Consider the following 288358-nt stretch of genomic DNA (forward strand, 5'->3'; position numbering starts at 1 on the left):
TTTCTTCCATCTTTTTAGTTAGTTTTGATTATTAATTGAATTTATTTTCTGTTTTTTATTTTAAACAATTTAAATTTATCTATTTATTATTTAAAATATTGAATTTATTTTTTTATCTTATTTAAAATTTATTTAAATTTATGTATTTATTTATTATTTAATTTTTTATATTATATTATTATTATTATTATTATTATTGTGCTGTTGTTGTTGTTGTTGTTACTTGCCCTCAAGGGGACACTGACCTCCCAAGCCCCCTTGAATCCCATTTTGGGAGAAAAGGGAGCTATAAATCCCACACATTAAATAAATAAGTGAAAATATGAGTGCATCTACACTGTGGAAATAACCCAGGCTGATGCCGCTTTAATTGGCGTGGCTCCATCCTATGGAATCCTGGGATATGTAGTTTTGCAAGGTCCTTCGCCTTCTCTGCCAAAGAGAGCCAATGCCTCACAAAACTACAAACCAGTCTTCCTACCTTCCTACTGCCTTCTTCTGCCTTACCAAGCCTTACTGTCTTTTCTAGCAACTCCTGCCTTCTCATGATATGTCTAAAGTATGACAGTACGGCAGTCCAAGCCCCCTCTGGAGTGGTTTGAGCGTTGGACTACAACTGGAGGCCAAGGTTCGAATTCTGACTCAGCCGTGTAAACCCACTGGGAGACCTTGGGCAAGTCACACTCTCTCAGCCTCTGAATGGCAATGGCAAACCCCCTTTGAAGAAACCTGCCAAGAAAACCCTGTGATAGGGTCGTCATAAGTCGGAAATAACTTGAAGGCACAACAACAACATGACAGTGTGAAGTCGAAGGCTTTCACGGCTGGCATCCATAGTTTTTTGTGGGTTTTTCTGAAGATGCCAGCCACAGATGCTGGCAAAACATCAGGAATAAACTCTTCCAGAACACGGCCACATAGCCCGAAAACCCCACAAAAAACTAACAACATGACAGTCTCAATTTAGTCACTGTGGCTTGCAGGGAGTGTTTGGGCTAAATTTGCTCTAGACGCCATTTATTTTGTCTTTTTAGCAGTCCATGGCATCCACAGAACTCTTCTAAAGCACCTCTTCTCAACCGATTCTCTTCCTATCCATTTTCTTCACTGTCCAGCTTTCACAATCATACACACAAAATTGGGAAATGGCACAGATAAATCTCATTTTAGATTTTGCTCACATCACAGAGGTGGGATATATGGAGGGGAAATTGCCTTAATGAAGTGATTTTTCTAATTTGGAAGGAAGCGTCTCCTCTACGGAGATGACATTGTTTTTCTTATCACCACTTTGCATGAGGGATGGGTAGCATTAGGAGATGAGGGGATGCCTTCCCCACAAACACAAATCTGGGGCTGCGGCAGTAAATTTGCTGCCATGGCAAATTCCGATAAAACAAGGCATGTGGAAGGTGTATGCCCTGTTTTTAAGTCAAAAAAGGAGTTTATCACACTAAGGAGATCGGGAGTTTATCCCATGAATATCCTGGAAAAATTGCGTAATTATGTGAAACAATTTAACATAACGTCACACAATAACCCGCCATTAAAGTGGTCACAAAGAAGCATTAATGTGCATCTTTTTACCTTCCGGACTTCAGCAACAATGTATTTCCAATATCACTTTATTTGCGCAATTGCATGTGATAATCATTCGCTCAATTACTCACCATTTTCGCTTTATTTGCGGGAAGCTTTAAATGCGCTTTAATCTCTCTATAATGCCGAAATTAGCCCCAGTGTGCTAAACTCCAAAGCACACTTGGAAGCATGCAGTTTAGCTTGAAAGTAATATGCATGCTTTCTACTTACTTTATGTTATTAAAGACAACTCACACTGTTTTGCTGTTGCCTCAGCATCCAAACACAGTGGTACTGGGAGACAGATGGGGTTAAATGGGGTTTCTAGGCAATGTGTTGCCCATCCCTGGAGTAGATGGTGTATGGATGAAGAAATCTTGCCGCACCTTTAAGAATGCTTTATTTTAGCATCAGCCTTCTTGGATTAAAATACACTTCCACAGATGCACTAACACTTCACATTGAAAGGGAAATATAAACAAGGCTTTTCCCTTCTGGGAAGGTTCTTGGAGTGACCAGCCGAAATAAGAAAGTCGGAGGCTCGATTGTGTGGTCCAGAGTAAAAACACAAGTTTATTCACCGATCGGGGCTCACAGCTCCACCCAAAACAGGTGTTTTCCAAGGCTGCCGCAACCTTCCTTGTTTGTGTTACAATTTTTATACATTTCTTTTAGCAGAAACCCAGCAAGAACAGCCCTCTGCCTAATATGGTTTATGCTGTTTCACTTTCTACCTAGCCATGAGGTAATCTGGCACTAAGTTGTGCAGTTTCTTCAACAATTGCTTTGCAAGCGGATGCTAATTAACGAATAGTTTTGCAGTTAGACAAGCTACTGATAACGCAGGGAGGCAGAGAGGTGTGTGTATGTGTGTGTGTTCACTATAGTCACACACAGAAAAAAAGAGTGGGGGCCAGGTAGCCCATTTGCACTTTACGCTGTAGACTCATTCCATGAGTCAATTGTCCTGTTCTCTTGAAGCAAGCAGGTTACAGAAGCAAAAAGTAAGGAAGTATTAGCATAGCTATTTCATATTTATAAATTTCAAACCTCTCAACATAACAGAAAAACAGGTCCCTGTTTTGAGGAAATGGGGTGGATAAAGATAAGAAATCAATGTGTACACATGCAGCTTCATGTACTGCCCTAGACTTCACTGCAATAGAAGACTGAAATTAAATAATCATTCTGGCCAAGGGATTCTTACATTACCATTGTTACTCCTCTGTGTCTGCAGCTCTGTCAGGGTTTTATTATGCATCCCATCTCTGCAAAAGCATGTCATGCTACAACATTGTGTTGTATGGCCCACATAATTAAATAATAACAATTCTTTGCACATTTCATTCTTCGCTGCCATTCAGTACATGTCCAGGACAAAAGGAAAGGATAAGACCAAGCTCACTGAAATAATGAAAAATAAACAAAAGTGATAGGGTATGAATATAATATCTATGTGTGTGTCTGCATGATGTGTGCAGACAAACCACTAAAATAATCAGTTATTCAGATTAACACTATACAGTCCAAATTATAAGCAGTATGGGAGAAGATCCATAAGACATACATAATTTCTTGCAGGAAAGAAAATGGTCCAAGGTCTCGTCTGATTCTTAATTCAAACAGAAGCCAGACATAGCAGTCTTCATCAGTGGTCAGTTAAAATCTTATGTTGTCCAATATTTCCTCCAGACAAAAGGCTGAAGAACTGGTTAAAAAAATCTTACATATTGATATTCAAAGTATATATATTTACAAAGAACATCAACCCAGCCCTTACTAACACTAGAGTATAGATGTATACCAAATAAAAATGCCTCTTCTCCTTCACTCCTCACAATCTAATGCCAACAGTCAGAGACTGTGTTTACATAGTAAGATTTCCACGCCAACCTTCATGCCTCATCTGTCATTAATTACGTACCTTGAGTCAAGGCTACAATCTGGTGTGAATTTACAGTTAATGAGCCCTCAAAGATAACAAATCCTTCTTAAAATACTTGATTATATAGGTTCATTGTGGAGAATAATTAAATTAGAATCTATTATGTCACATGTAAAAATAATACTTTCAAACAAATATAACAAATAAGACAAGGGCAAAGAACATAATTCAAAAAGGGAATAGTCAGAGTTAATTAGCACAAAACATTCTACATCATAACCACAGTTCTGCAAATATTTTAAACAAAAACAAACATTACAAACATGAACACTACAGATTACCTGCATATATATATATATGTAAAATAAATAACAAAATATGAATACAATAATGGTAATTAAAAGTATACACCATTAGAGAAACCACTGGTAAATAGCCAAAACCAGAAAACAACGAAGAAGAAACTGGCTAGAATACTGTTGTTATCCAGTCTGCGTCTTGATTTAACCATTGGCAATTAGAGTATTTAGTTTGTGGATCCAATACAGTTCTCTTCTTCTCAATTTATTACTCACTTCCCTATTTCTAACCACACAGCAAAAACTAATACTATATCTGTCTTTTCATGCTTAAACTCATAAAAATGCTTCACTAATGGTGCATGCATTTTCTGGTTCTGATACAACTTTCATGTTCACAAATGTCAATCCTTACTTCCTTTCTTGTCATTTGTATATATAATAGATTACAAGCGCACTGAATGACTCTTATTCTTTGTGTGTTGCAAGCAAATAGCTGGTTAAGATGATATTGTATGTTGTCCAATGGGGCACTGTAAAATTTTAACCTACAACAGTTAGAACACACACAGCCATTTCGAAATGGAAACACATCTACTCCCATCTGTAGCAGTATCCGTTGATCTTATAGGGCATCTCATGCTGCTGTGCAGTGGCTTGTCTCTCAAGTTCTCTCCACGTTTAAAAGTAATAACGGGGACTTGTTCACATCTGGGAATATCCTGCAACAAAAACCAGTATTTATGTATGATTTCTCTAACTTGAGCAGTAAAGTGAGGCCTCGTTATCTGTGGGCTTGCCATCCACAGATTTAAGCATCCGTGGGTGGGAAGCCCCCATTATCCCCAATGGCAGTGCATGCGTATGGCTGCCCTGCCATTAGAAACAACCCCTGTTGTCCCCAGTGGCAGTGTGTGCATATGGCCATGCTGCCATTATGTAAATGGGACTTCAGGTAGGCCCCGTAGGCCCCAAACAATGGAGGCTTGCCTGAAGTCCAGTTGTCCCTATTCAGTTTTGGGAATCTACAGGGAGGTCCAGAATGGATCCCATTGTATGCATATCCATAAGGGCTGAATGCACAGGCCAAAAAGCCTGTGTTCCCCCCAGCCTGGCATCATCCTGTATGCAGGTTGTTGGCCAGACCAGGACTGGCTAGACTGGATACCAATCCAATGGCTTTGATCTGACCCCATCCAAAAAGGCCATTAACAAAAGACTGGCTATTTGCAGTGCAGTTTCCTGGAAACTCCAATGCAACAGCTGGCAGACCACATGGGCACATGTCCCCTTAACCTGCAGCCATCACCACTGCCCTCCCTCTGAAGACCCCAGTCATGGCCTGTGATCCTGAGTGTGGGTGCCTGGCCATGTAGTTGAAGCCAGGTGCGCCATTCCTGCCCTTACAACCCGCAGCGGGGCCTTCAGATAGCGTGTGGTTGCAGGTAAGGGGCATGCAGCAGCCCCACAGAGTAGTGGACATGTGAACACACACCTGTTGCTGTGCCAGACCAGGGATGGAAACAAGTCAGAACCTCACGTTGGATATCACAGGGTTGGCCCAAAGTATCTTGCCCATGTGTATGGACCATAGTCAATGGTACAATAGGGCCTCGGTATCCATGGACTCCCTATCTGCAGATTTGATAATCCATGGACGGCAAGCCCATGTTGTCCCCAATGGCAGAGCATGCATGTCGTCAGGATGCAAGGCTGAGTGGACCTTGGAGTGTGGATGCCTGACAGGATACCTTGGGATCGAACTCACAATCTTGTGGCTGCAATACAGGCATTTAACCACAGTACCACTAGGGTGCACCTTCACCTGAAGTCACGTTGTCCTTAATGGCAGTACGTCTGCATGCACATGCCACCATTGGGAACAATGGGACTTGAGCATCCCTGGATTTTGTATCCGCGAGAGGGGGGGAGGTCCGGGACAGATCCCCCATGGATACTAAGGTTCCACTATATATCTACTTTGGTGTTGCTTGTTTTCCTTTCCTCATACTGCTATTTATAGTTTGGGCTCTGTAATGTTAATTTGGATAATTGATTATTTTAGTGATTTATTATATTTGTTATATAGCATTCAATACATGTCCTTCATTTCAGGCACCACAATGTAAAATGATATTCTAACTGGCTGAAGCAGGGGGAGAAAGTGAAGCAAGACGTGCTCCGACGACCCCTGCTAAAAAGCCATTTGGTTCCACTTCTTCCTGTACAGTTTCCATTCAAACTGATCGTAATAAAAAGTTTGTGACTTTACAAACTGGCAACTGAATTTGCTTGTTTCCTCTTTTGACTCTGTTTTCTTTTTCATTTTGTGTTGTGTCTTTCAGTTTGTAAACCTGAATGAAGGTGAAAGGGACAGTCTTATTCATTACTAATCTTATGCAAACCACTCTGAGAGCCTTTTAAAATGAAAAGCACAGTAAAAGGTATTAAATAAAGCTTTGCTATTTAGAGTTCAGACAATACTAACCTTGGAAAATCTTAAAAAGGATCTTGATTCATTGTGGATCTGGCGGTATAAAAGGCAGTATCCCAGCAGCTGGAAGAATCTTTCCAAGGTATGTCCATTTGTTTTCTACTGATATAAATAGGTACATATTTAATCTACAGTTATAAAAGCTGAACAAAGCATCAGGGGTCAATTCTACAACTATTTGAAACTTTGCATTACTGTTCTTTATTTTGAAGTATTCTGTAAAGCTGTGGCTTTACTGTACTTTCATCTAGCTCTTTGTTCTCAGACTTGCTTCTTCCAGCTTGTTCTCCTGATAATATTTTTTCCCTATTCCATTCTTTTTCTTTGCTTCAGTAAAGTTAAGCCAATGAGATCTTTGATCCTTGAAGAAGAGATGTGCATGGCTCTGTGACCCAAAATAAAAAAGGCAGTGAAGAAATGCTGTGCTATAAATCACTATTACAATACTTTGCTGAGAAGTCTAAAGTTATGTACAATGGGTGTTGGTTGTTTAAAAATCATATTGTAAGCTACATATTATGATGAACAAAGAGACTGGGTTTTTGAAGACTGGATAAAACAATACAAGCCAAATATAAATTATACATCATTTTTACATGAAGTCATGAATTGGCTATAAGGCGAAACAGAGATAAAGCAATTAAATACATGATCTTCAAGGTTGCAGTTGCTTGTAAGCCGGTGGCTTTCTAGCAGTTTAAATAAGCTCCATGAGTGAAATATAAAATTAAATAACACAATTTGTTTAAAAAATTGAAAGATAATTTATCAGAGGGACAAAATAATCATTAGCAATAAAGCAAATGAGAGGATAGCTGTAAGTCTATCACAGTAGAACTGAACAATTTCCAGATACTGTCAAGAATTAAAACATGCAAAGTAATTGTTATAGGCATTAAAATACATAGCAAGTTGATTAATGCATGGTAAAGATGTATAAAAATTCAAGTTAATTAACATATATTCTGTACCAGTTATCAGAACGGTAATTGTTCACTCCGGTTAGTCCTTGGATGGGAGGCCACTAATGAATACCAGGTGCTGTAAGCTATATTTCAGGGGAAGGAACTGGCAAAATTACCTCTGAATATCCCTTGCCTTTAAAAAAAAACCTATAAAATTAACAAGATCGCCATAAGTCAACAGGTGACTTGAAGGCCCATATGCACACAACTGTTGCAGAAAAAAATGACAAATAATCCTCTTGCACCTTATACACTAACATCTTTAATATGCCATAAACTTTCAGGGATTGTAGCCTGCTTCATTTTTCAGTGCTTTTTAACAAACATCATCACAATTACATTCTCCTATTTTTGTTTTGTGTATTTAGCAACTTCCTTTTTCAAAATCAGCCGTCTTGTGTGTTCATCATGTGTTGGGCAAGATATCCAGTGGAAAGGAAGAAGGCAGATCACAGAAGTACTCCATCAGAAAGTGTTCTACCAAAGATCAGATTTCTGCACTAGGTCCTTCTGGTTCTCGGTGGCTTTCCATCCCTAGAATTATTTTTCTCTTAAGCAGGCTCATAAAGCTTTTCAGCCCCAAAGGGCCTCATCCAGTATTGACTGGAGGAGTCAATGTGAATGCATGTGTGTGTGCACGCACGCACACACACACACACACACACACACACTTTTCTCACATGCACTTTCCCAGCATGTACATATATCTCAAGATAAAGGAGTAGGGATGGGATTTAAACCTCCCTTCCCTGGCCACTGATATCTGGGTATCACCAAGGTGGGGTGTGAAAGCTTCCTAACACCTCAACAATCTCTACCAATATATATATATATATACACACACACACACACACACACACACATATATAATTTCCACTGCCAGTAGAAGTAGAAAAATAGCAGTCATCCCACAGGCGACGTCTGCTCAACCGAGTATGATCCCAAGCACTTTTTCATACCTGATCTAATTTAAATATAATGTTAGAATCGATGCCTTAAAGATCATTAGAGGGAGAAAGGTGGGAATTAAAATTAATAAAGTAATAGTAGTAGTAGTAGTAGTAGTACTATACTATTATTATTTTATCAGTAGTAGTAGTAGTAGTGAGGGCCAGAGTGGTTTAGTGATTTGAGTGTTGGACTATGACTCTGGAGACCAGGGTTCAAATCCTAGCATTGCCATGTAAACCCATTGGGTGACCTTGGGCAAGTCACACTCTCTGAAGAATCTTGCCAAGAAAACATCATTGGTTTACCTTAGGGCCTCCATAAGTCAGAAACAACTTGAAGGCAGACAACAAAGTAGTAATAGTCTGAGGGTGAGATACTATCAGCAGCCCTATGACAGTGATTTCAATCAGAATTTCTGAGAGTTGGGAGAGATTTCCCGTTTACCAAAAACCATCTGGCTGGCAGTAAGCACCAATGAACTTAATTTAATTTTATTTTTTTCTCTCAGGAAAAGACAAGGATTGGATTGTGCTGTTAATAAAAATGTCACATCTGTCACTGCAGTTCTGTTGTTTTATTCCTAGGTGGCATTACGGAGGTTGGATTTTTACAACACTGCAATGACAGAAAATTAAATTATGGGTTAAGCATAACTCATATTTTAAAATCAAAATTCTAGAAACTGAGCTATGTCCTTGTACACAAGGTGAGCAGGCTGGTCCCTGAGATGTAGAAGCCAGATTTTCTCCGTTGCTGTTCTCCAGAGTGCTGTATTTCAACCAGTAGAAAAGAGCTGATTATTCTAAAAATACAGTTGATGAGATAAATAAAAACCCATCTGGGCTACACTTAATTAGTTGGGGAAGAAGGAACCAAGAGACCTTAGAAGACATAATGTATACTCAAGTGGATAAGAGGAATCACCACCCACAAAAAAATTCCAGTGAGGAAATTGGCCAACTACCTCAAACAATCCTGGTGAAATAATAATAATGTTTTATTTATATGCCGCCTTTCCGGTAGGATCATAGTTAAAATGCATGCCGTTAATTCCCTCCCCCCCAACCTTATCACACTAAAATATTATTAAATAAACAACAATTAAAACTATTAAACATTTAAAATAAAATAATGTCAAGCTCAAGTCAAGTCAATTGGTTGAGCCACTTGTCACTTTTAAGTCAAGATATGTAAAAGAAGCCAGCAGCGTGTGTCCAAGAAAGTGGGATATTTCAGGGTGAATTAGGAGTGAATTTTATATAGGAAGATGATGGGATAATTGGCAGAGTTTAAAAAAAAAATATTTCTTAAGCAAACGCTCATGAAAATGACATTTAATTATATTATAAAATTAAGGAATGCTATTATAAACAGGGATTGGACTGAATGGTCCTTGGGTCTCCCCCAACCCTTGAAGTCTATGTATTCCTGAACGGCAGAAAGGGCTTGGATTGGTTGACCCTTTAGGTCCCTTCTAACTCTAGGGAGTTTATCACACGAAAGAGATTGGGAGTTTATCCCATGAATATTCCAGAAAAATCACGTAAATACATGTAATGATTTCACACGACGTTGCACAAAACCTGCCATTACAGTGGTCACAAAGAAACATTAATGCGCATCTTTTTACTTTTGAAATTTCAGCAACAATGCATTTCCAATATCACTTTATTTGCACAATTGCGTGTGATAATCATTTGCGCAATTACTTGCCATTTCCGCTTCATTTGCTGGATGCTTTAAATGCTCTTCAATCTCTCTTTAATGTTGAAAACAGCCCCAGTGTGATAAACTCTTAGAATTCCTTCTTTAGACTACTACCCAACTAGAAGTGGTTGTTATCGTTTTTGTGTGCCTTCAAGTTGTTTTAAGCTGAGGAAAGTTCTTTGTTTGGACCAAACCAACCTTTTAACCATCTCTTCTCCAGGCTAAATATCCCAGCTCTCTAAGTCTCTTCTCATAAGGTACAGTTTCCAGATCTTTCACCACTTTGGTTGCTTTCTGGACACGCACCAGCCTCTCAACATACTTTTTGAGTTGTGGTGCCCAGAACTGGACACAGTATTCTAGGTGAGGCCTGACCAAGGCAGAATACAGAGGCACTATTACTTCTCTTGATCTTGACACTATACTTTTATTGATGCAGCCTAGGATCGTATTGATCCCAGGACAAGGCCCATTCATTAAACAATTTTCTATCCTTCAAAAACTTGATGATGATGATGATGATGATGATGATGATGATGATGATGATGATGATATTTATTTACTTATACCCCGCTCTTCAGCCAAGGCTATCAGAGCAGCTTACAAATCAGTTACATACACATCAACGCCTATATTACCATTCAAACTACCATTTTATTTCTATATCTCTTCTCTTCTTCTTCTTGGCTTTACTTCACGAATGAAGATTCAGGAAGGACTCATGCATGCTTTCTACAAACGCGTTGATGGCGTTGGATGTATCCTTTGAGCCTGTGCAATGGATTTTTCTGGTGCAGGGCAGCGTGCACAGAACTGGCCTCACCCTTTAAACCAGAGGTTCGACTGCTGAGGCCTTGACAAGCATGGACGGTGGCAGCGAGGTCCTCGGGTCGTAGGTTTGAGTAGAGTTTCCTTCTCTTAGATGGTTGACCTTACAGGGTTAGACGAGCACCATCTGCCCGGGTTTGGGATTAGAGTTTTCCTTCTCCTAGGATGGTTGCCACAAGGCTAGAGAGCCCATCCTGCCCTTTGGTGCTCTTGATCAGACCCTTCGGTTGTGACCTGTCTGGCATGGGAGGCCCTGCCGGTGGCTATTATACCACCACCAGCATAGCTCACAACTTCATTAGGGTACGCAAGCCTCTCCTCCACACAGTCAGAGCATAGCTGGAGGGGAATAGGAGGCCGGAAGATGACAGTTAAGGAGGGAGGAGCCTCTTCCTTCAGGCTAGCCCTGGTGGAGCTGGGTCTGCCTGATCGCTCCCTCTCAGGCCAAGATGACAGTTAAGGAGGGAGGAGCCTCTTCCTTCAGGCTATCCCTGCCTGATCACTCCCTCTCAGGCCGGAAGATATAATTTGTCTTTTAGGCATCTTTGTATTACTGTCAGCCTTCCTTATCCACAGATTTTTTATCCACGAATTCAAGCATCCACTGCTTGAAAATATTCCCCCCCAAAAGTATACATTCCAAATTGCAAATTTGATTTAGCCATTTCATATGAGACACCATTTTGCTATGCCATTGTGTTTAGTGGGGCTTGAGCATCCACGGATTTTGTTATCCGTGGGGGTCCTGGAACCAAACCCCAGCGGGTAACAAGGGCCCAGTGTATTCCCAAAATACTCTTTCTCAATTACCTTTTTATACATGTAGCTCTACTGATACTGACTCTTTCCTCCTATTTTGTATCTATACCCATTTCTTTCTATCTTCCTCTCATTTTACTTCCTCACTCTACTTCCTCTTCCTATCTCTCTTGTATCTCTCTACTCTCTCATTCTGTATCCCTACAACCTTCCTTTTAAAAAAAGGGAGATTTTTCCCCCCTGGCTCTTCAGGAATGAGATGAGAAAACTGAATTGATACAACACTACTTTGGACACATCATGAGAAGACATGACTCAATAGAAAAGACAATAATGCTTGCTAACGTAGAAGGCTGTAGAAAAAGAGGAAGACCTCATTATACATGGATAGAAAGCTTGATGGATCAAGGAAACTATGGCCTTGAGTTTGCAAAAACTGAGCAAGGCTGTTGAGAATAAGGTGACTTGAAGGTCTCTTATTAATAGGATCGCCATAAGTTGAAGTTGACTTGATGGCAGCTAACAACAATCACTGGGAGGTACATCCACACTGTAGAAATAATGCAGTTTGACACCATTTTAAGTGCTGAAGCTCCATCCTATGGAATCCTACAATTTGTAGTTATACAAGGTCTTTAGCCTTCTCTGCCAATGAGTGCTGGTGCCTCACAAAACTACAAATCCCAGGATTCTGTAGGATGGAGCCACAGCAGTTAAAGCGATGTCAAAGTGCAGAACTCTTAAATGTAGTCACACCTTTACCTTCATGAACCTCAGTCTGAATAAAGATCAAAACATTATTTTGTGCACTTGATAACATAATCATACATTTAGAGCCAGCATGGCATAGTGGATTGAGTGTTGGATTACAACTCTGGAGACCAGGGTTCGATCCCCGCTTAGCCACGAAACCCACTGGGCAAGGCACACTCTCTCAGCCTTGGAGGAAGGCAATGACAAACCACTTCCAAATAAATCTTGCCTCCCCCCCCAAAAAAAACATGATAGCTTTAGGATTGCCGTAAGTCCAAAGCAACTTGAAGGCACACAACACATACATTTCTCTATAAAAGCTCTATTGAGTTCAGTGTGCTATTTAGTCCTAGCTAAATATATACAGGATTGCAAAGTCATTTATCTCACTATCTTATAACCAGTCATGTGATTAGAAACACTCTTTTACCAAAAACCAAAACAAAAGGGCAGATGTCTTTATAGAGATAATGCTGGTTTCCGAAAAGTCAGTATCAATCTCTTTAAACTGCCCTCAAGGGGTCAGTATGGGACTGAGGAGGGAACTCAGCTGTTTCAACTTCTTTTTGTCAATTTAAAACAGACAAGAGGGGGAAAGTCCTTCTGTGGCCACATATTCTGCATGTGAGCACAGTTTAAGCTATAAATAGCATTTACTTGAAGCTCTTCAAACAAAAGTCAAAGCCTTCTGCAGTTCCAGAACGAAGATGATATTCCTATGCGCACTACTGGGAATAAGCTCTACTGAGCACAGTGGGACCTTTTTGAGTTAATATGCGTAGGATTGTGCCCCTAGTCCTTTTCTTTAAAAAGGGAAGAATAAAAATGCACTTCCATGTAGAGGATCATTTCAGCCACAGATGGAGCTTAGTTACATAATTGCTGTGCCTATAGGCAGGTTTGCTTTAGTAACACTAACATCTGACTTATTTTTTCCCCTCTTTGTACATGAAGTTTATTTTGATTTTTTCCCCAACGCTCACAAAAACAACAGTCACAAAGCCTCACATTGCAGTGGCCTCCCACCCAGACAAAAGACTGTATACATATAACCTGTTTTAAAAAACGTATGTCCTGTATGGTTATACCCTAGTAAACAGCTCACAACACTATTGTTTTTTGTGGGTTTTTCAGGCAATGTGGCCATGTTCTAGAAGAGTTTATTCCTGACGTTTCGCCAGCATCTGTGCCTGGCATCTTCAGAGAATGCTGGCATGCAACACTGTTTTGTACTTTGTAATGCCGTTCATCACATGGGGGAAATCCTGTGCAAAACGGTGTTTAAAAGGTAGAAAACCCCCACAAAAGTGGGTTGATTTTCAGACATGTTGCTAAACTTGTGATGACACGAATGGAAAGTAAACAAAAGCCGCTCCTTTTTACTTTCAGGGTTTTCATATTGAGGAGGGAGCTAGCTTGTTTTCTGCTGCTCCAGAGATTAGGACCTGGAACAATAGATGCAAGCTACAAGAAAAGAAATTCCACCGAAACATTAGGAGGAACCTGCTGACAGTAGGAGCTGTTTGACAGTGGAACACACTCCCCAGAAAAGTGGTAGAGTCTCCTTCTTTGGAGGTTTTTAAGCAGAAGGTAAAAGGGATGCAGTGGCTTAGTGGTGAAGACGCCGATTCTGACGATCACAAGATCTGAAGGTTAGCAATTCGAGGCCCAAGTGCTGCAGGATGGGGTGAGCTCCTGTCACTAGTCCCAGCTTCTGTCAACCTAGGAGTTCAAAAACATGCAAATGCAGGTATAAAATAGGTACCACTTCGGTGGGAAGGTAACAGCATTCAGTGCAGTCAGTGCAGGCCATGACCACAGGAGTACTCCTCGGGCAATGCTGATGCTTCGGCATAGAAATGGAGATGTGCACCACCCCCTACAGTCAGTTACTACTAGACATTCATATCAAGACACTACCTTTATTTATCTTTACGTTTAAACAGGCTGGATAGCCATCTGTCAGGGGTGCTTTGATACTGTGTTCCTGCATAGGAGGTTTGGATGAATATTGTTTTCTATGGATGGCCCTTGGAATCTCTTTCAACTGTATGATTCTATGAATATCCTGACCCTGCAGAACCACCATGGTAACAGGGTTCAGAACCATCATGCCTCTGTGGGGACTTGAATCTGGTTCTCCCCATTTGAACACCAATTACATTTTCTTTGACATCAAACTGTGTAAATTTACAACGCTATATAAATAAAGGTTAATAATAATAATAATAATAATAATAACCTGTTTTTTATTTCCCATTGATTTCAGGTCTTTTTGAAGTGTTTTTATATTCTGAAGCCCTTCTGAGTTTGTTGATATAAATAAATGTTTGGTTTCAGTAATATTGATCTTTATTATTTTCATTATTTTTAGAAATGGGGTGAGGGGCGATGAATTACAGAGATTGGCAACCCAGTTCACCGCCCCAACTAGGCTTGAGTAAGTAGTTTGACTTGTAATTTTTAGATTGTAAGCCTGAGGGCAGGGAACCGTCTGACTAAAAGATTGTATGTACAGCGCTGTGTAAATTTACAGCGCTTTATAAATAAAGGTTAATAATAATAATAATAATAATAATAATAATAATAATAATAATAATTCCCTAGCACTAAGAGACTGTTTGTTGCCATTATTTAATAATTTAATACTGGATAAGTATTGACGTACTGCAGTTGGCCAAGCATACCTGTTTGCTGTTCCACTCCTCTTTTTGGATGATTGTGACAATGTTGCACTTAAATACACAGATCCACAGATATTGTGCTCAGTTTGGTTCTCAAAGCGTAAGCATGCTCTTGCAAGCAAATTGAGTTAATATTTTTCCCCTGCCAGCATTCACTTTGACAATGTCTAGAAGATGACTCCTTGCAAAAGAGGAAATGCTTATTTGAACTGCTTCAGCAGATGGCCTGACCTAAGGCATGTAAAGAAATTGTGCCACACGACTCAAAACCATCTAGGCGACAGCTTGGCCCCTTGTATCCACATCATGTTCAGAGGAGATCAAAAGAGGTTAACAAAAGGCTATAAGCTTTTATCAGAGAGTATAATAAAAGACTGAAGGGAGTGAAACAGAAGGAATTAATGGGCAGTACAGCAATAAGTCATCAGATATTGAAAGGGCTGCCATAAAAAAAAGTGACAAACAATGGAAATTTTCCCCCTTTGCAAGCAAGGCTGTATCATCATTCAGTACTTTTAACTTGTACAAAGGCTTTACATTACATATTAAGGGTGAAAGAACCCACAATGCAAAACACATGTATTGGGAACAAGTCATATTGATCTGAATGGTGTTACTTGCAAGAAAGTATGGTTCAAATTGTGCCTTGAGATTTGTTTCCTGTAGATCAAGAACCTGCCAAGTCACTTTAAACTGGATATGTGATCTGGAAAAGTTGTAGATTGAAATACAATTAACAAAATCAAAGTGTGGTTCTTTACAAAATATATGGTGGTGGGACTGCACAAATCTCAAGGGTGAACAAATCCCACGGTAAATAGTCAACCACATAGTTCAGAGTGTGTGTGTGTGTGTGTGGCAGGTTTGTACTGGCCAGAATATTCCAGGGTGCTCCCAGAGTATTCTGGCCCCAAAGCTGCCCCATCAGGCAGTCATCAGGGAGTCATCAGGCAGACCCAGCAACATCAGGGACTGCCTGAAGGAAGAGGCCCCTCCCTCCTAAACTGTCATCTTGGCCTCAGAGGGAGTCATCAGGCAGACCCAGCAACATCAGGGACTGCCTCAAGGAAGAGGCCCCTCCCTCTTTAACTGTCATCTCGGCCTCAGAGGGAGAGATCAGGCAGACCCAGCAAGATCAGGGACTGCCTGAAGGAAGAGGCCCCTCCCTCTTTAACTGTCATCTCGGCCTCAGAGGGAGCGATCAGGCAGACCCAGCAACATCAGGGACTGCCTGAAGGAAGAGGCCCCTCCCTCCTCAACTGTCTTCTCGGCCTCAGAGGGAGAGATCAGGCAGACCCAGCAACATCAGGGACTGCCTGAAGGAAGAGGCCCCTCCCTCTTTAACTGTCATCTCGGCCTCAGAGGGAGCGATCAGGCAGACCCAGCAACATCAGGGACTGCCTGAAGGAAGAGGCCCCTCCCTCCTAAACTGTCATCTTGGCCTCAGAGGGAGAGATCAGGCAGACCCAGCAACATCAGGGACTGCCTGAAGGAAGAGGCCCCTCCCTCCTAAACTGTCATCTTGGCCTCAGAGGGAGTCATCAGGCAGACCCAGCAACATCAGGGACTGCCTGAAGGAAGAGGCCCCTCTCTCCTAAACTGTCATCTTGGCCTCAGAGGGAGTCATCAGGCAGACCCAGCAACATCAGGGACTGCCTGAAGGAAGAGGCCCCTCCCTCCTCAACTGTCTTCTCGGCCTCAGAGGGAGCGATCAGGCAGACCCAGCAACATCAGGGACTGCCTGAAGGAAGAGGCCCCTCCCTCCTCAACTGTCTTCTCGGCCTCAGAGGGAGCGATCAGGCAGACCCAGCAACATCAGGGACTGCCTGAAGGAAGAGGCCCCTCCCTCCTCAACTGTCATCTTGGCCTCAGAGGGAGTCATCAGGCAGACCCAGCAACATCAGGGACTGTCTGAAGGAAGAGGCCCCTCCCTCCTAGACTGTCATCTCGGCCTCAGAGGGAGTCATCAGGCAGACCCAGCAACATCAGGGACTGTCTGAAGGAAGAGGCCCCTCCCTCCTAGACTGTCATCTCGGCCTCAGAGGGAGTCATCAGGCAGACCCAGTAACATCAGGGACTGCCTGAAGGAAGAGGCCTCTCCCTCTTCAACTGTCATCTTGGCCTCAGAGGGAGTCATCAGGCAGACCCAGCAACATCAGGGACTGTCTGAAGGAAGAGGCCCCTCCCTCCTAAACTGTCATCTCGGCCTCAGAGGGAGTCATCAGGCAGACCCAGCAACATCAGGGACTGTCTGAAGGAAGAGGCCCCTCCCTCCTAAACTGTCATCTCGGCCTCAGAGGGAGTCATCAGGCAGACCCAGCAACATCAGGGACTGTCTGAAGGAAGAGGCCCCTCCCTCCTCAACTGTCATCTTGGCCTCAGAGGGAGTCATCAGGCAGACCCAGCAACATCAGGGACTGCCTGAAGGACGAGACTTCTCCCTCCTTTGTCACCTTGTATTTTGTATTGCATTAAGATTTTTAACTGTACACCGCTATGATCATTGCGGAATAGCGGTCTATAAATAAAACATATTATTATTATTATTATTATTATTATTATTATTATTATTAAATTTCCCACATTAACTGGGCACTCTAGAGCAGTGCCAGGTGGTTGTCTACACACGTGTCCTGGCTGTGCCACCAGTGGCATGAATTGCTCGATCTGAGGTCAAAATTGAGGATCCACAATTGATCACATGGAGGGACTCGCATCAGCAACAGCGGGGCTAGCCTGAAGGAAGAGAGCCCTCCCTCCATGCTAACTGTCATCCTTCGGCCTGTGAGGGAGTGAACAGGCAAACCCAGTTCCACCAGGTCTAGCCTGAAGAAAGAGAGCCCTCCCTCCATGCTAACTGTCATCCTTCAGCCTGTGAGGGAGTGACCAGGCAGGCCCAGCTCCACCAGGGCTAGCCTGAAGATAGAGAGTCCTCCCTCCAGTCGATCTGCCTTGGTCCAGGCCTCAGAAGGAGAGAATAACCACTGGACCTCATCCCCTTTCCCACCACCATTCCCTTCTCCTTTTGTGTCGTGTCTTTTAGATTGTAAGCCTGAGGGCAGAGAACCGTTTAATTAAAAATAATAATAGTAAGCAGCTCTGATAGCCTTTAGGGCTGAAGGGCGGAGTATAAATACCATAAATAAATAAATAAATTAAATAAGTGGTGGGCAGTACAACAGCACACATGTGTAGACAACCACCTAGTGTCACTTCCTGGAAGATCCAGAGCAAACGGTAGTTTTAAAAATTATCTTTAAGGCAGGGATGGCCCATATTCGGTGCAGAGCTGGCCTACCTGTGTGAAGACAGTGTGCACTTGAATTGGGACTTTGACTCTGCATCGTTTGGATAGGTTGCGGCAAGGCAAGAAAAACCAATTTTAATGGCCCCTGTAGCCATGCCATTATTTGGACAAAAGACAGAAGTATATCTAAAAATGCACAGTACCATTCTTTTAAAGCAGGTTTTCAGTTAAAAATAAAATCAATTCTGAATGCTTAATATAACTTTAAGATGGCTAGGATGTCTAGTAGGGGAAATGTATTGACTTTTGTTAGAATTAAACACTAGATGCCTTATTATATGTATAAGTGGGAGGGAGATACTGACATATACTTTTGGCTGTGTCAGCATGGCTAATGGAGTAGGGATCCTGTAGCGTTGGTGTTTGTTTTGTATATGTGATGAAGCAGATATGTGTCCTGAAGACACATCCCCATTCTGAATTCATTGATTCCTATTTGTGGGCAGCAAGCAGGCATTGTTACCAAAACAGTCACTAGCTGGGTAATTATGGCAGTGTTTCAAAGGATGTTGTGGATGTGCCTGTTATTTTCCCTGCTATTTTTGAATTTCCTGATTCTTTGTTTCTTGCCTCTTTCTCCCAGGCTCTGCATCCATTGGGTACAGAAGCCATTGCATAGTGGCATATCTCCAGTCCTGGTGTATCTCTAGATTTGCTCTGGAAGCAGCTGCAACGGGGCCTTTCCCACATCAGACAGAATGTGGCAAACCTTTTTCATACAGCAACACACTCCAGTTGACCTGAAGGAATTTCATAAACATTTGATACCATAAATACTAATGCAATATTAATAACAGCTGCATGGTGTTGTGCTGTAAACCAAGGCATAACTGATGTGGAATTAAACCTGGGCAAAGAAGTGAGAGTATTGGAGCCTAATAATTTAGGCCACCATGGAGAAGGGATTTCAGGTTGGCTTAAACGTTAGCTTGATTCATTTTCACACACAGAATACAAATGAGATGTTTAAGCGGCCTCTCATTTCAGTCAAATGGAACTCTCGAAATCCCCTTCCCAGTGCCCTTCTTGGGTAAATGGGGGCCTCTAGCATTGCCCAGGAGTAGTTCTTGCTTCAAAAAAAGTTATGTGGTTTAACTACAAATTGGATTTCAACAAAATTAGTAACTCTTGATTTAAAAAATTCTTAGATGGTTTGACTAAAACTGTGTTTCATCAATATTGGGTGCCCCCTGGCATACATAATTTGGCTGACTGGTCTACTTCTTGAATCGTTCTTGTCGTTGTGTGCCCTCAAGTCATTTCTAACTTATGCTGACTCTAAGGAGAACCAATCACAAGGTTTTCTTGCCAATGTTTGTTCAGAGGCAACTTTGCCCTGGCCTCCCTCTGAGGCTGAGAGAATATGATTTGCCCATGGTCACCCAATGGGTTGCCATGGATAAGCAGTGATTTGAACCCTGGTCTCCAGACTCATAGTCCAACAGTCAAACCATTACACCACATTGATCCCACATGAATACTTGCTTGCTGAATACTGGTTATTAAATAATATTCACCACATTTGAGGTCAGTTAGACAATTTAGAGATTCCATATAGGCTGCGTGGTTCCGATACTTTTGTTCTTCAACACATACTGTAGGTATGACCGAGTTACCCTGGAATGGTATTCTCAACTAGGGAGATTATCGCACTGCGTTCTGAGAACGTTCTCATCACGTGATGAGAACGGAACGCATTTGAGTATACCGCACGTATGTGTTCCAATCGGGTTCTCAGAACGCTTAAATGTGTTCCAAATGTGTTCCAGGAGGGTACAGATATGAATGTGTTCCCAGAGAGCTGAAACGTGATGAGAACGTTCCAACAGAAGTGTGTGCGGTATTCTTATCCGTTCTCAAATCCGTTCTCTCATTCCTCCGTCTCCTGATTGGCTGAAAGAATGCCCTTCTCTTTTAGTCCTCCAAAGTCCTAGAGCGTACTAATTTTTTCTTTGCTCTCCCATGTATGACGTGCCCCCGTCTTTGACAAAAGGATTTTATCCTATTCTCTGCATACACACACGTGTGTGAGGTTTTTTTTCTGTGCACGGGCACAAAAAAGCAGAAATGGAGACATTACATAGACATAATGCATAGCACTAAGTATCACAGGTTAGATGTTTGCTAACTGTTACCGAGTCGCAAAAGCAGAGGATACAAGTGTCTCCGGAATTGTCACAGAGTGACTTCTGTCGCCAGCATATTGCAATGTGTCTAGACATATTTATCTCTGGAGTTGTGTAAGTGACCCATCTCTGTTGTGTGTAGGCACAATACACCATGATATCCGGGGGCTGGTGTTTAAAGGACATCTGGGGTCCGCGGATGCAGCGACACCGAGGGCTGCACAAGGAAAAGGGGGGAAATTTTCTGAGCGGGGGGGGGGGGGAACCTGGAGGTTTCTCAGTTTTTTGTCTTTTTAAAACCTCTGTCGGGCTCTGAGGATTTGGGGCTGGCCTCCCTGCGTGCTTATGACAGATTGGGCTTTTTCCAGCTCAGCTTTGGGGCTTCTCCTCCCCCTGCAGATGATTGACAGAGGAAAGGGAGGCATTTAGGGGCAAATTTAGACTGGGGGTTGGTTGTTCGGGGTCACATGTACGGAGGCAAGGAGACTATTGGATGGCCGGGTTTTGGGTATTGAAGCCATGGAGGCCATAATGGATGAGGGGTGCTGGAATGCTGGGAAATATATGCAAATTAGCTTTAAATTTTGGGCAAAACGAGCTCATATCAGCAAAAGGAGCGGGTTGTTGGCAGCAGGACAAACGGTATAGGATCGACCATAGAAAGAGATGTCATAGAGCAAGGAACGGCGATACTCGCCATGACACAAAAGACAGTGGAAATGTGTGGGGTCTATGGTGCTCTTGATGCCAAATTGCTCAGTCGTGGCTCCTGTCATGGGAGCTCGACATGCCGCTGTATGTTGTTATCCTTGTAGGTGACACAGAAAGGAAAGGAGTCGCCTGCAGTGGGCAGAATTCTGGAGCAGCAGTAAAGCATCTCATGAGGTGCTTTACTGGGCTGCCAGAAGACCGCTGGACAATATGACCCTGTTTTCATACTGTGTGACCTACAAGGATGACAGTACAGTGGTCCCCCGGGTTACGAAATTAATTCGTTCCGCTGCCCTTTTCGTAACCCGGAAGACTTTCGCAAGCCGAATTGCCATAGGCGCTAATAGCGAAAGCCGCTTTTTGGTGCGAAATAGCGCCGAAAAGCACCAAAAGTTTTTTCGTAACCCGAAAAAACTTTCGTAACGCGGAACAGTTTTTTTAAATTATTTTTTTTCGTAACCCGGGAATTTCGTAAGGCGGTGCTTTCGTATCCCGGGGTACCACTGTATATTTCGGCCTGCACAAAAAGAGGCGGGGAACTTCCCCGCCTCACATTCTGGTAAAAGAAAAGAAATAGAAAAAAAACCCTTCCCTCCCCAGTGTCCCCTGAAGGTCTCTTCCATTTTGGGAGAAAGGGTGGGGGCCATGTAGAAATGCATGCAAGGCGGAGTTTCACACACTATAGACATCCATGGAGGGTGTACCGGGGATTGGCAGCATGCTGGCTAATATGCAAATGCATCTTGTTCTTTGAAAAGCATGAGCAGCCCAAAGAAGAGTGTTAACTAAGCCAAAATTACATCTGAGGAAGTGGGTTTATGTGTAATGTTGACCATGGTTTTCATTGCTGGCTGGTAAAATTATTTTCAAAGAACTGTTCTCCCTCCAGCATGTTAAAAAAGGGATCATTTCTGGATTTCAGGAATTATGTTCTTTTTCATCTGTAATCTGTTATGCATTTGAGAAATTATTTCATATTCAGAATTTAACTAATATTAGAATTTGTTTATAGTACTGCACAATTTGCCACTCAAAACTTACCATTGCTGATGGATCATTAAGCAACCATGTATATCAATACTCTCTGCCTGAATATTATTATTATTATTACTGTTAAGCTTTATTTGCCAAGTGCTGAAAGTTTACACAGCAATGTATTTCCATTGTTTTTAATTGGGATAATTTTTATTTTGTAGAACATTTCTACTTGCATGTATAAAATAACATGTATGGCCACTCTACCATGCATTTTGGATTGTTTGAATGAAGACACTTCTTGGTCACAAAGTACATGTAAAGGCTGTAAAACAGAAGCGGTATGATGTGGGCTAACTTTACAGGGGCCTACTGGTAATATGTCATACCAGCATCTACCTTGACTGTTTGGAATGCTAGCTTTTCACAGCTAAGCGAATTTGATATCTGGATAAAGGTTGTTATGTTACCTCTATCTTTATGAAACTATGTACCTTTGATGCTCTTGGCAGTGTGTATTTCCTGTACTTGGTGGCATGGTATTCAAGAAATTATCAATCTGCAAGTCTGAACAGGTATTTTTATATAGAAGTAAAGGACACTACTGTTAAGCATGGCAACAGATGTGAGTTATTAATTACAAACTGCATTTATTACACTGCGACGCAATACAACAAAACAATCTTCTCAATCTGTAATAACAAACAAATGATTACCCAGAAATTGGGGAATCATACTTGTTAAAAATAAAGTCTGGTTCCCTTGGAACAACATACTTGTAACATATCCAACTTTGGATGCAAGTCAAAAAAAGGTTTAATAAAAAAATCAGAAATACCCTTTTAAAAAAAAGGACAATCAATACATCGTTATCATCGATCGATGCATGTTATTGGACATCTAAATAATAGCCATCTTATTTTAACAGTACAGTACTGTGTCCAACCTCTAAACTTGTATTCAATAACAATGCAGTAATAATAACATGTGTGAATACATTTAAGTGGTGGATGTTTTCTGCAGATGCAATTCAATTATATTCTCGATTTTCTTTAATCTTCCATTCATTCTCTGTAGTACTCCCACAATTTTCCTATTGATATTTTCCTGGATTTTCAAGGAAGATTGCACTGTACAGACAAAAGATATATACAAATAGCTTTTAATAAGACAGTTTATTGCAATGTATTCTCTGTTTAACACAATATGTTCGTATATTTCTTTTTATTTACTGTCTTGAAAGTAAAGTTTTCGTGATATTCAGTTCTCCGGTATATAGATGTATGTTATTAATATAAACCTTAATCCTTATATGACCACCACTCTATTTTGAAAAAGACAATGCATATTTATTTAAATTCACCTGACTGTTGAAGTTCAGATATATAGCTGGGTACAAGAGTTTGGGGTTCTGGCAAGATGTCTCTTGCCGAAAGGATTCCCGATGGTCCCGACTGGATTCCACTACAGCAAGGTTCATCTATAGTATCTGCATGTTGATCCATATAAAAAAATTAAACAGATAACTAGATCAGAAATTGTGCATTGATCATAGTAAGAATACTCTAGGAAAACTGCAGGTCGATAATACAACTAAAAATGTAGGACATTAAAATTTCTCCATCTTTTGCAGTTAGAAAAAGTAAGAAAACAGAGTGGCAATGCTGTTGTCTAATATATTTATCCTCCATATGTACACCCATCTATCCCTTCCTATGTTGGAAAAGTATGGCGACCTCAGGGCTGGTAGTCCATTTTAGTGTTGTTTTCTTTTGGAAACTGATAAGGGAAGTAGCCTAATATGATATTGATATAGTGACTGTCTTTAGCAACTGTTCCTTATGGCTACAACACTGGAGGAATTCCATGGCATACTATGCAACAATGAGCCTTTACTTGTAAAGCTACAAACTTACCCGAGGGATTTTTTTCCTGGGAGCCATGGTTCCCCGCCATAAGCCACAGCTCTTTCATTAGGGGGAAAAAGGGTGGTTGTTTTTCTTTGGGGGGTGATGGCCCAAAACTATTCAGACTGTCCAAAAATGTATCACGCGTCATTTTGAACTTCATGAATACCTCTTCGACGGTGCGGTTGTAGCCATGCATTTTTAATTGCGCTGCTACCTCTCTATGCACAGGAAGAATGGGTATAGAACGGGACCTCATGAGCGTCTTTAATTTTCCGCTCCCCCTAACAAATCTCAGGAGCAGATCAATCTCCTTATTGACCCATTTGGAACCCTTACTACGTGCCATCACTGCTTCCCAATAACTTCGGCCACTCCGAAATGTCCAGCGGGAAGAGGGATTTGCAACGTCATCACTGTGCAGGGATTCTTGGCGCCAAAACTAGACTTGCGCCCTCTAGTGCTTTTACTGCAGTGCCGGGAGTTTGGGAGTGCAGAGAGCCAGCATCAGCAGCTAAGTGCTAACGCAGAAGTTTATTTCACAACCTCTATAATTAAATTGCAGACAGTATTATTTTATACTTTCTGTAATTAGGAAAGCCATGGATAGCCATGCAGTGACCGAAAGCAGTGCCTCCGCACAAGCAAGGGGGAGGGTGTGGAGTGCCAATGAAGTTTTGGCCTTATTGGAAATATGGAAAGAACAAAAATTGCAGACCAAATTAAAAAAGAATTACAGAAATTTGGATATATTTAAGGTTGTATCTGATGAAATGGCAAAGAAAAACCATGTCAGATCTGCCGAGGAATGCAGAAGCAAATCCAAAAAAATGAGATTTGAGTATAGAAAGGTTGTGAAACATAATCAGAGAAGTGGAAGCAACCCTATTACATGTCCCTTTTATAGGGAACTAGAGGAAATCTTTCATGGGGATGTTAGCATCACCCCTCATAGGTTATCCCGAAGTCTTCATTTTGAAAGGGAGGGTGAAACCACAAATGTGACTCAAGAAACCGCATCCACCTCCATGGCTAACACAGGCGAAGGAAGCACCCAAGAAACAACTACCAGACAAGACAGTGATGAAGGCAAGTAGCCCATCTGTAATGTCTGAAGATTTCTGCTATGTGCGTGACAATATTATTTTGTTAAAATAACAAAGGCTTTACTCTTTTTTTCCCCTTGAATTTTTCAGATTCTGATGACACTTGTATCAATGACACAATAATCACTATACCTTTCACAATTTTGGAAAGTGGACCTACGCAAATAGCAGGTAGTCATATATAAATTTATGTCAATTTCTGGATCTCTGTTTTCTTCATAAATATTGTGAACCTGTATATGTGTTCAAAAGAAATAACGTTGGTGTTTAATGCTCCACTTTGAAGGTGCAACTGGAGAACAATTGGGTGACTTGGAAAGACGTGCAGATGATACAAGCGGTAGAAGCGATGGTAGGTAGCATCTGCTTTTCTAAGAAAATTCCTTGTCTAAAACCCTTTACATGATGCTACCATAAGAAATAAATTTCCTTCCCGTGGGCTTAATCTATTTTCACTAATTTTTAAATTTCAGTACGTAACGATCCAGAGGACGAACCACCCAATGTATTGCTGTCTCCTGGAACAAGACTGCGTTCGAACAGGAACAGGAATCGTCGCGCCAGAAGAGGAGAACATATTGCGTGCACTATAATGCAGAGTGCAAGTCGAGAGGCCCAACTTACCCGGAGAACACAGGAACGGTTCATGGAAATTGTACACGACAGCATGAAAGACTGTAGGAGGACAGAAATGGAACTTGTAAATATTATGAAGGAAGATGTAAGGAGAAGTGCACAGGACAGACAGAGAATGTTGCAGTACATGGAGACCATGACTGAACTGTACCGGAGGAAAGTAGATCATGAATGTTCACTTCCAACGGGGCAACATGATACTATCGCCCAAGGAACTATGCACACATCATTCAGGGCATCTCCGTGTGATATTACTCCTTCAACACCAGGCCCAGCTATCTTTACAGATTTCCAGGAGCAACCATCCACATCGTATTTTGGTGGGAAACGTCAAGGGAACAATTCCCCTGAACTCTTTGATGAACTTCCTCCTGCTTATGCTCCTGATGGTTGTCCTGTCACTCCTAGTAGTGAAATTAGACATGATGATGACAACACAGTAGAGAACATCAACAGGGATGTTCAGAATGTTGTTGCAGTCACTGTTCCCCCAGAAAATGAAGGCTGTATTGGAACCGTGCAATGTGTGAACAATGCAGGAACATCTTCCTTGCAATGCGCAGTTGCACCTGTACCAAAACAAGATAAACCATGCAGTTCTCGTACTGGGAGGATAATCAAGAAAAAAAAATATTTTCCCCATAAGGGAAACATATAGGGAAAAGGTTCTGTTTTGAAACCTCAGATATGTTTCAGCATTCTATGTTTACCCTGTTACGTGCCCTTTGTGACCGATAAAGAGGGACTTAAACCATTTCTCCTTGAACCAAATTAAAATTTCGTTTTCATGTTAAGAAAAACGTTTGTATGTCACCATGTGCATATGGATATGTTCTCACATAATGTATACAGTATACAGTTTATATAAATGCATGCTTTCTTGACATAATGGAAAACAAGCCACCAGACGGTTTTTTTTCAAAAGAAAAAGGATATTTAATCGTGTTTTAAAATGTTAAGTTATATTGTTGATAAAATACAGCTGTGTTCTCAGAAATTGGTCTACCGTCCTTAATATACCTAAACATTTCCACAACAACAACAATATTATTCAGCAATGGTTTCTAGAACAGCCTTCCTTTTGGTTTTCAAGTTTGGTATTATCCTTAATGTCTTCACAGTGTAACATTGCAATGGTAGGAACCATGATGTATTAATATAAATGTAATATAAACAAGCCATTTTTACACCATTGTTTTCCTATATTCCCAAAAAATGATATTTGAAACATCATTATAGCAATTGTATAACACTTCAAAATAGATTTCCAAAATTTGGGTAAACAATGAAACTAATCTATAACAGTCGGGTATTTATACCCCACAATAATATATACACCACTAGCAAAACCTGATTGGAAAAAAAAAGTTAAAAGAAAAAAGAATCTAAACAACCGTGATTCAACATTGCCATCTGGTAAAGTTATTCACATGTTGTACATGACATGTTGTCAAACACATGTATATCAACATTAATAGATTGATACAAAGGTAAACCAAGAAAAAACGTTTTGATCAGATCAATGCTGTTGCCATAACTGAGGTGATGTTATGAAACATCAAATAATGTCAGTTTCTGGTGTTACCGACCCAAAATAATGCTAGTTACTGCAGATCTAACAGTTTGACCCTCTTTTTTGTGATTTGTAGAGTGTCCTCTGATGTTATTCGCTAAAGCGGGGAGGACAATTTTCGCAGGTGGCTCGACATCGGGATCAAGCACTTCTCCCCTCGTCTCACAAATATTGTGCAGTATGGCACATGCTGTGACAACAGAGATAAAATTTTCCTCTTTCACAGTTAGTCTACCAGACAGACACCCCCACCTAGATTTCAATCGCAAAAAAGATCTCTCCACCACGCATCTTGCCTTGCAATGGGCGGTGTTATAAGCAAGTTTGTCAGGTGTTAATTCTCCACGATATGGTGTCATGAGCCATTTCCTGATTGGGTAGGCACCATCCCCTATAATCAGTGGTGGAATGGCTACATCGTGGACATGAAGGGTGGGATTTCCGGGCACAAAACAGCCTTCATCCATCACTTGACAGATAGCGGAATTGGTAAATATGTGGCTGTCATGAGATCTCCCACAATTCCCTACTTCTATGTCAATGAACCTCCCACTGTGATCTGTAGTTGCTTGCAGAACAATTGAAAATCCCTGCTTGCGGTTGATGTATTCCTCTCTGCGTCCCAGCGGTGGGCAAACAGAAATATGAGTGCCATCAATAGCTCCTATGCAGTGTGGGAATCCGAGTCTCTGAAATCCATCCATAATCTGAAAAAAGGCAAAGGTATAATAAATTTGGGATATCAAAAAAGTGGGTTAACATATTTCATATCAGATGATGCATTATTATTATTATTATTTGGTATATGAAACTGGGATCAAAGAGACAAAAGCTTAGAAAGGACGATAGAAATTATTATGGTTTATATATATACCTAGAACACACTGAAGGGGAATCCAGATGTTACTTGTTCACATATCAACTCTTACAAATATATCAAGATACATTTTTTCAGAATTGCAAACCACAACAGCACAGCTGGATAAGAGAGAAGCCAGCAGCAGAGATGCACCTCCGAAGTGCATGCTCCAAGCCTAGGACCACCCCCCCAGCACAGCTGGATAAGAGAGAAGCCAGCAGCAGAGATGCACCTCCGAAGTGCATGCTCCAAGCCCAGGACCACCCCCCCAGCACAGCTGGATAAGAGAGAAGCCAGCAGCAGAGATGCACCTCCGAAGTGCATGCTCCAAGCCTAGGACCACCCCCCAGCACAGCTGGATAAGAGAGAGGCCAGCAGCAGAGATGCACCTTTTAAATCCATGCCCCAAGCCCAGGACCACCCCCCCCCAGCACAGCTGGATAACAGAGAAGCCAGCAGCAGAGATGCACCTTTTAAATCCATGCCCCAAGCCCAGGACCATTAACCCACCCCCATAATTGCAAAGGTAATTGAAAGCCTTTCTTTTTTTCCCAAACAAGGAAAAGGCAGGATGTAAACATATCTTAATGGTATTACATAAGCAAAACCTATATATCTTTAGATATGCATTAATGCATTTGCACCCAGAAGTCTTAGGTTTAAAAGTAATATTGATACACACCGTGTGGTAGTTTCCAAGCTGGATAGTTTTCCTCAGCAGCAGCTTCTCCATAGCAAGGCACACCTCGATGGCGATTTCTGCAGCTGTGGATGCTCCGACCTCAAAACGGGAAGCCACCTTCCTATACATCAGAGGGCTTGAGAGCCACCAAATAGTCAGGGCCACTCTCTTCTCCACCGGGATGGGGCTCCGGAATACAGACTCCCCACGCTCCAGCTCTGGTCTCAAGATCCTAGCCAGATCAAAAAGGGTTTCTTTAGACATGCGGAAGTTAGAAACCCACATGTCGTTATCCCATCGCTGGAGGACTTCGTCACTCCACCAGTTGGTTCACTCCCGGGGTTGCTGCCACCAACGTGGGATGCGAGGCCAGGTCGCCATCCATGCCAGACAACTGGATATATCTAGATTGCCGCTGGCAGCCATAACTGCAATCTTACTCAGAGCAGCCCTCCGGCGCGAAATGAGGACAAGTGATTTAGCAATGCGACTCATTCTTCTCCTTCTTCGCTCTTCTTCTTTCTCTACCATGCTCACAAGATCAAAAAATGCTTTCTCCGACGCCATCTTTACACCCCACAAGGAAGTCACCGGACGACTTCCGGTTAAAAACAACCACCGAGTGGCAACGTCATTGGTACACCGCCCACAAGATCTAATACGCATGCACTATAGCAAACCGTTCTGAGAACGGTTTCAAGAAAAAGGAATCGCAGTGCGGTAAACTGCCGTTCTGATCACGTTCTGATCACGTTTTGATTGCTAATGCGGTAATATCCGTTCCAGGAACGTTCTCATCACGTGATGATATGGAACGTTCTCAGAACGCAGTGCGATAATCTTCTAGGTGTCTAGGGTGGGCATTGGGAGCAATGTACTGAAGTTGTTCCAGTGTTTTCTCTCAAGACATACTCACAAAATAGTACTGGGAATCACTGGCGTGGTACCGACCGCTGAAAAATGGCAGCCTGCCAGGACCTGTTTGTCTGCCAGAGGGAAGCCACAGCCGCCAAACCGTACGGCTTCCCTCTGGCGAAAAAAGAACCAGTGAAAAGCGGGTTCTTTTTACACTGCAAGGATGGTGTAACAAGTGTGTCACTGATGCACTCATTATGTAAGTGCTGCGCGGCACTGTGTGGACACCATGCGGCGTTTACGTAACAATGGTGGCGGCCATGTATACAGGGCACCACCATTTTTACGCCCTTGTCACATGCTAGGGGTGCAGCCGTGTGGGCACTCCACCCTGAGGCAATCCTAGCAAGTGACGATGGCATCCTTTCGGGCCCATCTGTACCAGGCCACTGTTCACTGTTTTTTATTTCCCTCAGGATTCTGGTCTGTTCCTCCATTTCTATATGAAGACACTGAGGGCAGTCATTTATAGCTTTGAAGCAAGCTGTCACCAAGATACTACAGTACCTTTTTTACTCTTTTCTTGCCTAACATCAAGGAAGCTGGAAATACTCTTGAATGCTGCCTATCTTCAACAACTGACCATATGATGGTGACCTTGAAATGGTGGTACACGCTCAGGTAACCTCTTGGTTGGATTTCTGTAATGCGCTCTACATGGGGCAACCCTTGTACCAAACCCGGAAGCTTCAGTTAGTGCGATTCTATGATTCTATGATTCTATGAAATAGAACATGGCAGCCAGACTGGTCACTGGATGTTCCAGGTCCAGCCATATAACACCTGTTCTGCGAGATCTACACTGGCTGCCTATTCGCTTCCGGGCACAATACAAGGTGTTGGTTATAACCCAGTGCTTCTCAATTATTTTCTGTCATGCCCCCCCTAGGAAGAAGAAAACATTTCGCGCCCCTCCCGAGTGACTGTAAATAGTATCATTTGTCTATAAAATTGTTATGAGTACACCTCTGCATAACAGAGCCTCGCCCCCCCCCGGGGGGCCCGCCCCACTATTTGAGAAAGGCTGGTTATAACCTATAAAGCCCTAAATGGCTTGGGCCCAAGGTACTTGGAGGACCGCCTCTCCCCATATAGTCCGCCCCACACACTCAGGTCAACCGGGAAGCAATTTCTGAGGGTTCCACCCTCGAAATGCTCTACAACTGCACAGAGGGCATTTTCTATCTCAGCCCCACAGTTATGGAATTCGCTTCCCGAAGAGCTCTGCTCGACCCCCTCCCTCGACCAATTCAGGAAGAGACTCAAAACCTTTCTCTTCAAACAAGCTTTCCCCCAGTTGTAATCGCTTTTTCTCCCCCCACCTCCTTTTGCACCTGCACTTTGGCTAGTTTTTGTAAGGTTTTTAATCTGTGTTTTTAATTCCTTGTTTTAATCTCTGATTTTGTTTTATATTGTATTGTTGATATTTAGCGTTTGTTGCTCTATGATGTTGTAACCTGCCTTGATCTCATGGAAAGGCGGGCTAGAAATAAACAATTTATTATTATTATTATTAACTAGCTGGATTTAAACTAACAAGACAGAGGTGCTGCTGTTCTATAAGGAGTTGAGCTCCTCTTAGACTCTGCATTACTCCTAGACACTGAGGTGGTACAGGTTGTGTTTTCGATAACTCCATAGAACATGGCAGCTCCAGACCTTTCTGAGATGGCCAGACTTAGCAACATTCATCCATGCCTTAGTTATATCACATCTTGATTCTTGCAATTGTTCTACATGGAGTTATCCTTGGAAAGAGTTTGGAAGCAGCATGTGGCCGCTAAGCTGCTAACTGTTTATGGTACTTAAATCACAATGTGTGTGTGTGTGTGTGTGTTCAAGTCACCAGTCAACTGATGGCAACCCCATGAACTTCACATGGTTTTCCTAGGCAAGGAATACTCAGAGGTGGTTTTGCCAGTTTCTTCTGCTGCTTCACCTGATAATAGTTGGCAGTCTTCCATTTAAGTACTAACTAGAACTGACCCTGTCCAGCTTCTAAGGTCCAATCCACACTACAGAAATTATCCAGTTTGAGACTGCTTTAACTGCCCTGGCTCAGTACTATGGAATTCTAGGAACTGTAAGTTTTGTGAGACATTTAGCCTTCTCTGTCAAAGAGCTCTGGTGCCACAATAAACTATAATTCTCTGGATCCCGATCACTGAGCCAGGACTGTTAAAGTGGTCTCAAACTGGATTATTTCTGCAGTGTGGGTTGGACCTTAGATCAGAACTCAGATCTAAAAGACCTGCACTGCTTTCTTGTCCAGTTCAATGGCTCTCAATGGCTTAGGGCCTGTCTATTTACAAGATCACCTGTCTTGTTATGAACCTGTCCAAATGTTCAGAAAATACCTTCTTGAGAATATTATCACCTGGGAACACTTGCTTAATGCAGACCAGAGCTTTTTCCTCTGCTGCTCCCAGTCCCAGGTTGTTAAATGAATTGCAATCAGTTTGAATTCTAGCTTCTTTTAGGAAGGATGTGAAGATACATCAATTCAAACTTACTTTTTAAATTGCTTGGATGTTTACTGATAGAAATAATGATTTTTATGTCTTTTTTAAAAATCCAATTTTCTTTTTAGCTGCAATTTTAATAATCTTACTGGTTCACTTGTTTTTAAATGATGATGCTGGCTGCCTTGAATACTACTTATTTAGTAGAAAGGAGGAATTACGAATGTAATTTAAAAAGCAGCTAAGAAACTGCCACTGCTGCCCACCTCCTCAGAAGGTGCCTGAAGCAATTGCTTCACTCTGCCTAATGGCAGAGCTGGTCCTGAATGCTCCCTTCCCATCAGATTGCATCATGAAGCAACACTCATCATGTGAGCAAAAAGCGTTTGTAAACTGAAGTTTCCATCCAGTACTTGAGTGGAGGAAGGGAGCGCAAATCCCTGTAGCTAAGAAACCATCTAGACAGCTGGATTATTCCAAATTGTACTCATGGATGTTCAACCACTCTGAAGGCTAGTTCTGAGTATTAAGCGTCTTAAGAGATTCCTTCTTATCACATTCTATTTTTAGCTGAATATCCCACTGCCTGGACAGTCCTTCAGTTATTGCTTTGCAGGTATAAAGCAAAAAAAGTTTTAATGCTTAAGTGCACCAGCAGCACTGAATACATCTTGGACTCAGAAGGCATCTTCTCAATATTCTACCTTTTTGGGGGGCAGAATAGCTGAATAACTTTTAAAATGGTTTTTAACTGGTTTAATTTTTTTATCACCTTTTCACTTTGTATTTTGTTAATTTTAAATATATATTTTTTAAAATCTGTGTAAACTGCCTTGAGTCGAGAACTGGGGAAAATGGCAGATATAAAAATCACAATCATCATCATCACCATTAATTAATTCAGCAGGGAGACAGGAGAGGAGGGGATGGGATTTTGCCCTTCGCAATAGGCTCAGGCAAAAGTAAACTGCTGCAACCTCTCCTCAATAAAATTTGCCATCAACACTATTGTTTGGCCACATGTCTTCTTGTTTTCATCTGTGAAATGATGGAGGGTTTGCTACTGGGATGGCCAATTTTCACCTGTCAAGCCAAACTAGAAGTCAGTTCCAGTTTTATGTAACGCAGGGGTATGTGTGTAGAGAATTAATATGGGCAAACCACTGCTCCTAGTAGCCAATTTCCTGTTTGCAGCTTGGCCATTTTGGGGCAAACAAACAAGCAAAATCACCAGAATTTTGGAGGGGAGAGACCGGAGTGTGTAGGGATCTTGGATAGCCTGGGGGACCTCATAAGTCCACAGATTGCATTTCCCCCACTGCTGCTATAGAAGGTTACAACTGGGAGGAGGCGATTTGGCTAAAATGACTTCAGGGTGGAATAAATATAGGCCCCGGACAGACCTCCCCAAAAGGCCAGACTTGACATGGCCTGTTTCCCTCCGGAGGGACGCTGCACATGCAGCGACCCTCCAGAGTAAAAACGATCTGGAGAAACCAGGTTCTTTTTGGGTCGCCGGGCAGACGTCACGAATGCACCAATGGGGCACTCGTAACATAAATGATGCGCAGCGACGTGTATATGCTGCGCATTGCTTACATCAAGATGGCGGTGCCCATGTGGACAGGACGCCGCCATGATGCCACTGCCGTGCCATGCTAGGGTTAGGGACCATGCAGTTGGTGCACAGTCCCTAAGCCTCCTATCGCTGGCGGCACACCACTTTGGGACCGTCTCTCCCAGGCCTAAGTTAACCTTTCCCTACAGATACACTTTAACCTCATAATTCAAGGGCAGCTTTGAGATGCAAAGCTAAATCTTTGGAGATCATTATGCTAAACCTTTACTGAGCATTGAACAACATGCTACTTTAAATTTGAGTTTCCTGCCAAAAGTGGCACTTTTTTAAATTGCTCATTCTTTCAGTTTAATGTCTGCACCTAGGAAACTACAAGGTAGGAATCATGATGCTGAGCACTGTCTTATCCCTCTCCTCTCCAACAGCCAATAATATTCTCCATCAAACATGTTTGATAAGAGCTTTTTGGACTAAGATACTTCAGCTCTTGCGATGGTTGTTGCTGCTGTATACCTTCAAGTCATTTCTGACTTATGGCGACCCTAGAGCAAACCTATTGTGGGGGTTTCTTGGCAAATTTGTTCAGAGGGAGTTTGCATGGCCATCCTCTGAGGCTGAGTGTGACTCACCCAGTGGGTTTACATGACTGAATCAGGTTTTGAATCCTGGGCCCCATTTACACTACAAAATAATTTGGTTTGGAAACTGGGTTATTTCCCTGTAGTTCAGGCTTGCACCAATTTTTGGACAACCGAAAAGCCCATTTAAACTAGTGCATTTGGAATGGATCCCTTAGTGGTTCTATTTTTTAGAACTGCAACAATCTGCATCTCCAATAGTGTGAGTAAGGTATTGAATCGCTTCAGTTCGTGCAGCCACCATTCAGGAAATGGATGCACTTCCATTTTGACCTGGAATGGTAGTGAATGAGAACTTCAGAGCGGATTTAATGTCACAGAGAGATTCACTGCCTTAAAACGTAGTGGGAATGGTAAGTCGATTTTGAATCAATTCACAGATGTGAACCTCTCCCTGTAAAAATCGTAAGTGTGACTGGCCCCCTGGTCTCCAGAGTCATAGTCCAACTCTCAAACCAATATGTCACACCTGTTCTCTTGTGATAACAGGTGGTATACTTTCTTTTCTCACCTTTCACCAAGAAGATAAACCAGAGTTGATTGTGCATAGGTATTTGTATTGTTAAGGCAGACATCTTGCCAGTGGAACTGAGGAGGCCTGGCTGCTGTGGAAGGAAGCTGAAACTGAGGACACCTGAGTTGCTGAGACTGTGTTTGGTTCCTCCCCACTGCAGGTATTGTTAAGGCAGGTATCTTGTCAGAGGCTCTAGATCAGTGGTTCCCAAACTTTGTTCCGTCATGTGTTTTAGATTTCAACACCCAGAAGCCCCAACCAGTTTGGCCAACTCTCAGCAATACTGGGATCTGAAGTCCTAGAATTCCAGGAAGGGGCCCCTCAACCTTGCACTGCGGTATCTTTCAGCTGTATGTAACTTATATAGATGCCACAAGGTAGAGCTGTCCATTTCTAGGTGTAGGGTGAAGATTACACTCAGAAGATTGCTGGTAAAAAAAAATCCTCACATTCTCCAGTTCTGCAGCTATAATCCATCCCAACTTGCTTATATTTTTTCCTTTTAAATGTGAGGTATCCTGCTAGTGGATCTAGACCCTGTCAGATTGACCCTGTCAGAAAACAGTTTTATTGGTCAGACCAGAAGAGTACTAGCTGGCTTACCAAAAAGGCTTTTTCATGAAAATGCTAGAGACAAGAGTTCCAGAAAGTCACTGCAGAAAATTCATCACTGAGCTTAAAATTGCAGAAAAGCATTATGGGCTCCAGATAAAACATGTAATCCACTCTAATCACTGGGCAAATGTTTATATTCTCAGCTATTTTTATTCAGTCTTTTCCCTTGCTGCATTTGGAGCCATTAAAAAAAATTAAATGCCAGATTTTAGTTCCTTGCAACAATTTCTTCAGACTGTGATATTTCTCAATTTTGCATCCTTATTTTCTTCCTTTGTTCTAGAATTTAACAGGACATTAAATATTTACCATTACTGATATGTCTCCTTCTTTGCATGATATACGGCATATTTATTTTGTCCTGTAGATTCTCAGTGTTTAATTCATAACTTTTCTTCATCATTTGGGCTTCTACGTCTCTAATTTCACTTGTCCAGTTTCTCAGTCAATGCCATCCCCATGTGATGTAAATGCTTTTCCGTCTTGTCATTCTGTGGCTTTTTACAGCTTGTTTTTGTTGAAAAACTGGCTGCCACATTTTCTTTAAAAGGAATCTAGGCTGAACTGAACACTTTCTGTGGTGCTTCCAAAATCTTTCTAAAATATAATAATGACCTGAGGATACTGTTTGGGGGTCATAATTATGAGGGATACAAAGACTAGCTGTGGAATAATTTAATTTTCTCCTACTGTTGTCAATTTATTTTTAGGCGCTTTCATTGTAAATCTATTCTAGGCCATTTCACACACCACTAGTTTTTTTCTGCCCAACACTGTAAAACTTACAAAGGGTTCTCTAAAAGAGGGCAAACCAGTTCACTTCTTCATCTGAGCACGATTAGACTGGCTGTCTCCATGAAGTTTAATTCTCAAGGGGAGCTGGCAATTTCTAAATGGTAGTGCAATGAAGGGGACTTACGTCTTTTTGTTTCTTTTAATCAAATGGAGTAGATTTACATTTCAAAGTGACTTTCAATGGGTTTGTCAACAAAAACTAAAAAAAAAAAACCCACATGATTACCTGGTGAGGAAATGTGTGTGGTCTCCTGCTTCTGGATCAGACTAGAAATTACCTTAAATGTGTATTTGCTGCTGAAAACAGCCCTGGCACACACTGGGTTACAATTCTTCCTCTTCTCCCTGTAACATCTACTGAGGGAAACGTGATAGAAGGCCACTAGGTTGGCATTTAGCTCACTCTGCTCACAAGACAGGGCCAAGATGCTTTGCTGCCTGAGACAAAGGACAAAATGGCATTTCCAGATTCCCAACCCACTTAACCTTTCCACTTACAAAGATCTTACTTCAATGTGGGTTGTCATTGTTCTTGTTAACTGCCTTCAGGTATATCCCAACACATGGCAACCTTGTAGATGAGACACCACCAAGACTCCCTATCCTCCACTGCTCTGCTTAGTTCCTGCAAATTCATACCTGTGACCTCCTTAATAGAATCCATCCATCTAGCATGCAGTCTTCCTCACTTTCTACATTCCACCACCTTTCCTAGCATTATTGTCTTTTCCAGTGAGCTGTGCCTTCTCATGATGTGGGCAAAGTACAAAAGCCTCAACTTAATCATCTTGGATGATTTCAAGCTTTTTTTTTTCTAGGACCAATTCGTTTGTATTTTTTGGTGTCCATGGTATCCTCAACACTCTTCTTCAGCAATACATTTCAGATGAATTTATTTTCTTCTTATCCGCTTTCTTCACTGTCCAGCTCGCACACCCCTCAATGGTGATGGGGAATACAATAGTTTGTACAATTCTAACTTTCGTGCTCAGTTGTATATCTTTCCTTTAGGATTTTTCCAAGTTCTTTCATAGCTGTCCTCCTCATTCCTGTCTTCTTCTGATTTCTTAACAGCAGTCTCCATTCTGATCAATGTTTGATCCAAGGTACAGGAACTTTTATACTATTTAAATTTCTTCATTGTTTAGGTTGAATTTGTGTAGATCCTCCGTGATCATTATTTTTGTTTTCTTTATGTTCAATGTGTGTTATCTCAAGTCGACTGCAACTGAGGGTTGCAATCAGCTTGAACCACTTATACCATACATGTTTCCAGGTGCAGCAGCAAGTAAGATCTGATGGGGGGCATCATAGTGATCTATTGTGAGTTTATTTCCATATTGAGGTACCCTGTGCAACAATTTCCAAGGTCTGAGTGTATACACCTGGCAATAGGGCAGAGGGCAGGGAATGGCGGTGAGATGTTTGATGACAGAGCTGTACGTATTTGATGCCCTTAAATGTTGGATGACATAGCTATCTGTCTGCTACCTTCATCGGAGCATAGAATTGGAAGAGACCACAAGGGCCATCCAGTCTAACCCCCTGTCATGCAGGAAGACACAATCAAAGTTGCAGTGGGGACTGCAACCACTGGTTTCCAGGACCCGCTGCCTGAGGCTTATCTTACTGTAGGGCCAGCCCTGGCTAACCTTTGAGAGGTGTTGAAACTGGTGACTGAAAGTGGAAACTGGCAAAGAGATCATTTGGTGCCACAGGAAGGTTTCTCCCTCTTAACACCTACTTTTCTATAATTCAGTATGTGTGTTTTATTACTAAAATGCATGTTTCATTGTCCATAAGTTAAGAAATCGTTTGTGTCAATAATCATGCCTTTGTAATTCTTTTTATTTTCTGGTACAGTATTTAATTCTACACTTTTTCATTTTTGCTGCTATTTCTGTTTGTGGTACTCCCAGCAGGCCTGATTTTAGAGGTTGCTTCCTGATAGCCACCACTGCATTTGCCTATAATAAAGTGGATATCTTTGGATGGTCAAATTTCCCCTAAAATGTCCTGGATTCTGAGGGCATTCTGGAAAAATGAATTTTTGACTAGTTGTCACCAAAAACAGTTCCACTACTATTACCACTCGGTGAAGAATGACAAGCTTCCTGAACCCTAAATGAGTACAAATGTGGGTGTTGAAAAATGAACTCATTTACCCCTTCATTACTCATGGCATTTGTTTCAGAAGAAATTAAAATTGAATGGGATGAGTCCCATTTAATGCAATTTTAAAATCATTTTGAAACAAATCCTAGGATTGCAAAAGTGAAAACTGGAGAGGGCTGCTCTTACTTTAATAGTTCTACAAGGAAATTTCATCTATTTTTGTGACAAGCAACACCAGCTGAAATGTCTTCTAAACAGCTATTGAAGGTACAGGAGCCCTCTCTAGTTTTCATTCTCTGTTGTGTATGCACACGCCTTCAAGTCACCTGTTGACAACACCATGATTTTCATAGGATTTTCTTAGGTAAGAAGTACTCAGAGGTGGTTTTGGCAGTCTCTTCCACTGAAATATAGCCTAGAGCACCTGGTATTCTTTAGCAAACTCCCATTCAAGTAGTAACCAGTGCTGACTCTGCTTAGCTACCAAGATCAGACTGGCAACCTAAAAATACACCCATCATTACTAACTGACACAGACAGACCAAAGTCCTAACTTGGAGCTGTGTAGTATAAAATCTTCACATGTGGAGTTACACATTAATGGTACTTAATTCAACTTTGTCAATATTGCAGAACAGAACCAAGACAGCAAATGTACAGCCAAATGCCAAAACATACATGCATATTGATGAGCAATGTTACTGGATGCACAACTGTTTCCATAACCTTTAACTGAATGTGGGCATTACAGTTCTCATACCTGGGACCAAACACTGATAGGAATGGGGACTGCAACCAAGAAATCAGAAGAAGATTAAAAACGAAGAGGGTGACTATGAAAGAACAGGAAAAGATCCTAAAATGCAAAGATATACAACTGAACACAAAAGTTTAGAATCATACAAGCCATTGTATTCCCTATTACCATGTATGGTTGTGAGAGCTGGACAGTTAAGAAAGAAGACAGAGAGAAAATTCATTCCAGATGTGGTGCCGGAGAAGAGTGTTGAGGATCCCATGGACAGCCAAAAAGACAAACAAATGAGTCCTAGAGCAGATCAAGCCAGAGATCTCCCTGGAAGCCAAGTTGACAAAACTTAGGCTGTTGTACTTTGGGCACATCATGAGAAGGGAGAACTCATTGGGGGGAAAATAATGCTAGGAAAGGTGGAGGGAAGTAGATAGAGAGGAAGGTCACATGCTAGATGGATGGAGTTTATTATGGAAGTCACAGGTATGAATTTACAGGAACTAAGCAGAGCAGTGGAGGACAGGAAGTCTTGGAAATGTACATATGCATAAGGCACCAACAGGATTCTGGCCATCCAATCAGGACTATCAAGTGATCTTCCAAATTTCAAGAGGGTAAAAACTCAAAGGATGCCAGGGACTCTATAGAGTTCCCATGTACTGCTTTGCTCTTGTTTTTGTTTTATGGTTGGTAATTCTAGGCATAACACATTATGGGGTAAATGGCAAAGAAAGATATGATCTGGGTTAGCTGGATGGTCAGGTTAACTGGCTTATCAGGATGCACTATAGAGTTAATAATTGCAGATACATCAATTGCAATCTTTGTTTAAAACAAACAGCAAGAGATGTACAGTTGGTCCTCCTTATCCACGGATTTTTTATCCGTAGATTCAAGCATCCACGGCTTGAAAATATTTTTTTAAAAGTATAAATTCCAAATAGCAAACCTTGATTTTGATACACACACACACACATATATATATAAGGGACACCATTTTGCTATGCCATTGTAGTTAATAGGACTTGAGCATCCATGGATTTTGTTATCCACGGGGGGTCCTGGAACCAAACCCCAGCGGATAACATGGGCCCACTGTATTTTTATGCCATCTTTTGGGGTACATCTTTGCAGATTTAGGAAGTTAGGAAACTGTTTTGTACCAGCTCAAGCAATTTGCTCATTTAGCCCAGATCTGCCTGTATACTGATTGGCAGAGGTTTTCCCCATCACCTGCTACTTAATCCTTTTAACTGGAGATGCCATAGATTAAAACTGGATTCTTCTGCATGTACTTTCCCACTAAGTAACATTTAAGGCCTGCTTAAGATTTTTTCTTGCTAATAATTAATCCATACAAAAATTTCATAATGCACACAAACATAGGTTTGCTCCGTCTGCAAATATATGTGTTGCGCATATACATCTAGATGGCCAATGGTAATAGCAGAAAAGTATTAACAGTTCTTGAAGCAATCTTTCATAGCTTTATTCTCACTCAGCTGTAAAACTTAATACGGTCCAAAACACACTGCAGAAATAATCCAGTTCGAGATCACTTTAAAAGCCCTGGCTCAATGCTAGAGAATTCTGGGAACTGTAATTTTGTGAGACATTTAGCCTGCTCTGTCAGAGAGCACTGGTGTCACAATAAACTAAAATTCCCAAGATTCCCTAGCACTGAGCCAGGGAAATTAAAGCAGTCTCAGTGTGTTTGGGGCTATTGGCACTGGATAGACGGGCCCTATGGGGCACCATCGTGATTTGCGAGGGGTGGCGCTTCCAGACGCGACTTGCCCCTTGCATGTGATGAGGGCGTTAAAATGGTGGCACCCTGTAGATACAGGCGCCGCCATTTTGACGTGATGGACGCATAGTGTCCGCACGTCCCGGCACCTTTGTGACACTGCAAGTGCACCATTGGCGCCTTGCGGCGTCATAACAGCACTGCAGAAAGAACCCACTTTTTGCACGTTCTTTTTGCTGTGCAAGGGAGCTGCACGGTTTGCTCGCTGCGGCTCCCTCGTGCAGCAAACCAGGGCGGCAGCAGACCATCCTTTTTGGGCAGTCTGTATCCCACGATTGTCTCCCTCATCAGCCACATTCAGAACTGCCAAAATTGTACTGCTATTGCCTAAGCAGATGGAGTATGGCACAAGTTAGTAGTCACCAGCCACAAAAGACAATAATCATTGTTTGCCAAAACAGAATTCCCATTTCATTTCAGTATTAAAAATAGGAAAAAACCCAATAATAAATATATATTTTAAGTTTAATATTTATAGGGAAGGTTACAGAAGTCCACCTACTGACCTTTCTAGATTTATTTATAAGCTCACCATAGCAAACCTAATTAAAATGCTAGTGGCCAGCCTTGCAGAGAAGTACAGAATATATACCGGCCTATTACCAGTTTGGTTTCTTGAACAGGATTGTCAGTTACAGTGGCCAGCAGTGAGTGTGTTACAGCCTCAACAAGGGACTCCAGGCTCAGAGCACTCCCTTGATCAAGCTTCTCCTTTGAAACCATGACTAACAAAAATTGCGTAATTCATAGGGAGTCTTCCACTTTGACAAACAACTGTTACACTCCAAAGCCTATTTTCAGTATTTAACTGAACTTTCTTATCTGAAATTACATTCTATTTCCTGCTACCTTTCTCTTCAATGACAGAAAAGTTGTTTTCATTGCCGTTTATGAAATATTTGAAAATGCATTTAGCTCATCTATTTTATTTATTTAGCACCATGGTGCTTTACAAAATAAAATAATAATAAATAAAAGCAATTTCCTGCCCTCAGGCTTACAATCTAAAGACACAGCATATAAGAGAAAAGGATGGCAATGTAGGAAGGATTAAGTCCAGCAGATACTGCCTCTTCTTTCCCTCTGGAGGGTGGGCCTTTCATCTGCTTCTGGGCTTTGGCATGGCGGAACTTGGGCAGTGACATTTCTTTAGCAATTTTACTGGTATTTTACCACATAAGTAAAGGCAAAATCAGGTGCCTGCCACAAGTAGCTTGCAGTCTAAATTGGATGGAAGGGAGGTTGAAGTTTATCACACTGGGGGAAAAGACAGGAGCATAGTGGGATGCTCCCATCAATATTGCACGATTTGGCAAAGATTATCAAATATCCTGTGATTATTCTGTGAATAAAGAAGAATTATAGCATTGCTCAGCCCAGAAAAAAGTGAAATGCACAGATATAGGATGGGAGACATCTGGCTTGACAATAGTACATGCAAGTAGACCACAAGCTAAACATGTAGAGGACAAGCTAAACATGAGCCAACAGGTGATGCAGCAACTAAAAAGCCAATATGGTACTTGGGTGTATCAATAGTATAGTGTCTAGACTGGGGGAAGTAATAGTACCACTCTATTTTACTGTGTCCAGTTCGTGGCACCACAATTGACAATCTGGACCATATCCAGAGCAGGGCAACCAAAACAATGAAAGGTGCTATGAGGAGCAGCTTTGGGAGTGAGGTATGTTTAGTGTGAAGAAGAGAAGGTTAAGAGACGATATGATACCCATATTCAAATATTTGAAGGGATGTCATATGGAGGCTGGAGCAAGGTTATTTCTGTTGCTCCAGAGGCTAGGATAAGAAGCAATGGATTCAAGCTACAGGATGGCTTGCCATCCATGGATAGCGAGTCTGTGGATACGGAGGACCCACTGTAATTAAACCATGTGTCACTGTGGCCAGATCAGATACCTCTAGGAGCAGGTACTGTGCTCACACAAACATTATCTGTGCAAATGCAATCAGGGCCACTGTTACCCAAAATGCTGGGGTCCTGGGAGGACACTCACTAATTAATATATGTTTAGGGGAATTATAGTGTTAGCTCAAACAAGAATTATAGCATAGTCAAGGTAACAGTAGCCTCGGGATGGCAACCCAATTATACAAGGTCTGAACCACACAGAACTTCAGAGACAAATCCAAATAGGTTTTTGTATTTTTATTAAGGGAAATGCATAATAAATACATACACATGTAAGCACACATATGCTCATGCACACATATAAGAGCTAGGGAAGCAAAGGTGGAGGGGGAGGTGCTGAATAGGTTTAAGGCCTATGGTGATATGTTAATGGTGATATGTTACTGATGTGGATCTTGATTCCAACTGATGGAGAGTCTGGAATGGAGAAGACTCAGCAGCCACTGCAGAGAATGACTGTTTTACTAACTGTATATATATCCAAAATTGTGTCATGGGGGCAGAAACCAAGACTTGAAAGGATTAAAAGCTCTGCTAAATAGTGTCCCAGGGAAAAAGAATGGTTTGGGACTGCAGCAAATGGTCGGATGATTAGTGAGAACACTAGACAAAGGGATAGTGTCCTTGTCCCAGGTAGTCCCAAACAATCACCTTCTTTGGCCAGAGTCCTCTTACTACCTTCTGCAGATAAAGAGATTGCTCTGGAGCCTTGGGAAATCCCATCATGTTGGGAACTGTCTGGGAAAGCTGCCAAGACTGCTGACATGCCCTCTCAACCCCTGCCCATCATGGCTAGCCATCCATGAGAGGGAGTTCGCCAGGCAAGTCCGGCTCCATCAGGACTAAGCCTGAAGGAAGGAGACTCCGCCCTCCACAACTGCCATCTGCCGGCCTGAGAGGGAGTTGGCCAGGCAAGTCCAGCTCCATCAGGACTAGCCTGGAAGAAGGAAGAGCCCTCCCTCCAATCCATCTGCCTTGGTCCAGGCCTCAGAGGGAGAGGAACCACTGGACCTCATCCCCTTTCCCTCCATCATTCCCTTCTCCTTTTGTTTCGTGTCTTTTAGATTGTAAGCCTGAGGGCAGGGAACTGTCTGATTAAAAATAATATTGTAAGCCGCCCTGAGAGCCATTAGGGCTGAAGGGCGGGATATAAATACCTAAATAAATAAAAAATAAATAAAAAAATCCAGGAGAGTGATGCCTTGATGGCATTTCTTAGACGTGTCATCAATGCATCCCATAGGGAAGGTTGTGTACCACCTGCCTTAAAGGAAGCAGTTGTTAGACCGCTTCTGAAAAAACCTTCCCTGGACCCCCTGGACATGAAAAATTATAGGCCTGTTTCCCATCGCTCTTCAGCTCCAAATGGTCTTGGATGAAGCCGATTTTCTAGATCCAGTTCAAACTGGCTTCAGGACAGAATATGGGGTGGAGACTGCCATGGTCGCCTTAACTGATGACCTTCGTCTAAGCATCGACAGAGGAAGCGTGACCCTTTTGGTGCTATTAGACCTCTCAGCAGCATTTGACACAATAGACCACAACATCTTCTTGGAACGCCTGAGAGAGCTAAGAATTGGAGGCACTGCTTTGCAGTGGCTCCATTCCTTCCTCTCAGGTATTTTCCAGAGGGTGATGCTTGGGGACAGTTGCTCTTCAAAAACAGAGCTTAATTGCGGCATCCCTCAGGGCGCCATCCTGTCCCCGATGTTATTTAACATCTATATGAAGCCGTTGGGAGAAATCATCCGTAGACATGGAGCGGGGTATTATCAGTATGCTGATGACACCCAAATATACTTCTCCATGTCTTGGTCATCAGCAATGATGACAGATGGCATTTCTCCCCTCAATCAATGTCTTGCAGCAGTAATGGACTGGATGAGGGAAAACAAGCTCAAGCTGAATCCAGACAAAACGGAAGTACTTACGGTAGGGGCCCCCAAACCAGGTATCGGGCTGCAACCTCCAGGCCTAGAAGGGTTCACGCTCCCCTCAAAAGTCTGTGTTCGCAGCTTAGGGGTGCTTCTCGACTCATCGCTTCAGATGAGAAATCAGGTGAATGCAATGGTCAAGAGTGCCTGTTATCAGCTCCGGCTGATATGTCAGCTGCACCCTTTCCTGGAGCCGGGTGACCTCGAAACTGTAGTACATGCACTGGTAACCTCAAGACTTGATTTTTGCAACGTGCTGTACATGGGGCTATCCTTGTGCCTAGTCCAGAAACTTCAACTGGTGCAGAATATGGCAGCCAGATTGATTACAGGAACAACTAGGAGAGACCATATTACACCTATATTGAAATCACTCCACTGGCTGCCTATTCGGTTCCGGGCACAGTACAACGTGTTGGTCACTACCTTTAAAGCTCTCCATGGCTTGGGCCCAACCTATGTAAGGGATCGCCTCCTTCCGTATAATCCGCCCCGCACCCTCAGATTCTCTGGGAGGAATTTGTTGCAGTCTACAAAGACCAGATTGACGGTGACCTCTCAGAGGACTTTTTCCTTGATCGCTCCCACTTTATGGAATGGCCTGTCAGACGAGATCCGTCAAATTGCCAACCTTGAGAGCTTCAAGAAAGCTGTCAAGACGGATCTCTTCCAGCAGGCCTTCCTGGAATAGATCCCGGCCATGTAACGCTCCCCCCACAGTCATATACAAGCAAAGACTCTTCCCACCGTTATTTTATTATTGTAGTATTGTTTTTAGATTTTTATCATCTGTAATTTTAATGGATGAAATTGTTTAATCCTTTTTTAAGGGGAGGGGGGATTGTATATGTTGTATTTTTTAAAGGTTGTACGCCGCTTTGATTGTGGAAACAAAAAGCGGGATATAAATTAAAATTTTATTTATTATATTATTATTATAATGGCTCAAAACAGCCTAGCAAAGCTTTATAACCAAAACTAAAGGTCTTTACAAAAGCAACAAATAAAGTACAGTATCCAAGTACCAGTTCAATGTCCAATAGAGAAGGGTCAAACAATCCAAGGGTCCAGGGTTCCAGAAAGGCAGGTTTAGCAAGGCAATTCTGAGGTCCAGCTCAGTCAGTAGTTCAAGAGGCAAGGTTTCAGGCCAGAAAGTCAGAGGAACATGCTTTTATCAAGAAAATCAGATAATCTCTGACAGAGAAGCTCAGCTACCTGCACCTGTTTATATTACCCAGTCACAGGTGCTTCCTGATTGCTGAGTTTTTCTCATAAAGCATTCTGGATCGGCAGAGGCATGCCCTTTCAGACCTTCACTGGCTAAAGGTAGGTACTTCATTGTCCTGCTCGTCCATATCTTCTGTGCCTGGAATCTCTGCTGGTGAAAGACTGGGCTGCTGAGTTTCCTGACACAGAACAGGCTCCGCTTGAGCTGGCAGATCAAAGCTTCAGGTTCCCCCTCCACCTGGGGCTCAAACTCAGCTTCCTTATCTTCTGAGTCCTCAGCCTGGCTGACCATGACAAGGACCTTCTAGATCTTGGCTAGCTCTAACCCATTTCTCCACATGTGAACAGGTCAGGCATCCACAGTGGGGTCATGCCTAGGTCACCCCCCAGCTTTTCTTTTAATATTAACCTGATATGAAAATATGAGGAGCAATCGGAAGCCTGGTCCTGGAGTAACATCACTGTAGGAACCTGAGATTTCAGGTTCGAAAATGAATCTTGAAGTACACCCAGACTCTCCCTGAACATGTGTCTTCAGGGAGCTCTCACCTCCATCCAGCTCAGTTCTGACCTCAGTGAAGACAGAAACATGGAGTAAATCTTCTCGAAATGACTTTAATAAGCAGAAGGACAAATACAAAAAGATGAGGAAGTTCCAGACTATTAACATCTGTAAAGAAGGTACAGAGGCATACCTCAGTTAAGTAATGTCTGACAAAGGAGCTCTTTTCCCCCCTTTCTTTTCTTCTCTTCTTCTTTTTTGCAAAGACCTTTTACGCCCATCCATCCATGCTCTCTTCTCTGTCCTCTGTCTAAATGGAAGGTTTTTTTAGCATCAGGATTGGCATGATACTTAAGAATGGCTGGAGAAACACAGGGTTTTGGTATCTGCTTTCTGCAGTGTGTCTGTAGTAAACAATGTAATAAAGCTTGAATTAAGAAATAATGGGATCCTACTCTAGTACATTATACCTCCTTGTCTACAACAGACTAGGCAAACAGCACCTGCCTCTAGAATCCCTTTCTGCGCACATCTGAGCAGCAACCAACAGGAAGAAAAGTGGAGAGCCAATAAGCCTGTTTGATCAGCTTCCTCAGCATGTTTAAAAACCACATCTGTAAGTTTGGCCACCAGAATGAAAATAATAAAAAAAAAAAAATGGAGGCTGGAGAAACAAAAATGGTTTACTTACCCAAGGCTTACCATACATGTTTTTCTTTTCATTTCATATGTGCATATAATATTGTCAGTTTTCAATGAAAAGGTTCCTGAAACATATAGACCTGCTTTTGTTGTTGTTGTTGTTTGTTAAGTGGGAACCTATCTCATTTTTTTCATAGCATGTCTGCCTCAGGATGAAATTTTCAGTAATGCCTGGCAACACATTTATTTAATTCACTGAAATAACGTGGCTATATCTTTGAATTCATTAACTAAATTAATCAATTCTGTAGTCTCTTCAATCACTTCAATCAAGTGAATAGGCAGCAAGCTCAGCTATACTATTACTAGCCCCTGAGTTACTGGGTTTCTCTTTCACATACTCCTGCTAATAAAAGAGCAGCAGTTTGTTTTTTTAGTAGTTGCAGTTTCTGCCTTTAAGAACGCATGTTTTTGGAGACAGAGTGCCCTTAGGAGTATTTGCAGATAAAGAATAACTTCTAGAGTCACTATCCTGTCCTTTTGCTGTCTGTGTTACAAATCATTTGCTGTTACGAAGGCAACAATCAGCATTGGCAGACTCACTTTCTTCCTAGGGATGTCACAATGTGGATTTCACAATGTGCAAGTACAGGTGATCCCTTATGAAAGATCTGGGCCAAACTGACAATAAAGGCATCTGCTTCACCAAAGAAACTCCGAAATACAGTGTCTGAATCTAGCTGTGTTGTATGCAGGACTCATCTCCAGTATCTGTATTGTGCTTGTGGCACTATAGCTTGGCCATAAACAGTGTATGCAATAGGGAGGCGATTGGGGCAGAGATATGCAGGAGAGAAAGATTTGGAAGAGGAAGTGGAGGGAGAGAAACAGAGTTTGGGAAAGCGAGAAATGGGAAGCAAAGAGATGGGCAGGGAGATATTAGAATGGTTTCTTACTCATTGCAATAAAAAAGCAAGATATGCTATTATAAGTAGTGCATATGTTAACATAGCTGTACATGCATATTTAGACATGATATCTACAAGTGTAAAGTAGAAATAAAGTACATCTCACCACAGCAGAAAAGACTCACTAGGTGACCTGAATGAAAATCAAGTCTGCCTTCCAGATACTGCTAATGTAGGATTGGATGACCCTACCAATCCCTTGTCAGCCCCCTCCTCTGTAAAATAGGCCACACATTGCACTCTAGATCATGATAGGTATATAAGAGAATATAGAGGAAAAAGGTCGGGGGGGGGGGGGGAGAGAAGAAAGGAAAAGAAAATACAGGTCAAAAAGAGACATACTCCTATAGTTCAGAGATATATTTAGAGAGGGGATATGTTAACCATGTAGGTTAAGTGGTGGTAATACAAACAAAAGAAATGTTCTGAGACATTTTTGTCTGTTTTGCACAGTTATCTATGAAAAACAGTAAACATAGTTTACATGAGACTCAAGCATATTAAGAGGTTGTTATTGTATGCAAGGTTAGGGTTTCTCAGGTCAGTTCTTTCCTTTCCTTGGTTTTTCTCCCCTTCTGGAACTGCATTAAAAAAAGAAAATGAATCTACAGTTTTAGAAAGCAGGCTCAGAGCACTTGGAAGAAATAAATCACCAGGGACAGATGGCATACCAATGGAGCTGCTTCAACCCACAGAGGCAGAATCTACTCTAGTTCTAACTAAAATCTGTCAACCATTATGGAAAACAAAAGAATGGTCCACAGACTGGAAACCCTCAATGTACATCCCAGTTCCCAAGAAATGGGACACCAGAAATTGCAGTAACTACATGACTATTGCATTATTCTCCCTAGAACTTTCTATAGAATCCAAAATGACTAAATTGAAACTGTCGTACTTTGAACATATAGTAAGAAGACAGGACTCACTAGAAAAAGTGGAAGGTCCATTACAGGTGGATAGCCTTAATCAAGGAAACCATGGATCTGGGTCAGCAAGATCTGGACAGGGCTACTGATGATAGTGACTTGGAGGTCTATCTTTCATAGAGACTCCATCAATCGAAATTAAAATTAAACCAGAGAGTTATCTATTGAATATTATAGTAGATAAACAAGAACGTAGATATTTAAAAATTTTATTGTATGCTTATACGGCAGCGAGATTATGTTATGCGCAAAAATGGGAAGACAAGAATACCCCTACAATTCAGGATTGGTTGGAAAAGTGGTTAAGTATGGTTCAACTAGACAAATTAACTTTGTTAAGAAACGACAGATGGTCTCAAGATTGGGAGAACAACTGGAAAAAATTGTATGAATTTGTGAAAAATCACATGTAAACTAATGGATAAAGAACATAATTTTTTTTTCTTGTTAAGAACATATATGGGTCATGATATCTTGACAGTAATGTAAATAGTTTCAGTGTAATGTGATTATACTTCCGGCCGGAGGGAAAATAATTATAGAAAGTAAAATTATTGATTAAAGTAAAATCATACAGGATGATAAAGACAATTCAAAAAGAAGGTTACTTGACTAGCATTGCTTGATAAGAAAACTAACCCTCAAGAAAACAATGTATCTAGCAGAAGGGGGAGGGATAGGGTGGGTATTAAAAGTGGGGTAAAAAGGAATATGTTCAAGATGATGAAGACTATATATAAAATATGTATCAGAAGTTATGAATACTGTTAAATCTTGAGCAAATGAAATAAAAAAGGGAAAAAAACAAAAAAAAAAGATAGTAACTTGGAGGTCTATCTTTCATAGAGACTCCATCAATCGAAAGATGACAGTTAACTACAATAATAATAACTACAATAATAAAAGGTGGTGGGGTGGAGCTTGAGATGGACATATAAGGCTCTTACCTTTAATATTTATTGGTTTTGTTGTTATGTGCCTTCAAGTTGTTTCTGACTGATGGTGACCCTAAGGCAAACTTATCATGTGGTTTTCTTGGCTAATAAACAAATAAAAGAAATTGGTCTCCAAAATTAACCAATTTTTCTCCAATAATTGTCCAATAATTCTCCAATAATTGTCAGTATTGAATGGGTGTACTCATACTATGGAACAAATTCGGTATAAAGAAAGACGAACTCAGGAAAGAGAAGGAAGGGTAGGACAGTAATTGGAAAACAATGCAAAGCCTCTTTCTAGACCTGATGCTAAGGAAATTCTGTTTCATTGAGACATATACTTGATTTAAAGAGGGAAGTTAACAAAAATCTCAAAATGAAGCAAATAACAAAACATGGCAGATACTAGACTTAAATGCATGTGCAGAATACCCTGCCTCTCCACTGATCAGGTAAGGCTCTGGTCAATATCCTAACAAATACAGCTAATCAGACAGAGTCTATTCCACTGTAACAGCAACTCTGGAAATCCTGTATGATGCCCCCACCTGACCTCATTTTGATATGAGAGCATCAACAATATTCTCCTTTCTAATTAAGTACATATCTATGTACTTCTAAGTACATGTCCATGGCCTTTTCTTTTCTCAGCCTTTTCCAGAACTCCATAACACCAAAAACCTGCTCCAGTGTTTCCAATCGTCCAGTGACGGCTTGTGCATTTCAGAGGGGGATAACCAATCTAAGGCCCGGAACAGGTGGGCCTTTGAGGCACCCTCGTCACGTGCGAGGGTTGCCTGGTGGGCGGAGCACCCACACACCTGGCAGCCCTTGCATGTGACGAAGGCACCGCAGCTGCGGTGCACCCACCAGATGCAGTGCGTAACGGTGATGTCGCAGCTGCGTCGCTTCCAGCTCTCGCACTTTGCAGCGTCGCAACGACACCGCAAAAAGGAGCCACTTCCAGGCGCTCCTTTTTTGCTCCGCAGGAGCACCACACGATTTGGTTGCTGCAACGCTCCTGCAGAGCAAAGAGAGGTGCTGGGGAGGCGCCTCTTTCTGGCGGTGTGTACCCCGCCTAAAAGCAGCTGCAAGATCCGGGGGGGGGGGGGGGGAAACAGCATTGGATATACCAATAGGTTTTTATGTAATTTTTAAAAAGTCTCAAAATATTATTCCACAAACACCAAGTCTGTACACTGAAATCACTTCCCTCCAAAGAGTGATTCTATTCTACGTATTTGTTTTATGCTGATGTGAAAAAATACAAACAAATCAAAACATGTTTTTTTTGGTTTTTCAGGCTATGTGGCTGTGTTCTGGAAGAGTTTATTCCTGACGTTTCGCCGATGCCAGCCAAAGGTGCTGGTGAAAAAATTCTTCCGGAACACAGTCACATAGGCTGAAAAACACAGACAGATCTTTTGCAGTAGTCACAGGTGGTCAGGCTTCATCTTCTGTTCCCTTATCTGTTGGAGTTCCCCAGGGCTCTGTCTTGGGTCCCCTTCTGTTTTCTCTCTTCACACTGTCCTTAGGAAAACTCATTAGCTCTTTTGGTTTTTCCTACCACCTATACGCCGATGACACCCAGTTGTATCTTTTCACCCCCGACCTTTCTCCAAGGCTTGAACAGCAAGTTTCGTCTTGTCTCACAGCTATCTCCCAGTGGATGCGCCATCGGCGTTTGAAGGTCAACATGTCCAAGACAGAGCTTCTTGTCTTTCCTCCTAAGTCCACCCTTCAACACTCCTTTTCTGTCTCTGTGGACAACATTTCTATTCAACCAGTCCAGCAAGCCTGTAGTCTTGGTTTTATCTTTGATTCTTCCCTGTCATGTATCCCTCAGATCCAGACCACAGTCAAGGCTTGTAGATTCTTTTTATACAATATTGCCAAAATCCGACCATATCTCTCTGCCTCTACTGCCAAGATCCTGGTCCATGCCCTAGTGATCTCACGACTCGATTACTGCAACATCCTCCTGGCTGGGCTTCCTCTCTCTCACCTCCGTCCTTTAATCTCTGTTCAGCGTTCAGCTGCACGCATTATCACATCCACCCACCGCTCTGACCACATCTCTCCTGTGTTGGCATCCCTTCACTGGCTCCTACTCCCTTTCCGCATTCAGTATAAGCTCCTGCTGTCAACATTTAAAGCCCTCCATGGGCTGGCCCCTCCTTACTTATCAGACCTTATTTCCCCTCACCTTCCCACCAGGGCCCTCCGTTCTGGTAGTCAAGGTCTGCTGTCCCAGCCCAGGATTTCCTCTGCCCCATCTCAGATTCACCCCTTTTCATTCGCTGCACCTCACTCCTGGAACCTTTTTCCCCCGCGAGCAAGAGCCATCACTTCTTTAACCAGCTTCAAAATGGAGCTGAAGACCATCCTGTTCAGAGAAGTGTTCCCAGGCATTGCATAATTGTCACTTGCTATTTGATGTTCTTTTGTTGTCTGTTTTATTGAATCGTTTCCTGTATTGCTATGTATTTTATATGTATTATCCTACTAGAGAGGCCCCTGCCCCACCACCACTCCCTTCTCCTTCTGTGTCGTGTCTTTTTAGATTGTAAGCCTGAGGGCAGGGAACCGTCCAATTAAAAAGATTGTATGTACAGCACTGTGTAAATTTACAGCGCTTTATAAATAAAGGTTAATAATAATAATAATAATAATAATAACAACAACCCACAAAAAACTATAGATGCCAGCTGTGAAAGCCTTTCACTTCAAATCAAAACTTGATTTCAAATTCTTAATCTCCACTGAAGACTTCCTGGAAGAGAAATCATGGTTATCTCAGTGGATAATTGTATATAGATCCTTGTAAGGCCCTGATTGTCCAAAATCTTGGGACCTTATCACACTGAGGTTATTGGAGCTAAGATCAGTGGTGAGTGCGAATTGAGTGATCTGAATTGACGTTATAACGTGGCTGTTTTATCACACCTGGTTGCTGTTCCGTTGCCCTTCCGAACTGAGGGGGAATCGAATCCAAGGAAGTCACGTGATGCGGATTCAGGCAAAGCAGAGTGAGTGCACATTGTATTTCCACACCGGTGCATACCATGGGGATTCAACTATTTTAATTGGGACCCTTGCACATGCTCAGTGGGGCCCTGAAGGCATCCTGAACCTTTGCACTTCAGAGGTGAAGAAGGGAGCCTGGCTCCACTTTCACGGGAATGACAGCTGCACCTTTCTTCCTCCCTTCTATTTCCCCTCCACTTTCACGGGAATGACACCTATTTCCCCTCCACTTTCACGGGAATGACAGCTGCACCTTTCTTCCTCCCTTCTATTTCCCCTCCACTTTCACGGGAATGACACCTATTTCCCCTCCACTTTCACGGGAATGACAGCTGCACCTTTCTTCCTCTCTTCTCCCATCCCTGGCAGCCAAATTCAAAGGGTCCTCCATGTCAGAGCTCCCTTCCATTTCATCCATATCTATATCTATCCTCTTGTCATTCCCCTCATCTATATCTATCCTCTTGTCACATCATCCCCTGCATCCTCCTATACCCCGATCTGCTCCCTTCCTTCACCCTGACACCTAACCCATCATCCCCTGACTGCTCCTGCATCCCCATCTCGCCCCCTCTGCCACCTAACCCATCATCCCCTGGCCCTAGCAACCTATCCCATCACGCCCTGACTGCCTCTGCCTCCCGATCCTGGCCCCAGCGACCTATCCCATCACCCCCTGACTGCCTCCCGATCCTGGCCCCAGTGATCTGTCCCATCACCCCCTGTCTGCCTCCCGATCCTGGCCCCAGCGACCTATCCCATCACCCCCTGACTGCCTCTGCCTCCCGATCCTGGCCCCAGCGACCTATCCCATCACCCCCTGACTGCCTCTGCCTCCCGATCCTGGCCACAGCGACCTATCCCATCACCCCCTGACCTGACTGATGTGTATGTATATATGTGAGTGTGTGTGTGTGTGTGAGAGAGAGAGAGAGAGAGAGAGGGAGGGAGGGAGGGAGGGAGGGAAGGAGAGAGAGAGCTCCAATGGAGCCCCAGTTGCCCTGAAAGCAGAAAGGGCCACCGGAAGCAAATGGGGCAAAATGCCAGCAGGGCATCATGGGAGATTTGCAACCCGGAGGTTTTGCGATGGTGTTCAAGAGCACCAGCAGATTGGAATTGCACACCAGACCAATCCGCAGTGAGTTCGAACTGACCATCAATGCGAATCTCGTCAATCCACTTATTTAGCAAACTCGCCAAAATGAGGAGCCAGCTGGATTCAGTTCGGAAGCCCCACGGAAGGGGCTCCCATTGAAAGCTACTAGGTGTGAAAATACATGAACGTTCTACACTATACACTACATACATACATACATACATACATATATATATATATTCTTTCTGACATTCAACACAGTTGTATTTCTTCTATTTTCTGTCCTGGTGGTAGCTGCAGTTCCACCGCAATCCGCCTGTTCCTTTTTGGTTTTGGCTAAGGAACAGGAACTTGTGGGTTTTTTTAGCTTCCTCTTTTTTGGACCTAAAAACAAAGGAGAGAAGTCATCTAGAATTTTCACATGGCTGTTCCTTTCTTTAAAATCCTCACTAATTCAGGACTTTCCAAAAGATTATTTCAACAGGGAAAGAGAGAGAAAAGGACATGTTTTTATTCTAGATTAAATTTTATATCCTCTCCTGAAGGGCTCTGAGCACCCCTCCAGTGCAGACAAATTTCATGTTCCCCGTGGAACATATGTCAGAGGTGATTTTACTGAAGAAACATCAGGGAAGAGAAAAATAGCCTCTTTCTATTTGTTTCTGATGAGATCAGCAGACTTTTTTCCACAGTGACATCACAGTCTTATGCCTGCCAAGGCTAACTTTAAAGGACTAATGGTGGCAGACCAACTAATATATATATGTGTGTGTGTGTGTGTGTGTGTGCGTGCGTGTGTATGTACCTGCATAACCTTGAAACAAAACTCTTACTTTTGGTACATCACCGTGTAGATTTTAACTTTTCTGCCATATAATTTTACACAGGAATCCTGAGTATGAAAAAATAATAAAATTTTAAGCCCTTAAGTAATTATTTTTTTCACAAGGAAGGGAGCATTTTTTCACAAATACATTGGAGGAAAATGGGACACAGGTACTAGGCTCAACTGTTTCTCATTGCATATGCTGAAGGGAATAGAGGAGAAATCAAGATCTCAGCCCACAGCCTAATAAAAACAAGACCAGCTTCAGAGGAGAAATCAAGATCTCAGCCCTCAGCCTAATAAAAAGAAGACTAGCTTCAGATAACATCCATGCATAACATAACATAAAAGGCCATTGCAAACGTTGAAGGACTATTTCCATTGTGGAGTCGAAGGCTTTCATGGCCAGCATCCATAGTTTTTTGTGAGGTTTTCGGGCTATGCAGCCATGTTCTAGAAAAGTTTCTTCCTGACGTTTCGCCAGCATCTGTGGCTGTCATCTGAAGATTTCCATTTCTGGCAGGGAAGTGAATTGATTCAGATATTTATGTAGCTTGTATTCAAGGTAACAAGCGCATATAGAAGTGTAGGATTGGGAGAGAAATCATTAAGAAGCCATCAGTGGCTCTTAATTGTTAAAGCCCACCACTGTTCTTACCTCTCCTAACTTACTCCCACAGTGACCCATCTCTTAGGCTGGCTTTTTCACAGACCAATGCCCACATATCCTTCTCTGTCTTTAAGCAATTTATCAGTTCATAAAGGGAGTCATCTTCTCATCTGTCACGTGTGTCTATTTTACTTAAAAGCCTCCAATGACACACTGACCATATTCTCTTACTATGAACATATTGCCTGCTAGTGCACTTAACCCATTTCTTTCCCCTTGACTCCTCCCAAGTTATTAGTGTGACCAGCTAAACAAAGCAGAAATTGATTTGTGTGTGTGTGTGCTATCCACTCCTATGACCTAGGGGTGAAGCAGATGGCCAGGAAGGAGCGGCCTCTGGCTGCTCCAGCCACAATCGGACCAGGACCACGATGACGGCATGGCCCATTCCCAAAGTGGGCCACCGCCTGTGGTCCCAAGCCACACTGCCTAGGAGCTGGATTAAAACAGCTCCTTTTAAATCCAATCTTTTGAACCAGAGGGCAGTGACTGAGTGGTTTCCAGCCACTTTGGGGGGCATACATCTTCTAAACGCAACATCCCCAAAGTGGCTAAAAGCATCTGTTTCAGGTCTGTGACACTACTTTAACTGCCACAGCTCCATGCTATGGAATTTTGGGTTCTGTAGCCTTATCTATCAAAGAGTTTTGGTGCCACAGCAAACTATAAATCCCAGAATTCAATAGCACTGAGCCATGGCAGTTCAAGCAATGTCGACATGGCAGAGAAGGAGAGATTAAGCCCTTTCGATACCATAGACCATGGTATCCTTCTGGGACGCCTGGTAGAGGTGGGAATCGGGGGCACTGCGCTGCAGTGGTTCCGGTCCTACCTCTCTGGGAGGTCCCAGATGGTGCAGCTGGGAGACGTGTGCTCCGACGAGAGGCCCCTTAAAACCGGGGTCCCTCAAGGGGCCATTCTGTCTCCCATGCTATTTAACATTTACATGAAACCGCTGGGAGAGATCATCCGGAGACATGGGGCGCGGGGTTATCAGTACGCTGATGACACCCAAATCATTTTCTCTATGTCTCCGACTGATGCAGTGACTGGGGATGGGGTCTCTCCTCTCGTAGCGTGCCTGGAGTCAGTAATGGGCTGGATGAGGGAAAACCGACTCAAATTGAATCCAGAGAAAACGGAGGTACTAGTTATAGGTTCCCCTGGTCCAGGAATGGCGGTGGTTCCACCTGTCCTGAACGGGGTCACGCTCCCTGTGAAGGACTCCGTGCGCAGTCTGGGGGTGCTTCTTGACTCGTCGCTTCACCTGACTGCTCAGGTGAATGCGACGGTCAAGAGCACCTGTTATCAGCTTCGGCTGATTCGCCAGCTGCGCCCATACCTGGCCCAGAGGGACCTAGAAACTGTTGTACATGCTCTGGTAACCTCGAGATTGGATTTCTGCAATGTACTCTACATGGGGCAACCCTTATATCAAACTCGGAAGCTGCAAATGGTTCAGAACATGGCAGCCCGGCTGGTCACTGGTGCTCCCAGGACCAGCCATATAACACCGGTATTGAAAGATCTCCATTGGTTGCCTATCCGCTTCCGGGCCCAATATAAGGCGTTGGTTATTACCTATAAAGCCCTAAATGGCTTGGGTCCAGGTTACCTAAAGGACCGCCTCTCCCCGTACATTCCGCCTCGCACCCTCAGGACATCTGGGCAGCAGCTACTGAAGGTGCCTGGGGCTAGATTGTCCTCCACCACAAGGAGGACATTTTCCACTGCTGCCCCAGCCCTTTGGAATACGCTGCCCACTGAGCTCCGCTCGACTACCACCCTGGCCCAATTCAGGAAGGATTTGAAGACCTTCCTGTTCCAACAGGCATTCCCCGATTAAAAATCCTGTGGGCCTCCCTCCTCTTTCGTGGCCAAGAGGAAGGGCTTTGGGGCTTTTTTGCCTGTATTTTTTATTATTGTTTATATGTGATGTATTTTGGATTTTATTGTATGTATTGTTGTTTGAAATTTTATACTGTAAGCCGCCCTGATCGAAGGAAGGTGCGGGATATAAATAAAAACTTTATTTATTATTATTATTAATTTCTGCAGTGCAGATGCAGCCTTTATTCCAAGGAATGAGTTGCCTCTTGCAAACGCAGAATTTGAAACTTGGACCACCAAAAATGAGGAAATTCTCACCTCTAAAGTCAGTGTTCTTGCTGAAAGCCTAAAACCTGACGAGCCAAAAAAAGTTCCATAGTATTTGTGTACACAATTATGTATTATAATGTATACTGTTGCCAGATACAAAAAGCTTGGTGGTTACTTATACAGGCTTTTACAAAAATGCTTTTGCAGTGCCTTCAAGGACTAGAAGTTTATTGGCAGTTACTTCATTCATGTATCACCAGACCTGGACTTTCCAAGCCTCTCTCCTGCTCCCACCCGCAGCCTTCATCTCCTAATAATAAAACTCTTCTAAGAAGAGTTGATTTGCTGGTGGGGCGTGAGGGGAGGGGGATGATCTGTCTGGCGAAATCTGCAGTTGATTAGAACAAGATCAAATCTTATCATTGCAAACAAATCACCACATTTATGTCAGACCATATACCATTAATTTTTTTTAAAGTCCGATTTTGGATGAGATACTTCTTTCAACCTGCAATTTGTTTTTTCCTCACTCACAAAAAGGTTTTATTTTTCTTTCATGTGGATAGCTGAAGAGGTCAGTGAAAGGGATTTTTCTTTTTAATCTTGAAGAATTAGGATGTTTATACCATCCAGATATTTGGGTTAAAAACATAATCTGTTTAGGTATTTTATCCCACTTGGAGTCCCCCTCCCTGCAAAAAGAATGCATTTCCTTTCAGCTGTTTCTAATCATTAGTTCCCACTGCAGAATTATATGGCTACACTGAACTCTTGGCAAAAGCCATGAACAGGGAAACAACCTGTTCAGTTACTTACACTGCTGTCATACATGAAGGAAAAAAACTGGGTCTCTTGTTTCTTCTGAGATTTTTGTAAAATGCCTTCTCAAATACAGTACAGAAGCACTTGTGATGATCAAGTACATGCAAATCCTCAAGGTTAATGCAGTGCTTGAGAATTTAAAAATGCCAGTCACGTAGGAAAATAATTTCATTTAGGTTCATTTACTTTTCTGCAGCAACTCAGTTACTCCACTGGGTTTTTAATGGGAAAAAATTGACTTCTGGCAAGAGTGGAGATGCAGAAATAGCTGGGTTACCATCTGAACTTTAACATGTCCAGATGAGGTCTATTACTATATAAGTACTTAGGTGTGAAAATAAGGTGTGATAGTGCTAAATGAGTTACCATGTCTTTTAAAAAAAGGAAAAGAAAAATTAACAGTAGATGTCACCTTGCTTCCCTAATTTTTAGCCCTCAAGATTACAAATATGTGGAGAGGAGGAATAACCTTTTCTTACCCTACAAGTGGTCTTGAAAAAATTGCAGCCTCCATCCTTATGTGACTCTGGTTTTCCTCTTTTATCTTGGCACCAAATATTTTCAGTTATCTGAGTCTATCTCCTTTCCAACATTCATATACGTCTAAGAATATCAGCCGTTAAATGCGAATGCTGGCACTCATGACATTTTAGGTACCCATTGTAACATAAAATAATTACAAAAGTAGAACAATGATCATTATTATCCACAGGTCTTAAAGCACAGGAGATTGAAATTCTGCCACCAAAAAACACACCTTAAAGCAGAGGTTCCCAACCTGTGCTCCGAGGAGCCCCTAGGACTCTGCATGCACAGCTGCTCCAAGAAAATGAAAGAAATAAAAATGGAATTAAATTAAATAATAAGGATATATTCTTATACAGTCGTCCCTTCCCTTACACGGGGGATCCATTCCGGAACCCCCCCCCCTGCATAAGGGAAAAATGTGGATGCGTGAATGGGGCTTGTGCCCGTGGCAGCGTGCGCGCCATTGCCTTTTCTGCATGCGGCACTGCTCCTTCTGGTGCGGCTTTCCAGGTAGGCCTCTTAGGTAGGTCTCTTAGGGGCCCTTCCATAGAAATAAGAGCTCCGCAAGAGGGATGTTCTTCTGTTTACTTTAAACTCTTAGATGCCTCAGGCTTTCCTCATTTAAAGCAAACTGTTGTTCACCTGGTTTATAAGTGAAATTGGTATATGATTTGACTCGCAAACAAGTCACACAACTGTTTTTAAAGGGGAAAAACCTTTGTTTTCTTGTGAAGGGTGTGTACAGCTTGATCTGAACCACTCTTTATTTTATTTAATAATGACAGATAATTAAACTGATGAGATATTTATATTTTGAAGCAGGATTACAGTCAAAATTGGGAAATTAATTTGAAGTGAATCACAATTTGCCCTTTAGTTTCCTTTTGGATTTGCACCACTTTCTTTTTGAGGTTCCATTTTTATGTGTGAGAGAAAATACTCATTTTTATGTGTGTGAGAAAGGAATCATAAAAATACCTACTTAGCCATTCTCTTATTTGCATTTTTTCACACCATTATAATTGTTATTGAAGGGGTACTACTGGTTTGGGGTGATCTGGAGCAGGATGCAAATTAATTGAGGGAATTATTTCATTTGAGGTGATTTGGATGAGCAATTAATTGGCTGCCTTTGCCTTCTGTGAAATTTAAACAAACCCAAGTAATTATTTCTGCATTTGGGTTCATAGATATAGATTAGTATGTGCAAATTTCATGCAGATTTGTGTCCTGTGGATCCAGGTCTCACAAGTTTTTAATTGCCTAGCAAGTGGCAACACCCATCTGTCACCCTAAAGATGACGGTGGAGAATAATGTGAAGTAGGGCAGTACAGCTCTCACTTCTAACAGTGAAGTATAGAGTGGCAATGTCTTTCCCCAATAAAAGTGAATGGCAATCTCTCATTTATAAGAAAGTAAGGACTAGGATTCTGGGATACTAGGGTTCAAATCCCAGCCCGGGCATGAAAACCCATTGGATGACCTTAGGCAAGTCACACTTTCCCTGCCTCAGAACAAATCTTACCAAGAAAACCCCATGATAGGGTCACCGAAAGTTGGTAATGACTTTAAGGCACACTACAACAACAACAAAGATATGCCTAAGAACACAAAATCCTTGCTGTATCTGACCAGCAGCAGTCCATCTAGTCTATCATGCTGCTTCCCTGTGATTTACCAGATTCCTCCAAAAGCCCCATTGAGTCATACTGTGTCAGAATCTGATGAACGCATACAAACAGCATGACTTAATACCTCTTTATAACCCCATCTTCAACAAATTTCTCTGATTTGTTTTTGATAGTCAACAAAGCTAATGGCTGCCATGTAGTATCAATAAATAAGTACAGTCGGCCCTTCTTATACACAGATTTTTTATACAGGGATTCAAGCATCCACGGTTTGAAAATGTTAAAAAAAAATAAATTTCAAATATCAAACCTTGATTTTCCATTTTTATAAGGGACACGATTTTACTATGTCATTATATTTAAAGGGAGTTGAGCATACACAGATTTTGTTATACACGGGGGATCCTGGAACCAAACCCAGGCGTATAACAAGGGCCCACTGTATCATGTTCTGTAATTTGTTTACAAATAATGAGAAATTCATATATTTAAGCTATACTGTAATCGTCACAATCTACATAGCTTGCATTTAATTTTCCTTCAACTCCATAGTTCATAGTACTCACCCCCAAGAGACTGCCAGTTTAAGTTAATATTTTGTGCATCTAATGATGTGAAAACTAATCCAGAAAAATGTAAATGATAATAAATGTGTTAGTCTTCAAGGTACTATTTATACTTCTTGATTCTTTTGTTGTTTCTGACGTCGACTTATGGTGACTCTATGAATGAGAAACCACCAAATCACCAACAGCTCTGCTCAGGTCTTGTACTCAGGACAATGGCTTCTTTGATAGTACACTGTGCCCATAGAACTTTTCTCCAGCACATTTCCAAGGAGTTGATTTTCCTCCCGTCAGCCTCCTTCACTGTCCTGCTTCCACAACCATAGATAGAAATTGGAAATATGAATGCATGGACAGCCTAACTTTAGTATTCAATAATATGTCTTTACACTTCAAGATCTTGTCCAGTTCCTTCAGAGCTGCCCTTCCAAATCCTAATCTTCTGATTTCTTGACAGCATTCTCCATTCTGATTAACGACTGAGCCAAGGTAGGGGAAACCGTGAACTATTCCAATGTGTTCCTTGTCAGCTTTAAAGTCATATAAACCATCTGCAGTCATTTATTTTTGTTTTCTCGATGTTCCAATTGTAAACCTGCCTTTGCACTTTCTTCCTTGACTTCCTTCAGAAATGGTTCCAAGCCTTTGCAATTTCGTGCTAGTAGTATGGTGTTACCCATATCGTAAGTGGCATATCATAAGTGGTTCGTGCTACTTCTTCCTTTTTAAAACCCTTTTTCTGTTATTATTATTTTTTAACTGTTTTACCATGCCTCCTTCTGCGCAGTACCAACAAGTGTTAGCTATGGTGCCATAGCCATTGTCTCTGAGAGATCCTCTACCAGTGTCACCCAACACTATTGTTGCTGCCTAGTAGCTGTTTGGCACGTTTAGCATGGCTCCTCGGAAAAAGCCTGTCTGACATGGATGACCTTCCTAGCAACATTGCTGCCATCAGCGTAGGCATCACAGGCAACAGGCATCTCAGGCAACACAGATTCTACCTAAACATCAGGAAGAACTTTTTGACAGTGAGAGCTCTTTGACAATCGAACACACTCCCTCGAAGTGTGGTGGAGTCTCCTTCCTTGGAGGTTTTTAAACAGAGGCTGGATGGCCATCTGTCGGGATGCTTTGATTGAGAGTTCCTGCATGGCAGAATGGGGTTGGACTGGATGGCCCTTGCGCTCTCTTCCAACCCTATGATTCTGTGATTCTAGGAGCATGCAATCCCAGCACAGCAGAAAGGTGAGCTTGTTTCTATTGTCTCTCCTGAATCTACTGCCAGTCAGGAAGAAACTCTTCTAGAACATGGCCACATAAGCCCGAAAAACCCACAAAAAACTATGGATGCCGGTCATGAAGGACCGAAGTTGTGATCTGGCTTGCATTACCGAGACCTGGCTGGGGCCTGAAGGGGATGCTGTGTGGGCTCAGGCCCTGCCTGCCGGGTTCTCGGTGAAGGACCAGCCCAGGTTAGGTGGGCGGGGGGTGTGTGTGGCCTTGATACATAGGAACACCGTGTCCCTCACTAGGAACCACATCAGACAGACGTCCTATATCGAGTGTATTTACCTGACCCTAAAAGCTAGGGACAGTCTAGGGATTCTGTTGGTGTATCGGCCACCCCGTGCGCTAACGGACTCCCTTAACGAGCTGACACAGCTGGTCGCTGAACTGATGCTGGAGACGCCCAGGCTACTTGTCCTGGGCGACTTCAACATCTCCCTCACGGCCAGCTATGTTCCACCTGGTGCGGCTTGCGAATTCATGGATACCATGGCTGCCATGGGCCTGTCCCAGCTAATCCAGGGTCCTACGCATTGTGCGGGTAATACTCTCGATTTGGTCTTCTGTTCGGATGCGGAAAATCCGTGGGTGGAAATATCTGATATTTCCCCCTTGCCATGGACGGATCATTTCCTGGTTGAGGTGAAAATCAAGGTCTCTACCCAGATCCCTCCCAGGGGTGGTGGACCTATTAGAATGGTCCACCCTCGAAGGCTAATGGAACCTGACCGGTTCCAGGCAGCCCTAGAGGGATACATGGTTGGAAGCGACGGCGATTCTGTTGATGCCCTGACTGGTATCTGGAATACCGGTCTTTCAAGGGCTATACACAGTATCGCTCCCAAGCGCCCTCTCAGACCCGCTTCCAAACGTAAGCCCTGGTATACGGAAGATCTCCGGGCGAGGAAGCGGGAGCTGCGACGGCTAGAGTACCGTTGGCGGAAACACCTTCGCTTAGACGACAAGACTCTCCTAGACCAACTGTTAGAGGACTACGGAGAGGCGATACGAGCAGCAAAGAATTCGTTCTATGGTGCTCGTATCGCGTCCGCGGAGTCGCGTCCAGCAGAGTTGTTCAGGGTAGTCAGGGAGCTCACTCAGCTCCCTCCTGCCCTGAACCAGATCCTTGAACCTTCTAAGGCCTGCTGCGACTTATTTAACGACTTCTTCGTGGATAAAACTTCTCGTATAAGCGAAGGTCTTAACGTCGACATTCAGGCAGAACCTAACGTAGAGGCGTCCAGGGCCTCCGTGGACTTAGTTAAGCTGGATCGGTTTGAGTTGGTTAGTACCGAGGATGTGGACAAGATCCTCGGAAGTGTTCGGAAGACAACCTGCTCTCTCGATCCCTGTCCCTCGTGGCTAGCAGCCCAGGGGGGACCGGCTGTAACTTCATTGTTACGCCGGATAATTAATACATCTCTGAGGGAAGGGCAATTTCCATCTGTTCTTAAATTGGCCCTAGTAAAACCTTTATTTAAAAAGCCCTCCCTCGACCCCCTGGTATATAATAATTATCGGCCAGTTTCACTGCTGCCATTTCTGGGGAAGGTGATCGAGAGGGCGGTTGCAATCCAGCTTCAGGGGGTCTTGGATGAAACGGATTATCTGGACCCATTTCAAACTGGCTTTCGGGCGGGTTATGGGGTTGAGTCGGCCATGGTCGCCTTGGTCGATGATCTCCGTCTGGGCATCGACAGGGGAAGCGTGTCCCTGTTGGTGCTCTTGGACATCTCAGCGGCTTTCGATACCATAGACCATGGTATCCTTCTGGGGCGTCTAGCAGAGGTAGGAGTCGGTGGCACTGCGCTCCAGTGGTTCCGCTCCTATCTCTCTGGAAGGTCCCAGATGGTGCAGCTGGGAGACGTGTGCTCCGATGAGAGGGCCCTTAAAACTGGGGTCCCTCAAGGAGCCATTCTGTCTCCCATGCTATTTAATATTTACATGAAACCGCTGGGAGAGATCATCCGGAGACATGGGGCGCGGGGTTATCAGTACGCTGATGACACCCAGATCATTTTCTCTATGTCTCCGACTGATGCAGTGACTGAGGATGGCGTCTCTCCTCTCGTGGCCTGTCTGGAGTCAGTAATGGGCTGGATGAGGGAAAACCGACTCAAGCTGAATCCAGAGAAAACGGAGGTACTCGTGATAGGTTCCCCTGGTCCAGGAATGGCGGTGGTTCCACCTGTCCTGAACGGGGTCACGCTCTCTGTGAAGGACTCCGTGCGCAGTCTGGGGGTGCTTCTTGACTCGTCCCTTCACCTGACTGCTCAGGTGAATGCGACGGTCAAGAGCACCTGCTATCAGCTTCGGCTTATTCGCCAGCTGCGCCCGTACCTGGCCCAGAGGGACCTTGAAACTGTGGTACATGCCCTGGTAACCTCGAGACTGGATTTCTGCAATGGACTCTACATGGGACAGCCCTTATACCAAACCCGGAAGCTTCAAATGGTGCAGAACATGGCAGCTAGGCTGGTCACTGGCACGTCCAGGGCCAGCCATATAACACCGGTTTTAAAAAACCTCCATTGGCTGCCCATTCGTTTCCGGGCGCAATATAAGGTGCTGGTGATGACCTATAAAGTCCTAAATGGCTTGGGCCCAGGATACCTGAAGGACCGCCTCTCCCCGTACATTCCACCTCGCACCCTCAGAACATCTGGGCAGCAACTCCTTAGGGTTCCCGGGGCAAGATTATCCTCCACTTCTAGGAGGTCCTTTTCCATCGCCGCCCCGGCCCTTTGGAATACGCTGCCCATAGAGCTCCGCTCAGTTACCTCCCTGGCCCAATTCAAACGGGACTTGAAGACCTACCTATTTCAAATTGCATTCCCCGATTAAGTCCCTATAGGCCCCCCCGCCGCACAGGCCGCACAGGCAATGGTTTGGCTAACCTGGGGGCTTTGGTTTTTGTTTTGGTTTTTTTTTTTTGTCTTGTTTTGTCTGTAGTGTGATTTATGTAATTTTTGATATGGTTTTAGCCTGTATATTGTGTATTTTTAACTGTTGTAAACCGCCCTGATCTTATGGAAGGGCGGTATACAAATAAAATGTTTATTTATTTATTATTATTATGAAAGCCTTCGACCTGCTGCCAGTTACTTTCAATGGATGACACCTACGGGTGGAAATATATCCGGGATGGCCATGTTGGCCATACAGCAAAGTACAATAACATGATTCTATGATCCAAAATCCAGAAAACAGTGATACCTTCATTGGCCAAACAAAATATACGAAATACATGACGCAGCCACCTATGGGTGAGGCAGCCAAATCTGCCCTTAGCGAATCCCTCTTTTGCAGAGTATCTGACTTTAGCCCATTTCTGTGGACTTTATTACATGGGGAAAACAGGGGGATTTAAACATCGATTATCCAGTGAAAATCATGCAATCGCAATTAATAATTTCACACACATTGCGATTAAAGAGCCATTATACTGGGAATAAACAGGCGCTAAACAGGCAATAAACAGCAACAAATCATTATACCGGGACTTCCATGCCTTATAATAATAATAATAATAATAATAAGGAGAGACTTAGGGACCTGGGTAGGTTTAGCCAGGAGAAGAGATGGTTAAGAGGTGGTATGATGGCCCTGTTTAAGTATTTGAAGGGTGTCATATTGAGGACGGAGCAAGCCGGAAAAGAGATTCTTGGAGTGTGGAGGCCTTTAAACACTTCAGCTCCCAGAATCCCAGACTATTGCCCAACATGGCTGAGGTTTCTGGGAGTCGAAGCCCAAAATCTCTTAAAGGGTGCTGGTGTAGACACTATTCTTCTATCGATGTGGCCTAGAATCGCATTGGCCTTTTTAGCTGCTGCGTCACACTGTTGATATTGGCCATCTGTCAGTATGGGAGTGCTTCGACGGAGAGTTCCTGCATGGCAGAATGGGGCTGGACTGGATGGCCATAAATTGGGGTCTCTTCCAACTCTGTCATAATGATAATAATTTTTAATATCAGGTCGGAAAAAGAAACACCCCTCAGCCTCTCCCCTCTATTTATGTCGAAGAAAGGGGGGGACCCTCAGCCAGCCTTTCTCTTTTTCCAGAGAGCCATTTTTGTCCCCTCACAGAAAGAGAGAAAGAAAGACTGAGAGACAGGATCAGCATCCCTCGCTCGCTCCCGCTTCTCTGCCTTTGGCGCGCATGCGCGTTCCCGCCGTCCGTTACTGCAGCGGCTTCTGAAAGGGGGGCGCGTGCACGTGACACAGAGCCATGCAGCGGTTTTCTTGCTCCTTTTCCTTCGTTCCATCATCATCACCGCAAGTCCAGCGGCGCGGCGGAGGGATATACTCAACCCCCTCCCTCCCTCTCTCCCTCGCGATTGGAAGGAGACTACTAGCGAAATAGAACTCAAACCGTCTTCTTCTTCAGCTGCGGAAGGATACGCCTGCCTTGCAGGAGAGGATACAGTACTGTATAAGGGAGCCAATGGGCGCGCGCCGGCTGGCCTCGGGTGAGTGCTGCGGCCGCGGCTCTTGCGGCCGTTATTTTGGGAGCGAGTGAATGAGGGAAAGGGAGGGTTGCGCCTGTGCGCGCCCCCGAGGAAAAATAGTCCGGGGCTTTGAGGAGGGAAAAGGAGAAGAAGGGGAGGGGGATATATAGATATAGAGAGAGGGGGGTTTGGGGAGTGGCTGGAAGGGCTATTGGCCCCGAGATAGCCGCAAAAGGGGGGCGGGGCTGGCTTTGAGGCGAGGAATTGAAGCTGAGGAAGGGAAGGGAGTGAGGGGCTGAGGGTCACCCAGAAAAGGGGAAGCCAGCGGGGTCTCTGTGGGGAGATGAGGGGCATCCTCTGAGGACCAGGCATTGAGGCATAAGGAAAGGGTTGGGGGCTCTTCTTGCTGGTTTTCTGGGGCTGCCTCCATAGCCACCTCCCCCCAAAATAGAGGCGTGCTTATTCTGAGGCAAGCTGCTGGAGGAGGAGAGGGGCTTGGCTGGAGCTGTGGGTCTTGCCTGCAGAGAGAACGAAACTAGGGGTGTGCTTCTGGGGGGCCCTTGCATGCAGAGACACCCCCCCCTTATTTTAAAACAGAGGTCTGTAGAGGGGAGCTGCATTTGAGACTGAGGGGGGCTGAAGACCTTGAGTCCATAGATAGCCGTTGTCTTTGCACTTCAGAGGCTCAGATGAAGCAGGGCTGTGCTGCTGAGGTTCTGCAGAGGTCGAGGGAAGCTGTCGGCTCCGCAGGCTTTGTTTTAGGGAGCTTCATTTTAACATAAAACAGGGCTGTGTGCCTTTCTGGGGGAAGCTGCAGAGCTTCTCCTGCCCAGACCCTTGCTTTTGGAAGACATTAAGGGCGTGCTTTTCTGAGGGGAGCTGCAGGGCTGCATGGACACACCTTCATTGTAAAAGTAGGGCTTGCCTCCATTAATAGTCACCTTTATTTTAAAACAGAGAAGCTGTGTCAGAAGACCTCTCTCCCTTCCCTTTTTCCGATTTCCTGCGGAGGGGAAAGAGGGTCCAAAGACTGGCAAGAGAGTGGTTTCCTCCCAAAGAGACTTCTTCTTCTTGTTGCTGTTGCTGGAAGCCTTGGGGGGAAAGAGGATGCGTGACCTGCTTTCCATGTCACATCTTAGTGAAATTTAGCCCCCTGGAATTGGCTGGTCTTTTTCTCCCCTCCCTTTCCTCTTCCTTTTTTATTTGCGCCAAGCTTTGCTGTCTGAAGGCTGCGGACTGAGGGTGTGGATGGTGTCTGGCTGAGGTAGGGTCCCCTCCTTCCTTTCTCCTTCCTTTCCAAGGCAAAGAAAGAGAGTCAGACATCTGTAGAAAGAGCAAGAGGAAGAAGAAGAGGAAGGAGCTGAAAATGAACGTCCATGGCCTGGCGATCGCTCCCTTTTTGGACGAGGCGGATGATGGAAGAAGCCCTCTTTCCCTTGTAGCCCTGGGTACTTTCTGAATTTTGAAGCCAGCCTAAGAATATATTCTTCCCAAAGTCCACAAACGTTTCACGGAATTACAATATCCTCTTGCCGCCTTGGCTTGATGAAAAAAGATCAGATTTAGGGGGGGAAAGCTGTTTAAATTAAAGCCAACAAAATGGAAAACGAGATATTCACGCCTCTTCTGGAGGTCTTCATTTCCAGCCCTCTGGTTACTTGGGTAAGCATTTATTCACTGCTTGGCAGAGATTTATCATCATCATCATCATTATTGTTATTAAGAATGCCCCATTCATTACTGTGAGACTGGAGTCAATGTCCATAGTGACCATAATTATGTTCCAGGTGAAGACATTTGGACCATTGGCTGGAAGAAACGCAACCCACTTGGAGGAATACGTTGCACTTGTGGATGGAGTTTTCCTGAATGAAGTCATGCTCCAAATGTAAGTTGCATTAAATCCTGCTGTCTTTTGTTGCCTTGAGAAATGCTCAAAGTATTGCTTTCAATCATTTATCTAAACATTTATTTACTTATTTTCAAGCTACCTGAGAGCATGATTCAGTGGTTCAACATAGGTCCAGAGCACACTCCCTTGCAGTCCATGCCATTGAGTTCAGTGGGGCTCACCCCAGGTGTCTGACTGCAGGACCACAAATCTAGGGTCCAAAACACACTGCAGAAATAATCCGGTCTGAGGCCGCTTTAACTGCCCTGGCTCTGTAGTTTATTGTGGCACCAGAGTTCTCTGACAGAGAAGGTGAAATGTTTCACAAAACTACAATCCCCAGGATTCCTTAGCACTGAGCCAGTGCAATTAAAGCGGTCTCAAACTGGATTATATCTGCAGTGAGTTTTGGGCCGTTGTCTCATTTTGTGAGGCTGTGTTAAGCGTGCTGCTTTTGTGTGCTGTTCTTCCTCTATTCTGCTAGCATAACCGGAGACACAGGAAGTGCTTGCTTGAAGTAATTTAGGATTTTGTCAGGAAAGGGTTAAGCACTGCTTCTCATTTGAGCCTAACCATAGTCTGCCTCTGTTCTGCTGACAGGCCCAACTCAGAGGCTCTTCACTTTTGCTTCAAAGCTCAAGAGAACATACATTTTGCAGGATGGCCCTGGATAACTGGATTTTCATCCAGTGTTTTTCCCTTAAATACAGTGGACGTAAAGGTTCATCCTTGATTTTGTTTTAAAATGAAACAGATTTCCAATCTGATTCTGCATGCTTTTATTTGCTTTTGACTGATCTTACTTCCAAGTTAATTCTGACTTCAGTATTAAAAAAAGTTGTACATTGGGTCCTTGTTACCCGTTTGGGTTTGATTCCAGGCCCCCTCTCCACATGGGTAACAAAATCCATGGGTTCTCAAGTGCCATTAAATACAATGGCATAGCAAAATGGTATCCCTTATATCAAAATCAAGGTTTGGTGTTTGGAATTTATACTTTTTTAAAAAATACTTTCAAGCTGTGGGTGCTTGAACCCATGGATAAAAAATCTGTGGATAAGGAGGATCAGCTGTAATGCAGTACCCATTGAAGCTCAGCTCATGAATGCTTTTAGACGAACCTATTAAGGGGTATATGTTTTCCTTCAAAAGGTATAACTTATTGGTGATCACTACAAAAACTACAGTAGTCTGACTCATCAGGACATAGTAATATCGAGAAAATAATACTTCAGGCCCTAATTTATGTGCAGTTTTCTTGTTAATTTTTGTAGAAGTGAGAAAATTTCCAGTTGAAATGGTTTGGATTTGCAGGCATTCTTCTGGCTGCTGTTCCCGATGAAGCCTAAAGCTTTAGATTTAGCTGTAGTCCTACCTAATCTTTTGTGCTGTATGCGTGCCCGAGAACCATTGCTCACAGACTGGTGATCCAACATGTGGAAATCATCATGCATGAATCGACATCTGTGAGATATATGAGTAGCAAAAAAATATTGCTTCCAGCTTAAATGCATCAAAGGCTACACACATAAGCTTGCTCACAGTTGGCGGCGGATATACAAGAATAAAACTAGTGTTTGGCCAGACTTCACCCACAGTCAGAAATTTTAACGGATAGTACTACTTGGAAGTTAGGAATTTCATTCATTAATTAAGTTATATAATTATATGAACCTCTAGAAATGTACCAGAGTTCAAGCATCAAGTGCTCTATAACATACTCTTATTCATATCTGTTGCAACTTGAGAAATGGTAAGAGAAAGGACAGGACTCTGGTGCAGAAATGCAGGTGGCTAAATGTTGCTCATGAAAACCTTTCTGCTTTCCCTGAAACTGTGCAAATAGTATCATTAAGCATTTTGGATGTGTGTGTATTCGGGGGGGGGGGGGGGCGGTTGTAGATATATCATTGCTTTCTTAAGGTTCAGTTTACTTTTTGACCAATGAGCTCTGCAGGTTGGTGGCTAACTTTTGACACTTACTGGCCCAGTTGACTTCTGGGGTGCTTGGAAATGGTAGGGAGGAGAGTCTGTTTTAATGTAGGTCCTATTTAATTGATTGTTTGGTCTGACTGAAAATATTAATAGAGTAGTGCCTAGAAAATTTCTGTCATTGTCTTCTCTCTGGTTACAAAGCAGATGCAGGCATTGAAACAGTAAAGAAGACAGGCTGAAAAAGATTCTGCATCTGACAGAATTTATGACACAAAATTCATTTGATGGCCTGTCGAGTAAAAGTGGCAGTAACAACAAATACACTCATCGGCTGCCATTGTGTCTGGATAATGGCAATCTGGGGATCCCATTTAAGTAGAGCTGTTATGTGTAATGAGTTTTCAGCCTGCTAGATTCTCTGTTGGAAGCTTACCAGGGCTAAGCTTGGTTAATAAATGGATGGAGGGCCATCAGCTATTACAAATGATATCGAAATAGAGCTAAGAAGGACTCTTACCTGAAGCCTAGAGAACCAATAATAGTCAGAATTGAACTAGATGGACCATTTGTTTGACTCAACTTAATACAGCTACCTACGTTCTTATGCACTTGTTGGTTAGAAAGCCAGTCAGATTTGGTTATATGATGATGTCACAAAGCTCTCAGGTACTTAAATCAGGGATTTGAAGGTTTTGTGATTTTTTTTCTGGTAGTTATCAGTACCCCTGTGTGTCAGACTTCATTCACTTCTATTTGGGCAAGCCTCTCTCACCATTGTAATTCAATGGAAAAGAAGTCTGGGAGAATACTGTCTTGGATGCCACTCCTTAATTACAATCTGAAGGTTCTCAGGCATCAATATCCAGTGTTGCCTTTGCCAAAAGGAGTTCAGAGGAAGAGTCCTTGCTCTAGGATGTTGCTATTTCAGGGTGCCCCAAAGACCTTAAGGCAGTGGCACCCAACATTCACCTCTTGAAAGTTAAAATGGCTGGTTATTCATTGTGCTTTCCAGATGACAGTGCTACACTCAACAAAGGGAGTAAATATTTTTACAGGTTGACTTTAACCCCTGCAGTTTCTGTCTCCCCTACTGATTTAAAAAATAATAATAATGGAAGAGTGTTTATCACCAGAGGAAAAGAGTGTTAATAATAAAGAGATTTTCCATTTTTTGTTGTTGTTGTGTGACTTCAAGTAGTTTTCTACTGATGGTGATCCTAAGGTGAACCTGTCACAGCCTGAGTGTGTGTGACTTATCCAAGGTCACCCAGTGGGTTTCTATTTTTGCCCACCCTTAATTTATAGCAGGGACCTTGCCTGGATTACCTTTACCATAAAACCTGTTACAGTCAACCCTTCTTATACACGGATTTTTTATACACAGATTCAAGCATATACAGTTTGAAAATGTTCAAAAAGAAGTATAAATTTCAAATATCAAACCTTGATTTTCTGATTTTTATAAAGGACACCATTTTGCTATGTCATTAGAAAGAATGGGACTTGAGCATCCACGGATTTTATTATCCACAGGGGTTCTTGGAACCAAACCCCAGCATATAACAAGGGTCCACTGTACTTATCAGTTTGTTTATTTTGCTGTTGTTGCTGTTAGCTACTGTCAAGTTGACTTCAACTTATGGCTGCCATATTAAGGAGAGACCTCCAAATCACACTATCATCAAGCTTAGGTTTCCAGACTCAGGGCCATGGCTTTCTTCGTTGAATCTATCCATCTGAAATGTGGTCTTCCTCTTTTCATGATGCCTTCTACCTTAGCAAGCATTACTGTCATTTCTAGTGAGTCATGTCTTTTCCTGATATGTCCAAATTATGACAGTCTCAGTTCAGTCATCTTGGTTTCCAGGGAGAGTTCCAGCTTGATTTGCTGTAGGATCTGTTTATTTGTCTTTTTAGCAGTTCACAGTATCTATAGAACTCTTCTCCCTCACCAGATTCCAAGTGATTTCATTTTCTTCTGGTCAGTTTACTTCACTGTTCAGCTTTCACAACCATATATAGAAATAAGAAATACAATGGCATGGATAAAACTAATGTTAGTATTGAACGATGTATCTTTACACTTCAGATCTTGTATAGTTTCTTCATAGCTCCCCTTCCAAGTCCTAGTCTTCTTCTGTAGTCTCCATTTTGATTAATGACTGAACCAAGTTCAAGAACAGTCTTGAACTATTTCAATGTCTTCATTGTCTACTTTAAACTTACGGAAACCATATGCAGTCATTATTTTATTATGTTTGTAAACTATCCTTTGCACTTTCTGTCTTGACATTCTTCAGAAATGGTTCTTTGCTATTGTGTGCTAGTAGTAAGATGTACCTAGAATCAAATATAGATCAAAATGGTGACTGCAGCCAGAAATCAGAAGAAGACTAGGAATGGGAAGAGTAGTCATAAAAGAGCTAAAAAAGATCCTAATAAGTAAAGTTAGACAAATGAGCATTAAAGTTAGAATTGTTCAAGTAGCAAGCCATTGTACTCCTCATCACCATTTATGGAGCTGGATAGTCAAGAAAGTGAAAAGGAAGAAAACTTAATTGAGATGTGGTGCTGGAGAAGAGTGCTAAGGATACCATGGACAGCCAAGAAGACAAACAAATAGGTCCTTGAACAGATCAAGCTTGAACGCTATCTGGAAGCCAAATCAAGGCTGTCTTACTTCAGCTGCATCATGAGAAGGCATGACTCCTTAGAAAAGACAATAATGCTAGGAAAGGTGGAGGGAAATAGAAAGAGAGGAAGACTGCAAAATAGATAGATGGGCTCAATTAGGGAGGTCACAGGTATCAATTTGAAGGATCTGAGCAGTGGAGGTCAGGGGAGCTTGGAGATGTCTCATCCACAGGGTTTCCATGAGTTGGAGTTGATTTGAGGGCAGTTAACAACAAACAATGGTGTTACCTTCATATCTTAAGATGTTGATATTCCTTTTTTAATGCCTCTTTCCTCTGAGACCAATCCTGTTTTATGAGAAAATGCAGGCTTGCCTGACCCCCTTGCCAATGGGAAATCATTATGTTTTTTCATATTCTGTCTCAATGGTAGCCTCTTGTCCTGAGTACAGGTTACTACAGTTCCGGACAGTCACATGTTATGTCACACAACAATTTTTTTTAAAGTAATCCATAAATTTTCATGATCTACCCATTCAAAGGCCTTGCTATAATCTAATAAATGCAGGCTGATTTTCTTCTGAAATTCTTTGGTGTGTTCCATTATCCAACATATTATTACTAAGTGATCTCTAGTGCCTCTTGCTTTCTGCACTTAGCTTGGATATCTGGCATTTCTTGTTCCAGATGTGGTAAAATTTTGTACTGCAGAATTTTGAACATCTTTTTGTTTTCATGAGAGATTAGTGCAGTGGTCTTGTGGTTACTGCAATCCCAGGTGTCCCCATTCTTGGGAATGTATATCAAGTTTCCAGTTTGTGGATCATTGTTTTGTGTGCCATATTTCTTGACAGATTTATTTAGTTAATTCTGTCTCTGTAGCTTGAAGCAGCTCTATTAGTATGCCATCTGTTCTTGGTCATTTATTTCTGCCAAATGCTCTGATTGCAGCTTCCACTTCACTTTCTAAAATTGTAGATTAAACTTTAGATGAGTCTTCCTTGAATGAATCTGTGATCCTTTCATCTCTTTGCTATAGTTCTTCATTGTATTGTTTCTACCATTTTTAATTGGTGCTTGGTCTTGTAAGGTATTCCCTATTTGGTCATATGGAATCCCCACTCTTGGTTTAAATTTCCCTTTGATTTCTCAGATCTTATGGAAGGTCTCTTGTTCTTCCTTTTTTGTTGTCATCTTCTATTTCTCTGCGTTTATAATTAAAGTAGTTTTCAATTCATTCATATTGCCCTGGATTCTTGTGCACCTTTGGATAGCCACCTATTAATTGGTCCTTCTTTGTTCCTCTTGTCTGATGAAGGCTAAAATAAGTCTGTTCTTGAAGAAGATCTTGGATTATGGATGTGATATATTTTAATGGTCACTGCTTAGAGGGTGACAGCAGCTAGGTTTCTCATAACAGTACTAATAAACTGCAGTGAAACTAAAAGTTGCTGATACTTTGCCAGATTTTAGTTGTAGGAAATCAGTGTTTGTAGCGTGATATTCATGCAGAACAAGTTGGTGGACTGTGGGCTAGACAGTGTTACAGTTAGGTGGATCTGTAATTTATTGACAGACCAAGCCCAGAGAGTAATCACCAGTGGTTGGTCTTCATCAGGGATATGACTATTGGGATGGCTCAGAGTTCTGTCCTAGGCCTAATGTTATTTGACATCTTTATAAATAACTTTGGTACTGAATGCACAGACAGGATACTGGGCCAACTATGTTATATTCTGCCAGAAGATCTGGAGCTTATCTGGTCCGGTGCACCGATGGGCAGGTATTCAGATGCCTGCCTGCTGCCACATCATGGAGCTGCCACCGCCATGTTCTGTAAAAACAGAAGCAGGGTGATTGGCCTCATTCATATGTCCAGGTGCCCCTGTCCAACATCACAGGCTGCAACTGGGGCCTCCATGGAGAATGGTGGTGGTGGCAGAAAAGAGGTGTGTGTCTGTTTGCATTAGCTGTCACTGTGGAGTTTTTGGGAAACTCCTCTGCAAACCGTGCGTCTTTTAAAATTGGGCTAAGAGCCCATTGGGCCGGGGTCAGGCTGGAGCCACTGAAATGGTGTCCAGTCTACCCATTCCTGGCCTGGGGCTGTTTGCCTACATTGTCTACACAGGAAAACGTTGGGCCAATGGGTACAGTCCCTTAGATGATGGAATAGAAGGCATGCTTATCAAATTTACAGATGACACCAAGTTCGGAAGGGGGGATAACTAATACCCAAAGGACAGAGGGCAAACAACAAAATGACCTTGAATGATTCACAGAACAATGGAAGTAGTAGTGCCACTCTATTATGCTTTAGTCAGTTCTCACCTGGAACAATATGTCCACTTCTGGGTACCACAGCTCAGGAAAGATATTGACAGGTTGAAACATGTTCAGAGAAGAGTGACCATGACAATGAAATTCTGGAAACCAAGCCATAAGAGGAATGACTTGGTAGCCGGGGATGTTTAGCTTGGTGAAGAGAAGACTGAGAAGTGATGTGATAGCTTTCTTTAAATCTGAAAGGATATCATAGATGGAGTGAACTTGGTTTCTACTGTTCCATAGATTAGAACACAAACCAATGGATTCAGATTACAAGAGAAGAGACTGACTCAGAGGATGATATACTCTCCTTTGGATGAGTGTTTTTAGGAGCGCTTTAGTTGTGTATTCCTCCATGGCAGTGGGTTAGACTACATAGCCCTTGTGGTCCCTTCTAGCTCTAAGATTTTATTTTGTTTCTTGTTGCATTGATAAGTAGTATAGAAATGTACCTGCTGTTGCTATTGCTATGAATCTCTTTATTCTAGAAGTGGCAGAGAGGAGTACTCTGGCTTTCCCATTTTTTGTCATGATACATACTGTCTGAAGTCTCGCACTCCGTTGTTGGATAGTTTGATGCAGATGATTCTCTGTTTCCATCTTGTGTTGTTCATGTAGAGGTGGTGTTGTCACAAAGGAATTCTGCCACTAGGGCTGCATCTGCACTGGGTATATAATCCAGTTTGACACCCCTTTAATGGCCATGGCTCAATACCATAGAATCCTGGGATTTGTAGTTTTGTGAGGCACCAGAGCTCTTGGGCAGAGAAGGTTCAATGTCTTACAAAACTACAGTTCCCAGAATCCCATAGCATGGAGCCATGGTAGTTAAAGTGGTGTCAAAGTGGATTATTTCTGCAGTGCAGATGCTGCCTAGGACAGACAGTTTTTTTTATTTGGCAGTCATAAGTAGTTTTCAGGGCATTGTAAGGGCACAGAGGTCCAGGGAAACCTGCTGTCTTGTGTCCCTTTAAGGCTAAAATGGAGAGGATGAAAGCCAAGTATAGATAAGGCAGCTGTGGTAGATCAATGAGCTTTGCAACATGACTGAAGCGTCATGAGATACTAATAGTATTTCATTGAAAAGTTTAATACAAATCTATTACTGGCATTTTTCCCAGTATCATCTTACTATCAGTGTCATAGGAGTACTCCAAACAGGAACACACACTTGATGGCAAAAGTGGGCAGATGTTTTATTCCCCTTAATTAAGTTAAAAATAACATGATGGTGTTCTGCTTAGAATTTAGGTCTGAGAGACTGAAGTTGAAAATCTCCACTGTTTTTGAGTGAGCTGAGGGAAATCCAGTAATCTCATGACAGGCATGATCCAAACATAAGAAATATATGGTATGTGTATGTCTGATTTGAATCACTGAAGTCACAAAAAAAAATGTGATATCCTTACCTAAGTGCAGTTGTTAAGTTTGCAATTTTACATACCAGTACCTAGAATGCCTCAGTAGCTGAACCAGAGCTCTCTGATATGGAAGAACCTCTAGCTCCAGTGTATGTGCCTTCAGGTTGCATGTTGACTTATGGTGATCCTATGAATTTCATAGGGTTTTCTTAGGCAAGGAATACTTGGGGAATTGACAATTTCTTCCTCTGAAATACACTCTACAGCATCTGGTATTCATTGATGGTCCCCCATCCAAGTACCAACCAAGTACTAAACAGGCTGACCCTGTTTAGCTTCCAAGATTAGACAGGATCCGGTGCCTTTGGGGTATTTAGGTAGCCCTAGCTCCAGTATATGTATATTAAAACATAGTCACAGGAACAGCTGAGCCTCTTTTGGGAATGTTGCACCATAATAGGTGTACTATTACACAATAAGGCCCTGTGGTTGGTATGATGGGAGAGGAATAGGCAGAAAAGTATTTCATAATGTTTTTAATGTTTCCACATTGGATGAGTTGGTTTTACATAAGTGAAAAGGGTAATAACTTTCCCTGAGAATGCAACAGGAAGTTCATCATTGAACATTTAAGCTGCAGTCCTGTACTTAACTAGGAATATGTTTCATTGAATTTTATGAATCCACATCTACAGGACATTGTGCTGGGAGTCACTCAGACATCTAAAAGCTCCATATTTGTAGTTATAAAACAAGCCATAGTGCTTTTATATCTACTGCGGCCATTTTTAAAGTTGTTTTTAATTGTCTGGTTTTAGATTTATTTCTAAAGAGAAGTTTTTGAATGTTTTAAATTTAGTTTTTATTATGAATTTAATGTTTTAAGTATTTTATCCATTGTGCATTACCTCTGACGTTTGGTGAGTTCAGGGGTAAAAAAATGCCATAAATGAATTAATAAAATAATGTAAATGTTCTATCGTAATAATAGATAATGGCAGAAAAAGTGTGTTTCTCTGCACCATGGAAAACCTAATACAGTTCACTGTTCCTTTTAACCCATTTTATCTTGATCCATGATTTCAGGACTTTTTAATGCATTTTAAACATTTTTATCTTTTTAAATTATTTGATATTTTAGTATTGAATTTGTTTTAATTATTGTAGTAATTTAATCCTATTTTAACATATTGTTTATGTATGTTTTTAACTATATGTTGTTTTTTTAATGTTGTGAGCTGCCCTGAGTCTTCTGGCATTTTAGGTAGATAAAGGTGGTTAGAATTTGAAGGCTGTAGAGGTGGCTCTTAAGGCACAGTCCAAATAACTATGCTTTACTGAACACAATAGGACTGGCTTCAGGTGAACAGGCCAAGGATTGTACTGTGAAGTAGAACAGACATATCAGAAAGATTTATTGCTATCTTTGGGCTTTATAGGTATCTGCAGTATGGCCCAAGCCTGTCTGCCATATTCTGAATCATGCAGGGCTAGGAAGCAATATTCTTAGAGGGGCAAAAAGTCTGTTCTCCTCATGGCTACTACTGCATGCCTCTGTATCAGTTTCATCTCCCCCATTCAATTAAAATTAGTAGTGCTTGTGTCAGAGAGAGAGGCATTTGCCAGAATTTGCAGCTGCGGGAAGGGTGTGAATAGATAATGAGGATGTCTCGCCAGTAAAGGGAGGAGGTTTGGGTGATGGAAATGTTTAGTCTAGCATGGTATGGAGGTAACTGTTATGAAGACCAAGGCAGAGCATTTGGGAAAAGGGCTTTGCTGGTAGGTGCTTGGCCTTAACAAGGCTGGCAGATGTAGAGAGCACTACCTGTATATACTCAACTATAAGTCGACTTCATGTATAAGTCGAGGGCAGGTTTTGGGGCCAAAACTATGGATTTTGGTATGACCCGTGGATAAGTCGAGGGTAAGAATTATGGTCATATAACAGGATCTAAAGGATGAAGCAAGGAAGACAGTGCCAAAGAACTAACAAAATTGCAGGAGGCATAACTGTTTTCACACTGAAGGATGATGGAAGAAAGAGTAGAGGGAGGTCAGTGCTTCCAGGAGAGATTCCTCTTGCATTTCCCCAGGAGATGGTTTCTGTTTTTATGAAAGTTAAGGTACACTTTTTATGAGAGTACTTACACTGACCCATGGATAAGTCGACTCAAATTTTTGGGGTCAATTTTTTGACTAAAATTTCTAGACTTATACATGAGTACAGTGGACCCTTGCCATACGCTGGGGTTTGGTTCCAAGATCCCCTGTGGATAACAAAATCCGTGTATGCTCAAGTCCCATTAAATATAATGACATAGCAAAATTGTGACCCTTATAAAAAATGGAAAATCAAGGTTTGATATTTGAAATTTATACTGTTTTTGAACATTTTCAAACCGTGGATGCTTGAACCCGTGTATAAAAAATCAGTGTATAAGAAGGGCCGACTGTATATACAGTAGTGTTGCTGCTGAATGTGTTTGATAGTTAAAACGTTAAAAAGCTAACACCAGCCTTGCTACTGCCACCCTCCTGCATGAAAGCAGTTGACTTGTGATGGAAAACTAAAGGGCATTGGCTAGGTAGAGCTTTATGCCTTTCATCTACTCAATTTCAACGCCCTTGCTCTGGAAAAAAATCAGAGAAGCTGTCATATCATTGAATCAGAATAACAGATTTGTGATTATCAAATAAGTATTTAAAACTGACTCCTTTCTGCCTCGAAGAGTAAAGGTGTTTCTTCTACCACCATCACCTCCTTTCTGCTGTGTTGCAAACAATGAGGAAACCTAAGCTTTTACTAGTTCAAAAGTGTTGTTAGAATTGTGGATCTTTGGGCTGAGACTTGGCTAGCAGTTAAGAACACAAGACTTTGTATTCTTGGAGCAACTTTACTGGGATGGAAGTCTCTTGAAATTAATGAAACATAGGTGGGTTACAGACCGCCCGTTTGGGGCAGCGTGCACCCACCCCTTTCCCCACTGTATCGGTGCCTCAGCTGCCAGACCGGCAGCCTCTGAGGCCCCGATCCACCGCTTTCCAGGCTGCGGTGAAGCTGCAAAAGGCCGCATCCCCACGGCCTGGAAAGGGGTGTCCTTGGGGCTTCAAGCCCCAAGGACACCCGGTGACGGCGGGGAGGAGGAGAAAGGGGCCACTTGGCCCCTTTCTCCTCTGCGTCGCTGGCGCAGCCGTCTGAAGGCTGCGCCCAGCGACGCAAACCCAGAAGGAGCTCCGAAACGGAGCTCCTTCCGGGGTTGCGGAAAGGCCGCCCTAGGCGCCCTGGCACGGCCCCAATACGTCACAACCACACCACCTTCTTCAGGAAACGAATGTGTCACGGTAAGTACCCAACGTTCCTTTTTCTCCATGCAGAGCACATACTAGGGTTAGGGGGGTACGGAAGCACCGCCCCTTCCTAACCCTAGTACGCGCTCGTTGCGTACTTTCTGCCGGTCTGTAACCCGTCATACTTATGAATAAAGGTGCCATATGAAACCTGTGCTTTCTAAAACTTGGATATTGCTAAAGATTTTAACCATACTACTCATTGATTATGAGAGGTCACGAGGGTCTAGAATACAGTAGTGATGTGACAGCTTATCTGTTGTGTTAAGGGACTGAAGAAACATTGTATATACAGTGGGCCCTTGTTATATGCTGGGGTTTGGTTCCAAGATCCCCCGTGTATAACAAAACCCGTGTATGCTCAAGTCCCATTAAATATAATGACATAGCAAAATGGTGTCCCTTATAAAAAATGGAAAATCAAGGTAAATTTATACTTTTTTGGAACATTTTCACACCGTGTATGCTTGAATCCGTGTATACAAAATCCGTGTATAAGAAGGGCCGACTGTATATTTTTACAGAGTGCTTTCTCAGATGCTTACTGACTTGAATGTTATAAATGTTAACAAACACTCCACAGCATCAGTTAAAAATAGCTTTTGCCATCCTTCAGATGTTCATCTAATAAAGCTCTTCAGCCAAATATTCCATCATCACAGCCTTTTTATTTCTGTTATACTGTGCCCTGGAATACTTCAAAGGATCTGTTAGGCTCTCCACTCTTTGAATGCTACATTTCTCTTAGTTGTTCACATTTTTAGTTACAGTTCATTGTTAGGGCAATTTTATATATAAATTACAAGTCCCAAAAGTAGGTCAGTTATGTTGAAGGGTCTTATTAGGTCAGTGCCTTCATGAATGTTTAATATACCTTATGATTTAAGAAGATCATTGGTTGCAATGGTATTTTCTTCATGCTGATAATGGACTAAAGGCCAAACTAGGCATAAGGGTGGCACAACTGACTCAGTCATTTAAAAGGTGGAAAGGATCCAGGGTAGTGATTGTGGGATAGGCAACCTTTTTGAGCCGGGGGCCGGGTTGCTGTCCCTCAGACAACTGCCAATAAATAAATAAATAAATATTTAAAAAAAAAAAAAATTAAATAAATAACAAGGGAGACTTGGCTATTTTAAATAATAAAAATTAACCAAAAAAAAAAAAAAAACCCCAACAAAACATACATTCAAACCACACTGACTCTCTTACACAGGCCTGCCCTGAAAAAAGAAATAAAAACTAAGGGAGACCTGAAATGGCCACTCACCTCCCCGTCTCCTGCTGCTCCTGCGAATTACAAAGAGGAAGCTTTGTAATTCGCGTAAAGGCAAAGAGCCCTTTGCCCTCCCTCTGGCCCAGAGTACTCCTCAACTCCACCTCCTCTTCTCAGGCTCTGCCTCCTTAAGGTGCCAGCTCCCATTTTAGGCTGGCGCGCGGCCAGGGTCATGGAGGAGGAGGAGGAAGTGGGTGGCCAGCCAGCCGCGAGCGGCCCTGAAAGGCAAGGGGGACGCGCGGGGGAGGAGGAGGTTGGAGAAGGAGCTGGCTGGCTGGCCGCATGGGCGGCTGCGGCCAGAGGGAGCGTGCAGGGGGCGGAGGAGAAGGAGGAGGCGGATGCAGAAGTGGGTGGCCGGCCGACTGCATGAGCAGCCGCGGCCATAAGCTGCGGCGGGGGCGGCAATCAGCGGCAGGACCGGGCTGGGGCCGGTCCCAAGGCCTCGCCGGGCCAGATCCGGCCCGCGGGCCATAGGTTGCTGACCCCGTTCTAGACCATGTCTCCCTTTTCTTTAAACAAAACGAATTCCAACCTAGTATTTTGTGATCTGGGGATTTCTCTATTTAAACACATGCCACTGCTATCAGGTTTGGTAATAGTATTACTGATAAAAGTAATAGACACTGTAAATGAATTAATATTGATAATTACAGTTTCTGTGTTAAAGATATAAATGATGTATTCGTACTCATGATTTAATTGTCAACTGTAATTCTGTGAAACAATAATATTTTAAATATTTATCGTTTCTTTATACAGAATATTGTTTTATGGAGTTCTGTCTATAAAGCAGAAAGCATTCTTTGTTTTGGCTCTTTGTGTTGTCTGAAAACGTTGTTGTAAGTGGAATTACTGTGCCCACTTGTTCCTGGTATAGTTGACAGAGCACATGTTTGTTTTTCCTGGGATAATACATGCTTCTGTATTATAGAAAGGACCACATGTAATAGCTGAACTGAAATGGAACAATAATGAAATTGTGTTTGCAGTTCATATTTCTGTGTAGAGGCAGCTGTTACATTTAATACTGAAACATTTCCTAGAGTAAAATTTCCATCTTGTCTCAGAAATCATTCCCTCCAACTCTTTCCTCTCAGCCTCTTTTGTTATCAGGCGTTTTGATACTGTGCATACTCCTCTTGCTTGTAAATAACAAGAAATTATGTATGTAACAAGAAAAAATTCAAATTTTACTATTCAAATGTGTATTCTAGAGCTTGCAACTATTGTTTTGGTCTTATACATTTGTTAAACTTGGGGTACATTTGGGACATATGAAGTTTTTAGCCAGATGCTTTAAAAAGTGCATGGAGGGGGTTGAGGAGAAATAAATTATTCTCTGTACCCTAAAATATGAACACTGTTCTCTTTCCCCAAACTCTATACTTGTTCTTTGAACTGTATGCTGTTTTGTAACCATAAACCTACAAAAACCCTATTGGATAAATGCATTCTTGTGGAATGAGGAAAGCCCTAGACTGTTAAAGCTGCTTTTGCATAAAATGATCTGCACCTGTACTTGTGAAACTTAGGAAACCAAGGAAGTGCCCTTCTGCTGAATGAGATGATTAGTATTTCATATACCTCAGTATTTTCAACATTGACTGGCTGGCAGCAGTTCAGGGTTTGAGGTATGATTATTTTCAGTCCTTACCAGGAGATCCCCTCATGTTCCCTTATAGCCTTCCATCCAAATACAGACATACCTCAGTTAATGAAGTCTCTCCCAAAGAAGCTCCACTCTTACAAAGTATTTTTACACATGTGCAGACCCCTTTCTTGATCTTTAATGCATCTGAATGTTTTGGGGCAGCACTGGCATTGGAAGGATAGTGAAAGAGGGCTGGAGAAACATAGGCCCAAAACACACAGGCCAAATAAAGTGGCTTCTGGCCGCTCTGGGGCTTGGTGTTCAAACAATGCATGCCCCCAAAGTGGCCGGAAGCTGCTCCAACACCATGATTTGGTCTTTTGTTATAATTTGATCTGGAGGAAAGGCGGTATATAAATAAAAGTTTTATTTATTATTTATTTTGGATCAGATCAAAAAGGAGCTGCAATAATTTGGCTCCTGGCGGTGGTTGGCTTGGGACCAAGGTAGTGGCCTGCTTTGGAAGTGGGCAGTGCAGTCACCACAGTCCTCGCACAATCATGGCTGGAGGCCTCTTTTTGTTGCCTGTCTGCTTTAGCCCCATAGACATTGGTCCCAGGTTGCAATAATATGTCTGCAGTAAACTGCAATAAAGATCAAGCTGAGAAAGAGCAGGATTCAAGTTAATTTTTCTCTTGAAGAAATGCCTAAGAACAAATCTAGCTTGTTAAGTGAGGTGTACTTATTGTAACTAGATGGACCTTGTTTAGCTGATGAAATTAGCTGCGTTTAGGCTGGTGTTGAGCATTTGATCACTTTACAGGGAACAATTATCTGTGCAAATATCGTCCAGTTTTGTCAATATTTTTTTATTAGTGGTTGACTTTAAAATTCAAAGGTAAAATCATGTCATACAAAATCCTGTGCACCATTTTTCTTATGCATGCAGGTTTCACCTAATTTTGTCCTACAAAAGAAATGTTATAGCCATTTGTTTATTTTGAATGATGGATAGTAAGAAACAATGAAGATTTGGATTTCAAATTTGGATTCAGACCAGACTGTTTTCTCTGTCCTTAAATTGAAGTCTGAATCATGTGGTCAGTGTATACCCCTGTTTGATTTTGTTTTTCCATATCTGGCTGCCAGATAGAAGAAAAGCTTATGTTTTGCCACTGTAGCCAAAGTCCAATGACTATTATTACTACAGTGGGACATTATTATTATTATTGTTATTATTATTATGCTTTATTTATATAGCACTGTAAATTTACACAGCACTGTACATAAAATCTTTTAATTAGACGGTTCCCTGCCCTCAGGCTTACACTCTAAGAAGACATGACACAAAAGGAGAATGGAATGGTGGTGGGGGGGGGGAAGGGGATCAGTTCCAGCATTCTTCTCTCCCTCTGAGGCCTGGACCAAGGCAGATGGACAGATGGAGGGCTCTATATCTTAAGGATAGGCCTGATGGCATTGGCCCACCCTCTCTCCCCCTCAGAGGCCAGGATGGAGTCACATGCCTTCTAGGAGAGCTCAGTTCCTTTAGGGAGGCCCGATGGCATTGGCCCACCTTTCTCTCCCCCTCAGAGGCCAGGATGGAGTCACATACCTAGTGGGAAGGGTTCATTTCCTTTAGGGAGGCCCGATGGCATTGGCCTATCAGCGGTTTGGTTCCAGGATCCCCCATGGATAACAAAATCTGTGGATGCTCCAGTCCCAGTAAATATAATGGCAGAGCAAAGTGGTCTCCCATATATAAAATGGAAAATCAAGGTTTGCTATTTGAAATTTATACTTTTTGGAATATTTTCAAGGCATGTATGCTTGAATTCATGGATAAAAAATCCATGGAAAAGGAGGGCTGACTGTACAACAGAAATGTATACATATAGAATTACTTAGAAATCTGACCATCTCCTTCAGGATATCCTGCTCTCACATAATGTGTACTAATATCTGACCTCCTGCTGGGGGGATTGTGGGCAGAACAGTTTTGAGTACGCACATCTCCATGCCACATTATACCTCCTCTTTTTTGCTTGCTCCCTGTATTGTGAATTAACACTGAGGAACAAAGCCAGGATTACAGGAAGCACCTGGTTAGTAGCAACCTTAGTATCACTAATGCCTTTATTTAATGGAAGGAAATGTTTAAGAGGAAAACATTCTTGCTATCTTACATCTATTTATTGTTTTTCTTTCTTTTGTGGGACAGCAGAGTTCCTTTAAAACCTTTTTCCTGTTGCAATACTGATGTAACATAGGCACTGCAGTATGAAAACACCACCTAGTTTTCTTTGTTTACATTTATTGTGCATTGCCTTTAATATCATCTATGTCTGTGCATGATGAAGGGATGATTTTCAAGTTGAGCTTTATAGTGCGGTACCTTGTATTGTGAAGGTTTCTTTAAGGGAAGATGATGGTTGGCCATTCAAGCATAACTGTGAATGAGAAACTTGGCACATGTCCTTAACTCATCAGTGTGAACATGTGCCAGAACTCTGCATTGGTTCACAGATTTCCTTCAGCATTAACAGTTAGTGAAGCATGGCACTGTGTTTGCTTTCAGCTTTGGCATCTTAATCAGAGAATCATTTGTGCTTTCTGCTCAGACAAATACTGTATACTTTTAGAATGAAAAGTATATGAATACACTTTTACAAATCTGGAAGTGGGAATTCCCTGCTAGTGGACCCATTCTTGACAAGGTTTCTCCTAAAAAAAGAATTCATGATAGATTGCCACCCATGAGATTAAATCACCTGACAGCCTTTGGCCAGTAGAGCTATTTGAAGGAATTCTGCATTTCTCCTTCCAGTCATGAGTTTTTGGGGGAAAGTACTTTGATTTACTTGTCTGAAAATTAAAAACACAGAACATAACAAACTTTATGAGTGTCCTCCAAACAAAAGTGGTAGTTTGGCTACTGTACAGTCTACAGGAAAAAATGCAGCCAAATATGCAAAGATTTAAAAAAGTGTATTGGGGCAATGGAAGGTAGCAATCATGTACACAAGTCTAAATCCTTTTAAATGATTTTTGTGGGCTTTCCAGCATTGGAGTTCAGTGATACAATTCCATATAAAATCAAAAGTACATTTAACTGATCTAGTTACATGTTACCTACTCAAATAGATTCTTGAGTTTTAGAAGATGTGTAGGGTGCATTGCAGAGAGAGCACTCAGAAAGCAGGTATCTTGGCTTCCAATTTGATGTCCTAAATATGGCCAAGAAGGAGCAAACAAGCTTTTATGGGAATCTGAGTTCAATAAAGGTGAGCCCCTTACACTAGTTGTTTTGTCCAGAAATGTCTGATATCAGAGGAATAACTAGTAATTAAGGGGGAAAATGTTAGTGGTTGAACTCACCTTACCATAAATTTACCTGTCATAAGCATATTTTGAATCAGATGGGCTACTGTGAAAAGTGCTTAGGTTTTGAGTTCATATTGGAAAACAAAGTTTACATAAATAGAGTGCTAGCTTAGTTGATATTTACTGAATGTTAAGATATGGTTTATATGATCATTGTTATAAATTTAATAATAAAGAATATAATTGATTCTAATAAAATCATCTGTCACCAGTTCTGTTCATCACTGGCCATAATCTGATTTCTTGTAATAATTAAAGCAATTTAGATATTCAGAGTATTTGTGGCTTTCTAGCAAGAGAGCATTTGAATGTGTAATCGCCCCCCCCCCAAGATATGTGTGTGTGATGCATTTTATCACTAAAAGATAGTGTATTTCTAAAATTCTAATCCCATAAGACTGAACCCTGTCTTCCATGTTCATCTACAGAGGGCTTTCAGTTTTCATTTATTCATGACTAATAATTCTAGAGTATTTTATGGAAACCTATACAGTCTTCTTGCTTTAAAAAAAATCTGAAAACCCAAGTATTGTGTTTTACTTAGTTTATCATTTACATTTTGACTTCTGTGTGTGTGTGAGAGAGAATCAGCTTGAGTTTCTGAAAACACTCAAAACTGCTTATTGTTCATGCAGTAAGGCAAGAATGCCAGTTCCAAACCTTAAGAACAAACAGCTGAATATAGTTTTCATATATTCACCTGCCACAACTGTGTAATTAATGGGGTTTATTATACAATACAGCCAGTGCAGGGGCACTTAACCTTTAGGCAAGAACTTTTATGGAGGGCTGCATGTGGTGCACTTCTGACTTGCAACAGCTGCCAAAGTGAGTATGTGTCTTGTTCAGCTACAGAATACTTAATAAGAGTCCATAGAAATGGTTACAGAATTTACTAAAGCAGGTGTGCCAGAATTGGGTGTAGTTGCTGGCCTCCCCAAGAGTGCTTTCAGTGCTAAACACTGACACATATTACTGCTATAGCATAAGCTTTGTTTGTGATAAATGGTACAGCAGATGGTACAGAACTCTTTAGTTGATGGGGTCCAGCATCACCTCACAGCCACTGATAGAATTTGGGCCCCCAAACCAATTCTACACTGACTATTCCCAATTGGCAGTCAGATAGCAATAGCATTTAAATTTCTATATGGCTTCATAGTGAACTCAGCACTCTCTAAGCAGTTTACAGTCTGTAAGCCAGTTGATCCCAACAAGCTGGATACTCATTTTACCGACCTACAAAAGAATGGAAGCCTGCATAAACCTTGGAGCCTACAGTTGAACTCACAAGGTTGTGGCTGCAGTACCAGCATTTAACCACTGTAACATTAGGGCTTCTTTTTTAGTTCCCCATCCTGATATATGGAGCCCTTTAGCTGAGGTACCTCTCTTGGCTGAGGCTGATAGTAGATGGACTCTCAAGGGTTGTGTAGTGTAAACAAAAGAAAAGTGTGCAAATGTGGCCCATTGTCCACCCCCCACCCCCCAATAACTATGAGAACTATGGAAGCAGGTTAACAACAGAGGAAAATTTACTCCCCCAATCACTTCTCAGGCCTGAAAGTGTTACAGTCTCAAACCGCCACACTAATGGAAAAGGACACTGATACAAATTGACTGTGCACTGGACAGCTGTTAATGTTTGGACATTACGTTAACAAGGACTCCAAAACCCATCAGCCTGGCAGCAGAGTCCTAGGTCACTCCTGCAGAGACAGACAGCTGCCAAGGTTTGGAGAGGTCATGCTGTCCCTGTGAAGATCTTGGAGAGCCACACCTTTAACCCAATTTTCAATTTTTTTTTCTACAGTTAGATCCTCATGGGGTAGGGACAGTTTTCCTACATTTTGGGCCCTGGTCTATTTTAAGCCAGATAGTTGTACCTAAGAATTAAAGAGGAAGTTTGGACTTCTGCTGGGCCTAAAACATGGTGAAATTGCCCCCATATCTCTGGGAGTATGGGAGCCAATTTTATCTCTCACATCTTTTTGGGAAAAGTTGTGTGCTAACAGACCCTGGGAGCCTGATAAGTAGCTTTGGGGAAGTTTGCAGCTCATAAGTTCCATTTTCTTCATCCTTCATTTTTCTGAACTTCTAAATCTGTGGGTTAGTGTGATATAACCAAGGAAGAGAAGAAAAAGTTGTTAGTATATCCAGTAAAATCAGTTTTTGTATTAGCATACCTGTTCGCAGATACACCATGTAAAGCATTAATGAAATATACACTTGCCTCTCCACATTTGCGGATTTGATTATTCACCGATTTGATTAATGTGTTCTCTCTAAGAATATCTAGGTCCTTCAGCACAACTCTGTGGTCAACTTTAACCAAAAGACACACAGAAGGACTTAAGAGATCTCTAGAGAGAACACTCCGCTAGTCATTTGTAGCTCCTCCAGCGCAATTCTGTAGTCAGTGTCTGGCAGATGTTGACCATAGAGTTGCAGTGGAGGACCTAGAGATTCCGAGAGAGGTGTTCTCTCAGGTAAAAACATCGTATTTTTGTTATTTGTGGTTTTTCCAATTCATGGGAGTCTTGTGCCACTAACCCCAGTGAATTTGGAAGGACGAGTGCACTGCAGTAAAGGTTTAAGGGGTTTGATATATACTGTATCAAAATACGTACCGTCTGAAACACTTTGCAATATTGTCTCTTAAGACCTAGTGGCCGCAATACTGGCTAAAAATGTTAGATTTTTTGTTTCTTCTCCCATCCTCTAAGTTCTTTTGTTTCATCCGATTAAAAGATTTGATGAACTTGAAAGCTTGTGTCTTTCTGTGATATTTTTGTTGGTTTTAATAAAGGGGAAGGGAGCACATAACTACTACTGTTCTTTATTTACTTCAGGATAAGTTCTGCCTGGGGTATTTATGAAGTAAATATAGTTTGGGTGTTGGGTTGGGTAGTGGTATTAAAACTAGAAGAAGATGTGTTCTCTCTTTTTGTGTATGTGTTTATAAAAGTTTATATAGGTTAGAGTTTTAGATGGGTTTTTAAAAATTTCATACAGAAAAATAGTAGGCTTTGTCATTAAGTACCTTCAATGAACAGATGGCAGAAGACACACAACTGGTTTGCAGTCTGTTTAGATTTAGAAATTTGATAGCTTAATGGATTCATATTTATTTGTGATAGATTTTGTTGAATGAAAAAGATACCTAATCCCTGATTATGTGATGACTGAATCTGTATCATATAGCACTGATAGCTTTTGAGAAATAGCAGACTCCCCTCCATTTCCTATGCATTTTGAACTAATATGGGTGCTCTTGTCTGTTTTTCCCCAGTTGAAATTAATGTAACTTGTCATATGTAGGTTGCTCTTAAATGTAAAATTGCTTAAGGCAATTTTACTGCTGGACGGCCTATTGACTTCTAGACAAATTTGCCCTATTTTACTAGGCTATTTGCCAATGAAACATTTTCATTCTCTACTTTACAAAAGGAACTATATGTAGGATATATATGTAGGATTCATTGCCTTAGAATATATGTTTGGTGTGACTTCTGAGATTGCTGCTGGGAATTTTTGTCTATTCCATGAAGATTTGTTTTTCAATAATTTCAGATAATATATGTCAGGGGACTTATTTTAATACTAAAACTTTTCAAAAGCTGTGATTTTGCTTTTGAATTTTGGAAAGATTTCTTAGTCTTGGTGGTTTACTTTGTTTTAAAGGTGAATTTGTGCTCTTGGAGGCTTCCAGAAATAGCAGTTCTTCTCCCCCCCTTTTTCAGTTTGCTTGATTCCTAACTCAAATATAAACTTTAATTGTGTTAAAGTTATTTAATACTTTGGGATTATTCTGTCAGGGTTGTTCTAGAATAGTACACTCGTCCCTCCACATTTGCAGCTTTGATTTTTGCGGATTTGATTATTCATGGATTTTATTAGTGTGTTCTGTCTAGGAATATTTAGGTCCTGCAGCGCAAGTCTGTGATCAACTTTAACCAAAAGTCACACAGAAGGACCTAGAGATCCCCAGACAGAATACTCCACTAGGCATTTGTAGCTCCTCCAGCACAATTCTATGGTCAGGGTCTGGCATATGTTGACCATAGAGTTGCATTGGAGGACCTAGAGATTCCTAGAGAGGTGTTATCTCAGGTAAAAACAGTGTTTTTGTTATTTGAGGTTTTTCCACGGGGGTCCTGTGCCCTTAACCCCAGCAAATATGGAGGACGAGTGTACTACCCTTGTTACCACAAAATGCCTATTTATATAAAATTAAATTTCATCTGATGTCTACACTGGGATTTTGGAACATGACTTTTTTACATACCTCTAGTGTGTTTATATTCAGTTACAAGAGAAAAGGCTACCTTTAGCTCACTGTAGACAGGGCAACACTTGTGTTTGTTGACTGCTCTCAAGTCAACCCCAACTATGGCAACCTGATGAATGAGATTTCCAGGAAACCCTAGAACAGTTCTGCTCAGGTCTTGCAGACTCAGGGTTGTGGGTTCCTTGATTTAGTCTATCCATCTGGAATGTGGTCTTCCTCTTTTCCTACTGACTTGTGTCTTGCCAAGCATTATTGTCTTTTCTAGCAAGTCATGCTTTCTCATGATATGCTGAAAATATACCAGCCTCAATTTAGTCATTTTGGCTTTAGGTAGAGTTCAAGTTTGATTTCTTCTAGGAACTGTTTGTTTTAGCAGTCCACGGTATCCACAGAACTCCTCTCCTTCACCACATCTTGTATGAGTTGATTTTCTTCTTGTCCTTGCTGTCCAGCTCTCACAACCATACATAGTCGGCTTTTTTGAGTTTTTCGGGCTATGTGGCTATAGTTTTGGCCACATAGCCCGAAAAACCCACAAAAAACTATGGATGCCAGCCATGAAAGCCTTCGACTTCACATACATAGTCGCTTTGATTATTTTATTACAGAAAAGCAGGATAAAAATAAGTTATTATTTGTTTGTTTGTTTATGGGAAATACAATAGCATTGACAATCCTAACTTTAGTATTCAATGATATATCTTTACACTTCAGGATCCAGTCTAGTTCCTTCATGGGTGTTCTTCAAAGGCTGAAGTCTTTTTTTTGATTTCTTGACTGTAGTCTCTGTTCAGATTAACTAGTGAGCCAAGGTTTGGGAAAACTTTATTTTAATTTCTTAATTGCCTATCTTAAATTTATGTAAATAATTCGTGTTCATTATTATTGTTTTTGTTTTTAATGTTGAGCAGTAAACCTGCCTTTCATGCTAACAGTATGGTGTCATCTGCATATCTTAAATTGATATTCCTGCCTCCAATTTCCACACCCTCCAAATTTAATCCTGCTCTGTGTATGATAAGTGATATTCCTAGCATCATATTGGCTTTGGGTTTTTTCCCCAGTGTGTCAATGTATTGAATTTTACTTATGAACTTTTCATTATGACTGCAAAGCTAAAATTTATATTGCTAGGTAGCATTCACATTAGTGTGTGTGTGTGTGTTTTTGCTCACAGTATGTATCACTCTGAGTTTCTATACAAACAAGCACTTGAGGGATGGTTCCTCATTGTAGTAATTTCATTTAGGCTTAGTTTAATCTACAGTTTAGAGATACAGTTAAAGATGAATCCTAGTTAAATTTGACATCTATTAAAACTGGACCTTAATTAAACTTTGGTGCTTAAATGTTATCATTTCAGTAGACAGCAATTTGGAACATAAAGGTTTAGAAGTATGCCCACTAAAACAAGATGGACAGATTTGTGAGAAAATATGGTTTGGATCAGCTTTTAAATCCTTTAAATCTTAATAATGAATAGTCACTAGGAGCAGGGGCCTAACTCCAGTTGTTAGTTCCAACTGCAGCAGGCCCAGTGAATCAGTAGAACTTACATAAGTTGACTTACTATGTTCCCATTCAGTAAGTGGATCTGTTCTAGTTGAAAATAACCATAGACCCAGACAAATCCATAGCAGTGAAGACAACAACCCAAAGGGAAGAGATGAGTAGTTCAAAGGAGCACCGTGACACCACACACAGTGTGGAGCGGCATGGCATCACACCGCCATGGGAGTGGAGTCAGGGCGTGCATTGTATGGATGCCACGCCCCAACTCTGCCCCCAGGCAGGCCTTAATGGCCGGTCTGCACAGCCCCTATGTATCTTTGGAAATCATCTGGCATGAGTTCCACCAGAAGTACAGGGTTCTGTATAACATCCTTCAACTGCTCTATCCTCCTTCCTTCCTCATTTGGTAGAGCATTGATTATTTCCTTTGCAGTTCCTCTGTTTCAAGAAGATTTAAGATTCTAAAAAGTAATAACACTAGAGGAACAACAGAATTGAAAACTTTGGAAGAAATAAGTGGTCTAGAACATAAAAAGTGTTGGTTATTATATAAACAACTAATAGATAGATTCAAAATCAACCAAAAACGAAAAGGATTTGAAACAAAGAACAATGAATTGGATAAAATATTAGAAGGGAAAGAATCGAAACAAATGTCAAAATTCTATGAAATATTTCTAGAAAGAAGAAGATATTTCCTGCCTCTTTCCACAGCCCATTTAAGACCGTGGTAGCAGGCGCCCTTGAGACCACAGTGTGGTTGCTGTGGTCCCAAGCTAATTGGGGTGGGAGCAACTTCTGACCACCCCTTTTGCCCCATCTGTTTCAGCCCATAGTTCTAGAAACAATGATTAAATGGGGAATTGACATTAGCAGGGAAATTGACTTGCATAGCTGGATCTCTGCTATCAAAAAAGGACAGTTCACAAGATGCCAGAATATTAAAGAAAACTAGTATAAAATGGCTCTTGGATGGCACATAACACCAGCAAGAATCACAAAGACAATCAAAACTTAACAAAATAAATATTGGAAATTTGATAAGGCCATTGGATTATGGTATCATATGTGGTTGGTCTGCCCAGTAATAAGAAAATGCTGGATATATTCAGTTATAAGTAAAATAGTAAATAATAATTTTTCAATTAATACCATAAATATATCTATTAAACATGACAAACAAAATAGGATATAATGGCAAAAACAACCACTGGAAGAAAATATTGTACATTGTTTCAATTGCCAAAATATTACTGGCCTGGCACTGGAAATTAAATAATGCCCCAACTATTGATGATCGGTTGTTAAAGATGTTAGATGCTATAGAGATTGACATGTTGTATAAACAGCATATCCTCTCAAGGAACAGAACAAAAATGGAACATATTGACTATTGTAAAAACAAACGGAGATAAATAATAATGTTATAATAAGAAGAAAGACAAACTTTGTAAGCTATGGCAACTGAAGAAAAAATAAATAGTAAATTTGAAGTAGCAAATAACAGCATTTGAAGAGAAGTAGTTAAAGCATAAAGAAAATTAGTCACACCAAACAGAAAGATTGTACAGAGATCTTGTAGACTTTTGAGACTAACTGAAAGAAAGAAATTGGCAGCACAAACTTTTGTAGACTACATTCTACTTCCACAGATGCATTTAGTGGAACATTAAAAAAGTTTAGGAAGTCCCAGACAATACTACATACAACAAATTTTGTTTACCAACAAACAAAGAAGCAGAAATAATTGAAACTATAAGCATAATCAAATAGATATGTCTTTGGTAATGAAATAATTTTCTTAGTTTGTTAGTGACAGATACATAGTTTTTGCTTAGTGTCAAAACTAATCTATGTGTGTATGATTTGTATTTGTATGTGTTGTATAAGGCATAGAATGTATTTATGTATGTAATAGTGTATATATGTAACAATATATACTCAGGCTGCCTATTAGCTTCCGGGCACAGTATAAGGTGTTGGTCATTACCTATAAAGCCCTGCATGGCTTGGGTTCAGCTTACCTGAGGGAACGCCTCCTCCCATACAATCCTTCCCGCACTATCAGGTCCTCTGGGAAGAATCTCTTGCAGTATAAGGAAACCAGACTGGTAATAACTTCCCAGAGGACGTTTTCTGTTGCCACTCCAAATATCTGGAATGACCTGCCGAAGGAGATCCGCCATATAACATCTTTGGAGGCCTTTAAGAAGGCAATAAAAACGGACCTCTTCCGGCAGGCATTCCCAAACTGACCTCCTCAGAATGTTCACTCTCCAGTTGGGAACTGTCATTTTCAATGGTATTTTAAGGTGGGAGGGAGAGAGGGAATTGGATTTTATATATTTTCCTATGATTTTACTTGTGGTTTGTTCTGTTTTATTTTTATTGTTCTTATGTTTGTTGTTACCCGCCTCGATCCAATACAGGGAGAGGCGGGATACAAATAAATACGATTATTATTATTATTATTATTATTATTGTGTGTGTTGATAAAGAAGATTATGATTCTCTCCACCTGGCCTTCTACTGAAGCTAGAAATAATTACTGCTTTTTACAACCTGCCAGAATCATGGGAAGGCTTCTTCTCAATCTTCATGTTTTGGCTTCTGAAATATATGTATGAGCCTTCTTCGGCTGTTGCCAAAAAAATCTCCAGGAATGCTGCTGCTTCTTTCTGATAGTAGCTGCTGCTAGAAAAACTAAATCCTTCTGCAGTAATGAATAAGTAACAAATGCTATTTGCTTTTTAATTTATACTTTGAAAACAATGAAATGGAATCTTATCTCTCTTTTTTAAAATTTCTATTAATTATATACAGCTTAGTATCATAAAATCTGAGTACTCTTATGGTAATAAATACCTAGGAAAAGCATTCCCATTCCCAATATGAAAATACTTACCAGGGGCAAGTATCTGTATGTTTTTACAGCTCATTCCTGTATACAAATTCTTGTCTATTACTTAGACATTTGCTAATTATAGACAGAGAATAATAATATATTAGTTACACTGGATCCCTTACTCTAGCCAGTGTGGTACCTCTGGATTTCCTACAAGCAAGACATGGATGTGATAGCCTTTCCCCACTTGTTTTCCAGCAACTGAAATTGAGAGGGCTGCTGCTTCTAGGCCTGGAGGTAACATATAGCAGTCGTGCCTTAGAGTCATTAATATCTAGTTCTCAATGAATTTGTCTGGCCCCATTTTAAAGCAGTCTTAATTGATGACCATCAACATGTGTCGAGATAATGAATTCCCCTAGATATTACTTAATTCAAATTTACTATAAGAATACAAGAGCAAAGTGATCAGGAGATTTTGGAGCTGGCCTTCAACATCTTTTATTGTGGGTTCAGTTATAAGTTATACAGATATGATGAGGGGAGGGGTTCTATTAGACTACAGTGCCATTTTGAGCTGGTCCTTCACACTTTGCCAAATAGCAGTTTGGAAAATAGTTTGATTCTCAAGTTCTTTCATTAATCTCTATAAAAGGGAGGCTGCCAGAATAGAAGAATATTTAATCTGAACCATATGCTTGTTTCTGTGTTGTGGTCAGTGTTTTTATGGCAGAAATGGGAGAAGAGTGAAAGCTACATACGAGCCTCTTATTCTTTACTGGACTCTAGACCTTATATTCTTTTGGGGGGAGGGGGGGATAACTGCTTTGAAGCCTGACTGTTTAAATGATACACAAGGTGAAAGTGGGTGGGGAGTGAAATGAAGCCGCACTTCAGGGCTAAAAACTGGAGTAAAAAGAAGCTGGGGTGCTCTGACTCAAGGCAGAAAATGCATATCATCCCACTGGCATATAAACAGCCCAACACCATTGTTTTTGGCAAAGCAAAAACGCAATTGCAATAGTGCAGTGGGTGTAATTACAACATACACAAACCCAACAGGGGTGCATGGAGTAAAGGGGCATGTATGGGGAGCCTCCATACACGCCCCTACATTGTGTCGCTGATGTATATAGCATATAGCATGCCTGTGTGTGATGCGGGCACACTGTATTAAATTAGGAGCCATACTTTAACTTCAGGAGCTATGTGGGCTGATCCTTAAGAAAATAACTGAAAGGACTTACATCTGGTTGAGATGTCCACTCTATATTTCTTGCTATAGTCATAGCATGTTTCCAGAATTAAAGAAGGTAAAGCCTTGTGTAGAAACAAATGTTCACTGCCATGAAGGCATTACTCTGTCTTCATTTGCAGTGATTGATTTGACTACAGACAATGCCAGAAGCATGTCAGAATTATTCTAGAGCAAAGGCAATGCTTAGAATCATAGAATTGTAGAGTTGGAAGAAACCACAAGGACCATCCAGTCCAACCCCCTGCTATGCAGGAACTCTCAATCAAAGCATCCCCTACAGATGGCCATCCAACCTCTGCTTAAAGGCCTCCAAGGAGGGAGACTCCACCACTGTCCGAGTGTCCGAGGGAGTGTGTTCCACTATCGAACAGCTCTTACTATCAGGAAGTTCCTCCTAATGTTGAGGTGGAATCCACAGCATTTCCTTCATCTACCAAGCTGGTAATTTTGTCAAAGAGATTAGATTTGTCTGGCATTACTTCTTTCTCTGAATCCCATGTTGACTTTTTGTGATTATGGAATTGCCTTCTAGATGTTCACAGACTCTCTGTTTAATGATCTGCTCTAGAATCTTTCCTGCTATTGATGTCAGACTAACTGGACGATAATTGTTGGGATCCTCTTTTTTCCCTTTCTGAAGATGGGGATAATGTTTGCCCTCCTCCAGTCTGCTGGGACTTCTCCTGTTCTCCGGGAGCTCTCAAAGATTATTGCAAATGACTCCGATATTACATTTGCCAGTTCTTTTAATATTCTTGGATGTAGTTCATCTGGTCCTGGAAACTTATATTCATTTAGATTAACAAGGTATTCTTGTACTGTCTCTTTCCTTATTCTGTGCTGAAATTCCCCTATTCTGTCCTCTGTTCCATTATCCTCAGGTTGAACACCCTTTTCCTTTTCTGAGAAGACTGAAGCAAAGAAGGTGTTGAGTAATTCTGCCTTTTCTCTGTCTTCTGTTAGTATTTTGCCATCTTCTCCAAACATTGGTCCTATCATTTCCTTTTTCTTCCTTTTGCTGTGGACATATCTCACAAAAGCCCTTTTTATTGTTCTTAACCTCTCTAGCAAGCCTGAGTTCATTCTGCGCTTTAGCTTTTCTGACTTTACCCCTATACAGCCTAGCTATTTGTTTTACTTCCTCTTTGGTGATTTCTCCTTTTTTCCATTTCTTATACATGTATGTTCCGTTTAAAAGTTACCTCAGTTGAAAGTTCCTTAGTATTCCATCCTGGTTTCTTGAGACACCTCCCATTTTTCTATTATGATATTAGCCATGAAGATTCTGTGAGTACTCTTCTCCCTGGATGTATATCTTTGGCAGGACTGCTTTTAGAATATTGAGAGCTCTTTAGTAAAGGTAGACACTTTACAAAATTGCAGCCTGTCAGAGCTGTATTTGTTGCTTCTTGTTCGAGTTAAAATTTTAGTGAATTCACAACATACCTTTGGAACAGTATACTTTTCTCAAATGCGCAGTGTATGCAGTCACCAAAGAGAATTACAGGGTCAGTTGGCAACTCCATTGTGTAAGCCTTTTGTATGCCATGGGCAGGTTTACTTTATCTATTTTATTGTTTGTATGTACAGCGCTGTGTAAATCTACAGTGCTATATAAATAAAGCAGAATAATAATAATAACTTGCAATACCAAAATGATAGCAGTACCAGTTCTGTGAACTAGCTGGGGTTGCGTATCAGCCTGATAGCGAAGGTTGTCTGCACTATGGTGTATAGTAACGTTATTGGGAATTCTAGATGATAACTGCGGTCAATTACTTCCCACTCCCCGCTGCTTTATCTCCCGGCTGTAATCCTCCAGGGAAGAAGATATTGGATTGTTTGGCCAGCGGTACAGTTGACTAGAGTGGAGTGTTTTCTGTTCACTAACAAAGAAAGTTCTGTTCTCCATTTGCTTTGAGGACTTGTATTTGAAGAAGGGGATTGATAACAGGATACTCCTGACTACAGTAGAGATCTGAAGGATAATGGTGTGTGTGATTTTTTTGTGTGTGTGGTGGGGGCTTTCCCCCTTGTTTTTTTCATCAAGCCATTTTTTCAGGATACAATGAAAAATAGATTATGGCATGTTTTTTAAAAGAATGTTGAATGAAATATTTAAGACAAAATGTTCTTCTATTCATTTCCTCCATATTATTTCTAAAATCTATGTAAGAGGTAGACTTTTAAGTAAGATTATGTGCAGTATCAGATCATTATAATTCCTGGTCTTGGTTTCCTTTTATCAGTTCTTTTTATAGGAATGAATGTGTTATGCTTGCTTGACACTATGAAGAACTAGTGGAGAAATTTTTTATTTTTGTTTTACTAATGTTGACAGTTTCTTGTTTATATTGGGATTATTTTTCCTGTTCCTCAGAAACCAGAACCAAAGGTTCCTTATAGTTCAGGTGTTCCTTATGAATCAAGGCCATGTAACTCCATTTTTAACAACAAATACAATTTTAGACAGTATGTTCAATTTGCAATTATATTTGGAATAAATTATACTTTTAACATAGCAAACTCTGTTCGAGCTAATATTGCATTTTTCATTTTTTTTAAAGTCCCAGACCTCACCCCCTGGCTTTTCAAATTTCTAGAATGTTCACATGTATATTCCTAAAGCATTGCTGTGAATGGGATGAGATGGATGAAATAAATCCTGCAGCTCACCATTTACCCCAATAGGAGTGTGTTTTCTCAGATTGTCTGTTGTTAGACAGCTCTTTATAGTGGTGAATGTGACATCTTGGCTGCTCTTTGGCTCTTTCCCAGTATTCTCCCAATTCAGCCTATTTTCCTTCCCTTGCTCTCGTATAACGTTTACACAGTTCCTCCACAACAACGGTGTGATTACGTCAGTGTAACTTCATTAGCTTTTCTAACATTACTAGTAACTACACTTGTCCATTCACATTTGCGGCTTTGACTTTTCCAGATTTAATTATTCACGTATTTTATTAATATGTTCTCTCTACAAATATCTAGGTCCTCCAGCACAACTCTGTGGTCAACTTGAACCAAAAGTTACACTGAAGAACCTAGAAATTCCTAGAGAGAACACTCCATTAGGCATTTGTTGCTCCTCCAGTGCAATTCTGTGGTCAATGTCTGGTAGATGTTTACCACAGAGTTGCACTGGAGGACCTAAAGATTCTTGGAGAGGTGTTCTGTCAGGTAAAAACATAATGTTTTTGTTATTTGCAGTTTTTCCACATTCACGGGGTCCTGTGCGCTTAATCCCAGTGAATGTGGAGGGAAGAGTGTATAGGACAATAACTTTCATGTTGGAAGGAGATTTCATTGTCCTAAACCACCAAATTTATATAGGGGATCACTGTATTAAGTACTTAGAGCTTTTCAGTCCCAGGAAGCTAGTTGCTCGGGAGAAAAAAACTTCCCATGGGGGAAATTCTTCTTAAACAAACCAAGTTAAGCACATTCAATTTGTTTTAATTTCTGTTGTAGAGTAAAATGTGAACTATCTCTATTGCATTTCATTGAATTTAAAACTCCTCAACTTATGTTTAACTGTCCTGGACTACAGCCAGCACAAGTCCAAACAAATGCTGATAAGGATTGTTTAACAAAAAAAGAGCTAAAAGGCGGGCTACAGACCTTTTGGTTAGTCCACAAGAAGCACACCAGTAACAAAGCCAAGGTCAGGATTCCAGAGTCCACAGAAGTCAGTTCGGTCCAAGGTCAGGGCAGCCAGAAGGTAACAAGAGTCCAGTCCGTTCCGAAGTCAAGGGTTCAAGGCAAACAAGGGTTCTAGGGCGCAAGAAGCCAGTGCTGACAGTAATCACACAGAAGGATACTGCAATAAACTCTGACACCAAGTACGCCTCTCCCAGGTGGCTAAGTAGGAGACTCTCTTCTCGGTGCCAGCTGAGGCTTGTTTGCCAATTCTCTCTCAGCAATTCTCCTGGACCGACGCACACAAGCACTCTCAGCCCTGCGTTGCTTAAAGGAAGGCACCTCCAAGCTTGACTCTTCCCCAGAGTCACCACTAGGCTGCTGAGCCTCAGGAGGAATCCCTCCAGCACTAGGACCTGGCTGAGCCTCCTCCTCTGGGGCTGGGAGGTCACAGCTGGGATCTGGAAGAGTAGGATTAGCACCTGGTGTAGCCTCAATTTCCCCTTGCACTAGAGGAGCTACATCCTCCTCCTCATCCTCTGAGTCCGGCTCTTGGCTGGCCATGACATTAACTGTGCCCTAAATTTGCAGGTTGTCTGGTTTGAAGTCATATTTATTCATCATTTCCCATAATAATATGAGATGGTTTGATTTATGTGTAATTCCAAACCATGAATGGCCGTCTTTGGGTTCTTTTCTAGGCAAACTCAGAATCCCTCCCACATTTCCTGGTGTGCTGATAACTGTGGTTTGCTATTATAAGAAAGATGAGCAATTTGTCTTATATAGTATAGTTTCCCTATACACAACTTTAAATGGAAACACTATATATTTGTTCCTAAATCAAATCATAGATATTCAAACTAGAAAATACACAAGTATGAATTAGATTCTAATATTGAAAATGAAACACTTTTAATATGTCCTGACGTCTTCCTTATTCACTATTCTGTTTCTCATCCTGTTGCCAGAATCTGGTTGGTGGTGTACAATGGGTTGTTGTTGTTGTTGCTCTATTTATTTGTATCCTGCCCTTCTCCCAGTATAGGGACCTGTTACATTAGGATATGTACTTTTGTTATTGAGGAAGAAGGTATCCAGTAATTCCTTGCACAGTGACCTCCTTCCCCACTTGCAGCTTTAGCCAGTTTGTGGATGAGAGACTTCTGGGAAGTTGTACAAAAAGGGAAAAGGGAGAGTAATCTTCCTCCCAGTTTTTCTGTGAACGATACCTATGAGTCTTTGGTCCTCTACCTTTGTTTAGCCATGGGAGTGCACTCCATTTAGCTCAAACTGTATTATGCAACTACCAGAAGTACAGCAGAATGTGCTGATGGATGTTTACTAGCACTTAAACAGAATCTTGAGGTATGAATCCTGTTTTGCATGTTCTGTGAATTCAGCATATCTCTTCATAGTCAATATCTTGGCTGCTGTACTAGGAGAAAGGTGATGTATAAATTAAATAAATAAATAAATAAATAAATGCTTAGTCTCATATCCTGTTGCTGCTGAATTTTCAAGACAGCTGACATGATCCACAATTTTCTGCATAACAGTTGAGAGACTGGCACTTCAAACATATTGCTTATGACTTAGGTTCCAGTTCCATATCTGTACTTTATCCTTGGTTGATCTATTGATTTTCCTCAGTGAGTTTTATATTTCATTAATTTTTATTTATTTTTTCAGCAACCCTAAAGCAGCCAGTCAAAGAGTAAATAAGAAAGTAAACAATGATGCATCACTTCGGATTCAAAATTTATCTATTTTGGTGAGGCAGATTAAATCATATTACCAGGTAAGTAATTTTTTTTTCTCATTAACTATCTAAAGAATCATAAATTACACAGGAAATAATCTGAGCATGACCAATAATTGATAAGAGATATATGCAAAATATAACAGCTCCTGCTAAACTACTTAAGTGGCTGGCAACAGATAGCCCCTTCCTGCCTCCTTTTACTAGTGTTGGATAAACTTTAAATGAAATACAATATTGGATGTTTTGAGTACATCTGGGTTGCAAGGCATCAAGACTAATATGCTGGCTTCTTATTGAGAATTTTGGTGGCTTCATATTCAACTGCCAGATAGACTGGTGCAATGTGCAAACTTAAGGTGGGGTGTATATCTGTCAGGTGTTGCTGTTATGAACTGGTGGTGACATTTTCTTGTATTGGATCCGTCTCACAATCTAGCTTTAACAACTCTTTTCTATTGCCACTCTTAGTTTTCTTCCTTCATACCCATTTGTTTTTGGTGATATGGGAAAATGCTACCTTTCCCTGTCTGAGCCACAGACTGATTTTAGGGATTAATGAAGTATGCCCATATTTGCATTTTCAGGTTGAATATCTTATATGTGAAACATCCAGACTCACGGGCTACTGGGGACATGGGTGTAGGAGTTACTGTGTAGTGTAAGTGGCACTTGCCTGTCTCACACAGCAGTAATAATGCAAAGAAACAAGTTGGGCACATCTTCTGCGACCTGGATGTTAGTTCAACCACTCTGGTCACAAGCATGTTGGAACCGTGCCAGCTGCCCGGCCTGCTCACAGAGCAGGTTGCTGCTGCAGAACTCGACCCATGCCGCCAGGAGCTGGATTATCCTAGTTCCTTTTTGCTCTGGTACAATTTTGGCAAGACTTCGAGCTGCTTTGGAGGCATGCGTCATTTCATAGAATCATAGAGTTGGAAGAGACCACAAGGGCCATCCAGTCCAACCCCCTGCCATGCAGGAAATCACAATCAAAGCATCACCGACAGATAGCCATCCAGCCTCTGTTTGAAGACCTTCAAAGCGGCCATAAGTTGCTTCATTTGGCCTGTCTGTTCTAGGCCATTGCATTTGTTCGTATAAGCCCTATGTAATAAGGCCCAAGTACCTTTCTCTATTTCCTCATAGTGCCAAGAAGGCTAATCTGCACACTATCATGTTTGTCTCTGTCTCTGCTGAAACCATTTGGATGAATGTGTTTCGGTCTAAATTTGTATCTAAGGACTATTGCTCAAGTTTGCTCCCCTCACTTTTTATTGTATTTTATTATGAGATAGTCTCTGCCCTCAGGCTTACCATCTGCCTTAGTGATCTTTGTTAACTGCCCCGGGGGTCTTTGTAAGTTAAAGAGTGGACTAGCATGTTTTTCAGTATTGTCTTTTACCAACATTTTGTGTATGTAATAAATAGCGATCTAGTTCTGTCAAAGGACCTATGCAGGCAGCATCAACCTTTGTATTCAGATAATAAAATGTAGAGGCAAAATAAATTGCTCTGGGCAAATTGCTCTGGGAAAACTACAGTAAGGGGCCATTCCCACTGGGCATATAACGCGATGTATATCACTGCAATTCTCACTCGGATTTTTTTCCAAGTCGTAATCGAATTTGACCCATCGTTCCCATTGAAAATGGGTGCAAACAGACCTGGTTTTTTTTTACCCTTTTTTCGTTCCCATTGGTATTTTCCCCATGGTAATTTGAAGTGGGTTATTTTGCTCCCCATTCCCATTGCCCTTCTGGAACCTCCTTTTTTAAAGCAGCTGTCAATCAAGCGCCTAAGCGCTTGACATCACAACCAATCAGTTGCTTAGGCGCTTTTCCCCTCTGGGAAAGGAAGAATAGTCCGTCTGAGAAAGAGAGAAGAAGCCTGTATTCACCCCAAATCTAGGGTTGCCAAATCCCTCTGCATCCCAGGCTCTTCTGTGTCTTCCCAGACTCCCTCTGGGAAAGAGAGAAGGAGCCTGTATTCACCTCAAATCTTGGGTTGCCAAATCCCTCTGCATCCCAGGCTCTTCTGTGTCTTCCCAGACTCCCTCTGGGAAAGAGAAAAGGGAACCTCTATTCCCCCCAAATCCCTTTGCCTCCCCCATTTTTCCCTGGGCTGTCTGGGGGGGCGATCAAGCAGGCATGTAATGCAAACCCGATCTGCTGCTCAGGCAGAGGCAAAATAATAATAATAATAATAATAGTTAAAAATGGTGTTCAGTGGGTCTCCTCACACATCGGTCTATGAATGTGGAGCAGGGGGGAGGTTGCAGGGGGCGTAGTGTGTTTACTGCGTTTGAAGGTCAATGTAGTGCAATCGCCTTACCCTGCTTCCCAATCCACTTGGGGAAAGGCTATGCGAACGGGAGAAAATGGCGCCGGTAATGCAGGAAAGAGAACAAGCGGGTGACATCCCCCAGGCCAGTCCCTTGAGCACTGCTCCTCCCATCCTCAAGTTCCCGAATCAGACACCCTTTCGTTCCCATTCATTTGCCCCAAATCAGACTCAGGAGGCACAGGAAAAACCTCTAAAAATATGCACTCTTTTAAAACGGGTTTATCCATCACTGATTCGGGTTTTCCAAGGAAAAATCAAATACATGGGGATCAGATTCGAATTCCAATGGGAACGAAATCGGCGCAATGAGGATCGAACACACGCTCAAATGGGAACGATGCACCCCTGATTCGATTCTTGATCCGCGTTATAACCCAGTGGGAATGGGGCCTAAGTGTCCACACCTCCTAAATGACTCATGTATACTAAGAGAAAATAAGCTATCCCTCCTCTCCAGCCCCTCCATCAAATCTCGCAGATGTTTATATAGGTTGCAGATCATCAGCTAGGCTTCTGAATAATCCATAATATTGTAACCTGTGATTGACCTCATGCAGCATTATTTTAGGGCTGTAAAAAAGGGGAAGTGCTTGCTTTAGTATTTGGAGGCTTTTCTTACCCTCTAAATTTAGTAAGCTCCATTGATTTCTGTGGTAAGAGTATTATGATTTGACTGTTTGAAAGGTAGATTAACATTACAGTTTACCGGTTGCTGTATATTTTGGTGCTGGTGGTGGTGATTTGTAATTGAGCTAAAAAATATTGCCTATAATGTGTTGAAAATGCTGTTGGACTTTTATTTGTATGACTATATTTATTTTATTTTATCTTCCAAAGTGGGACCCAAGGTGACTAACAAACTATATAGCTAATAGTGGTTTGGTCAATTCATATTTTTATTATTATTATTTATGGTATTTATACCCCGCCCTTCAGCCCTAAAGGCTATCAGAGCGGCTTACAATTATTATTTTTAATTAGACGGTTCCCTGTCCTCAGGCTTACAATCTAAAATCTATAATGGTGGTGGTATTTATTATGCTATGGTGGTAGGTTTATAACTTGAGTTCAGTCTGTAGTAGTATTACATAGACTGGACATAAAAAAATAAGCTGCTACAAGTACCACATTCTGGTGGCGCAGTGGTTAAATGCGCCACTCACTCACAAACCATAAGGTTGCGAGTTCAGTATCAGCAAAAGGGCTCAAGCTCAACTCAGGTTTGCATCCTTCTGAGGTTGCTAAAATGAGTACCCAGATTGTTGGGGGCAATTAGCTTACACTTAATTGCACTGATAAGTGGTATAAAAAATGTACTTGCTATTGCTATTGCTAAACTTAATTCTTTACAATTCAGTTCTGCATTTCAAATTATTTGGTTGTACCTCTCTATTTCGTTTTGTTACTATGTCATTTTATTTTTGTTTTATGTCCATGTAAAATTGTATTGGCTTGGAGAAGTAGACTTTCCATTTCTGTTTGACACTGCCAATATAATATTTATATAACTGAAACAGCAACTAGAAAAAGAAAACCCTTTCAGACATATAGAACGTAAATAAGATTGGACATTCGTATTGAACATGCTGCCAGAAAAATAGTATTATGCTGCCAGATCTGTGTATGGGTTAGCATCTGCTGTGATAGGTATCCAGATGTTTATGGGAATGCACAACAACTTTAAAGAATTAGGTGCTGTCTAGACTGGGGATTTTCCCTGATTACTGCCATCAGTGTCTAGCAGAGACTGAATAGAACAACTTCATGAAACTATTCATAGAATATTTAGATTTTAGATTGTAGCTGTTTCCTAAAGCAGATCTTTTCAGTCCTGGACAACACTTTGTATTCCTGGTTGCTGGCAATCTATGTGACATCTCTAGATCACATTGCCCTAAATTTAGTGCTACTGTACACTCTTATCTGTATGCTTTTGTCTGTATAGCCAAATCCTCTCATGGTCCTAAATCAGTGTAGAAAATTACTTTTGTAATTAATGAAAAGAGAGCCAGTGTGACGTAGTGATTTGAATGTTGGGCTTTGACTCAGGAAACCAGAGTTCGATTCCCAGCTCATCCATATAAACCCACTGGGTGACCTTGGGGAAGGCAATAGCAAACCCCCTCTGAAGAAACCTACCAAGAAAACCCCATGATAGGATCACCTTAAGGTCACCATAAATCAGAAATGAAGTGAAGGCACACAGCAACAAAATTAATGAAAATTATGGCTTGGCTATATTAAATTAATTTCCTTTATGTTCCACTTAGTGGTTGCTTGTTCCTTTTCATCATGTCTCAGTCTTATATGAAATTAACAAACATTCATTTCCCAAATTTGTGCATAAGGTAAACATTCTGCCTCTATGTACATAAATTACTTCTTTAGGAGTTTCCTTTCCTTTCTTTTTATTTTTGAACAGCTGACTTTCCCCTACTCTTCACTGTTACAGGGAGGCAGTTTGTAACTTATGGTGGCAATGGTTAAAACTCCCCAAAAATGGAATGCATGAAGTAAGTTAGATTGTCTCCATTCCAAATGTTTCGGAGTGGAGGACAGGCAAGAAAATAATCTGTGAATCTGCTGCAGCTATTGTTCTGAGCACAGTTAGGAATGTGCAAAAGATATCATAGGTTCTGTTTGGAAGCTTGATGAAGTACAGGTACAAGTTGAGTGTAGGGTATATATTAGGAAAACAATTCTGCTTCAGGTAAAAATGCACATTAGTGATGTGGCTGCTGCTAAAACAGGGAACACTATGTACTTCTAAGAATGGTAGAAGTTTTTGGCTTGAGATAGGTCCACATGTTGTTTGGCAGATCACCACCAGAGCAGAAAAATATTTGTTTTTCCCTCCAGAACTCATGAGTATTTATTTCTCTTTCAGAATTCAAACTGCCTGAAATGTTATGGAACTATTTCAGACAAATGTCCATGACATTAGGACTCTGTACGGGTTTTATTCCCAGTAAGTCTGAAAAACCCTAAACATACCAACTGGGGTCAGCCCTGGTTAGTACTTGGATGGGAGACCGCCAACGAATACTAGGTCCTGAAGGCTATTTTTCAGAGAAAGGAACTGGCTCTGAGTATTCCTTGCCTAAGAAAACCCTATTAAATGTATCAAGTCACCATAAGTCAATAGGCAACTTGAAGGTATATGCACACAAACACATACAGAGAAGACAAAGAGATGAAGACATGGAAGAAAACAAAGGCCTATATCCTCTTAATGCGCTATGCTATTGGTTCCATATTTTCCATGGTCATACATTAGTATCGAAGTAAGGAAGTTAAAATCTGCTGGCTCCAAGCAGCTTACTATTTTCATGGCCTATGTATTTCTGGCCTTTTTCCTCCTGCCACCAACAGCTGTGCTGATAGGTTAGCACAGTGGTTCCCAAACTGTGCCCTTTAAGAGATTTTGGACTTCAGCTCCCAGAAGCCCCAGCCATGTTGGCCCATAGTCTGGGATTCTGGGAGCTGAAGTCCAAAATCTCTTAAAGGGCACAGTTTGGGGACCACTGGTTTAGTATATCAACAAGGTTTTGGTTTAATGCTTCAGATACCAGAACCAGTTGCATAGAATGAGCTTTATTCTGATTTTCTTGGGCTCTATCTACACTGCCGAAATAATCCCATAATTCCATAGCATTGAGCCATAGCAGTTAAATGGTGTCAACACTTATTTCTGCAGTGCGAATGCAATCTTGGAAGGACTTTTGGACAGGCAAGTAGCCTTGATTTTTACAAGACATAAACAACAAAAGGTGTTGAGGTATCACCCCAGACTGGTGGAGCAGTGGTTAAATGCCTATACTGCAGCCACTCACTCACAAACCATAAGGTTGCGAGTTCAATACCACCAAAAGGGCTCAGACTCGACTCAGGTTTACATCCTTCCGAGGTCACTAAAATGAATATCCAGTTTGTTGGGGGCAATTAGCTTACACTTTATAATCCGCTTAGGGAGTGCTTAAGTGCACTGATAAGCAGTATAGAAATGTACTTGCAAGTGCTATTGCTATTACCGAATACCGGACTCTTCTCCCCCCGCCCCCTTTTTATCAGTTCTTCCCAATATTTCCCTATGCAAAGTATAATCTCAATATAGTGGGCCCTTGTTATCCGCTGGAGTTTGGTTCCAGAACACCCTATGGATAACAAAATCTGTGGATGCTTAAGTCACATTAAATACATTAGAGTCCCTTATATAAAATGAAAAAATCAAGGTTTGCTGTGTGGAATGTATACTTTTTTGGAATATTTTCAAGCCATGGATTACAAATCCATTGTACAAATCCGTGCATAGGGAGGTCCGGCTGTATTATCCTACTGTATGAAAGTTGTTATAAAATTAAAAATTTTAAAATCTTTTTTGTTAAAATTAAGGATAGATACACACCAGCACAGAAAAGTTAAAACAGAGACCCAATTACTATTTATACCTACAAACATTGATAAAAACATACTAACATGCACATAATAAATGTAATAATAATAAATACAGTAAAAGGCTTCCAAACTTCTTCTGCTGCAGTTTGTAACTGAACCTTCCATATATTGTTATTGTTATTATTGTTATTATTATCTTGCCTTCCTCCCAGTATAGGGATTCAAGACTGCTAACAAAATTTAAGAGTCCAAGTTAAAACAATAGAAAGCATTGAAAATAAACTGGCCCTTCTGTATCTGTGGACTTGCCATCCATGGATTTAAGCATTTTGTTCCCACAAAATACGCTCCTTATGTCGTTCCTCAAAGGGCATGGTTTCCAGACCCTTCACCATTATAATCGTCCTCCTTTGGACACACTCCAGTTTCTCAACATCCTTTTTTAATTGTGATGCCCAGAACTGGACATAGTATTCCAAGTGTGGCCTGACCAAAGCTGAATAGAGTCGCACTGTTACCTCCCTTGATCTCGACACTATACTTCTATTGGGGCAATCAAAGGGCCTGGACATTTCCGCTTATCATATAAAGCGAAATCTACCTTCACTTATCTGATCCACTAACTGTGATCTTAGCTTACAACAAACACCCAATTCTTACCTTTGTCTGTTTTAATAACAACAAATTGAAACCTTTAACCATTGTATCCCCCTCCCTCTGTTGTACATATTCTATAAATAACATCTGTACTTTCAAGAAACCATTTATGGATTTCACCATCAACAGGTGTATCAGTTCCTCCATCTCTGCAATTTCACAGAATCATAGTTTGGAAGAGACTTCAAGGGCCATCCAGTCCAACCCTCTGCCATACAGTAAGACAGAATCAAAGCACCCCTGACAGATGGCCATCCAGCCTAGGTGTAAAAACCTCCAAAGGAGGCTGGCCCCCTGAATTCATAGGGTTTTCTTAGGCAAGGAATACTCAGAGGTGGTTTTTCCTGTTCCTTCTTCTGAAATATAGCCCACAGCACCTGATATTCATTGGTGGTCTGCCATCCAAGTGCTAACCAGGACTGATCCTGCTTAGCTTCCAAAACCATTTTGATGCATTTTGGGTATATAGGCAATTTGTGGCATTGAACAACATCATTACTGTTTATGAAGCACGCCTATTAAGTCTGTTCCATCCTCTGCATGACTCTAATATCCCACCTTCTCTTTCCCAAGCCAAATATATCCAGCTCTTTCAACATGTGCTCATAGGATTTAGACCTAAATTGAGATTGCCAGATTGGATACAGGACAGGGCTGTAACTTAAATCCCAAATAGACTAAGAGGCTAAGCAGGGGGGCCTCCAGCTGCCCCTTTTTCAGCCAGATCGGGGCCACGGCAACCGCACACCGCAGTCCTGATCTCACCTTTCCAGGGCGTGAAAAGGAGCTGCAAAAAGCAGCTCCTTTTTTGCACCCAGGAAATGGCACCATAGCCGCAGCGCCACAGCTACATGGCATTCCTTTATCGGTGCTTCATGCGGACACAGCACTGGAGGAGCCCCGTCACGCTGTGCATCATGTGCTCTGGAAGTGGAGTTGGTGCTTGTGTCAAGTGGTTTGTATAAGGCCTAAAATGGAAGACAAGGTACTGTAATACTCTGTCAAGATGACCAAAGGTACCATAATAGCATTGTACTCCACGGTACAGTGGAACCTTATTATACACGGGGGATCCGTTCCGGATCCCTCCGCGTATAAAAAAATCCGCCTATGCTTGAGCCCCATTGTTTCCAATGGGGCTCGTGCACGGCGGCGCGTGAGGCGCAACGGGTGCGCGCGCCCATTCAATTGAATGGGACGCGCCGCCCCTTCTGCCCCGTGCGCGCCGGCGGCTTTGAGCGCCTATGCTCAAAGCCGCCTATAAAAAGACCGCGTATGCGGAGGCTCCACTGTACTCGGTGAAGGCACCTGTGCTCCTCTACCCTTCAAACTCAAACCTTCAGCAGTACCCATATCATTTCCCCCCAGCATTCATTAATTCTCAGAATTTTGGGACTCTTCCAGTATTTTGCATAAACTAATCTTGTTGCCAATACCATATACCAGATAATCTTCCCATGTTCTTTGAGTTTTGATCAAAAATTCCTAAGAGAAAGGGTTCCAGATTATTTGACGATTTTAATTTCAGTATTTTCTGCATTTGTGATTGAATGCAGCTCCAAAAATTGTTGATTTCTTACAGTTCCATCATATGTAGAAAAATGATCCTACTTCTTTATTACATTTCCAACACTTGTTGTTGGCTCCTTTATGTATTCTGGCCAATTTCACTGGTGATAAGCACCATTGGTACATTTTTTTAAATTCCTTTAAAACATAACGAGTACTTGAGCCTCCCTTTCTACATACAGTATTTTCCCATTGTGCCATATATGTATGATCCTCTACATTGTTGTACCATTTCCCCATGCACTCCTTTACTTGTTCATCTGCTATTTTGTCCTTAACAGTAAATAATAACATTTTAGCAATTAGGTGAGAGTTGTCAGAACATAACAATTTCTGAAATTCTGATTTCATTAATTCCCAGGCTCCATCTTTTTAATGCACTTTAAACCTTTCATAGATTTGTAGATAAGGAAATTACTGTATCATATTATCTTCTTGTTCCAATTGTTCCCTACTTTTGATATACTCTTCCTTTTGTTTTACTAATAAGTCCACATAGATTAACTAATCATTTTCCCTAGGGGCTCCTTTATAACATGCCACATCTTCCAGAAAAATCCAAAATGGAATTTTTTAACATAATCTTAATTTGTATTTGAACCACACTTTTATTAGTACTCTTCTGACAGGATGATTGTTAAATGCAGCATAGTCCCTCAATTTATTGCACTGCTGGGGAGACCCTTCTCTCTGTCCCACCACCCTAACTGGTACATCTGGTGGGAACATGGGAGAGGGCCTTTTCATTGGCTGCTCCCCGTCTTCTGGAGCACCCTTTCCAGAAGAGCTAAACTAGCACCCTCCCTATTTTCTTTTTGCAGACCAGCAAAGACTTTTCTATTTTGACAGGCATTTGGTGAGTGGTGATAGAAGGCCTGTTTTACACAATGTGCAGGATATTGCTAATTGTTGTTTTGCTGTGTGTATGTGTGTGTGTTTAATGATACATGTTTTAATCTAGTTTTATTTTTAACTTTTGTATTAGGTGGGTTTTTAGCAGTGTTTTTCAATCATTGTAAGCTGCTTTGAGTCCCAATGTGGAAAAAAGGCAGGATAGAAATAAATCCTAATATTAATAATGTGTATGTGTTTTCATATTGCCTGTTGATTTACAGCGACCCCATTAATTTCAATGGGATTTCTTAGTCATGGAATGCTCAGAGGAGATTTTGCCAGTTCCTTCCTCTGAAATATAGCCTACAGCACCTAGTATTCATTGGCAGTCTTCCGTCCAAGTATTAACCAAGGCTGATCCTACTTAGCTTCCAAGATCAGACAAGATCTGGTGCATAAGGGTATTTAGGCCATTTATATGTACATAAAGTGAAGAAATTATCTATAGTTTTCCAGCCATAAAAGCAGAGCTGAAATATTTCTTTCCTTGGCCCCAAAAATTCAAAGAAATGTTAAACTACTGCATTGGCTTTTTAAAGGATTTCCCTGAATTATTTTTGCTCATTTGTTTATAGAGCCAGCAAACATGTACAGTTAATACAGAACTAAATAAGTAAGCCTTAATTGTTAGAGATTATTTTAACTGAGAGACAAATATTTTAAAACTTTGTGATTTCTGTTTTAAATCAGAAGTGAGATTGAATGCTTTATTTTTAAACCTATTCATGTTTTTAATCACATTGGAAGATACAATCGCCATGCAGATATTGTAAGTATTTATATTTGTTTCTATAGGAGACATTGCAACAGTTGATTATGATGTCTTTGCCAAATGTCCTAATAATTGGCAAAAATCCCTTTTCAGGTAAGTCTTAAGTTAATTTTAACGCAGGTCTGCGCGCTTGTCTTCTGAATATTCATAATTTTATATAATTCTCTCAGGTGTTCAAAGGGTATCATACACATTTGGATTATAAATTGAAGGTGAGAGAAAGAGTGATTTGGTTAAGGCCACTTAGTGAGTAAATACGAGGTGACATTTAAACCACGAATTTACTGAGTTTAGTCAATGTCTTGTATCATCTCTCTTCAACATTAGTTACTCATTGAGAAAGGGCTAGACAAAAATGCAGGCAGATAACATTCTCTAGAACAACATTCATATACTGCTGTCCTAGTTCTTGGTACATATAATGGGTTTTTAATTCCTTCTACTCCATACTTTTAATTACGTATTGATTTATTGACTTCTGGTATTAATGTGCACAAAATGAAGGCAGCAAAAAAGAAAGAGCATATGTGCTTAATGCTAACATACTTTTTTGAATTTTGAATTGTGTGCATTTATTTGCATATAATTTGAAACAGGAAAAACATACCTCTTGTGATTTCTTTTCAACGAAGGGAAATTGAAAATATGTGACAGTTATGCTTACAGTTTTTCAGGCCACAAATTAGATATATTTATAGAACATTTGGTCATTTTGAAGTTCTTTTCCATTCCTACCACCAATTAGCTTCCATCTTTTTCTGTAAGATGTTCAAGGCCACTGCTTAATCCACAGTGCTCATAGAAAACTAAGGACAACCAGCACAGTATAGGTTCTTTGTTAGAGTGGAGGAAATGGCTAGTTGTAGGGGTTGCTGGAATGAAGTTACGTATTGCCCTGTACAGCATAGATTTGAGAAGGACTGCTCCAGCGTTTTTTCTTCTTCTCAGTTTTATCAGATATTATATGCCTCTCTGCATATCAGTTGCTGAGCAGCAGAGTACTGCCATACTCATATCTTACTCTTTGCTTTCCGTGAGCAGCTTATTGACTACTGTGTGAAAGTTTAATATCCATTTGTCCATTAAACCCTGTACCGACAAGGTTGTAAAAAGTTATTGAAAGGAACTGATGGCATATAAATGCATACAGGAACAGTAGCTGTTTCATTCTTATCTGGAAATGTATACATTGTATATTATTTTGAAAACATTTTCAGAACAAGGTACTGAAGAGGTTAAAAAGCTCCTTCTACTCTTGCTTGGTTGTGCAGTTCAGGTAGGTCTGCTTATTTATTCAAGTTATTCAACTGCCAATTTACTCAGCTTATTCAGCTTATTCAACGTAATCATTTTTTAGACCTCCCTATATTCTTGTTTACCATATATACTTTTCTATAAGTCAAGAAATTTATGCCCAAAAATTGACCCCAAAATCCTGGGTCAACTTATACAGGCCATGATAGTAATGCCTATGATGGCAGTTCATTCAGTCAGACACATACACAGACACACACCTTCCTCCCCACTTTCCCTCCATGCCTGAGAATGGACTGCAGGAAGCAAAGAGAGTGCAGGGTGATTTTTATTTCTATGGGAGCAATAGCTGATCCAGACACAAACACCTTCCTCCCCACTTTCCCTAGTCCAGCATGCACACAACACACACACACTTTCTCTTGCGCCTTGCCTTAGTTTCTTTTACATTTGGCTCTCCCCCAACTGATTCTTCACCCCTGCCTCTTCCTCACCCTCTGTGAGAAGATAAGCCAGCCCTGCAGACAACTGTGGATGGGCCAACAGTAAAGAGCTTCCTTTCTGAGGAGACTTTACTGTAAAAGTAGGTTTCTTGGTAGGATTGAAGGGCAGAGGGCACCTGTGACTGTTTAACCCCATTCCAAGATAAAATGGCTGCAACTGGGACTCTTTAGTGCTTCCTCGCTGCGGCAGAGAAACAGCTGCTGTCTACTGCCAGGGAAACACTGAAGAGCCACCATGGCCCTGAGGAGCCTCAAAGTTTTACTCTTGACTTGTTCAGGGGTCATATCAAAATCCATAACCTTGGCCCCAAAACTTGCCCTCGACCTATACATTGCGCCCTTGGCTTATGCGGGGGTCTGTTCCAGCCCCCCCCCCCGCGTAAGCCAGATATTGTGTATGCTTGAGCCCCATTCATGTACAGTGTGCCCGCGTTATATGCGGGCACGCTATACATGGCTTTGCGCGCCACATTCATTCGAATGGGACGCACCGCACCTTGCACGCTCCCGCGTGGCTCTATACAACTTTGCGCATAAGCTCAAAGCCATGTATAGCATGCCCACATATAATGCGGATGCACTGTACATGAGATTGACTTATAGTTGAGTATATACGGTACATGCAATTTTAAGTAAACTTTTGCTGTGACTAAATATTAGATGTAAACACTGATTAACATTACTTTTGTTAGGATTTTGTTCTTTCTTTATGCATATTGTCTGGAATCTAACCAGGAGGCACTCCTGTGATAGACCAAGGCAACAGAGGAAGTGGGGAAAAATGAATTGAGATTGATGTTCAATAAAAATGGAAATCAGCTTTTCCCCTTTGTTGAAAAATAAAATTTTAAACTCTTCTTATGTGACACTTGGTCTAGTCACAGTCTCAGTCTTGTACATCATAGAATTAGGCAATAAAAGTTACTACTATTGCCAGTTACAAATCTAACAGTGATGTTGTTGAATGCATGTTTTAGCTTTTCTTTCCATATAATTATTTGATTGAAGTAGAGATAAGTAGTCAGTAATTGTCAGATATGTACACCACTGACAGCTTCTCTTTCACATTTTATATTGGTATTTTATCTATTTATGTAAACAATTTTTTCAGCTATTGAAGGGGCCCTACATTACTAAAAATGATGCAGTATATTTGAACACTTAAACCAGCTATGAGTAAATGTTTGTTTATTTTTATTTTAGTGTCAGAAGAAAGAAGAATTTATTGAAAGAATTCAGAGTTTAAACTTTGATATAAGAGCAGCTGTTGCAGCTCATATACAAGAGGTATTAACTTCTTTACTTTAAAAAAATATTAAAGTATTCAAAGACTTTAGGAGGAAGCCAAGTGTCTTGATTATCATTTGTTAAGCATCATGTGATGGATATTTATAAAAGTCGTGTTACAAATGACACACTATAAATCCTTTCCTGTTTAGATTTAATCTAGGGGTAGTCACTAGATGCTACAGGTATGAAACATTTCTTAGAATTCTCTGCTCCACAGAACTGGAGATCTGAATATTTTCTTGCTATTTTCCTTAAATTTTCCTATTAAGATGATCAGTGGTCCTGTGGAATCCCTAATTGGAATTCATAAATGACTTTGTCTATTGACACCACCTAAATATCCTCTTCTTATCACAGAACCAAATCTGCTCTTTGGCTTTCTAAGAGCAATGAATCAGGCTGGACAGTAACTAGAGCAAAGATAGGGCTAGCTTAAGATATTCTGCCAAAGGCAGATAAAGGAGAGTATTTGAGTCTATCCTGTGAAAGAAAGTAAGTCCCATCTTAGAATCTACTTTGCAGCACTGAAGGCAGCAGAGAAACAATTCTTTGCTCCCTCTATTACATCAGCTCAGTCCTGTCAAGCACAGCCTTTCTGGGTAGTTAAGGGGCTATTACATCCTAAGTCCTAAACACTGCAGATGTAATCCAGTTTGAAGCCGCTTTAACTGCCCTGGCTCAATGCTAGGGAATTCTGGGAACTGTAATTTTGTGAGACGTTTAGCCTTCTCTAGAGAGCTCTGGTGCCATCATTCTTCATCTTGGGGATCCTTTGTGGGTTGGGAGACACTACAGAAATGTATTAAATAAATAAATAAATAAGTTTGGTGTATTGCAGTCATTCTCTAACATTTTACCCTTGTGACTCCTTTACATCTACCTGCATATGTTGTGCCCCCCCCCCCCATATAGTATATTAATCAAAATATTTTGTTTAGTGTACATATTTTTGTTCACACATTCATGTATATTCATATTTTAATGTTTTATAAGTAAATAGCATTACTATAATTAGGACAGTTTTATCTAAATAAATTCAATACTTAACACAAGCATAAATTTTACATATACTGTCTCAAACACAGCCTCACTTACATCCACCAATGCTCACAGATATACACATCCAGGCTGAATCTACAGTGCAGAAATAATGCAGTTTGACCTCATCCCATGGAATCCTGGGATTTGTAGTTTGTTTTGGCACTAGAGCTCTCTGGCAGAAGGTTAAATAGCTGAGAAAACTACAAATTCCAGAATTCCATAACACTGAGCCATGGCAGTTAAAGTGATGTCAAACTGTATTATTTTTCTAGCGCAGATTTTGTAGGTTCATTCTTTCTTTCACTCATATGCATACTCATTTACTCTCTCACACAAAGATTAACACTGAAACATTCATTCTCAGGGCAGTGATGGGATGGGTTGGGGCCAGAGGAAGTGGTGGCTTGGGATGGACCCTGCCAGAGGCCATGATCCAGGGAGCCTCCCTACTCTCTTCCTCCCTCTAATTCTCCCTGAGGCACAGCCAGTTGCTTCCAGTGCCCTCCTTCTCTCCCCCCCCCCCAGGTCCGATAAGTTTGGGAAGCAAAGGAGGAGGGATCAGGGCCTCCAAGTCTTGCTTGAGCAACTCTTCCCTCATGAGTCCTGCTCTACCAGTTGAGAACCATTGGTCTAGTGATTTGGGGTTGGGATTAGGACTCTAGGAGAGTTTGAATCTCTGGTCAGTTATGGAAGCCCACAAGGTGACATTGGGCAAGTTGCACTCTTTCAACTTCTGAAGAAGGCAGTGGTAAATCCCTTCTGAACAAAATTTATCAAGAAAACCCCATGATAGGTCACCATATGTTTGAAATAACAACAACAAAGCCATCCTCAGAAGAAGATAAATGCAAACCACTTGTAAGTGTTCTTTACCTAAGAAAATCTTGTGAAATTCATGAGGTCACAATAAGTCAACGAGTGACTTTGGAAGCATGTTTTGCTTTTATTTTGTTCTCTATCTTTATGACTTAAATTAACTACCATTGGTTCTTAATGGGAGATGGGGAATGTTTCATTTATAAAAGTAAATGATGTGAATTAGCTATGATAAGCTTGTATCTTTAATACTAAGCAGAGATTCTTAACAGATAATTATTTTAGTATTAAACAGTAGGTATCTGTATAAATATTTTAGCAGTGTATATTTAAAAATAACATATTATAAAAGACTGTAATAAACATATAATTATTCAAGAACAGTACCAGTGGATATTATTAGAACTGTTTAACTCTGACATCAAGAACTGTATATTCCATTCCATCCCATTTTTCTTTCAGTGTTATGTCACATGAGACTGTAAGTCTGAAAGCAGGCTTTATTTTACGTTTGTTTGTCTATAAGCTGCCTCAGATGAAAACCTTGAGGCTTTTTGGATCAAACGCTTCAGTTTATTTTTCTAGGACAACTTTGGAATATGTAGAATTGCAAAATATTCAAAAAAATTGATTACCGTAAACATGATGTTTCTTGAGGCAGACAAAAGCTCCAACTATTTGCTTCACAGTCAGTCAGTCACAATTAGTATGTCTTTCTGTAATCTTAGCATTAAGAGAACAAATTGCACCAGGTATGGGTCCCTGAACCTGTTGTGGGTCACATCCAGCCACTACTAATGAAACATAGGCGGGGTACATACCGCCACTTTGCGCCGCTCTGCCGCCGCCGCCAGTAGGTCCGCGGGGGAGCCGGAGCCTTCACACGGCCCGACTCCCGCGCGGACCGAAAAAGAAGCTCCAAAATGGAGCTTCTTTTTTCGTCGCGTTTGCGACGTAGCGAGGCGCCAGGGGCGCGCTCGCTACGTCACAAGCGGCGCGACACGTCTGGACGCTGTGCGTCCAGTAAGTCAAGATGGCGGCGCCCATGTGGAAGGGGCGCCGCCATCTTGTACGTATTCTATACGTACTAGGGTTAGGGGGGTGCGGAAGCACCGCCCCTTCCTAACCCTAGTACGTATAGAAGACGTACTAAATGGCGGTATGTATCCCGCCAAAGTGTGAGAGGGAGATTTTGGTTTAAAACAAAAGTGCATGAGGCAGCACATACCTTATTTTAAGCTGAATTCTCCTTTTAGAAATGCAGTGTGTTTTTGAAATGAAGTACATATTTTGTAGCTGCCTTGTTTACAGTGAACATACACCTTTTCCTTCTTCAGCATTATAGGAATAACATATCCAAAAAGTGGCAAGGGATCTCAAACTACAGGTTGCATACCCCGAAATCAGAAAAGTTTTCACTTCTTTATGATTTTTATCCTCTGTAGGTAACTCATAATCAGGAAAATGTGTTTGATCTCCAGTGGATGGATGATAATTCTTTGTCACATGACTATATTGAACCTCTCTTAAAAAACATGGCACTGCATTTAAAAAGACTTATAGATGAGAGAGATGAACATTCTGAGGTATGTATCTTGCCAGTTTTTCGTTATGTTTTTTGGGGATATTTTTTCGTTACTACAGAAATTAAAACATTTACTCCCCACCCTCATGTAATTAAGCAGCTGTTTGCAAAAACTGATGTAGAGAGTTTTAACTTGAATGGGTTAGTACATTTTGGTGGGGTGCAGGTCTTGTCCCTTCAGCTATAAAGAAGTGACTCGGTCCCATTATTTTGTAGTATGCTCTGTTTTCTTTTAAAAAATCTTCTTGCCTTGTGCTGAGAATAGCTGTTAGCTGAAAATAACAATAACCACTGCAGACAAGGATCTCTGCTGCTAGAATGCATGAATAAAATTAATGTTCTTGTAATCCATTTAAAAGTATGAGGATCAGCTGTTGATGATGAGTCTTGCTTGTGGCATGGGTTCAAATCCATACACAAGTATGAAAACAAAGATAAAAGCATTGCAAAACATTGCAAACTAGTTACCTTTTTATCAAGCCATTTTCATAATCAACAGTATTTCTTAGCATGGAGAATAATGACTGTTCTGTGGTTTCCTCTTTTTTTGATCTGCGTTAAACTCAGAAGTTTTCACTTTTAAAATGCTTTGGTTTATCTTCATAGTTCTTTTCATTCCTTTTAAAACATTCACTTCTTATGCTATTCTTTATGTTTGCACCTCTTTTAGTATTCCTTATCAGTGGACTATTTCTCCCTTGAAGAGTAGCATGATCTTTTTTTTGGGGGGGGGCATATTTCATTGAAAACTGGTATTTCATTCAAGTTTCTTTCTTAACAGTTAAGCAGAGATTGAAGTTACTTTTAAAAAACAACCAACTATGTAGTTATTTTACTCTAGTCACTCAGAAGACTGTAACTCCTGCTCAGAACAATAACTTGATGAATTACTCATTACTCATGAATTACTCATCACTAGCATGGTGTAGTGGTTTGAGTGTTGGTCCAGGAGACTAGGGTTTGAATCCCTTCTTTGCCATAGAAATCCACTTTCTCAGCCTCAGAGGCAGGCTGTTGTTTGTTGCTACTGTGCCATGGAAAATGCAGAGATGTGCTCACTGATACTCCCAAGTGGCCAACTCAGATATTGCAACTGAGAAATTGTGTCAAAAATGCAAAAGACAAAGCAGTCCTTTCCTAGCACTTTCTTTTCAGGTACATTGGACTACATTTCCTATCAATTAGAATGGTATGGATTAGTAGTCTAACGTATGAAGTAAAATCTGTGTTGGCTGGAGTACTATATGGACAGACAAATTTCTTAAAGTATTCATTAAATGGAACCGATTTCATTTGCAAATGGGTGGAGAAGCAACTTCTCCTCCATACTCCTATTCAACATATTCAGTACATGTGCACCATTATGTGTTGGCATTTGGGAAACCAGCCTGACAAGGCAGCTTTCCTTCACCATCTTGCACACATTTCATTCCCTCCCTCCGTTCCTCCTTCCCATTTTTTTTCCTTTTTCTGGTAGTAGCAGCATCTGTTACCATTCTTCCTCCCACTGCCCAGTCCCCATGGCCAGGCAAAGTACAGCAATGCAGAAGAGGCAGCCTATTTTTAAAGGTTTCCTTTTTTAAAAACTTTCCAACTAATTTGAATCTAGTGCAGCTCATGTTGTTGGTGTATGTCCTTTTTCCTCCCTAGTTGCATTCTCTCCCTGTCTATCTTTCTGTCTCATCTTTGTTGCCAGCTGCCACTTGAGGCAGCCGCTCATGTGATTGTCCTCCTTCCCCTGACATTGCTCAGACTGAGTAAGCACACTGGGTTACTCGGTCAGCATTACTTGGCATATTATACCCAGTCTGATTCCACTGAAAAGTAGTAAATTACAGTCATGGATATTACAAGCACAAAAAGTAATTTTGTTCCAGGTTGTCACTACTAAAAACAAAGAACATTTACCAGAGTAGCTTGTTAAAAATGAGTTACCGTATATACTTGACTATAAGTTGACCTCATTTATGAGTCAAGGGCAAGTTTTAGGGCCAAAGTTATGGATTTTGGTATGACCAGTGGATAAATCCAGGGTAAAACTTTGAGGCTCTTCAGGTCCATGGTGGCTCTTCAGTGTTTCCCCAGCAGTGGACAGCGGCTGTTTCTCTGCCGCAGTGAGGAAGCGCCAAAGAACTCCACTATTTTTTCCTTGCAGTGGGGTTAAACAGTCACAGGTGCCCTCTTCGCCTTCAATCTCACCAAAAAACCTACTTTTACTGTAGACTCTCCTTAGAATGGAAGCTCTTTACTGCTGGCCCGTCCACAGTTGTCTGCAGCTGCTGGCTTGTCTTCTCACAGGGTGAGGAAGAGGTGGTGGTGAAGCGTCAGTTGGGGGAGAGCCAAACATAAAAGGAGCTGTTACAGGGAGCGAGAAAAAGTGTGTATGCGTGTGTGTGTGCATACTGGATGAGGAAAAGTTGGGAGGAAGGTGTGTGTGTGTGTGTGAGAGAGAGAGAGAGAGAGAGACTGGATCAGCTGTTACTCCCATAAAAATAAAAATCGCCCTGCACTCTTTGCTTCCAGCAGCGCATTTCAAAGCATTGGGGGGAAGTGGGGAAGAAGGTGTATGTGTCACTGAATGAGCTACTGTCATCGGTGTTACCATATCAATCCATATATAAGCCGACCCAGGATTTTGGGGTCAATCTTTGAGCATAAATTTCTCAACTTAGACTAGTATATATGATACTTAGCTCTGTATTAGCTCTGTATTCTACCAACGTATTTTTCTTTTTCTGCAGTTGGTCCTATATTTCCTTTAGCTTTACACACAAATGGAAGGATTTCCGATCCTCTTTGTATTTTCCATATTTAAATTTTTGGCAGAGCTTCCTTTTAAATCTCTTTATATTTAAATCCTTGTGCTATGTATGTCTTTTATAAATTTTAATTAGGAGGAGGAAAAGTGAAATGCTTGCTTACAAGTTGGCAGGAAGAGTAATAAAATGACAGGAACAGGGAAACATGACTTTCCATAATTTCAAATGGGAGCATTGAGAGATGCGCTGAGTGAGATATCCCTAAGTGTCTGCGTACAGTAGCTATAAATGATTTCAGTTGCTTTAGCCCCAAAAGAACCTCACAGATGGACCTATTTAATCCAGTTTCTACCATCAAGACAAAATACATGTTACAGGGGATATTAATTAAAGGTTTTACATGTTCTAGCCACAGCAGACTGAATTTGATTAAGATGTTGGACTGGAAGAAAGAATACTGAGGCATTCTTTTATCTTGTTTTCCCTGTCTAAATTTCATTCATCCCCAGCCAGCAAAGCATGTGTCAACAGTTATACTGGTACAGATCATTCTGGGTGGGATCCAATACGTTTGTCACACAATAGAAATTTTTTCAGACAGAACTGTAATTCAGATGCTGAGATCTCCACTGTTGCCTTTGAGTTCTTTATACATGATACTTTGTGTAACTGAGAGTCATCTTTCTCCTTATATGCATCTGTTTAATTTTTCAAAAAAAAATCTTAGACTATCGTAGAACTCTCTGAAGAACGGGATTCTCTTCATTTTCTACCTCATGCATCAGCAGCACAATCACCTTGTGGATCGCCAGGCATGAAACGCACTGAAAGCAGACAGCACTTGTCCGTGGAGCTAGCAGATGCCAAAGCAAAAATCAGAAGGCTTAGGCAAGAACTGTAAGTGTGCTGTTAAGTGCAATAAAATACTGAGAAACTATACATGTTTCAAGGAAATAGAGCTATTTTAGAATGGAAGAAAAGAATCTTAGCCTAAGATGCTGTGGTGTTATGTAGGAGACAGTGGTACCTGATACTTCACTATTGGATTAGACTTTATGAGACTTAGTAACAGTGGACTCCTAGTGTAATTTGTTTGTTAAGTGGATAAATTAGAAAAGGGTACTTAATTAATACAAAATTCTAATTAGAGATCACGTTGTGTTGCTATCGACTTGCAAATCAGCTATCTTGTAACTTGCTAAATTTCTGTCAAATCCTAGGCGCCTTACAGACGGGCCTAAGCGGCGCCGTCGTTGTGCCAGGAATACGCGCGAGGGGCGGCGCTTCCGCACACGCCTTCCCCTCGCGCGTATTCCGTACGGCAAGATGGCGGCACCCTATACAGACGGTCGCGGCCATCTTGACGTAACGGACACGCAGCGTCCAGACGTCTAAACCCAGAAGAGCCGTCGCGAGTGCGCGCTTTGGCACTTGCGGCGGCTCTTCCAGGTTGCCGGAAGGAGTGCGATTTCTGCACTCCTTTTTTGCAGCGCCGAGGAGTCGCGCGGTTTGGCTGCTGCGGCTCCTCCGCGCTGCAACCGGCAGCGGCCCAAGACCGCCCCTTTTGGGCGGTCTGTAATGGGCCTTAGTTAAATTCAAATGGAAAATTGGACTTCTGAAAACTTGTGAAATGTCCTCCTTCAGTGAGTGTTCGTAAACAGTGGACCTGACAGTAGTCAGATAGCTTCCCCAACTCAAGAGAGAGTGGCCAAAACTCTTCTTTAGTTGCAGAACTTGACATTAGCATTAGGACCAATAGTAGATAAGAAAGTCTATGGTGTATAGGTCAGATTTTTGTCTGTTTATTCCTTTTTTTAAAACATTGAAACTGAATTGTAGAATTAGAAGGGCATTGCTGTTACCCAGGGGTCGGCAACCTCCGGCCCCCGGGCCGGATCCGGCCCCCGGAGGCCTTCGTTGCGGCCCCCGGGGGTGGTTGCCGCCGCCACCGTGCGAAAAAATAACGGCGCCCATAGCTGCAAAAAGCCGCGCTGGGCGCCGCCATTTTTCACCCCAAATGGCGCCGAACTCTCGTGTGACCTTCTTTGAGGTCGTGCGAGAGTTTGGCGCCATTTTGGGTGAAAAATGGCGGTGCCCAGAGCGGCTTATTGCCCCCGGAGGGTGAAACTCCACCCCCCGGCACGTGGCCCCGCCCTGGAGGGTGGAAGCTCCACCCCCGGCATGTGGCCCCGCCCCGGAGGGTGGAAGCTCCACCCCCGGCATGCGCCCCCGCCCCCGGAGGGTGGAAGCTCCACCCCCGGCTTCGGTCCCCCAGTCGCCTGAGGGACAGCAACCCGACCCCCGGACCAAAAAGGTTGCCTACCCCTGCTGTTACCGAATAACTTCAGAAGATTATGAATGGAACAAATGCTTGATGTGCTACCTAGTATCATTACAAATTGTAATCGTTTTCCCTGGGGATACCAGGGGAAAGTTACTGTCAGAGGCTTGTTGCAGGATCTGATACCAATGTGTTTGCTTATCTCTGTTTTGTGGCCTGTTGTTGATGGTAATAGCTATTTTTGGTTAAGATTCTGCCCATTCACAAGGACAGACATACTTCCCAAGGAAACCTAACTGTGCCATGAAATATGTATTTCATTAATTGAGAATTTTTGGGCTGTTCTCATATATGTGATGCCCAAGAAGACATGAATTTGATAAGTTTCAGGTAGCTTAGTAAATGTCCACCATTATATTTTTGACAAGAGCATTAAAAAAAGTAGGTTTTTCACACACTAATTCTTCCACAAGGGGCGCATTTGACATTCTTAACCAGCAATGTAGCCTTAGATGTGTTTGGGTGTTTAGAAAAGAATTGGAAACTACTCTAGACTAGAGGGGTTTTTTTAAAAAAAAATATCCATAATAGGGAGTGATTGGAGGTGGGAAATGGCTATGAAATCTGAGGTCTGAAGCTATATTTAATTTACCAAATTTCCAGGGTGTGTCTTCTATTTTTATCACCCAGGATATGTAAGACATTTTATAAAATATAGTCTTACAAACAAAGTGTAATTGTGGAATTTGGATCCAAAATTCTATTTCTGCAAACAAATGAGTATCATGACAGTTTTTGCCAAATTACTATTGGAAAATATGTAACACAAGCATGACAGAAATCTGTTGGGGACTTTCGCACCTAAACAGTTGTACAGTATGGCTCTCTCTGGGTGTTCTGATAAGTTTTTTGCCATAATTACACTTTCCTAGTTTTAAAAACGTTTTCCTCAATATTTGAAACCAAATAAAAATATGCCAGCTAATCATGCATCTCTACTCATTGTAGGCTGTTAATGGGAAAGTCGTGCTGATTTAATTTTGCTAATTTTTCAGTTTTAGTTTCAGTTGTGTAACAGCTGTGCTATAATTGACTAGCCTCATGCTTCATTTTGTCATGTATTCCACATACTGGCTGCAGGGAATTTTGTCACTTGAGTAGTGGGAGAGCATGCCTTTTTGCCAATGCCTCAGGTCAACCCAATGATACACCACTCAATTGGCTATTAATAGTGTAAATGCCCGTGTGTATTTCCTAAGGGTTTTGGAATATAGCCATATTTATGTTTGTTTAGTGCCTCTGTCTCAGTAGCTAGGCTGTTTCTCATTTGAGACAAACCATACAGTCATAAAATCACTAGGTTGGCCTTCAAGTGATTATCATGTGCATGTTGAAGTTTTTTTTAATTTATGGCTCCCAAACCTGAGAAGTAGTATACTGTAGTTGTTTTATGAACTGTGGAACCATAGTTCAACTTACAGCCCAGCTCTGACCTCTGAAGATTGCCACTTGTCCTCTGTCTCAGGCCCACATATTAGCCTCAGTAATTCATACAATCAAGCATACAAAGTAATAGATATACTGAGTATTATTACTGTATTATAAAAAAAGGAAACACAAAAGACTGCAGGAACTATAGGACCATAGCATTAATTGCCCATGCAAGCAAAATTATGCTCAAAATTCAGCAGCATAGACTCCAGTCACATATGGCGAGAGAAATCCTAGAGGTGCAAGCAGGATTCAGGAAAGGAAGCGACACTAGGGAACACATTGCAAATATATGATGGATAATGGAGCGTACAAAGGAATTCCAGGAAAAAATCAGCATGTGCTTTATAAACCATAGTAAAGCATTTGACTGAAGAGACCACAAAAAGCTATGGATAATCTTAAGGTCATGGGATGTCAATATATCTGATAGTCATGATGAGAAATCTGTTCTTAAGACAAGAGACTACTGTTACAGCAGAGTTTGGAGAAAAAGAATAGTTCCCAATTAGCAAAGCAGCAGACAAAACTACACTCTGTTACCCTATTAGTTCAACTTGTATGTTGAAAATACCATACGAGTAGCAGGTTTAGACTTGGAAGAAGAAGGATTGAAGATAGGAAAATCAATATCAACGATCGTATATAAGGGTACAGTACCATATGACTAGCAGAAAATATCACAGACTTGGAACAATTTCTAAGGAAGGTGAAATGCAAAGGCAGCTTAATGCTGAATGTAAAGAAAATAAAAATAATGACTGTGGAAAAAATATATAAATTCAACCTAGACAATGAAGAAATCAAAATAGTTAGAGTTCCTGTACCTAGAATAAATCATTGGTCAGAATGGTGACTGCATACAGGAAATCAGAAGATAGCCAGGAATGGGAAGGGCAGATATGAAGGGACTAGATAAGATCCTAAAAAGACATACAAATGAGCATTAAAATAAGAATAATCTAAGCCATGGTATTCCCCATCATCATATACAGATGTGAGAACTGGACAGTGAAAAAAGTGGACAAGAAGAAAATAAACCCATTTGAGATGTGGTGCTGAAGAAAAGTGCTGAGGATACTGTGGACAGCCAAAAAACCAAGCAAATGGGTGCTAGAATAGATCAAGCCAGAACTCTCCCTGGAAGCCAAGATGACGAAACTGAGGCTGCCATACGTATCATTTTAAAACTAATTTAGTTTTCATGGACCATATTAGCAGAGATGCAGGCAGAGTAGCAAAAGTTTCTGCCATGCTGGGTCTCTGACTTCCATGGCAACGCATGGTATATTTCTTGGGCACTGAGTTTGACTTACTAGTCAAAATATTGCAGATTAAGTCTTCAGCCCAAACCCCCAGTCAGACACTGACTATATGTTAGATATCTTTCTGAGTTAAGCCTGAGCACATAGTGACAATGACATAAAGGTTTTTTTGTGGGTTTTTCGGGTATGTGGCCATGTTCTAGAAGATTTTCCTCCTGATGTTTCGCCAGCATCTGTGGCTGGCATCTTATTCTCTGAAGATGCCAGCCACAGATGATGGCAAAACGTCAGGAGGAAAATCTTCTAGAACATGGCCACATAGCCCGAAAAACCCACAAAAGACCATGGATGCTGGCTATGAAAGCCTTCGACTTTACAATGACATAAAGGTCCCAGCCAATCAGATGTCTAAATTCAGTGGCTTCACCTTAGCCAACTAATAAGTCTTTACTCATTCGTCTTGCATTGACAAAATAATAGTCTTGATGGACTCCAGTAGTTTTCATCATTAGTTGACATAGAGGAAGAATGTAATTTACAGGCAGATTCAATGTCATGAACTCAAGAACTCATCAGGTCCAGAATAGCTTTATTCTGCAAGCAAAGTTGATCACAGTACACAATAGCTGTTAGGACCAAAAGGTTTTTCCAGTTATACAGTATACTGTATTTAAAGTCCAAGCAGTTCACCTATTATAAAAGTTTTTATTCCATTTATCAACAACTCAGAGCATTCAGTTTTCCCAGAACTTACTCGGCCGTCTTCCCCCTCTCAAGCTCCAGCTTCTCACAAGAATGACCTTGGTGTCTTGGAGTTCCTGAATCCTCCCCACACACCTGCTTATTATCCCAGGCTGCAAATGACACATAATTTCCTTCCCAGTGTCATCAGTTGAATAGCATATACCATCATTCCACATTACCACACAAACGCTCAAGCCCAGCAATTAAGCATGGCAGGACTACATCTGGACCATAATCCTGGCATAGAGAAGCATGTACATTATAACCTGTACCAATAAAGATGTCCAAGAACAATATTCTACTTATGAGAGAGTTTTGAGGAGATTATCTGAAACTAGAAGAGCTAATTGTTACTTCCATTCAAATTCTTTTCCTTCTCAGCACTGCTCATATAGTAATATATTTTAGTCGTCATGAGCATTAGAATACAATAAAAGGAACAGATCTCATTTTCTGATGACTGGATTATTAACATGTCTTTTGAAATGAGCCTGCCCAAGATAGTCAGTAAACAGCTGTACTAGGAAAATTAATGCAAATTGCGGTTATTAATTTGATTGACAGTTAATAGCTTAAAAACAGTGAAGACTGGTGTGTTCTGTATAATTAAAAACAATCCCATTTACAGTTGAAGAGTGCAATTGGAAGTGTAGGAATCTCTTGAGAATATATTTTATGATGTATTGGATTTATTTACAAATAAAATGCTTTGTTGGATATTATATTTCTTTTAATTATTAATAACACAATCCAGTGTATGATTTGTAATTAATTATCATCAAGTTGGCTTCAATTTATGGCAACCCTATGAATGAGAGACCTCCAAAACACCCTATTACTAACAGCCCTGCTAAAGTCTTGTAAAATGAAGGCCATGGTTTCCTTGATTGAGATTATCCTCCTTTAATAAGATCCTTTTCTTTTCCTACTGCATTCATCTTTATTAATTAGTAATGTCAGCTTACGATATGTCCAAAGTATGATATCTTCAGTTTAGTCATTTTGTCATCTAGGAAGAGTTCAGGCTTCATTTGCTCTCGGATAGATTATTTTTGAGTTTTTTGGTATTTGCAGAACTGCCCTCCAGCACCATAGTTCAAATGGGTTGATTCTCCTATCAGCTTTCTTTCACAGCTGTACATACAAATCAGAAACATGGCATGGACTATCCAGATTTTGGTATTCAGTGTGTGTGTGTGTGTGTGTTTGCACTTGACAATTATACAGTCGGCCCTTCTTATATACGGATTTTTTATACACGGGTTCAAGCATCCACGGTTTGAAAATGTTCAAAAAAAGTATAAATTTCGAATATCAAACCTTGATTTTCCATTTTTTATAAGGGGCTCCATTTTACTATGTCATTATATTTAATGGGACTTGAGCATACACGGATTTAGTTATCCAACGGGGGATCTTGGAACCAAACCCAGGCGTATAACAAGGGTCCACTGTATATGGTTCTTAGAGCTGAAAGAGATGCCGCCCCTTTGATCACTGGATTGGGGCTGCAGCAACCACATGCTGCTGCCCCGATCCAGCTTTTTTCCAGTGCAAAAAGAAGCGGCAAATGCTGCTCCTTTTTGCGCCCAAAAAACGACGCCTTTTCCGCTGCAGCGACTTTTTGAAGCTCCTGCGGTATGCGGTGTCTAAGTGCTGTGCTGCCAGATTGCCAAAAAGCTGACCCCATGTGGGCAGTGGAGCAGCATAATGTCATCTTTAGGGCGGTGTCAAGTCATGCGTACACCACACACCCATGCCACTGGGAAGCCGGCATATTGTGCTGGTCTGCACTAGCCCTTAGTCTTTTTAAGATTTCTTTACCATATTCTCTATTATAACTGAGCCAAAGCATACAATATATTTTTAATTATTTCAATGTCTTCATCATCCACTTCAAACTTCTATAAATTATCTGTAGTCATTAGTTTTGTTTTCTTCATTTTCAATTTAACCGTGCTTTTCCACTTTGTTCTCTGACTTTGTTCAGTAGACATTCCAAGTCCTTGCTATGTGATTTCCTTCTCCCAGTTTTGACACCTTCTTCTGCATTTAACCCAGTTTTTTAATGATATTTTCTGCATACTTTATAAAAAGAGAGCAATAAAATGCAGCTTTGACAGACTACCTTGCCATTGGGAATCTATTCTGTTTTTCCATAATCTGTCCTGACAGTGGTGACTTGTCCTTAGTAGATGTTTTATATCAGAATAAACAAACATTCTTCTTTGTGGTCTCTGTGGCTTACACAAATATGTTACTTTTGCCCACACAGTGTACCATTCAGAACCTTCTAGAACTGTTATATAAGCTTTTTGGTGGTAACTCCACCCACCCTATTGACACCTTATAGCATCCTTCCTGTCAGCTTCCTTCAATTCTACAGAGCTATATTTGTTTACTCTCCACAGTTAATGGATTTCTTGGTTTGGTTGACTGTTCCTTTGGCTTGCTCACGGAATGGTTTTTCTCAAAATTCTCAGCTTGACTTTGATAATGTTTTTACTTCTCATCACTTCCTCGGATTTTCTTTTGAAATTCTTTGGTGCACTCATTATCCAATGTATGTTTGCAGTATGATCTCTAATGCCCCTTCCTTTTAAGAACTTAATTTAGACATCTGGCATTTCTCCCTCCATGTATGGTAAATGTCTCTATTGTAAAATTTTGAGCATCATCTTATTCGCATGGGAAATTAAGGGAATGGTCCTGTGGTTACTGCAATCCCTGGGCCAGTGTTTTGTTTTCCATATTTGATGGCAGATTTTAGTCATAATTTGAGTTCACTTTGTTTCTCTTAACTTGAAACATCTCAACTATTATGCCTTCTGTTCCTGATTAATGTTTCTCCCATGTGCTTTATGCATAGCTTCCTCTTCACTTCTAAAATTGTAGTTTCATTGACAGAAGAGCCTTCCGTGAAACAATCTATCATGGTTTTATTTCTCTTACATAGTTTTCCAGTGTATTGTTTGCACTGTATTTTTATTTCTTCTTGATTGTGTAGTGTATTCCCCTGTAGGTTATATAGTATCCCCACTGTTGGTTTGGATTTCCCCTTGATTTCTCCAATCATGTGGAAGAGGTTTCTTCTTCTTTATCCTTAGTATTAAAATGGTTCTCTTTGTCCCTATGGAGAAGTTGCTGAACAGTTGCATTCAGGATTCTGACTCTGTTTATTTTACTGTTTGGTTCTTCTTTGCCTTAACTGTTTCAAAAGTTTGATCCATCATTTAATTAAGTTTTATTTATTTTTGGCTGCAGATAGTGTGTTTTTGCATTATTCTCTGACAGTGTCTCTCATTTGGTTCAGAATTCTCACTTAAGCTTAGTGGTGCAAATTTATTCTTCACATGGTCTTTAACTTCTACAGGAATGTTCTTCAGATTGTATTTTGGCTCTCACTTTAAAGCGTAAAAGTAGAACAAGAGACCTCTTCCATAATATCTGAGAAATTAAAGAGAAATTTAAACCACGAGTGGGGATAATACATGAGCAACAAATGACACGCACTACATGATCAGGAAGAAATAAAAAGATGATGGAAACAAATCCCCACTCAGCCATGGAAACCTACTGGGTTGATCTCAGATGAGTCACATTCAGCCTCTGAGGAAGGGAATGACAAACCCTCTCTGACCATATTTTTTGCCTTATGGGGTCACCATAAGTCAGAGTCAACTTGAAAGCACACACTAGCTGCTGTGAACTTTACACCTGAATTTATAATTTCACTCTTGCAGTGTCACTTCCAGTTTAGATTATGTGATTTTCTAAACTTCAGCAGTATGAGTTCTTCATCACAGTTATGATGTAACTTCAGTTTGTGTATACAGGCATTAGTAGATACAGAGAGAAGGGTACAGGTTTGTTCTCTGCTGCTTCAGAGGGTAGCACCAGACTGGTTTGAAGTTGCAGCAGAGTAGATTTTGATATAACATTAGAAGGAACTTCTTTATGATAAAAACAATGCAACCAATTACCTAGAGAGATGGTGAGATCTTCTATTCCAGATATTTTCAAAGAGAGGGTGGACAATTTATGGTGTTCTGGAGTTCTTGCATTGACTGGGGGGGGGTTGGATTCAGTGATGTATGGGGCCTCTTCCAGCTCTATGATTCTTTGATTCTAATGTATTTTTTATGATACAGTATTTAAATATCCCCTTATTCATCCTTGAGGGATTATTTCTTAAGGTTGAAGGTCTACATCTTATATCTTACAGCAAAGAAATGGGAAGAGGAATGCTTTTCCCTCCTCACATTCTCTCTTCCAGAAGCAGGTTTTATTTTTATTTTTTAAACTGTTGTTGCTTGTTGGCCTGTAAAGTTATTCCTCTTAATAAGGCTTTTAGGAGAGTATTATTTCATTTTAGTTCTCCTTCTGTTTTGGAATGTAAATACTATTTTAAATAAATTTTCTTTTATTATCTTTAAGTGAGGAAAAGACTGAGCAGTTGCTGGATTGTAAGCAAGAACTGGAACAGATTGAAGCTGAAGTCAAGAGACTACAACAAGAGGTTTGGATATGCAAGATAAATTTTCAGTCTATTATACTCATATCAAAGAGTTGGATTAAGAGGTTTACAATTAAATATTGGGTGAAGGATCCTAGTATTGAACCACAAAATTATTGGAGTGACCCCATATACTTGTTACTTTCACGTGTCTTTCTGAGGCATCTTTTGAACTTGAATGAAACTATACCTGTCAACTTTACAGTCATTTGATATAACTTCTATTGATTTTTTAATATTCTTTGACAGCTAGTGTGTCTAGAAAACCCACAAAAGAATCCATTGATCTGGGTCTGTACTCATTCCATTCAGATAACTTTTTACGTTCTGCTTATTCTTTTCTTCTGTATTAGAAAGCAGAGTATGACCTAGAGCAGTGGTACTCAAACTTTTTACCCTTGGGATTCCTCTTTACATCTACATGCAGATTTTGCATGCCCTCTACACAGTATAGTATATGAAAGAAAAACCTATTTCATTTGCACAATCATTTATATTCATATTTTAACATCTTATAAGGAAATAAGATTGTTCAAATTAGAACAGTTTTATTTAAGTAAATCCAATATTTAATGCATGTGTAAATTTTACACATTAAAAAAAGTTTGTGAAGATGAGGAGGGATCAGAGCCTCAGCAACTCACTGAGGGTCCCTCCCTGCCATTTGAGAACCACTGATTGTGATACAGTATTCTTTAGTCGAGCAAAAGATTTGAACTGTGCAAGGGAAAAATAAAATAAAAAATTAAATGAGACTTTTGTCCCTAGTAAAACAATCTAACTTCACAGGTTACATAAGATTGTTTCATTTATCAGCAATGCTTTCATTCTCTGATAACTAAGAAGAAGAGTTCATTTCGCTATCATTTTCAGACCTGATAAAGGTTATCACAAGCATAGCATGTTTGCAAATTCCAGAAGGGTAGCTTTTTTTACTTTGTTGATTGTGACACCCTAAAAATTTGAAGAAAGCATAAACTTTACAGACTGTAGCTTACTTTATAAGATGCATGGACTATAGTTTATAAAAGAATTGGCAGTGATGGCTACATTATAACCTTTACTTTTCAGCAGATTATTAATACTCACAAACATCTTGGTGCTAGCTAAAGCAGCTAGCACATGTAGTGTCATAACAATCTATTATCCCATTTGAAAACTCTAATGATAGCCTGGGAATTCCTAATCATTTGCAGCTCAGCAGTGAAGACCACCTATTTGGCATCCTTACTGAGCAAATAATTCCTTTGATGGAAAACTTTGGAGGCTTTTGGCTTTTTAAGCATGTTTAAGTGTAAAAGATAAGATGCTTACTCTGAGATAATTATTTGAATTATCTTTTCTGTTATTGATAACTTAATCATTGTAATACAGAGACAATGATATGATAGCCCTGTTTAAATATTTGAAGGGGTGTCATGTTGAGGAGGGAGCCAGCTTGTTTTCTGCTTCTCCAGAGACTAGGACCCAGAACAATGGATGCAAGCTACAGGAAAAGAGATTCCACCTCAACATTAGGAGGAACTTTCTGACAGTAAGGGCTGTCCAACAGTGGAACACACTCCCTCGGAGTGTAGTGGAGTCTCCTTCCTTGGAGGTCTTTAAACAGAGGCTGGATGGACATCTCTTGGGGGTGCTTTGATTGTGATTGGCAGGGGGGTTGGACTGTATGGCCCTTGTGGTCTCTTCCAACTCTCTGTTTCTAAACAGTATTTGAAACAAAGACATCAGAAATGTCTTCTTATATGCTGAACTCATTGCAGGTTTTACAGAAAAGATGGTTACGATACAGAACTAAATCCAAGATTAGTTCTATCTAGAGTAGACCATTTAAATGAATGAGATGTAGGAAACTCTTTATAAAAAAGTACTGTTTCTATGGATCTGTGCAAGTTGGGACTAATTTTAGATTTAATCCATAGTTTGCCAGTAATGTTGTTGTTGGCAAGATGTCTTACAAAAGAGATGAGAAGTACGTGGCCCTCCAAATCTTGCTTGACTATGGGGTGAAACATACTGCCCACAAAGGGTGGATTGGGGCCACCCTGAAGCTGCTCACTCTGGAGCACACGCCACGGCCTCAATCTGCCCTGCCACTGGCCCAAATAGGAGTGGAAAAGATCCACTCCTATTTGGACCGGTAAAGGGCTGCCTTAGGCGGCCCCAGCACAGCCCTAGGGTGGTACCAAGCCATTCTGGGGACGTGCAGCATCAAAACGCCATGCCTCCAAGCCACCTGGAAGCCAACTTTTCCAGGCCGTCTGCTTGGCCCTTACATTTCCTAGCCATCTTCATAATTGGCTGCACTGCTTAGTGCAGCACAATACATATTGTATGATACAGGTGTTTCAGATTAAATTGTTGTGACCACCAAACCTGAAGGAGTAGTTGCAAATGCTTTCTTTTCCAGGCGTATCTTGGTTTGGTTCTTAGTATCTTTGATATTCTAAGTAACTATGTATTTATTTCCTTAAATTCTCTCATTCTTTCTGGTTTTGCTTGATATTGCTTGGTGATAATGTATAGTGTCAGTTTTGCATTTTGTAAGATCTGTTTTCTTGATAAATATTAAAAATATAATTTTGGTTTGTTTGATAGAATATGAATTTGCTTTCGGATGCCCGTTCAGCCAGGGTATACAGAGATGAACTTGATGCCCTTAGAGAGAAGGCAATTCGTGTGGACAAGCTTGAAAGTGAAGTCAGCCGCTATAAAGAGAGGCTACATGATATTGAATTCTACAAGGCTAGAGTCGAGGTGATTTGAACTTTTTATAGTTTTTGTAAATGAAATGTCAATTTTTTTGAGATGGGTCAGTGTTTGCTCTTGGTGAGTCAAAATTGTGTAGTTGTGCTGAGTTCTATTATTTCTTACATCTAAAATAATATACACAAGAAGGGACACCTTTAGTATAGTATGATTTTTTTCCACCTCAAATGCCTAATGGTACTTTTCTTTAGCTGAAATTATATATTTAAATGTAAAGCTGAAAGATCTGATGCTGATAAAATAAGTTGTCTCTGCTAGGTGGCTGTTGCCTGTTTGCTGTCTTCATTGTGCAGGTGGGTGGGTGTACAATCAGGAAAATATGCTTCAGGAAATTAAAACTTTATCTCCCACAGTGGTTCAGAGGGCTTATTGGCTGTGCTTGGTTTGAGGGATTTCTGTTTTTCTTTTTCTTTCTGTAGTCTTTGAAATAATTTTTGTTTCTTTTCTTTTTGATGAAGTTGTTTCAAACTTCAATAAAAATATTTTATACAGTCACCCCTCCTAACTTGTGGATCTGGGATCCGCGCCCTCAAATATCCGCGGAGGGGCAACCTCCACTATTTCCAATGGCACGTGTGCCCAGGCTGCACACACGGGGCGCACCCCATTCAAGCCTATGAGGCTTGAATAAGCACGAGCCTTCATTTTCATGGGGGGGGGGGTGGAACGGATCCCCACGAAAACGGAGCGCTAACTGTATTAAAATGGTTCACGCTGGACATATTTTCATGTTGCTCTTTCAGAAATACTTGTTACATAACTTTTGAATTTCTAACTTTTAATAATCTAAAATTTGCAAGAGATGCTCCTGTACAAGTGATTATCTTATTGTCAAAAATATGCAGAAAGCCCCACTTGAAAGAGTCTGAAATTTGTCTAAAAATAACACATTGAACCAACACTGGCAATTTACCATAAAACCCAACACTGTAGCCAGGTGCAATTTTTTTCCTTTATTCAGAATTTATTACCAGGCCTTATCCTTTTCCTCCAGAGCTGACTTTCATTTGTTTCTGGTTTTTTTGTGTGTTTTTTAATTACTGGAGAGTTTGGTGTTTCATATTTAGAATCTGCACTTATGGGTTCCAAGTAATTTTTGAGTGTTGTTTTTATCTTATAATTCAGAAAGATGCAGCTAAAATTTCACATCATCAGACATGCTTTTGTTATACAGCTCTGTTAATAAGCTTCAAATAATATACAGCGCGTCCACATTATACGTGAGCGGGCTATACGCGGCTTTGAGCACACGAGCTCAAGACACGCGGAGCATGTGGGGCGCAAGGGGTGGCTCATCCCATTCAAATGAATGGGGCGCACACAAGCCCCGTTGAAATGAATGGGGCTTGAACATAGGTGGAATTCGCCTTACGTGGGAGGATCCGGAACGGATCCCCCGCGTAAAGCAAGGGTCCGCTGTACAATCAGTATTTTGTACTTCTGTGTAAAGTATGAGTTTTATATATTTTTCATGTATTTTATGTTTCATTTTCTGCTTCATGTATATCGCTTATGTTTAAAGGAGCTTAAAGAAGATAATCAGGTATTGCTCGAAACAAAGACAATGTTGGAAGATCAGCTTGAAGGCACCCGAGCCCGTTCTGATAAATTGCACGAATTGGAAAAAGAAAATATACAATTAAAGGCTAAACTACATGATATGGAGACGGTGAGCATACAGGATGAGACCTCAAATGTGAAGATTTTAAAAACAGAATTAATTTTGACTCTGCTGATTCAGTTGGATAACTGTCCTTGTTATTCACTGTGATGGATATTTTTTTAAAAAATAGAAAAATTAGAATCTAAATGATTTACAATTTGAAAAATCATGATTTTCATCTGTTTATGTTTGATGGTCAGATCAGTGAAGCATTGAATGTGAGCCTCTGAGTAAGACCAATGTTCAGAATAGAAAACAATTGTCATTACAAATAATTTTTTACTGGCAGTCCTTGAATTGCCAGCACTTCAATTCAAAACAGTCCATATTTTTTCTGGAAGAAATAGGCGAAATAAAACAGGAATATTAAAATTTCTATATATAGCTTAATGTAATGTCACGTGTATTTCCAGATGGAGGAAACTGATGTAAAAATGAGCACATTTTTTTCTTTTTCTTTTTTATATTTTCTTCTGAAATTTTTGTTTCCTCTCAAAAACAAATACAAACCTAGGAAAATCCCTATATCGAGTCAGACCATTGTCCATCTAGACAAATATTAACTATTATTTTAAAGGTTAACATAATGCCAACATTCTTTAAATATCATAATCAGTCTCTCTCTCAATCTCTCTCTCTCTATATATATATATATATACGGTATATATATGTGTGTGTGTGTGTAAGTTTAAATAATTCATTTTTACACTGCTAACAATTTCAGTTCCTCTAAATAGAAGATTCACCTAGTAAGATTTTGCAAAGTGTTGCTTACTGGATTATATTTCTATACATTGAGAGGAAGTTTTAAATAAGAGTTTCATGTAAACTATGTTTAAGGAACGTGATATGGATCGGAAGAAAATTGAGGAACTTATGGAGGAAAATATGACTCTAGAAATGGCTCAGAAGCAGAGTATGGATGAATCACTGCATCTGGGCTGGGAACTTGAACAGATAAACAGATCATCTGAACTTTCTGAAGGTAGATAAACTTTACTAGTTTGCATTTTACAATAGGAAATGGGCAGTTAAACGTTCCAGATATTCTATATCTTGTTTGTAAACAGAGGGGATGAAAAAACATAACTAGTTAAAAGAAATACAGTCAGCCCTCTGTATGAGTGGATTCTGCATCCATGGATTCAAGTATTTTTTAAAAATTCCAAAAAAGCCATTTTATATAAGGGACATCATTTGACTATTGTATTTAATGATACTTGAATATCCATGAATTTTGGTATCCACTGGAGGTCCTGGGGAAAAAAATCCTAGCAGATACCAAAGGCACAGTTTAGTACCTTGTTGAATTCATTCGTGAGTGTAGCTGCTGCTTTCCAGCTACTATTCACATTAGCATATTTTTTAGTTGTGAAGTTCACATAGAAATCTGGTTGTACCAGACTCATGTTTGGTCATATGTGATTGCATTGCATGCAGGAATTGAGGAACCATTGTCAGATTTAATGACATCAGAGTTCTTTCTTTTTGTAAGAAGTAAAAACAACAATAACAAGTTTTATTGATTGGTCAACTGACCATATCAACAATAAAGAGGAAAATATCAAAATACTTAAAAAATAAAACTGGTATAAAATTAGCTAGGGGTTAAAACACATGAAAGTTGAGAAATATGGGGTCCTTTATGATCCTAGCACCATAGGCAGCATAGCTAATAGTGAGGGATGGTAGGACTTGCACTCCACCCAGATTAGGAGTACTGCATGATACCAACCTCACCATAGTGGGTGCATGTTGAAGTAGGGAACAGGGTAGTCCATGGAAATTATTTATAAAGCTGACATTACTATCAGATAAACTCCTACAGATAATAGATGAGAAATGTTCACTTCTCTTTTTTCTTTAACAGTGCCACGAAAGTCACTTGGTCATGAAGTGAATGAGCTGACATCAAGTAGGTTACTGAAACTAGAAATGGAAAACCAAAGTTTGCTAAAAACTGTGGAAGAACTTCAGAGTGTGGTGGGTTCTGCAGAAGGCAGTAATTCAAAAATACTGAAAATGGAAAAGGAAAACCAAAGACTAAGTAAAAAGGTACCAACTATATATACTTACACTAAGAAATAGCCTATTGGTTAGTCCCAGATAGAGTAAACCCATTGAATCAATGAGATTTACTTTTGTGATGTCTCACAATTCTGCATTTGTTTCAGTGGGCCTAATCATTGGGACTAACCAACAAGATTTCAGCAGTTAAATCCTAGTGTAATAATTTGTGTTTATTACTCTGTATATGGGCTGTTGCTGGTAGGAGGTCCGATTTTTAGCCAGAGGAATTCAAACATTTTTAGAGAAATCAAATATACTGTAACTGGCTTTACGTTTTATAACAGTCTTCCCCAAACCAGTTCATTCCAGATATGTTGAACTGCACCTCCCACCATCAGCAACAAGCATGATATATGTGTATGAGTGGTGGTAGTTGTGGTCTAGCAAATTTGGAGGGCACCCATTTCAGATGTCTGTGTGTGAATGAATTTGAGCAATTCAGGCCATCTACCCTTTTCAGAAACAAAAAAACAGCTTCATTTATATACCGCTTCATTCTGAACTAGCCGTGTCTAAGCGGTTTACAACTGTAAGCTAATTGCCCGCCACAAGCTGGGTACTCATTTTAGTGACCTCGGAAGGGTGCAAGCCTGAGTCAAGTTTGAGCCCTTTTGCTGATCTTGAACTTGCAACCTTATGGTTTTGACTGAGTGACTGCAGTACAGGCATTTAACCACTGCGCCAAGCCATTTGTCTGCCCCAGGGAGGAAACAAAATTAAACCTGGACAGGAAATTAAAAAAAATCACCTAACTGACAAAATAGTTGTGCAACACCTCAATTTATAATTGGAGAAAAGCTTAAATGTATAATAAATAGTAAGTTTTCCTTCATTCTGAGACAATTCATCTTTCTGTAACTTTAAGAATATCCACATGAATTCTGTTGTAAATCTGTGTTTATTGCAGCATGCTCATTTTAATTAATCAGTTTTAATTTTATAATTACTGGCTTCCATAGGTGTGGGGGGGAGTTATTCATGGTTTTTCCACATTTGCAGGGGTCTTGTTTCCCTAACCCACGCGAATGTGGAGGGCGAACAGTACTCCAAGACTAGCCCCTCTGATTTTGCTGTGTTTTAGTCTAACAAGACACATTCAGATAAGGGATCATGAAGCTTGCTTATTTTATGAATGAAGGCTAGCTGCAGTTCAGGGGTGAGATATAATAAAAAAAGGAATTATTTTAAGTTGCCACACTCCTCGTGACTATGCTGAAGTAGGAGTGAGGGAGTAGAAAAACTTTTTGTGGCTAACCGTCTTACATTTCTTTCATCTATAATAGTTTTACTTCATTGTATTAATTCTATTATGAAGGATGAAGTTAATCTGTGAAATGTTCAACAGTGCATTTTAAAAATGTGTTAAAGACTGAAATATCCTTTTTATACAACATAATAGTTTCATCAGTACCCCTGTAAATTTGTAGGGGGAAAGGAGGAATTGAAACTTTTAAAACTCTTAATACTTGACCTGTGTTGTAGTTTCTCAGTTGTAAGAACTTTCATTTCTAAGATGAGTTTAGTAAAAGCAACAAATAGTAAAACTGCTACCATCAAGGGTTCAGGTTCACTCAAATATGAGAGTTAATTAATTTTTCATTTTGTTATTCTCTTTAGCTGGAAGGACTTGAGAATGAACTTATTGAAGAGAAACAAAGCCTTCAGAACAGTCAGAATCTTAGTAAAGATCTGATGAAAGAGAAAGCACAGCTAGAAAAGACAATTGAGACCCTGAGAGAAAACTCAGAAAGACAGGTAATACAAAGCTTTTTGTTTAGATCGGGGTAAGAACTTTAGGTCCTCTCCTTGTTGTGCTACAGTCACTTTCATTCAGCGTATTCTGTTGTGAGAGAAAGTGGGAGCTGTAGTTAGAGGTATCGAAGGCAGCAATTTTCAACATTGATTGAAATGGTTAAAACTGACATTTTAACATATAAACAATATCAGTGTTTCTGTTCGTTTATTTCTTCTTTGTGGTCAGAATATGGGGGTCACACATATGGGATCATTCTGTTCCTGTGCGGAGATTTTAGGAATCTTCTAGAGGTGCGTTTTGGCAGTAACGCTCACCCCACAGCTATACTTGCATACGTATAAGCCATGTATTCCTGCTGAAATTTCATTCCCTTTCATCTGCTATCATAGTACAATCATGAGGAAATGTTTTGACATTTCACCATTTATTAGTTCATTTTTCACTATCTAGGCTATGGAGTAAAGATCTTGTTTTCAGATTGTCACACATATTGTTTCCTTTGCCTAGGCAAGGACCATGTGGTTGACTTGTGTCTGTTTTATCAGACCTTTAAGTAGCAAGGGAAGTGTAAAAGAACTTCTTGCCTTTAGGTTCTTCAGTGGGCCCTCCAGACTGTAGCCCTTGCAGCTCAGAATAAACAACTTCATATGGCTTCACTGGCTATCTGTTCTTGTCTGCCTTTGGGCATGGAGCAGTAGCCATGGTACTTGGTGAGTCAGACCCCTTGGGTCTTCCTTCAAACCCTTCCTTCAAACCTTCTCAGAGGACAAATCTGTACTGTCAGTTCTCTTCTCACATTAAAGGAGGCTCCAAAGCGCTCTTTCAGGGCTCAGAAATCTAGAGATGTTCCACTTACACCAGATAAATCTCTAAGTCTGACTTTGGTGGAGCCTATGAAAAGAAGAAGAAAGACAAAGATCAGCCTCTGAAACCCCCCCCCCCCCAGATTCAGTTACTTTGGGTTCTTCCACTCAGTAGACCTACCCATGTTGTTTGTTATTGTTAACTGCCCTTAAGTTGATCTTGATGCATGACGGCCTTGTGGATGAGACATTTCCAAGATTCCCTGTCCTCAACCGCTGCTCAGGTCTTTGAGGCTCAGGCCGTGGCCTCTCTAGTTGAGTATAACCAAATGGTGTGTGGTTTTCCTCTTTCTACATCCCTCAACCTTTCCTAATATCTTTTCTAATGGCTCTTGCCTTCTCATGATATGGCCAGAGTACGACAGTCTCAATTTTGTCATCCAACCCAAGCCTCAGGGAGAGTTTAGACTTAGCTTCTTGGCTCTGCATTGTATTATCAGCACTCTTCTCCAACACCCCATCTCAATTAGGTTGATTTTCTTTCTGTTAACTTTCATCACTGTCCTCCCTTGACCCACTGGTGGGAGACCAAAATCTCTTTGTATGATCTTTGCAGTGCAGGTCTCCAGAATGGCTAAGGCACCAGTTCTTCAAAATATGGAGTCTGAATTAAGTCATTCCTGCCTAAAGGGGTCTTACATTCTCCACCTTGTCAGCATTGCAGAACATCCTCAAAGATCCTCCTCTTCTTGACGTTTTTATGGTCATTCAAAGCATCACTCTTCCTCCAAGAAACTGCCTCACAATTCCAAATATTGTTTCTGACTTTCCCCTTTGCCAAGCAAGCTACCAACACCACTTCCCACTTCATAACTTCTTCAACAGATGGCATACTGTCACTACTAATGCATAAGTCCTCCAAATAATTTGATAAGGGCATTCCATAGAGTTCTGTAAACTACTCTCAGTGGGAACCTTCACCTGCACATGCAGCCTTCAGACCCTCTTGACTAGGAGATTACAATGCTCCTACAGAAGGGTGTGATAGAGTGAATCCATCCATCCTTGTAATCTCAGGATCTATTTGAGATAATGCACAATCCCCAAATGGGATGGAAGCTTGTGCTTGGTAATTGGATTTCAAGGAAGTTCATTCATTCTCTGGAAACAGTTCAGGATATCCTATCGAATATCCTTTACCTCCTCTGAAAAGGAGAGATGTTCACTTCAATAGACCTGTGGGACACTTACTTTCATATTAGTATCCACCTTTACAACAGAAACTTCATCCAGTTTTGTGTTGGGCTGGAGCATTGCCAGTTTTATATCCTTGCTTCCAGGTTTGCAACAGTCCCCAAGAGTTTTTACAAAATACCTGGCTTTGGTAGCAACTTGGCTAAGGATCAAAAGAGTCTACATCTTCCTGTATTTAGAATCGCAAAGATTTGATGAAGCATCCTATTTAGCCAAGTCGGCATCCTTTCTGTCCTTCCTGCAGAGTGAGAATGTTGCATTGGACACTTGTCACATAAACATACTTTTATTTTCTTATATCACTGAGCTAAAGATCTCGTACTCTTCCCTGCAGCCATCTCCACTCAATCCAAGCCTCAGGTGCCTCCTCTTGCGGCACACCGGAAAGTAAATGTTTTCTTAAAGGGTTACTTCATCCACCTAATTGCGGATCACTGCCTATGTGGAGCCTGTTGTTGGTCTTTGCTAAGCTCATGGTGCCATTGAATTGATGGTGTTCCATCAACACCTGCTCTCCAACATTGATGCTATAAAAGAATGTTCCATCTTTAGGTTCTTCAGTGGGAAGGGGCCCTCCAGACTGCAGACCTTGTAGCCCTTATGACCAGTGAATTGACAGTGCTCAGAATGAATCCACCTTACTTGTCCTTTCATAAGGATAGGGTGGCCATGGACATCTCTTTTCTCCGAAAGGTATTTTCCTTTTCCCCATCTTAACTAGCCAGTGGTGCTTCCACTTTGATGCAGTCCCCATCTTCTGATCTTGAGTGCCCATCACATCCTATATGTTCAGTGGGCACTTTACATATCTTAAGACAAAGAAATTTAGGAAATCTCCTTAACTGTTCAATGCCTATGGTGTGCATAGGAAAAGGAAGGGGATCTTATCTCAGCATAGAATCATAGAGTCTCTCCCAGTAAGATGGTAAACACCATCCACCTTGACTTTGGAGGTGAGCTCTTTGTCAGCATAAAATGTTTCTGTACAGGTGCAAAAATAGACCCATAAGTGTGAGTTCACAGATAACTATTCTGAGAACCTAAGGCCCCATACAAACAGGCCAAAATAAAACTGCTTCGGGTCACTTTGGAGGTATGCTGTTTAAATGTTGCATGCGTTCTAACAGTTCGGAAGCCGCGCCAAAGCCACGATCCAGTCCTAAGGACTGGAGGGCAGCTTTGTCGCAACTTCTGGCCTCTTAAGATGTGTGTGTCATTTAACCAGCATACCTCCAAAGTGACCCAAAGCAGCTTTATTTTGGCAGTCTGTATGGGGCCACAGTTATAGGTAGGCACACTGTTCATTTGTGGACTGTAATAATAAATGTTGATAAGGGTTTTTTTCCAGTTCTGTCCTTCAACTGATATAAAACTCTTTGATCTAGCAAAAACTTCTGTTCTGGGAAATAACATACTCCCTTCACTTTCTGAAATCTCTGCTGGACCAAAAACACTTGTCAGTAGATGGGCATGATTGGAAACAAATCTATAGTTTAATATATTAACTTAGAAAACACAGTAATCATGGCTGACTTCCTGCTGTACTTTTCATATGAATAAGATTTTGCTCTCTTTTTTCAGTTACTCAAATTGTCAGAATTCCTAGCAGATAAGCCATGTCCATGGTTCTCATAAACATCTAAGAAGGGCAGGGAAGGTGCATACTTAATAAGAAGCTTTCATCTGAACAGACACATACTTTGTGACTTACTTGGCACTACATAGAAGTCCCAGTTATACAATTCAAGCTGACATACTGTCTTTGTAACTTTCTATTTAGTTTTTGGGTAAATCAGCATCTTCTCAGTAGAAAATATTTTGAACTCGATGCTGATTTAAACTTTCATTACTCATTTCTCTTTTCACTTCATATAATTAGATTAAAATACTGGAACAGGAGAATGAACATTTGAATCAAACAGTAGCTTCCCTCAGACAACGTTCACAAATCAGTGCTGAAGCAAGAGTAAAAGATATTGAAAAAGAAAATAAAATTCTCCATGAATCTATCAAAGAGACAAGCAGTAAATTAAATAAGATAGAATTTGAAAAGAAGCAAATGAAAAAAGAATTGGAGCTTCATAAAGAGAAGGGAGAAAGAGCAGATGAGCTAGAAAAAGAAGTTCAACATCTTGAAAAAGAAAATGAAGTATTGCAGAAAAAGATTACCAATTTAAGGATTACATGTGAAAAAATAGATGCTTTAGAACAAGAGAATTCCAGTTTAGATGCTGAAAACAGAAAGCTGAAAAAGACTTTGGATAGCTTGAAAAATCTGAGCTTTCAGTTAGAGTCCTTGGAAAAAGAGAATACACAGCTTGATGAAGAGAATTTAGAGCTCAGAAGGACAGTTGAATCTCTGAAGAGCACAAATATCAAGATAGCTCAGTTGGAACTGGAAAATAAAGAACTGGAGAGTGAGAAAGGACAACTTCAAAAGAGCCTGGAGCTTATGAAAACTTCTTTTAAAAAGACTGAACGTTTAGAAGTCAGTTATCAAGGGCTAGATACAGAAAACCAAAGGCTGCAGAAAGCTTTAGAAAACAGCAATAAAAAAATCCAGCATTTGGAAAGTGAACTGCAAGATCTAGAGACAGAAAACCAAGCCCTACAAAAAAATCTGGAAGAACTCAAAATCTCCAGTAAACGTCTAGAAAAATTAGAGAAGGAGAATAAACTTTTGGAGCAAGAGACCTCTCAGTTGGAAAAAGATAAGAAGCAACTAGAAAAAGAGAACAAGAGGCTCCGACAACAGGCAGAAATTAAAGATAGCACCTTAGAAGAAAATAATGTAAAAATCAGCCACTTGGAAAAAGAGAACAAATCACTACTTAAGGAAATTGGTGTATGTAAAGAGGCTTCTATTCGACTAAAAGAAATTGAAAAGGAGAATAAAGAGCTTGTTAAAAGATCCACTATTGACAAGAAAACACTTGTTACATTGCGAGAGGTAATGTTCCCTACTGTATGGCCTTACTGTGTGATATACAATAATGGTAATTAAAAAGAGATTAAAATTATTGACCTGTATCCTGTTGTCAGACCTGGCCAGAGTAGACCTGCGTAGTCAGTGACCTATACCTATTTGTTGACTCGACAACTGATTGGACAGACCTAGTCTAGTTGGGAATAACTAACAGGATGTCAGCCGCTGTGTTTAATGTCATAATTGTATGTTAATTGTGTGTTTTAGTTTTATTGTATAGTTTTCATGTGTTAATTGTTTATGAACATAATAGATATTGGAAGACTGCTCCATAGATAGCAGATGTTCAAATCATAAGTATCTTTTGCGGTTCCTGTGTAATGTGTAGTGCAGACGCTTTGCTGCTTCTCTCCCACATTCTGTGAACATACACATAACAGAAAAAGTAGCATTTGGTGCCAGTTTGCTAACTTCCACACTAGTACCCTTTGGTTTGTTGAAACATTGTTTGGAAGTAGAAAGAAAACAATTGCACTTAATAGATTTTCCAGCAATTGATCTGCCCAACTCATAAGCAGGCCCCAGTGGATATTAATTAAAAGCTCTCTCATTATTGTTGTTGTTGTTGTTGACCCTGTACCAAGGAATTGTTTAATTAAAGGCACAGTAGTACTTGGAACCTTAGTAGCGCATTGCACATATGCACCTAAAATATTGATGATGGAATTAGGTTGAATCCAGACTTAGGTCCAAAGCACACTGCAGAAATAATCCAATTTGAGGCTGCTTTAACTGCCCTGGCTCAGTGCTAGAGAATCCTGGGAATTATAATGTATTGTGGCGCCAAAGCTCTCTGACAGAGGAGGCTAAATGTCTCACAAAAGTACAGTTCCCAGAATTCTCTAGCATTGAACCAGGGCAGTTAAAGCAGTCTCAAACTGGATTATTTCTGCCGTGTGTTTTGGATTTGGCCTTAATTATAAGTTGGGTACAGTGCACTGCATTTTCACAAAAAGCATTTCAGGGGGGGAAATGGTTTAAAAAGAACTGGAATACATTGCAGTAGAATACAGTTCACTAATGTGATAGCCTATATTCTCCATAAAATGTGAATGACCAAAAATGACAATTCCAGAAGGAAAAGACAGTGTGGAAGCAAACCTCATAACAGTTGTGAAGTCTTTATTATTTTGTGAGTATAGCCATCACTGGATACTAAAGCCTTATCATAAATAAAAATAATAAAAATTTTATTTCTATCCCGCTTTTTGCCAGGCAATCAAAGCGGCGTACAATAGGTTAAAATACATCCATATATACATAATACCCCCCCCTTAAAACAAGATTAAACAATGTAAGATTAAAAACTACATATTAAAACCAACTAAGCTAAATAAAAGTCATCATGGGCAGAGTTCACTGGATGTGAAGTCTTATTTGTGGCCAAGCATTTTATTCCGGGAAGGCTTGCCGGAAGAGATCCATCTTAATGGCCTTTTTAAAGCTCTCTAGATTGGTGATTTGACGGATCTCATCTGGTAGGCCATTCCATAATTTGGGAACGGCTGCAGAGAATGTCCTGTGGGAGGTCGTCGTCAACCTGGTCTTTAAGGGCTGTAATAAATTCCTCCTCCCAGAGGACCTGAGTGTACGGGGCGGATTATATGGAAGCAGGCGATCCCTTAGATAGGTTGGGCCCAAGCCATGTAGGGCTTTAAAGGTGATAACCAACACCTTGTACTGTGCCCAGAAACTGATAGGCAGCCAGTGGAGTGACTTCAATATTGGTGTTATATGGTCACTCCTTGCTATTCCTGTGATCAACCTGGCTGCCATATTCTGTACCAACTGGAGTTTCCAGACTAGGCACAAGGGTAGCCCCATGTAGAGCGCATTGCAAAAATCAAGTCTTGAGATTACCAGCGCATGTACTACAGTTTTGAGGTCACCCTGTTCCAGGAAAGGGCGCAGCTGGCGTATCAGCCGAAGCTGATAACAGGCACTCTTGACCGATTATATCAATTTTATCGATATAAAATGTCGAGCAAAAATCATGGGGGGACATATAAAAGTAATTTGTATGTGTTTTTAGGGCATAATTCTTTAATGTTAATAGAGTAAAAAGTGACAAGGATGGAAATAAAATATTTGCCCCTGCCCCGGGGGGGGGGAGGGGGTAATTGAGGGATAGGAAATTGAAGTAGGTTTAAGAGAGGGATCACATTATTGTATATTTCCATTTCATTTGGCAGTTTTCTCCCCTATATTGTTTTCAGAAACATACAAAATATATTTGACAAGAGGCTTGTGGGACAAAATAAATATATGGATTTGTTATAGCAAAGGAAATCTCTCTCAAAACTATTTTGTTCTCCTTAAATATTATGTGCCTTCTGTTGTAGTCTCTAGAAATGCATTTTAATAGTTTCACACGTGCAACACATTTTATTCCATTGTTTAAGGATTTGGTGAATGAAAAACTGAAGACGCAGCAGATGAATAATGATTTAGAAAAGCTTACACATGAACTTGAAAAGATAGGTTTAAATAAGGAGCGCCTCTTGCATGATGAGCAGAGTACTGATGACAGGTATGAATATACATATCCTATTTGGAATAGGTTTCAAGTAGTTCCTTATTGTAGTTCCTCACCAGCTGTTTTTCACTAGAAATGTAATTGAATGTATCTCGGAACAGCTCATATAATATGTTTCTTCCAGGATTCTCACTTTGTCATAGGAAATCCTGTACCTTCATAAAAAAATGAACATCCTAATGCAGTGTTTGTAAAGTCATTATGAAAATATGTCTGTATTGAAAGTATAATTGTTTAACATTTTCTTCTGTAAGAATGTAACAGCAGAAAAACAACTGTTTTCAAATTGTAAGCCAGACAACAAAGCATGATGAGTATCCGAAATGCTTTTGGCTCCTTTGAACATAATGCATCTGCCAATAGCATATAGACATCTGTTTCCTTTATGTGGTGGGGTGTATCATCCTGTTCCTTTTAAAATTAGGCAAAATATGCGTGAAGAAAAGGAAAAATTTTAAGCTTCTGACCAGCCCTCCTGTCAGTGTGCCGCTGGATTGAAAATAGTGGCTGCCACTGCAGTGTGTTATTAGCAGTAATTGACATTATGGTGATAGATTGAGACCCTTTTGTCTCAAGATGTAACTTAAGCTTCAAGATGTTATGGATTCGTACCTTTATAATGTTTGGGCAGTGTGAACCTGAGGACAGTATCAGTACTTTCCGCTTTACAATATTTTACATTATGAATTTCTACATGGTTTTATATAATTATTAGCTGTTGGCATCTACTTGAGAATACTAGTTGTTTGGGGGACATGGAAGGGAAGACATCAGTGCTGTTTCAGAGTGAAATTACTAGTTGTGGAAAGAACAAATTCATTGCAGTGAGTTTGAAAACCTACTGGATTAGAGAGAAGTGTTTGAGAGAGGGGAGATTAGATAAATTTTAAATAAGGAAAGCTTTTGCTTTTTTAAGGTAATAGGATCCTGCACAAAGAGTAGCATGAGGAAGAAACAAGTGTATGTGTTCACATTTTTTTTAAAAAAATCAGTCTCATGTAGGCAAAAAAAAATTGAACTTTAAAGTGGCATTATGTTAGAATGTGAAAAAAAGAGACTTGGATTTGCATGCTGTACATTTCTAAATATAATCAGTCTTGTACCCATAACATATACACTGAAGTGTGTGTACTTATTATCATACCTGAATATTCATATCTAAAATTAGCCAGTGTCTTTGTTAACACATAATGATACACAAGAATTACTGTCTTATCCTGGTGTACTGTGAACAGGCAGCATACTGATACATGTGTCCACATCCCCATTTTGTGCAACCTAGAAATGGAAAGTTTTGTTTGTGTAATGCCTAAAATTGAACTCAAATTCTTGATTTGTTACTCCAAACAAGATGGATTTGTAATTGGTTGACTGACCGAATCCAAAGGGTGCTCAACAATTGCTCCTTTTCATCCTGGAGAGAAGTGACCAGTGGGGTCGCACAGAGGTCTGTCCTGGGCCCAGTGCTATTCAAAATCTTTATCAATGACTTGGATGACAGAATTGGGGGCATACTTATCAAATTTGCAGATTACACCAAATTAGGAGGAATATCTGATATTCCAGAGGACAGGATCAAAATTCAAAATGACCTGAACAGACTAGAAAGCTGGGCCAAAGCTAACAAAATGAACTTCAACAGGGAGAAATGTAAGGTACTGGACTTAGGGCAGAAAAATGACATGCACAGATATAGAATGAGGGACACCTGGCTGAACAAAACTACATGTGAAAGGGATCTAGGAGTCCAAGTAGACCTTAAGTTGAACATGAGTCAACAGTGCGATGCGGCAGCTAGCAAGGCCAATGCGATTTTAGGCTGCATCAATAGAAGTATAGTGGGAGGTAATAGTGCCACTCTGTTCTGCTCTGGTCAGGCCCCACCTGGAATACTGTGTTCAGTTCTGGGCACCACAATTCAAAAAGGACATTGAGAAACAAGCGTGTCCAAAGGAGGGCGACTAAAATGGTGAAGGATCTGGAAACCATGTCCTATGAGGAATGACTTAGGGAGCTGGGGATGTTTAGCCTGGAGAAGAGAAGGTTAGGATAGCCTTGTTTAACTACTTGAAGGGATGTCATATTGAGGAGGGAGCAAGCTTGTTTTCTGCTGCTCCAGAGTCTAGAATGCGGAACAATGGATGCAAACAACAGGAAAAGAGATTCCACCTCAATATTAGGAGGAACTTCCTGACAGTAAGGGCTGTTTGACAGTGGAACACACTCTCTCGGAGAGTGGTGGAGTCTCTTTCCATAGAGGTCTTTAAACAGAGGCAGGATGGCCATCTGTCAAGGATGCTTTAATTTGGATTTCCTGCCTGGCAGGGGGTTGGACTGGATGGCCCTTGCGGCCTCTTCCAACTCTATGATTCTATCATTCTATGATTCTAATATATTAGAAAGCTGGGCCAAAACTAACAAAATGAACTTTAACAGGGATAAATGTAAGATACTGCACTTAGGGCAAAAAAAATGAAATGCATAGATATAGGATGGGGGGACACATGGCTTAAGAAGACTACATGGAGACCTGGTAGACCACAAGTTGAACATGAGTCAACTGTGCAATGTGGCAGCTAAAAAAGGGCAATGTGATTCTAGGCTGCACCAATAGAAGTATAGTGTCTAGATCAAAGGAAATAATAGTGCCACTCTATTCTGCCTTGGTCAGGCCCCACCTAGTATACTGTTTCCAGTTCTGGGCACCACAATTTGAAAAGGATATTGACAAATTGGAGTGTGTCCAAAGGAAGGCCATCAAAGTGGTGAAGGGCCTGGGACACATGCCTTATGAGGAAAGACTGGGTATGTTTAGCCTGGAAAAGAGAGGGTTAAGAGGTGATATGATAGCCCTGTTTAAGTATTTGAAGGGGTGTCACATTGAGAATGAAGTAAGCTTGTTTTCTGCTGCTCCAGAAACTAGAACACGGAACAATGGATGCAAGCTACAGGAAAAGAGATTCCACCTTAACATTAGGAGGAACTTCCTGACAGTAAGGGCTGTTTGACAGTAGAACGCACTTCCTTAGAGAGTGGTGGAGTCTCCTTCTTTGGAGGTCTTTAAACAGAGGCTGGATGGCCATCTGTCGGGGATGCTTGGATTGTGAGTTCCTGCATGGCAGGGGTTGGACTGGATGGCCCTTGTGGTCTCTTCCAACTCTATGATTCTATGATTGATCAATCAGCATCCAGGAGAGCAGAGCAGAGCATTTCCATAAGCATGATCCAGTTCTATTTCATACTTCCTTGGCAATGCATAATAACTTTTCAATATTAAATAAATAAAGAAACCCAAAACATTTTAAAACCAGTACAATATAATTCCATAGTCAGATATTCCCACCATGTCAATGCAGATGCGACCAGTTTGAAAATTACAGATTCTACAGAACCATTATCCACTATGCCTCAGTAAATAAAATGTAACTCATTTGTGTGTGTAGAATACCAGGTCAGTTTAACGTACCAGACAAGGGAAAAGTGCCCATTTTTTAATTGCAGCTGTGTTGGGTGCTGTGGTCTTACATTGTGTGTTTGCATAAATTACTCATGCACCTGCAAAAGAGTTCATTCCTTCTCTTTGCTACTTTTACGTTTTCAGCAAGGACAAGATGGTAACTGCTGGCTTGTGTTCTCTAGGATTTTCATAACAGAGGATTGTAATCAAGCTCATTTTTTATGTTTGTTTTTATTGGAATGCAGCCAACATGAGGGGTTCTTATTAGCAATTCAATCTCTTCGTATCCAGGGATTTTTATGCATTATTATGACTGGATTCTCTTCCAGTTCTGTCTGTAATATCACAGAACCAGATGTGTGTTTGTCCTCCCAGGACTGAGTGTTCAGGATTTCTTAACACCCAAATTGACACACACCTTCAAATAAAGCATATGAAAATGATACATAGTCCTGGAAGTCAAGAAAATGTGATGACCAATTTCTAGAATGGCACAGTATCCAGATTTGGATTTTTAAACTATTGATTAACATTACAACATTAACTGTATTATCAGATGAACAATCACAGTAGTGCAAATGTACTACAGTGGGCCTTTGGTATTCGCTGGGGTTTGGTTCCAGGACTCCCTGTGGATGCTCAAGTCCCATTAAATACAGTATCATAGTAAAATGGTGTCTCTTATACAAAATGGCAAAAGCAATCCAGCTTGCTTTTTGGTATTGACATATATTTTAAATATTTTCAATCTGTGAACGCTTTAAGTCTGTGGATAAAGAATCTATGGATACGGAGGACTGACTGTAATTAAAAAGTCAAAAAGGCTCTAGCAGTTGAAGACAGTATCTTTGCACAGAAATAATATTTCTGTCCAGATCAATTTAATCAGACAAAAATATTGAACCGAATGTCAGGGAGGGAAAGCAGAATATGCTTCTCTCCTTGCACAAATTGCTTGAAAATCCAGTAACCTTGCAACTTTCACATATAGAGTAATAAGATAAAGTTTGTATATTATTATTTTGAGGCGATTTTTTTTGTGTGTTCTTAAGAATGAAAGTATTGTTATTGTTTCACTAAATAGCAAATACAAACTGTTGGAGTCAAGGTTAGAGTCCACACTGAAGAAATCACTTGAAATCAAAGAAGAAAAAATTGCTGCGTTGGAAGCCCGATTAGAAGAATCGACAAATCTAAACCAGCAGCTGCGGCAGGAACTTAAAACAGTAAGGAAAATAATGATGTTATCTTTATCTTTGGACATAAAATCCTAAACCTTGTTTTCTTTTCAGCTGGTACATAATAGAAGTAAAATGCCTTAAGCTCTACAGAATAACATTTTGTAAAAGCTATGAAAACTATCCACTATAAAGAAGCATCCTTACATATATTGAGAAAAATAGTTTAATAGGTTTGGACTTGTTTGTTTGTCTGTCTATCTATTTTAAATATTCTCAGAAATATAAAGTTCGCTTAAAATAACTCACTGACAGTTTCTTTACTGAAATAACGTGTTGCTCTGCCTGGCCGATTGTATTCTGTTGTTGTTGCAACCAGTAAAATACTATTCTGTTTCATATTCAGCAACTTTCTGAAAAGCTGCCTTTAGAATTCACTAATTTTGGCTAGCTGCTATGTGATATATGAAAGAAGGGGACCAACAAGCTAGTTAAGCAAGCTAAATAGCAATAAACTGCATGAGGTGGGAGGCTTTTCAGCATATAGTGAAAGCCATGGGACCAGTGATTTGTTGTCATGAAAATGCCTCTGAGGGATAAACTAGATAGCATGTTTCAGAATTCGGTCTTTATCAGATTCCTATCAAATATGAGACGGATGTGATGGTGTGAATATTGATACTGTTACATACTTAATATTCCTATAACAATACAGAGAGGCCTGGATTCTATTTCTTACCACAGAAAAAGAAAAGGGAGCCCTGGTGGCACAGTGGTTAAATGTTTGTACTATTAGCCATTTTGGCTGTGGAAAATTAACTTCTGTAAGATTGCTAGGTCACTGTGTATAAATATATATGTGTGTGTGTGTGTGTGTGTGTGTGTGTGTGTGTGTGGTGTGTCTGACAAGGCCAGGACGTGTAGATAAATGTCCTTGAGGATTCTGCTATACACCTTTTGTGTGTATGACTCAGCAGGATGAGCAAATGGCTTATGCCATGTGCTGGAGAAGTTACATCAGCCAAGGATATATAAAGCTGTGTCTAAAGTAAATAATGAGGGGTAAACTAGTAGGTGATAGTGGTTACAAGTAGTTGGCGAATTGCTGTGTGAGTTACTGTGATATAGCCATTGTGAGTCAGAAGAACTGTTTGTTTGTACAGCTCATGCTCTTGTATATAGCTTTTACTTAGCATTGTAAATAAATCTCTTCACCTTTGAGCTGTCCAGTCCAGCTTCTTCACTGCACATTGGTATCTAGTTCCTGGGTATAGATACTGAAGTCTCATTCAAGACTGTGTTACCAGTATGACAGGTACTGCAGCCACAATGTTGTAAATTCAATCCTAGAGGAGGGCTCCAAAGTTGACGCAGCGTTTCATCCTTTCGTAGGTCGATAAAATGAGTACCCAGCTTGTTGGGGGCAGTTGGCTTATACATTGTAAATTGCTTAGGGAATGCTAGTTCACCGATAAGCTGTATAGAAATGTACTTTCTATTGCTATTGTATGGTCCTCCAGATGTTGGATTTTAACTCAGCTGTCAACATTGGCTGTGTCAGCTAGGGCTAACAGAGTTGCAGTCTAGGATTGGAGCGAGGGGGGACCTCAATTTATAATTTGTCTTTTCATTGTATAAATTAGGGATTATTGACAAAGTGAAATAGGAATAATGTTTGCCCTATTCTCATCCTGATATCAACATACAATTTAGCACCTTCTTTTATATATCTAAAATCGTATTAATTTGTCTTTAGGTGAAAAAAAATTATGAAGCACTCAAACAAAGACAAGAAGAGGAAAAAATGGTACAGAATTGCTCTTCAAAAACTGGTGAAGACAGTCAGTCTGTCAGTAAATGGGAAAGAGAGAGTCAAGAAACTACAAGAGAACTTTTGAAAGTTAAAGATAGATTAATTGAGGTTGAGAGGAATGTGAGTAATATCTGGGATTCTTTGAACCATTTTGACTTAAATTGCCAAACTGTGTAAAATATATTTAGTCACATTCTTCTCCATCAGAATAATTACCAGCGTAATATCAGGGTAATAAATCAGCTTGTTCTTGTGTTATGGGTTGGGTCCAGTGATGTTATTCCATTGTTGATTTTTTTCCCTGTCACTGTATCTGGGAAGGGACAATCCTTTCTTCCCCATCTCCATATCTTCAAGATATATCCTCCTTGTATCTTCACCATCTCCTCTTTCAAAGTAGATTTTCAGTCTGAGTGACAATCCATGGAATCAGGGGATGGGGAAACTCACTGTAATGGAAGAATGTCAGTAGCCCAGTGTGAGTTTAACACTTATTTTCTGGATTTTTGGAAAATAAGAAAAACATTGATATAACCAGCAACAAGTCAGTACTGAAGAGTGCTTGCTGTTTACTATGTTTTGTAAATTTATTTTGGTTGTACATGTAACCAGTTATTGCCATGTGGGAGGTTGACACTAATGAGTTTTAACACACTTTTTCATCTTTGTGAGAATCATGAACAGCTGTTATGAATCTAAGTTAATAACAGGTGTGAAAAATGACATATGCAGTCAAATTAAATTGCAAGATGTGTTTTCTGCTGTCTGAATCCTCTGATGTACTCTAGGCAAGTAATCATATGTAAAATCCACAGATTTTTTACTTGCTGTGCATTATGAACAATAATTTTGGCATCTTTCAGGCTTCTTTTCCTACGTGTTTGTAAAAGTTGACAGCTTAATGCCAACTGCCATTACTTTTCTTCCAGGCAATCATAGCTGGTCTCCAGATTTGCCTGAGTTTGGTAGAGAAGAGGTCTAAATGTGTAAAACATATTATGGAGAGTCATACATTCTGCTTAGGAAGATGCTCTTTTTGTTCACTTTCCCCAAGTACATATGTTCTCATTTATAGTACTCTGCCATATTCTTTTTATCTGGCCTACTCTACAATTTTATTGGATACGTGTATTTAAATATTGCACTCAGAACAAATAGATTAGAGCCCTGAATGTAATCAGTGTTTTGTTCACTTAATTGATGCATGTATCTAATATAGTTTTCCTTTTTTTGTAAAGAATGCAACTCTGCAGGCAGAGAAGCAAGCCTTGAAAACACAACTAAAGCAACTTGAAACACAGAACAATAATTTGCAAGCTCAGATTTTGTCACTTCAGAGACAGACTGTTTCCTTACAGGAGCAAAATACAACCCTGCAAACACAGAATGCTAAGCTTCAGGTTCTGTTTTTATAAATCTATATTTTTATCAGTCCACAAAAATACAGTTTGCAAATGCAAGTCTTGCTGTTATGGGTACCTATGTTTTTTGTGGGATGCTTACTACATACATATTGAACATAAGCAGTTTATTGGATAGACAGCATCTTTCTTAGGGGCTGAGCAGATGGAGAGAAAAATCCAGGTTGCCTCCAGAGTTTCCTGAATCAAGGAGGGCACCTGCTTTCTGCACAGCCCACTCCCACAATGGACCAAACACCCATGGGCAATTCACATTATGTAGCATCAAGCCATGCTGCTCAGGTTCCCCCCCTCCCCCGGTGCATGTGCACCATTGTACAAGCACACCACCTGTGACTGCCAGTTACCTCCTTTCTTCTGCCCAGCTGCCATCCCACTGGACACCCCGCATGAATGGGCATGTGACTTGTCATACAGTCACACAAGTGATACACCACCTGTACAGTGCATCAGGGTGCCCAGTGACACATAGTCGAAGCACAATCATGGAGGTTCCCCATACATGCCCTTTTCCCCCACCTTCGCCCCATTGCCCTATGTTGGACTGTCTAGTTTGTGTATGTTTTTATTACAACCATTGTATTATTGGCAGTATGCTGTGTTTATTGTAATTCTACGTCATGGGGTTTGTGACAGTTCAGTGGTGCGATGGGTCAATCATTCAGATGGCCACTCGTGTGCCTATACAATTGACAAAAGACCTGTATGACAAGCAATGGCACCAGTGGCTGCATCTCACCAGCCCAAGGGTGCATGCCTCAGACCACTTCCATAAGCTGCCTGGGCCTTCCCGCATTTGTGTCATGCTGATAACGCGCCCTTTCAGCATTAAAGTGGAGCACGTGGACATTATTTTGCTTCAGTTTTTTGCCCTGGAATGTGGCTTCGTCCTGGTTTTCTCCCATTTCTCCCTCAGGGTCATATAATCAAGTAGGCCTCAAGTTGGGTTGATGCTTCTTCTTTTTGCCAGAGTGGACAACAATTTATAGTAGCTTCTGGGTTTAAATGTACAAATATTCCCACTTCTTGCAACTAAAACCCTTGCCTTGAAAGAATGAGGAGGAAGTGTATTTTGATCGTTCCCTGCTCCCTATGGTGCTGTTTGGACTTTTATTGTTTCATCCTTGTTTTCCATACCTGTCTCCCTGTTGTGTTGGAAGCTCAGATTACACATGATGGGATTCATCCCTTTCCACAAGGCTGTCTTATTTCTTCATGTCAGCATTTTTTAAAGAGGCAGAAGAAATTATTCAGCTTGATACACTTGGAAACTAGATTTGAAATTGTTAAGTATGTTATTTTAGATTAGTCATCCTTCAAACTATATCCTACTGCATGTTTTGGATCATAGCTTCCATAATCACTAGCCATTGGCCATAGTTCCAGGAAGCTGATGGGCTTTGTAGGCCAAAACCTTTGGAGGTACCCTGATGAGGAATCCTGGCTGAGATGAATTATGAGTCCTTGTGTGTCATGTCTTTAGATTGTAAGCCTGGTGGTTGAAGTTTATTTTGATTTTGCACATTAAAAGAGACTTAATTATTCATTGTCAGATGCTATTTTTAACAATTGTAGGTAGAAAATTCTGCTATTAATTCACAAAGTACATCTCTGATGAACCAGAATGCACAGCTGCTGATTCAGCAGTCTGCTTTGGAAAATGAAAATGAATCCATAATCAAGGAGCGTGAAGATCTGAGATCACTATATGATTCACTAATCAAAGATCATGAAAAATTGGAACAACTTCATGAAAGACAAGCTGCTGAATATGAATCTCTCATTTCCAAACATGGAAATCTTAAATCAGTACACAAGAACCTTGAGGTGGAACACAAAGACTTAGAAGACAGGTGATTATTATGTATTAATCCATGTAAAGATTAATGCTGAAAAATCTTATGGTTTATAATATTTTTACATTACGTTATGAAAATACATTTCTCATCACTTCTATACTAATACATAAGAATTCAATTAATCATTTTATGTAATCAACAGGTATAATCAATTGCTAAAACAAAAAGTACAGTTAGAAGAACTGGAAAAGGTTCTCAAAACAGAACAGGAGAAAATGCTGCAGCAGAATAAAACACATGAAACTGTAGCAGCAGACTACAAAAAACTTTGTGAGGAAAATTCTCGGTAAGGAAATAAAATAAATATATGATCTTCTGACTCTTAATGGTGCTGCCCTAGAATCTGCATAGGCATGTGAAAGGGACCTGGGACAGCTCCACCCCTGCAAGTTCTGCAGAGTACACTTTAGGGGGGAAAGACAATTGCCAGATAGGAACTGTAGCTTCTTTTTGGAAGAAAACATAGACATGTCAATCTGAATCAGTATGCAAAGGGAACTTGTAACACCTTTTGAGGCTAACTCAGAGTAAAAAGTTAGTAGCATAAGCTTTTGTAAGACATGCACTAGCAAAGAAAGCCAAAACAGAGCTGGATGGTAGTGTCTTTCTCCATGCCTTACCGCATGATGTTGTAGCACTTCAGTTCTCTTCCTGCAGGAGACAATAGTCAAGCAAGTGTTTTGTCTAGCTGGTAAAATCAGTTTGATAAACATCTCCTGTGGGAAGAGAACTGAAGAGCTACCTACATCATATGATAAGGCACAGGCTTTTTTTTTTCTAGTGTGATAAGACTCATAGTCTGTCTCATGCATCTGATAAAGTAGACATGGGACCGATACAGACCGGCACTAAAGGCCACCTTCCGGGCGGCTTGGAGGCATGGCATGCACACACGCCATATGCCCCATGACACCCTGAAGGTGCCCAGAGCAGCCACATGTTGGTCGGCTTCCGGGCATCTTGGGAGCATGGTGGTTACATGCTTCAAGACCCCAACATGCTGGGAAGCCATCACGGGGCTGTAGAAGGGCCCCTAAAGGCATTTTTTTCTGCAACTGAAAAAGGAGTGGTTGAAAACTGCTCCTTTTTTGAGCTGGCACCTCAGCAGATTGGGGCCACGGCATGTGGCTGCCATGGCCCCAATTTGTCTTTGGGTGGGGCGGCTTTATGCCACCTCACCCAGGCAGTCTGTTTCAGCCCATAGTCTATGAAAGTTGATGCTTTCTTTTCTCTGATAGTCTCAGAGGTGCTACAAGATCCAGTTGCTTTGCACCTGTTTAGGGAATTACACAGAGTTTGGTATGGTTGTGGGTACATTAGAATTTTTAACAGGGTTTTCAGCTCTGCCCCTGCCAAGCCTGGTGTTGAGCTTCTATGCACTCTGAATGGCTCTGAAAAAGAGAGGGAAACCTCTGAACACTAGAATTCTAGGGCTACAGAGACCCCTCTCTGAGTTTAGGGGGACATTTTTGATGTACTTTTCTCAATAGCTTTTTTGATTTATAAGACTGTGTTGTAATTTTATTAAATATTCTGGGTATATTTTGCATTATGAGGACTAATCAACTTAATCTCAATCCCCGTGTATAAAAATTAGAAACTTCAAATACTAAGACAAAGCCAACTAATGAATAATATGTTAGTAGCACATGGTCATAGGAACATTGTGAACACTGCTATTTTAATAGATCTGTCATCTCAGCAATTTGATGGGATATATGAAATTATTTCATTACTATGAATTCAGTCATTTTAATTATGTGAAGATCTGTTTTATTTTAATTTCATTTTTTACCATTTTAATTTACAGATTAAATCATACATACACCCAACTTTTGAAAGAGAATGCAGTTCTCCAAATGGATCATAAAAATTTAAAAACACTACTTAACAACTCAAAACTAGAACAAACACGATTGGAAGCAGAATTCTCCAAGCTTAAAGAACAATATCAACAATTAGACATCACATATACAAAACTGAATAATCAGTGTGAGGTAATTGATCTATGTTGCTCCAACAATATATTGTTTTAGCTTTGTGAAGCAATATCAAATACAGACATAATCTTTACATTTTCACAGTAATACATGTACTGTATTTCTCTGGCTTTACTAAAACAGTTAGAATTAGTCACCCCTCCTTTCTCGCACACTTGAGATCTTCAATAGGGCGCCCCCCCCCGCAGCACACGCCCTTCACACAATTGTGGGGGCGCACTCCATTCAAGTCTATGGGGCTTGAATAGTGTGAGTTTCCGTTTTTGTGTGTGTGTGTGTGTGTGTGTCTAGAACCTATTACTGTACTAGTTTCAGGAATTTATTGTAATAGTTCTGAACATGTTCCTATATAAGTAAAAAAAGAATGATATGTGATTGAGGCCTAAGACTATAACACATCCTGCAACATGCTTTCCTTTATTCAGGAGTGGCTATTGTCAGAGATTAGAAGGCTATATTAGACCTCCAGAGGGACCCTTGGGGAGTTGCTCCATGATTTGCTGCCTTCCACCCTTGGAGGAAAAATCTGAACATTTTTGCCCCCAAATGGCTCCAGCCAGCCCTCATGGGACATCAAACAATTTTTGCCACATTTATGTGTTTCATGGGCCATTTTAGATCCAGTAAATGCCATTTTTAAAAACAGGAAAATGAGATGTTCAGTTGCTGGGTCGTTTTCTGTTATTAAAAAAAAAATCCTGGTTCCAAAATGCCTGGGGATGGTGGCAATATAGCTAAATCGGGTATGGAGACATATTGGGTCAAAAAAGTTCTTCCAAAACATTGTGGGGTGCTGAGGAGCCCTGGGAGCCACATGTGCTCCAAACGCTGCACTTTCTTTGCTCCTGCCTTAACAGGAGTAAATGCAGTTAAGAACATTTTCAGTTTCCTAAATGCAGACTTGCATTGTTTGATGTGTTTTCTGTCTTTTTTTTCTTCTTCTTAATTTGGAGATTTATAAATAATGTTGGGCACACTTCCTGCCATAAAATACAGTGTTCTCTGCATTTTAACAGTTGCTTAGCCAGCTGAAAGGAAATCTGGAAGAAGAAAACAGACATCTGCTGGATCAAATACAGACGTTAATGCTTCAGAACAGAACATTATTAGAACAGAATATGGAAAGCAAAGATCTTTTCCATGTTGAACAAAGGCAATATATGTAGGTATCAAAAAGGTGAACCAGTTGTATGCATGCTGCCAACATTTTCTTTCCGTTTGTTTCATAGGTTCTTCAAGATCTTTCTACATACTGATTCTATAGATTAATATCTCTGTAGCACTGAATTCTACCAGTTATATACAGTCTAACTGCAGTTGGCTATTGAAATAGAAATAAATTGTATATAAGTTAGTTTGATGCATTTCATTAATGGCAGATGAAAATGTTTATTTGTAACTGGATTCTGTTCATGGCTTTTCTGTGAAAATATGTTCAGTGCTGAATACTCTTAAATGATTATTCCTTAAATTGCCAAAATTTAGGGAAAGGGGCATATTTCTCATTATGAATTATTATCAGATTTCTTATGAGTTATAAGCAAGCTGTTTTCATAATGTTACTTAAGTTCCTTAAAATACAGCCTTTGTGATTTTATGAATGAATTGATTGAATATACAAAACTGTTTTTAAAAGCATCCTCTGGATTATGCAAAAAAAGCCGTCCACAATCACCTGGGTTATGTCCAACTCACCACCATCAGAAAGACAAGAGACATGTGATTTTTCCGTTGGGTCTCTTATGTCTTTTCTCCACCTTTTTTTAGCCCTCCCTTGTCAGCTAGATTAATTTCATTATTTCTCTCTCTTCACTTTCTGTTGCTATTTTTCTTGTATTGTAGTCTATAATATTCCTTTTAGTTTACTAATATTTTTTTCCTAATGTACTTCATTCTTTCCATTGGAAAAAAACTTACACATTTGCTCTGGCTACATCTACATGCTTTTTGTATTAGTGGTAATAATGACATCAGACACTGCAGATATTTCAAAGAAGAAAAGAAAGGGGTTGGAATTGAAATCTAGGTGTGATAGGATCCATTACTTCCCTCAAGAGGGGTGGGAAAGCAGAGGAGAACAAGTGAAGGGTCAGCCCCATCTAATGCTCATTTGACTGTTCCTCTGTAAGCCCATGAGTGCAGTTAAAAAAATAGAAATAATGTTGCTCTGGCATTTAATATTTAACATTCTGCCCAAACTATTGGGTATCAGTCCACCATATTGGTTAAGAAAATTTAGAAGAATAGGTGGGGTTATCATTTGGAGTATCCAGAAATAGCCATAGGGATGAAAGACTGATCTGCATAGGTATAAAGGTTTGGGCAGAACATCAAATGCAAAAACAGTCCATTTACATCTGATGAGGCAGAAAAATCAGAGTGCTCCTGTGTGGTCTAGTGATGTGCACAACAGACTGTTTTTGATTACAGGCATCCTATATTTATAAATACACAAAAACAAGCAATATGCTGTAAAGCTCTTGCCTTAGCAATAGATACTTCTTGTGGAGCAAAAGTGTGATACTTCTCCCCTCATTGACAGCAAATTTAGGGGAGACAATTAACACAGGCAGAATTCAGAGATGGGTTCAAAATTTGAGTATTTGGGAACTAGAGTCTGTGGTGCAGATATTCTCACCAGTTTATCAAGCAAATATAGGCACTTCACAAAGCAGTCTGCATTTAAGCAATTTAATGTGTTTATTGCTGCCTCAAATTAATTTCAGTTGAATGAATTTCATTGTTTCTGATTCTACATTCAATCTGATGAATGTGTCACAGAAAATTTATCTTAATAAAATATAGTGATTTCATTTCAAGGGGAAATTTTGTAAAGGAAAGTGCAATATGTGTTGATGTCAGTGAGCTGAGGTGGATTGGTTAAAAACTACAGAAATAAACATGGAATTGCATGATCAAATCCCAGCTAAAGCAAGGGTGGCTTTCAAAACTGTATTCAGGAAGTGTTTGGCTGTAGATGCATTAGAGGTATTTAGTGGAGAAGATGACCTACAAGAAAATGAGGAAAATGTGTTGAATGAAGGGTATAATTTTCAGCTATAGGGGCAGAAAATGAGGTGGCTTCAGATAGACTTTTTTGTGCAGAGGACTATGTAGAAGGTGCTAGAAACTTTAGGATTGTGTAAGGGAAGCAAAATAACTAAGTACTTCAGGAACTCAATAGTTAAGATAAGATATTCAGCATAGCTTCTGTTTTGAGGAAACCAGGGAGTCCCCCACCCCCAATAAAGTAGCCGGAATTTCAGATGCAAAAGGACAAGATCTGCTAGCCTTAATATGATAATAGGGTTGTATTTATGTGTTCCCTACAGTGGTAATAAGTCAGAGTTTTAAGGGGTGCGTTGGTTGTGTATTCCTGCTGGGCAGGGGGTTGACTTGATGGCCCTTAGGTTTCTTCCAACTCTTTGCTACTGTGAAAGGGTTCAGGCAGTTATTATTGCTCTGTACTGGCTACAAATGCCCTTTATTACTTTCTTAGTTTCTTTAAGGCTCAGATTGCCAATATGAGTGCCAGTGAGGTCAAATTTGCTACATGAAGCAGAGGTTCATCCTTCAGCCCCTCACTGGTTGAAACAGACAGCCTGTAAATTGAACAACTGCAAGAAAAAAATAGATAATTCAGGGCCAGTAATCAGATGATTTTAGCATCCTGAAGAGAAGCAGCACAAAAAACATGTGACATGAACTAGAAGACATACAAATGGTGGTGTTTTTCACAAGGTGAAAACTGGAGATATATGGTATTAGGTTCTCTATAGACTTTATCACCATAGGCAGTAAATCAGATTTAAAGCAAGATATTAGCATATTTGGTTGATATTTATCCCATGACACGACTATTCAGTTGCTGGTTTTCATTTCATTTGTTTCTGTAGAACATCTTTCCGCTGACTGAGACAACCTGTCAATAGGCTCCTAATATTACTCCTATTCCATTAGTCTCTTAGTGTGATAGGTCACTTTCATGGCTCTAATGATTGACAGCAGTCACATAGCATGAGTGGGTGATTCTCCTCTTCTTCCCCCTCCCCCTTTCTATTCCCAATCAAGCTCGGGTTGTTTTTACTCTATGCCTTTTCATTTGTTTGTTTATTGGTTTCGTCCCTCCTCCCCCCCCCCCCCCCGTGATTGCATAATTACAGCAAAAATAAAAATAACAAATTGAATGGAACGGAGTAAAAACAACCTTGGTAAAGACACACGTACTAAAAGTCAGGGTTATGGAGCTGGTGTGGAAGGGGTCATGGATTGCCAAAGCAGTATACTCTTGCAATTACAGAGAGCTGTGATAATGGACATTTTCAAACCTATGTGTTCCTGTTTGCTTCACTAATATGATTACTGTGGAGGGGGGGAGGCTGGTGTACTGGTTCAGTCCAGCTGCAAAATACTTGAAAGTCAGTCCAAGAAACTTTTTTTAAAGGATTATTCTCATGTTAGTCTTGTTCCAGTGTCAATATCATTCTATACACTATCCTTACAGATTGGATTTGGGGTTTGCAGGTGGTACCCTACCTCTCCTCCAACACTGTAGAAGAGTATTTGTATTGTTACTTATATAAAGGAGACAGATATCAGTGTTGCATATCAGTGTTGGAGAGGTTGAATACCTGCTCTAAAACCTAATTCAACAAATGATGACTAAGATTAAGGTGGATGAAATAGCAGACCTTTGTTTTGAGGAAGAATGATGGTTATTTATTTATTTATTTATTTACAGTATTTATACCCCGCCCTTCAGCCCTAAAGGCTCTCAGAGCAGCTTACAATTATTATTATTTTTAATTAGACGTTTCCCTGCCCTCAGGCTTACAATCTAAAAAGACACTACACAAAAGGACAAGGGAATGGTGGTGGGGAAGGGAATCAGATCCAACAGTTCTGTCCCTCTGAGGCCTGGACCAAAGCAGATGGACTGGAGGGAGGGCTCTGCTTCTTAGAAGGCACTTGGAAGGCAAAGGTCCAAGTAGCAGTAGAACCAGCAGCTGCTGTTCCCCCCTTACCCAGATAGTCACTGTGGTCCTCCCATTCTCTGTTACTGTTAACTAATGTTACTGTTTTTAAATAGAGGCTGGATGGCCATTTGTTTTGAATCTTCCTGCAAGGCAGGCGGTTGGATTGGATGGCCCTTGTGGTCTCTTCCAACTCTATGATTCTATGTTAAATAGGTAGTTCCATGGGGAGTATTCATACTCTCAGTTGTGTTTGTCTGTGTATGTCTTTATGTGTGTTATAAACTTTACAACATTTGACATAATAGCCCTGTTTAAATATTTGAAAGGATGTAATATTGAGGAGGGAGCAAGCTTGTTTTCTTCGGCTCTAGAGAATAGGACCAGGAGCAGTGGATTCAAACTACAGAAAAAAAGATTCCATCTCAACATTAGGAAGAACCTCCTGATAGTAAGAGCTGTTCGACAGTGGAACACACTCCCTCGGAGTGTGATGGAGTCTCCTTCTTTGGAGATCTTTAAACAGAGGCTGCATGGCCATCTGCTGGGGATGCTTTGATGGTGATTTCCTGCATGGCAGGGGGTTGGACTAGATGGCCCTTGTGGTCTCTTCCAACTCTGTGATTCTTTGTATGCACACACAGCTTACAAACTCTCCATTTCCGTTTGCTTTAAACAACGTACTCCATCCCACCATAGTGATGCTTTTCTCAAATGATTTCCTTTCTATTCCTATTGTGGATTTCCTTATTATGCACTAAATCTATTTCAGATACATGTACCCCAATTTCTGTTACCCTAATTTTTCATAGTTTAAGATCAAGAGCCCATTTTATGGGCTTTGTTTACTCTTTTAAGTAAGAGTCTCTATTTAAGGTGTGATGCTGCAACACTGGTCAGATTGCTGAGAAAGCAAGAATGAGAAGGCCCTCTGAGTTTGGCTGCATAAACTGATGCTGCTGCCTTCAGAGGACTGTTTCAATCCTGCTTCCCTGCTGATTTTTTTTTAAGTAAGCCAGATCAGCAGCAGAAAGGGGATTTGTGGAAGTATTAGTGGTTGAGGAAGTGTAAAAGAGGAGCTGCATCAGCAACTGGGAGGAGAGGGCCACAGTTTCTTCATTGGGTGGCTGGTAGTAAGGAAAATATAGGAAGGAAGGAAGGAAAAAAAGTCCTCCATGGAAACTGTCATTGGTAGAATAGAATATCAGCAGTGATACTGGGGAAGCTAAAAATGAAAGTTATGGATTGTTCAGTACCAACAAGAGATTGTAGGGGCCACATGAGGCTTGTGGGGCAGATATTAATTCACCCTAGTTGTGAAATACTACAATTCACAATGTGGCTAGAGTGTGGGATCAATTTGTGTTTAATTACTGTTTTTCACTATTATCACAGGTACAATCTAGGCATTTCTTCTGATATTCATCCTTATTCTACGTGGTTAGGGTTGCCATAAATGAGGAGCTCCGAACCGGGACAAATGTAGGACAAGGCTTAAAAATGTAGGACCTTTTTTTTTTTTTAAAGGTCCTACATTTTAAAACCTTGTCCTCCTCCTCCTTCCTGGCTTGGGAGGAAGCCTCGGCCTCCTCTCAGGCCGGGAAGGATGCAAGGGCTGCTCCTCATCGCGGCGATCACCGCGGTGGGAAGCAGCCTCCTCCCGGCCCCCACTCCCTTTCCCGGCCTCTGTGAAGGCTTGGGCCTCCATAGGGGCCGGGAAGGAGGGAGGAGAGCACCCGCGATCGCCGCGATCGCGGGTGGCCCCCACTCCCTTTCCCGGCCTCTGTGGAGGCCCAAGCCTCCACAGAGGCCGGGAAGGAGGGCCAGGGCCGCCTGTCATCGCGGCGATTGCCGCGGTGGCAAACGGCCTCCCCCTCCTTCCTGGCCTGGGAGGAAGCCTCGGCCTGCTCCCAGGCAGGGAAGGAGGCGGAGGCCGCCCCTCATCGCGGTGATTGCCGCGGTGGGAAGCGGCCTCCTCCTCCTCTCGGTCTGGGAGCAAGCCTCGGCCGGCTCCCAGGCTGGGAAGGAGGCGGAGGCTGCCCCTCATCGCGGTGATCGCCGCGGTGGGAAGCGGCCGCCTCCTCCTCTCGGTCTGGGAGCAAGCCTCGGCCGGCTCCCAGGCTGGGAAGGAGGCGGAGGCCGCCCCTCATCGCGGTGATCGCCGCGGTGGGAAGCGGCCGCCTCCTCCTCCTCCTCCCTGGCCTCGCTGGGGCCCGGGAGGGAGCGTCTCCGCGGCTGGAGCTCCAACCGCGGAGAGCCCTCCCAGGCCTCAGCAAGGCCTTGGAGCCGCCGCGGCAGCTGAGGTGGCCGCGGTGGGCGGGGCCGTCCCGGTTTGGGCGCCAAACCGGACCGGGACCGGGATGGCACCGCCCAAACCAGGATTGTCCCGCCCCCCGGCAGGATATGGCAACCCTATACGTGGTGCAAACATTTTCATAAAAAAGATTGCAGCTCAAATGCTGGGAAAATGTCAGTTTTTTTTTTTTTTTTTTAATGACACACATGCTATGCTGAGGCAAGGTACAGATGCCCATTAACATAAGTAAAAAAAACACAGATTTATTCTACATGTTACCTTGAAAAGTCTCTTAAGACAGTTTGATTAAAAATTCAAAAGAAAAACAACTTTGCAGGAACGAACATACTTTTGAAACATTCTTCTTTACAGTGACAAGCTAAATGAATTGAGAAGACAAAAGGAGAAATTAGAAGAAAAGATAATGGATCAGTATAAATTTTATGAACCATCTCCTCCAAGAAGGTAATGCATTACTATATATACTTCATTTTCTTTCTATTGCAGCTATTTCAGTGTTTGCTAAGCAAATTACTTTAAAAGCTATAGTATCAAAATACTTCCTAACACTCCTCTTCATTTCTTCAAAAGAAGGGGCAACTGGATCACCCTGAAAATGAGGAAGCTTATAAAATCAAAGAAGGAAGTTAACCGAGAACGCCTCAAGTCTTTGACTATGACACCGACACGCTCAGAATCTAGTGAGGGATTCCTTCAGCTCCCACATCAGGACAGTCAAGATAGTTCCTCCGTGGGCTCAAATTCACTTGAAGAAGGACAGACCATGGGAACTAAAAAAAGCAGTAGTGAGTAATTTGCCTAATTTTAATAAGAAATAATGTTTAATGTTTTCAAATGGGGCTAAAAATTCAAACTGTACATGGAAATTGTTAATTTAAAAGTAATCTATCAACTTTCTGCATAATCAAGAGTACAGAATCAAGCCATACAGCAGAGCAATGGTCTTTTAGGGCTATACTGCTTTTTAAAAAACATAACAGATTGAAAAAAATTGGTAAGACCTGACGTTCACAAGTAAAATTGATACCTCCTTTACCTGTAATTTTGCTCTTTTCTGTACTGTTTCTTCTCATCCATTCATATCATTTCCACTATTTAATTATATAGGTCTCTCTGTAACATGCTGCTTTATTAACGTGTTTACACTATGGCTGAATTTATCCTCTTTTTCTGCATGTTTATGAGCATCATGAGGTTCTCTGATGGAGTTGATACACTACAAAACTTACTCCAGCATGCATGGAAGAGGCAGTCTGCTAAATTATCTGTTTCCCTAAAGTTATGGGCCTAGATGGCAGCCTGATTAGAAATGTGAATTCCCCCTCATTGCCCACCATAACTATTTTGTGGAAGCAACAGGTCCAGCACTACAGAATCTCTTCTCCTACTCCATAACCATACCTTTTCATCACATTGTATCATCAATGCACTGGTATGTGAAGCTAGACTGACAGAGGGTATTTAATTGTAGTCATATATCATTTTATTAGTATAGTTGCAAAATACAATATTGAACTGTAAATCTAAATATTAAACACATAATCTGAAAAGAAGGCAGTCCTAAACAAATTTACTAAGGAATAAAGCCCCTTCAACACAGTGGGACCTAGCTCTGACTAAACATGGGTAGGATTGTAATGCCTGAATTGCAGAACCGGATACATCACTTAAGTATTTTAACTTCATTGATGGGTAGTGAATTTATATAGTTCAGGTAATTTATTGGACTTTTCAGTCCAATATTAATTTCTTGTAGCCATATTACATAGAACAGTGCCATTGGATGAAATGAAAACTTGTGAGAAATTATACAAACAGGACCTGAATAACCTTATATACCATTCTTGGAATAAATGATGCCTAAATATTGTCTTGTTCATCAAGCACACAATGAATGGCATAGAAAAGATTCTATTACAGAGATAGGCAAGTAACAAGCACTGTATTTTTTATTAAATGAATGTTTTATGTGGTAAGACATGCATACATGCAACTGATTTCAATGGTCAGTCTTTTTGAATTAAAGCCCAGTTATTCTTACTTGGATTTATATATCCATGCAAATACTAAAAATACGTTTCTCCTTTATGGTACTTCAGAACATTCAGATTTTTTTACAGTTCCAATTCACTTGTGATTTAGTAATTATTGAAGATTGTCCAGTGTTGTTTCCACTTAGACATTTCAGCATTTTCTGTACATAGCAAAGGAGACATAGATGCCTGAGTTAAATCCTCTGCAAGAAAGGAATTGTACAAATGAAAAACCTTGATTTATTGCATATATTCCTGGCTCCTCCCCCTCTTCTTTGCTGTGCCTTAGCCCACATCATCAGTGACTCACTCTTCCTGTTCCTCTCAAAACCTTTCTTCTGGTGGTGTGTTTTGTTTAGCTAATCACTTCTGAGCTAGTTCTGTTGTCCTTCCATAGTGTGTTCCTTCTTCTAAAAAGAAATTATCTTTGTTCTTCTTATTTCACTGCCTTTGTTTTTCCCCATTTTTCATCCACCGCCCTTTCTTCCCTGCCTCAGTAGTCATGGCCCCAGTGGGGAAATCTTCCTTTCCAAGGCTTCTTTCATGAGTCTTCTCAAGAGGCGTATGTGTGATCTTTACTGCATCAGCCAGGAGCTATTTGAAACAATATAAAGTCGGTTCCCTCACCACCACATTTGTAAATGTACAAATAAAAAGATAACAGCCCAAAAGAAGAAGTTTGAAATGAGAATTAGAGTATGCAAAAGAGGGATTTTTGGTGAGCCAGAAAAATTGGAACATGAAAGCAGGCTTTCATCAGACAAACAGGGGCCCAATATCCAGCATGATGGGAAGTCTCTAATATGGTTCTAATGTTTTCATCCCAACATTTCTGGCATGTAATGAACTTGTTTATGTACTTAAGATCTAGGATAGACTCCCACTGCACCACAAAGAATATTGAATAGGCACTAGCAAAGGTCTCCTGAAGGAGAATGATTCAGTTGCTTATATTTGCTGTTGTCAGCTGCTGTCAAGTCAACTTCAACTTAGGGCAACCCTATGAATGAGAGACCTCCAAGTCACCATGTCCTCAATCACCTGGCTCAGGTCTTGCAGACTAAGGGCTGTGACTTCGTTCATTGAGTCTATCCATCTGGAATGCAGCATACCTCTTTTCCTATTGCTTTCTCCCTTACTAGGCATAATTGGCTTTCCAAGGGAGCCCTGTCTTCTTGTTATGTGTCCAAAATGTGACAGTCTCAGTTCAGTCATCTTGGCTTCTTGGGAGATTTCAGGCTTGATCTGCTCTATGGACTTTATCACATGGCAGAAATTAGGCAAAATCAGGGGTTTAAACAGCGATTATCCCAGGCAAAGCATGAATTCGCACGATTTTCACACGATGCCGCTATTATACAGGCAATAAATAGGCAATAAACAGCAACAAATTATTCACGGGGAAATCCCGGAAATGATTGGTTGCTGTTTATTGCCTCTTTATTACGCCTTCATTGCCTGTTTAATAGCAGTGTGCATGGAAACTTTAATTGTGAATTCTCATTTTGCCTAGGATAATCACTGTTTAAACCTCCAGTCCCCCCCCCCCCCCATTTTCCCCATGTAATATAGTCCTATGACCTGTCTGTTTTTTTCCATGGTATTCATGGAACTCTTCTTCAGCACCACATTTCAAGTAAGTCAGTTTTCTTCCTAACAGCTTTCTTCACTGCTCATTCTTAACAGCCATACATAGAAATGGGGAATACTGTAGAACGGATGGTCATAATTTTAGTATTCAGTGATGTATTTTTATACTTCAGCATCTTGTCTACTTCCTTCATAGCTGCCCTTCCAAGTCCTAGTTTTCTTCTGATTTCTTTACTGGAGTATATGCTCTGATTAACTGTTGAGTCAAGGTATGGAAAATCTTGAACTATTTGAGTGTCTTTAAAGTTACGAAAATTATCTGTGGTCTCGGTTTTCATTTTCCTAATGTTCAGCTGTAAAGCCTTTGCATTTTCTGTCATTCCAAATCTTTATTATTTTCAGCTAGTAATATATTGTCATCTTCATACCTTAGATCATTGATGTTCCTTCATTCAATTTTTATATCTCAGAAACTCATCCTGCTTTATATATGATATGCTCAGCATACAAGTTAAATAGATAGGGTGATAAGGTGCAGGCTTGCCAGTTGGAAACCATTCCGCTTGTTCGTATTCTGTTCTAATACCGTGTGCCCTTGCCTTACACAGGGATCCGTTCCAGATAACATACCCGCGTAAGGCAAATACCATGTTCGCGTATACGTGAGCCCCATTGTAAACAATGGGGTTCGTGCATGCGGTGCTGTGCGGCGTGCATGCCATTTCCTCTTCACTCATGCAGCTTTCAGGGTAAGCTGAAAGCCACGTATAGCACGTCTGCGTATGACGCAGACGCGCTGTAGTAGCCTCTTGTTGTGAGTACAGGTTTTGCATCAGAACAATCAAATGTTGTGTCACACCTATTTCTTTAAGAATTATCTATAATCTTTTGTGTTTCATACAGTCAAATGCTTTGCTATAGTCTATAAAACACAGGGTGAATTTCTTTTGAAATTCTTTGGTACTGTACATTCTGTTATCCAGAATATGCTTGCTATATGCTCCCCAGAGCCTCTTCCTTTCCTGGACATCTGGCATTTGGACATTTGGCATTTCTTGCTCCATATATGGTAAGAGGCTTTGTTGTATAATTTTGAGCCACACTTTGCTTGCATAGGAAACTAATTCAACGGTCCTGTAATTGTTGAATTTCTGGTGTCCCCCTTCTTGGGGATTAATATAGAGAGAGAGAGTGTTTCCAATATGTGGGCCATCATTTGGCTTTCCATATTTGTTGGCTTTCCATATTTGTTGACAGATTTTAGGTGTTTATGTATCTATGAGATATTGACTAGTCTCATAAACTTTTAACCTTTTCACCAGAGTCTTTTAATTGAGTGCCAGAATGGATCCAGGAGAAAGTGTTGGCAACAAGGTTTCTAGCTTGTATAAATTCAATGCTTATATCTCTTAGTAGTCTTCTGTCTCTTCCTGTTTTAATTACATATCTTTGAGTTGGCTATGAGAAGAACTGGAAAAAGAGACAGAGGCCTATGTAATAAATGTAGCTTTCAGTAATAGACCCCATGCTTTGCTTGGGTGGCAATATGGTTTAACCCACACATGGATGTCTCCTTCTCAGCATCTAGAAATGGGTATTTATGGTACGTTCCCAGCATATCATTTATTTGTGCCATCTATGACAGGAGAGAAATAAATGTTTTAGATCTAAATCTTTTTTTGTTCATTCCAGATAACACTGACTCATTCAGTTAGTGGTAACTTGTTAAGTCAGCACTTATCTGGAGTCCAACAATTCATTGGATCTAGGATCTACTGTATTTGAGATTAACAGTAGAAGTGCCTTATCAGAGTGCAAACATACCTGGCAGGCGGCAGCAGAGAAGCATTTTTTTACTGTCTCTGCATCCCTTTTGCCAAACGGATTTTCTCGCTGCCTGGCAGCTTTGTTTGCAGCGCGATAAGGCTTGAAATTAAGGCCTCAGAATTTCCAGAAGATAAAGTTTTTACCAGTTTAGGAGTTTTACTTCTTTATTTAGCTTTAACATTGCTTCAGCAATTACTATTTGCTGTACGATCTAGTACTCAGTTGCTGTCCTCCAGCTACAGGAATTCTCACTTTTGCAAACTCAAAGAAGCTCTGTTTGTGCTTACTGATCTAGAGTAATGAGCTCTTGTTCTCCCAATGGGAGATCAAGTCCTGAAACGCTGCTGAGGGAGCCTTATGTGCCACTTATATGTAATTGCCCCATCTCCTCTGTGCCTCTTTTTGACTAAAAAAACTGAATCCCCTCCAAACAGCTGAAAACATGGAGATGCTTCTGGGTGTGAATGTCCATTTGGAGTTGCGGGGGCAGGGCATATGGACCTGAAGGATATCAAAACGGCCTCTAGATTGAACTTGGCCTATCTCTGTTTTATCTGATCAGCCTGTAAGTCAGTGCATCCATGTGCATACGTATTTTTTCATTCCATAAAGCATCTCTGAAAATTTGTCCAGATACATAGTTTCTTCAGCACCAACCTTAGAAGAGAATGATAATCGAGGGTGCACCAACCTGAATCCTGTTATTTATCACAGCCAAAGTAGACTCAGTGAATCAGTGGGGCTTACCTATGTGTTCATTCACAATTTTAATTCAATGAATCTTGCTGAAATTTAGTAGTAGAATTATGACTTATTTGCATATTTTATTAGTAGATTTACTATGTTTATATCCAGTGAATCTGACGCCAGAAATATAGCTGATTGTTCATTTCCAAAAGTATGAACTTACCTTAAATTAGATAATTTTGCAATATAAAAATATTGTGGAATCACCCTTGCCAGTAGAATTAGAACTGTCCTCCTAATTGTGAGTGAGATATTATCGTGTGGATATTTATAGAAGCTGAGGTGCATTTAATAGGTCTGCATTTATTTTGAATTGCCCAATTTAAAAAATAAAATAACAGTTTTTGCAATACTGTAGACCTACACTTTTTTCCTGTTACAAAAAAGTTGTTGCAATACTTTTGAATTATACAAAGTTAGGTGTTTGCAGTATGATGCAAAACACACTTATTTTATACTTCATTTGTGTGTGTGTAGGTTTAATCAGAATGGAAGGCTTAGGGTGCAGCTCTAATTTCCCATTGTAATGCTGATATTGGGATAAGGCGAGCAGTTAGTGCTACTAGGAGAGCTGTTACAGTGTTAACTCAGTAGGCAGATGTTACTTATTGCCAATACCTTCCTGAAATCAGTTTTTAATTTTTTGTACTCAGGTTGTGGACAAAAACTGTATGTAAGTGGCAAGAAGAAAGGGTGGAGTGGTGGAACAAAGACTAACAAAGCAGTACAAGGTTTAAATTTAAAAAAACAAACAGATATTGTATTGTGTGTCTTCCCATGCATTAAAAGGTTTCAGAATGTGTGTTTGTGGAGACCCTGTATTTTTGCCCTTTGTTGCTACAACAATTGTCACGAGTTTAACCAGGAAAAGGGAATATGACACATATACTAATATGACAAATCATATATTCTGGCACGCTGTGAAGCAGTGATGGGCAACTGCAAAAGACTTGAGACCCTCACCCCCACCCCATTTTCCTCCTTTGAAGCTCACATCCATTTGTTTCTAAGCAACCAGTGTAAATGCTATTTGGGGCCTTTAGAAACTACATCTGTGAAATAGCATTTAAATAGAGAATCTCACCCCTTGGAGTCTGTGAAAGTGCAATTCTGCATTTTTAAAAAAACTTATAAATGTTTCTGAAATTGAGGCCCAGAGGCCATGGCAGACCTTCAAGTGTAGGCCACAAAATTCCTGGCAAAAGTAAAATTTTGAAATCTCTGTATAATATGAGACTTCAAAATTTGGTTTTTGGATGTTGCATGCTTAATCTAAGTGTACTCACATTGTCCCTATTTTTTGTCTGTATTATTCATCATTTAACTATTTGATACCATCTCCTCTCCACTGCATGTTTGGTAAACCACTTAATCAAGAGTTGTTGTTTTCAGTAATGATCTTGAGTAATTATTATAGTTATACAGTACTCCATTCTGTTGATTTCTTGACCAGCTATCATAAGGTCAATTACTGTGTTAAAAACAACAACAGGGAGAGCTTCACTGCTACTATTTCTATTGTTGACAGCTGAATGAAACAAAGTACCAGTAGGTTCAAATTAGTAAGATTTAAAATTGGAAATTAATGTTGTGAAAGTTAGCAGCTACATGGAAGCATGGAATGGTGGCAGTACTTATTGAAGAATGTTTTATTAAACATACAGTTCTGAAGATTATTCATGACTTCATAAAACCTGTTGAGTTCTGATTCCTTCTTCACAAATCCGTGTTGATTATTGAGGTATGGTGATTTTTTGGTTTGGTTTGGTTTTTTTGAAGCACTTAACAATTCCAAATTGTGAAAGTTGCTTATGGCCTTCACATGTAATTTCCAGAGCTTCTTGGGTTGTAACAAAATTTCATGGCGGAGATTTCACGTTCCATTGTCATTCAGCAACATGAGGTTAATAGCTTTTGGTAAGCAGCACCTAGTGGGAGTGCAAGCATTCATTTCTGTCCTTCGTTTCAACATTTAACTTCCATCTGTTCTTCTCCCCTTTTTCTTTCATCTTCCCGTTTCCGTTTTTCCTTATGCTATGACATAAAAGTGGTTGCACTGAAAAGACTGCCCTTTTTGAGGAACAGACCGAAGGAAAAAGACAAAATGAAGGCCTTCTACCGTCGCTCCATGTGTAAGACTTTATGACAGTTCAGCTTCTTTTTAAATGGCTACACTGGCTTCTAGTACTAATTTCACTAACCTTCCTTGGACTGCACTGTTTTTCCTCTTTTGTAAAGTGCAAGTCCTGCTATAATACAAGGAGCTGAAGCAATGTTTCTAAACACCTTGACACTGCAAGTAACAATTGGGGTGTATAAATAATAATTGTGTACACACATTTACATAGACATAAATTGAATTCACATTTATTATACGTTCAAATTGTACAAATTATGTCCATCTGAATACAGGTGGATAGTATATGTGTACATATAATAATATACCCTCAAGTCATTTGCAAATGTTGATTTCCATTCTTAGTTATCACTTATATAAGAACAAATACATATCTGTAAAGTTGTTTGGTGAAAACCCAGTGCAAAGATAAATTGTATCTTATAAATATTTTTCATTTAAAGATACAGAAGGGAGGGGGACAGATATTTTTGTCATTTATTCTTTAGGGAAATGTTCTTTAAGAAGTTGGGGGAGACAGTATGTAAAGATACCTGTCTTAGGATGCATTTATTTCAGAACCTTTCTTGAGTGTCATGCTAAATAGTCTATTCCTGCAGAAGCCTGCATTGAAGAACCCCTTATCATTGCCAACACTGACTTTGTATTAGCACTTCTGTTCATCTTACCTTGTTCATTCCATTTTGTCATTGCAAACATATCAGAGCTTCTAACATCTATTTATCTATTATATAGCACTCCAGCACAAGCATGGCGGTTGTAGCTAATAAAAACCAATTGCAGTCATCTCTACAAGAAGGCTTTGGCTTTTTAACACTTTTCATTCATTCAGCCAGTTGCATGTTGTAACACATATGGACTTGTGGACTATAGCTTTCAGTACGTGTTGATGCTTAAATAAATGTGAAGCATTTTACAGTGCAAAATAATTTTTTAAACATTAAACCATGCTGATTCATTTGCTTTCATTTGCATCCCAGCCATGAATGACCTGATGCAGTCCATGGTCCTAGCAGGAGGACAATGGACAGGTAGTTCTGAGCATCTGGAGGGTCCTGATGATATACCTACGGGTAAAAGGAGAAAAGAATTGGGATCTATGGCCTTCTCTACTACATCCATCAACTTTGCAACTGTCAACTCTGCTGCAGGCTTGAGATCCAAGCAGTTGCTTAATAATAAAGGTATAGGTAGAACCTTTTCACAGTGTGGTGTGGTTGTGTTGGTAACAGTAGTCTTGTCAGAATCTGTTTGTCTTCCATATTGTGCATTATTTTCCAGTTAAAAAATTGGACTATCTGATTGGAAATTTGTGGAGTAATAGTATGGGAGAAAAGCTTCTTTATTTGTTAACTCTCTTGGGTAACATGAAATAACAGTTGATTTGATACAAAATATCTAGTGGTATTTTATTGACAATCAGTTCATCTCTATTTTTTGCAACAAAATTGTATCTGTTTCCTACCTAGATGCTACATCTTTTGAAGATGTAAGTCCACAAGGAATTAGTGATGATTCTAGTACAGGATCAAGAGTTCATGGTAAGGTTTATGCCTTAAAGGTATACAGAATAGCAGACCTATTATGGGAATGTTCATGAATTTTGTCTAGATACAGAAAATGTATAAGTGTTTTAAATATGCATGTTCCTGCTTTTCCACATATCTCTTTCTTTTCCCTTCCTCCTTGCATTTGAATTTCTTGCCTCTTCTTCCATCTCATCTAGGTATATTGAGTAATTGCAACTCTGACATCTCTTTTTAAAACAAAATTAACTACGAAGTGCACCCTAACAGGATCCAAATTTCTTCCTGCCTAGGAAACCAGTTTTTTAAACTTCAGTTCTGAAAATTTTAGTTAAACAATCTGGGCTAAACTCAGCATTAATGCTATTAAGGGTAGATCCATTAAAAGACAGCATTCTAAGTAGTTGTAACTAAAAGGTCCTACTGATTTCAATAGGTCTACTCTAGGTTGTATGAGCCTACCACTCTACTTAGCCCAGTGGTTCTAAAAGAGGTATCCTTGGAATTTAATGTACTTTAATGTATTGAATCAAATTTTAGCTGAGTTGTAAAAATACTTAAAGATGAAATAGCAGTTATGATTAAATGAAATTTCTACAGATGAACATAAACCAATTTGAATCAAAGTAGTGCAATGTTTTAAAACATACTAACACTGTCCCTGTGCTTGTATTGGTTAGGAGTACAGGATATTAACTGTGCAGATGCTCTTATTCCTCCTGTTAGTGGCATTTCTGCAGTGTGCAAAATTCCATGTCATATCTGTTGTAAGTGCCTTAGCCATAAAAATTTTCTGCATGTTGGTGTGCTGCTTTGGGTTTTGTTTTGTTTTTTATCCTGGTTCTTGCCACCAGCGAACCAGATCTATACATACACTTTTTCTTTCTGTCACTTTTTCCTTGTAGCTTACTTGTTCCTATACTGCCCCTTTCTAAAATGTCAATTGTGGGCTGCCTATAAATGGCTTCTTTTCACCACCTATAAGAAACCACAGTTTGACAGTAGCATGTTCAGCTTGTGCAGTACCAGTAGTGCATGATTTCCTGCCTCACAGCATTCTGTTTACAGAATGTACTAGGCACAATGCCATCTGTTATGGTATGTGCTTCATGCTATCTACTGATTTTTTTTTCATTCAGCTTCGAGACCAGCCAGCCTTGATAGTGGCAGAACATCCACTAGCAATAGCAATAATAATGCCTCACTTCATGAAGTCAAAGGTATGCTTCTAGGCAAACTGACACATGCTTCATTCTCCATATTTTGGGGGTGGGAGAAGAAAGCACTTCATAGCATGTTTTTCCCATACTGATCATTTTAAACATTTCATCTCTTTTTAAATGGATCTTTAGAATACGGTGGGCTTCATCAGGAGAAAATCAGTTAGGAAAAAAAATGAAGACTGAACAGCTAGTCAATAACTTCTTAACAATAACAACCTGTTACCACTAAAAACCAATCAACTCCAATAGAGTATTCAGGAACACCATAAGGAAAAATACTTTCAAATAATTCTAAGCCTCTAAATCAGGGATGATAATCATCTGGCACTTTAAATGTTGCACTGCAACTCCCATTAAGTCTACTGAACATAGCCAGTGGTAAGGAATTCTGGGGGCAGCAGCCTAGCAACACTGGATAGATGCGTAATTTTCACCCCTGCTTCTAAACAAATGTCATAAGAGACAGAAATGAAAATGCAGCCATAAAACCTTTTGGAAGAACAAATCTGTTTTTGGCATCAGATACGGAGACCATTATTACCAGCACAGGCCTGTTACAGACTGCCAAAATAAAGCTGTTTCAGGTCTCTTTGGAGGTATGCTATTTAAATGATGCATGGGTCCTAAGAGTATAGAGGTCGCGCCAATGCCACACTCCATTCCTAAGCACTGGAGTGCAGCTTTAGTGCAGCTTCCGGATTCTTAGGATGCATGCATCATTTAAACAGCATACCTCCAAAGAGACCCGAAGCAGCTTTATTTTGGCAGTCTGTAACAGGCCACAGTATCACTAATTGCAGTGTTACCAATGAAAATACTTACCGTCTAGGTAATATACAGTTATCCCTCCATATCCATGGATTTTTTTATCCATGGTTTGAAAATAATTTTAAAAATACATTAATTGCAAAATGCAAAGCTTGGTTTTGCCATTTTATATAAGGGATACTATTCTACTTTGCCACTGTATTTAATGGGAGCAGAGCACCCACAGATTTTGGTATCCATGGGGGATCCTGGAACCATACCCCAGTGGATACCAAGGTTCCACTGTATGTCCACATATATGGAAGATAAGGAGGTGGCCAACAGAATGGAAACAATTATTATACATCCCCATCCACAAAAAAGGAAACACACAAGATTGCAGCAGCTATAGGATCATAGCATTAATCTCCCATGCAAGCAAAATTATGCTCAAAGTTCTGCAACATAGACTCCAACCATACATGGAAAGAGAAACACCAAAGGTGCAAGTGAGTTTCAAGAAAGAAAGAGGCATTGTGGGCTACATTGCAAACATACGATAGCTAACATAGCATACAAGTGAAAGAAAAAATCAGCATGTGCTTTACAGAGTATAGCAAAGCATTTGACTTGATAGAGCATGAAAAACTGGATGGTGTTTAAGAACATGGGAGTGCCACTACATCTGATAATCCTGGTGAAAAATCTGTACTTAAGACAAGAAGCTACAGTTAGAAAAGAATATGGAGAAACAAAATAGTTCCCAATAGGCAAAGGGGTCACCCTATTTGTTCAACTTGTACACAGCAAATATCATACAAAGAGCAGGCTTAGAAAAAGGAGATATAAAAATAGGAGGAAAGAATATTAACCATCTTAAGATAGCAGGATGGCACCATACTACTAGCAGAAAACATCACAGACTTGCAGCAATTATTAAAGGTCAAAGAAGAATGTGCAAAGGCAGACTTAATATCTGAACATAAAGAAGACAATCGTAATAACCATGGAAGACCAAAATACATTCAACCTAAATAATGAGGAAATGGAAATAGTTAAAGCATTCCTGTACCTTGGATCAAACATCAATCAGAATGGAAACTGCAGCCAAGAAATCAGAAGAAGACTAGGAATGGTAAGGGCAGCCATGAAAGAGCTAGAAATGATCCTAAAGAATAAAGATATACAACCAAGCACTAAAGTTAGAATAGTCCAAGCCATTGTATTCCCCATAACCACGTAGAGATGTGAGAGCTGGACAGTGAAGAAAATAGTAAGAAGGAAACTCATTTGAGATGTAGTGCTGGAAAAGAGTGCTAAGAATACAGTGGACAGCCAAAAACAAATGGGTCCTTCAGCAGATAAGACTTGACATCACCATGGAAGCCAAGATGATCAAATTAGCCACATCATGACAAGGCCCAAGTCATTAGAAAAGACAATAATGATAGGAAAGGTAGAGGGAAGTAGTAAGAGAGGAAGACCACAAGCTTAATGGTCAGAATCAATAGGGAGGTCACTGGTATGAATTTACAGGACCTAAAGAGAGCAGTGGAGACCAGGGGGGCTTACAGATGTCTCATTCACAGAGTCACTATGAATCAGGTTTGCCTCAAAGCCTTTTAACAACAACAAGGTGCATTACTTTCCTCCTACATAATATTTGGGCATCAACAGTATCTCTCACATTATAATATGTATAGCTTTATGTCATTAGTGTCTGTAGTATTCACTATTACTCAGGAGAATCATTAGCCATCATTAATTATTGTTTCATTTCAACTGCTCTAGAGGATGAATGTCTCTTTTGGTATTCAAGCATTCCTCACCTTTTGCATCCATCACAGTTGCTCTTGAGAGAGCATGCCTCTGCCAATTACCTATGGATGAAAACATAACTGAGTTGTCCCCCAAAATAAACATCAGGTACAACACATACTGTATATGTAAAGTGATACCATGCCAAACATCCCCTCCAGATTTGGTGGAAATCTGCACTATTTACATGGGCACTGGTAACATAAAAAATTAATGTTATTTATGTCATTACAGCAAATATCAGAAATATATTTTTTTTAATTCAGTTTGCCATAATCTTTCAAATGATTTGCCACACTACTCTATATGAGTGAAAAAATAATTGGGGTGCCCCCACCACTGAATTTTATGTACATCACATAGACTGTAAGGTACGTTTAAGCCAAACCATCCCAAGCATACCTTCCAAATTTGGTGAGAATCCAATGAAAAACTAATTCGGGTGTTCTGCTCTCCCACCACCACCAAGTGAATCTTACATATGCCATATACCCTGTATTTTAAGCCTCACTATTCCAAATATATGTTCCAAATTTGGTGAAAATTTGTCAGCCATTTTTGCATGATGTAGTGACCGACAGAAATTTAGTTCTATTAATATAGATATTTCAAAGTTTTAGGCCCACAGCAACACTTATTTAAATTCAAATATTTTAGTAAGTCTGTTTTTGTTGAGACTTGCCTATAGGCCTATATATGTGGTTCCTGTTCCCAGTTTTAGTGTGAGGTACAAGTAAAGCAGTGACATAAAAACAATGTAAAAGCAAATACTTTATAAAGAGCAAAAAATGCCTTAATAATAAAAAGGTCTAAAAATGTTACAGGACTTCATCTAGTACTAAAGATTCATGCTTCCATGCTGCTGAGTGCAAACGAGCTGAATCAGTGGCAGTGCTGAAACTGGTTTCTCTTCTTAGACCTCCTGGCATAAACAGCTGGATGCTCTGTCACCTCTTTTGTTGCAAACATAATTAGTGTAAAGGAATACACAAACCTAACAATAACAGTTTCTTTAAATTGAATTTAATGTATTTGACTCTCTCAGTATAGAATCTGCTCAATTCAAAGTATTGCTATTATGATTTATAAAATGTGAGTTATTTTCTGGTACAGATTAATCATTCTAGTAATTTCTGGTGCTTCAAATTACCTATGGTGTGGTTTAGTAGTATTAATAACCATGCACTGCTTGTTTTTCTTCCAGTGTAATTTACAATAAAAGGCAGCTTCCAGTTGCTTGGTTTTGATTTGTTTGTTTTTAAAAAACACATGAAACAAGCTGAATTGTCCTGCATTTAAGTATTAGTTTGTGCAGAACCTGATGTTTCTTCTCCAAGACAAACTCCTGGTAAACTGGAACAGACATTAGATAGAATGCCCTTTAAAGAAACTGTTCCAGGGCTGACCAGATTGGTCAGGCTCAGCCCGTGCTGTCCTGGCCCTAGTGCTCCCCCAGTTCGGTCCCCAGGTAAGCATAGGGATGAGCAGGTGTTTATACACCCATCCCCACGCCAACCCAGCCCCCACTACTGGTACATGTTGCTTACCTTGCCGCACTGTTGCTCATACTTGGAAGCCTCCCTTCATCACATCTGATGCAGAAATGGGGTGCCCGGCTGCACCCATATGGCCAGGAGTGCCATTTCCAAGTCAGACATGGCAACTGGGAGGACCTTTGAGTACAAGTGATGGCAAGGTAAGGAATCGAAAAATATTTCTTGATGAACGTAAAAATAGATCCTTCATATTCCATCTCCTACTTTTTGTAGTATATCATAGATTTTCATAGATCACAGATTTTCAATATTTTCTTTGTTCCTGAACCTGAGTTGAGTAATAAAAATATCTGTATGTATTTAGTATCTTGAAAAATAATACAAATAAGAGAGATTTAAAACTGAAGCTTTTTTAAATGAAAAGATTAAATTATCACATTGAAGAGTAATTACAGGTAAGAAGAGGGGATGATTTCTCAGTAGATGTTTGCATAGCTGCTGAGAGCAAGTTTGGAACCCGCTGAATTTTTTTTCTGTCTCCAGAGATTGAATCATTCACTCAAGAGCCCTCACGTTTTTATAGGTGAGAGGGAGGAATCACTGCCACCCACAGCCAGCACCCTCTTTTCTGCCATTTTCCCACCTTCATTTTTTGAACTGCAGCCAGAGTCTGCCCTCTTCCTGTGTCACGTTCCCCTTGGCAGGCAATACATGACAGCTGGGAAATGGTCAGGAGTACCTCTCATACACAGAGAAGCTGGTGAGGGTTTTGGAGAGCTGCTCAACCAGGCTATGGAGGTGACTGTGCACCACTGCTGCCACCACTACCTCCTTATCCTTGAGTATTTGAACCCATAACAGACTGATCACCTCCAGTCTCTGTTTCCAGCTGCTGCCAGCATTGATGGAGAGCTTGCATTTTACCTATGGTTTTTTCAGTAGCCACCTTCTCTCATACCCTTCCACTCATTGGTGCTCCCTTCACTTACATGGGATCTCTCTCTTGCAACAGAGGCAGACTGGCTTAAAATCTTCAGTGTTTCTTAATACAGAATTGTGTATATCTTCATTGCTTTCTTTGAAATTAATCAGCTTTACCATGGATGAAAATGATACTACGGTGGACCCTCCACATTTGCTGGGATAAGGGGTACAAGACCCCTGTGGAAGTGGGAAGACAGAAAATAAAAAGCCATTATTTTTTTCTTACCTGAAGAAACACCTCTCTAGAAATCTCTAGGTCCCCTCTGTGGTTAACCTCTGCTGGATGTTGACCATAGAATTGCACTGGAGGACCTATAAATGCATAGAGAAGTGTTCTCCCTAGGAATCTCTAGGTCTTGCAGCATGATTTTTGGTGGAGGTTGACCATAGAGTCATGCTGGAGGATCTAGAAATTTTTAGAGATAACATATTAATCAAATCAGTGAATAATCATATCCACAAAAGTCAAAGCCGCAAATGTGGAGGGCTGGCTGTACAGGTTAAGTCTCCCTTATCTGGAATGCCTGAGACCAGGAGTGTTTTAGATTTTGGATTTTTTCAGATTTTTGAATATTTCCATATACATCTTGATGTTGGAATCCAAGTCTACAAACGTGTAGTTTATGTTTCATATACACCTTGTAAACATAGCCTGAGGTAATTTTATACATAACATTGCCATGAATTTTATGTATGAAGCAAGGTTTGTGTACACTGAATCATCAAAAAACAAATGTGTCATTATCTCATCTTCCCCCCCCCCCCCGGACAGTTTTGGAGTATTTTGACTTTCAGAATTCTGGACAAGGGATATTGTACATCCTGTACAACTAATGACAAAAACATATGTGACATAGTTGGACCCTGGGGCCCCTTTTGGACCACAAGGTCCTAGTAATTTTACCAGGTTTCATGACCTCTGGTTGGACATGGCTGTTTGAGTAACTCACTGCAACTGAGTCTTGGGTGTGATAAAGCGTCCAACTGCATTGGAATATACTTGTTAAATTGTGTTTAAATTATAGTACGTTTTTTATATGGTCATTGCTGTTTATCCCCAAAGCAGGTGCAGTTAATAATCAAAGCAGGCCTCAGAGCCACAGCAGTGGAGAATTTAGCCTGCTTCATGATCATGAAGCATGGTCCAGCAGCAGCAGCAGTCCAATCCAGTATTTGAAAAGCCAGCCCAAGTCTAGCCCCATGCTGCACCGTAAAATGTCAGAACCACTGGATAGACAAGGAACACGGAGAATTAAGACAGACTCCCCTGGAAGTGAAGTGGTTACTTTGCAGCAGTTTTTGGAAGAAAGTAACAAGGTTACTTCAACAGAGGTATGCAAAAATAACACTTGATGTTAGGGGACAGAGAATAAATCTGAATAAATGTGATATTCCTTCTGATTGTATGTCTTATAGAATAAATACTTAATAATTTTTAACTATTGAGGCCAGCACTCAGAAAATAAATGATACAACACTTTGAAAAACCATTAAGAAAAGAGCATATTTTGAAGAAAACAATTCAGTCAATTTCCTGTAAATTAAACCATGCCAATTTTTCTAGACTAACCTATAATTAATTAATTATGACTGTTCATTCTCTGAAATATTTTGAGTTGAAAAGTTGATATCAGTTCTTCCACATCGTTTATTCTAAAGAGCAACCCCTTAAGTACTTGTCCAAAACCACTGCCAAGTTAAAGTTATTTTTCAGAAACTGTCATAGCTAGAATAACTGGAATAAAATATAATTAAATTTCGGGCATTTTCTGTATTGTTTCTGAATAATTTTGGTATGTGGGTTCACCACATGGAGATCATACAGATCTGGTCCTCAGCTTGAACTGGAAGGACATCCTTTCTCCACACATAGTTGAGTTGCATTGAAATAATGTGCAGTCTTCTCAGAACTGTCTGGCTAGTTTTCATTTTCCATATACTTGAATATTTATTCCCTCACCCTACAACTTCCAGTGAATAATTTGTAACTGTATTTCTCATCATGGTTGAACACAGTTGGAATTTATCCAGCAACTTCTGTTTCTCTATCAAGGGAATCGGTGGGTGTGGGTGTATGCTATTGGAAATTTCTCATAGTATTAAAACAGCCTAAGTTAGATTGTGTCTGAGTCCTAAACTAGTAATTTAGTAATTATGCTTATGTCTACATTTTTATAACTGGCTACCCTCTCTTGCCATGTCCTGACTGTTGAACATATATAGGAGAGTATCTGCCTAGTAAAATAAATGTGTAATTTTTTTAACTAAAGAAGCAATTTTCTACCCTTACACAAGGTGAATAAATGAGAGTATTTCAGGTAAATTATAATGTGGTTTCTGTGTTTATTTTGGAACTAAGAAGCATAATTCTGACTTACCTGTTCTCATATAAAATACCCTTCTAGATACTCTTTGCATGTTAGTGCTGATTTATTGCTTTGTGGTTTTTACAGCTTTTTGAAACAAAAACTCACTAATTTTCTGATCTTATCTAAATGTTATGGGTTTCTTTGAATTAAGATTTGCAAGAATTTATTTTCAGGTGACTAGCTCTTAAATCAGCCACTTGAAAAGGCATGTTGAACAGGGGTGGGGGAGTTTCACTTGCATTTTGGCTTTTTTCCCAGAGCTCCCAACTGAGAATTCCATATCTGGAAGCTTTCACAATGATTTCAAACTTAGGCTGTTTTATACACGATGTTCAGATTGCTAAGGGAGTTTTTGTTCAGTTAGTGAGAAATATATGGGAGAGATCTAAAAATGAAATGGCAATCATTGATTCAAATTTGTGATCTAGGAGGAAAAGCGATGCTTGCATTAGTTTTAAAATAAGTGGAACTTCCACTGAAATAATGTTAAGGTAGGAATATGTATTTTCAGTTTTTGTTCTTTCATGAACATGTAAACTTGAACAGTTTAAAATACAGCATGTATATTAAATTGCTTTATTTGGGTGGTCACTTATCATCATCATCATCATTATTGCATACCCACTTCTCCCCATGGATTGAGGTGGGGAACAATATACATATCAGCAAACATAATAGTTTTGCTTGTTTGTGGTGCAGCAATTAACACAACTGTTTCTATTGCATTTTGGAACATAAAACTAGAAACAGAATTAACTCTTTGGATATATTTTGCAGATCAAGTCCTCAAGCCAAGACAATCTCTTAGATGAAGTAATGAAAATTTTTTCTGAAAATGCTGAATTAGCAGGAAGAGAGAAACTAAGGAAACAGTCATCAAGGAGTGGTGGTATTGCCAGATCGCAAAGTGTGAAACACACAATAGAATTCTCTGGTGGAAAGTTAACTAAACAGGAGCACTTTGGAAAGCTCACTTCACATAGGATGGAAGATCCTAGCTTCTCGAACTCTTCAAAAACACTTGCGGCAGGCTCTAAAGGAAGGGCCAAGTCCGTTAAAGAAAATGTACAGTCACAACGACAATCAAAAGATTGTAATCCTTATGCTACTTTACCTCGTGCAAGCAGTGTGATTTCAACAGCAGAAGGAACTACTCGGAGGACAAGCATCCATGATTTTTTATCCAAGGACAGTAGGCAGCCAGTATCAATCGACCCAGCTCCATCTACAATTGACAGAAGTGCTGCATCAGCTTCTAGTGAGTACAGTCCTCAACTGCAATCTTCTTTTTCTAAATGTACATCATATGCCACAGTTACCTGCTCAGAAAGTGACTTAAGTAGTTTAGCTGCACTAGATCATTCTGCATATAAATCACAAAAGCTTAGAAATTCAGAGACAGGGAAAACAAACTATATTGCTAAAACATTTTCTTACAGTAATGTGTCCACCAGTGAGGTGAGCACATCAAACAGTATTATGAAGAAATTATCTGCAGTCCATTTGTCCAAACCATTTTTGGCACTCAACACTGAATTAGTCAGCAGTGTTAGTGCATTGCCTCAAAGACCTACATCAAAAACAACTGATAAGACATTTGGCAAGCTAACTTCTGAAAATCAGAAATCTGATGATAGAAATATGGAGATGACTCACAATAGTGGTGAATTTAGTACCCTTGTCCGTGCAAACACTAGTGACAGTGAATCCCCACTACCAGTTTCTGAAGATACTCAAACCTTGTGGTATGAATATGGTTGTGTATGACAGACATATAATATTAAGTGACCTTTCTGATATAATATGGATGTTTTGTTAATGTTAACTGGTTTAGACCATGTTTAAATTGTTTACTAGTTAGGATAGTCTCTTGAGAGTACATGTTCTTCATGTACCTTTTTTTCTTAGCATGTGGATGAATGTAAAATTGTAACCATGCCAAAGCTTGCATGAAACTTAAACTGCACTGTGTATTTTCTGCATGCCTTGTGAAAGCCTTAATACAAGCTAACTGTCTGTATTCTTTATTTTTTTTATTTATTATAAATATTTTATTTTATGTACATTGCTGGATGCATGCTAACCAGTTGCATGGTGCTGTGCCAGAAACAGCACAAAAAAACAGGTAATTTTCAGCAAACGTAACTTCTTACAATTTCTCTTCATTTCAGATGCCTTGGTATCATGGAGATTGTATGCTTTGAACCCAGTCCAGCTAAAGTTAGTTATGACCAAGTTAAAACAAACGGAACAATTCGACTAATTAACTTACAGGGCCCTATGTTATATAGATGTGTACTTGGATGTAGTCCCCACTGCTCCTTTGGGACTTGCTTCCAAGTATGTGAGCTTAGAGTTCCCATTTAGACATGACGAACTTCAGCTGGACTGAGGCCTTTGACTAAAAGTGCCCTTCCACCCCCTTTTGCACCTGAAAAAATGCAGAAGGACTCTCCATCTTTGGCTTTTCACTTAAGACGCATACATTCTACTTTAAAAAGTTATTGTCAAAAAATTAATTGACTATAGTTTACACCCTAAATCTGATCTACTGTTCATAGTGATAAAACGTTATGGTTCAGAAACCTATGGTTTTTTAAGTTATATAACCAAATGTCATAGTTTCATTAGAAAGACCAACCTTTTCCTTCCCTTTTCCTTCCTTTCCATTCTGTGTTTGATGTACCAATGTGGTCATGTATTGTCTTGCCTATATAGCATTATCTGCATTTTAACAGTATATTAAAATAAAAAGTAAAATGGATTGGTGGTATTTGTTTTTCTGTTTGAGGGTTCAATAGAAAATAGAATATGAAATATTGTTAGAACTGCCCCAATTGCAAAGAGCTACTTTAGTCATACCTATGGTCTTAGGTTAACTATTTTTTGTACAGAAGTATACCATGATGCCATATCATAAGGTGCGTTTTAAAGCCTCGGTGCATAGCAGGGTAAAGGTAGGGGGTGGGATTGGAGCTGTGGGTATTTCCAGGTACAGCTGGGAACAATTCCTATCTGAAAACATAGAGAGCTGTTGCTTGTTAGCATAGACATTACTGAGCGAGAAGGATCAGTGATCTGACTTGGTATTCCACAGCTTCCAAGGGTTGCTTTACTGTTCAGAAACATACATGTTTAGAACCTTCTTGAGCATGCAGAATTATTTAGCCTTAAGCATTATAAAATAGTCCATTTGAAGTAAATGGCATAGTTACTGAAAACTCTATTAAAATGTGACCAGGGATTGAAATGTCACTTAAACAGTTAATGCATCTGAAATTTCAGTTTCAAAAAGGTTCAGTGTGTACAAATATATATTGGATAAAAATCTGGCTAGAGGCTAGTATCCCTTGGACATCCCTACTTGTTAATTTTTTTTTCTTTGAACAATAAATCACATGCACATGATGCAACTTCCTTTTTGAATGCCATTCATCTTTAACATAGATATTCCAAGGAGTATGGAGGACTCTTGTTTAAAAGTTTCCAGCCCCTTTGCATGCTCAGAATGTTTGCTATGCCATTTTTAAAAAAGAAAAGTGAATTAATTCTGGTATTTATAATAGCCAGAAACATTAAAAACATGAAGCTTCTGGGAAAATGGAAGAGGTCTGTTCTAATTTTGGTTGGTATCCTTCTGGAGTACATAAAAATGGGGGCCTGAAGTTTATTTCCAGGAATAGTAAAATCAGAATAATATAGGAAGAACTCATTTATAATCCAGACGGAAAAGCTATTTCAGAATCAGTGTTAAAGGAATCGGTTTTCCTGTCCTTCTGCTTGACTTGTTAAAAGCATATAATTGAGTCTATACCACCATGGTATAATTCAGTGCTTTATATAAACTTCTTAATCTCATTTAATTCAATGGGAGAAAATTGTCTTAGCCACATTGTTTAACTTGATTTTTTATTGGACAATGTAAAACATTCAGAGAGAGCTGAGGAAAAGAGGGTTTATCAGGGGAAATGTTCACAAATGTAAAACTATGTATTTTGTCACATTTTCTATTTTCTAAAACAAATGTTTATAGCGCTGTCAAAGGAGTTCTAAATTTTCCCAGGTAACTTTTCACGGCTGCTTTGTGAACTTTGCAGTCCCAATATGAGTTCAGCAAACTTTGGGATCTTCTAAAGCTGCATAATAACATTTTGACAGATTTTGTAATCATCATTACAATACAAGCATCGTTTTGGTAATGTGGACATGCTTTAAAAATAAAATCCACACTAAACAATAAAACAGACTTATAAATGATGCCTTCCCAAGAGGGCATCCTCTGCTTTTGAGCTTACTTTATGAAATGTAACTACACAGTCACTGGTACATATTGAATGCCTGTGATATTACTAGTAACCAGCAATGTATCTCTCCCTTACTCTTTTATCTGCATCTCCTTATGACTTCTTTTTTTAAAAAGGTATTTTCATTCTGAGGACTCACCATTCATTATTAGATATGACCCTTTCCTTCCAGTAGAACTAAGAACAGGATATTTAAAACAGCATATTCAAGTTGAAGAAGGATACATCTTTCCCAAAGATGGAATATAGAATTGGAGGGAAGTCACAATATAAAGCGTGTTGATTGTTGGTTAAAATCTTAACAAAACACAAATCTGGAAACCACTGGCCATTAATGGTAATTTGCACAAACCAGTTTATACATCAAAGTTATTTTCCTGCTGCAGGAGACAATAGGAATCTGTTGCAACATTCATTTTTCTACTGAAGAACCATCAATAAGAGAGCCAGCATGTTATGGTGATTTGAAAGTTGGACTATGACTCTGGAGAACAGAGTTGCAATCCCCACTTAGCCATGGAAACCCTCTGGGTGATCTTGGGCAAGTCACACACTCTCAGCTTCAGAGGAGGGCAAAAGCAAAGCCCCTCTGAACAAATCTTTCAAAAAAACCAAACATGATAGTTTCACATTAGAGTCTCCATAAGTCAGAAATGACATGAAGACAAACCCTGTGTGTCATTACTGACGCCCATTTTTCTTTGACTAATCTATTTGCAATGTTTCTATATTGATTCTACACATAATGCAGAGCATTCATATCTCGCAGTCTGCATGAGCAGTTCAGCCAGTTAGTTTGGTCTTTGAAAGGATTATATAAGAATTGATTTATTTGACAACCAACATAGAAAAATGTCTGTGCTGCAGCTAACCATATGTCGAACTAGTTTATTGTTTGTTCACCACAGAGGTTACGTGCCTGTACTGCAGCCACTCACTCACAAGATTGTGAGTTCAGTACCAGCCGGGGGCTCAGAGTCGACTCAGCCTAGCATCCTTCTGAGGCCACTAAAATGAATACCCAGCTTGTTGGGGGCAATTAGTTTACACATTGTAAACCGCTTAGGAACTGCTTAAATTCACTGATAAGCAGTATAAAAATATACTCGCTGTTGCTATAGTTCTTTTAATCAACCAATCTTTCCCAGACTGCTGCATCCAGATGTGTTGAACTACAACTCTCATGATCTCATAGAAAAGGGCCAGGCTCTGCTGGCTAGGACTGATCAGGGTTGTTTTCTGACATAAGCCCGGTACAGATGGGCTCTGAAGGACTCCCTCAACACGTGCGAGGGGCACCCCGCCCACACTCCCCTCGCCCCTCGCATGTCAAGAGGGCGTCCTTGCTGCGCAGCGCCAAATAGACAGCGTGCGTAGTGATGATGTCACTGCTGCGTGGCCTCCAGATGGAGCCAGGTAGCAGCGATGTGCTCGCACCGCCGCCAGCTGTTAGTGGCAGTGCAAAAAGGAGCAACTTTTTAGCGGTCCTTTTTTTGTGTAGTCGCACCACGCAATTTGGTTGCTGCAGCGTGGCTACACGGCAAAGAGGTGGCTCCCGGCCGCATCTTCCTGGCACTTTGTACTGCACCATACTTGGAGGACACCAGATTGGAGAAGGCTGCCCTGCATCATTCTGCTACACCTTTAAGATACTGCAAGAGGGCTGTTGTTAATACAGAGTTGATTCTGGATGAGTGACTATTTCAATTAGCCCATCAGTTCCTTTTTCATACCCACCCATTTTCACAAAATGGACTCAAGGCAGCTTTTCAGTATACTTACCACCACAACCCTTTTTTAAATTGTATAAACTGATCCTCAGTCAAAACTAAAAACATGCCTGCTATGCCAAGAGAAGCATCTTGCACTGGATTTTGTTTTGTGAATTAGGATAATTAATTGTCTTGCTTGCAAGAAAAGGCTTGCTTGAAGCTTTGCTTTTCTAAACAGTTAATGTCAGCTAATTTGGTTTTGCATGTTCTATTTTATTGCATGCAAAAATAATGTTCTGCTTTAAAGGTTTGATTGTTAAAGTGACCAAAACAGCTCCACATTTGGTGAAGATGTAATTAGGCACCATTCCATCAATTTCCTTCTTTAACTCCTAAGTATAATACATAAGGGTTTTTTTTCTCTCCTGGGTGATGTGTTCTCTGTAATTTTAAAGAGTAAAGAAGAGGACAGAATAAATGTATAGAACCATCAGTTGTGTTCCTACAATATGTTCCCACCCTTTCCTTCTTATTCCTCTCCTTGATTTGAGTAAATCATCAATCTGTGATACCTAATGATGTATGTTGCAATGTGAGAACATGTTTATATTTTCCTGCTTTAAAAAGTAACATGAAATGCTTTTCTTCTGCAGATGTGGAAGCTAAACCAGAAAACAGAAATTCAAAAAGCAGGTCTAGGGAGCAACAAAGCTCCTAAATCTATTGCCCCTACTACATGAGATGTGAGCCAAGTGGTGAGTTTTCTGCCCAACATGTAAATGAGATCGCTTTCATTTACAGAGGGGAAAAAAACACTAACATTTGCAAATAAGAACAAGTGCATATTGCATTAACAGTTGCCAATATTGCTTGCATTAAATGGCTCGCTATTTTGCTTACTATTCAGAATGTCACATGCTGTTTTACCTGCTAAGGCAAAAGTATTCCATCTTTTTGTAAATTGCCTTCTTTCCCCCCCATATTTGCTTCCAGAATTATACCACAGTATATATATATACTAGCAAGTCAATATCTGCAAATTCATTTATCATTGTTCACCTCATGTGTTCTGTGCTACTGTAGCATTTTGAGCTCCTGATGTAGAGTCTGAAGACCCAGTTGTTCTTCCTGTCCCTGAGCTTATCTTAAATCATTTTCTCAAAATTTAAATGAATCAAATATCTTAAAAAGCAAATGCAAGAATATCCATCATGATTCAAATGAGAAAATGACACATGATCAAGGCTGTGTGTACGACAGTGGAAAACAATGGCCACAATTCACTAAAACAGTCACAAATGGCAGTGACTAACGTGTAACCTAGAGTTACGCATTTGTGAATGGTTTGTATTCACACAGGGACGTAGTCAAGGGGGGGGGTCCTTGGGGTCTGGACCACCCCCTTCCATTAGAAAAATGAATGGTGCATGCTGCTGCGCAGCCACACCCAAGCCCCATTATAATGGTGGCTATTAGTCTGGAATCCTCCCCCCTTCCTAAAATTCTGGCTACGTCCCTGATTCACAGGCCTACATACTCACTAGAGAATATGTAAGTAAAAGTATCTCTATCCCCACTTAGTGGGCTACAGCTTCTGCCAGCAACAGGGGTCTGTTCTCCTGTCAGTCAGAAAGCAGGTGGCTGATGTTTCCATCCCATCTTTCTTGCAAAGAATCTCTGGCATGAGGGGGAATTGTGGCAGGGATCCTGCTTGTCACTGACATGCTGGAGATCGTTCACAGGAGAGGATGGGAATGTCAGTTGCTTCCCAATTGACAAAAAACAAACCTCTGTGGTGGGTTGTGGCATCAGGCTGGGAGACACTACTCACCTATATAACTAGGGTGGTTATGTAGCTAAAGTAGACAATACAGACTCATAAGCAATAATTTAAAAACCCATCATCAGGCAACCCTGATTCTGTGCCAAGAAAACCTTTTCTGTAAATTGTCTAGATTAAGCACAATGCCTGTTCGTTTTATATGGCTGCAATTTTTTTACTAGATATAAAATTATGGAGGCCATTTCCTGAACTCTGGATGTGTTCAACCACGTTCCCTCTAGCTCTTGAAAACAATGTTTTTAAGCATTTCAGTTACAGTTCCAAGGACTAGAAACATGGAATTAAAAAATAAAAGCTGCGTTCTCCGGAAATGTAATTTTCTAGTACTATCCACCTGTGTGTTGTTTTTTAAACACAAAATTGCATGATATATATACATTCCTCCATATGATGCACGTATAAGTGCAGGAAGTAAAACACTTAAGCTGAAGTTCTGCGCACACCTACTTGGAAGTATGCCTCATTGATCACAATGGGAATTGCTTCTGAGAATGCCTAGGATTGTGCAAATTGTTTCGGTGCTAAGATGATGGTGTTATATAGGCTCTTGGCTTTCTGTCCCCTTTCTTCTTACCATTGCATTTCCGTTGTGTCCTGCTAGCTCTTGTAGTAACTTTACTTTTTTATCTCTCCTGTATCTTTGTTTTTCTTATATTTTCTTTCTTCTCTTTCTGCTTTTCAATTGAACACAGAGAGAAAAGTGTCCTTCAGTATCTCAGTATGAAGCCTTTATTTCTGAAGTAACCAGGCATCCGGCTATAGGAACTGTATTGTTTTTACAAAAAAAAAAATGTTCAAAGTTTTTACAGGCCTACCTGAATAGAACAGCCAAGAAATGCACGTCTCCTTTCCTTGAATCAAGGAACTGTACTGGCGTCTCCTGCTGATTTTTTTTTTAAAAAAGACAGACTATATTGCACATTGCACTGTTAAGATCTACTGAATAAAGGACAATTTTAATCTCTCGTAAGGACCAAGCATTATGCGGTCTCAAGAATTCCTTCAGGAACTCAATTACTGCTTTCTTCACTCCTTTACAAGCGTAGTCACTTACTGCTTCTGCAAATATTTAGTTCTGTAAAACTGAAATGGGAAAAAGCTGTGTTATGTTATGGAATTTGTTGTAAATACAGGTACAAAAAAGAGCCCCACAAGCATATTGGCAGTTGACAGCCTCATTGGGTTTGCATAAATTGCATGGTGTTGCTGTTTGCAAAATGAGACTGCTGATTATTTTGTTGTGTGTGGTGAGAAGAAACGGTTTAGGTACCAGAAAATATAATTGAACACTTCAACCAACACCCCTACATTAATTCATCTTTTCCATGTGTTTTCTACACATTAAGTAATATCCCAATTTTCTAGACAGGAAAATTGTGGGGAAAAACATTTCAAGAATGCCATGTCCGACAAAATTATTTGTGTTTTCAGCAAATACCACTTCCAAAATGAATCTATCTTTAAATGTTTTGCATTTTGTTTTTTGTTTTTGTGTTGTTTTTTTAAATGAACTGCTTGTGGCTGAGGTGGAAGTTTAATGGGGAAAGACCAATGTGACTAAGGTCAAGTTCAGTGTTTTTCAAGCCATTCCTTCTATTAGGGCTTTTACTAATAGGTCACCCTGTTTTTGTTCCTCCATAATTTTATATATATTAGGGTTGATTAATGTTGTTGGTACTTTTTAAATATTTGTATACATTTGTTGTCTTAAACTCTTGCAAAGAGCACAAGAAAATAGCTTTGGTTAATTCCTGGAAATGTACATGATGCTTTCCTGGTTATATTAAATTTTAAACTTTATTTTCTTAGCTACTAAATGTATTACTGTTTCCACAATATATCAAATTTAACCTTGTAGGATTCCTCTCTCACAAATGTATTTTTATCATTACCACACCTTTACCTCATCTAAATTCCTCACAGGTAGAGTCACATTATAGCTAAGCTCTTGCTGAAATGGGGGCACTGCCAATGTTAACACTGAACACTTGTTTTTAAACCACATTTCACATAGCATGTCCAGGTTTTTGCTAACAAGCACTACTGTTCTTCTGGGTAAATAAAAATATATTCTGTCCTCTTTTGTGGCAGATGAAAGAGGAGTTGCAAACCCTTGCCTGTAAACACACGTGTTTCCATATAGGCACAACTGCTAAGCCTGTGAGCAGGACGCTTGTGAAAACCCATCACACCCATGGCTGTGCGAGGTATAAAAACAGCAATAAAATAAATTTAACCACCACTGCCCTCAAGGTGGCCATTTATGGGTAGAGGGTGTGCATAGTCAGTTGAGTTGTCGCCTAGCAGTTGTAGCTGCACTCCCAGTCCTTTGCATAGGGAGCAGGGTTGTGGCCCTGAAAATAACATGTAAACATTTTAAGATTTCAGATGTGGTTGCACTCCCAACAACATCCAAAGGGCAGCATGAATCACCCTTGACTTAAGGTGATGGGCATAATAAAATGGCCCAGACACATCTCCTGTGTGCTTCTGAGCACCTTAATTTCACAGGAGAGAGTTGTGAAAACTACCCTCGCAGCAACCTTTTCATACAATTTCACACTACCAAACTACAAAACCTAAATGTAGTCAAATGCCTGAGTTCCCAAAGTGCCATTGTGTGTCTGTGTACTTTAGCTTGAAGTTATTCTGCCATGAGAAAGATTTGGAAAATGGGATTGCTGATCTTCACACAAGAGTGGCTGTTGTGCGTATTGTGTAATTTGTTTGCCGCCACTTACCACAAGAGCCCTTTAGCGTTATTTTATCTAGTGGCAAAGTGTCTAGCCAAAGACTATGAGTGTGTAACAACCTTTCAGAGATGACAAAACTAGGAGATCAGTACAGTAAAAAAGAGTAGAACAGTCAGAATTATATCTCAATACCAAATCAGTTTAAAACCCAAACCTAAAAAGGCCCTTGTGAATGCAGAACTCCTATGTGGTGCTCAAAAGACATCAGACTCTATGAGGTGTTGTTGCTTCTTGTGAAGAGCACTCCAAAGACCAGGCCTTTTCATTTGTGCCATCTCATCTTGGGAGGGTCATCGCCCTCCCTTGCCTTCAAACATGGGGACACTTGGGAAGATTGAGAACTTGGTCACATATTCCTTGGTCTAAATTTGGCTGTAGGTTAGGCCATGTTAGCATGTTTTGTATGAGCTGTCCCTTCCCACTCACTCCAAAAGCTGGTTTGGATGCTTTGTTCAGAGCTTTTAGAAACTAGCATGTGCTTTTCATGCCTTTGCCAGTGTTTTAATTGACCATACCTATTTTCTTAAGATTTGCACCTTTTTGGAACTTTGCACTTGTTTTATATGTTTTATATTTACCTGTGTGTTTTGGGTTAGGTTTTGGCTTTCAGAGACACACCACCTGACTGTGGGCAAACATGTGAGCTGCATCTACCAGAAACGTGCATCTGATACATTGCAGAGAGATATGACTAAATAAAACAGTATTGCTTTACTTACAAAGCAATAAGGATTGCCTTTGAAAAAGTCTATGGTGGATCATCCCTTTTGTAATGTTTCAGCATTAGGCTGGATTTAGCACAGCAGGTAAAGTTTTGAAGTGTGTTTCTTGTTTTGCTTTAGATGATTCAGTGTTAAAAACTAAAATGCAAATCTTCCCTTAACAAATCCTCTCACTGAACTTTTCTAGGAGGATGAGGCTTATGATCTGCAAGTAATATGTTTCTTTAGCTCCTTCTCAACCAACATAGTTGTTCATTCTGTGTAAATCCAGATGCTTTTCTGCTAAGAGCTTAATAATAATAATTTTAAAAACAGCCTCAATTTTGTGCAGGAAAACCAAAGCCCTGTCTATTTTTACTCTCCTTGCCAGTGCATATGGAGGAATATTACCAGACTCCCCGCCTTCTGCAGACTCCACCATTTCTAAATCAGTAATAAAAATGAAATTTAGGCAGTCCATTTTGTCTCAGTTTTCATTACAGTCTACACAGTTTATATAAAAGAAAGATTAACTATTTTTTAAAAAACCATTTATAAAATCTGTAACAGTGTCAGGTAGTCAAAGTGTCACTTCACCATCAACATCCCAGCACCTTAAGGATGGAATACAAGATCTTTTTTTCATTGCACGTGACAATACTCAGCAGCTGTTGGAAGCTGCAGATCTAATGTAATGCAAAGAAATGTTCTTCCACTCTGCTGCTGTTGCTAAGGCTACAATCGCCATTTCCAGAACGTGTTATGTCTTAACATGTTTTGTGTTCTGAGAGATGGTGCAGCTCCAGCAGTGGAGGTGTCATATGTTTGTCTGGTGTAAACTCTCCTGTGCATCGCTCAGACATCGTTGAGAATGGAACTGCCTTAAAAGAGAGCACCTTGGTGCGACACAAACTATTTAAAACACTGTTTTACAGAAAGTGTTATTTAAAGCTGTAGTTTCCTTTCTTATACCTATTAATGAATTTTGTAATGTTTGCCATTGTACACTACTTATGTTATTAAAATTCCAAGCCAAATAATTTGTCAACCTTCTTGTTCTCCTTTTTTTCTCCAAATAAATTCTTACTGGGATGTAGGTAAATGATAAACAAAAAAGCCTATGTTTACAAAATGGCAATGAGAGGCTAAGGGCCTGCCTATAGGGTAGTACCCCAACAGCACCAGTTCCTGTCCGATCTTGGAAACTAAGCAGGGTCAGCTCTGATTAGCACTTGGATGGGAGATCACCAACTAAGACCAGGTGCTGTAGGCTGTATTTCAGAGGAAAGAACTGACAAAACCACTACTGGATATTCTTTGCCTATGAAAACCCTATGAAAATCATGTCATGTTCCCCCACCCCACCCCGTCCCCAGTTCTTGCATACCAGGACTTGGTTCTTCATAAATTGTGTAAGGTTAGAGATCAACCAGCACCAATGTGCCCCCAAAATCCAAACCTTTGTTTCACCAGCCTTCCCTTCCAGAAAAAAATGGGATATTTCAGAGACAGAGGGAGGCCTTTCTCAAAATAATGGGCTGTGGAGCTTCTCAGTAACAGAGAAAGAAATGTGAATCATTTATTATGTAGTAATGTGTGAATCATGTTATGTAGTAAAAACCAGAATGGAACTGTACAGAAGAAAGTGTAGCCTCAGTAGGGCAGAGGTGTTTTTCAACATATCTCTTTTCTTTCTCTCATGAAAATAGGCAGTTCTCATCCACTGCTGGGAGGGGAGGACTCTTCTTTGTTGACCACTAACAAGGACCTCAGTTGCCTTGAAATATACAACCCCCCTTTCCAAAGATGCAGTAACAATGACTGCTCTCGGTTTGCATAATAATACAGGGATGGGAATCAGTCTTCTAGATGTTGTTCACTTGGGTCTTCACTGTGGTAGCTGGAGATGTTGGGAGTCCAAAAGTACTGCATCGGGAGGACTCCTATCTGTTACCACCCCTGATATAACTGGTTCTGTTTGCTGGAATCATGGTGCTCTTGACTGAGGTGCATCTCCTTAATTTTAGCTTCAGGCCCTACCTTGGCAAAGTTACCCTTTTGGGCTTTAACTCTGTTGTTAGTCCTGATTAGAGTAGACCCAAAAAATCAATGGCATTTACCTATGTGTTGATTCACCATTCAACAATTGAGGAGGGGAACTAACTGCTCATGGTGTCACCCCACCCATTGACTTCCTCCCATTTCATTCCATAAAGAATCCTTAGTAATGTTTTTTGCACTAATGTTACTTGTAAATCGTAATTCCCATATGCCACTGAATGTAATGCTAATATTTGTGACATAAACAATTAGCAAAATTAAAATTATACCTTCAAATTACAGTTATACACACAACCTAAATGTCTTTACATAGACATAGTGAAGATTTGGGTAAAATGTTGTTTTAAAATAAAATTTAAGAGAATAAAAATTTCAAAAAAATTCAATTTTAATTTTTTTAAAACATTAAAATTTTCAAATTTAATTTTAAATTTTGGGGTCCTTTCTCCTCCCACTGAGCCCGCTCCCACCATCTTTTAAAGCATTTTAAAAGGAAGCAGATCAATGCCACAGCCCGTTTCTGCCAAAAGGTAGGTGTTTGAAGAGCAGTGGTGTCATCCTCCTTAGGGTGTCACCTGGTGCAGTCTGTATCCCCCACAATCCCCTAGTGACACTCTTTCCTAAAGGGTGTTTAGGCTGTGTCTCTGGACCCTTTTAGGCCCAAGAGAGGACATTTTTTTGAAAAAGGAAATGACTACCTAAAGTGCCTCAGATGGCTGAAAGCGGTTGAAAATGCTCCCTATTCCCTGTGGTCATTTGGTTTTGTTGGACTTTTATGTATTTATTTTGCAAAGGGGTACAGTGTGTGTTCCTCCAAGGTCACCTAGGGGGAATCTAATGAAGCCTCATAGCTTCCCACCATTGCCCTGCCCTGATGCAAAATATGTGCCTTCCAGCGGAACTGCAGCCTACTCACCTAAACTAATGGGTCTAGAAATGAGTTGAAATCCTGCATCATGACAGTGGAGGTACATCTATGCCAGGATACCTTCATTGGGTTTTTCTCGTGACCAGCTGCACAACACCCAACTTGAAGGTGTTGAGGCACATCCCCACAGCCAGTCAGTGGCCAGTAGGGACAGGAGGCTCCTGGGCACCATCTGGGTACCATTTTGCAGCTGAGCAAAAGTAATAACTGTTGCCTTTTCAGATTGGCAGCATACTCACTGGAGGACAAGGGGTCTTCCTTTTTCCCAGCTACAAACTGCAGACCGATAGTGGCTCAGATCCTCCTGGTCACTGACTGGCTGTGGGAACCATCAAACAAAAAGTTAAAATATACGAGGGGGGCTGTCGCTCAAAAAGTACTGGATACCTCTTCCTGCAATGGCGACAAAAGGACATATCAATGGGAGTTATGCCAGAATATGTCACCAATGAGATTTCAACCAAGATAATCAAGCATATTGCAGTTCGTTTTCTTGAAATTTCAACGCAAGTACAAAGCCTCACCCATAAAACCAGTGTCATAAAAGCTACTTGCCACTTTCATCAAAGTGCACAACAATTGGTTCATGTCCTGTGGACTTCAGAAATTTTAGGAAGTCATCTGGATGTAATCCCATGGTTGCTGCATTTGTCATTGGGTGAAAATACAACCTTTCGTGACCTCCATCCAGAAAGTTAGCATCCAACACAAACTTCACATCTCCTTGATCACAGAAAAGTGCTAAGGGGGTTGCACATCCTTGGCCAACTTTCAGCTTATCCAACATGGCTGCTTCATCGGCAAAGCGCAGATTCCCACTTCCAACACCCAGTTTCTTTGCCAAATCATTTAAATTGATTTGCCTGTTGTGCAGAACGGTCACCAACCAGAAGCTTTTCTTCTTCTTATCTTTAAGGAAAAGATTTTTGCTGTGGGCCCCTTCCAAATGTTGCACATAAGGCATCATTTCTTCAACTGTGAACACCTAGAAGACATAATTGGAACAAAATGACTCTTCCTTGGTTGAAATGCATCAGCCATAATCCATGGGGAATATACAGCAATTTTATTCTCATGTCACCTTGACACATACTGCAGATGTCTCAAATGGATTGTGTCTACATGACTTTTATTTTTAAATGATGTTAAAGGTATATATCCCACTTTTTCCAATGGAATGCAAAATGGCTTGCAAAACATACAGGTCAAGTCTCCCTTATCCAGAATTATGAAATATTCCAGAAACCAAAACCTGTTTTCATGGTCGCCTGAGACAGTTTTCTGATGGTGCAATGTACCATCAAGCATTGGTCCAAAACACACAGGACAAATAGTCCAGTTTGAGACGATTTAACTGTCCTGGCTCAATGCTAGGGAATTCTGGTAACTGTAGTTTTGTGAGACATTCAGCTTTCTCTGTCAGAGAGCTCTGGTGCCACAATAAACTACAATTTCCATGATTTCCTAACACTGAGCCACGGCAGTTAAATTGATTTCAAGATGGATTATTTCTGCAGTGTGTTTTGAACCTTTAATGCACAAAATTATTAAAATTAAGATATAAAACTACCTTCAAGCTATGTGTATAAGGTGTGTATGAAACATAAATGAATTTTGTGATCAGACTTGGGTTCCATCTCCAAGATGCTTCATTATGTACATACATGCAAATACAGGTATTCCAAAATCACCAAAACCCAAAGCATTTTGTATCTCAAGCATTTTGGATTAGCAAGATCCAACCTATACAATCCTATATAGGATTCTAGCCCAACTGTAAGCAGGAGGCAGCTGACTATCACCAGTGGCAATAATTTCAGTACATTCACATATAGGTTTCCTGCTTGTGTATTTGTCCATCTTTTGCAGTCCTGTTCCAGGTCCTTTTGCCAAACTGAAGTTCAACCGGAGTCTATTGAGAGCAGGACCTTTTAAGTGATGGCACTAAATCTGTGGTTCACTCTCCCTGGGGACACTTCCCTAGCTCCCTTCAGATGCCCAATGAAATCCTGACCTTTATAGAAGGATATGGAATCCGGCAAGGTCTGCTTGATGCTATTTCTGGAACTTATTTTGGTCCATGATTGATGTATTTGTTAAATCTTTTCTGTTTCTTCCTAACATTTCCCCCCATTATTTGGAATTTATTATTTGTTTTGTCCGAGCGGCTTACTTTTTAAAGAAAAATGTGTACTAAAGGATACAAATGTTTCGGATTAAATACAATAGAATTACACCTCCCTCCCAAACTCTTTTAGGGCAGGTTGTGCCCTAAATATAATAAATAACTAAATAAATAATATTAATTTCTTACCCCCCTTCTCCAAACAACATCAGTTAAAACACGTATCAGTTTAAAAGGACAAATAAAATGTAGACATATTAAAACAATCCACATTAAAAAAATTCCTCATTTAAAATCTACAATTTAAAAACCATGAGAAGAGACTGGTGTTTAATGCTTTTTAAAATTCAGACAGCTTATTCAGCGGTTGAATCTTTTCCGGCAGGTTATTCCAAAGTGTGGGGGCGGCTGAAGAAAATGTCTTCTGGCTGACAGATGCCAACCTGGTCCTGCCCTTTGGGGCAGCAGAGAACTGGCCTGCCCCTTCCCTCTCTATGGCAGCCCTTGAGGTCTTGAAAGAGTGGAATCATGTCACCTCTCAAGTCCTCTCTTCTAGTCCAGCTGAACATGCCCAACTCCTTTCCTCCTATGTTTTGTTCTCCATACCACTTATCATCCTTGTTGCCCTTCTCTGACCTTGCTCCAACTTGTCTATATCCTTAAGATGAAGCACTAGAACTGAACACAGTACAGTTGACCCTCCACATTTGCAGCTTTTGACATTTTCAGATTTCTTTGCAGTTTTGATTAACATGTTCTCTATAGGAATCCCTAGGTCCTCCAGCGCAGCTCTGCCAGAGGTTGACCACAAAGTCGTGCCAGAAAAACCTAGACGTTCCTAGAGAAAACACTTCTCTAGGCATTTGTAGGGTCCCTGATTCTATGATCGACTTCTGGCAGATGTTGACCATAGAATTGCACTGGAGGACCTGGAAATCTCTAGAGAGGTGTTCTTAGGTAAAAAGAACGGGTTTTTTTAATTTGTGTTTTTCCACATCCCACATTTGTGGTTTTTCCACATTCACGGGGGTCTAACCTCAACGAATGTGGAGAGACCACTGTACTCCAGATGGGGCCTGACCAACACATAATATAGTAGATGGCTAGATGGCCATCTGTCAACAATCTTTTGATTTGAAGTCGAAGGCTTTTGCAGCCGGCATCCATAGTTTTTTGTGGTTTTGGGGGGCTATGAGGCCATGTTCTAAGAGTTATTCCTGACGTTTCACCAGCATCCGTGGCTGACATCTACAGAAGTCCTTTGATTGTTTGTACCTTCTTGCATGGCAGAGGGTTGGACTGTATGGCCCTTGGAGGTCTCTTCCAACCCTATGATTCCATGATTATTATTTCTCTTGACTTGGAAACTATGGCATGTTACAGATGGGCCTAAGAGGCGCCGTCCATGCGCCGCGATTATGCGCGAGGGGCAGCGCTTCCGGACGCGCCTTGCCCCTCGCGCGTAACCGATACGTCAAGATAGCAGTGCCCTATACAGATGGGCGCCTCCATCTTGATGTAGCGGATGCTCTGCGTTCGCACGTCCCAACCCGGAAGAGACATTGTGAGTGCGCGCTTTGGCACCTGCGACGTCTCTTCCGGGTTCCTGGAAGGAGCGCGATTTTCGCGCTCCTTTTTTGCAGCGCGGAAGAGTCACGCGGTTTGGCTGCTGCGGCTCCTCCACACTGCAACCGGCAGCGGCCTGAGACCGCCCCTTTTGGGCGGTCTGTAATGGGCCTATGCTTCTGTTAATGTGAGCTAAAATATCATTGGCCTTCTGAGAAGATCTGTTTGGGATGGAGCTGTAAGTAAATGCAGATGAACTAATAACCCCCTCCTCTTCCTTTAAAGGGGGAGAAGATCTTTCCTATTGAATTCTTATAGTGCTAGTATTAGGAAACTAAGATTCCTGGCATAATATTTTAAAGTAAAATGTCGGAGAAAGAATTGAGGGCATTGGATGTCAACCAAGAAGCCTGGCCATTTCTTAAAAGCGTTAATGATTTTTTCCTGCTGCATGGTTTGGGGTTTTGTTTGTTTCTTTTTAACGTTCAGCATTATCAGCTCATTTATTTCATTTCCTGGCCGCACTGTTTTATTTGTTTTATTAAAAATGAAGGGCGGCATGGAAAGGAACTGAGTTTAATTCAAGTCCTGGCTGCCTCAGACAGACATCTCCACCTGGGATAAGACATGAACGAAAGCCTTCCAACTAGTTTCCAAATTCTGGTGCCCAGTTTGCCATCTGATGCCCACTCACCCGAAGATGTAAACCACCTTGAACCCCATACAGCTTCCTCATGAGTAGAAGTGCAAGGGTTGCCTTTGGAAACACAAAGGGCTGCACCCCAAACCAACCCTCTGGCCAAGCCTTGGGCAAGAAGTCACACTCTCTCAGCCTCAGGAGAAGGCCATGGCAAGCCTCCTCTGCTCTGACCAAAAGCTTGCCAAGAAAACCCCAGCCTTAAGTTGGGAAAGACAGCAAAGGCGACCCTATCCTTGGGTTTTCTTGGCCAGATTTGTTCAGAGGAGGTTTGCCATGGCCTTCCCGAGGCTGAGAAAGTGTGACTCGCCCATTATTTGTGGCAACGTCCTCCATTTTTCTTGCAGGTCCTCCATTCTTGAGCTTGGCTCAGAAGCATGGATTCACCTTCCTAGGAGTGTTTGGGGCTTTTATTTGGTCCTGTCCTCCATATATTTTTTCCCTTGAAGGTCCTCCAATTCTGAGCCTGACTCAGAAGCAGGAATTTACATTTCTAGGAATGCTGCCAGCTTTTGCTTGGCCCTGTCCTCCATTTTCCTTGAAGGCCCTCCATTTGGCGCCTGACTTAAACACGAATTTACATTCCCAGGAGCTTTCCTTTTGGGATGCCCTCCTTCACTCTTCCTGAAGGGCCTCCATTTTGTGGTGCCTCTGGTCCTCCTGGCAAGTTCCTTTTGAAGGACTACAACTCCCAGAAGCCCTGGAGGGATTAATTAGTAGTAGTAGTGGTAGTAGTAGTAGTGGTAGTAGTGTGCCTTCAAGTCGTTCCCTGGGGCTGGTTCCCCAAAAGCAGGCGAGGGCTTTCTGTGCCCTGAGAGCCCCAAACCCCAGCGAAGCGAAGCGAAGCGAAGCGAAGGAGGCTGTTGTTGGCGCCTGCTGCCGCCCTTCCTCCTCCTCCTCCTTCCTCGCTCACTTACTTCTGGGTGCTCCAGGCTGAAGGCCTCGATGCCCAGGGCCCTGAGGCGTTCTTCCAGGGCTTCCCTGAGCCTCCCTGGAGGAGGCTCCCCGGCCATGGCCCCCTTCTCCTTCTCCCTCAGGAATATGGAAAGCCCTCCCAGTCTTTGCTTTCGCTTTCAAGGCAGGGCCAAGCCTCCTTGGAAGAGCCAGCCTGGCAGAGGAGGAGGGGTTTCAGGGTGGGGCTGGTCCTGGGTTCGAATCCAGGCTCTGCCATGATGGAAGCCCACATTCGGTGGCCTTCCCAAGTCACACTCTCTCAGCCTCCTCAGGAGGGCAAAGGCCAAACTTCCCCTGAAGAAATCTGGCCAAGAAACACACACACACACACACACAATGGGGTTTTCCCCTGACCACCAGGCATCCTCCTTTATCCAGGGCATGTTCCCCAACATTTCAAAACTGTCCCCCATTTTGTGCATGGCTCAGAAGCATGAACTTACATCCCTGGGAGTGCTTTGAGCTTTTATTTTTGCCACGTCCTCTGTTTTTTTCTTGAATGTCCTCCATTCTGAGCAAGAGGTGATTCAAAGGGAAGGGTGCAAAGACCAAGGGAAGAACAGTGCCATTTGCAGCCTTCTTTTTGAACCAGGAGTGTGGGTTTTCTATAGCTTTTATTTGGTCCTGTCTTAAATTTTTACTTGAAGGTCCTACATTTTGCGGTGCCTTGTCCTCCTTTGCGATTAGGACAGCTGGTCGCCTTGCCTTAGGGTTGGCATATGTCCAGTACAACTTGAAGGCTCATTGTATTGTTTTATACTTGTTGTTTGCTGCCTTGAGTCCCTTTATTGGGAGAAAGGCAGGATATAAGAAAATAACATAATAATAATAATACCAACAACAACCACAGCCTTCTCTGCATTGAAACTCCCCTTCCAGGAGGGGCCTTATATCTATGCCCTTCAAGTCTCCTGTTAACTTATGGCAACTCCATTAATTTCACAGAGTGCTTTTGCCACAGCCTTCTTCACCCAGTGGATTGGAAGAAGGAAAGCAACCCTATGCTTTCCTTCTTCCAACAATTATGAGAGAGCAAACTCCACTGAATACAGTAAGACTCACATCTGAGTAAATAACGGTCATGGTTTTATCCTATTTATCCTGGAATCTGCAATGTGATTAGGCATGAGAGCTCTCTGTTAGAGAACCCACCCATCCCTAAATGGCATGGATGGAACTGTGGCAGTCAATGGGATCACAGCACACTGTATTTGTGTAGGGTAAAAGGGCCCGTATACACTATTTCAGGACTTTGTCACACGAGGCTAAAAAGTGGGATTTTAACAGGATAAAAGCATCTTCGACTGGTACTTATCAAACAGTGTTATTTCTGTCCTGCTGCTGCCTGGCATTCTCATAGTGCCACTATATTCTGCTCTGGTCAGGCCCCGCCTGGAATATTGTGTTCAGTTCTGGGCACCACAATTCAAAAAGGACATTGAGAAACTGGAGCATGTCCAGAGGAGGGCGACTAAAATGGTGAAAGGTCTGGAAACCTTGCCTTATGAGGAACAACTCAGGGAGCTGGGGATGTTTAGCCTGGAGAAGAGAAGGTTAAGAGGTGATATGATAGCCCTGTTTAAATATTTGAAAGGATGTCATATTGAGGAGGGAGCAAGCTTGTTTTCTGCTGCTCCAGAGACTAGAACACAGAACAATGGATGCAAGCTACAGCAAAAGAGATTCCACCTCAACATTAGGAGGAACTTCCTGACAGTAAGGGCTATTCGACAGTGGAACACACTTCCTCGGAGTGTAGTGGAGTCTCCTTCCTTGGAGGTCTTCAAGCAGAGGCTGGATGGCCATCTGTCGGGGATGATTTGATTGGGATTTCCTGCATGGCAGGGGGTTGGACTGGATGGCCCTTGTGGTCTCTTCCAACTCTATGATTCTATGATTCTCATTGTCACTGTAGTGCACCTTTTCATTGATGGGCAAACCCCATCAATAGGCTCTCATAGAATCATAGAGTTGGAAGAGAGCATGAAGACCATCCGGTGCAATCCCCTGCCATGCAGAAATTCACAATCAAAGCATTCCCGACAGATGGCCATCCAGCCTATGTTTAAGGAAGGAGACTCCACTGCTCTCTGAGGGAATGTGGTCCACTGTCTAACAGTGGACCACATTCAGTTCCTCCTAATGTTGAGGTGGAAACTCTTCCTGTAGCTTGCATCCACTGTTCTGGCTCCTGTTCCCTGGAGCAGCAGAAAACAATCTTGCTCCATCCTCAATATGACATGCCTTTACATATTTAAACAAAGCCATCATATCTCTTTTCAAGATAAACATACCCAGCTCCCTTTCCTCATAAGGCATGGCTTCCAGGCCCTTCACTATTTTGGTCACCCTCCTTTGGACATGCTCCAGTTTCTCAACATCCTTTTTGAACTGTGGTGCCCAGCACTGGACACAGTATTCTAGGTGAGGCCTGACCAAGGCTGAATAGAATGGTACTATTACTTCCCTTGATCTTGACACTATACTTCTCTTGATGAAGTCTAGAATTGCATTGGTCTTTTTAGCTGCCACATCACACTGTTGACTCATGTTCAACTTGTGGTCTACTTGGACCCCCAGATCACATTCACGTGTAGTCTTGTTCAGCCAGGTGTCCCTCATCATATATCTATGCATTTTGGGTTTTTTTGCCCTAAGTGCAGTACTTTACATTTCTCTGTCTTGAAACTCATTTTGTTAGCTTTGGTCCAGCTTTCTAATCTATTAAAGTCATTTTAAATTTTCATCCTGTTCTCTGGGGTATTAGCTACTCCTCCTAATTTGGTGTTATCTGCAAATTTGATAAGCATGCTGCCTATTCTTTCATCTAAGTTGTTGATAAAGATGTTGAACAGCACTGGGCCCAAGACAGAAACCTGTGGGACCCCAGTGGTCACTTCTCTCCAGGATCATCTTGCTGCCATTCTTTTACTGCCTCTGTGCAATAGGTTCTCTTCTGCTGCAGTTCCACATCTCAAGCAGTCGCATGGTGTGAGTGGGCCTGATTCTGCTCCTCTCCCACACTCCCCTCACTATGATTGTGGCTGTCAACGGCTTCTTAAAGCCGGCTTCTGTGTGAACATTCACACAGCAGCCAGCTTCAGGAGATTGGCATCTGCAATTGTTTGCACAGGGCTGCTGTATGAATGTGCACACAGCAGCCCTGTGCTTTAGGGACAGGAGCGACTGCAGCTACCAACCTGTTCCTGGAGCCAGCTGCGGTGTGAACACATAGCATCTGGCTTCAGAAGGTTGTTGGAACTTGGCAGCCATGATCACTCATTCCCACCCTTCCTCCTTGAAGGCAGTGTTTGGCAGTGTGGAAATCAGACCACAAAAGCATGGCTCGCCAAAGCGCTATCATGGGGGGAAAGTGTTATAAGAAATTATGCCAGTCTTCAAATGCCAATGTTTCCCTTAAACCAGTGTGATTGTGGTGAGGCAGCAGGCCACTGTGATAAAGTTCTTAGATCGACACAAATGTGATGCATTCCTTTTTGTTTCTGAAATTATTTTTTTAAATAATGTTTATTAAAATTTAAAGTGCATACAATGGATTTTATACAGTACATAATTCCATATATATATATATACACACACACATATGCATTATATTCTACATTCTACTCCAATTTATCTGAATATCTTTTATATCCCACCTCAATACTCCCCTTCCCTGGAACCACCCTTATATTCTATCCAAAATCTCAGTTCTTCTCGTGGAGGCAATCTTCCATCTTCTTTTCTCAATACTTTCTCGATAATTATTTCCAAATTCCATCAAAGTCACTTCTTTTCCATAATCCCTTTTTTACTTTCAATCTACATGTCAATTTATCATTAATCACTAATTTCCATACCTCTTTATACCACTCCTCCAATTTGTTTCAGAAATTATTTGCCAGTCTCACATACAAGTGCAATCCAGTGGTTCTTTGTTTATTTATTTATTTATTTATTGCATAATTTCCATGCATATGTTGTAGCTTTTTAACCCCACTCCAATTCAGGGGGCATGCATGAGAAAACTACCTGGTGAGTTTAATCCCTACATGCTTTAAGACTTTTCTTTGGATTTCTGTGAGCTAGTATTTGTGTGCCTGCCAGGAAGGATTTACCAAACCGTTAAGAGCAAGAAGCTGTTCTATTACAGAACATTAACTGCAAAATGCATAAATTAGCATTAATTCTAGAAGGTAGGAGGGGGTCTGATATTAAGCTGAATAGCCTTAATTGTGCATTCACCCTTATTTGGCGTTGGCTACAAAAGGCATTGCATTTCAAAGGCTTAATGACAACAGCTGCTCTCAGTTTGGTTTACTTAATAAACCAATTATCTAAACAATCTCATCAGCAATTAAAGGGAGATGTAATACTAATCCTGTTAAAAATGGTTGTGCCTTGATATTTTTACAAGAATGTGAAAGGGGGATAAACCTTGCAAGGTCAGTTTTAAAAGACCTACCTTAAGTATATTGGTAATTTACATCAAGGCCTTTTATAAAATAAACACATATAGAATAACAGGCTGATATCCTTTTGGTTTTTTACACATATGGAAGTCCATATTTAGTTTACAGTTACGGACTTGCAGCTGTGCACATGCAGGTGCACATCTTGAATGGTGTCTTCAGTGTATCACCTAATTCACTGGGATTACAGAAACAAAAAACACTAGTTGCCAGAGTGAAACCTAGTTGTCTAGAAGAGGGGATTTTTTTCGCTTGTTACCCGGTTGCATAACAAGCAACACCCGCTGAAAGCCCCTTTTCTTTACAACAATAAAAGGTACAAGAGCCCTCCAGTTTTCAGTCACGCTGAAAATTGCAGGCATATTTGTAAATAGACAAGTGGTTGTTGTGTATGTTCTGACTTAGGGTGACACCAAGGTGAGCCCCTTACAGGCCTTTCTTGGTACGATTTCTTCACAGGAGGTTTAGCTTTGCCTTCCTCAGAGGCTGAGTATGACCCTGTTCTCATGGAGTTCTAGTCCAACTTACACCATGATGGCCCTTTTGGTTGTGCAAAGCTGATATTCAGAAGGATGGTGTGACACGATCACTACTTAACTACCTGAGCACAGATGTACTGTACACTATATGCAAACACAACGAAAGGCCTTGGCTACAGAGTCAGAGAGGGCCTGGCAGACCATTTAGTCCAATTGCATGTTCCAACATCAAAGGTCCAGGACTACAGCATCTCCTACAAATGTTGGTCCACTGTTTACTTCAAGGGAGTTCAATACCAGCCAAGGGCTCAAACTCGACTCAGGCTTGCATCCTTCCGAGGTCGCTAAAATGAGTACCCACCTTGTTGGGGGCAATTAGCTTATACATTGTAAACCACTTAGGAAGTGCTTAAGTGCACTGATAAGCGATATAGAAATGTACTTCCTTGTGTGTTTTTGAATAAATTGATCAAGGCCAAAATGTTTATTAAAAAGGTCAATTGGACGTCAAAGGGTCAGGATTCCACAATTTGGGCTGCCACAGCTGCGGTTATGAATGTAAATGTGCCATGTACTCTAGGAAATTGTGATTTAAAAATCCAAAGGAATGTACAGCGCATTATATACTGAAAGCAGTGCTGCTTCTTCTGGTGCCATGCGCTGGAAGAAACAATGACGCACGCACCTGTGGTGAGTGCGCACCGCTGCCGCTGCGTGCCCATGGTGTGTGTGCGTTGCTGGCGCCACATGCTACTGTGAGCATGTGCCCCATTACTTTCTATGGGGCTCAAGCATACATGTTTTTTGTTTTACATGGGGGGGGGGGGCAGAACGGATCCCCCGTGTAAAACAAGGGCGCACTGTACAAGTTTATGCCAGGTGTTTATCTTAGGATAGTGGGACAGCACAACATAAACTCTGACCTTTGACCGATACTCTTCAACACTTTACAGCTGAAAACCAGTACATTTGTGGCCAACCAACATCAAAGTGTAGTCAGAATGGCAAAATTTACTAATGAGGAAGAACAGACAAGCTAGAAGTGGCTGCAGTCATTTGTTTTTGCCTGAGCCTTCTGGGAAGGGTAAGATTCTGGATCCAGGGATGCTCAAGTCCCATTATGTGTAGTAAAATGGAATAAAATTTCAAACACAAGATGTGCTTTTGGCTTTTCTTTCTCAAATTAATTTCAAGACTTGGATGGTTAAATCCATGGATGCAGAATCTGTGTATACAAAGGGCCAAAAAGCATCTACAAATCATGCAATTAGATGCATTTTCTACTGTATTTAAAATATAGCATTTTTTTCCAGATTTCTATCTTTGCATTTATATGCCGCCATTCTCCCAGAAGGGAAACAAGGCAAGTATAAATGTATATTCACTTCCCCCTGTCCCCTCCTTTTTTGTGATGCATTCCTTCTTTTTAATTTCCTTTCTCACTGCCCCAATTTGTAGGCTTGGAAAATGGAGATGGGGGTAGCCAATATTCCCTTTGCAGAAGAGGGACCTGTCTGTCAAGGAGAGCCTTTGTGGAAAGCAGCTTTTGCTGGCAATGGCATGTCAGCAATTAGACTCTGTCTGCTGTGCTCACTGGCTGTCCCTCTTTCTCCCCACTGCTGCTGCCCATCCTACTTAGGAGCTGCAGTCTTATTACAGATGGCTGGGTCTTTTCAATGAAATTATTCTTGGCAGACGTATGACATATAGATTAGAAGGAATTCGAGGCGGAAGCAGTGGTCTTTTAATAGCCTTTGAAAACCTTTAATCTCTTTCCTGCCCCCTCATCACTGCTCCCCCTCCCTTCACATTAATGCTATGTGGAAACCTCAGGGATAATCCCAAATGACACAGTGCAAGCAAAGTGCTCTTCGCCTGGGGAGAGGAGGGCAGAATTAACTAGAGAGGGCTCTAGACTCCAACTGAACAGGATGCAGAGTGTTGTAAATTGGTTATTGTGGCAGGGAGACCTTGCTGTTTCTGATTAGGAAGATTCATCGTACAATCCTGCATAGTTTTACTCAGATGTAAGCCCCACTTAAGACAGTTCTCATGCAGCTATCGGGGAATGCTGCCTGCCTAATACATTTTTCCTTCAGTTCCCAAATGTTTAGCATTGCAGTAACTTAAAACTTCCATTGAGCATTTAGAAATACAGTTTAGGCATCCAAAAAAGGGCGCAGGCAAAGCACCCAAAGTCATGAGCAGACAGCGAATATAAAAATTCTAGGTGTAAAAGATTTTCTTTTTTACCTTCTGCAAGACTAGAAATTTGGGGAGTGAAGAAAAACTTATCTTGGGGAAAATTCTTAGTTGGGGGGCAATATCCCTGGAGTCTGTAGCTACACCCAGCTTTGCTTTTCTTGTTTTTAAAGCCACATTTCAATCCCAAATGGCTGAATCTTTTAAAATCTCAAAAGCCAAAAGGATGGCTAGATAAGATGTTCAGTTATTTGTGGAAACAGGCTTCTGTTGACTCCTTGCTCCTTAGAAACTAAAGTCCTGCTGGATCAGAGCAAAGTATCTTATGGGGCAGGCAAAGCCCTCATCAGCAGTAAGGAGGAGGAAGGAAGTGTCTTGGGCCATGGATGCTGATAAGGGTTAGTGGCAGCAGGGCATTCAGGGACAGCAGGGCTTTCCTTTTTGTAAACCTTTTTTTAATTAAAATGTTTTATTAAAAAAAATAGAGAAGGCTTAAGCAGTCTTCAAGGAACAATTAACAACACACCAAAGTATCCAGAAAAAGAATGAAACACACAGTCTAAGGAGGGGATGAAAGTAAGAGAGGTACCTAACATTTTAGGTATCAAAGGGCACAAACAGACAGGCTAAAATAAAGCTGCTTCTGGTCTCTTTGGAGGTGTGCTGTTTAAATGATGCATGCATCCTAAGAGACCAGAAATTGTGCCAATGCCATCCTCCAGTCCTAAGGACTGATGCACAGCTTTGGCGCAGCTTCTGGCTTCTTAGGTCGCATGCATCATTTAAACAGCACACCTCCAACACAGCTTTATTTTGGCCTGTCTGTTCAGGCCCAAAGACACCTGGAAAAAAGGTAGCCATCAGATGTAAAAAGTTAAGTGTAACAGGACATCTGCATTTCTAAGAGAGGCAGCCTGGCATAATGGTTTGAGCATTGGACTCCGACTCAGGAGACCAGGGTTCGATTCCCAGCTCAGCCATGAAACCCACTGGAGACACTGGGCAAACCATAAGGTCTTAGCCTCTGGGAAGGCAAGAGCAAAGCTCCTTGGAACAAATGTTGCCAACGAAACCCATGATAGGCTTGCCATGAGTTGAAAGTGACTTGAAGACACACTGCAGCGAAGCACAGAGGATTGCTTAGCTATAGCTAGACAGGAGCTGCTTCTACTGCTTCAGCTGCTTTTTGACTAGTTGGTTTGTTCTAGGTTTTCAATAGTTCTTTACAAAGGCCACCTTGAATTAAGGGCCCCATCTGCAAATCCTGACTCATGACCAACGTACTGGTAATTATAGAGAAAGTATGTAATTATATATGTGAAATAATGTGTATGTAATATAAACATGAGTTCTAATGAATTACATATGCAATATAATTATATTATGTTTGTTATAATGAATTATGTTATATAATTAAAATTATATATATAACATGAACGCCTGTTATAAATGTAGCATAATATATAGACCATATATATATATATATATATATATACACATATATATACACACACACATATATTGCACTGTATATATAATATAAATTTCTGAGTTACAATGAATTATATAAGTAATATATAGAGAGAATCTCTCTCTCTGAGTTATAATGAATTAACTAAGACGCTGATTGGGAAACATTGCTTTATTAATGGGCTCCTCCAAGCAGCCTCCCTTCTAGCCCCGCCTCTTCCGGTGCCATGAAAGAAGTGGGCCTGAGTCCTTGTCACCACGTGATTTGTGGCCCCGCCCACCGGCCCTTGACAAGTGTGGGCAAAAGAAAAGGGCGCGGGAGCTTCGGCGCGCGCTACTGAGCATGCGCGGGAGAGACAGTGCGCCTGCTCTGTTCTGCCGAGGGCCTGGCCGTGAGAAATGTTGTTAAGGGCTGCAGCCGGCTCTTAGGGCTCCTGTTGTGAAAAGGGTCTTCGGGAGAAAAGTAGGTAACCCGGAAACGGCGGGAGTGTGGTGAGGAAGGAATGAGGGGAAGCAACGGGGAGAGAAGAAACGGCCGGTGGCCCTCCTTTCCACAAGATGGAGGGGGAGGGAATACTGCGCATGCTCATGAGAGGATGAAGCAGTTGGGAGGGAGACGTTGGTTGCCGAGTGCGCAGGCGCGGCGTTGAGGGGGCGAAGAGGGAGTAAGAGTGGGCGTGGCTTGTCATGAAGTGACCGTTAGCAGGGAGAGGTTCTGATTGGAGGAGCGGTGGCTGTTCCTGTATCCTCCCTCCGCGCTGCGCGAGAAGAAGCTCGCCCTTCCCAGCCCCTCCCTCCTCCCTCGAGATGGCTTCCTTTTCAAGCCCCGCCCCTCCCTCCTTCCTTCCTCTCCCCCCCCCCCTCTCTCTCTCTCTCTCTCTCTCTCATATATATATATGCAGCTCTGTCTCCTGGGAGACTCTGAAATCCGAAAGCCAGGAGGGTGCAGTCGGGGCCATGGCTTGGATGCCCCTTGGCCCCAGAGACCCACTGGCTGCCTTTGGCCGAGGCCCCTCCTTCTCCCTCAGAGGAAGGCGGTGAATGGCACATGATCTGAGCAAGTCTCACCAGGAACAAGGCCCAGCAGCAGAAAGGGCTGGAAGGCCCACAAAAGCCAAAGGAGGCTGCAATAGGATCCTGGCACAGAGCTATTGAAAGGCCAAAGCCTTTTCCCAATTTGTGTGCACACCGCAGTAAAACAAAACAACAAAACACTGCAAGGAAGAACTATTGTTGTGGCTGTATGTATACTTCAGTACAGCTGTATGAAGATGAACACAAGCGGTGGGAGTCTTCAGGGGAAGGGCAGAAATGCCAATGAATGCAAGGAACATAAAACTAGCAGGCCATGCGTGCGCTAATAATGTCTGAGCTTGAATTAGAACTGAAGAGTTAAATCGAAGGAACCAAAGAACAACTGGTGCAAATGTCCCAGAGAAAGCGTCCTTCTCAGCCTTCGGGTCACTCCCAGCGTCTGGCAACAGCCCAGAGGGGCATCAAGGGGGTTTCCTGGCAAGATTTGTTGAGAAGGGGCTGCCATGGCCTTCCTCTGAGGTCCTCATGTGACTTTTGGCTCAGTGAGGATTTGAACCCTGGTCCCCCAAAGCCCTAGTCCACTACTCAAGCCCCTAAACCTCACTGGCTTTCTTTCACAGTGATAGGAACAAACAAACAAGCTTCATTTATACACTGCTTCATACCGCCTAAGCAGTGTCTAAGCAGTTTACGACTGGAAGCTAATGGCCCCCAACAACCTGGGCACTCATTTTAGCAACTTCCTGAGCCAAGCTTGGGACCTTTTGCTGGTCTTGAACTCGCAGCCTTGTGGTTTTGAGTGAGCGGTGCAATTTAACCACTGCGCCACCAGCACTTTCCCAGCCTTCTCTCCATAAGTCAGTAAGGCTTGCAATGCAGTGAAAGATCTGCTTGTGGCATTAGCCATCATAAACACAGTCCATCAAATGCGTAAAGGCCTGTCCTCCATTCACACTCACATGTCAGGGTTTTTGTTTTTACCGTGTGGTCAAATGAGAATGAAATGTATAATGCTCAGTAAGTGATAATTAGACTTGATAGTTAAGAGTGGTAACTGTTAAGCTTGAAGGTAATTCTCACACAATGGATCCTAGCTGCTTATCTCCATAGTCCTGTTCATGAAACAGGGAGCAGACAGGTTTCACGCTGGTTCTGTAGGCAATCGGTGAACATTACTTCCCCCCCTTTCTCCACGGCAGGACTCTGCTGTATCTTGGCCCCATCTATGAATGCAGAAAGCCTTTCAGTTTGTGGAGTCACAAACACACTGGAGCCAACTCTATATTCTGGGTGTCGTTGTCATCTGAGCAGTGGCATCCCCAGGACTGGTGTCACCCGGTGCGGAAACTCATGGTGTCACCCCCCCATAGGCCTCCTCCCATTTCGAAATCCTTAATAATGCTGTTTTGAACTAATGGTACTCGTAAATCTTAATTCCCATATACCACTGTCATAATAGTTGTGCCATAAAACAATTGGCAAAATTAAAATTACACACTCAAATTACAATAGCATATGCACAGCCTAAATGTACTTACATGTACATACTGAAGATTTGGTGAAAATATGATGTTTTTAAAGAAAATTTTAAAACTATGAAATTCTAAATTTCAAATAAAATTGTGGGGCCTATCTTTTCTCCTCCCACTGAGCCTCACTCCCACCGTCTCTTAAGGCATTTTAAAGAGACACAGATGAATGTCACGCCCAGTTTCTGCCCAAAGGTAGGTGTTTCAGGAGCAGTGGTGTCACCTCCCCTTCGGATGTCACCTGGTGTGGTCCGCACCCCCAGTGATGCCACTGCATCTGAGCCCAATATAAATCCCTATAGTGGTCTATATACAAACCTGCCAACTAAGGATAACATTCTGTGTGTGATGAAGTGGATTCTAATCCATAAAAGAATGTTATTGTGTGCCTTCAATTAATTTCTAAATTATGGCAGCCTATCGTCAGTTTTTCTTGGCAAGGTTTGTTCAGGGAAGGTTTGCCAGTGCCTTCCTCTGAAACTGAGAGACTGACTTTCTCCTAGTCGGTTTCTATGGCCCAGTGGAGATCTGAAGCGTCCTTCCCAGACTCCTAGTCCAACACTCAAACTACTACCTCACACTGGCTCTCCTACAAAAGAATATGCCATAATAAATCAGTCTTTTGTATTCTACCAAGGCTCTCAGGAAAATGACCATATAATTGCAATGAGCCCTTGGTATCTGCTGGGGTTTGGTTCGAAAGCTCCTTGTGTATACCAGAAACCATGGATGCTCAAGTCCTGTTATATACAAGGGCATAGTAAAATGGTATCCCTTATACAAAATGGCAAAATCAACATTTGCCTTTTGGAATTTCCTTAAAAGAAACATTTTTCAAGCCATGGATGGTTGAATCTATGGATACAGACAACTGACGGTATCACCTTTTCTGTTTCTGACTATCCTCTTGGAAAATGTTGACATGTGTAGCACAAATCATATCTAAGGAGATGGCCATGCTTAAATATACATGAAGACTCTTCTTGGAGTGTGAACTTGACAACATGTGATTTTATAAGTTAAGGGGAACCAGAACAAAAGAAGGTTTTCTCAGTCTAAGTACTCTTTAATAGTTATGCAGAATAAGGGTCTTAGCAAATACAGGTTTGCTTTCTCCCTGCCTGATCAGCCATGCCTGCTGTCATTTCTGTTTCTACAGAACTGAAGTACAGCATCCCTGTCGTCTTGTGCATCTCAGGCCCCTTCTCTGTGGGCAGTCAGTCCACCTTGAAAAGTGACCCACTGAAGCAACGTTTGTCCTTGTTTGCAGAGAAGAAATGAACTGGAGGGTGATGCTGACGTTGGAGAACTTGGCCCAGCTGCATCGTGCTTGCAGACAGCTGCACTCTCTGGCTTATGGGAAAGTACACCGAACACAGTGGAAGCCTGTCTTGTCATCTGCCTGCCCCATGTGCCCGGTTCAGCTGCACCCTCTGTTCTGGCAGCCAGACACAGTGTCACAATTCAGGCTTTTAACCACCAAGGAGGTAATTAACAGCTCCTCTATTTTTCATTCCAAGAACTCCTGTTGTGTGTTTCCAACCTACAAAATGAAAGCCTGTGTTGTTTGTAAAGGGATCTTCAGTGAGTTTTGTTTAATGATGATTAATGCAAAAGAGATGTGTGCAAGCGTTTGAACCTTTCTGAACGCACTTGTGTGTGCTTTTTGCCCAGAACATCTTGAAACGACAAACCTGGAAGAGAGACCTGTCAGAAAAAAAAATCTGGCAGGATAATGTGGCACAACAAATTGCTTAATGCTTTATCAAGTTTTTTTTTAGAACTTGAAGTAAGGAGATTGTGTTGTGAACTTCCTTTATGTTGTGTCCCACACATGATTTCTCAAACGTAGCATCAGCTCCTGTTAAATGGAGTAAATGCTGGAGATCTTTTCACATAACTACATGTGAATTTAGCTGTTTGTGCAGATCTGAGATTGCACTGAAGAAATAATAAAATGTGGGTTTTTAAGCAAGAGCTATTGCTCCTGACTTCTGTCCCATTCATCAGCTAGATCCAGCTTTAAGCAAGTAGGGGAGAATGTCCTGATGCTAGAAGAATAAAAGAAACCAGAACCTTCTTGAGTTACCTTATTGTTCATTATGCTTGCTCAGTCTCAAACCACCCAACATTGTTTGAGATCCTATTTGCCTTAGCAAGAAAGTATAAAGCAGACCCCTGATTGCTGCAAACTGCACCCCCCCCACACACACACACACACAACCAGAAGTGATCAGAAGGCTAATGCAAGCCCCGAAAGGAAATACAGTAGTTAAAATTGGACAATCATGCCCCCTGGAGGCTTCTGGGGGTGTGATTGTTTATTTTTCGATGAGAACATTTTAGGGAGGAGGGCCTAAAAGACTACACTGAGGTAGCTTGGCAGGTTGCACAATTCCTGTGTATGTGCCTTCAGGTTGCCTGTCAGCTTATAGCAACCCCATGAATTTCATGGGTTTTCATAGGCAAGGAATACTCAGAGGTGGTTTTGCCATTTCTTTATTCAGAAATATAGCCAACAGCACTTGGTATTCATTGGCGGTCTCCCATCTAAGTATTAAGCAGCACTGACCCTGCTTAGCTTCCAAGCTTAGGTGGGATCTGGTGCTTTTAGGCTAATTCATACTCCAGTTTGGAAAATAAACATGATCAGTCATTTCATTTATTTTTCACTTTTTTATGATTTAAAAACCTTGGTCTTAGCTCTGTGGAGGTAAGTCATATATGTAGTCAAAGGCATTCTGTGCTAATATTACTTAGACAGAAAAAAGTACACTGAATCCTTTCAGAAGCAGAAATCACTGTGCTTCTCCTTGGAGATACGTTATTTTGAAAGAGCTTTGTTCATTCTAGGGAAAGAAAGACATTCTGTATGTTCTCTTTGTACAAGACACTCAGCTCAGTTTGGCAGCCCTATACAGTCCCCACATGTTCAGTTACTGTGAGAAAAGATACTATTCTTTCTTGGCACTCAGTTATGTTTCCTTGCGGGGGAAAACAGTGGCGTTGATTTCATTGGCAATCACTTCCAAATAAATGTTTGAAGTCTAAAAGGCCAAGATTATTAAGAGATGCTCAAACATTTTTAAATAATGAAGGGAGATCCTATTGTTTTGTTTTTTGAAAATCCTAGGCCTAGGAATGAGTCTGAAGAAAAGGGAGAATGGAGTCTTATTTGCCTAGAGTGTGCTTTCCACAGTCTATTGTCTAATTCAATTAAATTTGCTTTCCCCAAGTGAGTGCCCTCTAAATAGTTTGGACTACAACTCCCATAAGACTTGACCATTTACTGTCCTGGCTGAAACTGGTGGAAGTGGATGCCCATACTTAAGTGTGCTAGGCAGGGAAAGGCTTTCTCAGATATTGCTTCCTATTGGAGATTATAGCAGTCTGTTGCAGCTTATAGACTTTCAGGTGCTTTATCTCCTAATGATGTAGATAAATCTGTTGCAATTAAATTTCTTACCTGTAAAGTAGCATTTTTATGGCAACTGAAGAAATTAGGAGTAAACATAGGTAGACCATTACCAACCTATGTAGTGAAGATGCTTCATATAAGTTGTTTTAAAAATCTTTTAATTCAATTGTATCTACATATAGTTTATATGGGTACATGCTTCAGTTGTCTTTATATTTGATTTATATTGAAAGTAAACAATATTTTTTTCTTATTTCCATGATCTGACCACTTATGTCAACCCCATATCCCTTTTGATTTTTGCATGTTGTCTCACCCCCACCCCATGCTTGATATGTAACTTATTTTTTGTGTTGGTCTATAAAGAAGGAAACTGGCAAGACTACCTCCTAAGTATTCCTTGCCTATAAAACCCTATGAAATTCATGGAGTCACCATAGGTCAGCAGGCAACTTGAAGGCACATATTAATTCACACACATTGTTGAAACAAAATGATTTGTACAAAAATTCGTGAAGGACAGGCCCCAAGAAAAAAACACCTTTAACACATGGCTGTCGGAATTGGTGGTAATCTCAAAGTTGGGACACAGAAATTGCTTGACTGACCTGAGCTGGAAGGGAACAGATTATTAATCTTATCTATGCTTTGACCATATCAAAACACCTTTAAGATTTATCACACATTGCAACATAATTTGGTTGAGAATGAAATATAGGGAAGACGGCCATGAATTTCCTGCCTATATGTGTAACATCCAAAATAGTTTTCTTTTATAAACATGTATGTTTCTATGGTAAAGAAATGTGGAGACAGGTTGTGTGTTAATTGTATCTTGCAATTGTATCCTGTAATTTTGATTTAAAGATCACTGAAACATGTTAATTGCATTATTAACAAAACTACTTAACAATTGAAGATTTAAAGTTTTTATAATTTCTCTTGAAACTCTTTTCTCCTCAATCCTTTTCTGTTCAGTTCTGTACATGTCTTGACCTCTCTTGTAGAGAAAGTCTAACAAAGAAAAACTGCGACCAATACAATCAAAAACAGAGAAGCAGGAAGTTGAGATCCGACCCAGGATGACTGTGGAAGACCTAGCAAGAGCAATGCATAAAGACATAGGTGAAGCCTTCCCCTCTCCCTTCTGAGATCCTGAAAAATTGCTGTCAGCCAAAGCAGGGAGACCTAGCCTCAGTAGACTAGTACTCTGACAGCTTCTTTTATTCATATACACTGAATTACTTTAGCCAGAGGAAGGCAGGGGAAGATGAATGACTCTCACTTCTTCTTCTTTTTTTTTTAATAACTTTTTTGTACAGGTGGAAAGGGAAATGCTCTGGCTCTTACTGCAAGGGAAAACAAATCTCAAATTTCCCTCTGGGGGTTTTGTGCGGGGAGCTATCTGGGAATGACATACTCTTCCACCTCTGGGTAATCATCCCCTATTTATCTTGATTTAGACTTGCACTTCAATAAGTAAAGTGGAATCTGAGTCAAAAAAACACAAACAGAAGATAGTACCGGTAACCATGCAGTGAATGAAATAGTCATCCGTATTAGTCCACCAGGTTTGCTCTGGTGATTGTTGAATTCAGTGTAGGTCTTCCAAGCAGGAATAACATCATACACCAATAACCCCCTTGTGTCCGACCTTCTGTGTTGTGCCAGTTACTTGCCCATTCAGTTTCACAACCTTCTCAGGACAGGGGAGAGAGGTTATGTCTGATATCTGCTGACTCTGGAGTTCTGTAGCTGCGCTCATGGCACTCATTAGCCCCTTTAATTGTTTCAGTATTTCCTGTCTTTCCATTACCACAAAGGCCTGTGAAGGAGATTTGCACAAGATGTCTTTCATTCTCCAGAGCATTCCTCAGCCATCTGCTTCCGATGTGCTTGAGCTACTTTCATCTGAGAAAAGTCTGAATTAAAAGATTTTCCTGTAGAATTGATCCCAGTTGGATGCTTCTTTTGTTTCATTTTTGTTCTGTTTATTTTTGGTGGGGGGGGGGGGGAATCCTTTGTAATTTTTTTAACGGGTTTCATTTAGATTTCTTCACCACATGAAATATACTTAGCAAGCATGGTAATAATAATCAAGGCACTGAAATGCGATCTTTACATGAAAATGTGGCAAAATGTCAAGGGCTAAATTGAGTGACCCTTGTGTTAATGGCTACAGACTCCATCCTTAGCCTCCAACCTACATGAGAAAGCATCTCTCCATCCTCACAGAGGTCTTTTTGAGACTGGAGCATCCAACACCATTTCCTTTTTCTACACTCAGATCATATATATGAAGCATTGCTAAACACAAGTGTCAATCTGGACTCACTAGAACCAGGTTCAATCTTAGATGAAGCATGGATCAAAGACATCATTAAAAAATCTGGCATGAAGTACAAATGGGCCAAGTTGAAAGAAGAAAAAATCAAAGAAAACAAAGATGCTGTAAGGAGGTAATGTCTCCAGTTAACTATTTTTCCTCCATTTGTTTGTTTGATTTGTGTATATCATGTTTTTATATTTGTATCAGTTTTGGCCTCAGCTGCTTTTAATGTTCAGTTAATCAGTTTTGATCTTTGCACTGGGGATGGAATGTGCTCTCAGAATTGGAAGAAGAGTTACACTTGGGAGAAAGTGTCCTATAAACAGACCCTTCTTCAGTTACTGAGCACAAACATTAGGAACCAAAGCACTATATTTAAAGTGATGCTTTCAATTCATGTAAACTGTGATGTCCTCCTCTGGGAAAGGAATGCTAACTCCTCTTTGCAGTTCATAAGAGGTCCACTGTGAGAGGCAGTTCAGAAGTGCTTTATTGACAGTTGCAGACCATGTTAGCAACACTCACATCATGAACACTGGTCTAGGCCTGCCCTCTCCAACCTGAGCCTCTTCAATTGCCTTAGGGCCCTACAATCCCTGGATATGTATATACACCTTCACCTTGGATGTGATTGCTTCCTTCTTCCAGAGGCTGGGAAATTCCTACAGGCTGCAAAAAATCCCTCTGGCTTTAGCCTGGCTACCATTACAATTTGCTGGCACTAGGAGGAAGCCCGGGGATGTTGTATTGTCTGGCAACCTGGAATAGTTTCTGGCCCCACTGTCACCACCATATGGGTTGCTGAACAGGGGCCTCACCCTGCCTGACCAGGTTGCCAGTAAAGCCAGATTTACTGCTTCTGCTGACTTCTTCCTGCTCATCCTTCTGGTTAGCTTTTACAAGGCTGCTTGCTGGTGTTTAACCTGCTCAGGCCAGTAGCCAGGTGAGTTACTTCTTAATTTCTCTAGATTGGCTGCCCCTGCTGGTTCCTCCTTATTGGGAAAGAAGTCTTGCTTGTGCCTCCAGGTTCTACCACAGAGAGTCCCTCCAACTTATAGTCGCACATGTTATTAGCCCATAAGCAGTTTTACTTGCTTTATTTCTGTGTTAGACATTTAGTAGTACATTGATAGCCTAGAAGAAAATAATACATCTACAGTCCTGTGAGAGTTTTGCTTACTTACGATATATTACATCAGTGATTTTTAAGGGCTCAAATAAAACTCAGCATAGCAAATCTTATTATTTCTTACCCAGTGAATTAAGAAGCACCAGGAGAAATAAAACCCTTGGATGTAAAGAGAGCACCATGTTTTATTTAGCTATAAATCTGTGCTCCCCTCCTCTTTCATACATCTTGATTCATCTCTGGCTGATGATCACATGGAAAGATCATTGCTGCTCAAGAATTTTATAGACTCTGATAGGGAAAAGAATGTTTAGGAGAAGCATAAGGAAGGTTTCATTCGTTTGCAAAACTGATTGTGGCGGTATTCATTCCAGGCCTCCAGCAGATCCAGCTTTATTAATCCCAAGGCCTCCAGTTGTTACCATACTAGGCCACGTTGACCATGGGAAAACCACACTGCTTGACAGCCTGCGAAAAACTCAGGTGGCAGCAACAGAGGCAGGAGGCATCACCCAGCACATTGGGGCCTTTCTAGGTATGGTTTATTTGAGTCACTTAAAGTATTTGAATCACATTAATTATAAGATTTGTCTTTTAGAGCACGCTGACCCTTTGTGGCTGTCCAGATTATGATGTTGGACTACAGCTCCCATCATTGACTATGCTGGCTGGAACTTTTGAGAGTTGGAGTCTAATAATATCTCAATAGCATAGCCTTCCCACCCTGCATCACATTTATTCTGCCAGCTAAATGTTCTTGAATACAATCAATAATTTTGAGTTTTAAAAATCATTTATAAGGTAGCCTTACATCTCCTTATAAACATTGTGCCTTAGCCTTATACATGTAAGACATACACTCTGAGCTCATGCAGAGTAATTGCTCAGATGTAACTCTTTGTGAGTCCAGTTCACATTTTGATTCTGCCATGAATTCATGAGGCAATCATTTTAAAAAAGCCACTACTTGTTCTTTCAGCCTCAGTATCCTTTCCCCCCCTATGATGTTGTTATTGTGTGCCTTCAAGTTGTTCCTAAGTTATGGCAACCCTATTATGTAGTTTTCCCCATAGTCAGAGCTGAAATGATTACACCCTTCATTGGAGTCTTCTGGGGTCCTCCAAAGGTGTCAAAAGATGATGCCATAATTTTATGTCAAGCTATGGGGACATAACCAGACACCTCTCCATTCCACCTCCAGTCAGGCATAAAATGTCTGTAAGAGAGGGACTAAATTCTACAGCAAGTAAAAGGTAGGAGCTTTTGTCAGTAGGGAGGAAGGAAAGGAATATCATCCTCCGCATTGTCCACAAAAAGATATACACCAGCATACTGTTGCTTTATGCCTGTAATATGTTACTAACAGGACCAGGCCAAGATATTTAGTTTACTAAGGCCCAGTCCAGGTGGGCCGAAAACGACGCCCTCGTCATGTGCGAGGGGTGTCTTGGGACAGTGCTTCTGTGATGTCATTATGGCATCGCAAGAAGAACCCACTTTTCGCGGGTTCTTTTTGGTCCGCGGGGAAGCCCCGTGGTCTGGAGGTTGTGGCTTCTCCACGGACCAAAACTAGGCGCCGGGAGACCGTCCTTTTTGGATGGATCAGCTCCAGGCTGTCCCCTGCCTAACATACAGAACCCAAATGACACCTTTTTCCTAGTAAAGTGGGGCACCAGGAATCTGTCCCATGTAAGCCTCCAGCATTAGCACATCTCTTGTTCATTTCAGTGCGGTTTCTTTGGCTTTCCAGATGGTTTTTCATGGTGCAAGGAGCATAGTCTTTTTAGTTAAAAAGAAATTGTATATATTTCCAATTGTTCTCTTTTGGTTTTGCAGTGCATTTGCCTTCTGGGGAAAAGATAACATTCCTGGATACTCCTGGCCATGCTGCATTTTCAGCCATGAGGGCAAGAGGCACACACATCACTGACATTGTTATATTAGTGATTGCTGTAGAAGATGGTGTGATGAGACAGACTGTGGAATCAATTCAGCATGCTAAAAATGCCAAAGGTACACCAGGATTCTCTTGCTTGTGAAGTAGGGGAAGTGTCCCTGTTAACATTTTGTGCTTAGTCTTCTTCTCTAGTCCCAGTTCCACATATTAGATACATATCTGTAAGTTGCTCTTTGAAATCATGAAAATAAAGCAATGTCAAAGTCCTTTTGCTCAGTGAAGCTGCAAGTTCTCTGGCTGTGTTTGCCCGTCAACCTCCTCTCGCTCTTTTCTTTCTTAGTTCCTATTGTTGTTGCCATCAACAAATGTGACAAGCCTGGAGCTGATCCTGAAAGAGTGAAGAAAGAACTGCTGGTTCATGATGTAGTTTGTGAAGAATATGGAGGAGATGTTCAGACTGTCCATATCTCTGCATTAAAGGTAATGCAAACCAATTTCAGCACCACCTTTATGCAAATGTGGGTTTTATTTTTAGACAGTGAAAGCTGGCCCTGGAAACCAAGTAGTGTGGTGTTGATGGCTGACTTTACATGGTCAGTTGTTCCACTGCTAGCTGTCATTCTGAAGTCTCTGCATAGTGGAGCTCTACGTTAAAGAAGATCATGCAAAGGGCATAAGGACAGGAAACTTTCTCAAACACTTATTGATCCCTGATCTAAAAGCATATTTCATTGTTCTATAAGTTAGTTCCTGCTGGAAGGTGTATTTTTTCACAGTGAAAAAAGTTGTGTGTCAATCTGCCCATCAAATATCTCTCTTCAGGTGTCAATCCACAGTGTGGTAATAAATGGGAACTAGTTGGTGTGTGTGTAAGGACACTCATGAAGAATAATTTTAATTGAGGGGACCAAAAAAGCAACATTAAAAAAAAAGCTGTTGCAAAATAATAGCCAGCAGAAAGCATGATGACATATAGTGGTATCTTTAAATTTCTGTTTATGAAGGCTGTCACTGTGCAGTGAGACATTCACACACCGTCTGTTTCCATACTGATTGGATGGTGGTTTTTTTCCCCATGCTATTGCAAATGTTCCAAAGCACTCAAAAGTAGTATCCATATGACGTTTAATTGTGCTTATTCCTAACTTCTCTTCTTTGGGGCAACCCACATCTTAGGTCTAAAAGTCTTCTTTGACACCACAATGTGTACACTAGGTTTCATTTCTCTGATCCTGCTGTATTCCTAACTTTTTTTTTTTGGGGGGGGGGGGGCTTTTTTGTTTGGTATAGGGAGACAATTTGATGGCTTTAGCTGAGGCTACCGTAGCTCTTGCTGAGGTGCTGGAACTGAAGGCAGACTGCACAGGCCTGGTAGAAGGTACCATAGTAGAGTCTCGCACTGATAAAGGAAAAGGGTAAGCCATAGGCATGCATCTTATCATTCCATAACAGAACTTCCAGTTTCCCTGGCCATTAATTGCACTGGAATTTGTAACGAAGCATTTGTTGTTGTTTAGAAACAAAGTAATGTTTCAAAAACGTCCTGCTTTAGTAAATAATCCAACCAATGATATTTACTTTAATTTTTGCTGATGAAAATATGAATGTGTTTATATATTCAGATTTCTTCTAAATTGGGCTTCTCCAGAAACTATGTTGACTGAAGAGTTATGCCCCCAACATATCCGGAGGGCACCAGGCTGGAAAATATTGTTCTAAGTTTAATCAGGAGGTTTTGTTGTTGTTGTTGTTTTTTGTTTTTTGGTGAGGGATGACTTGTTTTCCATTTAATATTATGATTATTCCAACTTTGCAATAATGAAATTAATGTGAACCCAGCATACTTGCACATCTGAAATAGTGCTGTAATTTAGGGGCTAGTGAATTGGATATAGAGCAAGAAGGAACTGATTAAAAAGAGAGCAGGCAGCTGCAGAGCTTCCTGGCTGATTTTTATCTCTAGATTATCCTATATTGTGATGCTACCTGCAGTTGGAGAATATATCTGTGCTCCCCCAAACTATCTGGAGAAGGGCAATATACAAAGTAATAAATGTCAAAGAACATAGAAACTATGGCCCGTTACAGACGGGCTAGAAAGTACCTGCGGAGCACATACCATTTCGGAGCTCCTTCCTGGTTTGGTCCGCTGGGCGCAGCCTTCACGCGGCTGTGCCCAGCGGACCAAAGGAGAAAAGGGCCAAGTGGCCCCTTTCTCCTCCTTCCCGCCGCTGCGGGGTGTCCTTGGGGCTTGAAGCCCCAGGGACACCCCTTTTCAAGCTGCGGGGAAGGGGCCTTTTGCCACTTCCCCGCAGCCCGAAAAGCGGCAGATCGGGGCCTCAGCGGCTGCCGCTCTAGACACTAAGGCCCCGATACAGCAGGGAAAGGGGTGGGTGCAGCCCGCCCCAAACAGGCGGTTTGTAACCTGCCTATATGTTGTGAATTTATTTACATATGGAAATATTTATATCTCACATTTTCATTCCAGAACACTTTTAAGATGGTTCACATCTTACAAAAATATTTGTTGAAAGCACACACTTAGTTGTAAATGTGAAATTAAAGGTCATTTTTCCTTCTTTCTCCTTTTCCTCCCACTTGACCCCCACTTCAACCGACTCTAGTTCATTGACTACTGCCATCGTCCAAAAACGCTTTTAAGATAGCTCATAACTTACAAAAACACTTTTTGAAAGTACATACTTAGTTGTAATGTGAAACTAGATGTTACTCTTCCTTCTTTCTCCTTTTCCTCCCACCTGCACCCCACCGTATCCTAGTCCAGTGACCACTGCCATCATCCAAAGAGGTACTCTGAGAAAGGGCTGTATTCTGGTTGCAGGAAAAAGCTGGGCCAAAGTGCGCCTGATGTTCGATGAGTATGGCAAACCCATGGAAACTGCCTCTCCGGCCATGCCAGTGGAGATTGTGGGGTGGAAGGAGGTCCCTTCAGCAGGAGAGGAAATCCTTGAAGTTGAGTCTGAGGTACCGGCAGCATCCTGTTCTAAGATTTAAACCTAGTGCCTCCAGGATTGGTTTTATCATTGGACAAATGTTTCCAGGCCTGGAGGATGCAGTAGAGGGCCATCTATATGTCAGAAGTCCTAGACAGAAGGAATAGTTGAATTTAGGGGTTAAATAAAAACAGAATAGCTTTTGCTGTAGCAGCACAATAAGGCATTGACATTTCTGAAACTAAAGGCAGTTGCAAGCTGGTTTTGCCCTGCGAAGGCCTGTATCCTTCCAATCCATTATCTTGTATGGTGTTGTTAAGCTGTTCTACCCTTTTTACTTGCTTTGAGCTCATGGCAGGTGGTAAGGGGGAGCATTCTAGAAGGCAATATGGGATTCATGTGCTCTGTGTATGGGGCCGCACCTGCTCTGCATTCTCCTCTCTTCTTTCCACTAAAGCATGTCAGAAGTAGAGGTGAGAATGGAGATTTATATATACAGTGGGATATCAGTATCCATGGGGGATCCATTCCAGATGCTCACTGCAGATATCAAAATCCACAGGACCTCAAGTCCCATTATCCCCAATGGTGGCACGTGCACGTGGCCATGCCGCCATTAGTGAAGTCCCATTATCAGTGGCATCGTGGCCATGTGCACGCACTGCCACTGGGGACAATGGGCTGTCCCTAATGGCAGCGCAGCCACATGCATGCACCGCCATTGGGGACAACGGGCAGCTTGCCATCCAGGGATGCCTAAATCCACAGATGACAAGTCCACAGATAACAAGTTCCCACTGTAAAAAATGTGGGGAGTCTCTTTTAGCTCAAGATCCAGTCTCGATGGACATATAACCAGGAGTGGGCAGAGCCAAGGCAAAAACTGACCAAATTTTTAAAGGAGTCATTTCGGGTTGATAGAACGGGGGAAAACATGTACAAAAATGAGAGGCCACCCAAGTATGGTATCATAAGGAAGGGACTATGGTGATTTGGGGAATCCTAGAGGACTCAATTGGGCCTGAGATTTTCAATCCAATATATAAGAAGAATAAATGTAATCTCTATGTTTAAAAGTATCTGAATACTAGGTACAATGGTTATTGCCGTTACACTTCTCAGAAATATCAAGCTGGCTGTTGGAATCATATTAACTTCATTTCTCAACTCTCCTTTTGCTTCACTTTCTGCTTAGAGTCTGTGTGCCTTTCAAAAAATTTCTTTTAAGGGTTGGAGGTTGGGAAATGGGGTGTGAGAGAAAGTATTCAAATGGATGGTAGAACTGGCAGAAATTGCCTCTTCTGTGTCACCCAGACTCTTGAAAATGGAAAAGTAACTTAGGGTCCAAAATCAGTAATCCTATATGCACTGATCTATTCTGATCGAGCCAATTCTTTTTGTTGTTCTTCTCCCAAGCAAAGAGCTCGTGAAGTTGTTGAATGGCGGACATATGCTGAGCAGCAAGAGAAAGCAAAGAAGGATATGGAAGTCATAGAAGCAAAACAGAAGGAGCATCAGGATGCTTACAAGAAGGTGCGAGAAGACCTGATCAACCTGACCTGGAGACAGAGGAGGGCAGTGTTGTTCAAAGCCAAAAGGCATGAGATGGCTTTTCGACCTAAAGAAAGAATGGAGAGCGAGAAAAACACGCTCCCAGTTATTATCAGAGGTAGAGTCCATTGTGGCCATTTATTTACCCTTGTTGGTGTCTGTTCTTCTGAGCCTGACATCCCAAAAAGGAGCACCTTGCTGAGATCCATTTTGATGATGGGGGAACTGCTCTGCACTAGTGGAAATGATATGTCATGCAGTGACAGGTTGGCACCAGCAGTGGCCTCTTTTAGGCACCAAGTTAAAACATGGCTTTTTATTAAAGCTTTTTGCCTTTAATCTTACTGCTATTAAAGTGTACATGTACATGGTTTTAACTGTTTTAGTGTTTTCTGCTGTTTCAACCTAGTGATTTTTAAATGTATGCATGTTTGTTTAATTAATTAATTTGTTTGCTGCCTTTCTCCCAGAAGGGACCCAAGGTGGCTCACAGATAAAAACATTTTAAAAAACTACAATAAAATTTTTAAACAGTTTAAATAATCTAAAAACAGTATGAAATTACATTAAAATATATAAAAGTTAAAACACCCACCCTGGTATGATTATATATTAAATGTCTGCTTAAGTAAAAATGTCTTAATTTGTTGATGAAAGGCAAGCAGGGAGGATACCAGCCTAGCCTCCCTTTAAAAAAAATGGCTTAAATCCATTTATACCATTTTATTTGTTTGCCTGCCTGAGATCTCATGGTAGAGGAAGGGATATAAATATTTTAATAAGGAAAAATAATGTTTAAAAAATAACTTAGCATCAGCACCATACAATAGAAAAGTCCAGGCATTGACTGTGGCTGCCACTACAAGGAGAGGCAGGTATTGCACTTTTTTCTCTGCAACAAACTGAGCAGGAGGTTTGAGGCAAAAAGGACAGTTCAAAGGGAGAGATCATGATCTCATGAACCTTAACAAGGCATCTGGGAGAAATAAGCAGCAGGAAAACAGATGCTTTCCGGTTCTTTTGCAAAAAAACAGCTAGAAAGAGATCCAAGGGAGGCAGCAGTGGCATGTTGGATTCAGTGTGTCTTTCAAGGGAAGTAAGAATGACACAATGCCAGACTTCAGGCAAATAGGATATGAGCAACACCTAACTAGAATTCAAAATTACTTTTGCCTGGAACAATAAGGGCTCTAATTGTAGTAGACTGTGGCCTTAGTTTGACAACAACATGGTTCAACACCTGATTCAGTGGGAGTAGGGACTAGGTTACTCCCATTTAATCAGTTGTTAAATTATGATACAGGTAAATCTCATTCAAGGAGTCTTATCTAGTTGGGAATGACAGTTGTAGTTAGGCCTGTGGATACTGCATCCAACTGCACCACAGCATTGAAGTCAGTCAATTGGAAGTAATGATTTTTTTTCCTTTGAGGAATGAGGCAAACTCCAAATCAGAATATATCAGAACTGTATTCATTGCTCAGTTTCCAATCATTTAGGGTTACACATTTCCAGCCTTTCTAGTACACATTAGTAGTATATTTTTGGTAGCTCATCTAATATTCATTGGGTGTATGGGATTCAGTTCCTATACACACAACCTGATGAGGTGTCTTGTTCCACACAGGTGATGTTGATGGCTCTGTGGAAGCCATTTTGAATATCCTCGACACCTATGATGCAGATGAGGAGTGTGAGTTAGATGTCATCCAGTTTGGGGTTGGAGACATTGGTGAAAGTGACATACATCTTGCAGAAACATTTAAAGGTAACGAGTGGTGCTTTTGACGTTCCTACTATGAAAATATGTACTTTAATTAGCTGAATAGCTAGAGCCCTTTAATTTTGGCTTTCAAATAATTAGCAGTTCAGTAACTAGTTGAAATGTGTAAAATGGTCTAAATCTGGTTTCTCCACTCCAATATGCATCTGAGGAAGTAGGCTTGTCTAATTAGCTTACTTGCTGTTCACCGCTATGATCTTTGGAATAGCGGTATATAAATAAAACAAATTATTATTATTACTACCAACTTCTTTCTTTCAATCTCAAAGCAGCTATAAGATCCCATTGTATACTGATTTTCCATGCTAACATGGCTATGTCTTTGATTTGCACAGCAGAATGAGATAAAAATTCAATCTACATTGTGAGACAAATGAGAAGGCAACCCTTCCCCTGCCCTGGCAGTACAGTATCATACTGGGGCTAAGTGAATATGTAGTTCCTTAGGCTGGGCATGCATTATGTATTATGGATGTATACTGTCCTTACAGCTAAATGCTCAGTTTGTAGGAATGAGACATTGCAAGTTTTCACGTAAGGAGAGCCAGTGTGGTGTAGTGGTTTGAGCACTGGACTATGACTCTGGAGACCAGGATTTGAATCCCTGCTCAGCCAGGAAAACCCACTGGGTGACCTTAGGCAAGTCACACTCTCTCAGCCTCAGAGGCAAAGGCAAACCCCCTCTGAACAAATAGACTTATCTTAGGGTCTCCAGAAGTTGGAAATGATTTGAAGCCATACAATAACAACATGTCAACATCAACAGAAGTTGAATGTCGCAAGAAATAGCAAGGTATCTTTGATGTGGTTTTTTTTAAAATAGACTTCTGCAGATGTGTGGATTATATGTCACTGCAGAATATCATCTTTTCTCCTTTTATAAAAATTCTTTAACCTCGATGGCTGTGAAAATGGGTTTGAAAATATGAACTGCTTTGTATGTTAAAGTAAACATGATGTATTAGCACTACCCAGCCAGGAAAGCTTCAGCAAGCTCAAGAAATTGTCAAGTTTACATATTCACAGAGGAGAAAAAGAAAAAAGTGAGGGATGGGTTTCTAAGCCCTGTGCTTAGAAGTGTGTGCTTTGCAAGTGTGTAGTTTGAACGACACATGTATTCCTTAAATCTGGCTTAGTGTTGCATGCAGCTGCAAGATGTGGTGAAATCTCAGAAACCAAAGTAATATTTGGTAGGTTTTACATTGGCCAATGTTCTTCCCATGTCTTCCAGAGGTAGAATATATCATGAATAAGAAACAAACGTGCAAGTGTGTATAATTTATTTGGTTTGCAGCATTCAGCTTTTCTTGATGCAGAATTTTTGGTTTTCTTTTCTTGATGTATTTCTTAGTTATTTTTTAAAATTATAATTTCCATCTCCTTTTTGGCTTTTCAGGCATTATATATGGGTTCAATGTGAATGCAAATAAATCTGTTCAGAAGCTGGCTGCTAAGAAAGGAATAAAGATAAAAATGCACAACATCATCTACCGGCTTGTTGAAGACTTACAGGAGGAACTCAGCCACACTTTGCCCCCTTCGGTGGAGGAGCAAGTATTAGGTATACCACTGACCTTCAAAAAGATCTTGATAAAACTAGGCTGAAACTAATAAAATAAAATTCAATAGAAACAAATGTAAAATTTTATATTTAAAATCAAAAAAAAATAAAATGCATATTCATAGGATGGGGAATACTTGACTTAACAGTAGAACATGTGAAAAGGATGTTGGGATTATTGTCGATCAGGGGTTTAAATCAGCAATGTGATGCTACAGCAAAGAAAGAAAGAAAGATTTTAGCCTGCATTGATAGAACCTTAGTTTCCAAGACAACATATAATCTCACTGTAATCTACAGTAGGCAGGCCTTATCTGGAATTCAGTTCTGGGCGCCTCATTTTAAGGATATAGATAAGTTGGAAAGATTCAGAGAAGTTCAGCAAAGATTATTGATGTGTGCTTTCAAGTCGTTTCCAATCTCTGGCGACCCTAAAGTGACTCTATCGCGGGGTTTTCTGGGGCTGAGAGTGTGTGATTTGCCCAAACTCACCCAGTAGGTTTCCATGGCTTAATGGGGAATTGAACTTTGATCTCCAGAGTCATAGTCCAGCACTCAAAACCACTACGCAACAGTGGATGATACATGAACAAAACATATGGGGAAAAGTTGAGCATGTTCAGCTTGGTGAAGATTGAGGCACAACAGCATTGCACCCTAAAAATCTAAAAGGCTGTCACAGAGAGGAGGGTGTAGGTTTGTTTCTTTGCTGCCCCAGAGGGTAGGATAGCAACAGGTCTAATAGTCTTAAACTACAGGTGAATAGATATCGATTGAACATTAGAAGGAACCTTTTGACAGAGTGGTTCAACAATGGAAGCAATTACAATACAAGCTCCCCACCACCATCTTCAGGACTGGGACCTATGATGTCCTGTACCCATGTCTAGAAAAATATGGTCTCTCTAGGCATCTGGAGGTCCACCAGTGCAACTCTGTAGTCAACATCCACTGGAAATATAGTGTTTGCTATTACCCACCGTTGTATCCTTCACAGATACAGGGGCCATACAGTGCTTAGAGTGGTAGTAGGGCCTCTTTCTCTGGACGCCTTCAAAAGATGTCAAGAGACTGGACTTGGCTCTAGCTGGATTTCCTGCATTGTGCGTGGTGGTGGGAAATTGCGACTTGATGGCTTTTAGGGCCCTTTCCAACTCTGATTCCATGCTACTCTAGTCCAATTCCTGGTTATGCCAGTATCCATTATTTTTATATACTTGCATAAAGCCAGCTCGGCCCACCTCCCACAATAATTGAATGGCCTGCCAGGAACGTTACCAGGCTGTCTGTCTGCCTCTGTACTTTTCCAACAGGATCTCACCCAGGTTTTTCTTTGTAGAGTTGTATGGGGGGGGGGGCAGTTTTGCTGTTTTCTTTTTAGGGAGCAAAATGTCTATGTGGCTTTTAAAATGTTGATAACGATTCTCATGGTTCGTTTTCATATCCCTTAGGAGAAGCTGTTGTGCTAGCAACCTTTGAAGTCACAGAAGGAAAAAGTAAAATCCCAGTAGCTGGCTGCAGAGTACAAAAAGGGCTGTTAGATAGAAAGATGAAGTTTAAATTAATTCGGAATGGTGAAATTGTTTGGACAGGTGAGTAAAAGATATATCGGGCATTTCAGGTTTTAGGGGCTAGATTTCTAATGTTGTTGATCAATGTTCCTGCATGTCTTTAGAGAATATTTTCTGCCTGCTGTCTTACGCACAATTTTCTGTCCCCCAGATTTGTCTCTTAAATTCAGAAATGCAAGTACCCAGTCTTTGTGCTCACTTCTAAGGTTGAGTGGATGAGAGTAGAGGGGGTCAGTGCTTCCAGGACAGATTATACTCTTGACTTTCACCAGGGGATGGTTCCTTCTTTTAAATAAGAGTTAAGATACAGTACTTACATTGACGCGTGGATAAGTCGACTTAGTTTTTTTGGGGTCAATTTTTTGACCTAAATTTCTAGACTTATACATGAGTATATACAGTAATTTAAGCAACTCTAAGGAGTTTATCACATGAAGGCGATCAGGAGTTTAGCCCATGAATATCTCAGACAAATCGCATAATTACGCGTAACGGTTTCACACATCACACAAAACCCACCATTAAAGTGGTGACAAAGAAGCATTAATGCACATCTTTTTACTTTCAGGATTTCAGCAACAATGCCTTTCTGATATCACTTTATTTGCACAATTGCGTGTGATAATCATTTGCACAATTGCTCACCGTTTCCCCTTCATTTGTGAGATGCTTTAAATACACTTTAATCTCTCTTTAATGCTGAAATCAGCCCCAGTGTGATAAGCTCCTAAGTTATAATTCTGAGCCTTCAAAATTCTGCCACCAGGACTTTACCATGTGGAATCCTGCAGCTGCTTCTTTTCCCTGACACTTCATTTTAGGATAATCTAAAACACTGTGTCTGCCAGTTAAACAGGGCATAAAGAGGATGGATTTGAACATCTCTGCATTATATAAATTCTTGTCACACTGTAATAAGCATTGCTTAAGTCTTTACAATTCAATTCATGCTTATTTTTATCTTGCCTAGGATCCTTGTCGTCACTAAAGCACCATAAGGATGATATCTCCATAGTCAAGACTGGCATGGATTGTGGACTTAGTTTTGAAAAGAACATTCAGTTTGAGGCTGGAGATGAAATTGTTTGTTTCAATGAAAAGGAAGTGGAGCAAAAGATTTCATGGGACCCAGGATTTTAAATCACAGACAATACAAGATGTGATGGACTGAGATGCATGGATTATGGTTAATGTTCACAAGATGTACATAAGCGCCTCCACAGACTTAAGATTTGCTAGTTCTGTATTTCAATATGCTGACCCGCTCTTTCACATGTGTGTGGGTTGATCCCTGATGTGGTAAATTGTGCTTGTATTTTCATGATAACATGTCTGGATCTTATCTTTCTGGACAGACAATAATAATCACGAGTTTTGGTATCTCTTCTTTCTTTCACATTATGGGGGCAAGAATAGAGTGACAGACCAACAGCCATTCCTAAATCTAAGTCCGTTCCATGTTTTCATTCTAATCCAGTTGTGTGCCTTCAAGTTGTTTCTGACTTATGACAACCCCATCATGATTTTCCTGGCAAGATTTGTTCAGAAAGAGGTTTGCCTTTGCCTCCCTCTGAGGCTGAGAGTGAGTTGCCCAAGGTCACCCAGTGGGTTTCTATGGCTGAGCAGGGATTCGATTCCTGGTCTCCAGAGTTGTAGTCCAATGCTCAAACTACTACACTATGCTGGCTCTTCAAATGCCAATGACGCAACTAGGCTAGCATGTGGATACTTCTGCCATTGCTATGTTAGATGGGGCATGGCTCTTTAAGCCTCAATGCCTTTTGCCAGGGAAGACCACTGTCTCCACCTGTAGACTTGGGATGTTGTCTGCCCCACCCAAGATCAGAATTTGGGACACCCCATTAATTACAGCATCTCTGAAGATTTCATTTGTTTTCAACAAAGTTCTTAGTCTCTACTCTGAAGTGAAAGGGCACAGTATTTCCAATGGTGGGAACAGGAGTTGTTTGCTCCTGCTATGACTGGTATTACAGTTTTGTTCATGAAAAAGATATAAGGACCTTCAAAACCACAGGATGTCATTTTCAATTTGGACCTGATTTTTTAAGGGTAGCATGAACACAGTAATGTTCTTTATTTATGCATTTTGTAATTTATATTAAAAACATCAACTGAATGAACACTACTATGAGCATTAATACTTTGCAGCTGCTTGCAGCAGAGAAGTGTACTGTCATGTTTTTCTCAAACAAGTCTAGATGAACATTTTAAGGCATGGTTGATACTCTCCACATGTTAAGATGTGGGCAAAGCTGTCCTGTAATTTGAAACATGTTTTGTCTTTCTGGCCAACAATATTTTCCTCCTCATGAGCAGCACAAATTTGTCCACTAGTCAATGTGATGTATACTTGCCCCTTTTCTTCCAAAGAAACGAAATGCTATGGTTTCTGGTTGAGAAATACATGCAGCAAAACACAAGAAGTGTGAAATTTAAATGTGTTTATTATAACGAAAGACACATTTTACTTGTCTTCAGGTTTGTTGAAGCAGTATGTCAAGCAGCACTTGCCACAGTAATGCCTGTCAAAGTGACTAGCCATGAATACTCCAGCCCCACATTCTTCTGAAGGGCATTCTCGGCGCAGGCGGCTAATTTTCCCATTTTCATCCACCTGTGAAAGCAAAAGCTCCATAAATAGTGCTGCACTTTCATAGCTCACCCAAGAAAACCACGCAGAGGTTCATTAATCCATTATGACTTCAGGCTGTAATTTTTAGAGGAACCCAACCTTTTACGGAGGTTGACAGGCCCCACTCCTCTCAAAGATTTGAACTCCATTGATGTCTGAGGCATTTACTGCAAGGAAAAGGCTAACTTTAGCTCCCCTTGTCCCCAATAACAATTTACATGACTAAATACTCATTACTATTATTGATCAGTAACATTAATTTCCCTGTTTTTTGCTTTCCAGTTAAATGCAGAGACGTTTTACAAACGAATCCAGAGCTGTGGAGAATTTGCAGGTCTTTAGAGGCATGTTATATCACTGCTAACTCCAACCCAGAGCTTCAAAGTGACAAATTAAAAGTCATGGCTGGAATTAAACACTGTAGTTACAGATTTATAACCAAAAGAGTTATTGATTCATAACCCATCTGTATTCAGTAGGACTACATAATCTTACTCTAAAGCTATGTAAATAACACCCCAGTTCACATTAAAAGCTAGCAGCCACTTTGCACACACACACACACAAAGGGGGGAGGTCATTCTGCTAGCAATTGAGGTGTAAGGAGAATGACATTTCCACCACCCATTTTGCAAGTGAGACAAAGCAGGACCCCTGTTGCAAGTCCTTGCTTCAGCTTCACCTGCTGGCAGGAGGGGTGGAAATGTCATTTTCCTTTAATGTTGATTGGAAGTTGTACCTTTGCTTCATCTGGCTGCTAGTTAAGGCAGGTGGGGTTTGGGCCAGGAGACATTACTTAATTTTCCACACGTTAACTAAATACCTGATGTAGGATATAGGTGGACACCGTTACAACTAGTTTCTTGGGAGGAGGGGGAATGAAAGCTTAAGAAGTCACAATTTAAAAATAAATGTAGCATATAAGAGCAATTATTTCTATTTCTACTGTCTATACAGTTACTTGGGCATTTTATACTTTATCAAGTTTTGTGCCATTCTCTTATCAAACCTAAGAAAACTCCTCCCTGCTCAAAAGTTACAGAAGGTAATAGAAAAGTAATGAGTAATGAAACAAATAATGTAACGAGTTGCTTGTTTGTATTATGTAACAAGTAACAGCAATGTGTTGCTTTCTAAAACAGTAACAAATAATTTTTCAAAAGCAGGTATCCAAGCTCTGATCCAACCCATGAATGCAAAATTTGGTACTGAAATTTCTCATACCTTGTAGTATTTAAGGACAGCAAGCTTGACCTTCTTTCTCTTATGCTTGTTCTTCTTAGGAGTGGTGTAAGACTTCTTCTTCCTTTTCTTTGCACCACCACGAAGTCTCAGCACAAGGTGAAGAGTAGACTCCTGTTTATAGGAAGCATACTTTATGAGAAGAAAAAGCCAGCCAAACTTTGATAACTGTGAGACAGCAGCTAATGTTGGTCCAGATGCAGGAGACAACAGTACTGTCCATCAAGTTCAGTGAATGGCCTCGGGCATATAATCCACTCAACCTGCTCACAATGTATGGAAAGTGTGCTCTCCAAGGAAGTGTTAAGAGTAACAAATAAACAATGAACACTAGCAGCACATTAAATGCTGATGCTGTGAAGAAAAGTGGGCAGGCTTGTAGAATTTACTCTTTACTGGAATCCTGAGATCCAGTAATCAGAGCCATATGCAAAATGGACACGAGGGAAGTAAACTATGAGGATTATTTCTGAAAAATAATTCTACAATAAAACTTTCAAAGTGGCCATTAGAACAGCAGGGGGAAAAAACTGGGGAAGGAACTGCCAGTGTGGTGCAGTGCTTTGCGCACTGGGCTGATACTGGGACAACAGAGTTTGAATCCTGACTTAGCCATGGAAGCCCACTGGGTGCCCTTGGGAAAGTCATACACTCTCGGCCCCAGAGGATGGCAATGGCAAACCTCTGAAGAAATCTTGGCAAGAAAACTCTGTCACAGGTTCACCTTAGGATTACTGTAAGTCGAAAACAACTTGCTGGCACACAACAACGAATGCAAGGCAAAGCCTTTCCAGACTTCAATTTTACTGGCCGTTTTATTATTAGGTAACTGACACAGGACACTCAGATCCACTAATAAATTCTAACTTACATACTGCTCACCCTGCTGTACTTAGATTAAAAACAAGTTCAATGGCTATTATATAGACTTGCAGTTACGAATCACTAAGCTCATTCCACACTAGTTGAAGTCAGGACAGCTTCAACAAATGTTAATGGGAGCGTGCAATTCTTTTATTTGGGGGGAAGACTCTCTTGGTCCCACTGCTCTCACAGGTGAGAAAAATCCTTCTCAGTGGCTGCTCATAGGTTATGGAAGCCAAGCTACCATCGCTTCTGCTCTCTTTCTGCCAGCAGGTAAAGGCCCTTTTGTTTATGTAGGCCTTTTAAACTCTTAACTTGCTGTGACAGAAGAGTGTTTCAATGGGGAGTGCTATGGTTTTATCTTTACATTATGTTTTAAATGCATTTTACCTCCTACATTATTGCCTTAATCAAATTGCTCTAATAACCTTTTAACATTTATATCACATACAGTATCATACTTGCATTGTAAGCCACTTTGGGTGGAACATAATAGGTAACATAAAATCTGATACCTGGGATAGCAATATTTTCATTATTTGCCATGTTTATGCAACAGTCTAAAAAGTCACACCTCCAGTTTGTTCTTCCTTGTGTGTACATTTGACAAAGTTAAGGTTACAACTAATAAGGAAAGAGCATCTCTTTAAAAAGCCTCCCAACTTTAATAGTCTTTATTAACAAGACCAAAGCGTCTCTGCTGTCACCATTATTTGCCTCCCAGAGGTCACCAAAGTCATTCTGATGGATCAAAAGTATGGCATGCATTTGTATGTTAGGGCTTTTCATGCTGTGTACTACAGCAGATACCTTTTGAATGTTATAATCAGATAGAGTGCGTCCATCTTCCAACTGTTTGCCAGCAAAAATCAGACGCTGCTGATCAGGAGGAATTCCTAGCAGGAAAAAAAAGTATCATTGTCAATACTATCACTATAAAAATATTTTATACCACAAGATCTCAGGTCAGTGTACAGATTCTGCCAGAGCCATCACCATATTGTGAGAAGTCTGGTTTAAAAGGACATGATCATTATGATTTCTCAAAGCATCTAGAGATCATTTGTAGACTATTCAAAAAAGGTGTCTCTTTCTTTCTGCATCTAAGTAAATCTGCACTCTTTGCAAAGAGACTAAAATCACAAATCACACCTATTCAGAACTGGGTTTACTGTGCAATGGAAATTTCTTTTCAGCAAAGTAGAAAAAACTACAGACAGTGGAGGTCCAAAACTGTACCTACCTTCCTTATCCTGGATCTTGGCTTTGACATTTTCTATAGTATCAGATGGTTCAACCTGTAATAAAAGAAGCAATAGACAAAAATGCTTAATAGATTCAAAGTAATTGGAAATACAGACAGTTCCTATTCACAGACTTATCAGTCAGTAATACTGTGGTATGAAATGAAATGTGTAAGTTTCACTTGAAAGCACTTTCTGCAGTATAGTACACTGTAGAACTAATGCAGTTTGACACCACTTTAATTGTTATGGCTCCATAATACAGAATCCTGTGGTTTGTAGATTTGTGAGGCTCCAACATTCTTTTGCAGAGGCGGCTAAAGGCCTTGTAAAACTACAAGCCCCAGGATACTATGGGCTGGAGCTACACCACAAAGGAAGTGCCCTTTTGCGTTCTCAGTGGAATTTAAATTTTATTTCCTAGACCTTAAAATGCTTCTCTCGGTACCACATAGCCAGGAGTGCCTGCCTTTCGGCCTGGAAACAGTGCCTTTTATGAGAGACCTAGAGAGCTAGGGATGTTTAGCCCAGAGAAGAGATGGTTAAGAGGTGATATGATAAACTTGTTTAAATATTTGAAGGAATGTCATATTGAGGAGGGAGCAGCTTGTTTTCTGTTGCTCCAGAGAGTATGACACGGAGCAATGGATGCAAACTACAGTGGGCCCTCGCCTTACGCGGGGATCCGTTCCGGATCCCTCTGCGTAAGGCGAATTCCGCCTGTGCTCAAGCCCCATTGTAAACAATGGGGCATGTGCACGGCGGCGCGCAACGGGCGCACACGCCCATGCAATTGAATGGGACGCGCTGCCCCTTCCGCCCCGCAGCTTGAGCGCGTATGCTCAAGCCGCGTAAAGCGTGCCCGCGTATGGCGCAGGCGTGCTGTATGGGAAAAGAGATTCCACCTAAACATTAGGAGGAATTTCCTGACAGTAAGGGCTGTTTGTCAGTAGCCTTTTCAGCTGCTGCATCACACTGTTGACTTGTGTTCAAGCTGTGGTCTATTCTACTAGGACTCCTAGATCCCTTTCACATGTAGTTTCATTCAGCCAGGTGTCGCCCATCCTATATCTGTGCATTTCATTTTTCCATCCTAAGTGCAGTACCTTACATTTCTCCATGTTGAATTTCATTTTGTTAGTTTTGGCCCAGCTTTCTGGTCTATTCAGGTCATTTTGAATGTTGATCCTCTCCTTTGGAGTATTAGCTACTCCTCCTAATTTGGTGTCCTTTGCAAATTTGATAAGCATGCCCTCTATTCCTTCATCCAAGTCACTGACAAACAATGTTGAACAGCACTGGGCCCAGGACACAACCCTGTGTACTATTACTTCCCTCGAGTTGGATACTATACCTCTATTGATGCAGCCTAGGATCGCATTGGCCTTTTTAGTTGCTGCATCACACTGTTGGCTCATGTTGAACTTGTGGTCTACTAATACTCCTGAGAGCCAGTGTAGCAGTTTTGAGTGTTGGGATTGTGACTCTGGAGACCAGAGCTCGAATCCTAGTTTGGCCACAAAAACCCACTGGGTGTCCTTGGTCAAACCACACTCTCTCAGCCTCAGAAGATGGCAATGGCAAACCCCCTTCTGACGGAACTTGCCAAGAAAACCCCATGATATGTGGCTTCATGAAGGCTCTCCCTCCCCACCCATCCCTTTCCTTCTCGCTCTTTTCCTTTCTTTCCCTCACCTCGAGGGTGATGGTTTTTCCTGTCAGGGTTTTCACGAAGATCTGCATGGCGACGGAGGAGGAGGAGGCGGTGCCCTCACCTGCGGAAAGAAGGAAGGAAGAGACTGTAAGGTAAAATAACAGGCCTTGTGAAATAAGAATTAAGGCCCTCATGCAAGCAAAATCATGCTTAAAATTCTGCAACACAGGCTGGAATGATACATGGAGAGAACTCCAAGAGATTCAAGCGGGATTCAGGAAAGGAAGGGGCACTAGGGACCACATTGCAAACATGTGATGGATAATGAAGTGCACCAGGGAGCGCCAAAAGAAAAACAGCATCTGCTTCATAGCAAAGCCTTTGACTGCATAGATCATGAAAGGCTATGGAAGGCCCTTAAAGACATGGGAGTGCCAATGCATCTGATGGTCTTGATGAGGAATCTGTACTCCGGATGAGAGGCTACTGTCAGGAAAGAACATGGAGAAACAGAATGGTTCCCAATTGGCAAAGGGGTCAGACAAGGCTGCATCCTTTCTGCCCATCTGTTCACCTTGTATGCAAAACATATTATAAGAAAAGCAGGCTTTGTAACAGTTAACACATGGAGGAACATTATGAATGGAAACAAAATGGTGTAGCCATATATCTATTGAAAATACAATCTCATCTGTTGGGAAAGTAAATGTCTCTAAACAGGGATCTGTCAACACTCAATGGATGCAAGAGCTGGATAGTTAAGAAAGAGGATAGGAAGAATCATAGACTTGGAAGAGGCCTCAAGGGCCATCCAGTCCAACCCCATTCTGCCATGCAGGAAATCCAAATCAAAGCATCCCTGACAGATGGCCATCCAGCCTCTGCTTAAAGACCTCCAGGGAAGGAGACTCTACTACACTCCGAGGAAGGAGTGTGTTCCACTGTCAAACAGCCCTTACTGTCAGGAAGTTCCTCCTAATGCTGAGGTGGAATCTCTTTTCCTGCAGCTTGCATCCATTGTTCTGGGTCCTAGTCTCTGGAGCAGCAGAAAACAAGTTAGCTCCCTCCTCAATATGACATCCCTTCAAGTATTTACACAGGGCTATCATATCACCTCTTAACCTTCTCTTCTCCAGGCTAAACATCCCCAGCTCCCTCAGTCCTTCCTCATAGGGCTTCATGGTTTCCAGACCTTTCACCATTTTAGTCGCTCTCCTTTGGACACATGGCTCCAGTTTCTCCACATCCTTTTAAAATTGTGGAGCCCAGAACTGGACGCAATATTCCCGGTGGGGCCTGACCAGAGCAGAATAGAGTGGCACTATGACTTCTCTTGATCTAGACACTATACTTCTATTGATGCAGCCTAGGATCGCGTTGGCCTTGTTAGCTGCTGCATCACACTGTTGACTCATGCTCAATTTACGGCCTACTTGGACTCCCAGATCCCTTTCACACGGATAAATCTCCTTCTGCCAGGTGTCTCCCATCCTATATCTGTGCATTTCGTTGCTCAGGATCCCATGGAGGGGCGAAAGGACGGAGAAATGGGTCCTGGAGCAGATGAAGCCTGAAGCCTCCCTGGAAGCGAAGGTGATTCAAAGGAGGCCGTGGTGAGAAGGAAGGGCTCACTGGGGAAGCCATAATGCTAGGGAAGCAGGAAGATGGATGGAGTCTATGGGAGGCAATGGGGATGACTCCGCGGGGACTGAGCAGAGCAGCGGAGGGAGCCTTGGCGGCGCCCATCCGCGGGGCCTCGGTGGGTCGAGAGCGGATGGAAGGTAGACAACGGCGACAAGGCTCCGCACTCACCTCGCACACCGAGCTCCTGTGATGGCGGACGCCGGAAAGGAGGGCTCTTCGGCCGCGCACGGGGTTTCCCAGCTCAAGGAGGAAGAGGCGGGGCACTTCCGGTCCTCTCGCAAAGCATCACGGGAGTGGTAGTTTTCACGAGGGAGAGTCCCAACATGGCGCCCAGAAAGACGCCCGCTGCGAGGCTGAAAGGCTCGCGCAAGGGTCGATGGAGGAATGACGCTGAAGGGCGGAGAGACTGGGGAGGGAAAGGCAGCGCTTCCCATGCTGCACCTGGGCTGCTGGCTTTCCTGAGGGAGGGGAGGCAGCGCCGCCAACATGGCGCCCGGAAGAGCTCTCGCAAGGGTTGTCGGGGATTGTGTGCGGGGAGCCGGAGAAGGAGGCTGACGGAGGGAAGGACAGGGGAGGGGGAAACAACATTTCCCGTGCTGCACCGGGGTTTCCCCCTCCGGTCGCCCCTCCTCTTCCAGTGATGATTGACGTAGTGCCTCGGCGCTGGCGACGGTTCGTTGGTGGCTGAGTCTGTCAGCGGAGGAGGAGGGTCTTGGCTGAGGAGCTGGCAGCCTCCTTCCTTACATTGAAGTACTGCTGGTCTTCAAAAACGATATGAAGTCTTTATTGTCTAATTAAGTAATTGTTATTAATTAATAATAATAACAATAATATAACTTATTTATATCCCACCTTTTCCAGGAGCAGTCAGCAGTTAACGCTTTGTAAGCCGCCCTGGCAGCCTTTTTGGCCGAAGAGCGGGGTGTAAACAAACAAACAAACAAACAAACGTTATATTATTATTATTGTTGTTGTTGTTGTTGTTATTATTACAATGACACACTTTCCAAACCCAGCCTTTGAACTCTGGGTCCTGCCCGTCCTTCCGCTTTGTGCCGCTACTTAGTGGGTTTCTGTGGCCAAACCAGGAACCGAACCCAGGTTTCCAGAGCCAGGGCCCCAGTTCTGGGGGAAAGGTAGGACACAAATAAACATAACAACAACAACAACAATAATAGTCCAAGGCTCAAACCGCTACAAGATGGCTTTCCGTTATATACAAAGAGCGAGAGAAAGAGAGCCTGGTTTGAGTGTTGGGCGATGGGTTCGAATCCCAGCTCAGCCATGAAACCCTCTGGGTTCCCTTGGGCAAAGGTCACACTCTCTCGGCCTCAGAGGAAGGCAATGGCAAACCCCCCTGAAGGAACTGGCCAAGAAAGCCTCATGATAGGGGCACCATCATTGGAAACTACACTCATCCCTCCATATTTGCGGATTTGATTGTTCATGGAATTGATTAATATGTTCTCTAGGAATATCAAGCTCCTCCAGTGCAACTCTATGGTCAACATTAACTAAAGGTTGCACTGAAAGACCTTCCTAGAGTGAATACTCTGCTAGGCCTTTGTAGCTCCTCCATTGCAGTTCTATGGTCAGTGTCTGTCGGACGTTGCCAGAGTTGCATTGGAAGACCTAGAGAATGCTAGAGAGATTGTCCTCTCAGGGAAAAACATGGGGCTTTTGTTAGTTGCAGTTTTGCCATATTCACGGGGGTCTTGTGCCCCTAACCCTGGCTAATTTGGAGGGGCAAGTGTACTTCTTGGCACACGGCAACAAAAAATTACACTTGGCCCTTGCTATCCGCTGGGGTTGAGTTCCCCATGGATAATATGTGTGCATGCTGTATATACTCATGTATAAGTCTAGAAGTTTAGGTCAAAAAATTGACCCAAAAGAACTGACTCAACTTATCCAGGGGTCAATGTAAATACTGTATCTTAACTCTTATTTAAAAGAAGGAACCATCTCCTGATGAAAAGCAAGAGTATAATATGTGAAGCACTGGCCCCTCTACTCTCTCATCCATCAGTCTTAAGAGTAAGCGCATAGAGTTCATTTGATACGTTCTTTGACATTGTTTTGCTTTGCTTCGTCCTTTAGATCCTTTGCTATATGCACTGATGTTTTCCACGTCTTTTTGATAAATAGATTCTGCGCAAGTGTGAGCCAGATGCGGATAGGAATCGATTTAAATTTGCCCTTCGGCCGACTGCAGCGGGTCCATTTTGAACCGATTCATTCTTCAATGTGAACCACAAGTTGGTTATTTTACAGGGGAAAAATGCAATTGGGGCAAATGTAGTGGGAACCACAGTCCATTGTCGAATCGATCCATCGATTCGGATCGCAAACCGCTTTTTTGTAAGTGGGAATGAGTCCCTAGAGATGTCTCATCCACAGATTCACCAGGAATCGAGGTTGGTGCAAGAGCAGCAAACAACAACATGGCTTATACACATCTTGCTTATATACATATACTATATGTATAGAGATATAGATATACACATGTGCACATGCACATATCCACATATACATGTATATAATCAATAAGTGTATGAGACATACATACACACATAGTATTTGGACAAAACAACCACAGGCCTGCATACATGGAACCATAGGTCTGCTATTTTGACCAGGAAGCTGAACAACCAACAGCCAGGTATTTCAATTCAGAAGATCATAGGTTCTCTGATTTGTTCCTATTTGGCACTGAGGTGCCATCACCTTCAGACATTGTAGACAAAAGGGAACATTTTTGGATTTATAGAATAAAAATCCTTTCACACCAGATTGGCCTCAACTGATAATAAGAGCCTCCACTAAGAATGATGATAAACATAGTGTTCTAAACTGCCACCAAGTATGGCAACAGTATAGTTTGTAACTGTATATAGTATATGAAGGTAGAAGTCGAAATGTTTTGCTCCTGGTGTGTAATTTTAAGTTCTGCTTGTTAACTACTTCTATGTGTCGCCCAATGCAAATATTATCCAGCTTCCCTTGGGTGCATCTTAATAGTGTGCATTTTTCTTTCAGATTTTGAGTGAAATATGCCTTTCAGTCAAAAGAAACAGGAGATTCCTCAGCTTCTGTCTGCAATGGAAGGTTAGCTGGCTTCTCCACCATGAAAGCATCCAGTGTCAGAGCAAACAAACATCCAGTGCTGCCTCCCATCATCCCTGAGGCTGAGAAGAAATTTCTGGAAAGCATCCAGAGTTACATAATTTCAGAAATTGAGAACGTGGGCTGTACTGATCAAGGGCCGGCTGAGGAGTATTATACAATATATAGAAATGTGTTTGAAATGGTAAGCAACTACAGCTAAAATCTCTTTTCTGGGTGTGATTGTTGTGGTTTGGGCCTACTGAACCTGACTTTCATTGAAATAAGTGGAAAGTAGTCAGATGTACCATTTATGAAAGCCAAGTTGGGGAGCAAACAAACCAGAAAATCTCCCATCAACCATGAATGCCCCATTTTGTCTGAACCAGGAAACTCTACTTCACAGCTTTAAAACAATTCTTGATAAAAGGCTAACATGAAACAGCAGTGTCCTGCCTTGATATACAGGCAAAGAAATACTTTCCTCTTTGCTCACTTATACTAGGGGTGAAATAGATTCACAGGATGCATAGCCAAAGGCTTATTATGAGATTGAGATACAGTTGTCCAAACCCTCTTGCTGTTCTGGATGGAATTTGGTATGATCTAGAAAGGCAATTTCAGTGTTCTTATTAAGCATGAAAAATTGGCTACATCATCATGCTATCAATATTTATTTAAAAGTATGTCCCATTGTTGTCAAATAATGGGACATCCTAGTAAGCTGGTCTAAGAGTTTATCCAAGAAGAACTTAAAAGTAGTTAATAGTTACAGTGAATTAATTCCCCCCATTAACTAAGACGTAATTAAGTTGAATTACAATTGTAGCTTAGTGAAGGATACCTTTACACATTTTGCACAATAACTCTAACTTTTAATGTTATTTTAAATAGTTACGGGAATGTGGCTTCACTTTGGGCCCTTTTACAGACACAGTTATAGTCCTGCGATTCCACTTCAACTTCAGTGGAAACTTCCTATGAAATCCTGGGATTTGCAGTTTAAGGAAATGTATTTAGCATTCTCAGCAAGAGTGCTCTAGTGTCTCTTGTATGTTGTATGGAGGCAAACCACAACAAGAGACACTAGAGCTCTCTTGCTGAGAATTCTGTTTTGTTTCTGACTTACTGTGACCCTAAAATGAACATATAACAGGGTTTTCTTGACAGGATTTGTTCATAGAAGGGGGGTTGCCATTGCCTTCCTCTAAGGCTGAGAGAGTGTGAGTTGTTTGAGGTTTCCATGGCCAAGCAGGGATTTAAACCCTGGTTTTCCAGATTCCCAGTCCAACATTCAAACCACTACACCAGGGGTAGCAGGGACATAGAGAAGGGGTTTTTTGGGGGGTCCGGGGCCCCCCTTCAGGCCCTGGGGGCCTTCAAGCTCCTTCCTCCCCCCTCCTCCCCTCCATCAAAACCACGGAGAACTCGGAGAGGGAAAAGGGGAAAGACAAAAGTTGCAAGCTGAGAGAGAGAGAGAGAGAGAGAGAAGAGGGGGAGGGAGGGGGTCCTTGTGATTTCTTTCTCTTTCGTTTCGATCGGAGTCCGGCTTCCACTCCTCCGCCTCCTCCCCCCTCCTCCCTTGTGCTTTTGCCAGAATAAAAGTCTCTAGAAGGGAAGGAAGGGGAAAAAGGAAGGAAGAATGATAGGGAGGGAGGGAGGGAGGGAGGGAAGGAGGGAGAACTGAAGAAAAGAAGGAAAAGAAAAGGAGGAAGAGGAAGGGGAGAAAGGAAGAAAGAAAAAGGAAGGAAGGAAGCTTCTAAAGGGAAATTTAAAAGAAAGAAAAGGTGACTTTTAACTTTCCTTTCAGCAGTTATATCCATATACAGTATAGTAAAATAATAATAATAATAATAATAATAATAATAATAATAATATCCCTTACCCAAAATGCTGAGGACTAGATGTATTTTGGATTTTGGAGTTTATCACAGTTTGGTATATTTATATACAGTATGTCTAATGGGATATAATGGGAGATGGGATCCATGTACAGTCGGCCCTTCTTATACGCGGATTTGCCTTCCGCGGATTTGAGCATCCGCGGAAGGCAAACCCGGAAGTTGTCCCCAATGGCGGCACGCGTGCACACGCACCGCCATTGGGGACAAAAGTCCCTAGCTTACCCTCCCCTTCCCTTCCCTCCCTTCCTGCCTCCCTCCTTCCCTCACTCCCTTTCCCCACTTACCTTTTTCATCACCGCCGCCGCCACCTTGGCCTCCGAGTCGCCGTTACCGGCGGCGGCGAGGAGGCATGGCCCTTGGCCTCTGTGGGAAGGCCGGGCGGCGCTGGAGGCCAAAGGGCCTCTAGGCAGCCACCCGGCCCTTCTGCGGAGGCTGCATCAGCGAGGAGGCCGGCCTGGAGACCAGGCTTCGGCCTCCTCGTGGCTGCCCCCTCCGCAAAAGGGCCAGGTGGCTGCCTGGAGGCCCTTTGGCCTCCAGCGCCGCCCGGCTTTCCCGCGGAGGCAGCGGTGAGGCCGGGCTGCAGGGAAGGCTTTGACCTCTTCGCAGCTGCTGCCGCTGCCTCCGCAAAAAGGCCAGGTAGTCACCTGGCCCTTCTACGGAGGCGGCGGCGAAGAAGTGGAGCCGCCGCCCGGCCTTGGCCTCACCGCTGCCTCCTGGGATCCCCCGCGTATACCAAGGGCGCACTGTATGTTTCATATGCATCTCACAGACATAGACTGAAGGTAATTTAATACACAATATTTTCAAAATAATGTTGTGCTTCTGCACACTGAGCTTCAGCAAACCCCTGAGACCACTATTCCTTGTATAATTCAATAGTTCAGTAATTGATCTAAACCTTTTGGATTCCCAGGTGTCCTTGAGTTGGGGTCAGACCAGATGCTCTCAGGGTCAGTTTTGGGTTTTGGAATAATTCAGGTTTCAGAAGTCCAGAGAAAGGAGACTCAGACTCTACTCTGGACATTTCTTCTGATAATGAACTCAGGTTTTCAAAAACAGTCATTCTGGATTTTTGCAACAACAAAAAAGAGGAGGGTCTGTGATGCAAAAAGCAAGAGGCTTCCTTCCAGCCTTGTTTTTTCTCTTTTTTTAAAAGACAAATAGAATAAAATTCAGTTAGCTGGCCCCTTTTTAGCATGTCAATGGGGATGCTTTGATGGAGAGTTCCTTCATGGCAAAATGGGGTTGGACTGGATGGCCCTTCTTGGGATCTCTTCCAACTCTATGATTTTATGATTAATTAATTAATATATGGAATCAATCTAAGATGACGAATCGGGGCTGTGGAGTCCTATGGCCCTGCTCCAGGCAATGCTAGACTGCAGGCCCCATCATCCAGCAGCACCACAGACTGATGGGAACTGCAGTCTAATAAGGCTGCACACTGCAGAAATAATCCAATTTGACACCACTTCAATGCTATGGAAAATCCTGGGATTTGTAGTATGTTGTGCCACCAGAGCTCTCTGACAAAGAATGCTAAATGTCTCACAAAACTACAATACCCATTGTTTTTGTTATTTTCTTATATCCCGCCTTTCTCCCAATATACGGACTCAAAGTGGTGATTTTCCATAGCATTAATCTATAGTATATCTTTCTACAATGCAGATGGACACTTCCATTACATAATTTGTTGGGGATGCTTTGACTGGGAGTTCCTGCATGGCAGAATGGGGTTGGACTGGATGGCCCTTGGGGTCTCTTCCAACTCTATGATTCCATGATTCTATAGCACTCTGAGCCTACTGTGATTTTAATTGTTTTTAAATGTATAAAGGTATAAAGTCTTATAATGCAAGCCATGCACTGATGGAAGATTGCACTATAATTTTTTATTGATTGATTTTATACCCTACCTTTCTCCCAAAATAGGATTCTCTTAAAGGGGTTTGTTTTTCATAAAAAGAAAGGAAGGTATAATATCTTGGAATTTAAAATTATGATAGATAGATAGATAGATAGATAGATAGATAGGTAGGTAGGTAGGTAGGTCTTGGAATTAAAAATCGTGTGTGTGTGTGCATGTATGTCTTGGAATTAAAAATCCCTCTTGGGAATGAAATGTTGTGTGGATGCAGCCTGGGTTCTTAGCTCAGCTCAGAAGTTGAAATGCAGTGTCTCAAAGCATGAGCAGAGTGTCTCTGAGCATGAACAGAGCGGCTGCCACTCATTGCGTGAGCAGCTGCACTTTGCTTTATCGAGCTGAATTTATCTGATGTAAACACCTTCAGAGGAAGGACTCAGTTTGCATCTGCACTGAATAAATAATCCAGTTTGATGCCACTTTAACTGCCCTTGGCTCCATGTTGTGAAATGCTGGGATTTGTAGTTTGTTATGGCACCTGACAGATGACTCAACAGGTCCTCAAAACTACAGATCCCAAGATTCCATAGCATGAAGCCATAACGGAAGTTAAAGTGGTGCCATCGAGGTGTCGAGGGTAAACACTCGACCCTCTTTTTGTGTCTTGGGGGGGGCTCTTAGCCTCTCAAAATGGTGGCACTTAGTCTTGACCCCCCCTTCCCAAAATCCTGGCTACATCCCTGGGGGGTAGGCAACCTTTTTGAGCCGGGGGCCGGGTTGCTGTCCCTCAGACAACTGGGGGGCCGTGTGCCGGGGCGGAGCTTCCTCCCCGGGGCAGAGCTTCCACACCTGGGGCGGAGCTTCCACCCCCGGGGGCCAGGCCTCCTCCTCTTTGCCGGCCCCTGACGGGCCCCAGGCCCTGTCAGACGCCGGGAAAGAGCTGGCGGGGGCCGCCAGTGCTGGAGGGCTCCCCCTCTTTGCCGGCCCCTGACGCCAGAGGCCTGCTGCCGCCGCAGGAGCCCTCCTGGAGGGCCCCAGCGAAGGCAACGGGCCTCCCAGAGGCCCACTGTCGCCACCGGAGCCCTCCTGGAGGACCCCAGTGAAGGCAACAGGCCTCTGGGAGGCCTGCTGCCGCTGCAAGAGCCCTCCTGGAGGGCCCCAGCGAAGACAACTGGCCTCCCAGTGGGCCACTGCCACTGCTGGGGCCCTCCTGGAGGACCCCAGCGAAGGCAACGGGCCTCCGGGAGGCCTCTGCCACCACCGGAGCCCTCCTGAACGTTTTGAAAAAAATGGCGGCGCCCGGGAGCTGGAATCGGCGGCGGCAGGGGCTGGCCAAAAGGCCTCCGCGGGCCGCATCTGGCCCGCGGGCTGGAGGTTGCCGACCACTGCACTACACCATACTGGCTCTCAGTGTGCTTCACCAAACTGTATATCCCTGGGATACCTAGGATTCCACCATGACAGTCAAAGTGGAATCATTATTGTGTATTGTGAAAAGTCCCTAAATAGTGGGCAATAAAAAAGAAAGAACGATTCCCCCCATTTCTAGAATCCGCAGAGCTTTGTTTTGATCCAAACTCTTCTTACATACTTCTGTTCCCTGTATCTTTGAAAAACTCAGGTCCCCTTTAAGAGAATTGAACTTTTCTTTTTTTTTTTTTTTTGCTTTGTTCTCGCGTGAAGCAGTAAAGGCAAATAACTAATTTCTGTATTAATTGACACAGATAATCGAGCATGTCAGTGCATACAAGAACATCCTGACAACCATCAAGCAGGAATACGATGCCTTTATAGAAGTACTAAAGAAGGGCCAATGGAATGCTTTTCACCTTCATGGGAAATTAAAAATGTTAGCTTGTGAACCTTCCACTCTTATGTATTACAAGAAGAGAATTATTCAACTGGAAGAGAAGTAAGGACTTCTTTGGATGTTTTAAACTATTGGGGGCAGGTAGTCTCAAGGCATAAGTCTGTGACATAATAACATGCAACTCAAACTATGCATCTTTATTCAGAAATAAATTGCACTGAATTCCTCGCAGATAAGTATGCATAACATTGCAATCATGATATAGTCATGCGCCAGCTTTGAAGATAAGGCTTTATTTTCCCTCTGTGTGTGATTATTTTCATTCCAATTCTCTACTCTAGGCATGTCTTCACTGGTCAGAATACTCCAGAATATTCTGGCCCCAAATTCCCCATTACCTGTGCTCTGTATGTAGCAGCAATAGGTGGTTGACTTCCCATGCATTTGTCACCCAGTGCCGCCACTGCAGTCACTACAAGACACCCAACCATGTTGTTAACACTGGGCACCTTGTTCTGTCCTCAGTGACTCATGCCCACAGCAGCGGTGCTGAGCAGCTGCCCATTGTCACTACAGAGAGAGCTGAAAATCCATAGCAAAAGGTGAAGTTTTCAAATTTAGGGTAAGGGGAGTTTAGGCCTTGATGCCACAGTAAACTACAATTCCCAGAATTCCATAATATTCCATAGAACCATGGCAGTTAAAATTGGGTCAGATTAGATTATTTCTGTTCATATTCTGAGACAACTTTCTTGAAACTTTCCTGATCTATTCAACATAATTCAGGGATTCTGGTCCTACTCCTGTCCGCTCCCAACCTTAAACATTCTGCTTTAAAGAATTACTTTACAGTAAGTCTTAAATGGCTTTTGTCCTTCCTTGTTTTTAAAGGTTAAAAAGAATTGAGAAAAATTCTTCAAGAATTGAGAATTTAATACAGAAGATTCGGACTTTAAGGGAGGGGCTTGCAGCAAAAGAAGCTCCAACTACAACCAAGAAAATCAACCCAGCTCAAACAATTCCAGGTAAGGTGAAGTTGTCTATAATGGAGAAACTGACTTACTGTTAAATTTGGGGCATGAGCAAGCCATTTATGAACCCTATGAATCATAGAATAGAGTTGGAAGACACCACAAGGGCCCACTGGAGGAACTGACCATGACACTTCTGTATTAAGCTGTGAGACACTGGGAGGGTTTCCACTAATCTCACTGCTGCCACCAAATGTGAGGGGTTTCCCTTATCTCTACCTCTGCTACCAATGTAAGCGCCTCTTCATGTTCCATCGCTATGGTCTAACTGTGGAATTTTCCACTAATCCCACCTCTGCCACAAAGTCTGAGGTTTTCCATTAATATTCCTTATGTAATCTTCTTCAAGGCTCAAGTTTAACAAAATAATGACTTGTTAAACAGAAATGGAACATAATGTCACAGATTACTTACTTAATGCATATAAATCTTGAATGCTGCTAACTCTAACACACATCTCTCACAATGGCCTGAAGCAGACGGGTCAAATAAAGCGTCTTCCTGCTGCCTGGAGAACAGGGCGTGCAGACGATGCACACCCCCAAAGTGGCCAGTAGCTGCTCTGAGGCCACCAAAGGTTACCTTGGGCTGCTAGCAGAAAGAACAGGAAAAGTCCGTTCTTTGCCAGTGGCCTGTTCAGGACCGTGGTGGTGGCCCACTTTCAAAGTGCCTTTTCAGAATCCCCCTACCAACTCTTACCTCTCCCAACAGATCCTTGCATTATTACATTTACTATACTTTTCATATATAACCATGTTACCTCAATTTATGTAATAATTGCAATAACTTTCCTTTTCAAAAGTTCATAACATCACAAGCACATCCCCTAATTTTTCCACAGTGAAAGAGCAGAATGCTCAGATGGCTTTAAAATAGGGATTTGGGCCTTCAGATATTGTTGGCCTACAACTCCCACAATCTCACCTGCAATGCTGGGTTGAATGTGTGAATTGTAGTCTAAATGTCCGAAGGGACATTTTCTCCATCTCCCCTTTTTAAACACTTGGCATGATAACATTAATGACTTACTAATTTAGTTTTAGTAATCTTTGTATGCAACATGAATTTACAGAAAAGCGATGTGCTTTAATCACAGTTATAAGCGGGCCAGAAGCTTTGTTCCTTCTTTTCTCAACAGGCCTCAGCTTGAAAGATTCTCTCGACACTGATGCTCTTTCCAACCACCTTGCTCATCTACAAAGGAGGGTGAGGGAACTGAGAGAGGACATGCTGACAAAATACATCCCGCTGGAGAACACAGCCAATGTTGATGAGGACCTGAAGCGGGCACTTCAGATGAGAAATATGGCTGAAAAAAAGAATGAACATCTCAAGTTTTGGTATAGCAGTCATAGTTGCATCATGTATTTAGCTTTATTTAGGACAGGTTCTTCAAGGTATTCTTTCTTTCACACTTTCTACTGAATCAATGGACCTGCTGTGGTAATACATTCCTCTTTGCTGTCATCCGATTGAATTCATGGTTTAGTGCAGCATTCCCCCACCTGGCAACCTCTAGTTGTTTTGAACTACAGTTCCACTCCACTCCTACCAGAACATGCTGAGAGCTGTCATTCAAAATATCTGAAGCACATAAGAATATTGTAGGCTGCCTTCATGGTAGATCCTAGAGCCGGCATATCTAAAGGAGGACCTGTGCTCATTCTCTTACCCTGCACTTAGACTAGCACCAGGCAATCTCTTCAAAGGTCTTTCTTGCATTCTCTTAGGAGTCAGCAGTAAATTACCTTTGAATTACTAGGTGAAGGTTCTTGAGTTGCATCAACAGGAGAGGTCCGAGCTTGAAACTCTCTAAAACTACTGCTAGCAGTGGGCTTTCTGGACCTAAGGTGATAGGAAACTGCATTATTAAACATGATCTTGATCAATGTGTTCAAAATACAAGGACTTCTTTCCAAGTTTTATCAGGATACCATGGCTTAAATCCTGTTGACTAGAGTAAACCCATTGAATAAGTGGGATTTATTGTGTTTTGTTTACCAGTCAACAATTGTTTGAATGGGTCTACTCTGCTTGTGACTAACCAACAGGATGCCAACCCATGTATTCTACAGTGAGTACCCACTTTATATGCAAATAAATGAATACAGATCAGTAAAGGATCTATCAAGTACACATGAAACTTGACTTTCAATTGTAAAAGTGCAAATATTGGGAATATCATAAGCTCTCCACTTTCACCTTAGCAATAATATAATATATAAATAGATTTTTGGCAAGTAAGTTGTAAGCCACTTGATAATCAGGGCAGGAGTCTTAATTGGAAAAAGTTTGAAGCAAAGAATGGCACCCTGCCTTGTTTTGGAGGGTCTGATGTTGACCAGAAATATTTACAAGGTACTCTCCTGTTTTTAGCTTTTATCGACTGACACAGTTTGCAAATATTGTGTCTCTCTGGGAAAATTCAGACAGGAGCATTGAAACCCTGCAGCAACTCATATCTCAAATGATAGAAAATGAGAAACTGGCAAAAGGTAAAATATATATATATTACCATCTATAACAAAGTGTCCAAAATAAGATGATTTGTGGTGGATGCTGAAATCAATGGATCTGTGTGGCAAGCAGTTGCTTAACACTGTCTTTTCAATTTGGATTTCTTTGCACAAACAACGTGTATCAGCTTACTGGTCTCATCCTCTGCCACTGCTTCTGGTTTGTGTTCTATATTCCCTCGTTTGTCCTTTTTGCAATTTCCTATTTCTGGATTTTCTGGCATGCTCTTCCCCTCAACCTGGGGTAGTGTCGCACTTCCCCAGTTCATTAGACTAATTCCTACCCTCTTGGTCTCAACATACCATTCTGAACATATCCAATATCGTTAGATTTTGGAAACTAAGTAGGGTGAGGCATAATTAGTACTTGGATGGCAGACCATCAGAGAATAACAGGAGTCTCCTGGTAGAGTGTGAAAGAACTCTTTATAAAACCAACCAAACTTCCTGTTGGGAAAAAAAGATCTTTCCTGAGCCTATAATGATGAAATTTTCCGTTGACAAATCTGAGCCAAAAGATGAAGCCTCCTCAGATCCTGGAGGGCCATAAAACCTCATACTCCCTGACAGTTGCCCTGCCCTCACTTAAATGAACATAAAAATCAGTGTAAATTTCTAGTGTCAGGATACATTTGAAAGGGTTTCAAACATCCTAAGTAGGCTAACATAGCTGTTGAATGTTTTCTGAGAGCAAAAAACAGAGATGGGCGATCCCTTCTCTTCTAGATGTTTTGTCCTACCAGTCATAGCTTCATCCACCATGGCCAATGGGAAAGGGATAAAGTGAGCAGTGGTCTGAGCTGGCATAAAACATTATCTTTCTCTGGATGGATCTAACCTTTCAGGTGCAATTGTCTCCAGCGTCTCCAGCGTATTTGAACGTGACCCTACCAAAAGCCAAGAGGCTGAAGATCTCATAGAATACATTGAAAGGTAAGATGACTGAGAGTCCTCTAATCCAATGCTCCTTAAGCTATCTGATGTGAGGGGCCAGCAATTCTCCCCACAATGTGCCAGAGACTGGAAATTGTGTACATTGGCTACAGTTGTTCCTTTCTTTTCTGGAAACTGTTTGTACTGCACATTCCATCTGCTCAACTCAGCCAGTGGTGAGGGATGACTGGAGTTGCAGTCCAGCAATATCTGGAGAGCCATACATTCCCCATCCTTGCTTGGGTCTGTTCAGTGCCTGTCCCTGTAGTTAAGGAGAAGCTGGAGTTGTTCGGGGGAAATTACAAAGATAAATGCAACAGAGGAGATGATCTTCAGCTCTTTCGGACTGGTTTAAGCTAAATTCTCAAGAGTATAGCTTCTTGTTTTTTGCTGGTTGTCACCGCCACAGTCACTTATTCCATTCTTTTGAAGTGCTGTTTAGAGGAATTTTTTAGCTGTGCACTATAGTTTTTCAGTGTCCTTCCTTTTTTTTTAAACAGTGGCATGGTTTGCTGAAGTGGCATGGTTTAAAGAACAAATTTTGACCTCTTTGCCCCCCCCCCCCCCGCCCCACTTAGAGTTAAGTGCTGTAGCATAAAAGTGTTATTTAACCAATTCCTTGGTGCATTATAGGGCTAATACCTTTTAAAAAAAATTAAAAGTGGAGAGGAGGAGACTTTTTTTTCTGATTTGTCTCAGAATTAAAAATAAACCCACCTGAAGATGGGAAGAAAATATTGCAGCTCTTGCTAGAAATGGCTATACAGTCGGCCCTTCTTATACACGGATTTTTTATACACGGATTCAAGCATACACGGTTTGAAAATGTTCCAAAAAAGTATAAATTTACCTTGGTTTTCCATTTTTTATAAGGGACACCATTTTGCTATGTCATTAGATTTAATGGGACTTGAGCATACACAGATTTTGTTATACACGAGGAATCTTGGAACCAAACCCCAGCGTATAACAAGGGTCCACTGTAAAATAATCCAGGATAATAGAACCAATTGTGTATTAAAAACAAAACAATCCAATCCAAAAACTAGAGCAATGCATGCTGCAACCTCCTGAAATATTTAACCCATCTGAAGGAGCCTTCAGTTTCCTTGAAACATCTGTTCAGTTTGGGACAGTCATGCAGAGGATCATGACTAACCATCTTAAATTTGTCCTCAGCTATTCTGCCCCATTAATGATGGTAGAGGGCAAGATACCAGGTGGTTTGCTTCCTTCCATTTTGCTATATATGTCAAGTGTGGCTGGATATGGAAGGAGAGGATCCCCTACTCAACTGTTTTTCCCGGGTTACCAGAGCTAGGCCTAGCTAGTGTGTTTCCATTAGCATGAATGGAAATTGTACTTGTATGCCCTGTTCACCCTTAAGAACTTTTGTGTTCTTTCATCTGTTCTAGGTTCAATGAACTGTTTTCCCGTGGTCAGTATGAGGCTGCAGCAATATATGCAGCAAACTGTCCGAGAGGAATCCTCCGCAATGAAGAAACCTTGGAGAAATTCAGGGGTATGGAGAACCTCAGATATGCCCTTTGTCCTTTAAGCTCAGTATGAAACTTACGAATATTTCAGAGATTCTTCATGAGATGTTATTTGATTGTATATAATTGCACATTGTGACTGAGCTGGCTTAAAAATGTAAATTGATAGGCAAGTAGTAATGTGGTATTAGACAAGTAGATTGGCTACTATACATTTAAATTGATTTCCAAGAAATATTTTCAGTCCCTCTGCTCCTACATTTTATCATACTTAGCTTTCCACAACAGTTTCCTTCCTTCCACTGTTCCCAGTGTAATCCTTACCAAGATTATTCAGATTTCTTGACTTTTACCAGTAGGATAGATTTCATAATTTATTTTGTCCATAAAATCAGCAAATAAATAAATATTTGCCTGTTTCCTGATTTACAAATTAACACTGAATTTAGAATTAATGCACCCTTGATAGTGAATCTGAATCTATAGTGAATTGGAATTTATAGTGAATCTGAATTTATTTATTTTAAAGATTTATTAGCTACCTTTAAGGGTAAATATTCACAAGGCAATATGCAAGCTTGAAAATCCCAAAATACAAAAGAACAGCATAACATCAAAATTAATAATTGAAACCGAATAACATGGAGAGCTTGGAAATGGGTAGTTAAAATAAATTTGCTACTCTTGATTCATTAACATTTTCAGTAGTAAAGAGAAAATTTATTATTTTAATTGTTAATAGTTAATTACCTTATTTTAAATAATTGTTCACATTTCTCATGACTTTAAATTGTAGTATTTTTTAGTATGGCCAGGTACAGATGGGCAGAAAGCGCTGTCATTGGGCCAAAATTAGGGTTCGGGAGCGTTCAGCAACTGCACTCTCCCAAACCCTACCACAGTGCTTGCATCATCATAGTGGCCTCCCATCCACAAGGTGGCTCCCATGATGACACAAGTGTCACATAGCATCCAGACGCCGCTGGCAGAAAGTGGCATCATGATGGTGTCCTTTCCTGTTTGTGCTGCTGCCAAAAAGAAGCCGCTCTGTGCAGCTTCTTTTTGGCAGCGAGTCAGTGCTGCAGCATGTAGCTACTGCAGCACCAACTTGGGGCAAACATGGGCAGCGCTGAGCTGCCCTTCTATCGAGCCCCTTAGTAATTTTAATCTGATTTATTTTAATTATAACAATTTAATTGATTGATTGATTTAATTAATCAATATGGCTCTTGCCTCTTAATACTTCAATGTTAAGGAATTAATTTTCTTTCACTGTTTAACACATAGATGCTAATATTAATATTTCTAAGTTAAGGCAATGTACACAGTAGCACCTCACAGTATTCCGACTCAGTTATAGCAAGGTACCTATGTACATCTTCAGGATCTGTTTGAAGGCCTGTAATGATGGGACACAGAATCATAGCATTCGAAAAGACCACAAGGGCCATTCAGTCCAAGTCTGTACCATGCAGGAACACACAATCAAAGCACCTCTGACAGATAGCCATCCAGCCTCTGTTTTAAAAGGAGACTTCACCACACTTCAAGGGAGTGTATTCCACTGTCAAACAGCTCTTACTGTCAGGAAGTTGTTCCTAATGTTGAGATGGAATCCCTTTTCCTCTAGTTTGAATCCATTGTTCCAGGTCCTATTCTCTGGAGCAGCAAAAAACATGGTGGACATCAATCAAAAGTATGTTCCAGAGGCTTGGGGGAGTTTTCCTTGTGTTTTTTTCTTTTTTTCGGATTTTTGATCTAATTCCGGATTTATTATGCCGTTCCAGTCCCCCATTATCAGCACTTTGTCATAGTTATAGTTTCTCAACTCCTGATTTAGTTTCTTAAAAAACACCTCTTTCCTATCCAACGGAGCGTAAATTCCAACAATCAGCTGCTTTCCTTCTAGAAAGTTTACTTCAATACCAGTATACCTTCCTTCATTGTCGGTGAAAAGTGTTTTTGCTTTGAATCTGTTATTTACGTATATGACTACACCTTTTTTCCTTTGTGTACTAGCTGTAACAAATTCCTTACCCAGTCTGGTATTTTTCAATAGGCGGATATCTTTCTTTTTTATATGAGTTTCTTGAAGGCTTACAATGTCCAGTTTTTGTTTAATCAGATAATGAAATACTTTTTTGCGTTTCTGAGGGGAGTTCATACCTCTCACATTCCATGTTAATAGTTTAATTTTCTGCATTTTGTTGTTTATAAATTATCTTTTATCTTACACTGTTATCTTATTTTCTATTAATTCATGGACTCCTGTCTTTCTTCCTCTCCTTCTTTCATTTCTCCTTTTTCTCCTTTATTTTCCTCTTTTTCCTGCTCCTCCGATCCTTTTTGCAATATATCCCGGTAGTTTTTGATGAAATCTTTCATCTTCATCACAGAATTGATTCTGAATAGTTCGCCTTTAAATCTAAAAGAAATCCCTTCTAGCCACTCCCATCTGTAGTTTATATTGTATTTATTTAGTATGGCCTTTGAAAAATTAATAGAGGAACATGCACTGTTGGATGCCTGGAGATTTAAGTACAAGGAGGCAGTGGACTTCACTTACTTTTCAGAAATACAGAAAAGTTTATCAAGAATTGACTTTTTATGGCATCCAAAATACTGTGTAAAGATATAATTTCAATAGATTCTCAGCCAAGAAACATCTTGGACCATAATCCAATAGAAATGACAATCAGGACTAGACCTCTGGAATTTTCATGGAAATTAAACACCGCACTCCTATCCAAGGAAGAGATTTTGAAAAAAGGAAAAGAAACACTGAGATATTTCTTCAAAGAAAATATAAAGGAAGATATAGATATAACTACAGTCTGGGAAGCTTCAAAGGCCGTCATAAGAGGCTTTTTTATCCAACAAAATCTGGTAATGAAGAGAAAGAAAAAAAGAAAGGCTAAACTTATACCAAGAACTGCAACGAAAAGAAATGGAATTATGTGAACAGACAACAAACAAAACAATTAAAAAAGAAATCAACACTTTAAAAAAGCAAATAGATCTTGAAGAAAACGAAGAAATACAAAAGAAATTGAGATATATGAAACAAACCTTTTTTGACAAAGCTAATAAACCTGGACGCTGGTTAGCATATAGGCTTAGAAAACATAAAGAGAGGAATATCATAACAGAAATCAAAACAAAAGAAGGGAGATTAACAATGAACCAAAGCGAGATTAGACAAGAATTCAAAACCTTCTATATGGAACTATACAAAAAGCATCAATTATCAAAAGATAAAATAGACCAATTTCTAAATAACGCGGAACTATCGCCATTTAATGATGAACAAAGAATAATATTGAACAGTCCAATCAGTGCGGGGGAAGTGATAGAAGCGATAAAGAAGGGGGGAAAAGGGAAATCCCCCGGTCCTTATGGGCTCCCAACAGAATACTATCAGGCATTTCAAGATGAATTAATATTACCATTAAAACTAACTTGTAATGCAATAGGGAAAAACAAATTCCCTGACACGTGGAACAATGCAAATCTTACTATATTGTTAAAAGAAAACAAAGACCCTTTAGATATGAAGAACTATCGCCCAATTTCATTGTTGAACTCAGACTATAAAATATTCGCAATAATATTCGCTGAAAGATTGAAGAAGATATTGAAAAGCTGGATCCACGAAGACCAATCAGAATTTTTACCGCAGAGGCAGATTAAAAATAACACGAGGATTATAATGGATGTAATAGAGCATTTTGAGAGCCACAATGAAAAAAAACTAGCTTTAATTTTTACTGACTTGGAAAAAGCTTTCGATAATGTTTGTTGGGTTACTATGTTCACTATGTTAGAAAAGGTTGAAGCAGGTCCAGTGTTTATAAGATGGATTCGAGAAATCTATAATAACCAAAAGGCCAGATTGATTATTAACCAAGGGAAAACGGAAGAATTTGGTATAACTAAAGGTACGAGACAGGGATGTCCGTTGTCCCCCTTCCTTTTCATTTTTGTTTTAGAAGCTCTTTGTAATACAGTAAGAGGTAAGAAAGAAATCCAAGGTGTTAAAATCAAAAAGTTCGAATTTAAATTAAGATCATTCGCTGACGATATTGTGTTCATACTAGAAGACCCAGAGAAAGGAATTAAACCCTTGGTGAATGTGTTGAAAGACTTTGAGGAGGTATCTGGTCTAAAGGTTAATAAAAGCAAAACCGTAATGATGACAAAGAACATAGATAGCAAAGAGGAACAAAAATTATTGAGGAAAAGTGGTTTCGGTCTGGAAAAAGAAGTAAAATATTTGGGAATTAAACTAACAAACAAAAATACCGATCTTTATCATAATATTTACGACAAGGTATGGAAGGAAATTAAAGCAGACCTAAAGAGATGGGAGAATTTACAGTTATCATTCCTTGGAAAGATCGCGGTAATACAAATGAATGTATTACCCAAAATTATGTTCCTATTCCAGACCATTCCGGTGTTACATTCGTTTAAACCTTTAAAAGATTGTCAGGCAGACATCTTAAAGTTCATTTGGGGAGGGAAGAGGGCCAGAATTAATCAAAAGATCATGTGCGATTGTAAAAGTAGAGGAGGCCTGAGCCTACCGAATTTGAAATTATATTACTTTGCATCTGTTTTAAATTGGCTATCTACTTGGGTATTGTTGAACGATGAAAAAAACTTAGCAATTGAAGGAGGGGATATGAGATATGGCTGGCATGGTTATATCTTTTATGATAAAGATAAGACACATAAGGAATTCAGAAACCACACTGTAAAAAGAGCTCTATTGTCTGTATGGGAGAAGGTGAAAATAAGTCTCTGTAAAAATATCCCACAATGTTGTTCCCCTCATGAAGCCTTCTATGGCAGGGAAGGGATAGGAAAACCTAATTGGTTATATTACTCAGATTTATTGACAACTAACTCTGAAGGTGAAACTGTAATAAAATCCCAGGCAGAACTAAAAGAAACAGGCATAATATGTCATTGGTATCTGCATAGACAATTATACGAAAGATGGAAAATTGATAAAAAACTAAAGGGGATAGAAAATCAAAAGACACAATGGGAAGAGATCATGTTAAAAGGGAAAACAAAATTGATTTCTAATTACTACAAAATGTTGCAAGAATGGGACACAGAAGAAGAAATAATCAGACATACCATGAAAAAATGGGCTCAGAATGTAGGCCATAACCTAAATTACGAAAATTGGGTTAAAGTCTGGTTGAAAGATTTAAAATATACAACTTCACAAGAAATAAAAGAGAACATCTACAAAATGGTATATAGATGGCACCTCACTCCCAAAAATTATCTTATATGTATAAAAACGTAAACTCTATTTGCTGGAAATGTAGAAAGGAAACTGGAACCTATTTCCATATGTGGTGGACGTGTAGGTTAGCCAAACAATACTGGACTAGAATATACAAATGCTTGAGAATAGAGTTAAAACTTGAGATTCCATTTACCCCAGAGGTGTTTTTGTTGGGCATGGTGGATAAAGAGATGGTTAAATCAAATGGTAAATTTATATTTTATGCTTTAACCTGTGCAAGAATAACATACGCGAAACTCTGGAAGAATACGAAAATACCATCTATAGAAACATGGATTATCAAGCTCTACGAGACAGCCGAGATGGACAGATTAACAGCATGGATGAAAGACAAAACAGAAGAAGAAGTACAATTGAGTTGGGAAAACTTTTATAAATTTGTGAAAACTAAATGGAAATGTGTACTATGAAAAGTATATAATAGCTGGCAAGTGTATAATAGGAATGTATACTAGTATTCCTCTGTGAAAGTAAATAAGAATTCTCTAAAAGGGGAAGAAGATCTTAAGATGAAAGAATATTGATATGTAATAGATGAAGAAATTTCTTGTAAATAGCCTAAGTTAATATTGAATGAATATAGAAAACATGGGATAAGCTTGCAAAAAAAAAAAAAAAAGCAGAGCTAGATAATGGATTATCATAATAGACATCAAGAAGAGAATACTCTGATTCAGAAAAGATGATGGGCCAGGAAGTGTATAAAGTTTAGAGATAAATAACCAAACAATTAGCAAAATTGGAAAACATATGTTCATATTGGGATAAATTAGCAGAAATTAATATAAACCAGAAAAGGTGAAGGAATTGGTTAAAAATTGAGTTATGGTTCTAAAGATTAACAAATTCAAAGGTCAATATGAAAGTAAGTCTTCAAAGGATGGAAGTTTTATTCAAGAAAAAGAAGAAGGTATAAATGTTAAACGGAAATATGGAGCTGAATACATGTGTATTATATGTTTATTGTATATATCTTGAAGAAATGGAAAAAGTACAATTGATGTAAAAGCTGTTATACTTTTAAAATATATATATTTAAAAAAAAAGTATGTTCCAGAAGCAGGGAGGCAGTATCCTCTTGTCTTGCAGCCTAATAGGGGAGTGTGCAAGCATAACCTTTGGTATTGATCTCAGAGTGCAAGCAGTTGGTATGGGTAGAACTAGTCCATTATTATTATTATTATTATTATTATTATTATTATTATTATTATTATCCTTTATTTATAAAGCGCTGTAAATTTACACAGCGCTGTACATACAATCTTTTTAATTAGACGTGTCCCTGCCCTCAGGCTTACAATCTAAAAAGACACGACACAAAAGGAGAAGGGAGTGGTGGTGGGGATGAGGTCCAGCAGTTCTTCTCTACCTCCAAGGCCTGGACCAAGGGAGATGGACTGGAGGGAGGGCTTGGCTTCTTAATGGATGGTTAAAAGGAGGCATCCTGGGACAGAGAGGGGCTTACCCCTGGGAACGCTTCTCTAAACAATATAGTCTTTAACTCAGTTTTGAAACTAGGTAGAGAAGTGATGAGGTGTGTACGTGGGGGAAGAAGGTTCCAGGAGTAATGGGCAGCAAGTGAGAAGGGATGGATCCGGGAGGGGTCAGTGGCAATCCTACACTGTGACAGGAGACCTTGACTACCAGAGCGGAGGGTAGGAGTAGGAATGTAAGGAGAAAGAAGGTCAGATAAGTAAGGAGGGGCCAATCCATGGAGGGCTTCAGTCCAAACTACAGATGCCCTCCATTTTTGTGGGGGATCTGTTCCGCCCCCCCCCCACCACCACCACCACCATGAAAACAGAAATTCACATATATTCAAGCCCCATTGGCTTGAGTGGCCGTGTGCGCCACTTTAGCCAATGGGGCTCGCCCCTCTGAGTAATCGAGACCGCAAACTTCAAGTCTACAAAAATGGAGGGGTGACTGTATTTAGGTCAGGAGTGGGAATCACATGGCCCTCCGGATGATGTTGGGCTGCAACTCCCAGCATTCTTTGTAGTTGGCTAGGTTGGCTAAACATTGTTTTAAATAAAACTCACTGATTTCTCCCTTTAGCTGTTGGCCCTGTTAAAGGGAAGATCCTCCCTCTGCTCATGTACTGTGAAGCTCTCATAAGCACAAGCATCGCCATAAAAAAGCCTCTTCCTGCAAACCTGACAGCCGAAGCCATCAAATGTGCCTTGGCTGAGAAACGATTGGACCTTGTGATGCATTGGTTGACCCTACACAAGTAAGTGGCAAGTGGGCACATTTAAAGAGGTGCTACATGGGTGGTACAGCACACTCTAGGCATGTAGAAGGTCATTATTCAATCCCTGCCAAACCCTGTTTAAAAAATCTGGTACCTGGTGATAGGAAAGGCATGGGAAGCCAATCAAGAGTAATCAATATTGGGTTTGATAGACCAACAGTCTGATTCCAAAAAAGGCACATTTCCATAGTTCCTCCTAAATATTTGCTGAATGTATTTCTTTAGGCCAGGTTTCTCAGGCCCTATACAGACAGACCAAAATAAAGCTGCTTCAGGTCAATTTGGAGGTATGGTGTTTCAATGATGCATGTGTCCTAAGAGTCTGGAAGCTGCACTCCAGTCCTTAGAACTGTATCGTGGCTTTGGTGCGGCTTCTGGACTCTTAGGACGCATGCATCATTTAAACAGCATACTTGCAAAGTGACTCGAAGCAGCTTTATTTTGGCCTGTCTGTATCAGGCCTCAAATTGTAAAGTATGTCTGTGTAATGCTTGGAAAAGTTATTTGGGGGTGACATAACTCCCAGAATCAGCTTACCAAAGTTAAAAAACATACAGCTAAAAATATTGCATTGTATAAAACTTTAAATTATAATTAAACTATCAATAAAATTGAAAGCAGCTAAAATAAGCCATTAAAAAGAACAACAACAGATATAAACAACTCAGCACAGGAAAGTCCCTTCTCTCCAACCCTTGAAGACCTGTCGAAATAGAAAGATCCCTACAATGGACAGCAAGGACAACTTTTGAGTGCCTTTTCTGGTGTTACCTTTGCTGTCTTGGGAACCATCCACTGTGCCACCCTGAGCACACTCCATCTGGTTTAATTTCAGAGTGGTTTTGCTATTGCCTTCCTCTGAGGCTGAAAGGATGTGACTTGCCTAAGGTCACCCAGTCAGATTCCATGGTTGAGTGTGGATTACATTGCAGTTTTTAAGAGGGGCAATACAAGTATAAGAGGATTCTATGCTGTGGGTTCCTTCAGCTTCCGTGTTTTCCTCTCCCTTTTCTCTTTTGTATCAAATATCATAGATCAGGTTGAGGGAATGGATAATGATTAGTTAGGATGGGATTGTAGCCTAGGAACCTCTGGAGAGCCATATATTCCCCATGTCCATCTTAGATTTTAAGTCTAAAAAAATGCTAGGCATCATTATCATTGCTATTCAACTTATTTTGAAGTTCTTTTTTTGCTGTTGTATTGTGTTTCTGACTAATGGCAACTCTATCAAGGTGTTTTCTTGGCATGATTTGTTCAAAGGGGATTTGCTATGGCCTTCCTGCAAGGCTGAAAGAATGTAACTTGCCCAAGGTCACCCAGGGGCAAAATAGACCAGCAATAAGAGCTGGCTTAGGGGTGGCTCAACTCCATCCCCAGTCTTGGCTCATGCTGCCCGCCCAAACAGATGACAGGCAGTGCGGGAACCAGACGCCACATGCCGCAGGAGCGGGAGAGACCTGCAACGGCTGCAAAAGAGGCACACTTTCCCCTGCCGCTCCTTTTTGCATTGGGAAAATGCTAGATCGGGGCCACGGTGGGCAGTTGCCGCAGCCCTGATTTGGTGCACAAAGGGGTGGTGTGATGCCGTCCCTTTAGGACCATCTGATTTCAAACCCAGTGAGTTTTCATAACCAAGCAGGGATTCGAACCCTGGTCTCTTGGAGTCCTAGCCTACATTCAAACTACTACACCATGCTGGCTCTCCAAATATCTTCTCAGTGCCTCAAAGTCCATTAATCACCTGCTTTTGTTTCCTACAGGCTGGAATTGTCTGAGGCAGCTGGTGATGCAATTTACAAGTATGCAGAGGTGGATGAGCATAACAAATCTCATTGCTTTGCTTTGGCTCAGATAGCCTACAGTGATTGTAGGGTGCACAAGAAAGCAGTTCTGTGCTTGTGCAAACAGGGACAGATCTTTGGAGCCATGGATTACCTTCATCAGTTCCATCGCCTTCCCACAGGTAAATTCCAAAGCCATAATATTTATTTATAGGTCTGATAGCTCATAAACATACACAAGTATTTCTGTGATTTTTCCAACTGCCTTTCTAACATCTGTAGTAAGTTGGCCTTCTGCCATTAGGCTGATGGGTCTTAGAGTCTCCGTTAGCATCATTGCCAAATGTTAACAGCTGTCCAGTAGTAGAGTAAGGGATAACTTATATTAAGTGACTTTGAAGCTGGTTTGCATCAGTTTGGCAATTTAAGACTGGGAAAAGATATAAAGGCTGATTGTTAACTGGTGGAGTAAATTTTCCTCTGTTCCTAACCTGCTAGCACAGTTATCATAGCCATGGGCCGGCGGGAAATAGGTCACACTTGTGCACTTCAATTTTCCTTGTATACTTCTGCATTAGATAACCCTTGGGAGCCTATCTCCATTAGTTTTGCCTGAGGAGGTACACCCCAGTCCAGGGTTTACCCATTTAGCCAGCCATGGGGGCTTGGATTGTTGGGTAGAATTAGTTCATTAGGGGACCCCTTTTACTATTGGCTGTGATAGAATGCTGAAACCCATTAGCGAAAGGGCTGGAATGTTTTCCTGCTGTATACCATCTGCAGTATCTTTTACCACCCCTAAAGCTAATTTTATGGCAGTAAAGCATGCCAGTATTTGGTACCAAACAAACTTTCAACCTCACCCAATTCTGGAACAGAACAACATCCTTTGTTGCTTGGTTTCAGAGGATTATATTTTCCTACTGAAGCGTTGCCCTGGTGTGGAACTCATCCGTTGCCTGACTCAAGAATGGAATGGGAAACCAGCCCTCATGTCCCTTGGAGAAACCATCCTCTCGCTCATCCATACCGAACACAAAGTATACTGCATACGATTGTTGGAGGAGATTGCCAAGGAAGGCAAAAGTGAGGACAGCTCGACTTACCTTTATTTTGCACAGCAAAATACACAAGTACCTGTTTCACCTTGAAAGGGGGGAAATTTGGTGTGGGGTTTTCATCAGAAAAATAACACAAGGGAAAGGATTAAATTTTGCCCCAGTGCCTCAGTCAGACTGTCTCCACCTCTAGCTGCTATTACACTTCTTTAAGAACAGCAAGACTTCTGACCAATAACTAACTATTCACTGTCTGTCACTTTTGAACTTTCTACTCTGGGCTTGGTTTATTGCATGACTGGCAGTAGCTCTTCAAAGTCTCACCCAAATAGGTTTTCCCCAGTTAGGCTTGTCAAGATCCTTTGGTTCAGAGTATTTATGTCAGGAATCTGCCATGGGCTACATTCCTATCCTCATACCACTGAAACGTGGTCAGGCTAGAGATGTGAAAGCCAGCCAAATTCCTGGAAAATGTCATGGGGAAATGTCTCTTCCCCCCTCTAGTTTTGAAAAAACAGAGAAAATGGACTACAGTATATTTTCTTGTAGAATGATAAAGAGAATGATTAAGGCAAGGTGTTGATGTATTTACTTCTGCAAAACTATTTCAAAAAGCCATGTACAGTTGGCCCCCTTTATCCATGGATTCTTTATGCATGGATTCAACCATCCACAGCTTGAAAATATTTTTAAAAAACAAAAACAAAACAAAACCCAAAACATAACCCTTGATTTTGCCATTTTATATAAATGACACCATGTTACTATGTCATTGTATTTCATGGGACTTGGGCAGCCACAGATTTTGGAATCCACAGAGAGTGGTGTTGATCCTGGAATCAAACGTCAGTGGATATCAAGAGCCCACTGTGATAGAAAGACTTTTATCTTGGACTAGGTCATTGCAATTCCTGCTCGTGGTTTCCTTTTCTCTGGCTTTTCTTTTTTTTTTTTTTTTGGTAGGAATAAGTGCTTTATGTCTCCTTGTCACAATGAAGAGCTAGAGCAGACAAAATAATTTTCTATATTTTACCAATATTGATAGTTGCTTGTTTTTGTTGGAGGTTTTTGTGTGTGTGTAGATGTGCCTTCAAGTCACCTGTTGACCTATGGCAATTCCATGAATTTAAACAGAGGTGCTTTTGCCAAGTTCTTCTGCTGAAATATAGCCTGCAGCACCTGGTCTTCATTGGCAATGTCCCATCCAACTATAGCCGGCCCTCCACATTTGGGACTTTGATTATTCTGGATTTGACATATTCTCTCAAGGAATCTTTAGGTCTTCCTGAGTGACTTGGTGGAAAGTTGACCATAGAGTCATGCTAGAGGACACAGAGATTCCTAGAGAAAACAATTTGCTAGGCATTTGTAGGTCCTCCAGCATGATTCTACGGTCCACCTCTGGCTGAGGTTAACCATAGAGTTGTGCTGGAAGACCTAGATATTCCTAGAGAGGTGTTCTTTCAGGTTTAAAAAAGTGTTTTTATTTGCTGTTTTTCCACTTTCACAGGGAGTCTGTGACCCTAACTCCAGCAAATGCGTAGGGCACAAATAAAGTGATAAAACCAAAGAGGTTTTTTACAATTTGGCATGCCATACAGTTCACTGCCTTGTAGTTCAATTTACAACAAAAACAAATAAAATAAAAAGTAAATTCAATTTGTAATTATTGCCTAAAACCTTTATTTTTAAAATAATAAATATGATAATTTATGCAAGCCAAAGTATGCATAATACATTTTACATCCCTACAGTAACTAACTGACATTCAATCTGTAAATTACATTTCTTCAATATTCCTGAGAGAAAAATCTGTTTTTTCCAGGAAACTACCCCCCCCCCCCCGTTTCAAAATTTCCAGAAATATTGCATCTTTAATATAGACTGGAATAGGAAAATGCTTGTTTTGAACCTTTTTGTAAAGAAAATGTTTGCAACTGATTGTCTGTGATGTGACAGCAGAGATATATGTAGCCCGTGGCAAATTCTGGTAGGCAAGTAAGAAGAATTGGCCCCTAAACCTGTCAGAGCTGGTCTCTCCTGTTTAACTGGAGATGAGAGGGTGGCGTCTGGAACTTTCTGCATATAAACTATATGTTGTACTGAAGATGTCCACTTCATTGTGTTGATCTTACATAACAAAGTTATCACTTAACATCCTTTCATATGGAGACATTCTGGAAAAAATATCAGCATGTTTTATCTATGGGTAAATGGAGTATTGATTTATTCTTTTTACACTTAGCATATGCTCTAGTTGTCCCAGTTTTGGCAGGGGAAGTTCCGATTAGTTTCTCATCCTATTTTCCCAGATGCTTTAAAGATATCCCATTTTTCCCCTCCTTCTCTTGCATTTTCCCTTTGTACATAACTTACTTCAGTTGTTACAAACTGTCTGCCAGTACAGACTGGCAAAAAGAGCTGGCTTCTTGGTGGTTTGGGGGTGTGGCGAACGATACACACCCCAAGATGCTGGGAACAACTGTGAAGCTGCCCTAGCAGCCACATGGCTTTGGCGTTTCAGAGTTTCAATACCACACATCACTGAAATCCAGAAAAACCATTGCCACAGTGGCAAAGGTACCTTTTTTCCCAGCACAAAAAGGAGCAGTGTTCTGCTGCTTCTTTTTGCACTAGGAAAATGCCTGGTTGGGGGCATGGTGTGTGGTTGCTGCAGCTCTAACCCGGTGCCTTTACTGCTGTATGTTTTCAGCCTGAATTCTAAATGAAGAAGTAGTTAATTCAGTGGGGGGAGAGTGAAGAGAAAGGGGCAGGATCTTGTCCTTTACGCTAGACTCAAGTAAAAGCCAATTGCTGCAGCATCTCCTAGCTTGGATAGTCTTTCTCATTTGCAACATTTGCCATCTTGGCCACACTTTGATGTTTCTTGGCTACATGTTCCAGTTTTCATTTGTATAATGTTTTCTTAGCTTTGTTCACTCTTGAAAAGTAATATAAACCTCGATGTCATTATTGAAAGGACGACTTCCATTATTGCATCTTACCTGCTGAGAGCCTCTGTACATTTACTAAAGAATTAAATCTGAATCTGGTCTCAATATGCTTCATATATGATTGCAACAAACAGCAGTTACAGCCCTGTTGAATTCAGTAGGGTATAGGGTTGTATAAGGCTTCAATGAAATTAATTTAGGATTCTATTAAAGTGAAAATGTGTTTCAGTTTCATATGAATCTTGGCCCAAACAGAAAGGCAATGCAGCATAATATTATTTTTCTTTTATGAAATTTACTAACAGATATACTAGCGCAAATGATTGAAAATGATACGGTCTGCACCGTGGAAGAATGGAAGGAGATTGCTGAAACGTGCCTTCAGAGCAGGAGAGAAAAATTATTTAAGCTTATTATCTCAGTCCTAGCTGATCTACAAGGAGTGGTTGAAATTCCTGTTGATGATAAAGAGGATGCCAAGTTAATGGAGCACGTCTTCTTGTAATTTCCCAGCAGAGCACAAGGTGGTGCAGTTTGTTTTGGAAATAACTTCACCTGTGTTAAACTGGCAACAAAACAACCTGTGAATGTTCTTTCCATTTAAAAATTAACATACTTAATAACTTTGTACCTGTTTATACTGAAAATCATTTCCATCTTTTCATAATGTAGCTGTTATTGTAGTTGAAGCTTAAACTAACTGAGCATTAATATTTGGTTACAGTTACTCTTGTCTCACGGAAAAGTGCTGATTGTTAAAATAATCCTACCAAAATATACCTCACTTTAATTTTTCTGTTTTTATTTTGTTTCCATGCCCTGTTTTTTTTCTCTAAATAGTTTCTGTTCACTTGGTCTTGCCTTTCTTTAAAAATACATGTTTTGTTTTGTAACCTTAAAAAATGTTGTATTTAGGGTTGCCAAGTCAAGACTGTTGGGACTCTGAGATTTGAAGTCCAGATCTATGATGTCACAGTTGTGATGTTACAAAGGGCAGCCCCTGGTGATATCATTAAATGTGATAACATTCGGCATCAACCAAGATTCCTGCTTCATTTTCACTCAGGGAATGCCATTTAGACAAAAAGAACCAAGTCTAACAAATGAAGAAAATATTTGTATACATGCTTTTCAAAGCAGTGCTCTTGCCCTGAGAGTCCTCTCTCTTGCCCTGAGGACCAGCAAAGTTAGTCCAGGTCCTGAGAGTTAGTGCCAGTTCTAGAGAGACCATTTTATTTATATAAATAGCTGCAGAAATAGAAATTCTCCTCCCCTTCTGGCATATCTGCACATCAAGTAGATATAACAGTTAAAGTATCTCCACCAGTAATTTTTGGAGAAAGCTAGGAGCCATCTGAGAGAGGTGGAGGTAATAGTTAGAACTATACTATATATCACTAAAGTCCATTATGTACCTTACATACAATTGTTGCATAAATTATTACAGTAAAATAAAACGTACATTAATGTTATACAGGAGAGGCAGGCCACTGTGGCCTTCCAGATGTTTTCAGCCAATACCAACCAATAGCCCTGTCTAACATTGCCAGAGGTGGGAGTTGCAATCTGAAACATCTCAAGGGCCCCACTGTGGTGCACAAAAACACCTGTCGTCAGTCAAATCCTCTACAGTTTTACGGCACATGAACTCTAATGCTGTTAAGGTCATTAACAAAGAATACTTTGTTAGCAAGTTCATCTCTAGACACATGTACAAACGTGTGCACGTTCTGATATACACAGAGATAAGGGCCATCTTAACCTTGGCAGTAACATGTCTTAACAAGCTTGTCCCAGTCACTCCTATTTATCTATTTCTCAGGGGGAGTTTACTTGACAAGTGAGACTCAAAATGTACACAATGATCAATGTGGGGAATCAGCAAGCATAACAATATAAATTGTAACAGAATTAATTGGCTCATGTGCAATGGGCATATCAAGCATATAAAGGGTTAAAATAATTTCATGACAGAAAATTAAAAGAATACAATCAAAATCCCTGAAGGAGAGTTCAGTATGGAGAGATTAGCTTTCAAAGCTTTTTTGTGGTTTAAGCTTGGGAAGTAGGGGGGAATGCAGTGAGGCCTGAACAACTAGGGCTTGGTCGTGTATAGCTGAAACTGAAAAGAGCAAGTTGGGTCTCAGCTTTTGGGAGGCTGCAAATTGGGTTAAGCGTATTGGGATTCTAAAGTTTATGGGAAAAGCTAAGAAGTGGGGTGGAGGAATAAAACTGTCTTGGATTGATTTGTCTGATCCAGAAAAGTACAAGTGGCAGTTTCCCGTTTATACATGAAAGGGAATGATAGAAACAATAGGGACACCTAAGCTAAACCCCCCACAAAATTTCCACTCCATAAAAACTTATTGTCCCAGAACAAGACTAGGACAGAAAGTGATGCATACAAAGGAACCTGGTTGTATTTTTTCCTACTTTCCAGAGAAAGCCTGCACCTAAACGGCTGTGCTTCCTACACAAATGTGATCAAAAGTATTAAAAATCTACGCAATCAAGACAGAACACGAAGCTTCCTTGCAGAGATAGGGCAGAATGAAAGGCTTTTGTGGCACAGTAATTTCAGCTAAGAGCTGGTGGCAGAAAAATTGATCCAGTAGATTGAATAGAATATGGTCAGCAAAATGCTGCGTAGTGTAGAAGTGACAAAGAATGAGGGTAGCAGCAGAATCAGACATTACAGTGGGCACCTGGAGGTTTTTAGAGGATTTTTTTACACCAAGGCAAAATCCAGCTTAGCTCAAGAGGTGGCAAAGTAACTATACAAGAAGGAATGGGGTGGTGTCTTTGTACAAGGCTCACAATAGGCACAATACACTGGCTCAGGTACAGGATGGTTTCCATTCAGGCTGATCAGGCATTGGCAGACATTTCATTCTTAAGGTGGGGGGGGGGGACTGTTTAAGATGTATTTACACAAAGCAGACAAAAGGGAAGGAGAAATGCCTATAGTCAAGGCAAGCTCCAGTTTTGAAGGGGAAATTACCAGGTGACTAGTGGGATGTTTGCTACTGCATAAGTCCAACGTACAAAGTTCTTGGAGTGTTGTACTTATTAAATTGGGGGGAGGGGGAATAATAACATATGGAGAATAGCCTTCCGGGTATGAAGCCCTTTGAGTGGATTTACTCTACCTAATTTTGCACTCCACCAAATGCATCTGAGGAAGTAGGCTGATGTCTACATAAGCTCATGCTACCAACTTCTATCTTTCAGACTCAAAAGTGCTGCAAGATCCCTTTGTGTACTCATTTTACGCTATTATTATACATTAACTGTCTGATTCCATCCTCCCAGCCAGAGAACTCTAATGCCTCACCAAACTACAAGCTATGGCAGTTGAAGCTGGATCATAGCTCTGGGATTGTGTAGTGTGAAAGGGCCCCTAGTCCCTGACTGTTGACCTGCAATCATATTCCTAGCAGTGACTATGGTTGCATCTACATCGCTGAAATAATCCAGTTTGACTGCCATGGCTCAGTGCTATGAATCCTGGGTACTGTAGTTTTGTGAGCCATTTAGCTTTCTCTGTCAGAGGGCTCTGGTGCCACAGCAAACTACAGTTGGCCCTCTGTATCCACTTATTTTTTTTATGCACGGATTCAAGCATCCATGGCTTGAAAATATTTTTAAAATATGTAAATTCCTATAAGCAAACCTTGATTTTGGCATTTTATTTAAAGGACACCATTTCACTGCTCCATTGTATTTAATGAGACTTGAACATCCATGGATTTTGGTATCTACTGGGGGTCCTGGAACTGAACCCCAGTGGATACCAAGGGCTAACAATACAGTTCCTGGAATTCCAGAGCATTGAGCCATGCAGTTAAGTGGTGTCAAACTGGGCTATTTCTGAAATGCGGATGCAGGCTATGCAGAGTTACATGCAGTGCAATCAGCTGCTATGTTGTCCCAGGAGGCTGTTGCATCCCCAACATTTCACCAATGAAAACCAGGAGATGTGGCCAAGCAGCACCAGAATGTGTTCAAGATGGCAAATGTTAATGAGGAAGAATATACAAGCTAGGAGAAGCTGCAGCAGTTTGCTTTGGCCTGAGCTTACTGGGAAGGGTAAGAATCTGTTGCCTCCTCTCTTTTCCCTCTGCAGAATTATTTGAGAACAAACTACTTTTACAGTTTTAACTCACTTTGCAGCAGCTAAAATAAGCTGAGGACAAAAGGGGGAAATTTGAAGAGGGGAGAGGAACAAGAACAGTTTGAAAGAAACTGAAAAAAATGGGTGTATAGGAGGATTAACTGGGATTGTCTGTGCCAAATTGGGATAGTTTGGGGGCATACTGTTGCATATTGAAGTTCAGTATTGTTTATTACAGTTCAGCCATGTGAAGCCCACTGAGTGGACTTGGGCAAGTCACACTCTCTCAGCTTCAGAGGATGGCAATGGCAAACCTCTGATGAAACCTGGCAAGAAAACCCTATGATAGGTTCACCTTAAGGTTGCCATTAGTCGGAAAAGGCTTGAAGGCATGCAACAACAACAGCAAAGGATACTAACGTGGATTTCCATGCTATACTATACAGGACACCGTGCTAAACTCTTATGGCACCAGAAGGCACACAGAGCAGAGACTGGAAGTGATGTACTAGAAGAAATGCAATTATCCTTAATGAGTGAATGGAAAAGAATGAGGACAGGATGAAGTTATATCTCAAAAATAATAAATTAAGTGGAAAGACCTTTTTCTTTTGGGCAAAGAATATCCTTTTCTACCTATATTTTAGTTGTTTCTGAAGACATCTGTAGCATAATCCCTATCTTTTATGCCATTTTCTAATCAATACTAAGTCACCTGCCATTAGGAAATGACGAAAATACAGTAATGCAAACCTAACAAACAATATAACAAATGTGATGCGGTACACCCTCCTTAAAATACATTTTACTGTTTTAATGTTTCATCAACTTCATAAATGGTTTAAATGCTTTTTAAACATATTAATACTTTAATGTTTTTGCATTTTTTTAAAAAAATTGTATCATTGTAATTTTGCTGTTAGGCACCTTGAGGCAGGAGAAAGGTGGGAGATAAATATATCAAATATACAAAACAAATAATGAAATAATGTAATCCAATCTTGCCAGCACTGTCTGCAGCCAAATAAATTTAATATCTGTAGATGCAATCAAGAGCATGACAAGAGCCTTGTTGCTTTGCCAAATAGCATGACAGATGTTTCCTAAGAGTTTGATTTTGCCGTGAGGCACACACTATATATACAGAACCCTCCGTCAAGAGTTGAGTTGCCCATGGGATATTTGAATACTGAATTACAGCTTGTGAAGCTACTGTGAGAGTCTCACTTGCTTCGCTTTGTTGATTTTACATGCAAAGTTTTGCAACCTTGGGAACACAAAGTCGGCATTCAAACACCGCTTGCAGCGTCAGACAAATTTAGGCATCTCCAGGTAGAAAAGCAAGGGAGATTGTGGGGGAAGCAGTGCTAATCTGAAGATTGTGGGGTGGGCATAGTGTTAATTTGAATATATCATGTGCTACATTACAGTGAGATGTTTCCTGGCTCCATAATACTGCCTACTGTGACCAGATATATTCCTATTCCAGGACATGTCCAGATTTCAACCTTCTGTTTAGAAGGAATTTCAAAAGGTCTTCCATTTTGAGCATGACGAAGAAGCACGAATTTACATTTATATTAGTGTTTTTAATTTGTAATGCCTTACATTTCCCCCCTTTAATTTGTTACATTTTCTGGTCCCTTGTCCTCTTTTGCGGTTATGACATCTGGTCACCCTGGGCCTTGTTTAAAAACAAAATACCTCAAAGCAAAATATCTGCTTATTAAAGGAATGCGCACTGTCCACCTGCGGCCGCTTGACAGAACCATACCTTCAAAAATTACATAATTTTCTTTTTATCTCTTAGTGATGATCTGCTGCCACCATTTCCCGAAATGTTTCTTCTTTTGCTGTTTTGACAGAACCTTTGGCATATAGGCCAGATAAAAGGGTGTGGTTGTACAAACATGTTTAAAAAACATACTGTAAAATAAGATGATTAAAAGCATGTTTATACAAGCTTGTGGTTACATTTTCTTATTCTCTCTACTTCATGTTTCAACACCTAAGACATATTCCTAATATATATCCCTGGTTGCCTACTCTGCCCTCAACTCCCATCAGAATGTGAAGTCAAAGGCTTTCATGGCCGACATCCATAGTTTTTTTGTGGTTTTGGGGGGGCTATGTGGCCATGTTCGGGCTATGTAGCCACATTGCCCGAAAAACTATCCCATCTGAATCATTTTCAAATCTAGGCCCTTACTCTGCACCCATCATTTATCATTCACTGCAACCATCAGTTGTATCTCTCCAGACAGGCAGCAGCCAGAATATCCCAACATGTGCCTCCCCCCCCCCCACCTCCTTTGTGCTCTCATTTCGATTTACACAAAAATACCAACATATAACACACCTTACCATAAACATTCTATAATACAAACCTCTGCAAACTTATAAAACAGTGAAATGCACATATCTACAGTAAAGTCCTTCACAGGAAAAGGATGACCATGACACAGTGACTACACATCTTCCTTTTCCAGGACACGTCCTAACTTCTGTCTAGGAGCAATTTCAAAATGTCCTCCATTTTGAGCATGACGAAGAAGCATTAATCTATATTTATATTACAGTACTGTTTTTAGCTTCTATTTTGTAACATCCTACATTTTTATCAAATGTCCTATCTAAATATTTCCAAGAAAACCTCGTGATTGCCTTGGGGTCACCATAAGTCAGAAACAACTTGAAAGCACACAACAGCACCCACACTTCTTAGTCCCTGTCTCTAGATGTTCTTCAAACACTTGTGCCTAACTAACTCTCTCTTACTCATTTGCACCCCATTGTTCCAGGAACACCTTCTTGAAAACATTTTATAGCACAGGGAGATGCTTAAAATTGCTGTTCAGATGGATGTATCCAACTACACAATTGCAGCACTTTGATACCACTTTAACATCCATGATTCCATCGTGTGACGTCTGGGATTTGTACTTTCATAAGAGAGAATTCTTTGGCAGAGAGCAATAGTGCTTCATTTCGGTTGCAGTGTGGATGCAACAGGGTCTCATCACATAAGGCATCTTGCATGCACAACTGAGGCTTCCCACACCCAATGGTTGAGTTGGTCCTGATATTAGACACAGTGAAGCAACTGCCTCAGGCAAAAGATTTTAGGTATCAAGAAAGGGTAAGAAATTATTAGGCATTTGATTTATCCTTATTTTTTATGGCACAGATGGTAAAAATTGCTAATGGATCATGTGCTCGAATAACAATGACTTTGGGTTTTGTGAAAGGGAGCATTATTTTAGTTATATTTGGATAAAGGGATAATAAATAATTTTATTTCCAGATGTAACTATCCAGTATCCAGTATAATTGTACCTAAGTAACTATGGGCCAACTATATCTAATACCTTCTAAATTAATTTTTGAGTTGGGTGTGTGTGGAAACATCTGGTTTTCTACCTCAGGCCAACTCTAGGCTAGGTCATGGGTAAACATACCCACAACTAGGTGTGCATTTACACTGTAGAAATGAAGCAGTTTGACACCCTTTTAGACGCCATGGCTCCATCCTACAGAATCCTGGGGTTTGTAGCGCTCTTTGGCAGAGAAGGCTAGAGACCCCATAAAATTACAAATCGCAGGCTTCCATAGGATGGAGCTACAGCACTTAAAGTGGTGTCAAACTGCATTATTTCTACTGTGTGGATGCACCCTTGGTTGTGGCGCCTATGTTCTACAATCCAATAAATTTGCTGCTTGAAATGGCACCTTGGAAGTAGTTGAAAGTGGCAGACTACTAATTGAATTTATCACAGTATTTTTTTTACTTTATCTCTGCAACATAGCAAACTTTAAACCTTACTCTTTTTTTTTTAATGAAAGGTGGAGCATTTAAGAAATCTGTGAGAGAGGGAGCCATTCTCTCTCAAAGGCAACCCCCTCACACAAAAAGAGGACAGGCTTGTATATTATTATTATTATTTCTTACCCGCCTCTCCCATGGATCAAGGCGGGGAACAACAAATCAACAATAAAACAACATCAGTTAAAACATACTAACTAAAACATGCAACAGTTTAAAAGGAAAAATAAGACTTACACGTTTTTAAAAAGTCCACATTTAAATTTTAGCATTTAAATTCACGATTTAAAAAGCATTGTATATTGTTTTAGATAAGCTGGATGAAAGAGCATCCCAATAAGCACTGTAGTGCAGTCTCCTTTATATCCTGAGAAATTTAGGATTTCTTCATATACATACATATATTTTTCAACCTGTAAAGGCTTTATTAGCTAGTGGGGCTTCTCTCAGGTTACAGTAACCAATGCAAAAAGCAATCTGGCTTGTTGAACTGGCTTGCCTGGTGTTTATTCTGACTTTGCCACTGGCTAGGTCTTAATGTAAGTCAATGTGAGGGCTTAAAACAAAACTGCATTGTAAAAAAAAATATTATTCATGGCAACCAAAGGCAGACCTGAGCATTTCCATCTCTCAGAACCGGTCTCTGTCAAGACTGAGCTGGCTACTGTGTGCACAGTTGCGGTAAATATTGTCTGAAAAGATTTACATTGAGGGTGTGGTACGTCCAGGAAAATACATGACAGCTTGGCTCTGAATCTCCACTTGTGTGATGCTAGTTTGGTTGTTGACACTTGGTAGATAAAAGACTTTTAAAATGACAAATGGTATGGACAGGGAGTCCGTAGTTCCTTATACCAGAGCAAGCAGATTGGCAGCATTACAATGGAGTTTATCACACAAAGGAGGTCGGGAGCTTATCCCGTGAATGTCCCAGAAAAATCGCGTAACGATTTCACACAATTAAAGTGGTCACAAAGGAGCATTAATGCGCATCTTTTTACTTTTAGGATTTCAGTGACCATGCATTTCCAATATTTTATTTGCACAATTGCGTGTGATAATAATTTGTGCAATTACCCGCCATTTCTTCTTCATTTGTGGGATGCTTTAAATGCACTTTAATCTCTCTTTAATGCTGAAATCAGCCTCAGTAAGACTAGATCAAACTGATCAACGGGATACTGACTATGAGGAAACTGATTTATTTGTGTTTCTTTTTTATATGTTAATGCTGCCTTTCCTCCAAAGAGCTCTAGCAAGCAAATATAGGTGTGTGTGCGTGTCCATGTTCATTCAATCCTCACAACAACCTTGTGTGGAAAGTGGTTTGATAAGGAACAACAAGCACAAGGCACCAGGGCTGTGCTGACAGTGCAGAATTAATGCAGTTTGACACCACTTTAACTACCATTGCTCAGTGCTATGGATTTCTGGGATCTGTAGTTTTGTGAGGTATTTAGCCTTCTCTGATGGAGAACTCTGGTGTCAAAAACAAACTACAAATCCCAGGATTCCATAGGCTGGAGCCATGACAGTTAAAACGGTGTCAAACTGCATTAATTCTGCAGTGTGGCAGCAGCCTCCATGAGTTTCTTAACTATGGAGTTTTATAAAAGTTACACACTCTTATCTGTTACCCTACTTCATATAAAGCATATATACAAAATTTGCAGAACATGGAAGTCAAATTTCTTATAGAGAAGAATATATATATATATATATATTTATATATGGCGATAATTATCACCCTAATTCTATCTTAATCTAACAGTGGAGTTCTTTTTACATTGCCCCCAAAATAAATCCCATGTAATTTACTCCCACATAAGCATGAACAGAATTGTACTCTGTATATGACAAAAATAATTTTTAAAGAAAAGAAATCAGAGCAGTCAGAGGCGAGTAGAATTTCACACCGCACACAATTAATGTGATAGGATTCATAATGGCAGAGTATATGTAGACATGGGAAACTTGGATTTTTAAACACTCTGTATCAGCTGCTTTCATCTCGTAATTATGGCAAGCGATCTATATTGTTTTGGAAGAATCACACAATGAACAGAAGTGGGATAGTATACATTTATTTTAAAAATGGACTTGGAAGGGTCCAAATCCAAACACACGGTTGCCTATTTTGCAATGTAAATAGTAACCCATGTGCAAAGTCCAGCTACAAGCACCATTTGGTGTATAATTGCGTGACCACACAATACTGACCAGCAAATGCATGGCTTCAGTGAAGGAGTAGAAAAATTCATGGAGAATGGGCCTGCCAATAACTATTAGCCATGACCGTTACATTACAAGCCTGCAGCCAGCAAATTGGGTGGTGAACTCAAATCAATATGTGAAATTGATCTCCCCTCCCAGCTGCTTCCTGGCCCTTAATGCCTCAGCTTGTTTAGGTTTATATGCTCATTTTGTCACACTGGGTCCAGGTTATTTCAAGGACCATATCCCTCTTTATGAGTCCATTACAGCTCTAGGGTCATCCGGAGAGACCCTTCTTTCTGTCCCACCACCCTCTCAAGCTTGTTTGGTGGGAACAAGGGAGAAGGCCTTCTTGGTGGCTGCTCCCAGGCTTTGCAATTCCCTCCCAAGAGAAACCTGGATGTCCCCATCCCTGATTTCCATCTAACAGCAGGTCAAAACATTTCTGTGTTTTCAGGCTTTTATCCACTCATTAGCATTGGACTTTTAATTCTGTGCAGTTCTGTTTTGACATTGCTAAGCGGTCTTTTGATGTCTTTTTAATATATTGAAAGTTTAATATTCTTAACTTCAAATATTGTTTGTTTATTAAATATTATACTTAATAATTAATAGTAAATATCTATGCTTTTCTTAATACCTAATACTTAATATTAAAAATTTAATTTTTTCTTAATAATTTTGTATTGTTTTATTTAATTTGTATTATTTGGAATATAATGCACTGAGTCCCATTCTTGGGAGAAAGGCAGGGTAAAAATGAATAAAATAATAAAAATCATTTTATTATGGTGGTGAATCCATGCTGCAGTTTAGTCCAAAGGTCCATGTGATGAACTCATTTCAGTGCTGAACCGATTTTGCCTAATCTGGAGGACCACAAGTTGTGCTACAAGATCCCTTTGCAACCAGTAGTAGAGAGAGCCAACATGGTGTAGCAGTTTGAGACTAAAGATTATCATACAATGGCCAATTCAGCAATAATGGCAGCAATAAAAATAAAAAGCAACACTAGTGCTTTAGTGCTTGATGGTTTCACACAGTCACACAACTGTGCAATTAAAAATAATAGCACAATGGCATTTCATACATGTGCATCAATTAACTGTTAGTATATCGCAGTTGTTTTATGCATGTGCCATTTCAGTGCAACTGCACATGTCCGCAAATCTTGCACAGAATAAAGACAGAAAAATAAAATTTATTACTTCAGCATGTAGTTTTACCCCAATGTTATCTAAATTGTGCCCCATAGCTTGAAAAAAAGAGTCACATCCACTGCAAAACCGATCCTGGCAATGAGAACAGATTGCAAACACTGCAAAGCATTGTGGGTGTCCCTAGTTGCTTGTGCAATGCCGGTAATGAAGTGTGGTTAACTTTCACACTATCACAATTGTGTTTCATTCCTTCTATCATGTATGACTGGTTTGTTGCTGGAGCATTGCGGATTTTTCATGGGAGAACTCCCAAATATGTATGACATTGTGTGAAAATCTTCCTTGCAATTGCATGATTTCACCGGGATTATGCCCTTTTCTTCCCTCTTTCCCCCCGTGTGATAGTGTCCTATGACTGTGGAGACCAGGGTTTAAATCCTGGCTTGGCCTTGTAAACCCACTGGCTGACCCTGGGCAAGTCACACTCTCTCAGCCTCAGAGGATGGCAATGGCAAAAACCCCTGTGAGCAAAACTTGCCAAGAAACATAGGTTGGCCTTAGGTTCACTGTAAGTCAGAAATGACTTGAAGGCATACGACAACAACAGCAAATAGAGAGATAAAAAAGAATGTAGCAGCAACTTTAAGACTAACTGGTTTTTATTTTAGCACGAGCTTTTGTGGATATAAAGCCATTTCTTCATATGCAGTACAGAGCGGATTTATATCCACAAAAGCTCATGCTGAAATGAAAGCGCTGCAACATTGACTACAGCTACTTCTTTGAAAACTAGTGGAGAGAGACTTGCTTCGGACATCCTATCTCCCCACAACTAGTCTTAAAGAATTGATGTAGTCCAGAAACAATTGCACCGACTCTAGTAAAATGTGTTGCTGAAAGAACTTTACTAATTGAAAAAGCCTGGCTTTGTTTGTGCGTGTACTTTAAGCTCTTCTTTCTTTTAGTTAACACCAGCAAAAGCATGCCCATTTCTTGTTCGCTGTTTCACCCAGCAGCGAGACTTTGTGCAATATGGCTGCCAAAATCCATACAGACAAGCAGAGATGATTTTTCACTTGGCTTGCTTCAAAGAAATGCGTTGTGTGCGCGCTGCCTTTACTTTATAATGCTGTATTGATTTTTTTTTAAAGATCAGACTCCCTTTCATTAGCCAAGGCACGGCATATTTCTCATCAATAAATGATACATCCCTTTCAGAGAATCCTCTGAAATCTGCTGATGGTTATATTCTTCTGCATGTGAATGAAGAGAGCTCTTTTTATAAATTTGTCCTACTGGACTACTTTGGGTTAGTGTATCCCTATGGTTTTCTGCCTAAAGACTGTAGTGGTTTTACAAATAAGTCTTTATTATTATTCCACCTTTCCTCTAAGCTCCTTCAAGGTCACTAAAGGAATAGAGCAAATTCGGCTCAGCTTCTCAAAACCAATTCCCCCCTTTATTTAGCACTATCAGTGTGCATCATGGTTTTGAAGAGTACACAGGCGCAGATCCCAGACCCAAAGTGCATATCATCTAAAATTCAACACAGTTGAATTGACAGAGAAAGTAGAATATACATGCACTGAATTAAGAGGAGATGTTTCCTCTACTTCAAAACTGAATGTGTTGGGTATATTATATGGGAGAGGCAATATTCTTTTGGGAGGAAGACAATTGGGATGACTTCCATTTTGTTTCTCAACGCAAGCCTTATTTTGAAGGGCTTTTTGAGTTTTGAAGATAGCAAAATGGCTGCTGCCACAGAAAATGTCTGCTTCTTTGGCTACTTGCTGGGAGGTGCCGTTACATTGGATACCAAATGAAGTCTTACCAAAAATCAATCAAAAGAAACAAAGACACCCACCCCATTCTTACCAAATGGAAAATCATTCCTCCAGCAGACCATGCATGACGTTACAGAGTAATATAACAGAAGCATTGCTGTAAGAGAGGAAGAAGCATTGCTGCTGTATGCAGCAATGCCTCGGTATATAAGGCATTGACTGAGGCAGCCTTGTTAAAAAATATCACATTACAATGTGCCACAGTTTTAAATGTGAACCTCTAGGGAAACTGTTTTATACCTGGACCAAAAAAGAATAATGTTTTGCAAACAATGGCGTGGGGGTTTGGATCTAAAAGCACATTTGTTGTTGTAAACCACCTTCAAGTTGCAGTGGAGGACAGGTGCAGATGTCTTATCCATAGGGTTGCCATGAGTCGAGATCAACTCGAAGGTGGTTTACTTAATAAATATAATGTCCGGATCTAAGACTAGTACCTTCTGGGGGAAGCAGCTACCAGTTTTTATGTGGGAGATAAAGGAAGAAAACGATTCTATAATTCTATTCTAACTCAAATTTATTGTCAGACTTGGGCATAACAACTTAAGTCCTGCAAATTCATACCATGACCTCCTTAATTGAGTCCATCCATCTAGTCTGCAGCCTTCCTCTTTTTCTACTTCCCTCCACCTTTCCTAGCATTATTGTCTTTCCTAGCATGATTGTATTATGAGTCATGCCTTCTCATGATGTGCCCAAAGTATGACAGCCTGAACTTGATCTTTTAGGCTTGATCTGATCTAGAACCCATTGTTTGTCTTTTTGGCTGTCCACGGTATCCTCAACACTCTTCTCCAGCACCACATCTTGAATGAGTTGATTTTCTTTCTATCCACTTTATTCATTGTCCAGCTCTCACATCCACATATGGTGATGGGAAATATGGTGGCTTAGATAATCCTAGCTGCGTTCAGTTGTATATATATTTTTTCATTTTAGATCTTGTCTTTTCTTACATATCTGCCCTTCCAAATCTGTTCTGCTTTGGTCAGGCCTCACCTGGAATACTTGTCCAGTTCTGGGCACCACAATTCAAAAAAGATGTTGAGAAGCTGGAGAGTGTCCAAAGGAGGATGACCAAAATAGTGAAGGGTCTGGAAACCATGCTCTATTAGGAGACTGAGGGAGGTGGGTATTTTAGCCTGGAGAAGAGAAGGTTAAGAGGTAGCATGATAGCCCTGTTTAAATATTTAAAGGGATGTCATACTAAAGCGTGCTGCTCCAGAGAATAGAATCTGGAACAATGGATGCAAGCTGCAGGAAAAGTGATTCCACCTCAACATTAGGAGGAACTTCCTGACAGTAAGGGCTGTTCGACAGTGGAACAAACTCCCTCAGAGTGTAGTGGACTCTCCTTTTTTGGAGGTCTTTAAGCAGAGGCTGGATGGCCATCTGTTTTTGATTGTGTATTCCTGCATGAAAGGGGATTGGACTGGATGGCCATTGTGGTCTTTTCCAACTCTATGATTCTATGAATGCAAACAAGAAATTTGTCTCTCTTGCTGCTTTCATTCATATGTGACATCATACTTCCCATATAGGCAGACTGTGTAAATCTGAAATGATAACTAATTCAAGGAATGGCGTTCAGTGGAGAAAGAATATCCAGAATTAGGATTCTTGCCCACAAGCAAGCTCAGACAGTTTCATTAAACCTCACTGAATTATTCTCTTAATAAAAACTAATAATAAATAATAAAACCTCTTACTCCTCTCCTTTGTAACTGCTTTTAATTACTTGTTTGTTCAAATATTAATAATTTACTCTGAACATTCCTTAGCCTGAATAAAGATTGCAAAAAAAGAAAAAAACCTTCTGAGACATCAAACCAAGAAGTCTAGTCTAACCCTGCAAATGTTACTTAGAAATAATTCCTACTGAGCACATTGGATTAAATGAAAGCAACATGCATAAGATCTCATCTCAGGCTCAAAGCACATTTCCTCAGAACCAGAATCGAGGCCAGTCCTACCATCAGAGAAAGTGAGAGAAAGGACATGGTCTGCTGGCTGTAATAATTAAGAAAAAATATGAATGACCATATTCCCCCATATGAACCTGCCTGGGTTTTGGAATTTGTTGGAGAAGCTCTTCTCTCTATCCCACCAACCTCAGAGCTACTACTGGTAGGAGAGCCTTCTCAGTGGCTGCTCCCAAGCTTCAGAACTCCCTTCCTAGAATCATAGATGGAAGAGACCCCAAGGGCCATGAAGTCCAACCTCCTGTGCAGGAACACACAATAAAAGCACCCCCAACAGATGGCCATCCATCATAAAGACCTTGCATTGGCTCCTTCCATGCTATCCTGCTGTAGGCAAGTGAAGACTTTTTGTTTCAGCGGGTCATTGGCAAGGCATTGCACAGGGGGAAGCAGCCTTTCTTCATGTGTTGTGTTGTTTGTACCTGTACTAGTTTTCTCTTTCTCTAATTGTCATGCCTTTACCAGCTTTTAATCATGTTCACGTTGTTGTGGTGGTGTACCTTCATGTTGTTTGCAATGGCAACCCTAAGGAATCGCCTAAATTGTTTTGAATTTATTTGTATGCCGCCCTGAGATCCCATGACAGAGGGTAGGATACAAATATCTGAATAAATAAATGTGTATCTGATCTATGAATCCCAGTAAAACCTGAGCTAAATAAGTAATTCCAAATATTTTTGAAAATAAGAAAGCAAGACAAATAGAATGCAAGATTGCCAGGTCAGCTGGTTGCAAACTCTCCCATGAAGCACCTGTTGCCAAGGTCCTGCATCATGCGTGCGTAATGGAAATCAATACTCCTTGAGTTATGTGGCTATTATGCTATACTAGCCTTCTGCTGAACACTGATATTGTGCAATCAATTGTGTATCTGCCAACGTGCTTACTTATTGTCCCCTTGTGCAATGGGTAATGCAAAATAGCTGTATTCACAATCTCAATGAATCAAATGGTACATGGCAGGCATCGAAAAATAGTTTATGCTCCATCCAAGAGTATGCAAGTGGGTATGCTGGCAGAATTCCACTTACACATCTGTGAACTGAATATGTCCAGTGTGTGATAGATGGAAAATGTAATCATGTATGTAAGGGAATTTACACATACAATACAGTCATCCCTCCACATTTATGTCTTTGACTTTTGCAGCTTTGATTATTCACAGATTTGATTAATAGATTCTCTCTAGGAAACGCTAGGTCTTCCAGCATGACTCT

The 288358-nt window shown here is 40.8% G+C and overlaps 6 protein-coding genes across 19 annotated transcripts; 4 read left to right on the forward strand and 2 right to left on the reverse strand.

Annotated features, from left to right (window-relative positions):
- The first annotated feature begins 25341 nt into the window (after positions 1-25341).
- LOC149310422 (uncharacterized) lies at positions 25342-26505 on the forward strand. The gene is made up of 2 exons (XM_089528287.1): positions 25342-25390; positions 25512-26505. The coding sequence occupies exon 2, from the start codon at positions 25631-25633 to the stop codon at positions 26330-26332; it is 702 nt and encodes a 233-aa protein (XP_089384413.1). The 5' UTR covers positions 25342-25390; positions 25512-25630; the 3' UTR covers positions 26333-26505.
- Positions 26506-66979: 40474 nt separating this feature from the next.
- On the forward strand, positions 66980-197982 carry CCDC88A (coiled-coil and HOOK domain protein 88A). Of its 7 annotated transcripts, XM_089528889.1 has the most exons (34): positions 67401-68719; positions 68845-68945; positions 102039-102147; positions 112765-112834; positions 113959-114017; positions 115702-115785; positions 119091-119231; positions 122717-122886; positions 132208-132289; positions 134885-135043; positions 136578-136724; positions 137559-137703; positions 138589-138773; positions 140406-140543; positions 144481-145551; positions 147990-148117; positions 152665-152806; positions 154515-154691; positions 155810-155971; positions 157568-157845; positions 157994-158137; positions 159662-159848; positions 160868-161013; positions 167493-167585; positions 167712-167926; positions 175387-175470; positions 176456-176659; positions 176945-177016; positions 178141-178221; positions 184333-184601; positions 186416-186896; positions 187726-187763; positions 192308-192409; positions 194190-197982. In XM_089528889.1, the coding sequence occupies exons 1-33, from the start codon at positions 68657-68659 to the stop codon at positions 192392-192394; spliced, it is 5712 nt and encodes a 1903-aa protein (XP_089385015.1). In that variant the 5' UTR covers positions 67401-68656; the 3' UTR covers positions 192395-192409; positions 194190-197982. The 7 variants fall into 7 exon arrangements, with proteins under 7 accessions (XP_089385013.1, XP_089385015.1, XP_089385016.1 ...); XM_089528890.1 differs by lacking the exon at positions 187726-187763; XM_089528888.1 differs by lacking the exons at positions 192308-192409; positions 194190-197982 and having other exon boundaries at positions 187726-188351.
- A 1400-nt stretch (positions 197983-199382) lies between these two features.
- On the reverse strand, positions 199383-205380 carry LOC149310424 (prolyl-tRNA synthetase associated domain-containing protein 1-like). The gene is made up of 2 exons (XM_089528891.1): positions 205246-205380; positions 199383-200925 (listed from the first exon to the last, which is right to left on the reverse strand). The coding sequence occupies exons 1-2, from the start codon at positions 205339-205341 to the stop codon at positions 200488-200490; spliced, it is 534 nt and encodes a 177-aa protein (XP_089385017.1). The 5' UTR covers positions 205342-205380; the 3' UTR covers positions 199383-200487.
- Positions 205381-214063: 8683 nt separating this feature from the next.
- MTIF2 (mitochondrial translational initiation factor 2) lies at positions 214064-237025 on the forward strand. Of its 2 annotated transcripts, none has more exons than XM_089528893.1 (14): positions 214064-214368; positions 217629-217956; positions 220895-221012; positions 222175-222346; positions 223720-223880; positions 225182-225358; positions 225583-225722; positions 226533-226657; positions 228023-228227; positions 229613-229865; positions 231375-231515; positions 232927-233091; positions 234543-234683; positions 235633-237025. In XM_089528893.1, exons 2-14 carry the CDS (start codon positions 217747-217749, stop codon positions 235800-235802), a joined length of 2178 nt encoding a protein of 725 aa, XP_089385019.1. In that variant the 5' UTR covers positions 214064-214368; positions 217629-217746; the 3' UTR covers positions 235803-237025. The 2 variants fall into 2 exon arrangements, with proteins under 2 accessions (XP_089385019.1, XP_089385020.1); XM_089528894.1 differs by having other exon boundaries at positions 217740-217956.
- An 84-nt stretch (positions 237026-237109) lies between these two features.
- On the reverse strand, positions 237110-244231 carry RPS27A (ribosomal protein S27a). The gene is made up of 6 exons (XM_089528895.1): positions 244132-244231; positions 242361-242440; positions 240665-240719; positions 240232-240317; positions 238540-238671; positions 237110-237297 (listed from the first exon to the last, which is right to left on the reverse strand). Exons 2-6 carry the CDS (start codon positions 242406-242408, stop codon positions 237148-237150), a joined length of 471 nt encoding a protein of 156 aa, XP_089385021.1. The 5' UTR covers positions 242409-242440; positions 244132-244231; the 3' UTR covers positions 237110-237147.
- A 385-nt stretch (positions 244232-244616) lies between these two features.
- CLHC1 (clathrin heavy chain linker domain containing 1) lies at positions 244617-277074 on the forward strand. Of its 7 annotated transcripts, none has more exons than XM_089528898.1 (13): positions 244665-244761; positions 245919-246000; positions 246112-247273; positions 252564-252751; positions 253541-253674; positions 254819-255020; positions 256057-256175; positions 257042-257129; positions 258545-258651; positions 266010-266184; positions 267969-268171; positions 268896-269075; positions 272307-273039. In XM_089528898.1, exons 3-13 carry the CDS (start codon positions 247091-247093, stop codon positions 272504-272506), a joined length of 1779 nt encoding a protein of 592 aa, XP_089385024.1. In that variant the 5' UTR covers positions 244665-244761; positions 245919-246000; positions 246112-247090; the 3' UTR covers positions 272507-273039. The 7 variants fall into 7 exon arrangements, with proteins under 7 accessions (XP_089385027.1, XP_089385024.1, XP_089385023.1 ...); XM_089528897.1 differs by lacking the exon at positions 244665-244761 and adding an exon at positions 244934-245099; XM_089528899.1 differs by lacking the exon at positions 244665-244761 and having other exon boundaries at positions 245443-246000; positions 246112-246221; positions 247003-247273.
- The last annotated feature ends 11284 nt before the right edge of the window (positions 277075-288358 follow it).

Source organism: Sceloporus occidentalis, unplaced genomic scaffold (genome assembly GCF_023333645.1).
Source record: "Sceloporus occidentalis isolate IW3139 unplaced genomic scaffold, rSceOcc1.0.p SCAF_6, whole genome shotgun sequence".
Taxonomy (NCBI): domain Eukaryota; kingdom Metazoa; phylum Chordata; class Lepidosauria; order Squamata; family Phrynosomatidae; genus Sceloporus; species Sceloporus occidentalis.

Excerpts from the sequence above, each read along its gene's own strand:
- LOC149310424 (XM_089528891.1), bottom strand. The coding sequence starts at position 205,341 with ATGGCCGGGGAGCCTCCTCCAGGGAGGCTCAGGGAAGCCCTGGAAGAA. Across the intron at positions 200,926-205,245 it reads TCAGCCTGGAGCACCCAGAA|GTGTTCACAGTTGAAGAAAT; the intron begins GTAAGTGAGCGA and ends TATGTCTTCTAG.
- MTIF2 (XM_089528893.1), top strand. The coding sequence starts at position 217,747 with ATGAACTGGAGGGTGATGCTGACGTTGGAGAACTTGGCCCAGCTGCAT. Across the intron at positions 231,516-232,926 it reads TCTTGCAGAAACATTTAAAG|GCATTATATATGGGTTCAAT; the intron begins GTAACGAGTGGT and ends TTGGCTTTTCAG. Across the intron at positions 234,684-235,632 it reads TGGTGAAATTGTTTGGACAG|GATCCTTGTCGTCACTAAAG; the intron begins GTGAGTAAAAGA and ends TATCTTGCCTAG.
- RPS27A (XM_089528895.1), bottom strand. The coding sequence starts at position 242,408 with ATGCAGATCTTCGTGAAAACCCTGACAGGAAAAACCATCACCCTCGAG. Across the intron at positions 238,672-240,231 it reads CTGATTATAACATTCAAAAG|GAGTCTACTCTTCACCTTGT; the intron begins GTATCTGCTGTA and ends TCCTATAAACAG. Across the intron at positions 237,298-238,539 it reads CTGTCCTTAAATACTACAAG|GTGGATGAAAATGGGAAAAT; the intron begins GTATGAGAAATT and ends TTGCTTTCACAG.
- CCDC88A (XM_089528884.1), top strand. The coding sequence starts at position 68,657 with ATGGAAAACGAGATATTCACGCCTCTTCTGGAGGTCTTCATTTCCAGC. Across the intron at positions 114,018-115,701 it reads TGCTTGGTTGTGCAGTTCAG|TGTCAGAAGAAAGAAGAATT; the intron begins GTAGGTCTGCTT and ends TTTTTATTTTAG. Across the intron at positions 132,290-134,884 it reads TCAAGAGACTACAACAAGAG|AATATGAATTTGCTTTCGGA; the intron begins GTTTGGATATGC and ends TTTGTTTGATAG.
- LOC149310422 (XM_089528287.1), top strand. The coding sequence starts at position 25,631 with ATGCAGAGTGCAAGTCGAGAGGCCCAACTTACCCGGAGAACACAGGAA.
- CLHC1 (XM_089528901.1), top strand. The coding sequence starts at position 247,091 with ATGAAAGCATCCAGTGTCAGAGCAAACAAACATCCAGTGCTGCCTCCC. Across the intron at positions 253,675-254,818 it reads CCCAGCTCAAACAATTCCAG|GCCTCAGCTTGAAAGATTCT; the intron begins GTAAGGTGAAGT and ends TTTTCTCAACAG. Across the intron at positions 269,076-272,306 it reads GATTGCCAAGGAAGGCAAAA|ATATACTAGCGCAAATGATT; the intron begins GTGAGGACAGCT and ends ATTTACTAACAG.